The following is a 288358-nucleotide window of genomic DNA, read 5'->3' as shown; positions in this document are numbered from 1 at the left end:
GCTATTTTCAGCCTTGTTAGTGGTATTAACAAGCGATTTTTATTTGTCATTACACTATGCCCAATATAGCGTTATACTAGCTTTATAGGCTAAACTGTTTTTAGAGATAAAACTATTTACATTCGATAATCATGAAAACAAATCTCAGATAACGGTTGACTAGGTAACAATGTGTAATTAGACCAAAGGTTCATTTTGCGCCGGAGTTCTCCTTTAATGCTCATTGGTTTAAACAACCGTGATGTATTGTTCTCTTTTAAAATGTTTGATTTTAAAACTCTGATATCATGTTTTATGTGTATAGATTATGTGTGGATATCCCCAAACTCTCTGACAGTGCGATGTGATGTAATTTTTTTAAAAAGAAATTAAAAATAAAAACACATATCTGTAAAGAAAAAAAATGATTCATAAACATATAGGCCTATTTAAAATGGAATTAAATAAGTACTTTGGGTGTCTTGTTCATTATATTTATTTTCATATTCAAGCAACAAAACTTAAAATACATCCAGTTTATTAGCAACACCGTGCACGAGTGTGAATCCCGCGATATCCGCCTTTGATCTCACAGGTGTCTGATCCACTGCGAGAAGAGCGATCTGTCCGGCTTGCCTGCGCTTTTTTCACTCCTCCTCTCACTGCAGCCGCAACTGAAACTTGTTCAAATACATTGTTCATGACACAAAAATATACATTACATCAGTTTTGAAAAGATTTAAAAAAACATTTATTTGTTTATTTGTCAATGACCTCTATATATATATAGGTCATTGACAAATAAACAAATAAATGTTTTTTTTTTAAATCTTTTCAAAACTGATGTAATGTATATTTTTGTGTCATGAACAATGTATTTGAACAAGTTTCAGTTGTGAACATTTCTAAATGTTTAAATTTCACCTGAAAGTGTACCAACCTACCCATAACTTTAAAGCAATTACCAGTATTTGATAGAGATCTACAAGGATCATTATGGCTCCTCTGGACAATGCATTATCATGCACACTGCAATTACCATAATAAGAGAGCCATGTTTGCAGTTGTGCCCCCCTGACATACAAATTGTTAGACAAAAGGTTTTCAATTATCAGCTATAAATCTACTGAAATGTATAAAATTTGTTTATATGAAAGGTTAAAATGATGCCATAGAATTTCATTTTTATTTTTTTATGATTAAAACACCATTTAAATTAGTATTTTAGTCTGTTCATTTGTGCGGACAGTTACACAACCTGACATTTTGGGGTGTTTAAGATAACAAAACATAAAATATGTATTATCTAAATGTACTAAAAATGAATTTAAACTAAATAGGTTTTATAGATTAAAGTGATGTATGTCATGAATTTATCAAATTATGTTAAGGAAATAATGTACTTGGACACTTAGAAAATAATGTATGTGTGTGTGTATAATCATGTTTTGTTTTAAAATGAAATATATTATGTATTCATTTATATAGTAATAAGTGCATAAGCATTGTAAACATTATGATGAATGCAATTTTACATTTTACTTGTTTGCAATGGCTTTTTAAGACAATCACCTGTGTCCTGCAAGTCTCCTGTCCTTGTGAAACCATAGTGAACATTAAATAAATTAAATAACATACAAGTTTAAGAACACAAAAATACTTCAAAACAACTGCAAAACGGTCTTTAACCAAGGTAAAGTTAGCCAGAAAATATGTTAACAAAGGCAGGCAACACTGGTTGACCACAATAAACATTAAATATCAGCAGATTTTTATCTTTTAAAAACATTATTGCTGTAACTACATACACATACTACATCCAAATGTCAATGTATTATATACATATTGTAAATCAACGCATTTATTGACTACAAACTACCAAAAATCACAGTTCAGCTCTCTACCTCCATCGATTTGAATTGGCGCCGAAGCACTTCCTGGAACTATCTGAGGTCTCCGCGAATCACGTGACAACCAAGCATTTAGAACTTCCGTTGTCGCAACTCTCTCTCTATATGGCTCTGGTAGCAGCTAATGATACAAGCTCCGAAGCAGCAAGGACAGTTCGAGTTTGAAGCAAGCTTCGGAGCGTCGGTGTCAGACGTAACATCACTAACTAACACGCACCTTTGGCGTGACAGTGTAAACAAAACTATGTTACAGGAAAAGTGGTGAAATGAAGCTTCTCTATAGTTTGCTACTATTGCTCTGGTGTTTATCCGAACATGGTAAGATATTTAGGCTTATTATCTAGAGCTCTTCCGGCCAACGATGAAACCGAAAGTTGTTCTGTTTTGTGTAAACTCGTATTGCGTTATATTCGACAGGCTTTCATCGTAGGAATTTCGCGTTCAGTGTTTTTGCTCAACCATGCATGACGAGGCTGACTCCAGTTCCTTTTTCGCCAGCTCCTTATTCGTCGAACTATAGACCAATTTCCAGTCGACGTCACAGTTACGTCACGGCGCTAGCTGGTGGCAGAACAAAGGGAAAACTGGATGCGGCAAATACAAACCAGCACAGATTCTGCTACAAAATAAGGATCTTAAATTCTTCTTCTTATTATTAAATGTCATCTTGTTGTGTTGTTGGGTGCAAGAATCAATGAAAAATTAATATGCTTTATCTGGAATTTTTTATTTCTAGAAAATATTTACCTCATTAAAATTGCACCGTAATGTCACTCTTTACTTGCCGTCTTCATGGCGCTGGCTAGGCAGAACTGCGGATCGTACCACACAACTTGTACTACAAGTTGTACATGACCATTCAGCACATAGTTATAGGCATCTAAAGATTTAAATGCCCTCCGTTTCTCTATCAGGTAGGTGTAGAAGTCAGGACACTCAACCGGAGGTAGCGTTAACGTTAATCCTGTCAGATCGTCCAGCGTGCAGTATGGGTCGGCCAATCTGGTTCTGTCCGTTAAAATTAACTTTTGCAAATAACAATCGCGGTCCTGGACAGTGAGTGGCCTTGCACATTAAGATAAAATCGGATTTTCTCCAGTCATTGTTAAAAACAAGCTAACAAAACTTGCAGACTTTACGTTAGTGAAGCGGCCAGAGGGATCGTTCTGCCACCACCTAAGCTCCGCCCACATAAAAACGTCACAATGTTTACCAACTGAAAATTGGTCTATTCGTTACACCTTAAAAATGTTGGATCGTTGTTAACCCCTCCCCCTCGGTGCTTTTGGCCGTATTTCTTAAAGGAACAGTTGTACGGGAATTATGAGCCTGTGGATCGGGCAGCATTTTTAATTTAACAGTAAAAATATATACTCCTGTCAAAATGATCTTGTCTGCTTCTATAAATGGTATAAGCTACTTGAAAAAATTCAACCAGAGTAGCCTACTTATTTTGTATTTAATTTCCATTCTTACTAAATGTCTTTTTAAAAGTATGGAGAAAAGTGACATTATGTTTGCAACTGAGATTTAATGTTATGTAATTTCTGTTATTTATTAGAAGTTATCCATTACTCCAGTCTAACACACACACACGTATTTATTTAGGTTATGTTAGACTGGAGTAATGGATAACTTCTAATAAAGAACAGAAATTACATAACATTAAATCTCAGTTACAAACATAATTAAAAAAAACGGGAATGTACAGGTATAGATTCATTCTTAAACGAAATATTGCATTACAACATTTTCTGATGTGTTATTGTTGAAATATGGTACCCAGAACATGCCCCACCATTGCAACTTTATGTGCCGACAAAGCATACTGGAGGCGTCTTTACTTTATTATTTCACAAGTTCTCAAAAAAACAACAACAAAAAAAACGGGAACGTAGAGGTATAGATAACTTCATTCTTAAACAAATTCTTAAACGAGTTTTACAATAAAGTTGCATGGCAGGGCATCTTCTGGGTACCATATTTCAACAATAACACATCAAAAAACTTTGTAATGCAGGATTTTGTTTAAAAATTAATTTATCTATACCTCTACGTTCCCGTTTTTTGGAGTACTTGTGAAATACTAAAGTAATGACACCTCCAGTATGCTTTGTCTCGGCACATAAAGTTGCAATGGTGGGGCATGTTCTGGGTACCATATTTCAACAATAACACATCAGAAAATGTTGTAATGCAATATTTCGTTTAAGAATGAATTTATCTATACCTGTACATTCCCGTTTTTTTAAATTATGTTTGTAACTGAGATTTAATGTTATGTAATTTCTGTTCTTTATTATAAGTTATCCATTACTCCAGTCTAACATAAATAAATACATACACTCACCGGCCACTTTATTAGGTACCCCATGCTAGTAACGGGTTGGACCCCCTTTTGCCTTCAGAACTGCCTCAATTCTTCGTGGCATAGATTCAACAAGGTGCTGGAAGCATTCCTCAGGGAGTTTGGTCCATATTGACATGATGGCATCACACAGTTGCCGCAGATTTGTCGGCTGCACATCCATGATGCGAATCTCCCGTTCCACCACATCCCAAAGATGCTCTATTGGGTTGAGATCTGGTGACTGTGGAGGCCATTTTAGTACAGTGAACTCATTGTCATGTTCAAGAAACCAATTTGAAATGATTAGAGCTTTGTGACATGGTGGAAGTAGCCATCAGAGGATGGGTACATGGTGGCCATAAAGGGATGGACATGGTCAGAAACAATGCTCAGGTAGGCCGTGGCATTTAAACGATGCCCAATTGGCACTAAGGGGCCTAAAGTGTGCCAGGAAAACATCCCCCACACCATTACACCACCACCACCAGCCTGCACAGTGGTAACAAGGCATGATGGTTCCATGTTCTCATTCTGTTTACGCCAAATTCTGACTCTAACATCTGAATGTCTCAACAGAAATCGAGACTCATCAGACCAGGCAACATTTTTCCAGTCTTCAACTGTTCAATTTTGGTGAGCTCTTGCAAATTGTAGCCTCTTTTTCCTATTTGTAGTGGAGATGAGTGGTACCCGGTGGAGTCTTCTGCTGTTGTAGCCCATCCGCCTCAAGGTTGTGCGTGTTGTGGCTTCACAAATGCTTTGCTGCATACCTCGGTTGTAACGAGTGGTTATTTCAGTCACTGTTGCCCTTCTATCAGCTCGAACCAGTCTGGCCATTCTCCTCTGACCTCTGGCATCAACAAGGCATTTCTGCCCACAGAACTGCCGCTCACTGGATGTTTTTTCTTTTTCGGACCATTCTCTGTAAACCCTAGAGATGGTTGTGCGTGAAAATCCCAGTAGATTAGCAGTTTCTGAAATACTCAGACCAGCCCTTCTGGCACCAACAATCATGCCACGTTCAAAGTCACTCAAATCAACTTTCTTCCCCATACTGATGCTTGGTTTGAACTGCAGGAGATTGTCTTGACCATGTCTACATGCCTAAATGCACTGAGTTGCCGCCATGTGATTGGCTGCTTAGAAATTAAGTGTTAACGAGCAGTTGGACAGGTGTACCTAATAAAGTGGCCGGTGAGTGTATATGTGTGTGCGTGTGTGTGTTAGACTGGAGTAATGGATAACTTCTAATAAAGAACAGAAATTACATAACATTAAATCTAAGTTGCAAACATAATGTCACTTTTCTCCATACTTTTAAAAAGACATTTAGTAAGAAATGGAACTTAAATACAATATAAGTACTCTGGTTGAATTTTCCTAGTAGCTACACCATTTCTAGAAGCAGACAAGATAATTTTGACAGAAGTATATATTTTCACTGTTAAATGAAAAATGCTGCCCTGTCCACAGGCTCATAATTCCCGTACAACTGTTCCTTTAAGAAATACGGCCAAAAGCACCGAGGGGGAGGGGTTAACAACCATCCAACATTTTTAAGGTGGAACGAATAGTTAGACGAATAAGGAGCTGGCGAAAAAGGAGCTGGAGTCAGGCTCGTAAAGGACGAATCAACGTTGAATTATGTTTCGATTTTGTAAAACATTATGCACTCAACTTTTTTTCGATTTTGTTGATATCGTGACGTTTCACCGTCTCTTCTTTCAATATGGGTGATTACAATTGCACATTCAATTTCAACCTAGTTTGCAGTTGGAACATGAGTCATTGTCATTGATCATGTTCCAACTGCAAACTAGGTTGAAATTGAATGTACAATTGTATTGACTGTATGCTGTCTGAATTTGTGATTAATTGCCTCAACTCATTCAAGTTTTGACTAATCACTAATCACTTAACAGACGCCTTTATCCAAAGCGAGAACAATAGAAACAGTTAGACCAAACAAAAGAGCAACAGAAAGTGCTGTGCCAAGTCCCTATTAGTCGATTATGCTTTTGTTTTTTTTGTACTGAATATGCTTTTGTGTATTTTATACACACAAACCTGTTTAAGCATATGCACAAAATGATAGAAATGGCTGCAGATAAACCAGGATTGGTTGCTTTAACATCAGTTATTCACCATCGTTTTAGGGATAAGTTATGTGTAGGTTTACGTTTAGGGGTAGGGATAGGATAGGTTTTGGACAACATTTTCAGACAGGAATGTTGTTCCAGGATCAACAAAATTTGATGCCTTTCTTGGAAACATCACAGTGACCTTTTCTTAACCCTCATGTGGTCTTCGGGTCATTTTGACCCGGAGAAGATTTTCTTTTTCCCAAAAATACTAGCTAATGTTATCGCATTGGACTGAAACTTAGTGACTTTGTTCCCAAAGAGTATAACTACTTCTCAAATGTTTTTTGAAAAATTTCGTACTTTTTTTAGGGGGGGTTTGTTACCTTGTTACACTTGTGGTCTTCCCGGGTCAAAATGACCGGCCTATAAAAAATAGCTTATAAATCACTCATTATACCATATTTTCACCAAATCTTGGATTCAATCTTTTTGTCAACTTGTTCTCATTCAATTAGGACTGCTTTTGTATTTTCATTTGCATCTGATTAATCGTGGGCCTCATTTATCTAAGAGTAGGCATCTCATTTTTTGAGTAAAAAAATGGACTTCCGGGTCAAAACAATGCTTTTTTCACTCAAAAACTAAGGTGCATAAGCTCGGATAAATGACTCCTCAATAAAATCATTTGAAAATTAAATACAAAACCAGTCCTAATTGAAGAGAACAAGTTGACAAAAAGATTGAATCCAAGATTGGGTGAAAATATCGTATAAGTGATTTATAAGCTATTTTTTAGGCCGGTTATTTTGACACCACATGAGGGTTAATGGGTCAAGTGTTGACGAAAAAGATGCATCTTGGGCCCTTTCTTGAAAATGGCTCATACTCACCTGCTCTGGTTCAGTTATGACTATTTCATATTCATAATGGGTAACATTCATAATGAAATAAGTTAGGCCTATATGAATATGAACATTCTTAGTTGCGTGAAATCCCCCGATAGGGAAAGGGTGGTGGCAAACTGTCAATACATAAGCTCACCCTTTGCAGAATATGCAAGATTGTGGACTTTATGAAAATGTTTTTGTTTTGTGTATAATGAACTGTTCATTTCTTTTTCAGGTTTTTCCTGCCTTGTTTCAGATGAAGTGTCAGTGTCAGTGACGGAGGGAGATTCAGTCACTTTAAACACTGATTTTGAATTAAAACAAGAAGAAGATATAAAATGGTATTTTAATGACATTTGCATTGCTCAAAACAGCGGAGATCAGAGGAAGATCTGTACAGATGTTCAGTGTGAAGATGCTAATGAGAGATTCAGAGACAGACTGGATCTGAACTGTTGGACTGGATCTCTGACCATCACAAAAACCAAAAACACAGACTCTGGAGTTTATCAACAAGAGATCATCAGTAGCATCATCCGGGAAAAGACCTTCATTGTTTCTGTTCATGGTGAGTCATTATGTTTAAAAGCAAGTCTTGTACATTTAAAGGTATTGTAGGTAGTATTTTTATAAAAAAAACTTTTTTCAAAATTTGTTTAAACTTTCTGTATATATCAATGCATAATTAAAATGTAAGTACTCCGAAAAAGAAAGTATAAAAATCGAGTGTCTGTAGACCTCTCACGACTGTTTTAAAGACAGCTCATTATTTCCATTCACTCCACCCCCTCCCTTCTGGGCTCCTTCCAAAAGCCACGCCCCCAAAACACATGAACGCGCGACTCCGACCGCTGAGCTGAAGACGCATTATTTACCTGAGACGAGCGGAGAGGAAGGAGCGCAGTGCATGTAGTGACATCATGTCAGAATCACATGTAATAAAAAAATCTAACTTTATCATTATGAAGATAAACAAATAAGATGTATTTGAGTACTCACTATCAAGCTAGCATATTGATATTGGTAAAGTTTAAAATATATATTTATTGATTCGCTAACGAGCTAGTTATCTATAAGGCAACGCTAAAAACAGGTTGCATGATACACGTTTTTCCATTGCCATCATTTACTCTGTGATGAAGATGAATTTCGTGTAAGATTCATAACATATATGGTGTTCTGCATGTAAGAGTTTCCATGATGAAAGCATTGTTGACTCTGATGAGGACTCCAGAAACAAGTAGCGCATCGTCAGCTCGAGGACAGATCCGGGGTCGAGTAACGTTGTAATAGTAACGTTACTGTCTTCCTTTTTTTGCTATTCCTAGGTTCCGTGCCTCTTGAATTCCTCAAATCAAACGGATACGCGCAAGTGGGCAGGTCCTGTGTGGCAAAAGGGTGGTTGCCATGGTTGCGAGAGAGTGACAGTCGCCTAAGCCAATCCTTTGTTTCGTCCCGAATGGAAATAATGAGCTGTGTTTAGTGCAGATTAAACGGTCTAGAGTCACTCGATTTTTATACTCTTTTTATCAGAGTACTTACATTTTAATTATGCATTGATATATATAGAAAGTTTAAACAAATTTGGAAAAAAGTTTATTATAAAAATCTTACCTTCAATACCTTTAAAGGTAGGGTAGGCATTTTTTTTCAACACTTTTTGTTAGAATGGTTGAAACTCTTCACATTCTGATAGCAATCAATAATAGAAGTGGTCTTAATATTAAAACGCATACATATCTTCTGTGGAAGTACAAAAAATGTTTGTTCAATCATTGCATTCGGCCAGACCTGCCTTTCAACATATGTATTTCCATATCTCCATGTACATGTCCACAGACATCACACGTCATCAGCTCGTTCTGTAAAACTATGCAGAGTTGTAGACAGTCAGTTACGAGAGCCACAAACAAACAGCAGCCGCATTATACAGTTCCTCCTGAACCAAAACAACCAGCTTATGCTGCGTTCACACCATGTTGTAGCTGTAATTACGAGATGGCAACCCGTGACGTTCTACAGCTGTTCACGTCCTCAGACTCGGATTTATGTGTTTCTATGTCAACACTATAAACGCCAAAATGAATCTGCAGCAGTCTGTGTCTGTTATTGGCCACTGTGTTGATGCGCTCAACAAATGCATCTCTGATTGGCCACTGTATTGATTGGCTCAACCATATACCTCTCTGATTGGCCACTGTGTTGACGCGCTCACTATATATGTCTGTGATTGGCCATTGTTTATGCCCTCAACATATATGTCTGTGATTGGCCATTGTGTTGACACGCTCAACATGTCTGTGGTTGGCCATTGTTTATGCCCTCAAGATATATGTCTGTGATTGGCCATTGTGTTGACACGCTCAACATGTCTGTGGTTGGCCATTGTTTATGCCCTCAAGATATATGTCTGTGATTGGCCATTGTGTTGACACGCTCAACATGTCTGTGGTTGGCCATTGTTTATGCCCTCAAGATATATGTCTGTGATTGGCCATTGTGTTGACACGCTCAACATGTCTGTGGTTGGCCATTGTTTATGACCTCAAGATATATGTCTGTGATTGGCCATTGTGTTGACACGCTCAACATATACGTCTCTGATTGGCCACTGTGTTGATGTGCTCAACATATATGTCTGTGATTGGCCATTGTTTTGACACGCTCAACATATACGTCTCTGATTGGCCACTGTGTTGATGTGCTCAACATATATGTCTGTGATTGGCCATTGTTTATGCCCTCAAGATACATGTCTGTGATTGGCCATTGTGTTGACGCGCTCAACATGTCTGTGGTTGGCCATTGTTTATGCCCTCAAGATACATGCCTGTGATTGGCCATTGTGTTGACGCGCTCAACATACAAGTTTGTGATACGTATGTTTGTGTGTCAGAGACGTATATGTTGAGCGCATCAACACAATAGCCAATCAGAGGTTGACAACTCTACTTCATTAAAATGTTGTCATTCTCCAACGCAATAATATACAAAGTGAAAACATTGTATGGATAATTAAACTAAATTAAATTTATTAAATATTCATAACGGGTAATATTTCTTATGAATGTCAGTATGAAAATACTGGTTGTGTGAATCCTCAGATAGCAAAATATGAATCAGGATGTTGTTTGAATGATGTTAATCGGGTTGTATAAGATCGCCCAAGAGGCTCATGTATGTTTGTCTGATGAGTGGGTGTATAAATCAGTGATGTTCTTCTGCTGTTTCATGTTACATTATGAATCAAGACATAATTATCTACTCACAAACTGTTAAAAAAAAATAAAAAAAATGTTTGGCTCATAATTAACTGTTGATTTCTTCTACAGGTGTGTCTGGTGCTGATACAGACACAGTGCCAGTGATGGAGGGAGATTCAGTCACTCTAAACACTGGTGTTCAAACAAACAAACAAACAAGACAGAATTAGATGGTATTATAATAACATTCGCATCGCTCAAATCAATAGAGATCAGAGTAAGATCTGTACAGATGTTCAGTGTAATGAAGGCACTGAGAGATTCAGAGACAGACTGAAGCTGGATCATAAGACTGGATCTCTGACCATCATGAACATCACAAACACAGACTCTGGAGTTTATCAACTACAGATCAGCAGTGGCAGCAGCGACAGTGAAAAGACCTTCAGTCTTGCTCTATATGGTGAGTCATTATGTTTTAAAGCAAATCGTGTACATTTTAAATCACATCCCAATTTTGTTTAGTGATATTTTTGCTGACATTCAGAGGTGCTTTTCTCTTTACCTGTTGTAAGGGAAAAAGGTCGATTTAGCTCAAATGGAATTAATTAATTTATAGGGAATTTTGAAATAATCACTTATTTACTGCTGAGCAAATGACTCGTCCAGCGTTCACTTGAACTATTTAACTATCAGCTCTACAGCGGATATAAATATATTTAAATATAAATATCAAAACTATAGTGAAAAACACTATTTATTAGCACGGTAACATAGATCAGCAGTACAAGACATTACATTTGTAATATTGTAACACAAGAACACTTCTCTTTAAAATACAAACGAGACTGATTATTCTAACAGAAAAAACTAATATCTCTCACACACACACATGTGAGTTGCAGAAAGAAAGTGAGGAAAGAATGAGTTTTAAGAGTGAGATGATGAAATCGCAAGTTTCTAGCAATATTTGCACTCATAAGACATGACCTGAACGAACCATCGATCATTACTGTCTTTAACCCTTCTATCGTTTCTTAGGCGGGGTTATTCAATTTATATCAAAATACCAGTTCAGCTAAGAGTCTGGAGGCTACTAGCGTTTGTCTTTGCGTTCCTTGGGGATTTGTCGGTGTCCTTTAAAAGGGGGTTTTCCCGGGTTCGTTGATTGGCTGGAGGTCTCCTTGTGTCTGGATTGATGTCTTGGGCGGCCAATCATGTAGTGTGTTGGCGGATGGATGGAAAGTCTTTGAAGTGGGAAGCAGGCTTTGCTGTAGAATCGTTGACCGAAACTTTACAGCAAAACTTAAAGGAGAACTCCGGTCAATTTTAACATTGAGCTCTTTTTTTTTTGTACATTTGGAGTGCTGTCAGCACAGACAAAAACGCCAAAAATCGGTGTTGCCTACACCGTGTTATCCTCTTTTTAAAATTCGCACCCTGTTGACTTCAATGGGGCAAGTTCTAAACCCGCTTTTAGCCTCGTAACATCCTTGATTTGTCATTACAAGTGCACAGCCATGTGAGTGGTATTATTAAGAGTGACCACGGTCAATCTGACTGCAGTAGATGTGAAAGATATTAATAAAAATGATGTTAATTCAGCCAGCTCACATACCTGTATTTACTTCCTGTTTTCGTTCGAAGTCCACAGTAGTTGATTGTCGAGTGCGCGCGCGCGATCATTGGTAACTAAGCAACAGAAAACCACGAACATCAAACTCAAAAACCTCCTCCGTGTGTTCAACATCTGATTCGGATGAACTATCCATTTGAGCTGATATTCTCAGAACACTACACAGCACCGTCATCGGCTGACAGCTGACAGTCTGAAGCCCAATTTATACTTCTGCGTCGACCTTACGCCGTAGCTACGCCGTAGGCTGTGCGTGTGCGTCTGCATGTGTAATTGCGCGTAAACGCGGACAACGACGCAGAAGTATAAATGAAAACCAACGCGTAGTCTATAGCGTAGAGGCAACGGCGTAGGTCCGACACAGAAGTATAAATCAGCCTTGAGTCTCCACTGTTGCTTAGTTACCAATGATCGCGCGTGCGCACTCGACAATCAACTACTGTGGACTTCGAACGAAAACAGGAAGTAAATACAGGTATGTGAGCTGGCTGAATTAACATCATTTTTATTAATATCTTTCACATCTACTGCAGTCAGATTGACCGTGGTCACTCTTGATAACACCACTCACATGGCTGTGCACTTGTAATGACAAATCAAGGATGTTACGAGGCTAAAAGCAGGTTTAGAACTTGCCCCATTGAAGTCAACAGGGTGCGAATTTTAAAAAGAGGATAACACGGTGTAGGCAACACCGATTTTTGTCGTTTTTGTCTGTACTGACAGCACTCCAAATGTACATAAAAATGAGCTCAATGTTAAAATTGACCGGAGTTCTCCTTTAACTTAGTTTATTTTATTTTCCGTTAGTGTTTCGGAGAAAGAAAAGTAAGACGAGGGTAGATAGATTAACCCATCGTCTTCTGATCTTGATTTGCAGTCTTTTGCCTGCTCGCCTACATGTCTGGTCTGAATCATCGTCTGTATGTCTACTCCAAATCTGTTTCTAAATCGACTCTAATGCTTTGTTCGTCTCCTAAGATTTTAAACTCAAATGTTTGTCCAGCCTCCTGGATGAGTTCTGACCATTTAGACACTGTCTTTAGTTCAGAGGTGGCTGTTTCTTCCCCTCTCGTAGTAAATCATGCGTTATGTCTCTAGCAGAGAGTACAGGGAGTAAAGTTTAGTCATGATTTCTTATAATGATACAATATATTTTACATTGATTTCAATCAAGCCATCATCTGAATTATGAGCATACGATCATACTGATAGGAAACAAGAAACATTTTCAGTCAACCATCTAATAGTTATAACAACTGCACGACTTATGTGATCTAAGCATAAAAGTCACATAAATGGGTTGTAGACATGATATATAATTATATAGTTGAACGATGTCCGTCAAGCATTGTTTTGGGATGATTTTATGTATTTTGATATTGTATGATATCAGTCTCTGTGGTTTTAAGAGATTTCACCCTGGGGTCGTTTAGAGGTCTTTTAAAAGAAGGTCTGCTTTGTATATATGTCTGGGGATCAAACAACCTCTGCTGTTATCTTGGTGGGGCTCGAGCTGTGCCATCTCCAAACCAATCCGTCTTTTACAAACTACTAGGGCTGGAACGATATGCGATATGAAACCGAAATCGTGACACTCAGATCCATGAACCTGTGTCGCGATGTGAGAAAGCAGAATTTCGACACACCCCTTCCAACCCCCAGAGTTATCCTTTCCGTCCAGATCCAATGCTACCACATCTTTAAATTACTATTACTATTAGTATTATTTGAACTTAAAGCAACACTATGGAAATTTTTTTACCTTAAAATAATGTTTCCAAAATCTTATCAGTGGTTCATCAAGTCGTAACAGGGTGAAAGGCACGTCTGCCATAGCCTGACGGGGTCTGTGTCGCTTTTACTGGCACTATGGAACTTCGGGGTTCGGGTAGTAACCCGAGCACAAAAAGAACTACAAAATTTGACTGCTTTACGTCAAGCGTTACAATTGTCATTATTTAGTTGTTCTTCGTTTCTGATGTCACAATACATCATCCTTTCATGAAATCATGTAACATACTCTACCTTGTCTGTGGACATCGTTCATTCTAAAGCCGGTGCTGGATAAACAGCGAGCGTGCGTGCGACGGTAGGCTAAATTATTTACGACAGTGGTAATGGACAATTTCGCAGTAGGGCAACCGAAGAGGAAAAGTTACATGGTGTTACTTTAACATTATAAAATACGTAGACCTACACCACAAAACTAGTTGAGGATAAATTCTTTAATTTTACCTCTAATGGCCGTTTCACACCGCAAGTGTCAGCGGCGCGTAATCTGCGCGTATGTTTTTCGGTGTGCATGTTAATCAATGAGTGCATTCACACCGGGAGCAGGAGTGTCGCGTGAGCAGCAGTGAAGCGGGGTTTCGGCGCAGTCTATTTTTCTGCGCTGCTCACGCTCAATTAAAGTGAAAGCACGCTTTTGATGGACGAAATAAATATGATTTCTCACAAAAAGTGCCCAAAATGCACCGAATAAACACATCTAATGAGTTTTAACAAGAACTGAAGTAGGCAAACAAAAGAAAATTAAGAAAATGATGACTCGCAAATATTTATAGAAGATTTACCTGTAGGTTTTTCAAATTTAATTTAATAAAAATGTATTTATTTCCCTCAATCTATCTCTTTTTTTTTTTTAAATCGAGGTTTGTATCGAATAATGGGTCAAAAATTGTGATACGAACCGAAACGTGGGTTTGGTGTATTGTTACAGCCCTACAAATCTTCCTTTAGCTAGGATAATCTTTTACAAGCTTACATGGCCATAAGTTCTTAGTTTCTTAGCTGGGGCGTTTCTCTAGTTAGTTCAGACTGGCTGGAGCCCGCTTCATTTATGGCCCTAGATTGTTGATTTGGGGTCCTGCATGTTGATCTGGAGTATCTTATTAAATTCTGCGTCCTGATTAGTTTGAAAGATTCATTTTGGTCTGGTTCATTCTCATATACACTGTATATGAATTCATATAGAGTATATAGATTTCTTCAAAAACACATTTACTGTTTAAGTGGAATTTTAAATAAATTACTATTTTATTGCTTTCAAATCCATATTTCTCATGTGTGTCTTCCCTCAAAACAATATCCTCCAATCAGCTGTTGGTTTGTGTTTCAGCTGTTTCTGCTGCTGAACGAGATAAAATGAAGAGAAAGTCAGTGAAGGAGGGAGAATCTGTTATTTTATATACTGGTGTAATAAGAAAACTGAATGATTCAATAACATGGTATTTTAATGACACTCTCATCGCTGAAATGACTGGAGATCAGAGTAAGATCTGTACAGATGTTCAGTGTAAAGAGAGATTCAGAGACAGACTGAAGCTGGATTATCAGACTGGATCTCTGATCATCACAAACACCAGAAACACAGACGCTGGAGAATATACACTACTGATCAACAACAGCAGATTCAGCATCACTAAGATCTTCAGTGTTTCTGTCACTGGTGAGTATCATTTAATCATTCAGTGCATTTTCACTTGAGCAGTTTTAAAATACAGTTTACTATATTAAAATCGAAACAGTAAATAATTTCATTGTGGCCTGTTTAACCCTTTACCTGTCACCCCCCCTTTTGATAATTTACATTAAAATGCACTATACAAACTTAAATGGTTGTAATTCAAGAATGCCTTGGAATATAGACCTAAGTTTGGTCTTGTTTTAAAGAAAACAATCAGCAGATTATTACTAAAGTGAAAGCACTTCAAAAAATTAAAGTATGAAAAAGTTATGGAAGTTATAATTTACAGTAAATCAAATATAGTTTATTAATATATATTTTTTAATATAAAATAAATATTTTACAAAATATTTTTTACTATAAAATTACTATAAAATGAAAGCTATATATCTAACCAAGTTGTGTTCCAAATTTAAAGTTGATATCACAAAAATTGAAGTTCCCATGAGATTTTGTTTAGGCGTAGTGCCAAAAATAGCCAACGGGTGCCATTGAATTCCATTGAATTTAATTGTATGCATTCTGCCATAACAAATTAATAAATTTATATCCAAATATCACTTCTGTCACTTAATATGGAACCTTGAGACTCAGACCTTTCTGACAATATGTGTTTTGTCAAGATTAGAAAAGGTTTTGATAATAAATTATGAAAGATGATGCCCAAAAGGGGAGGGGCCTAATAAAAAAATACCGTTTATATGGTAACGCAACGTCCAATTTCAAAACGGTTTTCACAGGATGAATTCTGAGTTCGTAAGCTTTCAAATGATACCTAATTTATGATAACTACTAAAATATGTGATATAATAATAATAAAAAATTATATATATATATATATATATATATATATATATATATATATATAATATATATTATACTTTTTAGAGGACTTCTTACTTTACTTTTTAAAATATAATTTTATCTTTTTTTATTGACAAATACTAGATTATGTTTTATTATGAACTTTTAGCACTAAAAACCAAAGTTTCAATTATTAAAAGTGTGTACGTCGACTTTTTGTGACAAAGGTCAGAAACTCCTGTAATGACGTCGATTTTTTGAGGCGCACTCTTGTCATAAATTCATATATTACTGTTCATTCATAATTTGTAAGAAAAAAACAGCGCTAAAATATCTATTTAGGAGTCTTAGACCTTTCCAACGATATATAGTTTGTCATGACTAGATTAGGATTTAATAGTAATATAGTGAAGTAAATTTAGTTTGCCCGTATACGGGCAGGTGACAGTTAAGGGGTTAAAAAAAGTGAGCTTTGAATATATATTAAAACATAATTGAGATAATTTAATTTTGTGTTATGAATTTTACATTTCTCAAGTCTATTAAATAGGAATAAGAAAAATGCAAATCATCAGTAAGTTTTCCTGCAAACTTTGTTTCCTGTAGAGCTCACAGTGCTGTGATGCTGTTATAACTAGATTTTTCAAATAAACCAACTATTTATCAAAGGCAAAGCAATATCACTACTGAAAGCATAAAGTTGTAAATGTCAGTCAAAAGTATTGGTAGAGTTGATTATCAGTTGATCTCCAGTGATACTCTGTTTCTGTCTTTAGTTGCTCCAGATTCAGGTTTATCTTCAGCTGTTAGAGCAGGAATAAGTGTTGGAGTTGTTATTCTGCTCGTGGCTGCAGTCACTGCTGTGATTTACTATCGCCACAGATCAAAACAAACAGGCAAGTATTACATATAGCTGATTGTTAAAAATATAAATAAGAGATTTATTGAACAAAAATAATCTTTAAAAGTATGTATTTTTATTCTAATTGACCAAAGTAAGAGTTTGTTGTTGTTCAAACAGGAAACGGGACACCGCGCCATGATCAGGTGAGATACTGTGAGCTCTGAATCTCAGTCTGCAAAACACTGAATTTACTACAGATTCAGATCTGTGAGAACTGTTAAGCACCTAATGACATGATTTCTAACAAAATCAGGCCAAAACGAAGTTCGCTTCATTGCTTCAAAGCAGCTTGTCAAAGTAAACTTTTGCCTTCTCTGTGTCGATTATGTTATATGTAGGTGTGGCTCCGCCGCCTTTAAAGTGGAAATGTCCTTTTTATTTCTTCTGTTCAGTCCGTCATGATAAATACAACATGAACACACTGGAGACCGGCTTTAAAATTTAATTATAATCGAAAGAGATACTGACATGTTTAAAACTGTAAAGTTCCCGTATATGGGACGCCTAACTTTACTTCGCTATATTACTATTAAATCCTAATCTAATTTTGACAAACTATATATCGTTGGAAAGGTCCAAGACTTCTAAATGGATATTTGACTGCTGTGTTTTGCTACAAATTATGTAGGAAGAGTAACCGATGAATTTTTGACAAGTGCACCTAAAAAAAATCTGCATCATAACAGGAGTTCTGACCTTTGTCACAAAAAGTTGACACACACCTTTAATAATTGAAACTTTGGTTTTCATGCTAAAAGTTCCTAATAAAACATATAATCTAGTATTTTTCAATAAAAAATTAAAATATAATATTATCCTCTAAAAAGTATAATGTATATATATTATCCTCTAAAATGTAATATTATCTTTTTTTATCACCTTTTTTTATTACATCACATATTTTAGTAGTTATCATACATTACGTATCATGTGAAAGCTTACAAACTCCGAATTCATCCTGTGAAAACCGTTTTGAAATTGAACGTTGCGTTACCATAGGAACTGTACTCTAAATGATTTTATCAGGCTCCTCCCCTTTTGGGCATCATTATTTCATATTGTATGATCAAAACCTTTTCTAATATTGACAAAACACATATTGTCAGAAAGGTCTAAGTCTCAAGGTTCCAAATTTTGTGACAGAATTGATATTGGGACAGAAAATTATTAATTTAAGGCAGAATGTATACAACTAAATTCAATGGAATGTATGTCACCCGGTGGCTATTTTTGGTACTACGCCTAAACAAAATCTCATGGGAACTTCAATTTTTGTGATTTCAACTTCAAATTTGGAACACAACTTGGTTAGATATATGGCTTTGATTTTATAGTAATTTTATAGTAAAAAATATTTTGTAAAATATACATTTTATATAAAAGAAAAAATATAGTACAGTTTATTTGATTTACTGTAAATTTAAACTTCCATAACTTTTTCATACTTTTATTTTTTAAAGTGTTATGTGTCAATAATCTGCTGAGTGTTTCCTTTAAAACAAGACCAAACTTAGGTCTATATTCCAAAGCATTCTTGAATTACAACCATTTAAGTTTGAATAGTGCATTTTAACCCCCATTCTCAAAAAGGAGGGTGACAGCGAAGGGGTTAAAGTAGGGCTGCACGATTTGGGGAAAATGTCATATTGCGATTATTGAGGTCAATATTGCGATATGCGATTGCGATATAACAAACAAATGGTTTCATGAGTCAATTTGCTTGGTTCTAAAGCAAAAGGCACACCCAGATTAGTGATAATTCTGAAATGTGTATTTCTCAACTCAAACTAGCAACAACTAGCCTAAATGATTGATAACACCTATAACCCCCCCCCCCCCCCCCAATTATTTTTTAAACTTTAATAAAAAATTAACTTTACTGACAGAAAGCTTTGGCTGCTGGCCCTTTAAGAGAAGCCGTTGATGGCGCCTCATTCTCACAACTCTTTATGTCCATCATAAGACTGCTCTTATGTTATGAAGATACTCGACAAACGACATTTTTGCATAATTGTGTGTGTTATTGTTCGTTCAAGCGCGAAAGAGAACTGTATTCTGGCGCGCGCTGTGTGCATGCTGGCGCGCGTCTTTCAGTCAGGACATTCATCAATCAGGCAGCGCGCTCTCTTTTGACTTGTCTCGCATCATGAATGGTTAAAGCATTCACACGAATAAGAACGGGATCATGTAAGACTAGCCAAAGGATGACAAAAAATAACAGATGCTGCGTTAATTGCGTTAACAGCTCTAATTTGTTTATTCCATATAAAATCGCAACATTTTGCGTCATATAATCGCATAGGCTTGACATCGCGATTACGATTGCGATATGATTAATCGTGCAGCACTAGGTTAAAGCAATACATTTGTATAAAGTGCGATATAATAAACATGACGTGAGTGTACTGGAGTTCAGGGCTGGTGCAAACACATCCACATCGTTATGATCAGATCTTTCTTAACTGCTGGTTTCACACCGCTGTCGACAGGAACATCAAGTGTAACTGTTGTCATTTGTGTTGTATTTATTTTGATATCGAGATGAAAGTGCACAGCACGTATTTACACATTCATCTGAACGTCATTTTCAGCAGTGTGAGATGTTCACTAACAGTATATCACTGGTCATGTATTTCAAGTGAAGGACAGGAAAGGAAAATAACGTGTGTGTGGTTTTATACAGAATTTATCACATAGAAACACCATTAATAACAGACTTATTTAAGAGAGCGCTGCTCTTGTGGTGTTATACTTCAGAATGAAGAACAGGAGTCTTTACATTCAGCAAACATCAGAGAGAAAACCATTTCTGTGTTTGTATGACTGAATCATCAATCATGAACATTTGTTTTACCTTCTGTGAATCTGTTTCTGTCTTTCAGGAGGATGATGTTCCAGAAGCAGTGCCCCTTAATCAGAGGACTGAGACTGCACTGATGGATGATGATAATGATTGAGACTACTGACCGGGAACATGAAGAGGAAGTGGAAAAAGATCAGGGATAAAAAAAAAGGAGGTGGTAGAAGATCAGCTGAAATTATCATTGCTCATAGTGTCAGGATACTAAAATATCAGTAGTCTGTACCAATAGCGGTGACTTGAAGTTTCTAGTCGAAACAAAGCAACCCACCACCAGCAGAGTGCTTGAGGATTTCCAGTGTGTAATAGTGGAGGAATTCTTACAGCTGCTAAAGGATCCAGACAGGAACAGTGCAGGATATCTCTGTTGATTATCCTCTTGGCAGTATTGTTGTTTGTTTAATCATTAGCAGCAGCATTTACACTGCAAGACGCACTGATCTGTTTTGCTCAGATTCATAGTAATCTCGTACTGCAAGATGCAAGTGCTCTTAACAGACCATGTGCACAAATGAGGATTAGCCACTTGGTAACCTTTAAACTGGTGTTTTCGAAACGGCATTGAGTTTTGGTTTGGTTTGCGGTATTGTATCTTTCTGGTTTAAAACATTTTTTAAGGTTCAAATCCAGCAAGAGTTGATCCATGCAATGTCACCATTTTGTTCTTGATCAAACTCTGAATCTCAGGAACTTGCTTAATCCTTTTCATCCTCAATAGAACATAAGGCCACTATCATCTACCTACACCTATCTCTATCCATGGCCACATGTTGTGCCTCGCCAAAAGGTGAGGTGCTTTTCTGCCAGCTCTGATGTCAATGTCAGGTGGTCTTTGGTCTTCTCTTACGAGGTGGTGTCCATTTTTCGGGATGCCGTGTTGGTACACTACTACTCGGACTGTACCTTGTTGTTGGTGTAGTAGCTTGCGTGCCTCTGCGACACCAAAGGCTGTATCGGTGGGAGCAATCGCTTCCAGCAGGTTCAACCATACCGGGAAGGCTTTGTGGTGAGAGGCCTGACTAAACCAGTCCACATGCCCTCCACCTGGGGCTAACAACCCCAACCCCGTAAGAACGAAATCTTTTGGAAATGAATTAGACGCCAAGAATCTCAGGAACTGAACCTGTAAAAACTGCACTGAATTACTCTGTGGATTGAAGCAACTACAAAATGACAAATATGTGATTTTGTTAATATATTGTTATATTTCATAACTGTTACTGGCTGCTGCGCAAGCCTTTGAGTGGAATTAACCATCTGAGTTGTGTTTTAAGCTATTTTCACAAATGCATATTTGCTGTTAAAACAATTATATCAATTTTTTTTAATTATAGATTTCAGATTTTTGCTACTTGTAGGCTACTGATTTCTTTGTTGAAATGTGTAAAATTTAATATTTTTCTTTGTACTTTGTAACATTTTATTTTTATGTAACAACAATCTCCCTTTTATGAAGCATGTGACATTTACATTTAGTCATTTAGCAGACGCTTTTATCCAAAGCGACTTACAACTGAGGACTAAAGCAAGCGAGTCATCGTGAAGAGGCAAAAACAACACAAGAAGTGCTCAAAATACAAAGTTCAGGCATTGCTCAGAGTAGCAAAATCAGACAAGGGAGGATTAAAGGAGAAGGAAAAGTTTATATGTTAAGTACTCACGAGAGAGGTGAGTTTTCAGTTGTCTTGAATGCTGTCAGGGATTCTGCATTCCGGATGAGGGTGGGGAGTAGAGTCCTGCGCGGGACTGTTTTCTTCATCCCGCTCCCGCCCGCGCCCGCGGAATTTCTGACCATTACCGCCCGCTCCCGCAACGTATGTGTTACACTCCCGCCCGCTCCCGCAATATGTATGTCCACTCCCGCCCGCACCCGCAAAACTTGGAGAATTTATTCCCGCACAATAATAGAGATGCATTGACTTTGTGTCTTCTCCCGTCCCGCAGGAAAAAAAAGCGCGTATTTGTATTGCTATTATTAAAGAGATTCATGGGGTTGTTGGTTTCGTTTTCCTGGCCTGCATGTATTCTGACGCACTGATCAGGAAGATGAATAGTAAATGTCAGACTTGCCTTGCTCAGGTTTTGCGCTGTAAATACCTCGTTTAAGGTTCTTTTCCACATCATTGACATCTCCATCATGTCGTTAGGCTACCTCCCGATCCCGCAGGGTTTTTTTTTGTCCGCCCATTCCCGCCCGCAGCAAAGTTCAAACCGCCCGCTCCCGCGAGATTTGCGTTGGGTCCCGCGGGACCCGGCGGGACTCAATCCCAATGCAGCCCTCTAGTGGGGAGATCATTCCACCAGCATGGAACCGTGAATGAGAATGTTCTGGAGAGCGATTTTGTGCCTCGTTGTGATGGTACCACGAGCCACCGCTCATTGGCCGATCGTAAGCGTCAAAGCCTTGAACTTGAGGCGTGCAGCGAGTCAGCCAGTGCAGTGAGATGAACAGAGGAGTGAGATGAACAGAGGAGTGAGATGAACAGAGGAGTGAGATGAACAGAGGAGTGAGATGAACAGAGGAGTGAGATGAACAGAGGAGTGAGATGAACAGAGGAGTGAGATGAACAGAGGAGTGACGTGGGCCCTTTTGGGCTCGTTGAAGACCAGACGAGCTGCAGCATTCTGGATCATTTGTAGAGGTTTAGTTGCACATGATGGAAGTCCAGCCAGAAGAGCATTGCAGTAATCAAGCCTAGAGATAACCAGGGCCTGGACGCGAAGTTGTGTTGCATGCTCAGTTAGGAAAGGCCTGATCTTCCTGATGTTGTGCAGTGCAAACCTGCATGATCGAGCTGTCTTAGTCAGTGTTACCCCTTTTCCACCAACAAGTACCGGGTGCTGGTTCAGAGCCAGAGCCAGAGCTGGTTCGAAGTTGGTTCGACTGACGAGCTTACTAAGAACCGGTTTGCCTTTCCACCGGCTAGGGAGGCACAAGAGAGCCAGATCTTACGTCACTGTATACGTCTCATGTTGCCCAGCAACGCTAGTGCGGTAGCGCCAAACACAAACACGCCAGGCTTGTTCGAGATGCATCGGCTTCTCGCAGATCGATCGCCGCATGACATCAAAGCACTGCGAAAGCGATCCAAAAGCACACGGAGTCGTATGATCTCCAAACACTCCCGCAGCTCCGATCGGTCCGCGCCGCTCCGATGCATCTCGAACAAGCCATCAACAATAACGGACGTTGCGTTACTATGGATGCTCATGGGTTTGCAAAAATACATCGGAATCCAACGCGTTCGTGCAGCTCGCCGTAACTTACATAGACGGATATTATAATCAAGCTGCTATTAGCTCGACTAGCTGCTATTTAAAAATGGCGGTCAAAAGTTTCTATTCGTCTTGTTGGTCACGGTAACCCCAGCCCCTGACGCAAGCGGTTCTTACTTGGCTCTGTTCTAGACCAGCAATGATTTGGTGCTACTTAAGAACCACTTTTCCTGGTTCGGAGCTGGTGCTTTGCGTGTGGAAAAACAAAGAACCGAATTGAAACTAGGCTCTGGCTCCGAACCAGCACCAGCTCTACCTTGGTGGAAAAGGGGTATGTGAGATGTTGGTTAGGTTCTTTAAAGTTAAGTTCTTGCATTTCATGTGAGGATTCAAGGTGAATGTTCTCTTCTTCACATTATCTGTCTCTTACAGATGTTTCCTACATGTCTGTCTTTCAGTTATATTCATGAAGCATGTTTGTTCAAAGTGCTTGTTATTCCGTAATTATTGTGTATAGAGGTAGGCCGATAGTGGATTGTAACAATAATAGGTAACATGAGTACTGAGTGAAAAGTAACATAGAATAGTGCTAAACTTTAATACAACATTTTTTTTTTTTATCAATGTATGAATTAAACATTGGTCCAGAGATGTTCACAAGTCTTTCATCTTAAGTCTGAGTCAACTCTTGAGTCTTTTTTTCCATCTGAGAAACATTGCACGTATTAGACCATTTCTCATCTCTAGGCCTGATGCAGAGAGGCTTGTCCATGCCTTCATCACATCAAGGCTTGATTATTTGAACTCTCTTTTTGCGAGTTTACCAGCAAATTCTATTAGGAGGTTGCAATATATACAGAACTCTGCCGCACGTGTTTTGACTCGTACTTCCTCACGCCATCACATTACACCCGTGCTCCAGCAACTGCATTGGCTTCCATTTCAGCCACGTATTGATTTTAAAACTCAGATTTTAACCTATAAAGCAGTACATGGGTTGGCCCCAGATTACATCAGTGATTTGGTTACTCCATCCATTCCCGCTCTCTCTCTCTCTCTCTCTCTCTCTCTCTCTCTCTCTCTCTCTCTCTCTCTCTCTCTCTCTCTCTCTCTCTCTCTCTCTCTCTCTCTCTCTCTCTCTCTCTCTCTCTCTCTCTCTCTCTCTCTCTCTCTGCCTCGTTGTAAATTGAAAACCATGGGGGGAAGGGCCTTTTCCTAAAACTCACCTAAGTTATGGAACACACTACCCGCATCTATTAGGGATGCTGCTTCTGTGGATTGTTTTAAGAAACTTCTTAAGACACATCTTTTTAGTCAAGCTTTCAATTTTTGATACTTCTATATTTTTTATTTTATTCTCATGTTTGATTATTTTGTTCTGTACATGCTGTAGCGCTTTGAGTTTGAGAAAGGCGCATTACAAATAAAATGTATTATTATTATTATTATTATTATTTTGTCACGATTCTGTAGCGATAGTACGCACGTATAAATATAATTAATTATTATTCATAACAGATTATGATCAATAATTAATAATTGAATTATCTTCAGAATTTACTGTAGCAAAATCAATAATATGATCAGTTTATCAGTTCATCCAATGAACGGAAAGCATAAACAATTATTAATTCTAGGAAATATAATATCTTCTTGGCCAAGAAAGACTAATCCAGCTAACAGCTAAATTAAGAAATAAATCAAGGGTCAAAGCATAGGTAACTTAGATCGAAGTTCAAGACAATAAATCGGTAAGCACATATCACAAGTAATGCTTCTCTTTTCAAATACAAACAATACTTTATTGATTATAAGCCTATGACTAACACACAAAACAAATATCTAACACAAACACACGCACACGCATTCATACAAGTTGAAGAAAGACAGAGAGTGAGGAAGAATGAGTTTTAGGAGTTAGATGGTGAGATCCCAAGTTTCTATATGCACTTAAAAGACATGACCTGAACGAACCATCAATAATTAATTTCACCCTTTTATAGTTTCTTAGGCGGGTAATTCAATTTGATATTAAAATGCACCTGCAAGTTGAGCTAAAAGTCTGGAGGTACTTGCTTGTCCTTGCTTTGCTTTTGAGGATTCCCTTTTGTCGGTGTGAAGGCGTTCCCCGGTCCGTTGCTTGGCTGATCTTCTCATGTGCCTGGATAGACTTTGGACAGTCACGTGGTGTGTTGGCGCGGATGAATGAAAGTCTTTGAAGTTGAAAGCTGGTTTTGCAGTTGAAACGTTAAAACGAAACTTTGCCGCAACACTTAACTTAGAACCGAGACTTTTAACGGAAAAGAAACAAACTAAGAAAAGAAAGGAAAGTGTGACGAGATGGCTTCAATTAAATCTGTTTTAACCCATATCTTGATTTGGGTCATTTGTCTCTGCGTCTACATGGTTTCTATAACCATCGTCGGCTCCACCCGGCGTCGGGCATCACAAGAGAGAGGATCACAAGCGCGTTCAGAGAGAATGGATCACAAGAGAGAGTTTCTGTGTTCGGGTCTAAGGTTTTAAAGTCCAATGTTTTGTCCCGCCTCCTGGAGGAATTTGGAATTCGGACAATAAGATACTATATGGTTATTTGAGAGGGGGTCTTTTCTATCCCCCCCCTTCTCTCATCGCGAATCATGTGTCCTCTGTGGTCTCATTGTTCTGCAGGCCTTAGCAGAGAGAACAAGAGGCGGCAGTTTAGACATTATTACAATTATAAGAACATAAACATTTTTACACAGATTTCAATCAAGCCATCTTTTGAATTAAAAACATACGAGCATAATGATAGGAAACACGCACAATTTCACTCACACACCTAATATGTATAACAATTATGAATTGTATGGCATTTAAGCATATGAGAGACACACACATATATTGTAGAAACAACATATAATCAAAGTCCATCGAGAATTGTCCTGGGATGAGTTTTATTGGTATTGGAGAATTGGAGGAAAGTCCTTATGTGTGTGTGTGTATCCTTATGGTCCGCATCTGTCACATCCGTGGTGTGTACCACGTGAGAGTTTAGTTCGCATAATTGTCTTCAAGACAAAGGGTATTTTGTATGCAAGTCCACTTTTTCAGCCTTAAGGAGTTATAATAATTGATGAGGGGAAAACTAGCTCGGGATCCTGAATGGTTCAGTCTGTTTAGTCGCAGGGGTCAGGTGACTCCTTGTTAGGGCCTCTTGCTTCCATTTCTGAACAGATCTATTCTTGCCAAATTATAAAACATTGACAATGTCCTTCCTTTAGTTAAGCAACAAAAGGTCTTCTTGGCTCATAGCCTCAGGGATAATTTGGAATATGCAGCCCCTTGTGTTTGGTACATTCTCAATGTTGCTACAATTCCAAGTCATTTAACTACTACTTACAAAAAAAAAAAAATTTCTCATACTCAAATCCTATTTTTATCCTAGTTGTATTATAGACAAAAATGATCTTTATATGGTCTCTATTATCTGTTTTGTTTGTAATAAAGGTCCTAAGATGTAAGGGATAATGTGCATCCAGCCTGTTACTTATGTTATAATTCATTATACAAAACAATCGTCCTGGCAACAAGATGAGTAGTCATTTTTACCTCACGCGCTATTTGGCGCCAGTAACCTTTCAAACAACATTTTGTTATATAGTGTTGTTATAACGACAGTAGTTACTAGTTATCAGAAAATTGTATCCATGATGACTGCATTACGTTAACATGCGCTTTAAATAATATATTAACATCTCTATCTCTCTCATGGACACACATTAAGAGAGAGAAAAGCTTCTTTTTTTCCATGTGATTAATGCTTTTAAAACGTTTTTGTTTGTCATGATATGATTTTCGAGTTGATCAGAAGTAACTAAGCTAACATTAAATAATTTGTAGATGGATCATTGTGAAATGTGGTTTTTACTCAAGGACTAAACATTCACCTTTAAAATTTTAGGTTTTTAACCTAACCAGCTGTTCAACTCAGTCCTTGGCAATATGAACACAGGAGTCTAATCAACTTTATTTTGTGTACACGTATCAGATGTTGCAGGCTGTTACAGGAATGGACACTAGATGGCGCTCTTGTAAAGTATACCGTATACTCTGAAGAAGATTACATGTAAACTCTCATTAGGGTATTACTGTTATGGTTAGTAGAATAAGTTGATGTACTACTTGCAAAGTTACTTAAAGTCATATATATATATATATATCACTGTAAAAAAAAAAAACGTAAAAAAAACGGCAATTGTCTGGCAGCATGCAGGGGCGCCAGAAAATGTCTGTTAAAAAACTGAAAAATACTGTCAGGAAAAACCCCCAGTAAAAAAAAAACAGTAAAAAAATGGTAATTTATTATCCTATAATTATGGTTTACTGTTATTCTACACAAAAATATCTTTCATTATCTGATATAATGTTAATGTACTGACCTATTGAAGTATTAATATCTGTTTTGTACCATAGTAATACACTGACTGACAACCAACAATCACAGCAGTGCTGAAAGTCAGATGATGAATCAAAGCTCATCACAAGCAGCTCTTCCACAAGAGAGTTGATACTAATATATAGAAACTGCACATTCGCACTGTCATTCGCACAAACATTAAACACCAACATGGTAACACATGAAATTTTAAAAATGCAATACACATTAGTTTAACAACATTAAATGTAACATAAAACCCTAATATACATAACTGATTCGAAAAAAAAACTAAGAAAACTATGAAGAAACAGTTATTTCAACAAAAACACATCAAATGTGAAGTGTCACGCAGGGAATTGTGGGAATGTCAATTTACAGTTTTTCACTGTAAATTATACAATGACTTGTTCTTTTTCACTTTCAAAAACTGTAAATTTAATGGTATTTTACAGTAAAATGACATTAAATGTATTAGATCTATCACAGTTATTTACCGTATATAGTACGGAAACTTTCTGTTAACCAATTAACAGTTTTTCACTAGCATTTTTACAGTCTTTTACCGTTAAAATCACGATAATTTTTTACAGTATATATATATATATATACACTCACCGGCCACTTTATTAGGTACACCTGTCCAACTGCTCGTTAACACTTAATTTCTAAGCAGCCAATCACATGGCGGCAACTCAGTGCATTTAGGCATGTAGACATGGTCAAGACAATCTCCTGCAGTTCAAACCGAGCATCAGTATGGGGAAGAAAGGTGATTTGAGTGACTTTGAACGTGGCATGATTGTTGGTGCCAGAAGGGCTGGTCTGAGTATTTCAGAAACTGCTAATCTACTGGGATTTTCACGCACAACCATCTCTAGGGTTTACAGAGAATGGTCCGAAAAAGAAAAAACATCCAGTGAGCAGCAGTTCTGTGGGCGGAAATGCCTTGTTGATGCCAGAGGTCAGAAGAGAATGGCCAGACTGGTTCGAGCTGATAGAAGGGCAACAGTGACTCAAATAACCACCCGTTACAACCAAGGTGGGCAGAAGAGCATCTCTGAACGCACAGTACGTCGAACTTTGAGGCAGATGGGCTACAACAGCAGAAGACCCCACCGGGTACCACTCATCTCCACTACAAATAGGAAAAAGAGGCTACAATTTGCAAGAGCTCACCAAAATTGGACAGTTGAAGACTGGAAAAATGTTGCCTGGTCTGATGAGTCTCGATTTCTGTTGAGACATTCAGATGGTAGAGTCAGAATTTGGCGTAAACAGAATGAGAACATGGATCCATCATGCCTTGTTACCACTGAGCAGGCTGGTGGTGGTGGTGTAATGGTGTGGGGGATGTTTTCTTGGCACACTTAGTGCCAATTGGGCATCGTTTAAATGCCACGGCCTACCTGAGCATTGTTTCTGACCATGTCCATCCTCTGATGGCTACTTCCAGCAGGATAATGCACCATGGCACAAAGCTCGAATCATTTCAAATTGGTTTTCTTGAACATGACAATGAGTTCACTGTACTAAAATGGCCTCCACAGTCACCAGATCTCAATCCAATAGAGCATCTTTGGGATGTGGTGGGACGGGAGATTCGCATCATGGATGTGCAGCCGACAAATCTGCGGCAACTGTGTGATGCCATCATGTCAATATGGACCAAACTCCCTGAGGAATGCTTCCAGCACCTTGTTGAATCTATGCCACGAAGAATTGAGGCAGTTCTGAAGGCAAAAGGGGGTCCAACCCGTTACTAGCATGGGGTACCTAATAAAGTGGCCGGTGAGTGTATATATATATGAAGAGTTTGTTTCCAAAACGCAATAAATCCATTTAGATTAATTTGAGTAAAAATGTGTTTTCTTTACCAAGAAAGTGGAAAGATGAAAATCACTATTTTCTGTTTCAAACGTTCACATAGCATTTGTAGGTCATAATAACAAAAAAAAATTAAAATCCAGGTTTTGATTTTCAAAGATTTATTATAAAAACGGATTATTTTTTCCCCAAAATGCAATAAATCCATTAAAAAAAATAATCAAAATGCAATTAATCCATTGAATCAATATAAAAGTTGTTTTTTTTTTTCATATTGAAACTGTTGAAAATACACAACAACGTAAGTTTATTAGTATAATATTTTTATTAAGAACTGTAAAGAAGATTGAAAACATGTTTCCTCCTCCCGAGTGCCTCATCTTCTTAATCTCCTCACGTAAATGATTCGATTTCGATGCCTTGCGTTTCTCACCCACCGCAGAAACAACCACAGGTTCATCAATGCCTCAAAATTATTCATTTTTTTGTTTGTTTGTTGATCGAAAAGTACAAAATCGATAAGAAAACTAGGAAGCCGGGTGTATTTAAGGCGCTGCCGTTACTGTTTACATTGCGTGGAATGGTGCGTTGTGATTGGTTGAGAGCGGATATATCGCATTCTGGAGAGAAGGGAGACTGGCGTTTGTCGCGGTTTGGAAAGAAAGGGAGAAAACATGACAGAATAGGGATGTTCGCCGGCGTCAAATGTGACGTCACGATATGGGCGTGGCCGCGAACTGGTTGGCAGAAAGAACCATATCCCATGTTAACAGATGGCACATAATCAGGGGATAGCCTACTGATCATTGCTTTTCACAACAATGTTTTTTAATACCTTAACTTGTTTAAAAACAACAACAGCACTGTCAACAACATGCTCACACCATGGAAGTATAATCAATGTTATTCCATTGCTGTCACAAACATGCACACAAAAAGTAGTGTAAACAAAGACTTTGACACATCTTCCGAGGTATTTTGTACAGTTATTCATTCATAAATGATATAGAACCTACTAGTAACATTTATTTACTAAATTAGTTTTAATTTTTAACGCAAAATGTAGGTAGCAGACGCGATCGTTTTCCGCTGGGTTCTAGACGCCTAAATTGCAGAAATCCACAGCTTTCTTCTTGATTCAGGCTGTTTAGGTACGCGGTAGAAGCTCTTGGGGTTACTCTTATCGAACCTGTTAACACAGCCGATCACACACACAGCACGATACAACCATTTTTTTTCTGTGTTTGCGCTGCGCAGCAAGCGGCCATTGCCTTTCTTCTGCCAACCAGAGCGCATGTAACCGCGTCGTGACGTCACGGCGAAGAGCCCTATAACCCGGCGGATATCGCATTTTACTTAAAATTAAACATTGACTTTTCAATACCAACCAGATACAATACTGATTTTTGCAGTAACTAATTTTTTTTCAAAATGGCGTTTATCGCGTTTTGGAACCAAACTCTTCATATATATTATATAGCTCCCATAAAATCTGCCAGCTTCCATAAAATCTGTTAAATGCTCAAATTCTAAGAAATGCTCCTTAATCAACACACTACTTTCCAGTGCTGTCACAAAGCGCACAATTATTGTCTGTACCGTTCTACTCATGTTACTTGACTTCTTGATTGTGTTCAGTAGCCTATGCTGGAGAGATTGTTCCAGTCTTTAGCTACAGCAGACTTTCTTTTGCTTTCACTAAAATCTTTACAGCAAAAGCAAACTGTAATGTCCTTGCTAATTGAATAAACAAGCCATGGTCTGTCCAGTTTGTCCCAGTTAGCTAAGGCGACTTTAATGAGCCTCTGAAAATCTCCTGTTCCCACTGTGTTTTGGAAAAATTATGCCTTGGTTTGATCTGGCCCTCAAGTGTCTTTACAGTAAGTCCAGGTTTTATTACCAGCTGATCATTTACCGGAATCATGATATATTTCCTCACCTGTAAAATGACTCCCTGTTGTTCCTGTCCCTAATCAGATAGTTACAGCTAAGCTGTCTGCCTCCTGTACTTGACTAGCACCGTTCATACTTTCACTGTCATTAGAATGATCGCTAATGCTAATGCCTACACTGTCATTTTGACTTCTGGGATGAAGAATAAATTAAAAAAAGAACCTCTTTGTTTCTGCAGTTCTTGTTCTCTTAAAAGTCGTCATCTTTTGCAATCATGTTTGTTAAGTTTTATTCGCTATGATGACATTTTTGTATGTCTATTTTTGAGTTTTTCACACTAATTGTCACTATAAAAGTGGGGGCAGGACTGGCACTAGTAGGTAGAATGAATGAAAATAAATTCAGATTTAGGTACTTTCACACTAGCAGAGTTCAGGATGATGTGAACAGTGTTTTCCAAACTGTACCTGAATCCGTATTTAAAAAAAGATACAGTTCATGTGAACTGCTGATATGAACGCATTCTTACTAAATCGTGGAATTGAATTATGATTCAATAAAAATCGATGTTTGTGTGTTCTCTCTCACTTGTATGACAGATACACTGCAGGCAGAGAGAATGTGCCTCATTTCTGCTCGGCTTCAGCGGAAATTGACTCCCACGATCTTTAGGACATTAGATAGATAGATCAGATAGACGCAAGTGCCTTATCGACTGTGTGAATTCTCATAATCATAAGTTGGCAACCCTGGTTTTTATCATAACATTATTTGAAATAACTGCTGCAACCAGTGGAGCAAAACAAATCAATTTGCTAATGCTAACTAACTTCTTCACTCGCTACACAGCATATTAGTTACTAACCTAAACCAACGTCCCCTTCAAGGAAAGTCTGTCCACTCGGTGGCCATTTGCAACGCCTAAGGGCGGCTATAGAGTGGTGCAGGGATTACACATTTTTCTAGGCCAAAACCCAGATGTGAGTTAACATTTTAGCACTTCCGGTTAATCGTCCCCAAGTCAAGTGGTTTTTGGTTAAATAGCTGTCCGCAATAAAAGCAGGTCGAGAGACGTGGATGCTGCTCTGCAGAGCGCTGTGGTGTGTGTGTGTGATAAAGTAGGTCGGAGAGGGGTCTTGGGGTCTATATGTGCATGTGTCTGCTGCCTGATGTGTGTTATCTGTCTGCACGTCGTCAGTTTCTTCTCTGCTCCGAGAGCTTTTTTTCAATGTGTGAGAAAATGGACTTGTGGCGTGAGAAGCCTCAATTGCATGAGTCTCATGCTGAATGCATAAGTGTTGTGGGCTCTGGTGGTGTGAGTGACTGTGCAAATATGAAAAACAAGTAATCAGAGCGCCAAAAGCTACAGAAAATATAAGCAAAATATAGATGCAATTCACAGAAATAACTGGAACACATGCCTAAAATCGCCTTGCTAAAATGGCCTAAACTTTTTCTTATTGGTTTGGTTGATGATAATAATTACTAACTCCTTATATTTATGCTTTGGAAGCGATTTTCATGGTCATTAAAAAAAAATTTGCTAACAATAATACCAACTTCATCATCAGTGCAAGATTACATTTTATTTGATTCTTGGCCATACCTAATTTCTATTAAAATACACTTGTTTTGTTTTTATTAGAATTTTATAAATCTAACACAGAAGTGAGTTAAAACAGAAAATATTCTATTTTTTTCTTTTTTTTTAGCAGTTAACAGACATTATCAATCAAATCAGTACCAAAATGGGATTTCCTAATTCAACTAAACACAAATTCACATACTAATAATCATGAACACAGTGATAAGTGTAAGTGTACTGTAACCTTCCTCACTATACAGCGGCTGCGTCCGAAAGCTTAAAAATGTGCCTTCAAAAGATTCATTCTAAGGTCGGAAGGCATCAAGGCACATCCGAAACCAATGTTAGCTTCAACTTCATGTCTAATGACTGAGATACCTTCATCTGATTTTTTTTTTTTGAAGGCAGCATAGATGTATCATTCACTGCCTTTGATATCCCACAATCCATGCTAAAAAATAAAGATGGCGCCTCAAAGTTGCGGTTGGTGGTCAGTTTGTGTGTAAATGTACGTTTTTGACCAACGTTTTCCACTTATGATGTCATTGCGGAAAATTACTAGTATTAATTAAATATTCGGTTAGTTCTCACCAAAGCTCTATATTTTACTGTCGATCATGAAACCGTTACGCTGCCTTAGAAGTCTGTCCAAAATCAGTTTTGTAAGGTGCCTTTGTAACGCTGTCTGCAAAGTCTTTGCCTGATAAGGCTGCGAGGCAACAAGTCACTGCCTAAGCTTTCAGACGCAGCCAATGATTTATCAGGAAAAAATTGGGGCTTACCGTTACTGTTTGTTAATGAAATTTTTTTACATCAGCACTTCAAACTTTAGCTACTGCTATTGTCAACTCAAGCTGCTGCTAAATATCGTCACCTTCCTAAAATAATTGACTACAGTGGTGTGAAAAAGTGTTTGCCCCCTTTGTAAATATGATCAGAGATGGCTGTAAAAAATAAATCTGCATTGTTAATCCTTTTGATATTTTTATTTAAAAAAATTGAAAAAATCTAACCTTTCATTGAAGTAAAAGAATTGAAAGTTGGGGGAAAATCACATTATGAAATAAATGTTTTTCTCCAAAACACGTTGGGAACAATTATTTGCCCCCTTTTATTAAATACTTTTTGCAACCTCCTTTTTCCAAGATACCAGCTCTGAGTCTTCTCCTATAATGCCTGATGAGTTTAGAGAACACCTGACAAGAGATCAGAGACCATTCCTCCAATCTCTCCAGATCCTTCAGATTCCCAGATCCATGTTGATGCTTCTTCTCTTCAGTTCAGCCCACTCATTTTCTATGGGTTCAGGTCAGGGACTGGGATGGCCATTGCAGATGCTTGGTTTTGTGCTCAGTGACACATTTTTGTTTTGATTTTGATGCTTGTTTTTGGATCACTGTCCTGTTGGAAGATCCAACCACAGCCAATGTTGTGGGCCTAATTTTCTGCCAGAAGTCCTGGACATCTTGTTCAGATATATGGCATCATGGATTCGTTCAAATACCAATAGATAAAAAATCTAAACCTGACAGCCTCTGCTAGAAATCTTATAATGGGCTGTGGTTGGATCTTCCAACAGGACAGTGATCCAAAAACAAGCATCAAAATCAAAACAAAAATGTGTCACTGAGCACAAAACCAAGCATCTGCTATGGCCATCCCAGTCCCTGACCTGAACCTATAGAAAATGAGTGGGCTGAACTGAAGAGAAGAAGCATCAACATGGATCTGGGAATCTGAAGGATCTGGAGAGATTCTGTATGCAGGAATGGTCTCTGATCTCTTGTCAGGTGTTCTCCAAACTCATCAGGCATTATAGGAGAAGACTCAGAGCTGGTATCTTGGAAAAAGAAGGTTGCAAAAAGTATTTAATAAAAGGGGGCAAATAATTGTTCCCAACGTGTTTTGGAGAAAAACATTTATTTCATAATGTGATTTTCCCCCAACTTTCAATTCTTTTACTTCAATGAAAGGTTAGATCTTTTCAAATTTTTTAAATAAAATATCAAAAGGATTAACAATGCAGATTTATTTTTTACAGCCATCTCTGATCATATTTACAAAGGGGGCAAACACTTTTTCACACCACTGTAAGTCATTTTTTGACAAAGATTTTTTTGCATAAATCATCTTCTCCTGATGCTGGCCACCTCTGGTAAAATTGCCCACATCCTAAGTTGAACCAATCATGCAATTCTACCCCTGTAGTATAATGGCCTATGTCAAAAGTGTGACTTAGGCCGTTTTATTTTGCCTAAGTCAAAAGACAATGAGACTTAGGCAATTTTACAAGCTTTTCGAGATGGCAGTTGCATCAAGAAGAACGGAAATCTACTCGGCCTCTGAAGTTAGGTTCAGTTTGTTGTGTTTTCTGAGAAACCTGAAAAAATTACTTGGGCAATTATTTTAGGAAGGTGACGATATGCACTTCCAAGAAACAAACATATAAATGTTATATGTGCAGAAAATAAATATTAATTATTTTTGGTACCAAATCAGGTGCTGTGGCCACTGGTCTCAAATGTTATTCTGGAGCCCTGTTTATATTTATATATATTTACATAAAAAAAAAAAATTTAAAAGGTGTGTGAGATCAAGGATAGATCTTCTTATAAAAAAAAACGTCCTCAGCTAGAAATAAGTACGGACGCTACTAGCAGAGCTTATCTGCAGGATCACAGCATGAGTGGATGAGGTCATGGAGATACACACCCTGACCTCTATTATCAATCTTAAACTTTCACATATATATATAAGATCACACAGTAATATCACTGTTTGATTTGAGTGAATCTTTTATCTGTCAGATTCAGATTTTGTTGAAACTTCTTTAGTCTATAGCAGATGTCAAATGGTTTCATGTGAGCAGCAATGGAAAAATTCAACCGCATTGTGTTCACTCAGACACGCTATATTCACACCTCAGAGACACACACAGACATCAAACACAAGCGTCCGGCTGTAGATACGTGCTCATGCACAAGCTCTTCGGCTACACAACCACATTTCTGAACCTATAACGGAAAGCTTCAATCCTTTCACAACTTTTGCATAATTATGTGCGTCTACATTTGGCCTCTTAAGCATTTAAGAGTTAAACATGAAATCGCTTCAATGGTCCATACGATTTAGATAATTTATATTACAGGGCATATTCATTAGGAGAGCATTTAATTGATCAATCTTTAGTCTTTACGTATCACACTTCAAACCCTTCAGGATGATCCTGCTGCATGTCCGCTTTGATTTCCTGATGAAACATGTGATGATTCTCACAAACTCAACCATTGACTCAGAGTCTGAGGTTGCAGGATGTTCACAGTGAAAGCGATGACACGGCAGCTGATCTGATTGATGATTGATGATTGATGATCATACGGCAATAGCTGAATACTCCACATGATCCTCTTCAACATACTGTAAAAAAAAACACACACACACACACACACACACAAGAGATGATAATAATGAAAAACAAAGAAGTGTGTCCCTCTTAGAAAGACCTCAGTCAGACAGATTCCTTGTTGTGAACATGTGATTTTCTGACTTCATATGAATATACAATGTTTTGAAGTAATTTCAAATTGGACACTAAAACATGATTTTGCTGTTACAAGATTTAATCCTGTCTGCAATAAAAAGAAAAGATGCTGCCGTTGTGTTATAAAGCGGATTTGACAATCATCATATGATGTAAAAAGCGCATTTTCTTGTTGACTGTTGTGCAATCCATCAAAAAAGAGGCATTCTTATGACTTTCATTTCCTGAATGCTTCAGTTTCCTGTCAGACGGTTTAACATTGAGAGTTTTGGTAAAACAAACCAAAAAACACTGTTCACTGCTCAATTCAAAGACAATGTTCAATCCAGACACATGAACAAGACCCCTAGTGCCATTTTTGCAAGATTAAATTTTTTATTTAATTGCATTTAAGTTCTAATTCTGCGTGACCGCACAAGTATTTTCTGCAATGAGGAGGCAAAGTCCTCTCAGTCTCCTTAAATTTGTAAAATAGAACTTAATTGTGTGGTATTGGGACTAAATGAACCATTTTTTTTTTTAAATAACTAAATGGACAGTAGATCCCCTGCATGTTTTTCATAGCACTTCATTATGAGAGTAAATGTTGAAATTAATTGTATTTAAATGTGTCATTTAGTGTTTAGTGTGTTGCTTTGCTCAGTGAGAATTAACTGTGCTAATTCCAATAATATATTATAAATGACAGATTTATATATATATTCAATTAAATGAATGTATTTTAGTTTGATCTTTTTTTTTTTTTTTAGTTTTAACATTTTTAAGATACTAAATTATATTCATGGAATAATTATGATAATTTATTACCTGTTAATCACTTTTTGAGGAAACCAGAAAATGAAATTTCCAACTTAAAATGTTGTAAATCTTGAATGCTTTAGAGCACAGACTTAAGTTTTGTCACTTGGCAGAATATTGCTGAAGTGGAACTAGTTAAAAAAAGTTAAACAAAAAAAAGTTATAGAAGTTTAAAATTTTTGTTAAAAAAAAACAACGTTTTTTTACATTTTATATGAAATATATTTTTTCCAAAACATGTTTCACTGTAAAATCGTGAGAAAATCAAAGCCATACATCTAAACAAGTTGTGTTCCAAATTTGCAGTTGATATCTCAAAAACGAGCTTCAGTAATATTTGGGCGCAGTACAAAACATTTTCCACTTCCCATTCGTTTCCAATGAGCTCATTTTTGACACAGGAACAGTGCAAGTGTGACAATTTTTTTCAGGACCATTTAACACTTTCAAATCATGTCCATTATTTTTATTTTTATTTTTTCACATATCAAATGCCAAAATCTCTTTTCGTACCATTCTGATGAAGTAAAAAATTCTATAAAAAAATTAATAAACGTAAACCTTTTAGTAAAAAATGACCAAACAGCACTAACAGAGGGTTAGATTCATTAAACTTGGTATTTTTTAAATGTATATCATATTCACTGACTGAAAGTTGAAGTATAGAGTTGATATTAAGGTTTAGAGGTCCAGATCTCTTTCAGTCTTTCTCATTTGCTTCAAAAATAAATTACTTTGGCTTTTTTTTTGGAACTACGTTCTTGGGCAGAGCAGATATTTTGTGCATTTCTGGTACTGAATAATTATATGTTATTCATGCATTTCTGATATAGTTCTGCTGTGTGCACTGTAAAAAATAAAACCGTAATTTTTACGGTTAAAAAACTCCAGCTGTGGTTGCCAGAACTTTACCATCAAAAATACGGTATAGCAACGTTATTGGTTTAACAGACTAAACTTAAAATGTACAGTAATAAACCGCATTTCATTATCTGACAAGCAGCTCTTACACAACAAAGTTTATAATAAAATATAGAAGCTGCACAGTGTCATTCACACAAACATTAATCACCATCATGGTAACACACATGAATTTTTAAAAATGCAATAAACATTAATTTAACAACATTAAATGTAACATAGAACTCTAATGTACATAACTGATCAGAAAGAAAACTAAGGATTTCAACAAAAATACATCAAATGTGAAGTGTCACGCAGGGAATTGTGGGAATGTCAATTTACGTTTTTTCACTGTAAATTATACAATGAGTTGTTCTTTCACTTTCAAAAACTGTAAATTTAACGATATTTTACAGTAAAATGTACCATTACATCTATCACAGTTATTTACCGTATATAGTACGGAAACTTTCTATTAACCAATTAACAGTTTTTCACTGTAGCGTCTTTTACCGTTAAAATTAAGATTATGTTATACAGTGTGAGTGATAGATCAGAAATGATACAGATTCTTAAATGATACAGAGACTCATGACATAAATTAAGCACATAATCTTACCAATTTATTTCTTTTGTGGAATGTCGGATGAGCGTAAGTGATCTTTCTGTTAAGAGTCTGAACTGTTTCTACAACAACAATAAAAGATGCATTAAAAACACAAAACACAGACTTAGCTATATCTGATTCTTTGAAACATTATCAGAGCTGTTAGCTAAAGTACTTCCAGGCAGGATTTGACTGCATTAGTTCCATATCACTTGATCACCAAATATTATTTTAAATTATTAAATTAAATAATATTATTATTTATAGGTCCTAACAGCCTACAACATCAAAAGAACCAAAACCCACCAATGCACTGACCAAGTCAATACATATAATAAACAACAGGATAAAAAAATGTTAAACTATTTCCATGTTTTCCCCACTAAATGACCTTTTATGGAAATCTCTCTGACACATACTGTACTGAAACATTCACACGCACACACACTTTCCACCGTTGCCCCGCAATTTACTTTTCGATAATATATTTTTCAACTGAAAACACTGCATGTCATTTCTCACTAGTAGTAAGTAACACTTGCCTTGTTGATCGGTTTTCCTACATTTCTTGCAGATGCAGAAGATCACGACGACTGCAGCAACACTCATCAGAGATCCAGCAGAGATCAGGACGATGTAAAATAAGGGGAGGCCTTGATCTGCAATGGACAAAATGGACGTGAATGTGTCTGATCGATAACAAAATCAGAGATCAGGTCAGTAAACACACACACATATCATCAGTGCTGCTGTACCTGCACATGTGTGGCAGAGTGTGTTGATGTCCAGATATTTGGTCTGGTTGCTGATGGGATTGTTCAGCACACAGCTGTAGGTGTTTTTATCCTGATATTCCACCTCCAGAGGTAGAGAGAGACTGATGCTGAGATCACACACACTGATGCTGGACAATACACTCATTCCTGCGTACCAGGAGAGAGTCGCATCACACACATTCAACACTGATAAACACACCAATGAACAGTTTGATGATGATGATGATGATGATGAAGAACACTGTGAGGAGTTACTGATGATGACAGGAACAGGCAGACGAGCTGGAAAACATGAGAGAACAAAGAGAGATATGGGTGACCACTGTAAATAATCAACAATATTATTTTCAGTTCAGTGTTAAATGGGTATTTATATGGTCCGTTTTTTTAACTATAAAATGATCCAATTCAATATTCAATTCAATGTAAAAATAAACAAATATTTGAAAAACAGGACAAATTATCTCTACTCACCATAGACAGAAACACTGAATGTTTTTGATGTTATTTTCGCTCCCTTTATCTCTAGTTGATAAACTCCAGTATGTTCAGTTGTGGTGTTCATGATGGTCAGAGATCCAGTTTGATCGTCCAGCTTCAGTCTGTCTCTGAATCTCCCATCAAGAACATCATCATTATGTGGAGGAGATTTGTCTCACAATGCTGATTTTAGCTATCAGAGAGTTTTCAGCTCCATATTTCCACATTACATCTTCATCTTCATGTATTTCAGTAACATCAGTGTTTAGAGTAACAGAATCTCCCATCACTGACACTGAATCACCAAACACACCTGGAGAACACACAGATTTACAGATTAATGCTTCTGTTGGTTTCCTGAATCCTGAAATCACCTGCAGTTTTTTATCATTTACATGTGAACGGAAGAATATTCACAACAGCAGCAGAAACACAAAATGAAAGGTGAGATATGTGTGAACCGTTGATCTAAAATTAGTATGTAAAGTCACATGTCCATTATTTTCCAAGACCATTTCAGACCTGGAAATGTCAGTGCAAAATCCTGAACAGAGACCTGAATTCAAAGTAAGTAGATCTCACAATATTCAAGATGCGTTTAATACATCAAAGATGAAAATAGTCTAATAAGCAGCAGCTTTATTACTCCAGAAACAAATTAAACCATACAAATGTGTTTATAACTTACCAGTCAGACTCCACCAGCTCAAACAGAACAAAACAAACATGTGGAACATTTTCTCCAGTAGTTCAGTGTGTGATGAAACTATCCGCTGGAAACACTCAGTCTATATGTGTGAATCCTCCCACGACACAGTTTGACCCTCAGTTTCACTCGCTGCATTTGTATATGATATGTTATAGTTTACCTGGCCCTTATTCAGACTTTAACTGTTCTTAATGGGTGAACATACTATTTATTTGTATCGATTAACATACTTTTTGTAAGATTGTTGCCTGACTTTGTTAAATGGCAAAATAGAAGAATGTTGTGTGAATTGTGTATAAACTGCATGTCATGGTAGAATAGTGTATCTCTAGTGATTTTAAAATGGTTGATGGTTGTGTATGTATTCAGTTCTCAATTTTAGTGAATGGAAAACCCAAAGTAAAAAGTTAAACCTTGTATGGTCTGGCATTACTAGTTTTACTGACGTTGATCTTCTGAGTGAAAGTGAAACTGCTGCGGCCGGTGTTCTTCAGAGACGTGGTTTGATCTGGTGGGTCTACAAACATCTTGTGTGTGGGCATTCAGTGCAAGTGTGTTTAGTGTGTCAGGGTCCTTCCTTCCTTCTATGAACAGCTTTTGAAAGACCCCATGTGGTGAACATCAAGTTTTTTATATTGTTTCTTATCCATGTGGTGTTTGTCACCATGTCCACATTCAACAGTCAACACCATTGATGAGTATTTTCTCCTTAAAACTGCAGTGAACAAAAGACAGTCATATAATACTGCCAGTTAAACCGTCACAAACATGTAACCAATCCTGTCAACATGTGGACGGGGCTTTTCCACGGTGATCACAAGATAGCCTTTAAGAACCCTAGTGAAAAAAGTATGTATTGTATGTGAAATTCCCTTTTTCAATAGTACATTGCAAATATACTTAACAAAAATGTTACTATCTTTAAATAAATATTTTAAAAGTATATTAGCATTATGCTTTTTAACTATTTTCACAATACAACTTATAACACTAACACACTTTAAAATAATTGTACTTTAGTATATTTTCTAAAAATATATTTTAGAAAATTATACTTAAAGTGAAACTTCAGTTTATTTTTTTAACCCTCTGATGGTCTTCAAAAAAAAGTCACATTCGTGGTCTTCGGGGTCTATTGGACCCCAGACAACAACATTTAATTTTGTAACCTAACAATATTTTTTTTTAACAAATATAATTTTACTCTGTTTATTAATGTTTTTACTCCACATTTGTGCAGTTTTTGGAATATTTATGATTTTTTTTAAATTTATATAAATAAATAAATCTCTCTCTGTCCTAGCGTGTATCCCATATTTATATAGGGTCCGCTTGCTTGCATGCTTTTCGCCACTTGGCTCGATCCAGGGCATCTTCAGTGGTGATATTTACTGCGCGCATATCCTCCGCCAGACGATCGAGCCACCGCTTTTTCGGCCGGCCACGCGGTCGTCGTCCGGGTGGTGATAGATTATAGGCCGTTTTCACCGTTGTCTCAAGACAACGGAAAGGCAAAGGCGACGTCAGCGAATGTAACACCTATCGTCCGATTCGCCTGCTCTGCCATGCCATGAAGATATTTGAGCGCGTAATCGACACCCGCCTCCGGAAGATCGTTTCCATCAGTCCAAATCAGTGCGGATTTGTTAGAGGAAGCGGCACTACTGATGCGATCCACAGCGTCAGGCTGCTGCTAGAGAGGCATCGGGAGAAGAACCAGCAAGTACACATGGCCTTTCTCGATCTCGAGAAGGCATTTGACCGTGTGCCCCGAGATCTTATCTGGCATTCCCTCCGCTCTCACGGTGCCCCTGAAGAGTACGTACGATGGATCCAGCTTCTCTATACCAACACCACCAGCGTCGTCCGATGCCCTGCAGGTCTGTCCGAAACATTTCCGACTACCGTGGGTGTGCATCAGGGATCCGCCCTCTCCCCGCTTCTTTTTATCCTTTGCATGGATACTGCCACGGGGGATATCCAGGTGCCTCAGCCCTGGTCACTTCTATTCGCCGACGACATCTTCCAAGCTGACAAAACCCGTTGGGGGCTTGAACGTCAAGTGCAAGACTGGAATGAGCGGTTAGACGCGCACGGACTGCGCCTTAACATCAAAAAGACCGAGTATATGGAGTGCGGACCCCAAACCGACGGGACAATCAGAGTTGGAGGGCAGCCATTAAACAAAGTCACCGAATTTAAATATCTTGGTTCTCTTATAAATAAATAAATATTTATTTAAATAGTATTTTTACAAAAAAAACAGCATTTTATGTTAAATAAACTTTATAAAAGACCCAGATTTCTAACTTTCATTCCTGGGGATACCATGGATAATTTTACAAGGTTTAATGTAAGATTTTTGGAACTAACCACTAGCATGATATAAAAAGTAATGTTTATTTTCAGCAGGTTTCCATTTTCTAGTTTTAGCAAAATACTCATCTATACGACTCTTTTTTGACTTCTGCACAAAAAAGTGGTTCGATCAGCTGGGTGGAGACAGGTTCTGCATGAAAACATGATTTTATTGTAAGTGTGTGTTTAAAGGAGTCAATTTTGTTTATCAATTTATGATCCTGCAAATAATACTACAAATGAATGGTGTCAATGTTTTGCCTATACTGTACATGATGTAACAGCAAGAGCTAAGCTTAAATGTCAAGTTAACCAGAAAAAAAAACCTGTTCATTCATATGCATGAAATGGAAAAGCTCTTACAGTTGATAGACATTGTGATCAGTGTGCTTGCTCACATACCGTATAGGCATGATGATAGAAATATTTAGCCTACATAATATTTTACAAACAGAGCTAAAATTCTTTTTTTGTTGTTGTTGTTGTCTACAATCATCCCACAGACCCAGATTTGAATCAGAATCTGCATTCAGTTGTCTGAGGGAAAAAATGGTGAAAATGAAGCTTATTTTTAATTTTCTCAGGGTGGTCTTCTTAATACACATCCACGGTAAGACATTTGTTTCTCTCTCTCGATCAACGATACAAAAATAAATAAATAAAAATCAACGAACGCTTAATTCTGTTTTAATAACTTCATATTCGACAGAAATTAATTTTATTATTGGTGATAAATGGAAGTAAAATGTGTTTGTAATAAAAACGATGTGGACATAGGCTATATTGTTATGTTTTTAGTTTTAGACACGTTTGTGGGATCAATCGAGGGGAGATGCTTTTCCCCAATAAACCCTTAACGCATCAGAGGTTAAAAGCAGATCACGAAACGGCATTACGTCATCGCGCCACAGAGCTCTTCCCAAAATAATAGGTGTGTTCGACATCGGCTGCGGCTGGATGTAAGCGATCAGCGAGAGTAGCCGCGTGCAGGCGGGGAGGAGCTGCAAACGGAGACGTGAAGTCGGAAGGCTTGTTCGACTTCATGCAGCTCTGCGCAGACCGATCGGCGGCTGACTTGAAGCAGTGCATGCCGGTTAGACATTTTGTCCGACTTGATACAGCGCCGACGCCACGTGACTGTGACGTGTGCCATCAAAGTACCGCGAGAGTGATTCGAGAGTAGCCGGAGAACGTAAGTTATGAATATAACTATGGATCTGTGAGACCGAAGGATGACCGTCACTACGGTCTAATAGGATGATAACCTTCGTTCTGCCTTCTCTCGAGACCTTATGTAAACAAAGTCATGCCCATGACCCCGGAAGCGGAACGTCACGCACTATAAAAGGCGAGTTAACTTCCGGCTCGTTCTCTTACCTTGAACGCCCTAGTGTTCCGAGCGACAAGGATAGTGACGGTCATCCTTCGGTCTCACAGATCCATAGTTATATTAATAACTTACGATCTGTTTCGACCTCACTCTGACCGTCACTACGGTCTAATAGGATGACTCATGTCAACAGGGTCGCGAGGAACTACAGACTCTGAACTATTCAAACCTCGCTGGGCTACAGACATCAAAACTGCAGTGCTGACAGGCGTTGTGCTAGTTACGTCAACTCTGTAAAATTTTGCAAATGTACATGGTGTAGACCATGATGCTGCAGCACAAATCTCCCCCACTGAAACCCCTTTTAGTGCAGCCCAAGAAGTAGCTACACTTCTGGTTGAGTGGGCCCGTACAAATTCTGCTGATCTGCCTGTGAAGGGGGTTGAAATTGAACTACCTCCAGAACTTGATTTCTGAACTGAGAATTAAGTACTTTTGGTAAGAAGGCAGGGTTGGGCCAGAGCGTCACCCCTGTGCCATCCGGCCTCCAACGTAAACAATCCTCACTAACAGATAGCGCACATAATTCTCCTACCCTTTTAGCAGAGCATATAGCCAAGAGAAAAGCTGTCTTGAGAGACAAAGATTTAAAATCTGCATCTGCCATAGGCTCATATGGATGCTTAGTGAGAGAGTCTAGTACAAAAGGCAAATCCCAATTGGGTACCCGCAAAGTGCGATTTGGACACAAGCGACCAGCTCCCTTCAGGAACTGACCTACCAAGGGATGTCGGCCTAATGGCTGGCCATCCACTCCCCGATGAGATGCTGAAATAGATGAAGCATAAACCCTGATTGTACTGGCTGCTTTGCCCTGATCCAGTTGAGCCTGCAGGAATCTAAGGACAAGTGGCACAGAGCAGGTTATTGGATCAACATTCAAGCCTAAACACCACTCTGAAAAAATTCTCCACTTTATGGAGTAATTAGCCCGAGTAGATGGAGCTCTGGCGTTATTCAGTGTCTCGCGTACCGTTTCATCTAGCTGTTGAGGGACGGACTCTGCAGAGGCCATACCCACAATCGTAGTGCCATCGGGTTTGGATGCCAAATCTGCCCGTCTATTTGGGATAGGAGATCTGCCCGTGATGGAAGTTGCCACGGAGGACCCTGAACCAGCTGAACTAGGTCCGGGAACCATGGTCTTCCCGGCCAGCGTGGAGCAACTAGCAGAACTGTGCAATGACCCTCCCTGATCCTCTGGAGGACCTGGGAAATCAGAGGAAAGGGGGGAAAAGCATATAATAAGCCTCTCGGCCACTCTTGTGACAGAGCATCCAGGCCTAAACTGCCCTCTTGTACCGTGAGGGAGTACCATCCCAGGCAATGGGTCGTCTCCCTGGAAGCAAAGAGATCGACACGAGCTGTCCCGTATCGGGTCCAAATTTGGGCTATTACCTCGGTGTGCAACCGCCATTCCCCTGGGAGAGGCCCTGTTCTGGACAAAATGTCGGCTGCTCTGTTTGTCACACCCGGGATGTGGATTGCTCTCAGTGAGGACAGCCGAGGCCATGTCCACGTCAGCAGGTTCGTTGCCACCTGGAGACAGCGTGGTGATTTCGTCCCTCCTTGGTGATTTATGTGGTAAACTGCTGAGGTATTGTCCGTTCTCACTAGCACATGCTTGTGGCGAAAAAATGGTAACAGACCCTTGAGAGCGAGATTAACAGCCCTCAGTTCGAGCACATTTATGTGTTCTGATGACCAAGGGGGATCCCATTTGCCCCTTACTGATCTGCCTTCCCAAACGGCTCCCCAGCCTGTCAGTGATGCGTCTGTTGTTATCACTGATCTTCTGTGAGGAAGATTGCCCAGTGGGGTTCCCCTGCGGAGAAAGTCCTTGTCCCTCCAATGGAGTAAGGCCCGCATGCAGGCCTTTGTCACCAACAGCCTCGTTCTTCTGTCCTTTTTTGGATGAAGACGAAAAGAATTGAACCATCTCTGTATCGGCCGTGTCCTCAGTAGGCCTAAGGGAATCACCATTGATGCTGCCGCCATCAGTCCTACCAGCTTCTGAACCCTGTGGGCTGTCACAAGCTTCCCCTTCTGGAAGTGACTCAACGCCTTCTCCAGGCTGTCTATTCTCTGGGGAGTGAGACATGCTTCCATTGTTATGGAGTTGAAATACAACCCCAGGAATTGTACCTGCTGTTGAGGCTGGAGACTGCTCTTCTTCCAGTTCACCGTGAACTCCAGGGACTGAATGTGAGCTAGTACCTCCTCTGTGTTCTTGATCACCTGCTCTTGAGAGGGAGCACAAATTAACCAATCGTCCAGATATGGCAGGATTTTGATACCACACAGCTGAAGGGGAGCTAGGGCGGCTGAGACCACCCGAGTAAAAACTCTCGGTGCCAAAGACAGGCCGAACGGTAGAACCTGGAACTGAAAGGCCTGGCCTTGAAAAGCAAAGCGGAGAAAAGGCCTGTGCTCTGGACAAATTGGAACATGGAAATATGCGTCCTTTAAATCCAGGGACGTGAACCATTCCCCTGCACGTATGGATTGCATTACCATCTTTGTATGGATCATTTTGAATGGAAGAATTTTTAAGTACTGGTTGAGGTGCCTGAGATCTAGAATGGGACGATGACCACCATCTTTTTTTGGAATTATGAAATAGGTTGAATAAAACCCAGTTTGCTGTGCGTTGAAGGGCACCTTTGTGATTGCTCCTTTTTGTAAAAGAGCTTGCACCTCTTCCCTCAATAGGGGGGGGGGGGGGGGGGGGGGGCGTCGAAACTGTAGCCGATACCCGTGAGTTATTGTGGATAAAACCCACTGGTCTGAGATCACTCTCTCCCAACTGGCCCGTGAGAGTTGAGAGGAACAGTCGACGGTCAGCCCCTGACCCCTATGCAGGTCCGCCATCACGTCTTGCACCCTTACGTGAACCTCTCTGTTGGGCTCCCCCACGGGACTGAAATCTCCTCTGGGGATAAGTGGCAGGATTTTGTCTTTGGGCACGAAAGCTCTGCCCTTGAACACTAACAAGATTGCCACTCGTGTGCCTAGACCAGGCAGGTTGCTGCGGCCTTTGTGTTTCTCGAGCCCTTGGTCGGAAGACTGGAGCTGATTTATGACAAGCCCGCTGGACAGCTTCTCTCGTTGCAATGGAGCGCTCCGCCTTATCCAGCACCTCCTGAGAATTTGAATTAAAAATGTGACCGGGAATTACCGGCAAATTCATTAATTCGCTTCGTATGGTCTCTGGCAAAGAGGTTTGTGCCAGCCATATCTGTCTACGACATAAAACAGCCGAAGACATAGCGTCTCCCACATCACGGGTCAATTGTGAGTGGACTGCCAGAGCAGAATCAACAAGGTTCCTAGAATCCTGGTCATCCGCACTTACTGTTTTCCGTAAGGCCGCTAAGAGGATAGCCAAAGCATTGCCTGTACGAGCTGCACGTGCAGTGGCATTAAAGGATCTTGAGATCAGACGGTCAGTCTTCGCACACTCCTTCTTGGGACAGCGAGGGTTAGCAGATGCATAAGCTGGTCCCAGAGTTGTCCATGATGCTATTTCTTGCTCTACTGGTGGCATGTCCCCCAGTCCAGTTTATTTTGGGTAACGGGCATTGGCCAACCGTCTGCAGCCTGCATTGAATTGAGGCTTCTGCGATGGTTTCTTCCATGTTGTCCTCAACATTGAGGTATAATCATCTGCCACTGGAATGCAAGATGGAGAATAAGTCTGAGGTATGCCTTCCCAGACACCCCCGACAGGAGCTGGGTCAGGCACAGAAGGCTGCAAACAAAGTATTTTTGCTGCAGTAAATACTCTAGCAACCAGAGTATTTGCTGGAAAATCATCCCTTCCTGTTGATTTGCCATCCACTTCGGCAGAATCTGAATGGGGTCCCTCTCCTTGGCTCTCTCCTTCTGCCTACTGCGCATTATCAACTAGCGAGTGGGGAGCACGAAGAGACAATACATCTGCATCTTCTGTGTCAGTGTCAGGATTACCCTGCTGTGCAGGTGGAGGAACGCCTTCCTGACCAGGAGGTAGTGATGGTGAAAATGAGTGACGGGCTTCAACTCTGTCCATCCTCTTTGCTAAACTTTGAATAGCAGCCAGGATCTGTAGTTGAGTGTCTGTGTTGCCACCCTCCGCTGGTGGAGCAGGAGTTGGGGTTTTAGCCACTTCCACCACCTTCTCATGGCTTGATCTGTGTGGTTCATGGCCATCGTGTGAGTGCTTGCGAGAACGCTTATGACTATGCCTGTCCGATGAGCGTTACCTCTCCCTACCGCGCTTAGGTACAGAACTGCGTACTCTATTAGCGCGGTGAAGTCGTTCCCCTCGTTCCCCTCTGAGCCATCCCCAGGCATGAAGGGCATTCCCTATGCCCATCTCGAGGGTCCATTGGTGACTGGCAATATCGGCAGCAATGAGAGGCCATGCCACACACAATCCCACTGACTGCGCACAGTAGTAAAGGATATATCAAGCCCACTCAAAGCAAAAAAGGCCTGCAGTAGTACGCGAACGTATTTAGCAGGCCTATATCAAACCCCAACAGCTGCGAACAGTGATATAGGGCTCCAAGGCAACAATACTCACCAAAATTTTGTAATGAAGTATATTCACTAGGTTATTGATGGATACTCTGAAAAAAAAACAGAAATAACCCATAATATTGAATGGTATGTTTAGAAACTAGCCTCAGGATATCTGAATAGTACAATAAATAATTCTCAATTCATAAGCACAAGGCTATAGCATGAATTGAGTGTTTGCATTGAAACACTGAATGGCTAGTATGTATAAACTAGCCTCAAATATCAATAATAAACTAATCACAATTCAAGCACAAACAGCAAGAAATAAGTGATTGCACAGATAATACAAAAATTAAAACACCACAATTCACAGGGGCACAAGGCACCTGCACCACTTGGGTGATGAATTGAATGGTGAATAAAAATATTTATTCGGTTTCCTACCTGTACCGGGTCTCTATAGGTGAGAAAGGTAAAGAGAACGAGCCGGAAGTTAACTCGCCTTTTATAGTGCGTGACATTCCGCTTCCGGGGTCATGGGCATGACTTTGTTTACATAAGGTCTCGAGAGAAGGCGGAACGAAGGTTATCATCCTATTAGACCGTAGTGACAGTCAGAGTGAGGTCGAAACAGATCTCAGCCAGCGCAGCTTCTGAAGAGCGGCTGCACGAGCTCTGATGACGACACAGCTGTTCCACGATTCGCCGTCTTCACCGCATGACAACGATCATGTGTGTTTCGTGTTAATTCGAACACCTTTAGTTCCTTTTAAAACCTATGTTTAAAACTCACAAATCAGTTTTTTACAACAGTAACACTCTTTTCATCTAGTTGCAATGTTATATTGTGTCATGTTTATCTGATAAAACTGTTAACTTTAATCAGTTAAAACTGATTAAAAAACGTAGACTTGATCTTTATTATCTCTTATAACCGTAATTAAACTAAATTATACCTGTTCCAACTCCATACATCATATATTCTCTGACTCTGTAGGCATCATTGTCTGAGTAGAAATGAACACCGTTACTGTGAGTTTCTGTTTTGATATTATAATTATCTTTCCGTGAGTTGAGATTGTTCACTCAGCACGAGCTGGTTAGGCTCCGCCCCCTGTGCTGTGAACCAGCAGCTCATTAGCATTTAAAGGAGACACACTAAAACGGTGCGTTTTTCTCAGACCCAAAAAGTGACGATTTAAACATGCTGTAAAAAATGATCTGTGGGGTATTTTGAGCTAAAACTTCACATACACACTCTGGGGACATCAGAGACTTATTTTACATCTTGTGAAAAGGGGCATAATAGGTCTCCTTTAAAATCCTTTTTTTTATTGATTTCATGTAATATTCTAATTTTCTGAGATTTTGAATTTGGGGGTTTCATAAGCTGTAAGCCATAGTGGTTAGTAACTTTTTGACTCCGACTTCCTCCACTCCGTGTGTTTCTCTGCACAGGACCCGAGCACACAGGACGCGATCATCCCTGGCTTCATTCACTCCGGCACCGACACAACACCATGGACCCTGGATGAAGACACGAGCCAGGACCAGAGCAAGAACCCCTCCGCCCGTCTCGGTCTTCGAGATCTCCACCCGGAACCGCTTCTCCCCTCTTCGCGAGTCGGAACGCGACGACACCGTGATTATTGGCAGTTCGATCGTCCGTCATGTCCGCGCTACCTCAGGTAAAGGTAAGGTGCGCACTCACTGCTTTCCTGGTGCTCGTGTTCTTGATGTCGCTGCACAGGTTCCCAAAATCCTGAACGGTGACGAGCGTGTCGGAGCTGTGGTGCTGCACGCTGGAACGAACGACATCAGGCTGCGGCAGACGGAGGTTCTGAAGAAGGACTACAGGAGCCTGATCGAGACGGTTCGCAGCACATCGCCTGAAGCAACAATCATCGTGTCTGGACCGCTTTCCACGTACCGACAAGGACAGGAAAGGTTCAGTAGATTATTTGCACTAAATGAATGGTTAATGTCATGGTGTAATGAACAGAAACTGCTCTTTGTAAATAATTGGAATCTGTTCTGGGAGCGACCTAGGCTCTACCGTGCTGATGGCCGGCACCCCAGCAGAGCCGGAGCGGCTGTTCTGTCGGACAACATCTCCAAGACGTTACACACCATCTGACTAGTAAGTCAAAGTCCAAATCACAGTCTTTGCTGTCCCAACTTAATTGATATCATAAGTAGTGTAGAACATTATATAGAAACTGTGTCTATTCCTCGTTTAGTGAGGCCAAACAATAAATCTACTGTAGGATCTAGGAAAAATCTAATTGTAATTAAACCAGAAAATCTCAATATCAGTGAACAAAAACAAAAACAATTTCTGAAGCTAGGTCTTCTAAACATTAGATCGCTCACACCTAAGGCGGTTATTGTAAATGAAATCATCACAGATAATAGTTTCGATGTACTTTGCCTTACTGAAACCTGGATTAAACCAAATGATTATTTCGGTCTAAATGAGTCTACTCCACCAGGATACTGTTATAAGCATGAGCCCCGTCTGATTGTTCGTGGCGGCAGTGTTGCAACAATCTATAGAGATATTCTTAATGTTACTCAGAAAACAGATCACAGGTTTAATTCGTTTGAAGTACTTGTGCTAAATGTTACGCTCTTAGATATTAGAAAGAAATCCCTATTATCTCTAGCCTTGGCTACCGTATATAGACCGCCAGGGCCTTACGCTGATTTCCTAAAAGAGTTTGCAGACTTTCTCTCAGATCTATTGGTCAATGTTGATAAAGCAATAATTGTTGGAGATTTTAACATAAACGTAGATAACACAAATGATGCGCTAGGGGCTGCGTTTACAGATTTATTAAACTCCTTTGGGCTCAAGCAAAACGTCAGTGGTCCCACTCATCGTCTAAATCATACACTAGATTTAATTATATCATATGGAACCAATCCAACCGATATAAATATTATACCGCAAAGTGATGGTGTCACTGATCATTACATGGTGACCTGCATACTACGTACTGCTGAAATTTGTCATGTTGCACCACGTTATCGACCAGGCAGAACAATCCTTCCAAACACTATAGATAGATTCTCAAATAGCTTACCTGATCTATCTCAGCTGCTCAGTGAACCCAAACAAACAGATGAACTAGAGGAAATGACCAGCAGTTTGAGCACCATTTTCTCTAGTACATTAGATATTGTTGCACCAATTAGATTAAAAAAGGTTAGAGAGAGAACTAAAGCACCATGGTACAACAGTACTACGCATGTTATCAAGAGAGAAACTCGTAACTTAGAGCGTAAATGGAAACAAACTAATTTAGAGGTCTTTAGAATCGTGTGGAAAGACAGTATGTCACGTTATAAAAAGGCTCTAAAAGCAGCCAGGGCTGAGCACCTCCGCAAACTAATAGAAAATAACCAAAATAATCCAAGATTTTATTTAACACCGTGGCTAGACTAACAAATAAACAGACATCACCAGAGCAAAATATTCCGTTACAGTGTAGTAGTAATGATTTTATGAATTTCTTCACTGAGAAAATAGAAAGCATCAGAAACACAATTGTAAATGTACAACCTTTTATAGTGTCGTATGATTCAGCCTCAATTATTATCACCCCGCAAGAACAACTACACCGCTTTACAACTATAGGACAGGAAGAGCTAAATAAACTTATCACTGCATCTAAACCAACAACATGTTTATTAGATCCAATACCCACTAAAATACTGAAAGAAGTGTTACCGGTAGTGGAAGAGCCTCTTCTCAATATTATTAACTCATCCTTAATTTTAGGTCATGTTCCAAGAACGTTCAAGCTGGCAGTTATAAAACCACTCATTAAGAAAACACAATTAGATCCAAATAACCTAGCAAATTACAGACCCATTTCAAATCTTCCATTTATGTCTAAAATTCTAGAAAAAGTTGTGTCCGCTCAATTGTGCTCTTTCTTGCAAGAAAATGATATCTATGAAAAATTTCAGTCTGGATTCAGGCAGCATCATAGCACAGAAACTGCACTCGTTAAAATTACAAATGATTTACTTTTAGCTTCTGACCAAGGCTGTATCTCAGTACTAGTTCTACTCGATCTTAGCGCTGCGTTCGACACTATAGATCATAAAATACTCTTGGATCGACTACAAAACTACACTGGTGTTCGGGGACAGGCATTAAGCTGGTTTAGATCGTACTTATCAGACCGTTACCATTTTGTCTGTTTAAATGGGGAGAAATCGAAGATAACGTCAGTAGACTATGGAGTGCCGTAAGGATCGGTGTTAGGCCCTCTGCTATTCTCTATATGCTGCCACTTGGTAATATTATAAGAAAACATGGAATTAATTTCCACTGTTATGCTGATGACACTCAGATTAGGGTTGCCGCGGTGAGGAAAATTTCCCACTGGTTAATCGACGTGTCACAACACCGGTAATCCCGGTGTCACCGTGGGGGGCGGGGCGGGGGGGTTAAATAGCTTTTAAATGCGTGCGCGTTATACTTTCACTTTCGAAATAAGCGTCAATTGGCAATTCAGCGTCAATTGCTTGAATGGACAAAAAAACAACAACTCGGCTCGCTGATAATAAAACGGGGTTAAATAGCTTTTAAATGCGTGCGCGTTATACTTTCACTTTCAAAATAAAAAGCGTCAATTGGCAATTCAGCGTCAATTGCTTGAATGGACAAAAAAACAACAACTCGGCTCGCTGATAATAAAACTTTTATTTATAGACAGAACTTTTATTAGCATAACGAACGAATAAAAATAACCCCATGCATAGGCTGAAAATCGTCAAACTGTGGGCCCAAACAAATAAGATCCATAAAACGTTTATTAACGAATAAGAAAATAAAACAGGCCTAAATAAATTACACATTCCGCCATTATCTTGCTTTTCTTTAATTTGACTTGTTCTCATCTCCACACGTGCTAAATGGAATCCTGATGCTTGCTGATCTGTGACGTGACTGGCTCTTGGCACGCACTGCGCAGTTCAGTTTTTAATTATAATGTATGCTCTCTTCTGAACTAAATAATTGATAATTATTATTTTTAATTAATTCAAATAAATATTTTAGCAAAAACGAATACTTTAAAAAAGTCAAGACATCGCGGTGTCACGGTGGGAAAGTGATGTCACCGGTGATGGGGCTTAAAACCGGTAACACCGTCAACACCGTCTATCGCGGCAAGCCTAACTCAGATTATATATTTCATCACGACCAGATGAAAACACTAACTCATCTAAATTGACAGAGTGTCTTAAAGATATAAAATGCTGGATGACGTGTAATTTCCTGCTATTAAATTCAGATAAAACGGAGGTATTACTTATTGGTCCAAAAAACTACCCATAAAACCCCTTACAATACAACTTAAATTTAGAAGGATGTCCTGTTACCTTATCCACTACAGTAAAAGACCTGGGTGTTATACTAGACCGCAACTTGTCTTTCAAAAATCATATTTCATATGTTACAAGAACAGCCTTTTTCCACCTTAGAAACATTGCTAAGCTACGTAATATGCTATCTGTTTCTGATGCAGAAAAGTTAGTTCATGCATTCATGACCTCGAGACTAGATTACTGTAATGCTCTATTAGCTGGTTGTCCTGCATCCTCAATAAACAAGCTACAGTTAGTCCAAAATGCAGCCGCTAGAGTTCTTACTAGATCAATAAAATATGATCATATAACACCAATTTTATCATCTCTACATTGGTTACCTATTAAGTTCCGTATCAATTACAAAGTATTACTGTTGACCTATAAAGCCCTAAATGGTTTAGCTCCTGTGTATTTAACAGACCTTCTATCGCCCTACAATCCATTGCGCTCTTTAAGATCACTAAATTCGAGGCTTCTGGTCATTCCTAGGATATCTAAGTCCACTAAAGGAGGGAGAGCGTTCTCACATTTAGCTCCTAAACTCTGGAATAGCCTTCCTAATATCATTCGTTGCTCAGACTCGCTCGCCCAGTTTAAAACTAGATTAAAGACGCATCTCTTTAGCCAAGCATTCACATAATGCTTACCTTTTATACCACTGTTGAATCAGATCGAATGCATTAATATTATGAACAGCAGCTATGCTAATTATTTCCCATCTGCTTTTCTGCTGTTATCTCGGGACGCTAGTCCCGAGGTAAATAGCGTTTGTCAGCTCCAGATTGTATCCAGCCTCTCACGGAGACTTCAGATGCTCCAACACCTGCGATGAGACGACTAAACGCCTGTGTAGAGACGACTCGACGCCTGTGAAGAGACGACTCAACGCCGGCGATATGTTATGCCCTGAATTAATACATGATTAACTAACTGTATTTTTCTATGTACATTTCTGAAATGCACTGTCTGTAAAGCTGCTTTGAAACAATATGTATTGTGAAAAGCGCTATACAAATACATTTGAATTGAATTGAATAATCATCAAAATTATAACTTTTGCACGATATTCTAATTTCTCGAGTTTCACCTGTAAATGTATCCTTTCAGATCGAAAGTCAAGAAAGGTCATTTTTTCACAGTTCTCTTATGTTGTGTAGTTTATGTTTGTTTTCAGCAAATAGATCCTCCAGCATCTGTTGGTTTGTGTTTCAAGTGTTTCTGCTTCTGAACAAGATGAAGTGCAGACAAAGACAGTGAAGGAGGGAGAATCTGTCACATTAGATTCTGGTGTAATACAAAAAACAAATGATTTATTGACTTGGTATTTTAATGACACTCTCATCGCTGAAATCACTGGAGATCAGAGTAAGATCTGTACAGATTTTGATCTGAAGATCTGTAGAGATTCAGAGACAGACTGAAGCTGGATCATCAGACTGGATCTCTGACCATCACCAACACCACAAACACAGACTCTGGAGAATATACACTGAAGATCATCATCAACAACAACAGCTTCAGCATCACTAGAGTGAAGAGATTCAGTGTTTCTGTTATTGGTGAGTGTATAATTCAGTTATGCAAACTCCTTTGAGGAACGTAAAGAACAGTTCAATATTTTAAATCAACCCAATAAGTGTTGGCTTTGACTCAATGGCCCTTTAACTAATGTTATTAACATTCAAAATGCAGTTTTCCTGCGAACTGTTGATCTTTTCCTGTTGATCTCTCAACATTCAAAATCCCACAGTTAAACAGAGCTGTATTAATAATTTATTGAAACTAACTAGTTCTTTTTGAGCTGGATGATTTCCCAAAGTCCAAGATGCTCGACAGGCTGAAATATTTTCACACTTGGTGAATGCTTCACATTGAGGTCCACAGTCTTCTGCATGTTCAAAAAGTAGTATTAGCAAAAAGGCTAAAATCATTGAAAGTCAAAAGGAGAAAAAAAAATTCCCTCACTAATGTCCAGGTTTATGTGATGTGGATGTTGCCTGACGGTTTCTCTTTCACTGGCTCGTGGGGCTAAGAAAAGCAGGGTAAAACAAGGTTACTATTGTAAAGTCATGGTTTATAAAAGAAAGCAATGCAGCATAACTATTGGCTACTGACCTAGAATAGCTTGTCCCACGTCAGACAGGATATCATCTTCAATTCCATGAGTTCTGTGACCACGTTGCAGCTGTACTTCCAGAAGCTTCTGGTTTGTGGATGTGTTCTTATGATGAATGATGTTGCGCATCATAAAGATATGTGCTGATGGTGCCATGTTGTTCATGTAGCCGTTGTTAGTAATTGCCGTTGGTATAATGACGGGGCGGGTCTATTTCGCATGATTTAGTTGGACTATAAAGCAGCGCGGCAGCGTCTTTGGGATGTGCGTCCCATCGTCACGTTATCCCTTAAGGGGGTAATCCATCCGCCGGAAATTGAAGCTTCCTCTGGGGGCCGCCAGGCTATCACCCCCTGTTAGCATCCCATTGACTCCCATTCATTTTGGCGTCACTTTCACAGCGAATAACTTTACATCTGAGGCGTCCAAAGACTCCATTTGTCCATTATTTATTTCTTAAGAAACGGGACAATGGATAAAAGGCTCCATTACTTTGTATCTTACGTTATGGCCCCGTAGAAGCCGTTTCTGTAAAAATAGGCTAAAGATTGCGTCATAACCACGGGACTATCTGTCGCTCAGTAGAGAAATTACCGTATAGACAGAAGGAGAAGCTCGTAGGCAATCTTTTACTGTCTATGAGGCAATCGGGTGGACATAGAGGTATAAAGTCAAGGGAGAAGCCCATAGATAGAGAGTTCATAAAAGCAACGGGACAAAATATTTCAACAACAGATTTGTTTCAGATTTCAATTCAGATTTGTCTTGGCACAGCTACTAGAAGGTCAGAACGGTTGCTCACGTGACTGTCACGGATCCCATCAGCAACGACACACCCCAACCAAACTCAACTCAGCGCACCTGGTCTCGCTCATCATCTCCGGAGTTCTGATCAGTTCCACCTGCATATCATCATCATCATCACTCACCTCTGTAGCTTGCTGCTTATAAGGCCCTGTCACTTTCACTCAGCGTCCGGTCACGTCTATACGTTACCCAGGACTCTCTGGTTCCAAACCCTGGTTCTAGAATACTCCTTTTGCAAAGTATTGTCAGTCTCATGCTAACAACCTATCTGTGTCTCCTAAAGCAGCTTCAACGTGGAGATCGCCCTTGAATCATTCAGCTCCATTCACCTGTGCTTCCTTTGATCTGGAAACTTCACAAATCATCTGGTGATCGATCTGTTACCAAGGACTGTTCCAGGAAAAGTATATCCAGTGTGCTGAGTATATCTGATTGTATCTTGTGTCTTCTGTTGTCTTGGAGCTTGCATTACGGGTCAAATAAACAGTGTATATTCTACTTCCGTATTCTCGTCCTTCAGTAAACTGTGACAGTGCAGACTGATCTCATGAAATGGCGTATGTATGACACGCCAATTCGTATTTCCATTTTTGGCGTGCTATCAACACGCATAATCGCTTTTCAGCGTGTTTATCAACGCCTTTGACTTAACGTTATATTAATGTATTATGTATATATAAATATATGACCTACCCCAACACCGTCCCTAAACCTACCCGTCACTGGGGTTAATTCCATTTATGAGTCTTCCCCTACCATCCTAGGAAAAGAAATATCGCTCCACAGATGTAGGTATAGATTTTGCTTCGTTTCGCTCGGACATTTAACGGCGTACACATACACGCGGAATCACTCGGACATTTAATGGCGTAGACATACACGCAAAAGATTTCGGCGTGGACATACACGCGGATACCTCAAAATGCGTATAGATAACACGCCACTTGAATTGAAAGTGGCGTGTATGTTTACGCAAAGTCATGATGTCATGTTGGACAGTGACATCTACGTCGTCAAGCTCAGTTTGAGCCTGCGCAGTACGCTTGGCTATCAGGAAGTGAGTGCTTCAATGGGCTTCAACTTTCTCCGTTTAAATCTATGGGGTCGCTTTGTCCATTTCTTTTACTGTCTATGGCATAAGGTCTATAGGGACGTCCCGCGTGACGTCACGCCATTTGGAGCAGCCATTTTGACGGAATAGAAAATGATAGACCGCCGGTGATAATACAGCTCGTCGCGAAATATTCCTATCATGCCCGAGCAATGCTGTGCAGTTGGATGCGATCAGATACGTGGTCATACAAAAGGAATACCTTTATACCGTATCCCAAAAGAAACAAAACGGAGAAACAAGTGGTTGGAGGCAATAAACAGGCAAAACGCATACATGCATTCCTAGATCAGTTAATTCATTAGGCGTATAATTATCACATTTAATTCTTTCGTTTTCAAATACCAAAAGCTGATCTTGTATTTTATTTGACACTTCTTATAAATCGTTAGAAACACAGGTTGAGACAACAGTCTCAATGACAGTTTATCATACTACAGTGACAGTCAGTGTTTGGTAGCCTATAAAAAAGTGTATAAGCTATTATTTCGTTTTTCTTGGATCAAACTAGATTAAACAAATTCATTTAAGATACACTTAATCTTGTTGGGGATTTTGTTTTGTGTTTTCCCCTGTAAACAAATTTATTACAGGTACTATAATTTGGTGATAAAAATACACTGACCAACCTTTGCGGTGATGATTGAAAAATCCTTTTCTTTTAATGAAGAGATTTTAATGAAGCTCCGGTGTAGCGTGATGGGACATGAATAAGGTAGCTGTGTAATGCCACAGAACTCAATGTCAGGAAGTTTTTCTACACATTTAATGCCTGTAAAAAGAACTTGTGGTGCTTCATATGGATATATGATTCCTAATTCCTTTATCTTCCTCTTGTACCGTATTTTCCGCACTATACGGCGCACCGGATTATAAGGCGCACCTTCAATGAATGACCTATTTTAGAACATTTTTCATATATAGGGCGCACCGGATTATAAGGCGCATAAGATACTGCAGTCAAACGTTTGACTGGGTTTGCGTTATGCATCCACTAGATGTCAACAAATCTCAACAAAACAGTCAGATAAAGTCAAACTTTATTAAGCGTTCTGACAACTCCGTTCACTCCCATGGTAACGTTGTTCAAACGTTAAAGGAAAACTCCGGTCAATTTTAACATTGAGCTCATTTTTTGTAAATTTGGAGTGCTGTCAGTACAGATAACAACGACAAAAGCCGGTGTTGCCTACACCGTGTTATCCTCTTTTTAAAATTTGCACCCTGTTGACTTAAATGGGAAAAGTTTTAAACCTGCTTTTAGCCTCTTAACAACCTTAATGTGTCATTACAAGTGCACAGCCATGTGAGTGAACACAGTGAATCTGACCCCAGTAAATGTGAAAGATATGAATAAAAATGATGTTTATTCAGCCAGCTCACATACCCGTATTTTCTTCCTGTTTTCGGTCGAAGTCCACAGTAGGCGATTGTCGAGCGCGCGCGCGCGATCATTGGTAACTAAGCAACAGTGGAGACTCAGACTGTCAGCCGATGACGGTGCTGTGTGGTGTTCTCTATGTGAGAATATCAGCTAAAATGGATAGTTCGGATTCGGAGATGTTGAACACGTGGAGGAGGTTTGATCGCGCGCGGGCGAACTCGACAATCAACTACTGTGGACTTCGGCCGAAAACAGGAAGTAAATACGGGTGTGTGAGCTGGCTGAATAAAGAGATTATTCCTGCCTGCAGCCTTCGTGAAAGCTCGGATCACAGGAGACTGATATATCAGCCCAGGCATCCACGATCCATTGCCAGATAGTGTCGATAGAAGTCGGCCGGCGCTGTCTCCGCGTCTTGGTGAACGTGTGTTCACCATCCATATATAAGCCGCTCCGCATTATAAGGCGCACTGACGTTTTTTGAGAAAATTAAAGGCTTTTAAGTGCGCCTTATAGTGCGGAAAATACGGTATATATTTTTGTGATGCTATAATAAGTGCGATGACGTGGTGGGGGGAAAATCGATTCTGTTCAGTATCGAGATATTTTGCACCATGATTTTGCGCATGCAATTATATCAATACTGTACCGCAAAGTATTGCAATATTTAGGCTAATTATACTAATAATTATATTATTAGTATAATAATATACCAATAATTATATTATTAGTATAATATACTAATAATATATTTTACCCACCACAGCATTGCCCCTGAGTAGCTGACGGATGTATTCCGTCAAAATGGCTGAAACGCGGCTAGGGGTCACGTGACTGGGAGATCCCTATAGTGTGGACTGAGGACTCCGGTGACACATTATAGCGACGTGCATTGCAATAGGATGTTTTAGTGCCGCAAGTTCAACCGGTAGGTTGTTTTTATTATTACTCGTGTTATTATGGGGTGGGTTAATTAATCTTTTCCTTATCTTTCCGTGATATGACAGAGTGCGGGACGTTGCAGTGAGCTTTCTGGTTGCTGCTCTCTTTCGCTAGTGCTGCTTTCTTTGTTGCTGTTCTGATTGTTGAGATTTGGGCGGATGAATCCTCGCATGACGCAGGGTGCTGCCTGCAATACAGACCGTCAGATCGACTGCGCCTTGTCTGTGATCAGTGCTCGCGTGCTGTTGTGTGGCGTTTGCCGATATTACGTGCGAGTTCCGAAGCTGGACACTTTAAACGTCTGCTGGAGTGGCCGCCTGGTGTGTCGCAGATTCGGCAACGTAACTCGCTCTCTCTTCCTCCACAAATCCACGAAACGGTTTGACCATTCACTAGCCATTGTCAAGATAGAAAGTTATTTTGTGTTTTAATGTTTTAACCCTCTGGGGTCTGAGGTGTTTTTGGTGTCCTTGAGATGTTTTGATATGCCCTGACATTTGTGCTTTTTTCAGTTGCTTATAAACATATTAATGGCACAGGTGAAATTACACTATTTAGCACAAACAGGACTACAATAATATGTTAGCAACATGTATGTACATCTTTGTATTTTTGAGAGAATATTGTTTATGCGTGGTTATTGAAAAAGCTAAAAAATAAAGTTTCAGATATAAGAACACAAAATACATACTAAATATCTGTCCACAAGACTTTTGACTAATGGATGTAGTCGCCTAGAGTTTTTGCTTCAAAATGATCTGAAAATCATCCTGCCTAATTATTCACATAAAACAATACATTACTTTACATTTTTTGACACACTTTTTGTTTGGAAAGCCAATATGCGCAGGGGCGTGACTTGCTGTGAGAAAGGCGTGATTCCCACCTGAGAAGACAATGGCCCCGCATAATGAGGCTGCATACTAATGAGCCTTTCATTCAGGTGTGTCACTGAGCCACAAGAATGCAAGGACAATATATATAAATAAATATACATACATACATACACATACACACACACACACACACACACACATATATATATATATATATACAATCAAAATATAAATGAAAGTCAAAAGCACATTTATCATGGTCAAATAGGCTATATGGGCCATTCTACAGAATTGGTTCAAAACATCTTGAAAAGAAAATGGTCTTCTTCCATAAATGTCTTATAAAGTATTATTTTTTAAAGTAGGCCAATGCATTTTATCACGTATTTCAAAGTTAAGGATTCATTATTTTGATATAGCTTGCATTGGAACAAACACTATAACAGTTGATTAGTTTATTTGTGACAAAACATACTATATATTTAGGCGTATATCACGATTAGAAGAAATCTCAGTAGGCTATAGCAATATAGTTTGGATGTGTTCATGTAAAAATAACGTTTATAGACTAGGAGCGAGAGTGAATGAACGGCACAGATGATGGACAGCTGTAGTAACATCGCGCGCGCGTCTGTGCCATTCATTCATTCATTCACACACAGACACGCAATTCATATATAAACAGTCTTTGTGCAGTTTGCATACACTATTCAATAACACGATTAGAACAAAGCACTTAAGAATAAATAACTTACTTCATCAGCTGAATCCGCGGTGCTTCTTCTGACCACTTCTAAGGTAACTTTTCCAGAATAATTAAGATAACAGCGCGCAGCAAGACGAGGTAAGTAGCCTACAAGTTTCTTATTAACCCTTGTGTGGTGTTCATATTTTTGTTATTCAGCCAGTGTTTGTGGGTCTGGTGGACCCGCTGCATTTTTGGGTTTTTAATTCAACATAATCAAACAATTTATGTTAAAATACTCAACAGATGTTTACTTCATCCCAATTACAAGCAATATAAACAGCATATATGGTTAATATTTTCCCTTTACCTTTGTTAGATCACATTTAAGAATTGCAACCTTGTGCGGGAACGGCAGGGGTAGAAACAACTCACTTTTGCACTCACACTCTCTCACACTTACACACAATCTCTCTCTCTCTCTCTCTCTCACATGCATGCACACACACACACACACACACACACACACACACACACACACACACACACACACACACACACACACACACACACACACACACACACACAAACACACTCACTTGGATATGTGGTTTATGGGGACTCTCCATAGGTGTAATGGTTTTACAAATGTACAAACTGTATCATCTACCCCCCTACACTAACCCTACCCCTAAACCTACCAATCACAGAAAACTTTTGGCCTTTTTGGAATTTCAAAAAACACCATTTAGTATGTTTTTTTTAAGCTGTTTGGTTTATGAGGACACAGATGTCCTCATAAACCATGTTTTTTGTCTAACCCATGTCATTATACACATTTGTGTCCTCATAAACCATACAAGAACACACACACACTAACAGCAAGCCCTGACAGGAGGAGGACAGAGTAAAGGTACACAGGACCTAAAATTTCCACACTTTTATTAGCCCCGGGTCCAGTGGACCCGAACATCCTGTGTGTAATATAAATGTGTAGGGGGGGTGTACAGTGTGTGGTCATTGAAAATGTGTTCGGATATATGTTCTTCACAGAAAATGAGCCAAGGCCAATGAGTCTGAGGTTGAAAAAATTATTAATTGTATAATTTTTCTTTAGATAAAAAATGAAAACGGGTCCTACAGACCCGAACACCATACAAGGGTTAAACTGGATGTTTTATCCAGCTGATGTGGGGGCGTTAACAGCTTGCCTCAGATCATTTGCGTTTGAATAGCGCGCGTTCTCCGTGGGCGTGTCAGATTAAGCGTAATGAGGTGTAATGAGCTGGGGAAAAAAATACTGACAGCACTCTCTTTTCATACAGATTACATAAACTGAGAATATTTGTTTTTTATATAAATTACTTCATTTAAAAGAAGAGAATTCAAGACGTAGAATTGACGCGTTGTTACATTTTTGGAGAGGTGCACGTGAGGGTGCGTATCCACTTGTCCGCGCGACACTTCTATCGTGCCGCGCTTCGCTTTATTCCTATGGGTGACGTCACGCGACTTTGACGCGCACGCAAAGCATTCCGGGAAGGCGGCGCTTCATTTAGAAAAACGTTGCGCGTCAAAAAGCTGGCCGAAGCCCATCTTTATGCAAATTAATTCCGTTGAACGCGACGCGACTATCCAATAGAAGTAGAGCATATGGAGACGGGGGGAAGTCTCTCACAGGTCCTCTGTTCTAGACTGGCCGCTGGCTCAAAACAACGCCCATAGCGGTAAACTTGAGGAACGCCCATCAATGTACAAATGTGGGGAGGCGTCGCGACGCAAAAGTGGATCTCTACCATCAGGGTAGGGTACGACGTAGGGTACGCGCGCTACGCACAGCCTACGGCGTAGCTACGACGTAAGGTCGACGCAGAAGTATAAATTGGGCTTAAAGTGTGTATGTCAGGTTAAATTTTTTTTTTTTATATATTAAATAAGGTTTAGATGTCTGAGTGAAAATGTAATTATCATTAAAATTATTACTGTAATTGCCCTACAGTAAGCTTTATAGCCATTTCTGTCAAGATCATATTTTTAAAACGCAGCTAAGCTGTGACGTCAGAAGAGGGAGACGTGCCAAAAAGTTCTATTCAAGTATGGAGCGTTTTGAGTTTGAGGAGATCCAAAATCCCCCTCAAACCTACGATGGCCACAGCCATGCAATTTTGAGACTCCCAGGCGTGAGACAGATGAGGAGCCAAACAGAAATTTAAATAATTCCTATCGAAGAAACATAAATATCTGGTGTGAATAGAACCAGTGGAGAGTTGGTCAGGTGTCTTGGCATAACTTAGATGGGTAGTTTGAACCGAAACGGCACGGGCGTGACGGTTCGGTGCATGAATATACACGGAGAATACCATAGACAGTATAGGAGAATACGGTATAAAAATAAATAAAACTCGCGTGCAAATTAATTAATGCGTAACTACTGTTAGATACGCGGGTTATTTAAGGACACCTAATCCGCCTCAGCTCTGAAGCTCCGTCGCTATAATGAACAGGCTGCGATGTCAAGATTGCAATGCTGGAATATGTTGGTTGGTGTGTGTGTCTGTGTGTGTGTGAGAGAGAGAGATAGAGAGAGAGGCACGGGCGCGATCGAACAGTGGAAACATAGACACATGAATCAAAACGATAAGGTATGTTTTTATGTGGGCATTGCTGAAGCAAATACAGCAGTCAACAATACATCCTTGAACACAAACGGACTAATGCTATTTTACTGCATTTTTAAAACAGAAAGAGAATAATGCGAAACTCTAAAATTACAACATAATGACAGGTTGTTGACTATGATCACAACGCAAAACGTTAGCTAGGTAACGTTAATTGCTAGAATTATGAGTAAGGCCATACGTATTTTTGGCATCAAATCGTGTTTTCACATAAACCACGCAATTATCTTTTAACGTTACACTTAAAGTGTGTATGTCAGGTTAAATTTTTTTTTTAGATATATTAAATAAGGTTTAGATGTCTGAGTGAAAATGTAATTATCATTAAAATTATTACTGTAATTGCCCTACAGTAAGCTTTATAGCCATTTCTGTCAAGATCATATTTTTAAAACGCAGCTAAGCTGTGACGTCAGCTGTGACGTCAGAAGAGGGAGACGTGCCAAAAAGTTCTATTCAAGTATGGAGCGTTTTGAGTTTGAGGAGATCCAAAATCCCCCTCAAACCTACGATGGCCACAGCCATGCAATTTTGAGACTCCCAGGCGTGAGACAGATGAGGAGCCAAACAGAAATTTAAATAATTCCTATCGAAGAAACATAAATATCTGGTGTGAAGAGAACCAGTGGAGAGTAACGGTCAGGTGTCTTGGCATAACTTAGGTGGGTAGTTTGAACCGAAACGGCACGGGCGTCACGGTTCGGTGCATGAATATACACGGAGAATACCATAGACAGTGTGGGAGAATACGGTATAAAAATAAATAAAACTCGCGTGCAAATTAATTAATGCGTAACTACTGTTAGATACGCGGGTTATTTAAGGACACCTAATCCGCCTCAGCTCTGAAGCTCCGTCGCTATAATGAACAGGCTGCGATGTCAAGATTGCAATGCTGGAATATGTTGGTTGTGTGTGTGTGTGTGTGTGTGTGTGTGTGTGTGTGTGTGTGTGTGTGTGTGTGTGTGTGTGTGTGTGTGTGTGTGTGTGTGTGTGAGATAGAGAGAGAGACACGGGCGCGATCGAACAGTGGAAACATAGACACATGAATCAAAACGATAAGGTATGTTTTTATGTGGGCATTGCTGAAGCAAATACAGCAGTCAACAATACATCCTTGAAAACAAACGGACTAATGCTATTTTACTGCATTTTTAAAACAGAAAGAGAATAATGCGAAACTCTAAAATTACAACATAATGACAGGTTGTTGACTATGATCACAACGCAAAACGTTAGCTAGGTAACGTTAATTGCTAGAATTATGAGTAAGGCCATACGTATTTTTGGTATCAAATCGTGTTTTCACATAAACCACGCAATTATCTTTTAACGTTACACTTAACGGTTTTGCACCCAGCACAAACGCAGTAATTCACCATCGTGAAAATACGCCTGCGTATACATAACTACCTAACTTAAATAAATAAATGTCCTAATTCTCTCGCTCTATCACTCGTACAATTATTAATATCAACACAGCTCCCATTTAAATGTTTAAATCCCATTTTATAACTCATGAGACACAGCTCACAAACTCACTTTCTCAGCGACCTGGGGAGACGTCTCCCTCTTATGACGTCACGCGATTCGTTTGGGGGGAGGAGCAGTTTTAAGTGAGTACTGAAAATAACGAACTTTTTCATCTTATATTCTGCCTTTAGGTATCGAAAAACATACAAAAAAATACATCACCTTGTCAAACGTGTATTTCTCCTAACTATTTTGTGTTAATCCTAATTACAAATTTAACCTGACATATACACTTTAAGACCTAGCTTTACTGCTCCACTACCAAAATTCTTTCGTGGCTATTGTTCTCTTACGAGAGGTTCTCTCGTATTGCGTAAGCTAGCTTACGCTGCTGCGGGAAAGATTCATCTTTGCTGAGATATTGAAGCCAAAAAATTATTTCATAATTTTGTATCCATACACAACGCAGTTCCTCTGCGGCAGACCTAGAGCGGGCTAGCTAGCAGCTCATTGGTTCGCTCAGAGAGAACTGCTTAAGCCTATGGGAGAGCGGGGCTGAACCCGCTTCCAATGAGAGGCGCCCGCGCGCTCATTGCGTCATGACCCGCCAGAATGGGCGTGGCCATGGTGTATATAAGGAGCTCTCCCAGGCTTATATGTTGATTCATTTCATCTTCAGCAAGCTGCACGCTTCTGCTGTTCCTGAGAAAAGCCATCGCCGTCGAAGAAGGCATCCTCTAGCGAGCTCAAGGACCCTGAAGAAGCCGGCGGTCTTCGCCACCTTCAGCCGCCCTGCAAGCTAGGCCATCCGACGATTTGTATCCTTTTCTCTATATCTAAAAGAGCCGAGCGTCTTTTTAAAGATGTCTCGTTTTTCCTGCGGCTCTTGCCGCGCTCGTCTCGAGGACGGAGACCGCCATGTCATCTGCGCTCTCTGCTTGGGACTCGAGCATGCAGAACTCGCCCTCGCTGATGGAGGATGCGACTTCTGTGAAAGCCTGCCGTTATCGTCCCTGCGGGCACGACTTCTGGCAGTGAAAACCGCTCCCGCGCCGCCTATTCTCTCGCCGCGTAAAAAGAAACGCCGCTCTCAAAGGCCGCCGGAGCCCCCAGCGGAAACATGTGGGCCGCCGCCGCCGCCTCCCGCTTCCCGCTCTCCCTCCCCGCCCCTGCCGGACATTCAGTTGCCGCCGAGTGGCCGCTCTGTTGTTTCCGATGACGCCGCGGAGGAGAAGGACTCCTGTTCACTGCTCGCTTCTGACAGTGAAGACTGGTCATCTCTCGGATCCGCGAGAGAGTCGACGGGGACCCGCGCCGGGATAGAAGAGGAGCTGATGCGCCTCCTCTCACAGGCCGTCGAACGCCTCGGTCTCGAGTGGTCTCCTCCACCCGAGCAGGCCCCGAACCGAATGGACGGTAGCTTTTTTCATCGGCGCTCGACCCCCGCGTGCACCCGGGCCGCTCCATTCCTGCCTGAACTTCACGCAGAGCTGACAAAATCCTGGAATGCACCGCTCTCGGCTAGAAATCGCTCCGATATATCCGCCTCGCTGCGCTCGGTGGACGGAGCCGCCAAGAAAGGCTATGCAGCCATGCCGCCCGTCGAGGACTTGGTCGCCACGCACCTCTGCCCGCCCTCCGCTAGATGGCGTTCTTCACCCACGCTTCCGTCGAAAGCTTGCAGAGCGACCTCGAGCTTTCATGCTCGCGCTTACGCCGCCGCCGGTCAGGCCGCCGCTGCGCTTCACTCTATGTCTGTCCTCCAAGTGTTACAGAGCGATATTCTCCGTGAATGGGCCGAAGGCGGTAGAAAACCCCCCCCCGCCGTCACGGATTTGAGAAGTGCTACGGATCTCGCCCTTCGCGCCACTAAAGCCGCCGCACAAGCTCTGGGGAAATGCATGGCCAGCCTTTGTGTTGCTGAGAGACACTTATGGCTCACGCTCGCCGACATGGGAGATTCTGAGCGCGCCGCGTTTCTCAACGCGCCCCTCTCCCCGACGGGCCTGTTTGGATCTGCCGTCACGGGAATCGTCGATCGCTTTTCTGAAGTACAGAAAGCTACTCAGGCGATGAACTTGTTTCTACCCCGCCGCGCTAGCTCTTCAGCGGGCCGCTCTCACGAGCCCTCCGCCAGAGCCCCATCACAGCGCCCCCCTCCGCAGACTCAAACAGCTCAGCGCAGTCAGAGCGGCCGCCCTCGCCCTCGCTCTCGCTCTGACAGCCGCCGCAGACCGCCGCCCCCCCGTGGCCCGCGACCTAAGATCACGCTGAAGCCTGATCATCAGAAGTCTGCCTAACAATGTCAAGAAAACGACGGTGCTCTCCCGCTGCGGCCGGACCGCCGTCAAAGCTTCGCCCTCTGCCAGTCCCCGTTATTTCGCCGACTGCTGTAGTGTTGACCGCCACAAACAAGCCGGTGTCCCAGCCCGCTTGCGAGCGACAAAAAGCCGTTTTTACGGCTACCCAGAGAAATCTCAAAAAGAGAAATTTTGCCAGTTGTGTAGAAAATGTGCCCACAATCATGTGTTCACCCATACACACAAGCATAACATATCCCGTGTCTCTATCAGAGCCCCATCACATGAAACGGGCACAGCCCGCTCTAATATCAGAGAACATAAACACGCCCACGAGCTCGTGCACGTGTCCCCTCTCTGCTCGCTCTGTGTCACGGCCCATAGACTCCTCTCTGAGTGCAAATCCCGTTGCCACACACATTCAAAGCGCGCCCACACACTGTGTCCAGCCCGCTATGTGCAGCAATCAGGGCAATACAGCCATTCGGCCACTAGCCGCATGCTCCAAAGCGTGGGAAGCCATTCCAGGCATTTCCCCGTGGGGGTTAAGCATTATAAAGAACGGCTACCTGCTACAGTTTCGCCGCCGCCCACCTCGTGCGCGCGCGCAGCTCGAATCTTCTGTCAGCCCGCTGGCCGCCGGCACGCTCCGCTCAGAAATTGCGACGCTGTTGCAAAAGGGCGCGATAGAGAGAGTCCCGCCATCTATGACCGAGTCGGGGTTTTACGGCCGTTATTTTCTGGTTCCCAAGAAAGACGGCGGCCTCAGACCGATCTTAGATCTCAGGTCTTTGAACAAAGCGCTCATGAAGAGACCGTTCAAGATGCTCACTACCAGGAAACTCCTCGCGCAGGTGCGCCAGGGGGACTGGTTCATATCTCTAGACCTGAAAGACGCCTATTTTCAGATCCAGATAAATCCCCGTCACAGGCCATTCTTACGTTTCGCCTTCGAGGGTCTTGTTTATCAATACGCCGTTCTCCCGTTCGGCTTATCTCTGGCGCCCCGTACATTCACGAAGTGCATGGATACGGCGCTCGCCCCCCTGCGAAGCCAGGGGCTGCGCATTCTGAATTATCTGGACGACTGGCTGATTTTGGCCCAATCACAGACGGAGCTTCTGTCGCACCGCGCAGTTCTCCTCGACCATTTGGAAACGCTGGGCCTCTCTGTCAACTGGACAAAGAGCTCCCTTCATCCCAGTCAATCGATTTCCTTCCTAGGAATAGATTTGGACTCGGTCACGATGACGGCTCGCCTGTCTACACAGCGCGCGCGCAGTGTTCAGCGTCTAGCCGCCTCGTTCCAGATGGGCACCCGCAGGCCTCTGAAAACTTTTCAGAGGATGCTGGGTTACATGGCCTCAGCCTCCGCTGTACTTCAGCTGGGCCTTCTGCACATGCGCCCGCTTCAGTTCTGGTTGAACAGCCGTGTACCCCACCGCGCGTGGAACACGGGCCGCCAGCTGATCAGGGTTACGCAAACGTGTCTCACGGCGCTGCAGCCATGGACAGTAGCAGAATGGTTTCGTCTAGGCGTCACGATGGGGACCTTTTCCTGCCGAAAAGTCATCTCGACAGATGCATCCAACACGGGTTGGGGTGCAGTCTGCGAGGGCTCACCGGCCTTCGGCCACTGGTCGATTCAGGAAAGCCCATTACACATAAACTGTCTGGAAATGCTGGCGGTCGAGAACGCGCTCTCGCACTTTCTCCCGCGCATCCAGGGACACCACGTCCTGATCCGTTCGGACAATATGGCCGTGGTCTCCTATCTCAACCGTCAGGGCGGTGTCAGATCCAGAAATCTCTGTCTACTGACGCACCGCATTCTAGTTTGGTCTCAGAGCCGCCTGCTCTCGCTCAGAGCGACGCACGTGCCGGGCCATCTGAACGACGGTCCAGACATACTGTCCAGGAACCTCATCTCCACAGGAGAATGGTCCCTGAACTCACAGACGGTCCAGTTACTGTGGCGACTATTCGGCAGAGCAGAAGTAGACCTCTTCGCGTCAGAAGAGAACGCTCACTGCCCAATATATTTCTCGAAGAGCGAGGACGCGCTAGCCCAGGAATGGCCTCGCCGCCCGCTCTATGCATTCCCTCCGATCGCTCTGTTACCACAGGTAATTCAGAGGATCAGGGACACACGCCACTCGGTGCTCCTCATAGCCCCGCGTTGGGAGAGTCAGAATTGGGTTCCGGAGCTCACGCAGCTGTCACAGACAGCCCCGTGGCCCATCCCAGTCAGAGCAGATCTCCTCTCTCAAGCTCGCGGCACGATCTGGCACCCCCATCCACAGCGCTGGGCGCTACATGCATGGGTGATCAACGACTATTCGTTGATTTGCCAGAGGGAGTAAGAAACACTATCATACAGGCTAGAGCACCTTCCACGAGAAGGCTCTATGCGTCTAAATGGTCTGTGTTCTCAAAATGGTGCACCGACAAACAGCTGGACCCACGGTCGTGCGAGGTGCCGTCTTTGCTTGTTTTCCTTCAAGAGATGCTGGACAAGGGCAGGTCCCCCTCCACTCTCAAGGTTTATGTGGCAGCCGTCGCGGCGTTCGCGGAACCCCGACGCGCTCAGTCATTGGGCAAAGACGAGTTAGTCATCCGCTTCCTCAGGGGAGCTAAGAGGATGAACCCTCCGCGGCCCCCGTCGGTTCCGGTTTGGGATCTTTCTATAGTCCTTGAAGCTATGAAAGCACCCCCGTTCGAACCGCTCGAGTCTGTGGATCTGAAATACCTCTCGCTCAAAACCGTTTTCCTGACGGCTCTGTCCTCAGTTAAACGCGTTGGGGATCTTCACGCGCTCTCATCCAGCGCCGCGTGTCTTGAGTTTGGACCGAATGATTCGATTGTCATTCTCAAACCTAGGCATGGCTATGTCCCGAAGGCGATTGGTACCCCGTTCAGGGCTCAGATTATCTCCCTATCGGCTCTGCCTTCATCCGATAGTGAGCGCGATGCCAATCTCCTTTGTCCGGTGCGGGCTCTGAGATTGTACACTACGCGCGCTGCCGCGTTCAGACGCGCTGAGCACCTTTTCGTGTCGTTTGGGGGGCGCACCAAGGGTCTGGCCGCCTCAAAACAGACACTGTCTAGATGGATAGTGGACGCTATCGCCTCTGCTTACGCATCTAAATGCCTGCCCTGCCCTCTGGGCATCAGGGCGCACTCCACTAGAGGCATGGCCTCATCGTGGGCATGGTCCTGTGGAATTTCCGTTCATGACATTTGTGTGGCCGCGGGATGGGCCTCCCCGTCCACTTTTGTCAGGTTTTATAACTTGGAAGTTCCCGCCTTGCAGGCAAAATTACTAGCTGTCTGACGAACAGCTCTCTAAGAAGCTGCATTTCTGGAGGTCCCTCACAACCGGTTCGCCCCTTGTGCTCTCCTGTAATGCTTATACACTTCATGTGCCCGCTCTGCTGGCCCCATACATGCTTATGTGTACACTTCATGAGCCCGCTCTGCGGCCTCTTTGTACATTCACTCCACGTTAAAAAATTCCCCCGGTATATCCCTGGGTTTTTCATGAGTGGATTCGTAGCGCGCACGGCGTTGGCCAGGTGTTCCCGCAGCGTAAGCTAGCTTACGCAATACGAGAGAACCTCTCGTAAGAGAACGAATCGGTTACCTAACGTAACCTCGGTTCTCTCTAGAAGAGGGAACGAGTATTGCGTTCCCGGCCGTGCTTGCGCTACTAGCGTTTCGCTTCACGCTGAAATAAATCAACATATAAGCCTGGGAGAGCTCCTTATATACACCATGGCCACGCCCATTCTGGCGGGTCATGACGCAATGAGCGCGCGGGCGCCTCTCATTGGAAGCGGGTTCAGCCCCGCTCTCCCATAGGCTTAAGCAGTTCTCTCTGAGCGAACCAATGAGCTGCTAGCTAGCCCGCTCTAGGTCTGCCGCAGAGGAACTGCGTTGTGTATGGATACAAAATTATGAAATAATTTTTTGGCTTCAATATCTCAGCAAAGATGAATCTTTCCCGCAGCAGCGTAAGCTAGCTTACGCAATACTCGTTCCCTCTTCTAGAGAGAACCGAGGTTACGTTAGGTAACCGATTCGTTCTCATCAACGACACCGCTTGCAGTCTTAAATACAACTTATATGAAAAGCATTAAGATATAGGGGTGTATAATCATTGTAAAACAAATAGTACCTTGACGTTGTCTTGCCGAGACACCGGTCTCTCCAGGTTGGGTTGTGATTTGTGACTGGAGTTGGCTTCAGACTGACGCGAGTCACGCGACGCCGATTCAACGAATAACGTGATTGGCCAAATCAATTCAACAAGGTAACAACACAAGCGTTGATTGGATCTCACTCCGGCCAACGTTTGCGAAATTAAATCTATTTTTTATACTTTAATGTGCAACAATTGGCGTTGGAAACAATCAGTAATCTTTTTGTGAATTATTCATACAGACAAATAAAAAAATGAGCCACACACAGCTGCTGGGTAACTATCAAATCAAAAACTAAACGAGATAGACGGACTTGGCCCACTGCCTACTTAGGGAAATTCGCACGTGCGTGACGAGGCTGACTCCAGCTCCTTTTTCGCCAGCTCCTTATTCGTCATACTATTCGTTCCACCTTAAAAATGTTGGATGGTTGTTAACCCCTCCCCCTCGGTGCTTTTGGCCGTATTTCTTAAAGGAACAGTTGTATTATGAGCCTGTTGATCGGGCAGTATTTTGAAAATATGTACTCCTGTAAAAATTATCTTGTCTGCCTCTGTAAATGGTGTAGGCTACACTACCTGGTAAATTTAACAAGACTGCTTATTCTGTATTTAAAGGGATAGTTCACCCAAAAATGAAAATTCTGTCAGTAATCAAAGTTTCTATTTTAATCTATTTTAATCTATTTTAATCTATTTTAACGATTAAAGAAATCGTTAAAATAGTCCAAGTGACTACAGTGGCGAGATCTTAAGTTTATCGAGCTACGAGAATACTTTTTGAGCGCAAAAAAAACAAACTAAAATAGCGACTTTATTCAAGTATTCTCTTTGGGCCTGGATATTTCACCTATGTTATTGCGCAACGCTTCAGGTTGAACGTCACACGCATCACACACATGACCAGCGTCGGCCAATTGAGAATGAGAAGGTGACGTCACGCGTATCACTCCGTGTTGCATTGTGGGAAGGATTCGCCATCTTGGAAGGATACGCTATCCGTTGTCATGGTTACTTCGACCGTGAGACCGAGATAAATAGCGACAGAGAGAGAGAGCAGCTTGATATTTGTTTGCATTTTTGCGATAAGGCACAGTTTCTTGGGAATAAATGAAGAAGGGGGAAGCAAAAGGAAAGGGGCTCTATCGGGAGAGACTAAATAACAACACAAAGCAGCGTTATTTAGAGAAACTACTTGACATCAACATGGACCCGTACGACCTGCTACAGAATGGACGAAAGACCAAAGCACTACCACCTTTTACATACGCTGACAAAGTTAATTACCTGGTTTATTTATGGTATCAGTGACTAACGTTACTGCCTACACAATGCAAGAGGATTAGAAGCTGAACAAGTCTGTTGCGGCTGCGGGTGCAAGACTTAGAAACCCCCAAACCTGTAACGTTAAACTGCGAGAGTTCAGTCATACTTGATGTTTCATTCAGGCCTCATTCATATGTGGAAATAAATCTGATATGAATCAGATACGTGCATTTGCACCTGCCGTGCAACGTTAAGCGAACAGTTCGGACATTCCCCTGTCAATGCGAATCGTACGTCATTAAAAAAAGTGTATTTTTAAAACATTTCGCGGTACAGATATATCTATAACAAATGAAACAACTCTAGTTGAATAACAGAGTATTAATTTCGTTCGTTTGGGTTAAATAAAAGGTGAACTGTGCTGAAATGTGTTGCTTTTGAAAGCAGGCTTTGCTCGCTGTTGCTGTCAGTTTATTGACAAGCAGTTTCTCTAAGCTGGCTAGCATTGTTATTTACTCTCTCCCGATAGAACCCCTTTCATTTCTCTTCCTTCTCCATATCTTCCAAAAAAAACTGCGGCGTATCGGTAAAATGTAAAATGTAAACAAAAACTAAGCTGTGCTGTCTCTCTTTCGCTATTTCTGGATGAATGTTTAGTCGCGCCTCAGTGAAGTTCTGAAGGCGTTGCCCCTGGCAACCGATAGCGTCTCCTACCATCATGGCCGACCGGCTCAGACCCCGCCCAAATCGGCACGTGACTCCTCACTGAGCCTACGTGTGACGTATAACACAGAAGCGCTGCGCTGTTACACTACGTCAACAGCTTGAATAAAGTCGTTATTTTAGATTCTCGTCGCTTGATAAACTTAAGATTGAGCCACTGTAGCCATTTGGACTATTTTAACGATGTCTTTAATGACTTTTCGGGGCTGTCAGGTTTCAATCCCTTAGAAGCCTATGGAGGAGTGATCCAGCTCTCAGATTTAATAAAAAATATCTTAATTTGTGTTCCGAAGATGAACGAAAGTCTTACGGGGTTGGAAAAACATGAGGGTGAGTAATTACTGACAGAATTTTAATTTTTGGGTGAACTATCCCTTTAAGTTCCATTTCTTACTAAATGTCTTTTAAAAGTATGGAGAAAAGTGACAACTTCTATAATGGATAACTTCTAATAAAGAACAGAAATGACATAACATTAATTCTCAGTTGCAAACATAATGAAAGAAACAGGAATGTACAGGTATAAATAAATTCATTATTAAACGAAATCCTGCATTACAACATTTTCTGATGTGTTATTGTTGAAATATGGTACCCAGAACATGCCCCACCATTGCAACTTTACGTGCCGACAAAGCATACTGGAGGTGTCATAACTTTAGTATTTCACAAGTTCTCAAAAAAACAAGAAAGTAGAGGTATAGATAAATCCATTATTAAACGAAATCCTGCATTAGCTACAACATTTTCTGATGTGTTATTGTTGAAATATGGTACCCAGAACATGCCCCACCATTGCAACTTTATATGCCGACAAAGCATACTGGAGGTGTCATAACTTTATTTTTTCAAAATTTTTCATATTTTTTTGAGAACTTTTGAAAAAATAAAGAAATTACACCTCCAGTATGCTTTGTCGGCACATACAGTTGCAATGGTGGGGCATGTTCTGGAAAAGCGGGCTGAAAATAAGGAGCTGGCGAAAAAGGAGCTGTCTAGGCTTTGAGTGTCTAAAAGTGGACTGGAACGTAGCCAATTAAGCTCTGACACCTCGGTTCACTAGTTCACATCATTAGTTGCCCATATTCCTCTGGTGTTTACTCGATCATGGTAAGACTTTTAGTCTCTCTTATTGCCGACGTTGTTTTGTGAACTCTAATCGCTATAAAGGCAGTTTGACAGAAATGCTTTCACGTTTGTATTTTGCAGTGTGTTTTTATTTGACCATTGTTAGACAGGCTTGTAGGTTACATCTCTCCTTCAGCCGACGATAAAGGCGAAAGTATTGGCTTGTTTTTTAGTTATTCGACAGAAATGTACAGTCTAGGTTCTTGACGCCCAGCCGACGCTGAAACCGAAAGTACATGTTTTGTATCTGATTGCTTTATTTTGACAGGAATTACTTTTTAAAAATGTTTTATTTGTGTTTAGCTTTTTATATTTTGTATTAGCTCTAATCTTATATTCGAAAGAAATGCATTTATCAGTTGTAAAGTCATAGCACCATATGTCTCGTTATATAAGGTCGTATGATGATCTGGTATAAAACGTAATCTTAAAATATAATTTAGCGTCATAATGTATATGCATGCATGTATTTTACATAGATGCAAGTGCATACATTTATCAAATACTTGAACACAATGTTAGTTTGCCTCCAATTGTAATGCTTACAATGTAAATGAAAACTGTTATTTATGTGGGAGATTCAAACAGCAAGACTAAAATGTCAATAAATGGTAAAACACATTGTATCTCAATGTGGTGGAAAGTAGCACAATTCTAATAAAATACTAAATCAAAATATTTTATTGGAAATGTTTCAATATTCATAATAGGAAATATTCATAATGAAGTTGAATATGAGAGAGGCTTAATTGCATAACCTCTGCAGATTTTGCAAGATGTTTAATGACAAAATAAATGGGATCATGTTGAGTCTTCTGTTGAGAACCATTTTTTTCACACTGGTGGGATTTGAGGGATGCAAACTATTATAAAACCTGAAAACATTCACTGATGCTCAAGAAGGAAACTGTACATCTGGTACTGGGGGTGTTTAGAGCATCTCCAACACAAAGTTTGTTTGTAGAAGCAAATGTTATCTCTCTAGAAAACAGACGCCTATCCCTCTCCCACACACACACACACACAAACACACACAGAGAGAGTGCATGCATACTCTACGTGATGTAGTCTTGTAGATTAGACTAGTGCGGGTGCGCATTTAGAGTGCACACTTTCACTGCGTAATAAAAATCACAACAGTGCAGTTTTCTCTAAATATCAGCATGATAAATGTGATATTGATTTTATACAAGTTTAATAAACAAGAAGTTAATGTTAAGTGACTTACATTTTAGACACCATATTGCCTGTTTTTGCTCTATTTCCGCCAACGAAAATAATTCAAAACAAAGCCACACACGGCGGTGCTTCCTTACTGAGCGAATCAGCTTTTTGAACGAATCAGTTGACTAGGATATATTAAAGTCCCTGTAAAGTCAAAATTAAGTGTGTGTTCTGAGTTTGTCACACCACAGAAACATGTGTTATTAGCCACCCAGCCAAATTTGAATGAAAAAAAAGTCGGCAAGTACATAAATAAGCTTTCAAAATCTTGAAAAAATGAGCAGTAGGCCTAGTCTCTGCTCTCAATCGCTGGGGGCGTGTCCACTGGCTGAGCTGAAACCACGCCCACTCGCACTCACCAGTTCTTCTTCTTCTTTCGGAGTTTTTTGGCGGTTGGCAAACCAGCTAAATGGTGCATTTACCGCCACCAACTGGACAGGAGTGTGAAGCGTTAATCGAGTAATAAAAAAATATATATATATTCTGTTAACCAATCCTGTTTCCCACCTCATTAAAGCACTATATACCCTTTTCTCTTTCTGTGCGTTTTGAAATATGCTTTTTACTGACAATGTATTAATACCTATGTAACTTAATGATTCTGTAAAATGTATTCTTTCTCTGTTGTATTCTGTGCAATGAATCAACACGTGTTCAACTGTTTCTGACAAAACACATTTATCACAATTCATAGATTCTCTTTTCCCTAATATAAACAGTGAATGATATTCGAAGCCTAGATATTATGGAGTCTTCCATTCTGCTTCCGTATTTATTTCTCTCAACCCCAACTTTATTTAGAATTTTATACAAATGTCTACCTTTTGTCTCCTTGTCCCATTTATGTTGCCACATCTTGTTTAGAGCATATTTTATTATTGCTTTAACTTCAGTTTTACTCAGTGATACATTAATGTCTATTACATTGCGTTTTAAAGATCTCTTTGCCAACTGATCAACCTCCTCATTACCCTCTACCCCCACATGTGCTGGAACCCATACAAATGAAATGTTTACTCCTATTCTGTATATTCTGTACAGATTTGGTAGCACTTCATACAAGATATCCTGCCTGGACGCTGACTTTCCACTATTTATACTCATTAAAGCTGAATAGGAGTCTGAGCAAATCACTACATCCATAGGATGAACGTCTTCCACCCATTGAAGTGCCATTAAAATTCCAATCATTTCTGTGGTATATACTGAAACATGATCTGTAATTCTCTTTTCAATGCTATATTTAAAATGGGGAATATAAACTGCTGCTGCTGTATGTCCAGTGTCTGGATTTTTAGATCCATCCATAAATATTTGAATACTATTGTAATATTCTTGACTTAGGTGCTGCTTCACAACTATATCCTTTGTTAAAATTATTTCCTTTGTTTGCATCTTGTCTTGCAATGTTAGATCTACATCGGGTTTAGGGAAAAGCCATGGAGGTATTGATGGTATTACCACTGTGGGACTAACATTTATATTATTTATTTCTATGTTCTGGGCTTCTTTTTCTACATTCCATCCTGTTACGATTTGCGTGGAAGCAAAGGCTGAAGTCGGATCTAAACGCAGCAGTAGACTTTAATACAGATTCAGAACAGACACTCGTGGTACGCACATTCAAACATACATTCAATCACTGACCATGAACAAAAGAGAAGACAGGATATAAATACACAGAGGGGATCAGGGAACAAGACACAGCTGGGGCAAATCAGAACAACGAGCGGGACCATACAACCTAACAAGACAACACACCTGAAACAAGGGACCTAATAATGACATGACTAGGATAACAGACTACAATTAACAAGGCACAAACTGAATAAAAGACCAAAGACAGAGAAACCACAAACCAGAAACATGACAAAATGAATAACACCGTAACACATCCAAAACTATTTATTTCTCCTTTTCCATACTCCCAGCACTTTTCTAGAATCTTTTTCACTGGGTGATTCTCATCGTGTCCCTTTAGTGTACTCCAATATGACATTTTTAACTGTAACCTCCTAACATCCAGAGGCATTTCTGCCATTTCTACCTGCATTGCTGGAATAGGGGATGTTCTGAATGCCCCACAACTTATTCGTAATGCTTTCGACAGAATAACATTTATTTTATTTAACTTGGATGCTGATGCTGAGCTATATACTATGCATCCGTAATCTATTACTGGTCTAATCATTGCACAATATATTATTTTTAATGATTGCTGACTTGCACCCCAATCTACCCCTGCGAGACATCTTAAAACGTTTATTCCTTTTTTAAATGTATCTATTATTTTCTTTATATGACTGTCAAATTTAAGTTTTGAATCCAACAATAACCCCAAATATCGAATTTCCGATACTTGTCCTAAGATTTGTTCATATAGTTTTAATTTTATTTGTGGACTACTCTTCTTTTTTGAGAAACAAATAACTTGCGTTTTTTCTGACAATTTGAAACCCCAGTTGTTTACCCATTTTTCCACCTCCTCTACTGCTCTCTGCATGCTTTTTTCAATAAATTTAATATTCCGTCCTCTTTTCCACATGGCTCCATCATCTGCATATAGGGATTTTCCTATTCCTTGTCCTACTTGAGAAAATATGTCATTAATCATTAAACAAAATTGGGCTACAAACACTACCTTGAGGAGTACCGTTATCTATTGTGTATATTTTTGAATAACTTGAACCGATCTTGACCTGTATTGTACGCTTGAAAAGGAAATCCATTATCCAATTAATACCTATTTTATCCAACTTAATTAATAATCCCTCCTTCCACAACATATATGCTTTTTCCACGTCAAAAAACACTCCAACTAATACTTCTTTATTTATAAATGCTTTTCTGATTTCTGACTCTAGACATATGATAGAATCCATTGTATTGCGACCCTTTCTAAATCCACTTTGATATGGGCATAAAAGATTTTTATTCTCTATTGTGTAATTTAGTCTAGCTATTACCATTCTTTCCATTACTTTACATAAGTTCGATGTTAGTGCGATTGGTCTATAGTTAACTGCTCTGGAATGATCTTTCCCAGGTTTAGCTATTGGAACAACTACTCCATGTTTCCAGGAAGAAGGAAGTTTTCCTTCCTCCCATACTTTATTGAACAGATGTAATATGATATTCAACGATATATCTGATAAGTTCTTTATCATCTCATTACATATGTCATCCTTTCCTGGAGATGTATTTCTTAAACCTACCAATACCTGTTTGAGTTCATACAAAGTAAAATCTTCATCCAAAGTGCTTTCAGAGGGCCTTCTTTGGACCATGATATTAGGATTATCTCTTATTGCTTGCTCTCTTTGCCTTCTCATATCCTCTGATATGTTACAATTACTATGAATCTTTACAAATGCTTTTGCTAATACCTCTGCTTTTTCGCTTTCAACTATTATACATTTTTCCTAATCTATTATTACAGGTATACACTCACCGGCCACTTTATTAGGTACACCTGTCCAACTGCTCGTTAACACTTAATTTCTAAGCAGCCTATCACATGGCGGCAACTCAGTGCATTTAGGCATGTAGACATGGTCAAGACAATCTCCTGCAGTTCAAACCGAGCATCAGTATGGGGAAGAAAGTTGATTTGAGTGACTTTGAACGTGGCATGATTGTTGGTGCCAGAAGGGCTGGTCTGAGTATTTCAGAAACTGCTAATCTACTGGGATTTTCACGCACAACCATCTCTAGGGTTTACAGAGAATGGTCCGAAAAAGAAAAAACATCCAGTGAGCGGCAGTTCTGTGGGCGGAAATGCCTTGTTGATGCCAGAGGTCAGAGGAGAATGGCCAGACTGGTTCGAGCTGATAGAAGGGCAACAGTGACTGAAATAACCACTCGTTACAACCGAGGTATGCAGCAAAGCATTTGTGAAGCCACAACACGCACAACCTTGAGGCGGATGGGCTACAACAGCAGAAGACTCCACCGGGTACCACTCATCTCCACTACAAATAGGAAAAAGAGGCTACAATTTGCAAGAGCTCACCAAAATTGAAAAGTTGAAGACTGGAAAAATGTTGCCTGGTCTGATGAGTCTCGATTTCTGTTGAGACATTCAGATGTTAGAGTCAGAATTTGGCGTAAACAGAATGAGAACATGGAACCATCATGCCTTGTTACCACTGTGCAGGCTGGTGGTGGTGGTGTAATGGTGTGGGGGGTGTTTTCCTGGCACACTTTAGGCCCCTTAGTGCCAATTGGGCATCGTTTAAATGCCACGGCCTACCTGAGCATTGTTTCTGACCATGTCCATCCCTTTATGGCCACCATGTACCCATCCTCTGATGGCTACTTCCACCATGTCACAAAGCTCTAATCATTTCAAATTGGTTTCTTGAACATGACAATGAGTTCACTGTACTAAAATGGCCTCCACAGTCACCAGATCTCAACCCAATAGAGCATCTTTGGGATGTGGTGGAACGGGAGATTCGCATCATGGATGTGCAGCCGACAAATCTGCGGCAACTGTGTGATGCCATCATGTCAATATGGACCAAACTCCCTGAGGAATGCTTCCAGCACCTTGTTGAATCTATGCCACGAAGAATTGAGGCAGTTCTGAAGGCAAAAGGGGGTCCAACCCGTTACTAGCATGGGGTACCTAATAAAGTGGCCGGTGAGTGTAGTTCTATAACATTTATTCCCTCCCATTTTCCTAATCATGCCCCATAATTCACTTATATCAACTCTCTCACCAATTTCATCGCAGAATTGTCTCCAGTAGTTTCTTTTAGCAGATCTAATTACTTTTCTAACCACTGCCTGATATCTTTTGTATACTATTACATCCTGAAATGAATAAGTTTTCTTTACCTTTTTAAACGCTTTATTTCTAACTGAGATTACCTCACTGCATTTCTCTGTCCACCATGGTACACTTTTCCCTTTTATTTCTCCTGAACTTTTCCCAATTACCTCCTCAGCGCTACTACAAATGATCTCATTAATTGTATTATTTAATTCCTCAGGTTCCTGTTTATCAATTATTACTCCTAACAATTTAGCCTCACTAACTTCCTTAAACTTTTTCCAGTCTGCCGTTTTAAAATTTCCACCTGGGAATTTTCTGTTTTATATTTTCTTCCACTTCTATACCTGATGGGATAATGATCACTACCTATTGTATTTTGATCAAGCACTTCCCACTTGCATTGTCTTGCCAGGCTTTGAGACACTATAGTTAAGTCTATTGCTGACTGATGACCTCTTGCAACATCTATCCTTGTTGCTCTTCCATCATTTAAACACACTAGATCATTATCATCTAATATACTTTCCACAATATTTCCATTATGATCATTAACTTGACTACCCCACATCGTACTATGTGCGTTGAAGTCCCCACACCACACTAATTTAAAACTTCCCTCACCACCAACTTTTTGTCTTAAATCTTCTTTAAGCCTATCACAAGGATTATAATAGTTAATTATTCTTATTTTCTGATTTCTTGTACACACCTCCACCACTATCGATTCAACTTCCCCATTCACATCTATCTCCCGAAATTCTATTCCTTTTTTAATTAAAGTTACTACACCACCACCATTTTTTTTCCTATCATTACGTAATATTGCATATTGAGGAACAACAAAGTTTCAATGAGGTTTTAGCCAAGATTCTTGTATGCAAATAATATGAGGTTTTTCTTCATATTCATCAATATATTTTTTTAATTCTTGCCCATTTGCAATTAGGCTTCTTGCATGCACTGCAATATTATCAGTACCATTACAAACCTCCACATGAAGCCTGCGAGTTTGTTATTTGCATCTTTAATTTCTCGTTTACCTGTTCAACTGTTAATCCGTCTGCCTGCAAGTACTTTTCTGCTGCTCTAATTATTATTCTTATTCTTTCTGTTCGGCTTTTTGTTTGTGCTGAGCAATTTATTACTTCCGCCATAAAGGTGGTAAACGCCAGTTTGTCTACATTGATGGTGGTGTTTGTACTTATTTTCTCTCGGGTCTGCCTCTGCATTCTTTGTTCATCTTCACTCTCTTGTGCATTTCTCTGTTCTTCTGTTCCTTTCACTCTTTTTATGGCCTCAGCATAACTTATGGCATTTTATCCTCGTCAAAATTCAGCATCACCGATAAGCTGTCCATTCTCTCCTTATTATTGGTGTACTTTAATCGTTTAGCTTCAATCACTGAGGCGCCTGATATGCTTTTCTTGATTACCTCTTCGGACACATTAGTGGGGATTCCTGTGATCACTCCTCTCACCCATTTTCTCTCTCCCACTACGGAGCAATTTACTTTTTGTCCCATCAAAGATTTTAGCCCAAGAGCTTTCTTTTGTTGATTGCTATCCTTACAGAACAGCAACAGTTTACTTTCCTGTAACATCCTAGCATTTTATATGTCTCCAATCGTTTCTTTTATCGCTTTTGACAGTTTTAAAGGATTCAAAGAACTCATAACTTCTGTCATGAATTTTATTATTACCTTATACTCCTCTTTCCTCCTTCTAGTCTGATGGTTTTCTCTCTCGCTATCCTTTCCCGATACTTGGCTAACACTCTTTTTCCTTTTCCGATTTTCTACCAAGTTCCATTTATTTTGATTACAACCTTCAATCCCACCGCCTGGATCTTCTTCCATTTCCGGATCACTTCCAGAACTTCCTTCCATCAACGCTCCAGTCACTGCCCAGTGTTGCCAACCGCCTCGTTCCGTGTCCCCGTTCACAAACCACTTCACTCCTAACCGCAGACATCAGTCACGCTACCACCAGTTTCGCACTCACCAGTTGTCTGCGCGAGGGGAGGATAAAGGCCGAGGCGGGAGATAGTCGGTTCGGGCCCATTCACTAGTAACAGCGGATTATCAGTGAATCCCAGTTGTCTCCGACGAAAGTTTATAAAACTATCCCGTATAAAATTATCACTACAGAGGTGTTGGCGGTGATCCTCAGCTCTCTATCAAGGTGTCTCTTCACAATTAATCCACCTCTTCTTGATATGATCTTTTTTCAGAAATGTAAATAAGGACACCGATCTGTTTTGTATGTGACCGCATCCAGGTACTACGCATTCCGTGACGAAGGCATAGCTAGCTAGCAAACTGTAGGCTGTAGTTACTAATAATACTGACTCGCGATTGAGTGGCAAACTGATGTTAACTCTATTTATATTGTTAGGGGAGGGGCCAGCCTGGCTCCAACGCGTCATCAAGTAGGGGCGTGTCCAGGAGCTCAAGGGCATCAGTGCGTCATCAAGACCCGTTAGCCCCACCCAAAAAATCCGGAACACAGCAATTATGAAAAACTGTTAAACGGTCTAACTCCACAATTCAGTAGGCTATTTGTAATACGTTTTAGCAATACATTTCTAACCTTTATTATGTGTTTAGAATGTAGAATTGCGTTTACCGGGATTTTAAGATAGTCAAATTATTATTTCCTTGAATGAATCAGCCGTTTGAATGAATCATTTGAATATCAATGATTCGCTCATTAAAAGTGACTTGCTGCCCCTTACTGGCGGTTTCAGTTTCACATTTAAAGTATCTTTTCTTGTTTTAAATCATTTTAAAGATCAATATTGCAAAGATTTATTTTGTTGATACTGATTTCATTTGATTGGTAACAGCCCTATCTTATTTTTATAATTTAATTTGATTAAATTTGTCAAATTGACAGTTGAATTAGGTTCAAAAATGGCTTTTAGAGGTAAAAATGCCTTTTATTGGGTAAGAATCAATTGAAACATATTGGAAAATATAATTTCTGTCACTGCTGTGAACTGACCACAACTCATAGTATGAAGAATATCAACATCTTTAGGAGTCTCTGTCCACGGCAGTCCTAAACCTGCCAAAGTACCAACACAAAAAACACACGCAGCAAAATATCGCCTATAATCGTTAGAGAAAATCCCAGAAAATATCGAGATATAATTTTGTCAATATCGCACACCCCATGTTCACACAAAGAACGATAATAAAGATCACTATATTAGCATCCACCCCCAATAGAATCTGTCTGCAGCCTGCAAGACTTCAGGTTACGCCCACTTCAAGTTTATCACTGTTTTCTTCTTTTTTCTTAAAGCAGCTGCACAGACCGGTCAATGTATGATATCAAAGTACCGCGAGAACGATTAGAGATCAGACTGTTCTGTATGCTTTTGAATCGCTCTCGCACGAGTTTAACATAAACTGAACATTGATTAAACTGACTATTAGCTGTTCAAAAACTGAAATGCTTGTTTTGGTATACAGTAAAGCAGCTGCAATCTGCATTGGTGCCAGGGTAGCCTACTGATAATTTATTGCAAGAAACCATATTGCAATGTATTGTTTTATGAATTATTCGTCCCACCTCAACTAAAGTGTGGAGCAATCACTAATATATCCTTTTGGAATTGGGCTGTATTTATTTTTTTATAAATAATTTTAAACATCTTTTGATGTCTTATTGTATGCCTGATTTGCTGTTGATTAAAATGAGCTAATTTTGACTGATATCAACAGCACTGCTGAACAAATCTTTTGATACTTTTGAGGAAAATGAACAAGCACACCCATAACAAAATCTTTTAATTGAAAGCAAAAACAATGAGGGTTAAAGGACAGTTGAGGAATCGTCACTTAAAGCAACACAGCTGCACGAAAAATAATGAGGAAAAAACAGTCATAAACTGGTATAGAAAACAATAAATTAGGCAACATGTTTACTACAAGACAAATTAAGATGATTTACCCTGATCATCCAATTAAAAAAGGCTTGTAATGCATCACACTTCTCTCTTGAGCATCCACATGTTTTCACCTTTTTAAATATTTGTATGATTTTAAGATTCATCTTTTCTATGAAGGTAATATGAAGGATTCATAGTCAGTCACTGCTGAAATGCATGGGTTAAAATATGTAATGTTATGTGAAATAGCTTATGCAGGACCAAATAAAAAATATGACCTTTTTATGATTCCTTCTTGTTAAAATGAACACTGCACGTGTTATGCAACCTAATGAGCAGAATTATGAATCAGGATGTTGTTTGTATGATGGTTATTAAGTTGCATAAGATCCTTCATGAGACTCATGTATGATTGTCTGGCGAGTGAACATGTGAATCAGTGATGTTCTTCTGCTTTTTGTTTACATGTTACATTATGAATCAAGACAGATTTCTCGATTCACAATCTTTATGAACACTGTCACAGCACTTTCCTGATGTATAACGTTGTTCAGCTCATAATGAACTGTTCATTTCTTCTTCAGGCTACTTCAGGTGTTGATTCAGAAGAAGAGTCTGTGTCAGTGAAGAAGGGAGATCCAGTCACTCTAAACACTGGTGTTCAAACAAACAAACAAAAACTAATTACATGGTTATATAAAGGCATTTGCATCGCTCAAATCACTGGAGATCAGAGTAAGATCTGTACAGATGTTCAGTGTAAAGGTGGTGCGAGATTCAGAGACAGACTGAAGCTGGATCATCAGACTGGATCTCTGACCATCATGAACATCAGAAACAAACACTCTGGAGAATATACACTGGAGATCATCAGCAACAGAGGCAGAGTCAGTGAAAAGATTTTCAGTGTTTCTGTCACTGGTGAGTCATTATGTTTAAAAGCAAGTCTTGTTCATTTAAATCACATCATTAATGTTGTGGGAGCCATTAGCTATTGTTGATGTAGTGGTGGTGGTCAACACTAGAGGGCAGTGTGCTTGTGCTATAGTAGCGAAGGTCATGGTGGCACAGCGCACAGGCGCGCCAGCTGATTTAATGCACAGGTGTTGCGAGGGAAAGGATGCTAGGGTGGCGGGGAGATCACACGGTTTTTACCGCTGGCACGCCACAGCTAGATTAGTCCTCACGTTTGCATATACTCTGAACTCTGAACCCAAAGACGCTAAACGTTGTGGACTTCAAATTCATCCGAAGTGGACAAACAGCGCGTCAAAAACAGGATCTAGCCCTCACCCTGCCGAGTGTCTGATTTGTGTTAAGACAGTCACTACAAATGTGTTCAGTGAACTATTTTGCTTTGACATTCAGAGGTGTTTTTTTTTTCTCTTTACCTTTAAAATCTCGTTATTGTTCATATAAGTTACACTGTTGCAAAACCTGTTTTAGTTTCGTGTTCAACATTTTCATAAAGAGATATGAATTGAGCATTTTAGTCCAAATTTTCTGAAGATAGTAAATCACTTTATATGATGGTCAAATTTAACTTTAACTTTTATTCGTATATATTAGGGATGGGCATTTTCAAAAATATTGCATTAGAATATTTGGGCTCATAAAGAAGGAATATCCTAATATTTGTTTATTTAAATGAAGTTTAACAAGAAAGGCATTACTTTTTAGTTTTTTTAAATAGTTTTTATCACAAGTTATTAACAAGCTTACAAAATATACACAACATCCTTACATTATTTCTTCAGATTTTCTTTTAGTTGAAAACATAAAAAAATGTGTGTAAACAATAGAATAAAAGCATCAAGCCTAACTATCTTTGCAACTTTTCACAGTGATAATTCGGTAACGCTTCCTTTTACAGTACTTACGTGTATTTACAGTGTTTACCTAGAATGTACTGGCTAATATAAGGTAAGGTGAGTTACCTTAAGGTGAGTTAGGGGAGGGTTCAGGGTTAGTAACTAGTTATTACCCAGTAATTGTCATTACTATAATAAGTACATAGTATGTACATGGGTAACTGGACTGTAAAAGGAAACGTTACCGATAATTCTTTACTTTATACCTCTCTTACATTTCTCTTACATGTTATAACTGTCATTTATAACATCTGACCTGCATTGCTTCAAAAAGCATTCAAATACATCAAAAAAGAGGAACATCCATCCGTAAACACTCAATTTTTAAAGTAGAATCATAAGTTTTATAATTCTGCCATTTGATTACATAAAGACTATGCAACAGAGAATTGTTCTTATAATTACAGATTCGAAGTCATGTCTCCAAGCAATGCCATCCCTTTATTTCTTTATAAACTGCTTGAACTAGAGCCTCATCAATTTAATATCTGGTTTTGTTTCCTGGACACTGAAATCAGAGGAAATGAGGAAATAGACTCTGCCGTAAGAGTCATTATCAGCAGATGTCAGAATTCACACAACACCTCTATGGATAAACCAATAATTCATTTCTATATTAATAACAAATGGAATACGGAATGGGATTAATATGCTATGAACAAACTTCCTTAAATCAGCACCAATGTTGGAAGAATGATTGCAATCAAATCTCAAACCGATGGGATCAGATTGTTTAAACCCGTTGCAGAATAGGCCATGCAGGATGACACACACGTTTGTAATACTAGGAGAAGATCCAACAACATGTTATTTCTGTCAAAACTCTCTATCACTGAATTATTAGATTAAAAAAATAATGAAATAAATAATAATAATATATATAATTAATAATAGTAGCTCGAGAAACAGTATTATAGTTGCACATGTGCAACTGTAATAGATTGATTTTAACCCTGTGAGAAACTTTTTTTTTATTCAGTTTACATATTGAATATTTAAAAAAAAGTTCCACCAAACGAAGTTTTGTTGATACAGTGTCAGTGTCAGTGATGGAGGGAGATTCAGTCACTCTAAACACTGGATTTAAAGGCGAACAAGAACGAATTAAGTGGTATTTTCAGGACAGACGCATCGCTGAAATCACTGGAGATCAGAGTAAGATCTGTACAGATGTTCAGTGTAAAGAGAGATTCAGAGACAGACTGAAGCTGGATCATCAGACTGGATCTCTGAACATCACACACACCAGAAACACACACTCTGGAGAATATAAACTACAGATCAGCAGCAGCAGATTCAGCATCACTAAGATCTTCAGTGTTTCTGTCACTTGAGAGTTTCATTTCATCATTCAGTGCATTTTCACTTGATTATTTTTATAAAACAGCCTGCAATAGTGCAACTTAAATCCTCCCAGTAAATGTTTTAATTGTGGATAATCTCCATGACCATATGCACATCAAAGACTGACAATTATCACATTGAGTTTTGTCACATTATGAATTTTACAATTTTGAATTCTTTCGTTAATAATAAAGAAAAATGCACAATATTAGTCAGTTTTCATGTGAATCTGCTGATTTCGCTGCTGTTGCTCAAAAACACACCATTTATCAAATGAATCAACATCATACAACTTTATACTGAAAGGATAAAGGTGTAAATATCATTCAACAATATTGATTAAATAGAGTTGATTATCAGTCGATCTCTAGCAATAATCTGTATGTGTCTTCATCTGTTCCAGATTCAGATGATATAGAAGAAATATGTGCTGCTGCTGCTGGTGTTCTTGTGGCTGGAGCTGCTGCTGCTGCTGGATTTGCGGTTACAAAATATTTAAATCTGCCCTAGAATGTGAAATTGAATTTATTTTGACATATTTAAATAACAAGAGTTCAGTACATGGACATGACATACAGTGAGGCTCAAACACCATTGTTTTCTCCTTCTTACTTAAATCTCGTTTTTGAAAAACACCCCTGAAAAATAGGCGAATCTCCACATAACACCGACTGTGACGCAACAGTCGGGATCATTAATTTGTATGCCTCCAAATATTTGCATATGCCAGCCCAATGTTCAATGACAGGCGGAACTGCACAGCCGAAGCATGGCAGTTGTTCAGTGTTTGGATGTACAAATGAACACAAAAGTATTTAGTTCCTTCATCCGAGCCTCTGAAGAAACAATGGGTTAATTTTATTTTCTCTGGAAATTTCCAAACATTTCACTGACGAGACTGTTTCCTCAACTTGGGCCAATACAGAGCTGGCCTCGATCGATCGAGCTATCAAGCAACACTTTCTGTAATTGTTCAAGTTCAGACAGGTAATCTTTCTCTGAAAATCGTTCAATTCTGTATTTACATCATCGTGTTTGCATTGGTGAAAGCATTAGAGAGAGTGCAGAAACTGCGTTGCAAATGATAAGATCTTCATTCTTGTGATCAACACACTGTCATCTGCTCAATGCTCATCAGGGCAACATTTTATGTGATGGGAATTGATCTAAATACTTTAAAAACATCTCACGATTCGTTAATCTCGATAGCAGTAATAGTAAAAACGTATAATAGCTGTAGTAAAAGTATTCGAGAGAGTTTCACATGTAATACGTAGATATTTCATATGCAAGCATGTCAGCCAATCACAGCAGAGGCCGGTTACACACAGCAGACACGCCCCTTCAAACAGAGCGTTTGGGCTCAGGGCTGAAATCAGGCTAGGAAAAATGCCTTTTATTTCTAAATTATGACTATTTTTGATCTAAAAAACATACTAACATTATAAGAGCAACCCAGTAAACATTATACAATAAAAATAATTAGGGCACCTTTAAACAAACAAGCTATTACATACAGCTGATAGTAGAAAATATAAATAAGATATTTAATGTGCAAAATAATCTTTAAAAACATTTAAAACCAAAAGTATTTGTATTCTAATTGACCAAAGAGTTTGTTGTTGTTGTTCAAACAGGATGATGATGATCATGATCAGGTGAGATACTGTGAGCTCTGAATATCTGTCTGCGAAACACTGACTTTACTACAGATTGGCATTTGTTAATAGTGTGTATCAGGGCTGGTTGCATGAAAACTCTTTATTGACTGTATCCCTAAGGGGAAAATTTCCCTGTGGAAAGTAATTTCTTTACGTAAGTGTTTATAATAAGCATTTCACGATAGTTTCTGGCTAAACACAGCAATAGGGAATCAGTTGCGATAGTTTTGACATCTCCCATAAACAGAACAACCGACCGCTTACTTTTAAACATGTTTAACTCACACCTGTATGATTTAAAGGCACACATTTTCATCAGGCAAAACTGCTTCTCTTTTGAACTTCACTACAAAAATCTGTGTGCCACTCAAACCAGACTTCACTCTAGGCTGCAGGATACATTCCTCTTTCATCCTCATCATTTTTACCAAAAACATGTTTTAGGTGGACAGATACAGTACAAAGAACATCAAAATAATTCAGGATGTTGAAAAATAACAAAGTATTTTCTGCTATCTAAATGCTTTTTAATCTTCGCTTTTGCTTCAATGAAAATGAACAAGTGCGTCGTGACGTGGATGTTCAAGTAAGCCAGATATGCACAGATTCTGCGCAATACAATGTATTTAATATATCATGATGAATCACGAGTATTTGCTCTAAATCTGTGCATATTTGTCTCACACACACTCCCCCAGTAAAGTGAGGAAACAATAACACACTAAACTGGCGAGTGATTTGACAGCGTTATCCGCCACAGTTGATTTTTAATCGCATTTGTTCATTTCAACCCCTGGTTGCAACACATAACAGAACTAAAGGAAAGACTTAAACAATTACAGGATAATACTTAAAGATGAGCTTAAGGTTTTTTTCTTGCAACCCATGTTTCACTAAGGGCTCCATTTAAACTTCGTCTCAGGGGAAAATGAGAGAGTGTTGCACGACCATTCAATAGTATGACTGGATTTCTAACAATGGAAATCTTAATGCAAATGGGTGGAGTGTCCCTTTAAGGACTTTGTTGAAACCAGACCGTTTTAGTTTTCTCTGCGTGTTTCATTTATAAATCATCACATAGAATCACTAATAATAACAGGCTTATTTAAGAGAGTGCTTCTCTTGTGTTGTTTTACTTCAGAATAAAGAATAGGCGTCTTTACATTCACAAACATCAGAGAGAAAACACATATCTGTGTGTAACTGAATCATCAATCCTGAACATTTGTTTTTCCTTCTGTGAATCTGCTTCTTCATTTCAGGAGAATGATGTCATAGAAGCAGTGGCCCTTAATAAGAGGACTGAGACTCCACAGATGGATGATGATAATATATTTGCTAGACATTTATTAGATATAATGTAATATATTTGCTAAATATTTATTAGATAAAATTGAATGTTTATCTTCACATAACTAAGAAAAAAAAAAGTTTGTTAGTTTCTTTCTTTGAAAAAAAAAGTTAAGACATTTGAAAAATTGGACATTTTTAACGTTCAGAAATAACATTTAGATAACAATGAGAAAGTTAAGAAAACGTTCTCAGAACATTGTTGTCAGTGGTGAAAGAGAGGAACATTCATGTTGAGTTTTGGATGTCGGTGTTTTACACCTCTATTAACCCTTGGATTCTGTTTGGGGTCATTTTGACCCCACTGGACTTTTCCTTGATTTTTTAAAAATGTTCCCTTCATCTCAGGGCCATGAAACTCTGTGACTTTTCCTACATAATCTATCTTAATATGCACAAAAAAAAACTGGGTTCGATTCGGTTGTTCTAAAGGTGTGTAAAAAATGTTTTACCATTTAAGGGGTTTGGGGTCAAAATGACCCCAATTGAAAATGAATGGGAAAATGAAAAAAATGACTTTTTTTATTTTGTTTGTAAAAAAAATAAAAGTAAATCCATTATAAATCTGAAATGTTCTACATATAAACCAAGGTCTGGTCCTAGAGCATAAATAGAAAGTAGAACAAACTTTCCATCCCATACACACACACAGACACACACACACAAACACACACATGTCATGACTGCAACAGAGAGCATTTTTACAGAAATTGGCAAATAAAATAAACAAAACTGGCATAAATCTAAAAAAAAATACATTTAAATCAAGGTCTGGTCCTAGAGCATAAACACAAAGTGGAACGAGCTTTCTATCTCACACACAGACACAGCCACACACACACAAACACACACATGTATGCATATGTATGCATCCTGTTCATTACAGTTTATTGGTGCTGTTGTTTTGTATTATATTGGTTTATTTACTTGGTTTATTTAATTTATTTTGTTCTAAAATCTCTTGTTCTAAAAAAATAAATAATTGTTGATAAATAATTTTCTGAAATTACATGTTTTTTTTCATAATGCTGACTTGTAATGTTTATGCAAATATATGTATAATAATTTGCAAAAACAAATAATTCAAAATATATCAGACAACAACAACAAACTCTAACTTTGACATATATATTTTGTGAATTGCATAAACTATTTTTATCAAATATATCAAGTTGTGAGGAGAATTTGAAGCGTTTAGACACATGAGTGAAAATGAATGAGTCTCTATGGACCTCTTTTGGACAGATGTGGTCATTGCACTTTAATTTCTTAACTATAAGAAAAACTGTTTTTCGACTAACCACCAGATGGTAGTAAAACTATTTAGATTTAATTATCATCATCTTTAAAGTGATTTTTTCTGTAAAAAATCATTTTTCATGTGCCAATTTATGGCCTAGTTATGTAATTGTGCAGTAAATATGTAAAAAACCTAAACATTTCCAAAAAAACACAGCATTATTGTATAGTTGAGGAGTGAATAAAAAAAATGATATATAGTTTTCCATATAAAAAAATTATATTTCCTTATGCAATCACTCTTTAAAAGTTTGGGGTCAATATGACCTCAAACCACTTAAGCGTTGTCCTTTTTAAACAGTGATTAAGGGTTAACCAGTTAACCTCTCGATCAACCATCTGTGTTAACTCTAAACTGACAGTGTTACCCAGAGATACACCAATACACTCTACACTAGTGCTTGGTTGACAACATTTGTGGTTAAAGATCCAAGATTCATATAACAATTTAGTTACATAAACATATTTGGCATTTTGTAGCAATCAAATATGTTTATGTAACTAAATTGTTATATATTTCATAACTGTTACTGGCTACTGTGCAAGCCTTTTAATGGTGGGAATGGTTCCTGCTTTCATACAATAATAGGATTTATAAATGTTATCATGGCGCCTATTTTTAAAATTTGAATTGATAATAATTTCCATACTGTAACACGACCTCAGTAAGAGAGATATTGTGTGCCTTGGGCTCTGAGCCAATGATCTTTAGATTGTTTCTTTAATTTAGCATTACCAAAGGAAAACGTTTATCGTATATGCATGGTTTTCATACAATGGAAAATAACTTGAAATATCTGTATATTTATATTCAAGATGCCATTAAAACAGATCTGATTCACTTATAACAGAATCTGTGAATTTGTCATGATTGTAGAGTTTTTTCTCCGAATTAACTGAGCTAAGCTAAAGCTGAATCATTTAAAAGCCCTTCAAACGCATGCAGACACACACACTACTGACACACACACTGAAAACAACCACACACTTCCAGTGATACCTTGTTCTTGCAGAACCTATTTGTCCATAAACAGATCAAACCAAATGAGACGTAGACGAGTGTTTTGCACTGGAGATGTACACACACACACACACTGTCTCAAGTAGTTTGAGACTTTAGCAGTCAAACATGAAAATGCTAAATTGGGCCATAAAATAGATAATTGATAAAAGTCCTTGTATTACAAATCAACTTGTGAAGATTTGAAGGGACCGTTTCATCAGTCATATTTAAATCACACAGAATCCCTTGCATTAATTATATTATTTGAGTTATATAAACTGAATTTCTCTGGTAAAGTGAATCTAATTAAAGTAAATCAGAGGGTCTTCTTGTCAAGGAAGTTGTTTTTGTTACTTTATTTTTTTTTGTCTGTCAATGTGTTTTGTAAAAGGCTTAGATCAGTTTAGTTGAAAGTCCAGCTTGGTTTGGACAAATAACACCTAAAATAATTGTAATTGTTATTGGTGTGTGCACACTCACAGACATAAATTTTGTTAGGCAGAAAAAATGGCTTCTTTCAGGGCTTTTATCAAATTACCCCTAGTGTTCTCCCAACATTTATTCAGCAACTGTGAACCCCTTAATAAACCATATTTGGCAATTGTTATACCATCTCCCTCTTGATGCACGACACAACTCGAGCATCAATTTAACATAACATTTAACATAGTGTTTTTTATAAAGTTTGCCATCAACACTAACCCAAACGTTGTCCTTCAGACAAATTTCTCTGCCTCTGAAACAAAAATATTACATTCTTCACTTAAAGCCACAATCTCATCTTCTTCTCGAAGTATTTGAAAGGCAACGGCCCTCAGTCTCACAGCGTATTCTGCTTTTCAGGCCTGTTGTTTGGTCTCTCAAGTCAGTCATCTACAAACATTTCCAAAGTCATCAATTTTCCCTATCAGGTCAGGTCGTGCTGTGCAGACTTGGTCAATGTCAGTCAATCATTTCTCCCCCTTTGTTCACAATAATCATAAATGTGAGAGGCTCTCTTGATAATTTCATGTTGACTTAGCCAATATGTCACTTTGTTGTTTCCCTCAAATCTGCAACATTTTCATTTATCTCAGCCCATGCCAGATGGTGATCTACAACTACACAATTCCAATTTACTTAAACTGATCTTCAAATCTACATTATGTATGACAAAAGTATTACTACCAGACAGAGCTTGATGGCCAATCAACTTAAAGCTTGTCCCATGTTCTGTATTGTCTTTTCATCAAAATTATCAGCTTCTTTAAAATTTGTAATTTGCCTTAACCCATCTGTAATGATAAACTCATTCCAGGGGTTAATGACGCAATATACACACCATTCAGGCGGAATATTAGTGCCACAAACTAATACATACAAGACATAAAGTGCTGTCACCATCACACACACTCGTACTAGACACACATAACTGCTCATTCTCAATGTTCACTTTTCTTTATATTATTGCTAAAAGATTTAAATTTTAAATAAGATTTTAACCTTTCCATTTTTCCTGTAGCTTCTACCTAATTTTACATGGTATCTTAACCACTTTCAAAGCACGTCTTGTTCATTATTCATTTGATTTTTAGAAAAGTCAGCTGGGTTGTTTTGTTTCATTATCATTATTTTACTTCAGCTTGCTCTAGCAGGCCGATAACAGAAAGACAGACACAGTTACCATCCCTTCCTCCAACTCAGGCAGTCTCTCTCACTATAAACAAATAATTTTTCCACCAGCCTCCTAAGGCTGTAACTTAGACAAAATTTGTATTCATTACAATAACCTTTGACCATTCACCTTTGTTATCCAGGCTTTTCTTAAATCAAAAGCTGTCTTCATCTTTAGCCACCACCATGTCTAACGACCTTCAAGAGTTAAAACTATGTCATAGACCTATTAGTTCAAAATCAACACTATGATTTTCCTTGCCCATAAGGCAACCAGTACATAAAAAGTTTTGCTACTGTCTCCACAACAACTAATGGGAATCACTTCATGGCCTCAGCTGGCTCTTGAAAGCCCACTCCTGTTAGCCTGATTATTTATCTATAATCTCCATCAGGGTTTTTTGCCCCTGGCATATTTGCAGACGCTTGTCACAATAAAAAAACAAGCCATACAACTAATGCGGTTTCTTGTGATTGGTATAGAGGAACACTCACGTTTCTGGGTCAGACTGCCTGTAACTCCTCACAGCTCATCCGCCCTAACGATAAAGGATGCTGCTGGCCTCACGGTCATCCGCTCCACTCTCATACCTTTCTCACATAAACACCTCCATCTTGAGATGCCCAATGACTTTACGTGTTCCACTCTGGCTTGGGTTGCCCCCTGTCTGGCCAAAGAAGGTCTTACCCGTCATCGAGATGGTCACTCATGCCCACTGGTAACCGCTCTTTCCAATCACACAATCAGTTCACTTCAACAGAACTCAGCTGTTTTCTGGAGCTTAGGAAAGGCACGTTCAAGAGTCACCAGAGCCATTCCGATTGCCTAATAGTGTTCACACAGGGAGACAGGTCAATAACAACAGTATTTAATCACTTAAATCCATTATCTATCTTAAAAGCAGCAACCTAGCTGCTTAGATTATACTCAGTGAATTTAGATCACAACCGTACATTCAGTGTACTTCATCTGTAGCCGGAGCCATCGGTCCTGAATGGTGGAGACTAAATGAGACAAAGAAGTTACTGGTCCTAAAATAAGCTAATCAAAATGTCATCTCTATCTGTATTATTATTTTAAAGACTTCTTTTAAGGTCCCGTATTATGCCCCTTTTCACAAGATGTAAAATAAGTCTCTGATGTCCCCAGAATGTGTATGTGAAGTTTCAGCTCAAAATACCCTACAGATCATTTTTTACAGCATGTTTAAATTGTCATTTTTTGGGGCTCAGAAAAACGCGCTGTTTTAGTGTGTGCCCTTTAAATGCAAATAAGCTGCTGCTGCCGGCACAGGGGGCGGAGCTTCATGAGCTCGCGCTCAGTCTCTCAGGACAATTTCATCTCACGGAATGATGATAATATCAGAAACTCACAGTAACGGTGTTCATTTCGAGTCGGACAATAATGCCTACAGAGTCAAAGTGCTGCATAGAGATGGAACAGGTATAGTTTAGTAGTTTAATTACGGTTATTATAACGTATTTGTCATCTGCTTGTATGTATCCATTATTTAATAATAGCCTACAAGTCTGCTGTTTCGGACCAGGTCCGAATGATGATCAAACATATACTGATGAGTTTAATAAAGTTTATTGTACATAACACAAAAGATGAAGCGTCAGTTTTACTTCAGAAAATCACCGTAAGAGCTGAGTAAACACAGTAAGTTATAAGAAGTGCGCAAGTTGAGGGAGTTGAGGGAGCATTCGTGTGGGCGGACGTTAGTCAAAAACCTGTTCTACTGACGTCATTAAAGAAGGAAGTAGAGGGATGTAGTCCAAACGGGCCGTTCGATGTAGGCGACTTCTGTTAAATAAAATATCTCGCTTGGCATTGAACTTTGAGCTTTATAATTTTACAGATATTATTTATACTCTAACAACAACATTACACACTAACTAAAGTGTGAAACATGGGATCACGAAGAACGGGACCTTTAAAGTCATTCAGTTTTACTTTTAAAACAAATTGCTCTCTAAATGGTTTCTTTTAACATATGTGTGTCTATGATTCTTCAACTGAAACACTGTGCTTTACTTATCACAGATAACAGCTTTTAGCTGACTCATTGAATGAGAGAGACTCTGAGACTCTATTGGATGGTACACTGCTCTCTCATATACTTCTAACATCAAACTTTTATCTATCATCTTTTAACTCTATCCCAGCTTAAGGCATCTTTGCCAGAAATTACATACGGTTTCAAATAAACATATTATTTATATTTGTCTTTTGCCCACCTCAGGGAATTTAGACATTACAAATTTCCACTCAGATTGAGTCTCTGTTGCACTGGCAGTTTCAGGGACAGCACACATCAGATTTTAGGGTAACACTTTATTTTAAGGTGCTTGTAATAAGCAGTAATTAACAGTTAATAAGACACTTATAAGACCTTATAAGATGCATATAAGATGCATATAAGCATTAACTACTTCATATAAGGGTTAATTAAAGGTCCAGGCCCTGAAGAGATCAGGGAAACTACTCCCTCTTGGGAAGGTCAATTTTTAAGGGACTGGGAGTTTGTGTTACCATTATGTTTGTCCGGCTGTTCTAAAAGTGCAATGTATTGATACTTGAGAAATGTATTATTTAATTTTATTTATTTATTATCATTAGTTAATGCTTATATGCATCTTATATGCATCTTATAAGGTCTTATAAGTGTCTTATTAACTGTTAATTACTGCTTATTACAAGCACCTTAAAATAAAGTGTTACCGATTTTGGATAAGCGAACTGTTTCATTACAGCCAATAACAAACTTATCTTTTGAAAGCAAAACATCAGCTTCTAGTTCTTTCATGGTCAACTTTTCAAGCTGTTTGTTTAATCAGATGCCTTTCAACACATTTTACATTTAGCAACTATTAATTCAGTAGCCTACTGCTTCTGCTTATTTGTTCTTACATAATGCTAATTATTCTAGTTCTCAATAACGTTTCACATTTCTCAATCTCAATTTTAATTGTCAAGTTCTCAATTACCATAACTTAATATCTGACTTCAAAAGTTTTTTTCTCTTCTAGGAGTTTATCAGTCTCCAATCAGGATTCACACTAACTTTGACAAGGCTACTCTGCATCTTTTGCAGTTATTATAAATCATCTTTGAGATCTGTCTCTCTATATTACCTTTACATATTTTGCAACTCACATTTGTTGGAGTCACAAAAGGATTCACTTTAAGACTTCAATCTTTTGACCTTGTTTTTATCTCTTATTTCTCAGACCAAAAATTGTCACTGTCGTTATTTAAACACTGATCTATTTTCAACCCTACATCATTATCAGAAATGTGTCACGTGTTAAATGGTCCTACTGACCACAGTCAAGACAATCTCTGTCATCTGGTTGGTTCGTGTGTCAGCCTCAACTACAGCATCAGACACCTTGCAGTTTGATCACTGTGAGCTTCCAAAGGGCTTCAACTTAACTGCACACCCTTGAAGCAGTGTGTGTCCCATTCAGGAATGTAAACAGACCCACTGATAAGCAGTTCTCTGTATTCCTTTGACCATCCACCAATGGCGGATTCAATCACAATAGCCAAATCATACTCTTCATCATTATTATTGGCAGAACATAATTTCATGAGCAGCACAGAAAAGGCTCAAAATATTCTAATTTATTTTCTGTCTTTACCTTACTAATTTGGTATTATCATCAACAACACTAATTACAAGTACATGTCTAACATCCGGAAACCGGGCGAATAAGCAAGCACTGTTGCTGTTATCCCAGCTTATCTTTTACAAAACATCATCTGCAAATCTCTTCAAAGTGAGATCTTCAGAGCAGAGCTGTTTACAGCATTTGCTCTCTTCTGTCTCACTATTTATTTACTTATTTATTTTCCCGGACTGTTCCGTTACTCTTCATAAAGTGTAACAATTTGTACATCATTATTTTCATTTCCACTGGTTTGAAGCCTTTTTTCCTTCCATCACATTATTGTCTCAGTCTTATCTCTACTGTTTCTCCAAAACAGATTATATTACTCAGTCCGTAAATTACACAGACAACCATTATAGCTACTTGCTTCAATACCCTTATTTTCTTAACATTAATAAAATAAGGCAGATATATCATCATTTCAATCATTATTTTATCAAAATCTAGAATTGTTCCCCATTCTGCTTAAAACATTCTTCATATCATGTTAATCCCTGTCAATCATACAATGCCTTATTTTATTCTAAAACTTTTCATATCATTTAAACATTTTACATTTGACTTCCATAAATTCTATCAGACCATGTCTATGTTCATCACATATAGTTTTCTACTATATTTATCCTTTCTTTTCCCTATATGCCAGTTCCTTCATTATCCTCTCCTTTCTTTTCTCAAACATGCCAGTTCCTTCATTATCTAACCAGTACATGATTGTTTGCACAATCCCCACACACACGTATCTCACACACCAACCTTTTTGTTTTTTCACTTCCCTCTTCCACCAAGTCTCACTTACAGTTCCCTCTATTTCACACAGACAGCCTTATTGCTTCTTGCTACTTCAATCCTTGTCATATAAATTTAAGTTCTATAGACATCTAATGTCATGCATCCATTTACAATCCATTATCTGTTCACATTTTTTACACACATGTTGAACGCAGCCACAACAACCTTTTGTCCCGCTGCCCTGTTCCACTGATTCTCGCACACTCTTAGTCTATTTGTGCTCAGTGTTCCCTCCCTGGGGAAATCATGGTATTTTCTCAGTTTTTTCAATATCTAAAACATACATTTCCCCCCATACTTTCCTAGTTCTACAGAAAACCGGTGTATCAAATTTGGCATGCTTACTCTGAGATTTTCCCATACTGGCTGTTTTCTGTTCCCTGTGGATTTCTCTTCAACGCGCGTTTTCTTTAATCTGTTAGGCGTCCCTAACAAATCCGACTCTTTTCTTTTAACCCAAATCGGTCGGGTTGCACTATTAGTGCCCTCCTAATTATGGTTTACCAAAAAATTCTGGTTCCCCCTAATTAGCCTCAGTACCTAAAAACAATTTGCTCCGTCGTGGAACAACTAATTTTCAGGGTACCTATCTGTTTGAAATCTCTTGATCTGTTACAGTTCTCACTTAATCCCAGATTATTTATCTGCTTGAAATTTCTTGTTCTGTTACAGACCTCAATTAATCTCAGATCATTTTCCCTCGTATCTGTTTGAAATTTCTTGATCTATATAGATCTCAATTAATCTCAGATTACGTACCACAGAAACAGCCTTCAGCCAATATGGTTCAATTTCACTCTTCTCCCCAATTAAACTGAATTTAATTAACTTACCCAAAAGAAAATAAATTGAACTGTCTCTTACCAGAGATGCTTCTGTTGCCACCGGGTTCTTTAGATTCCAGTGGTCGATTCTCCCGGCCCTGATATCGGTCGGCCCCTCTCTCTCAAGTTTACGAGCTAGAGCTGGAACTTACTTAGTCCAGGTGGCCAAACACCGTCCGATCTCAGGTCCAGGAGGCACGTCCAAGGAATATCACTTCTGACACCAAAACTGTTGTGGCAAAAATTCATCTCAAACAACATCACTGCGTAAGAGACACTCAGAGTCAAATTATATAAAATAGAAGTATTTATTCTTGCAAGAATAGGAGCAGTCTAATACACAGTTGTTACCCTGTGCAGAAGAGTGACACACCCCCAGACAGACTGAACTAGCTTTTATCTTAGTTTCAAGGCCTTCTTCCCCCCAGAGCCTTCCTCCCAGTAGTTTTCCATAGACGTCACTAGTTGGCCCACTAAGCTCCCCTGCACCAAATGGCCTTCTGACATCTAGGTCAGAGGTCCTTGTTCGTCTGTTCTCTGGAGTGTCTCCCTCTTCTGCCTCCCCAGGTACATAAACAGAATCTTCTCTCACTACAAGTGAGAGACACACATGTGACATTCTTTGAATCATCTATATTTTACTAAAGATCAATGAATATCATTAAAATTGCCACTACATAATGAATGAACCCCTAAACGGTTCCATATAGAACCTTTTTCATGGTTTTTGTGTAAATATGTTTATCACATGTTATTTGCATGTTTTGTAATCGGGTAAAACATTTTTATCTGACTCAATTGTGCATGTGCATTAGTAGAATTTAACTCATCTTGGTGTTTACATCAAACAACAGTTTTTTTTTTTTTTATGTGTTCTACCTGCCATGCAGTATACCCTATTTCAAGTCTGACTATGCCAGCCCCTGATGATGGGCAGAAGGAACCACAAATCTTCCCGTGAATGTAGTGTGGCTAATAATATGTGTATCCACGCAAAAAAGAAGTGAACAGACATGTCAGGCAGATATGTAAATGTCTTCCAAATTTATTATATATTTTAATGCAAAAAGACGTAGAAAAGTTATTACAACGGATCTTAAAAATACTGGGATAAAGGACTGGTGGATTTTCCTCAATCTAGGAAGGTTGGATCAGCCAATGCAAAACCCCTGCTCAGGAGGCCCCTGGGGAGACAGAAACAGGAGACAGCAACCCAGCACCAGTCGAAGCATGCAACACAGCAAGCTCTACACACTTAAGATCTTTAGATACCACTACAAAATATCACACCGTGTTGTAGTTATAACTTATAAGTACACACCAATACAGTGTCTCTACCAGTGTGGTCCCCTGAAGAGAAGGGGCAAAAAGCATCAGTATGGATCCGGCCTTGTACAAGGATAACCTACACAGAAGACATAGTTAGGGAAGAGAACCACCAGCATAAATGGCAACACTCAGAGTCAAGAAAAATTATTTTAAAAATGCTACTATTAATGTGGCACATGAGTGGCAAAATTACAGATAACCAAACAACAACAGGAAGCAATAAAGAAACGCTTATTAATCACATGAAAACAGTGGCTGGCCTGGTCCTTTTCAGTATGCTCAACTGTCCTACAGCACATTAACACATGCAGAGAAAAGGTGAACGTTCCGTTGCAGTGCAGCCCAGCAGCTCGATTCACAATGGGGGTGATCGCATAAATGTTAAACCTCCATACAGAAGCATGTGTCCTCCTTGAAGAGTATAGACACGCGCTTCTAGAATTACCCTGCATGAAAAGGGAGCCCAACTCACACAACAGTGTCTCACATCAACACAAAAAAGTCTGCCTTGCAGCCAGCAAACATTTATCACTTCCTGATTAGTCATGTGACCTTACAACAGATCATATGATCCCGGGTGTTGAGTGAATGTGCTGCATCTGTGGCTGCGTTCCAGTCCACTTTTAGACACGCACTCGCGAACTTCCCTAAGCACTTCCCCTCGGGGGAATCCCTGCCGCCATTTTGAAGTGCGTTCCACTTCGTGAAGTGAACAAGGGAAGTTTATATGGACAGACACTTGTTCCCTCGATTTAGACGGAGGGAGCGAGTCTACTTCATATGTACACTTCAGGCACCTTTATGGCCCACAATGCAGTACGATTGTGACGTAACCACAGATCGTCAAATCACAACCACAATAAACCACTCTATGATATATTCATTATTTTTGTATTTATTTACTTAAAACAACCCAACCACCTATATGCATATGGATGCTGCATTAAACAAATGTTTAAAGGGAAAAAAAGCAAATAATAAATAAACTCCACAGCTGATTCCAAGTGATCAAGGGCTTAGGACGTTCCAATTCAGCTTATTGCGGTTTCCTCCAGTAGTGGGCACTCGTGCAACGTAAGCAATGACGTACATCCGAGTGAACGAGGCGGAGGGAAGTTAGCGAGTGAAGGGCATGTCAATTTTGGACTGGAACGCAGCCTGTGTTGTACGCCTGCCTGAGTAGATCCCCACATATGAGATATTCCAAAAACCACATAAAATTGGTATGTGTAAACAGCTATATTGTTCTTATACAACTATGCAAAGCTGTTACAGTACTGAATAAAGACTGCTTCACCTTTCCTTGTCCCCGACATACCAGCAAGGTATTAGCAGCAAGGGTGTGAAGGATAAGACAATGATTTATCAGGACATTTTTTTAATGGGGTTTACAGTTTAATACAATACACATTACAAAAAAAATACATCTGCATTTTAAGCTCATGCAAGCTTCTGCTAAAAGTAGCTTCATCTGTAAAAGTCGCTGGCACTCTAAAATATTAAAGTCTGGGGCCCTGTTTAAAAAAGGGGTATAAGATCAAGAATAGTTCCTTGAATATCAATCCCGATTTCAAAGACACATAGTTAGATCTCACAGTAATATCACTGGTTTATTTTAGTAAACCTTTCATCTGTCTTTCTGTGATTCAGTATTTTGTACTAAAGCAGTTTTGTCTAAGCAGAAGTCAAATGGTTTCATATGAACACGAATGGAAAACAAAACACCCTTCACACTCTTCTCACCTCAGACACATCCCAGACGTAGTGTTGGCCCAGATCCGGCCCACATCTGGTATGTGTGGAGTCCATGTGATCTGGGCCAACACTATGTTGCTCTCTGGGATTCACAAACTGGCATCAAACACAAACGTCCAGCAGTAGATGCTCATGCACAAGGTGTTCACCCAACAGATCAAATCACATTTCTGTAAAGATGTAAATAAAAGAATAAATTAAACAAAAATCAGGTTTAAATTATGAGGAGTGTTTTGCATTTAGCTATTTTTTGCATGAGATTTGTTTGCACACGTGGCCAGATTTACTAACAGCTTGCTCCAGCATTAAACAATTACTGTCAGGATTTACTAAAGAGACTGCTCTTTTACTAAAGTGTAAAGAAATAGTGCTGAAAAGGTGTGGACAGGGTTATTTGCACATGTATTTGTAGGAGTTTTCTTTTCAAACACAACAGTTATGGATGAGTATTTAAATGTATCATGCAAGGTGATTTACTAAGGTTTGCACTAGTCAATTTGCTGGTATTTGCTGCATTATTTACCGCCCCAAAAAGCATTCTTTAACCAGACGGCTCTTGGTAGAGGTTTAGTAAATCTGGCCCATGTTCTCTTTAAGGAGTCAAACATGAAATTGCTCCAATAGACCATACAATTTAGATGATTTGTATTACAAGGTAAATTATTTTTAGGGGATAATTTCTTTCATCAATCTTTATGTATCACATGTGGTGATTCTCACAATCCCTAAACTCAACCAAAGACAAACTGAGAGCGACAGCACAGATAAGTAGAAAACACTGAAGATTGATCATCTTCTCATGGCAAGAGGTGCATACTCCACATGATCCTTCTCTTTAATATCCTGTAAACACACACACACACACACACACACACACACACACACACACACACACACACACACACACACACACACACACACACACACACACACACACACACACACACACACACACACACACACACAAAACAAGTGATGATAGGCTACTAAAAAGAAAATTTGACTATATTGGCAGTATAGTGAAGTAATGTCAGGTTGGACATTAACTATCTGATCTGATATGTGATTTTGATGTCAGATGGTTTAACAAAGTGAGATTCTGCAAAAATAAACAAATGTTAATTTGTAAAATAGAACTTAATCATTTTGTGAAAACAAACCATTTATGATGAAATAACTAAGTGCATCGTGGATCTACTTCCCAGCATGCTTTTAGCACTGTATTAGGAGAGTAAATGTTGAAATGAAGGAAATATTGCTTCAAATATATGTAGAAAAATGAATTACTTTATCTTGTCTGGAACTATAGAGCAACTTAAATAAGGAATCTTACCAATTTCTGTGTTTCTCTTTTGTGGAAAGTCGGATCAGCATACGTGATCTCTGTAACAGGAGTCTGAACTGTTTCTACAACAACAATAATAGATGGATTAACAACAAAACACAATCTTAACTAGATCTGTTTATTTTGCAACATGTTATTATTAGGGCCGTCAGAATTAAAGTATTAATATATGCAATTAAATATTTAAAACAAACGAGATAATCAGTGACCAAGAAAACCAAAACTGAACGGAGCAGATTAGTATCGAGCGAACGCCTACTTCATTTGCTTGCTTTGTTCAAGAGTGTCTCATCATAATGTAAATCCCTCCCCCTAAATGTATATAAATTGCAATGTAAAGTTCCCTTAGTTCAGACTAGATTTGGATGACTACAGCGACGCTCAGCGAGTTCTCAATAAAGAATCCTGCTTGAAAGATATCCCAACGTCTCCTTGTCTTCGCTTCTGAGTTTCCTACACTTTAGAAGAAAAAGTTCACAACAATACCTCTAACATTAGAGTTCCATAGCCTACAATATCAAATGAACTAGTGCCCACAAAGATACTGACCAAGTCCATAAATAAAACTAACAACAGGATACAAATGTGAAATTGTTTCCCCACTAACACACACCGGATAGAATACATATTTTTGATAAAATATTTTGCAACTGAAAAGCTACATCATTTAGGTTACACTTACCTTCTTGATCAGTTTTTCCGTGTTTCCTGCAGATCCAGAAGATCCCAAATCCAGCAACAATCATCAGAGATCCAGAAGCAGAGATCCACATTATCACAGACACTGGAGAGAGTGAAGAAGGCTGTTCATCCAGCTCTGTAATAGAAAAAAGTGAACGTATCAGTGTGATCTACAACAGAAGACAGAGATCAGGTCAGTAAACACACATATATCATCAGTGCTGCTGTACCTGCACATGTGTGACAGAGTGTGTTGATGTCCAGATGTGTGGTCTGGTTGCTGATGGGATTGTTCAGCACACAGCTGTAGGTGTTTTTATCCTGATATTCCACCTCCAGAGGTAGAGAGAGACTGATGCTGAGATCACACACACTGATGCTGGACAATACACTCATTTCTGCGTACCAGGAGAGAGTCGCATCACTCACATTCAACACTGATGAACACACCAGTGAACATGATGATGATGATGATGAAGAACAGTGTGAAGAGTTTCTGATGATGACAGGAACAGGCAGACGAGCTGAGAAACATGGGAAAATAAACCGATGTATTGATAAATCTACGCAACAGTTTTCAGTTCAGAGAGTTGAATGAGTGTTTGTACGGTCTGTCACCTCAAACTATAAAATTATTCATCAATTCAATATGTTCACATAAAACAAGCAAATGGAAAGGACAGGACAAATGATCTCTACTCACCATAGACAGAAACATTGAATGTTTTTGATGTCGATTTCGCTCCCCTTATCTCTAGTTTATAAACTCCAGTATGTTCAGTTGTGGTGTGTGTGATGGTCAGAGATCCAGTTTGATTGTCCAGCTTCAGTCTGTCTCTGAATCTCCCATCAGGAACATCATCATATGTGGAGAAGACTCGGCTCACGTTGCTGATTTTAGCTATCGAAGAGTTTTCAGCTCCAAATTTCCACAGTATATCATCATCTTCATGTATTTTAGTAACATTAGTATTTAAAGTGACAGAATCTCCCTCCATCACTGACACTGAATCACCAAACACACCTGGAGAACATGATTTCAATGGTTTATACATCCTGAAATCACTAAGACGAGTATAAAATAAACTCACTGTTTTATCACTGTCTCTCATGCTCTCGGGGTTCCTGCTTGTTTTGACTAATGAGTTTTGTAGCTGTATATTATAAACTTTATTTTTAAAAGGATAAAAATCGCCTTATTTGACTTATTTACCACTCCATTGAAAGGTTGGGCTTTCCAAGCCTCCATGCAGATCATAAACTGATATATTAACATTCACTAGAGATGTCCATTACTTTCCATGACTTTTAACATTTTATTTGGATGACATTTCTAGAGCTGGAAATTTCATTGTCTTCACAGAGACCTGAATTCAAAGAAAGATCTCACAATATTCATGATTTGTACATGTATAGCCATCAAAAATAGCAGCTTTTTCACCAAATTAAACCATAAAATATAACTTACCAATCAGATGGCACAAGCACAAACAGAACAAAGCAAACACGTGAAACATTTTCTTCCGTTGTTCAGTGTCTGATGACACTATCTGCTAAAACCTCAATCTGGTGTGAATCCTCCCACGACAGTTTGACCCTCCCAGTTTCACACACATCTGCACATGATATATTGTTATAGATCATCTGGCTGTTATTAAGATTTTAATGCTTCTTAATGGATTATTTATTTTTGTCATTTAACATACTCTTTGTAACTGTCTGACTGTTAAATGGCTAAAAGTAGATGAATATTGTGTGAATTGTGTATAAATTACATTTCATGTTAAAATAGAGCGTAACTCAAGTTCACTCAATTCATTTTTAAATTGTTGTGTTTATTTGCATATTTATTCAATTCTCAGAGAACGGAAAATGAAAGTAAATAGTTAAACCCGTCTGCCATCTCAAAGTTTTACTGAAGTTCGTCGTCAGAGTCAAACTGAAACCTGCTGCGGTCTGATTCCTGTTAGCAGACACTCTTCTGTTCAACATGATCTGCTTCACTGGTGAATTATTAACTGTTTATTCCAGAATAATACAACACATGAATTTACAGTTGTTTTTAAAAAAAAATATATATATATACATAAAAGTGTGTAAGGGAACACAGAACGATACATTCTTATTTTGGAAATACAAAAGAAAATGCATAACCTCAGCAGCAAAAAAAAAGAAAGAAAAAGAATCAGCATCTTTATAAAAATGCTTCACAAAAGGCACTGTCTTGCAGGTTACAACACATTTGTTACAAGTAAATACAAAGAAAACCATTCACTTTTGCACAAGTCAACAATAAGGACATTGAGTAGACTAAAGGGCCAGCCCAGACTCTGTTAGAGCCCTAAGCGAGATTTTAGATAAATAAATAAATATGTATATTTCATATGAACTGCAATTTACTATTGTGACGATCGGCAGCTGTAGTGCCCTCGAGAGCCACTGGAGGGCACTCTCTCATTGTGTTTTCCCCATGGACTCATTATGTGTTATTATGTTCAGCTGTGTTGCATTATTGGTTATTGAGTTCCTGATTTAAACCTGTGTTTCTCCTTTATCCTTTGCGAAGTCTTGTTTCACTGTTGTGTACATCTCCGAGCGTTTCCTAGTTTTCCAAGTCTGTTTAGTCTCTTGAGTCATTACTAGTTAGTTACCATGATTCTTACTTGAAAAGCCAATCCTAAAGTGTAGAATCTTCTAATCCTTCACAAGATATTTGCACACACGTATATGAGCTAGGAGACAAATAAAAACATATATTTTTTTATATAATAAAATCACTGTATATGGTATTTGGATGGCTGATAACTCAATATGTTCCAGCCGTCACCGTGACTCTGGCCAATTTTCTGGCATTCCTCTGGACTGGCATTGAATCACTACAGGACAAGTAAGGTCCCGACAACTGCATTTAAAAAGCCATTTCTTTAAAATGATTCAGTTGATAAATGGTTATCTTGGAGAGAGCATAGGCTAATTATTTCCCAAATCATAAGTCTGCTATTCTATTACATATTGATAAACCTTGTGTATTTGTTTACAGTAGCAGTTATTAATGTTAATGTAGTGCTAGTCATTTGTCCTGCATTAGTTATTGATTAGTTTTGCATGAATTATTGATCTTTTTCAGTAGTTCTCTGGGAACCATTAAAAAAATAGTAGTTATCAATTAGTTAATAGTGAACTACCACTTTCATCTGTGCGCTGTTACTTACTAATTCGTTAATCAGAATTTCTTGTTAGTTAATAGTAGTTACTAGATTGTTAATATTGTATTACTCATTTGTTCCTGTGTAGTTATTCATTAACGAAGGAACCGTATTCTAAAGTGTTACCCAAAAATCTGTTAGTGAACTTTAAAATGTGCAAAGTGATACAGGGATTGTTACAATTTATTTAGCCTATAGCTGACCATGTCAAATGTAATACATCATGATTAATCTCACTTTACTCATTTTAAAATAGCAGTGCAGAATAAGTAATGAATAAATTATTTAAAAAACTTGCTTCTGTGGGAGCCATTAATTTTACATTCATTCTGGCACACCCTGCATTCATATTTCACATGATATCTCAGGTACGATATGATTCATATAGTGCAATGATGTTGTTTATCTGGATCGAATTCACAGCAATTATATAATCACAGAAACTTTATTTTGACAAAAAAAGGAAGCTGTTTCTTCTGAACCTGAACTGAACCTGCAGGATGACTTTTCCCTTACACTCAGACAGTGAGGCTTCTGGCTTTTCCTCATAGATCTGAAGCACTCAGACCTAACCGTGACCTCTCCTGACTCCTTGTTTGAAACTGTGATTAACATAGAGGTTAGGGAATTGCATTTCAGAAACACAAAATATTCATGACGTTAACCGATCATTTTGCTAACATTATTAACTTTCATTCCTTACTGTGCCAACTTTGGCTAGTAAAGAGCCAATGAGCTAGCATGTATCGTTTTTTGGTAAACTCAAAACAGAGGCTTGTTAACTTACCTTCATAGTTGTTTATGTAATGGACACATATCATTTAAAACCTTTGTCCTTTTTTGATGTTGGTATCTTCGATGTGGCCTGGATGATCCGATGTACATCGTTTGCCGTTATACTCGGCAGGTCCTGCAGCGATCGTGTAAAAGACAACATAGCTACCACGTACGTTAACGTGAACCGGAAGTACTGAAGCTGGCTGATGATTCCGGAAGCATCAGAACGGAAGTGCGTGGCATTTAGCCTATTATAATTGCTGATCTTGTGTTTTACTTCAGATGGAAGAACAGGGGTCTTACTGTTCACATTTACAAACATCAGATGGTAAAACACATTTCTGTAACTGAATCATCAATTCTGAACATTTGTCCTACTTTCTGTTAATTAATTTTCTTCATTTCAGATGATTTGTGTCCCAGAACAAAATGTCCCTGGTTAAAAATTCAATGAAGTATGTCACTGAGACCGACGTCGCTTCATCAACCTGAGAATCCACAGATAGATGCTGCAAAAAGGACGTCCCTTAATCAAACTACGACTACTCAGACGGGTGTCCCTGACAAGGCGTCCAGTAATTGGACCGAGCCTCTGCTGATGGGACGTCCCTTATTCAGACTGAGACACTACATGACATTAGCAGCAGAAAAAACAAAAGTGCTTGAGGATTTCCAGTATGTAATGGTGGAAGGATTATTACATCTGCTAAAGGATCCAGACAGGAACAGTGCAGGATTATTTTTTCTCCCAGTATTGGGAAAACCACTCAGGGGTGTAAGTTAGTCAGAATCTGCTTAAACGCAAAAGAGTTTTTTGTTCAGTGCCGAGTTCTTTATAGTTCACAGCATGTTATGTTGGAATTAGGGCCGGGACTCGATTAAAAAAATTAATCTAATTAATTAGAGGCTTTGTAATTAATTAATCGAAATTAATCGCATTTTAATTGCATAAATATTTGACCTGAGAACAGTGAGAAGTAATTTTTTTCACATGGATTTTCAGTATACTATTGAATAATGACTGAATACATAAGCTTAATCAACAACATAGTTTATTTTTGTTCAACCAAGTCCAGCAGACCAGTGCAATTTTTGCCATTAAGTGTAGTAGCATATTGCTACACTACACTAATAGCAATAGCGAATTCCTTGTTGCATAGCTTGCACACAACCATGCTCTTATCGACGCTTCCATCCATTCGCTTTTTATAACAAAAATTCCCATCCACCGGCCAACCAAAGCGATCTAGGCGATCTATGAAGCAAGCGATCTCTCGTCAGCTTCTTCATCATGAACGCTAGTTGGTGCGCCAGTATAATCGGTCCGCCGAAACTCATCCAGTGAGAAACGTTCCGCGGTGCAAAACTAAGTGTGATTAAAATAATTTGTGTAATTAATTAACGCGTTAAAGTCTGTAATTAATTAATCTTAATTAACGCGTTAAAGTCCCTGCCCTAGTTGGAATAATTTAAACACTGCATGCAACATCACCAGCCCAGTCTCATCCAAAGACGTCATATGTCTGACGCTTTTGACCATACGTCAACATCCGACGTTTTAGGGTACCCTTTAACGTCAGTATATGATGCTATCTAATCCTAACCCTACCCCAGACCTAAACCTACCGGCGTCATCTCACTGACGCTAAAGGTAAAGCGTCAGACATATGACGCCCTAGGATCATCATCTAACTGACGTTAAAGGGTACCCGTCGGATGTTGACGTATGGTCAAAAGCGTCAGTCATATGACACTTGAACTATCCTTAAGAAAAAGGTGAAATCACAAGTTACGACTCCTCATGGCAGATGTTTGTGTGCTATTCTGAAATAGCTGTATTAAAAACCTTTTTACTGGCGATGCTAACACTTTGGGCCATTCTGCTTTTTAAATTGCAAGTTAATCGCAGTGCATTTTCTTTCAAATAACTTTAGATATGTTTTTTTTTTTTTTACTTGACCAAAAAACTCCTAAGTGTCTTCTTTTATAAGAAACCATGACTAGGACAGTCATGAATTGCAGTCATTTAAGTTTACTTATCCCAATTACATTTTCCAGTGTATGCTCAAGAAAGCGGCTAGTTTATTACACTTTTATGTTGATTTGTTGTTTACATTTTGTGATTCTTTTTTACAGATTTGTAAGATTTCCATTTACTTCAAATTTATGCTAACTTTTATTAATAGTCACAACATAGTTGTAATGAACAACCAGACAAGGTTAGATCCAAACGCAGCGTGAGTTTATTCACAGGGTAGTCAGACAGGCAAGGGTCACAGACAGCAAACACAGCATAGGAGACAAAGGCAATACTCAGAGTCCGATAACCAGGCGAGATGACAGAGGCAGGCGGCAGATGAGACGGAATCCGGGAGACAGGCAATGGGTCAAAAACACAGACAGGCATAGTTCTAAAGGAATTACTAATTATTTGGATCCGTATTCTAAAGTGAAGATCATGGTGACTTTTGCGCACTGAAAGATTCTTAAAAGCCTATATTTTTATTTATATATCCTGCACAATACATTTAAAATAAGTATAGTTTAATTGTATATTATTTATGTGTAGTGTAGGCTATATAAATATATGCACTTCTGAATTCTTGACATATATAAATATAAAATTGTGAAATGTATGATTGCATGATTGAATTTTATAAGAGTACTAATAGTAATTTTTTTTTATTAACATTAGTTTTTTATAAAATTACTGTGCAGATTTTTTCAAGAATTACTTTTTGCTGCTGATTTATACACTCATTAAGTTTAATAAAAATACATAATACATTTATGTAATATTTAAAGGTGTTAACTGTAATCTTACACTGCAAAATTATAACTTACAAAGGATTAAATTCATCACAATTATGGATATTTGCCGTGGGGCGAGGGCTTCGATAAACTCTCTCTTTTTTGACCATACATGTGTTTGCATCCCTGAGAATGGGAAAGAAAGGTGATTTAAGCAATTTTGAGCGTGGCATGGTTGTTGGTGCCAGACGGGCCGGTCTGAGTATTTCACAATCTGCTCAGTTACTGGGATTTTCACGCACAACCATTTCTAGGGTTTACAAAGAATGGTGTGAAAAGGGAAAAACATCCAGTATGCGGCAGTCCTGTGGGCGAAAATGCCTTGTTGATGCTAGAGGTCAGAGGAGAATGGGCCGACTGATTCAAGCTGATAGAAGAGCAACTTTGACTGAAATAACCACTCGTTACAACCGAGGTATGCAGCAAAGCATTTGTGAAGCCACAACACACACAACCTTGAGGCGGATGGGCTACAACAGCAGAAGACTCCACCGGGTACCACTCATCTCCACTTCAAATAGGAAAAAGAGGCTACAATTTGCAAGAGCTCACCAAAATTGGACAGTTGAAGACTGTGGCTGGTGGTGGTGTAATGGTGTGGGGGATGTTTTCTTAGCACACTTTAGGCCCCTTAGTGCCAATTGGGCATCGTTTAAATGCCACGGCCTACCTGATTATTGTTTCTGACCATGTCCATCCCTTTATGGCCACCATACCCATCCTCTGATGGCTACTTCCAGCAGGATAATGCACCATGTCACAAAGCTCAAATCATTTCAAATTGGTTTCTTGAACATGACAATGAGTTCACTGTACTAACACAGTCACCAGGGGCCTCATTTATGACCGTTGCGTACGCACAAAACAGGCCCTGAAAGAGGCATACGCCACTTCCGACGCATAAGTTGTGATTTATAAAAACAAACTTGACGGAAAAATGTGCGCACCTGCACGCAAACTCTGACCCATGCGTACGAATGTTTTGGAGACGGAGCAGTTTGGCGACACCGATGGTGGGTCACTTTTAGACAGAAAATCTAAAGAAAATTATACATAGGCTATATACAGAATAGAAAGATAATACAAATATAATTTCACTCACCAAGCATATCACTTGAGGCAAATATTCATCCCTTCTTAAATGTCCGCGCCAGCGAGCGCGTTGGGCCGTTTAGTGAAACTAACGCCTATCTAACGACAGAGTCCTAATCATAAAAACAGTGCATGTTCACAATAACAGTTTAAATTAATAAAAGAATGATTTAAACTGTTTTACTTCTGATATAAACATTTAGATTAAATATGCCATTGTCATTGATGGAGTTAAACACTTAAACATGAAACCATTACTGAGAAGTAACAACATTTTTTATATTTAATAAATATAAATATTTGTTGTGGATGCAATGCTTTTGAACACTTTTCCTCTGGCATGCTGTGTTTTAATGTTTTAACTAAAGAGATAATTGCTTATAGCAGATTGTCTGAGAAAATAGTTTTGTGCAAATAATGCACAACAGTCTATCTGTTTCCATTAAAAATATAAATCAATAAAAAATACTATTTAGTCAGTGGAAAAGATTGTGAAAACTTTCTCTGAAATGTATTTTACACTATTTGATTTATTTATTCAAAAACAAGGCAAGGATAGGCTACTAAATTATTTTTATTAATGTAATGTGACGGCACATCCGTATTAGGCTATTTCATATTTTCCTAATGTCTTGTACCGTTAAACATGTTATCACGTGGATGAATGCAAATGATATGCAGATGAGGATATGCATAGTAAAACTAGGCGTTGTAAGCTCCATATGTTGTACATTTATCGTCTTATAGACTAGGAATGACGATAAGAGACGCTGCTTCGTTTAGACGTTTAATGAAATGAAACAAAGATAAATACAGCGTGCTTGTTCAGCAAATCGTTCACAAAAAATGGCCGTTGCCAAAATCACCAAACATAAACAAACTTCACGTGAATCACGTGCCTTTCACCATTGCTCAATGCATCTTGGGAAATGAAGTCAATTCACAAATAATAATTACACATGAATGTTTTTGACCACATATGTATCTGAAACATGAACTGTTAATCTTAGTGTTGTGTATTAAATGTTAACTTATTAATTTTAACTTGGTAATCTTAACTTTCGTAACTATTCTTTTAAATAGTCTTCTAACAAATAAATTCTCAACATCCTCCCCCCCATAAACTACAGTTTATATAATTTCCAAAGGATACAAAAGCTGGATGGGTCTTCGCAGAACAGTCCCTGAACTCGTGCGAACTGCACATGACCTCACAAGTCCATCACGACCTGGAAACAATTCCTCAATTCTTCCTAGCTTCCAGCTTTGTCTTGGGGTGTTATCTTCTCCGATGAGTGCAACATCTCCGACCTTCAGCAGAGAAGACCGTGGGGTGTCGCAGCGATGAGCCGACTTCAAATCCAGCAAATATTCTCTCCGCCATCGGTTCCAGATGTTGGTCATAAGTCTTTGTCGGTAGCGCCACCTCCTGTTCATCTCCTCCTTGTTCGCTGTTGGATGGTTAGTCTCAGCTGGACATGGCTTAGAAGGCAAGCAGCTCAGTCTCTGGCCCACCAAGAAATGAGCAGGTGTTAGTGGCTCTGGCTCGTCCACATCATTGTGAACATAAGTGAGCGGCCTCGAGTTTATTATGGCTTCAGCTTCAGTCAGAATGGTGCACATTTCTTCAAAGTTGAGTTTAGCTCTGCCTAGCACTTTTCTGAGAATAATTTTGACTGACCTTACCAGCCGCTCCCAGAATCCGCCCCACCAGGCTGCTCTTTCAGCGATGAACCGCCAGGTGATGCCCTTCTCAGAGAAGAACTCCCGTAGCTGTGGATCTTTTATGCCTTTCCAGAGCTCCTTCAAATCTTGATCCGCTCTCTTGAACGTCTTGGCGTTATCTGAATAAATCACCTTACATAATCCTCTTCTCGAGATGAATCTTTTCAACGCTAGCAAGAAGTTCTCTGTAGACATATCCGAGACCAGCTCTAAGTGCACCGCTCTGGTTACAGCGCAAGTGAACAGTGCTATATACGCTTTTGTCATGACGTTCTGTGTCTTCACATAGAGTGGCCCTGCGAAGTCCACACCAGTGATCTCAAATGGCGGTGACTCTGTTATTCTGTCTCTTGGCAGTGGCGCGGTAGTCTGCTGCCCAGCCTTTGCCTTGAATTTCTTGCAGAGTACACATCTGGACACAACCTTCTTCACTACCTGTCGTGCCCTCAAAACCCAATATTTCTCTCTTATCTGCACTAAAGTGTCTCGTACACCCGCATGCATTATCTTTTCATGTTCATACTGCACCAACATTTCTGTGTATCGGTGGTTGTTGGGCAAAATCCATGGGTGCTTTTCTCTGTAAGAGAGATCAGAATGCTGGAGCCTTCCTCCCACACTGAGCAGCTCCTCTTCATCCAGAAATGGTTTTAGCTCTCGGATTCTGGAGTCAGTGTGGGGACATTTCCCTGCTTTCAGCAAATCAATTTCAGAGCTGAAACTCTGGTTCTGAATCACCTTTATCCAGTTTTTTCCTGCTTCATTCAGCTCTTCTGCCGTCAGTTCACCACTGATTTTTGTGCTTGAGCGGGTGTTGTAGATAAACCTCTTTATCCAGGCTGTCACCCGGAGCACTGTTTTTAGTTTGCTGTACCTCTCCAGACATAAAACAGGGCTTAAGAAGTCTTGGTCTTGCTTAACAAACTGTACAGCAATCTGGTATTTGGATCTGAGTTCAGACCTTACCTCATCTTCCTGAACATCTTCCTGAGTGCTCTCTAACTGATCAGGTGACATCAGAACACAAGGACCATTCCACCACAATGTGCTCTGCTTCAGGTCCTGCACAGTTAGGCCTCTGGTGGGGAGGTCAGCTGGATTCATTTTCCCTTTGCAGTGAGACCATGACTGTGGGTCAGTCAGAGACTGGATTTCTGTGACTCTATTTGCTACAAACTGCTTCCACTTATGAGCAGAACCACAAATCCAACGCAGCACTACCATTGAGTCTGTCCATAGTCTGAGTTGTGTCTTGTCTAGCTGCAGTGCTTTCATGAGGGTGTTCCCCAGCCTGGCTGCTATTACAGCACCCATTAGCTCCAGGCGTGGCAGTGTCATCCTTTTGAGTGGAGCCACTCTGGACTTGGATGCAACCAGGCTTATAGTCACTTCTCCCTCCTTTGTTTCTCCTTGAAGATAAGCAACTGCACTATACGCCCTTTCACTCGAGTCACAGAACACATGTAGCTTTAACTCTTGACCGTCCTGCTGTGGTATGTGTGTTTGATACCATCGTGGAATTGAGACCTGATGCAGTTGAGGGAGCTCTGAGCACCACTGTTGCCATTTCTTTGTCAGATCAGGTGGCAGTTCCTCGTCCCACTTGAGCCCTCTCTCCCACATCTCTTGGAACAAACACTTAATCCTGATAGTGTAAGGGGTCAGGAATCCTAGAGGGTCAAAAATGCGAGCAGAAGACTGCAGAACACTTCGTTTTGTGTTTTCTCTTTCTTTCAGAATATCAAGCAGCCCCCTGAGGTCGAACACAAAATCATCAGTGGCCGGTCTCCACACCATACCCAGCACCTTCAGCGCAGACCCGTGTGATTCTGGTTGCACAGCACAATCCATCAAGCTTTTCTGCCATTTTTCTTTGAGCTCAGGAGAGTTTGTCATCCATTTACATAGCTCCATGCCTGCAGCAGACATAATGTTCCTGGCTGTCGTTGTCACTGTATGTGCCTTGGTCACCTCACTTGCACTTGAAATAAAATCATCGACGTAGAGTGAGGAGCTAAGGACTTCTACCACATGTGGGTGTTCTAGCTCATACTGTCTTAAATGCTTCCTAATGGTGGCTGCGAGTAAGAATGGGCTTGATGAAGCTCCGAACACCACTCTTGTCATTCTGAGCATGCGCAGCGTCAGATCCTTCTCCTCTGTTGGCGGTCCCATGAACCACAGAAATCTTACAGCGTCCCGATCTCTTTCTGAGAGTGAAATCTGCAGAAATGCTTTTTTGATATCTGCCATATATGCGATTTCATGCAGTCTAAATTTGATCAAAATACTCATCAGATCTGGATTCAGATTGGGACCTGTTAAGAGACAGTCATTTAGTGAGGGACTTTTATTTTCGTGGGAGGACGCATCAAACACAACCCGCAGTTTTGTTGTCGCCTTATCCTCTCTCAATACCGCGTGATGAGGTAAGTAATATGTCTGACTGCCTTGGGACGATGCATGCTCCCTTGGCACGTCCTCTGCCATTCCTTGTTTTAAGTAGTCCTCCACAACTTCATTGTATCTGCTGTAGAGTGTGACATCCTTGCTTAGTTTCCTTTTCAAACTCTCAAGTCTCTTTTTTGCGATGCGGTAATTGTCTTGAAGTGGAGGATGATGTTGTCGCCATGGCAACTCCACTTGGTAACGCCCATCCTTGAAGATGGAGGTTTCCTCGAACCGCCGCAACGCTTCTACATCCTCTGGGCTCTCAGACTTCTCACTTGTGATGCCCAGGGACTCAAGCTCCCAGAATGCATGCAGCTGTTTATCAATCTGTGCATCCTCGCTGAGCTGAATATGCATGCAGGTCGTCTCTGTCATGCTGGACACTGCTACTGGGCCTTGCACTGCCCATCCGAAAGTGCTCTCCAGTGCCACTAGGCTCTTTGTCAGTCTCTCTACTCTGCCTGATACTATCTGCCAGTAATAATCAGAGCCAATTAGCACAGAAAGTTCAGGTTTATCATCTCCAGCACAGTCTGCTAGTTGAAGACCTCTGCTTTTCATTTCTCTTTGTATGTGTTCACCAGGCACTTTCATCAGCGCTGTGCACACTTTGGGGGTGACAGCTGCCTCGATTTCGATTCCCTGCTGATTATCCCATACATTCTCCAAGCTGAGCTTCACTATATTGCGACTCACCGTTGTTGGAGCAGAGGAGCCAAATGTGTGAAGCGTGAGTGTCCCTTTCCTCGTAACAGGTAGCTGCAGCGCCTTCACCACATTCTCATGCACAAAACTCCCCTGACTACCTCCATCTAGCAAGCAGCGGACCATCTTCCTGCTTGTGGGTCCTACAACCCATGCCTTGGCAGTTTGTAGCAGCACAGTGTTCTCAATGTCAGGTTTGTCTTTCTCCGCTTGGGGAATTACTGAGGAAATAACCATGTTGTCAATGTTGGCAACCGCAGCAGGTGGAGATGTCTCATTTTTCTCACAAATGGCTGCATGATGCCTGCCTCCACATGTGGCACATGACATGCCCTTTGACCTGCAAAACCTGGCTATGTGTTTGGTCCCCAGACACACAAAGCACCTGCCAAGCTTCTTCAGTTTTTCCTTGCGTGCTGACACCGTGTGGTCTGGACATTTTTCAGATTTGTGTTCAGTGCTATCACAGAACAGGCAGTTTCGCATTTTCTGGTCAGCAATGTGTAGTGCAGCTGCAGATGTCATGCTTGGTTTCTTTAATTTCACATCACTGGATGAATATGATTTGCCGCATGTTTTGTTAGGAGACTGGGTTTCTCTCTGGTTGTATGATTTCATCATTTGTAAAGTTCTCTCTCGGCTCTGAACCTCTTTCTGCAGGAACTTCAACACATTAGGCACATTCCACTCATCGTCATCTCCTCTGTGACGGCTGTATTCAAGAGCCATGTCGTCTGGCATCATCTGGAGTAATATTGGGCACAACATACCGCCATAGGTGTCTGATACCACTCCCAATGACTCTAGGCTTCTGATTTGAATTTCACAGTCATCATATAACTGCCTTAATGCACTGACATCGGATGATTTCTTTACAGGAGTGAGATTCAGAAGCTTTGACATGTGAGCATTTACAATGAGATCTTTCCTTCCAAATCTGCTTTGGAGAATATCAATTGCAGCATCATAGTTACTGTCTGTCAGTGTAAGCCCTGCTACTGCCTTTGCAGCCGTTCCAGAAAGATAAGTTTTCAGGTAGGTAAACTTTTCTTTTTTGCAAAGTGCATTGTTGCTATGAATAGCAGTCTCATACTGGCTCCAAAATTCCTGCCATACACTAACATCTCCGCTAAACTTAACAATTTGTAGCTTAGGCAGTCTCACTGTTGGTTTGTTTGCACTACCATCGCTTGACTGAGCAGGCCGTGGGTTACTCACAGTCTCATGTTCTCGGATCACTCGGTGAGCTCGCGCTTTCATCTCGATGACGCGGTCTCTGTATTCTTCTGCCAGTTCATTCTCCGTATCCAAGTCCTCCAGCGAAGTGTGTTCCTCCACTATGCTGTCCAGCTCGCGCAAACTGTCCTCCTTTGCTGACAACACGGCTAACATGTCCCGCACACGGTCGATATCCTTGTCTCCCTTTAATAATTCGACGTCGATCTGGTTTAGCAGTCTCGTTGTAGAACTCCGTATCGTCCGACGCTTTCTTTTGGACCTTTCAAGTTGTTCCATACCGACCGGTCGCTCTCCGTGGTCTTCGTCACTCATAATCTTCTGTTTCCCGGGTTTCCGGCACCAAAAATGTTGTACATTTATCGTCTTATAGACTAGGAATGACGATGAGAGACGCTGCTTCGTTTAGACGTTTAATGAAAAAGAAACAAAGATAAATACAGCGTGCTTGTTCAGCAAATCGTTCACAAAAAATGGCCGTTGCCAAAATCACCAAACATAAACAAACTTCACGTGAATCACGTGCCTTTCACCATTGCTCAATGCATCTTGGGAAATGAAGTCAATTCACAAATAATAATTACACATGAATGTTTTTGACCACATATGTATCTGAAACATGAACTGTTAATCTTAGTGTTGTGTATTAAATGTTAACTTATTAATTTTAACTTGGTAATCTTAACTTTCGTAACTATTCTTTTAAATAGTCTTCTAACAAATAAATTCTCAACACCATATATGGTTATTTCGGGGAGGAGACGCGTGTGCGCACAATCTTCCGCTGACTGAGATTTATCGGGATTTATAAAGTGAATTCTGCGCAGGTTCTGGCGTACGCACGGTTTTATAAATCTGAATATTTTTTTGCTTACGCCATTTTTGGCTTTCGGGCGCACGTACACTTTTAGTAAGGATCCTACGCACAGTTTTATAAATGAGGCCCCTGGGGCCTCATTTATAAACGTTGCGTACGCACAAAAGAAGGCGTACGCCGCTCTCTACGCAATCATTAGTATTTATCAAAAGCAAACTTGACGGGGAAGTGTGCGGTCCTTCACGCAAGCTCTGACCCAGGCGTATACACACAAACGGGTGAAATGAGAAATGACACCGTCGGCAGATGGAAGAAACACCTGAAAGTGTGTGACCGTTGTGTAAAATAAATGGCAATAGCCTACTGCCTCTCATAATATAACATGAAGACTTCACAAAGTAAGTCTTACAATTTACAGCACGAACACGTTTGATCGATCTGCAGTGTAAAACAAACAAAATCAAATGAAGATTACAACAGAAATGCTAATTAACACATATTTGCAAAAAGAAAAGTGAAATATGTTCTGCAATAATATTGGCATGTTATGCAATTCATCCTCATAACACATCTGCAAAAGACACACTCTGGCGATGGAGCGCTTGACGCTTTTTTGCATCGACTTTGATGTCCGACCATTTCTTTTTTATTTCGGCCACGGTCCGAGGTTGTGAGGCTGCAACATTAACGGGGTCTGCAACCTTTTGCCTCTCAAGTGCCTTTTTGGCATTAGTAATGCCCACACTGTGCCCTCCAAACAACATTTTAGGCTACTCCTCTTTTCCACCTCGCCAACGATAATTTCTACTTCACATTGAGTGAAGTTACGTTTCTTGGTAGGTTGTTTGATACAAATTGATCTGTAGCCTGATGTAGCCTAGTATTTTTTTTTTTTTGTGCAGGAAAATGTTGATTCCAAAAGTACGATGTGCTTCCTTATACAACTTTTTATTTTACTAGGAAAATATCACATTCATGTGAAAAAATGGACTAAAGCTAAGCCAGGCTTTGAACACTTTATAAAAGAAATTAAACAGTATGGTAATACATTAGATACAATTAAGAACAAAAGAGCAAGAAAGACCTATGAAGCTTTTTGTTACTTTAAATTATTGTAATTTTACCCCTGGCATAACCTTTTTTTTTTTTTACATATTCTTGTGTATGTTAATTTCTACTGGTTGTGAAGTGTATATTCATGTACAAATCTTTGTATATTTTTTGTTGCAATAAAAAAAGTTTCTTGGTTTTCCTCTCTGTGTTTGCCATGATTTCGCAATCTATGAATATTAATTTGTGGGCGTTTCACGGACTATTTATGGGCAACTGTGGGCGTGACATGAAGCCGCAAAAGCTGCGCTACGTTTAGAACTGATTGTGATTTATTAAGGGAAAACTGCGTAGGATGTGCGTGCGTGCGCACGGTTTTATAAATCCGAATATTTCTGTGCGTACGCACGTCCTATATGTTTCATCCGTACGGCACTTCTGACGCAAATCCTACGCAAAGTTTTATAAATGAGGCCCCAGGGGCCTCATTTATAAAACTGTGCGTAGGATCCTTACTAAAAGTGTATGTGCGCCTGAAAGCCAAAAATGGCGTACGCAAAAAAATATTCAGATTTATAAAACCGTGCGTACGCCAGAACCTGCGCAGAATTCACTTTATAAATCCCGATAAATCTCAGTCAGCGGAAGATTGTGCGCACACGCGTCTCCTCTCCGAAATAACCATATATGAAGCTTACAACGCCTAGTTTTACTATGCATATCCTCATTGCATATCATATGATTATTCATCCACGTGATAACATGTTTAACGGTATAGACATTAGGAAAATATGAAATAGCCTAATACGGATGTGCCGTCACATTAGCCTACATTAATAAAAATAATTTAGTAGCCTATCCTTGCCTTGATTTTGAATAAATAAATTAAATAGTGTAAAATACATTTCAGAGAAAGTTTTCACAATCTTTTCCACTGACTAAATAGTATTTTTTATTGATTTATATTTTTAATAGAAACAGATAGACTGTTGTGCATAATTTGCACAAAACTATTTTCTCAGACAATCTGCTATTATCATGATAAGCAATTATCTCTTTAGTTAAAACATTAAAACACAGCATGCCAGAGGAAAAGTGTTCAAAAGCATTGCATCCACAACAAATATTTATATTTATTGAATATAAAAAATGTTGTAACTTCTCAGTAATGATTTCATGTTTAAGTGTTTAACTCCATGACAATGGTATATTTAATCTAAATGTTTATATCAGAAGTAAAACAGTTTAAATTATTCTTTTATTTATTTAAACTGTTATTGTGAACATGCACTGTTTTTATGATTAGGACTCTGTCGTTAGATAGGCGTTAGTTTCACTAAACGGCACAACGCGCTCGCTGGCGCGGACATTTAAGAAGGGATGAATATTTGCCTCAAGTGATATGCTTGGTGAGTGAAATCATATTTGTATTATCTTTCTGTAGCCTATGTATACTTTTCTTTAGATTTTCTGACTAAAAGTGACCAAAAAGACATTTAACTCCAGCTCACCATCGGTGTCGCCAAACTTCTCCGTCTCCAAAACATTCGTACGCATGGGTCAGAGTTTGCGTGCAGGTGCGCACATTTTTCCGTCAAGTTTGTTTTTATAAATCACAACTTATGCGTCGGAAGTGGCGTACGCCTCTTTCAAGGCCTGTTTTGTGCGTACGCAACGGTTATAAATGAGGCCCCAGGTGTCCTAACTATTATTAGATATGTGATTTTCTGCTTTGGATACTAGAAAGCAATGAAGTACTTGTGCAACAACATTTGTAAAAATATTTAGAATATACTGTCTGTGATATTGTAAAAAAAAAGAAAAAAAAAGTAATGATTTGCAAAACAAACGTCTTAATGTATTAATGTTTTAATAATGAAAGTAAGGTATATTTCCATATGGTAAGATACAAACAACATTTTCTGGATGCTATTACAGCACCACTATATTAAATTAATAATGAGCAACAACATTTTAAACAACACAATAACAAGTGTATTTGATCATCGTTTTTTGGGAATATTTTCATACACAGCATCAGTCTTTGATTTCTGCAAGGAAAAATATAGTCAATCAGGAACATTGCTGATACAATAGAAAATTAAGAAAATACCAACTGGGGTTTCACTGCAAAGCTTAACAGTTTTGTTTTGAAAAACTACAGAAGAGACGCTAAAATGGAGCAGCAAGAGGAAAGGACATCAATCATGAGTTTTCAAACTGTTAAATCATCAAACAGATTAAGTTCTGCAGGATTGTCATGACAGCCTGTGCTGAGAATAACTTTCTTTCACACAACAGCAAATACACTTGTTGCAGAGTCTACAAAGAAACCAATGTCTGCTAAAGTTAATGATGAACTGCAGAGACGCTGCAGCTCGAGGACAGTTAATAACTCTGTCCTATTCTGTCCAAAGACAATCTAACGGCATAAAAGCTAAATGGGTTATGCTATTTAAAAATTGCAAACCACATTACATATGATTTGAACACTGTGAAGAGTTACTGATGATGACAGGAACAGGCAGACGAGCTGAGAAAACATGAGAGAATAAAGATAAATGTGGGTAAATATAAACAATCTTATGGTGTCAGTCTTTTTGTGACTCGTTGTGACTAAAAACATTTCAGTTCGTACATATTTTAAAAAATATCCAGAGTTCACTACAAGTTAAGTTCAATCCAATGTATTTTTGGCATAATATTGATTGCCCCAAAAATTATTTACATTTGTCCACCAGAAAAGCAAAAATCTGTTACAGTGAGGCGCTGAGTGGGGCCGATCTGTAAACGTTAAATACTCAGTGATCTCTACTCACCATAGACAGAAACACTGAATGATGTTGATGATCGTTTCGCTCCATATAGTTTATATTCTCCAGTATGTTCAGTTGTGGTGTTTGTGATGGTCAGAGATCCAGTTTGATCGTCCAGCTTCAGTCTGTCTCTAAATCTCCCATCAGGAACATCATCTAATACAGTCATGCTGTCATCCATTACATTGATTTCAGCTATTAAAGTGTTTTCATCTCCAAACCTCCACAGAATCAGATCATCATCCATCATTTCAGTGAGATCAGAGTTTAGAGAGACAGAATCTCCCTCCATCACTGACACTGACTTTATGTCATTTGTTTCAGCAGAAAACACACCTGGAGAACATAAACAGGATCAGATTAAGGCTTTTTCTGATGGTTTACAAACCAGAGGTCGGTTGCACCAGCTGGACATAGACTGAGTTGTAAGACTAGACTGGACGTAAAATACACCTAAAGTCCTGCGCAGGATTAATACCTATTGCACCATATGAGTATCACACATCTGAGACTAAATCTGGAGTATTGCACATCTGAGACTAAATCTTACAGTCAACGGTATGTGTAAAGTTAAAACTTGTTCGGACCAGATTACTTTCATGTCTGTAATGTTTATGGTAAATGTGTGCAGTATAAGTGAGATGTGTGTGCCGACTGCACACTGCCGACAGATTTACGCAACGTAACAAAATTTCTGTATGTAATAATTTAGGAATATTAAATATGATTTTATCTGGGATTATTAGCAGAAACTATATCATGCATGATCTTGCTCAGAGGGATAGTATGATATGATTGGAAATGTCTTACTTTATGTCCATTCACAGCAAGCGATATTTAGCCTGTGAAAGATTTAAATTAACTGTAAAAAAAAAAAGCAATATTATCTGACACATTATATATTATAATATTATCTGCATAATTACATAACCCTTAGGCTACAAGGTGAATTAAGCGCATAACTTTCGGAAAGAGCACTTTGATATTTGCGGCTTATGCTCAATTAATTTTAATAAGCTAGAATAATTATTTTAATATGCTAGAAGAATGAACATTTCAGTTCTTTATTAATAGCAAAGTTTTGTGAATTATCTACGCTGGATGTAGTTGCACATGGTCGTAGTTTTAGTTAGTGCAACAGGAGTAAATATTTATTAAAAGGCTGTGGAAGCTGAGCCAGCATGGTGCAACGGCTCCTGATGTTTGAAATGATTAATTTATTTGCTTTTTTGCCAATAATATATTTTACTTCTGTTGTTGTTAATTATTACTACTAGAATATTTTTAATATTTTTTAGAGATAGCTATTTGTATTTTATATGTTCAGTAACAATCCTTGAAATTAATACATTTAACCCAGAAAAGGTTTTTAAAAAGTGCTTTCTGAGCCCCACTGAGTTTATTCAGTATAGTAATTCCCATTATTTTTCCCTGACTTTTAACAGTTTAATACATTTTCAAGGCCTGCCATTTTAAAATTAAGCAAACAGAGACAACAGAGAATGTACGGTAGGTGTACGCTGTTCTAAAAATATTAAGTCATAAAAATGCTTTTATAACTTACCAGTCAGACGGCACCAGCACAAACAGAACACACCAAACATGTGAAACACACCAAACATTTTGTTCACCCGTTCAGTGTCTGTGAAAAAAAACAACAACAAAAAACAGTTATAACCTTGTGACCATCTCTCATTGCCAGTCTCATTGAGGTCTGACTCTTGCAGCTCATCTATTGAGTCAAACTGAAACTGCTGCGGTCGGTTTTCTTCAGAAACATGGTTTGATCTGTTGGATGGACACAAGTCTTTTGCACGACAGAGGCCATTTGTTTCATCTGTGTTCAGTTTGTAAGAGCTTCTTCCTGTCCTGCTGAACCTCACAGTCTGACTTCCTCTAGATAAACCTGCTCAACACAGTGATAAAGTACTGAATCAATCCATCAAAACTAAAAGCAGTGAAAGAAGAGAAACAGTTCGGCATTCTTCATCTGGCCAATCGGAATTCTTACCCATCATGCATTTATAAACTAAAGAATAACAGCTAAATAATACACAGAAAATAAGGTTCCCTTTCGTAGTCACTCCGAGTTACGTCGGATGACGGAGAATGGGGGTTTCGCCAGAAAGCCTTATCCTCTTCGAGTATTAAAAAACGAGCCTATGGCAATGAAATGCCATGGGTCTGCGGAATTTGCATAATGTATCTCCGCCCCACCGCGTGGGTATTTAAGGAGAGACACCTGCAACAGCAGATCATGTTTTCGCTTCGGAGCCAAGAGAACCTCTTCACTCCACAGCCACAAGACCTGAGTTTACAAGTGACTCACCTCTTCGAGACGAGCGAACTCTCCAGTGTTGGTGTGACGGCGGTACCCAGCGAGTCTGCACATTGCCTGCGATCTGTGCAGTGGTCTGCCTGACTTTGTGTTTTCTCCCTGGTCGCCTCAGCATTGCAGAGTTTTTCCTCTCCTAAAAGAGCTGCACGTGGCACGTCTTTTTAAAGATGTCTCGCCCGTGTTCTTCTGGTTGCGGTCGATTTCTGTCATCTTCTGATGGGCACGAGCGCTGCTTTGTGTGTCTGGGCTTTGAACACGCTAAAGCAGCGCTCGTGGATGACTCATGTTCCTTCTGTGGGAACATGGCCATCGCAACACTTAGATTAAGACTCAATGATCTTTCAGTGAGAGTCCCCGCGTCCACCACCCGTTCTGCTTCCTCCACGAGAGGTGGTAGTTCGGCTGGGGGACAGGGTGATCTGAGGGTGACGGTGTGGAGCAATCCGACGATGCGTCCTCGGACCACGCCCCCCTCCGCTGTGTTGCAACCCGCGAGTGCCGCGGTGATTCAGGCGGGTCCTTCTTCGGAAGCCCCGCGTGTTTCATTCGGCGCTCCAGAGGATGACACGATGTCGATCGCGGCATCACAAGGTGGGCTCGATTCTTCGGGAAGTGAGGATGCGGCTGCGTTGCCTCCTTCGGGAGTCCCAGCGTTGCCCGTGTCGGATCCCGAGATGACAGCCATGCTGTCCCGGGCAGCCGTGAGCATCGGGCTAGAGTGGAACCCTCCGCCCTGCCCCGAGCGCTCGCGGCTGGACGATTGTTTTTTGGGTGCGGCTGCCGCCTCACGGCCTCAGCCAACCCCAATTCCTTTCTTCCCGGAGCTGCATGAGGAGCTGTCGAGATCATGGAAGGCTCCTTTGACCTCCCGTGAACGCTCGTCAGCTTTCTCCGCCTTTCCTCCCCTCGATGGCGCAGCTGTCCATGGGTACACTGGGATTCCCACGGTGGAGCGCTCTGTTGCGATGCAACTGTGTCCTCAGAGCGCATCCTCTCGTGGTAATCCTAAGCACCCGTCCAAGGCCTGTAGATTCTCGTCATCTATGGTGGCGAGGTCTCACAGAGCTGCAGGACAGGCGGCTGCTGCTTTGCATGCTATGAGCACCTTACAGGTCTACCAGGCCCAGCTGCTCAGAGACATGCACGAGGGCAGGACTGACCCAGGGACGCTCGACGAACTGCGTGCCGCCACTGACATCGCTCTCCGGGCGACGAAAGTGGCCGCACGCTCCCTGGGTCAGGTGATGGCCACTAATGTGGTCCAGGAGCGTCACCTTTGGCTGAACCTGGCCGATATGCGGGACGTTGAGCGGACTCGTCTGCTCGACGCCCCCATATCCCAGGCCGGCCTCTTCGGCGGAGCGGTTGAAGACTTCGCCCAGCAGTTTTCAACCGCACAGAAACAGTCTGAGGCGATCAAACATATTCTGCCCCGACGGCCAGCTGCTGCCTCCACCCAGCCGTCGGCACAGACGCCTCAGCCTGCTCGCCGCCGAGGGCGCCCTCCTGCGGCTCCCGCCCCTCCCGCACGGCCCCAGCAGCAGCCTTCACCCGGGCCGCGTCGAGGAGGAAGCCGCAGGAAGGCGCCCCAGCCCCCTCAGGCCCCGCGCCCCGCTAAACGCCAGGCCAAGCGGCGTTCCTGAGACGGGCTGCTCAGTGATGGTGTCGGTTTTTTCCCAGGAGGCGGTTGCAGGCCCCCTCCTTCCCCCGGTGGAGGGCCGGGGGAGAATCTTTTGTTCTACACTCCCCGCTGCTCACCCACAGGTGGGCAGCACCCTAATGTGGTTAAAGAAAGAACCGAAATGTCCATCACTGAGCATACAGAGCCGGATGACAGTGCGCGACGCCCCCGTGCCTCGTCACTCTCGTCCTCCTCTGTCTCTGAGGGCGAGGATGACAGTGCGTGCCGTCCCCGGACCACACCACTCTCATCCCCCTCTATCGCCAGACCCCTGGCAGAGCAGACCCCCGTGGAACGCTGGTCCTTCCCTGGTCTCCTCTGTCAGGGCGCGGAGCTTGGCTGTGCACACCCTCAGGGCCGCTATGCCACCCTTGCCTGCGCCGGTCACTCCGCTTCGCTGCCCCTCCGGGGGGACGTCTGTGGTTCGGATGATTCCGCTGGATCAGTTTTTGGGGGCTTGGTTAGAGCTCCCCAATCTGTCCCGTTGGGTCGCCCGAACTATCAGGCTCGGCTATGCGATTCAGTTCGCACGGTCTCTTCCCCGCTTCAGGAGAGTCCGCTTTACTATGGTCGGTGGCAATGCCCCGGTCATGAGAGCGGAGGTTGCTACCCTGCTGGCGAAGGGTGCAATCGAGGCTGTCCCTCCAGCCGAGATGAGGTCAGGGTTCTACAGCCCCTACTTCATTGTCCCCAAGAAAACCGGTGGGTTACGGCCAATCCTGGACTTGCGCGTCTTGAACCGCTCCCTTCACAGGCTGCCGTTCAAGATGCTCACGGCCAAACGCATTTTCGAATGCGTGCGGCCACAGGATTGGTTTGCAGCGATAGACCTGAAGGACCCCTACTTTCATGTCTCCATTTTACCTCGACACAGACCGTTTCTTCGGTTTGCTTTCGAGGGGCAGGCATACCAGTACACGGTTCTCCCATTCGGGTTGGCTCTGTCTCCTCGCGTCTTTACGAAGGTCGTCGAGGCAGCCCTTGTTCCCCTACGCGAACACGGGGTTCGCATCCTGAATTATCTCGACGACTGGCTAATATTAGCTCACTCTCGAGATCAGGTTTGCGAATACAGAGAACTTATGCTCCGGCACCTAGCCCGTCTGGGCCTTCGGGTCAACTGGGAGAAGAGCAAACTTTGCCCCGTGCAGAGGATCTCTTTTCTCGGTATGGAGATAGACTCGGTCGCCATGTCCGCGCAGCTTACGAGCGAGCGCGCACACTCACTGCTGACTTGTCTTCGACAGTTCGAGGGCAAGAGTGCGGTCCCACTGAAACTTTTTCAGAGGCTCCTGGGGCATATGGCATCCGCAGCCGCGGTAACGCCACTCGGATTGCTTCATATGAGACCGCTTCAGCTGTGGCTTCGCGATCGGGTCCCGAGGTGGGCATGGCATCGCGGTACGCTCAGAGTTCCAATAACTCCGACCTGCCGTCAGACCTTCACCCCGTGGCGGAACCTCAGCTTTCTACGGGCCGGAGTTCCCCTAGAACGAGTTTCCAGGCATGTTGTCGTCTCCACAGATGCCTCTGCCACGGGCTGGGGCGCCATGTGCAATGGATATGCAGCCGCGGGCTCCTGGACAGGACCCCAGCGCCTCATGCATGTCAATTGCCTCGAGTTGCTGGCAGTACGCCTTGCCCCGCACCGCTTCCACGCGTTGCTCCTGGGTCAACACGTACTTGTCCGCTTGGACAATACAGTGACTGTAGCGTACATCAACCGTCAGGGTGGTCTACGCTCTCGCCGTATGTCGCAACTCGCACGCCACCTCCTCTTATGGAGTCAGAAGCACCTGAGGTCCCTTCTTGCTATTTACATTCCAGGAGTGCGGAACCTTGCAGCCGACGAGCTGTCACGGCTCCGGCCAACCTCTGGCGAATGGCGACTCCATCCCCAGTCGGTCCAGCTGATATGGGACCAGTTCGGGGACGCACAGATAGATCTGTTTGCCTCCCACGACTCATCCCATTGCGCCCTGTATTACTCCCTGACCGAGGGCACGCTCGGCACGGATGCACTGGCGCACAGCTGGCCGCAGGGCCTACGCAAGTATGCGTTTCCCCCAGTGAGCCTTCTCGCACGTACTCTGTGCAAGATCAAGGAGGACGAGGAGCAGGTCATTTTGGTCGCCCCATACTGGCCCACCAAGACCTGGTTCTCCGAACTGATACTCCTCGCGACAGCACCTCCTTGGCCAATTCCTCTGAGGAAGGACCTCCTTTCTCAGAGACGGGGCACCCTATGGCACCTTCGTCCCGATCTTTGGAGACTCCACGTGTGGCTCCTGGACGGGACGAGGCAGGTTTGAGTACCCTGCCACCAGCGGTGGCGGCTACCATCACTTCCGCTAGAGCATCGTCCACGAGACATGTCTATGCGTTGAAGTGGAACCTCTTCATTAACTGGTGCTCTTCTCGCCGAGAAGACCCCAGGAGATGCTCGATCAGTGTTGTGCTTTTCTTCCTGCAAGATGGGTTGGAGCGAAGGCTGTCTCCCTCCACCCTGAAGGTGTATGTGGCCGCTATCGCCGCATATCACGAAGCAGTTGAAGGTAAGTCTCTTGGAAAACACGACCTGATCATCAGGTTCCTGAGAGGAGCGAGGAGACTGAATCCTCCTCGCCCTCCTCTCGTTCCCTCTTGGGACCTCTCAGTGGTCTTAAATGCCCTGCAGAGGGCTCCCTTTGAGCCTCTGCAATCAGCTGAGCTTAAGATCCTGTCAATGAAGACAGCGCTCCTGGTTGCGTTGGCCTCCATCAAGAGGGTAGGGGACCTGCACGCATTCTCCGTTGACGAAGCGTGCCTGGAGTTCGGGCCCGGTCACTCTCACGTGATCCTGAGACCCCGGCCTGGATATGTGCCCAAGGTTCCCACCACTCCCTTCCGGGACCAGGTGGTGAACCTGCAAGCGCTGCCCCGGGAGGAGGCAGACCCAGCCTTGGCACTGCTCTGTCCAGTACGCGCACTCCGTGCTTACGTAGACAGGACGCAGTGTTTCAGGACCTCAGACCAGCTCTTTGTCTGTTATGGTGGGAAGCTGAAGGGAAAGGCTCTCTCCAAACAAAGGTTGTCTCACTGGATAGTGGACGCCATTGCTTTGGCATACCAGGAGCAAGGTCGACCATGCCCCCTTGGTGTAACCGCCCACTCCACCCGGAGTGTGACGTCCTCTTGGGCTTTAGCGCGTGGCGCCTCGCTGACAGACATCTGCAGAGCTGCAGGCTGGGCGACACCTAACACATTCGCCAGATTTTACAATCTCCGAGTGGAGCCAGTCTCCTCCCATGTACTGTCTTTTTCAAGCTAACACGGGAACCGTTAGGTGTCTTCGCTTGCTCGCCACTCCACTCCACGGACTGGATACGTGCGATATTTCCTCAGGTAGCCTTCCTCTCTGAAGCCCTGAGTTCCTCCAGCACTGTTGACGCTGGCGCCAGTGTCTATTGCCTGTGCGTCGGCTAGGTGCCTCCGTGTGCATGGTTCCTCCTCCGAGCAACCCCCACATGTGTATTTCCACTGTAAGCCTCTTTGAGCATGTGTCTTTCCCTCGGCAAGCCACCTGCCACTCCTGGAGTTGGAAGTGGATGCCACCCTACGGGCTGGTCACTCCAGTGTTCCTCCATATGTAGCCCCCTCGGGCCATATGTGTATTCTTAAGTCCTCCCTACGGGTAGGCATGCTGCGGCATATCTCCCCTGAGATATGTTTCCCAGTGTACCTTGGTATTCCTGTGTTAAGTAGGGGTGTCCCCGACTAAGGATTTTCATAGTCGAATCAGATTCGTGAAGTCCTGCCTATAGTCGACTAATAGTCTAATCATGTGTGTGGTGTTGGGGAGGGGGCGGGGCTTTAACATTTTAAAGCCGCGATGTACAGAACATCACACAAAGATATAGAAGAAAATGTATAAAAACATTTTGGATCAATAAAACTAAGAAATAACATAAATAACTGCAGAAAGGCCACACTGCAGATAGGATTTGCATTTCACATGCAAATTAAATTAAATCGGCTGAATTGCCTGTACGAGCATGCTCTAAGTAGGCCTACAGCGCAACATCGATGCACTGAAAAATAATCAGAAATTAAGAACACAATATACAATTATAATAAATAAAAATACAAAACGAAATAAGTCAGAATCAAGTCACAAGAAGCAGAACAAATGTGTGCAAAATGCCTAAAGTGCAGGGGAACAATATTCAAAACACAAGTCACAAATAGTTAAATTAGATCACCCTGAGTGATCAATTAATACAATAAAAATAAAGAAATTATTAAAATAACGAAAGTATGGCCAGGATTGTCAACTTTGTCTTTTTAACTGCAGAAAAACAATAAACGCTAAACTGGAGCGGCAGTCTTTTTAGCTAAACGTGTTCACAGTATCCAAAAATCAAATTAGAAGTAGAACCGGCTGAAATGTTTTGAAATCACTTGTACCCATACCTGATCGAAAAAACAAAATCCAGTCTTTCACTCGGCCTGTGTCCGTTTGAGTCTTTTCAAATTGTGTGCGCGGATAAAATACATTGTAAACCGCTTAACGTGAAAAACGCTTAACGGCTTTGTCCTAAAACTGTTATATTAAAAGATCAATTTCTGTACACACCTTATTAATAAAGCATACTATATAGCCTACAGAAAAGCAGATGAGCCCAGAATATGAACGCAGCGCGTTTTATTATAGGCTACGTTAAGCATTGTCCTCCCATAGAAAACCGTTAAAGATAAAGCTGTGACTTTCTAAAGGAGAAACGCGTTGCGTTCATATTCTGGGTTCATCTGCTTATCTGCACATAGAATGGTTTCTTAAGGTGTGTAGCCTACTGTGTTCATAAGCACGTAAAAGTGTCATTTAAGCGTTTTAAAAGCTTTTTTCACGTTAAGCGTTTTAGAATGTCCCGAGGAAAACCAACCTGTTAACGTTGGCCGGCAGAAGTGCGATCATGGTTTTCCTGATGCTACATCCAGCCTTGGAGATTATCCTTTCTGATGGTGTGCATCTTTAGATTTTCTTATCCCAGACATTTTTAAAGATTTAAATCCCTGCCGACAAGACGCTCCTCTGTCGGTCACGGATCGAAAGTGAAACTTAAATCTGTCACGGGGGGTTTGGATTTATTCACGCTGCACGCACGTTAAAAAATATTTATTAAAAGCTTCTTTCTTTGCACATTTTTATTGACAGCATTATCATAATAGGCTGTATTAACGTATTGACAGAAAACCAGTAGTTCTATGTGAAATCAGACATTAAGCACACTCATATAGCCAAAATGACATAATCCTCATTTAATAACACATCTGCGAAGATTCGACCGTGAGATTGGTAGTCGAATCAGGCTCCTCCTATCGAAGCATCGAATCTTCGACTATTCGGGGTCACCCCTAGTGTTAAGTAGGACTCCTTCGTCCGTGCCTATATCACGACAGGGAGGTCAGACTTCGCAGGGCACTGGAAGACAGCTGTGAAGGTGGCGTGATTACACGGGGCCCCCATTCTCCGTCATCCGATGTAACTCGGAGTGACTACGAAAGGGAACGTCTCGGTTACGGATGTAACCCTCGTTCCCTGAGTAGGGAAAGGAGACGTTACGTCTCCCTGCCACTTCCGCTGTACCGCTGGGTCGACGCCTGAGTTCAGTCTCGGCTCCTCAGCGAAGACATGATCTGCTGTTGCAGGTGTCTCTCCTTAACCCTCTGGGGTCGACAATCACGCCGGCGTGATCTGCTCGCTTTTTTTCTTATCAGTGCAAAAGAGACTCAAAATACTCGGTTGATTTTGATCTTACATTTAAGTGTTATACATCATTAGATCCTGTTAAGTTTCTATTTTTTTGTGGATACTCACAATAAAAACAAAGTGTTGTGCTTTTCACCAAATAAAGAAAAACAAACATGATGCGAGTTCTGCGTTCTCTCTGTCAGTGAAGTCCATTCTGAAACGCGTCCTAAGATTAACTGTAACTCCGCGATTACTTGTCACACAGGCACGAGAGATTTTTCTTTATGAAGCTTGAATTCTCTTCTTTTAAATGAAGTGATTTATATAAAAAACAAATATTCTCAGTTTATGCAATCTGTATGAAAAGAGAGTGCTGTCAGTATTTTTTTTCGCAGCTCATTACACTTCATTACGCGTTAATCTGACACGCCCACGGAGGACGCGCGCTATTCAAACGCAAATGTGAGGCAAGCCATGACAATGCCCACATCAGCCGTTCCACCGCGGCGGTAAAATGTGTGGTGTATTTGCTGCCTTTTACCGCTAAGAGGCGCTACAATCATAGACTCTGAAAAGTGTTCGTTTATTCCGGTTTATTCTCTCTAATGCGTAATCTCCTTCCGCAGATATGCTGGCTGATTCAGAGCGATTGAAAGCTGGTAGCAGATGAATTCAACAAGTGAAATGTAGTTAAAATAATTCATAATCACAATACTGAAATTAGGCTACTGAAATGTAATTGAATAAATAATGAAAACATTTCAACATAAAACATTCCAATAAAAACATTTAGGCTACATCAAAGAGGCTTTACGACTTTAACAGCGTACAGAAGACAGCTCAGTGATCAACGCAGCAACACGAGCTTCGAGGAGCTTCAATCGACCCGAGAACGAATCTCATTGTAGCATAGGCCTACATGTTGCTAACCGATGTTGTCCTACAGCGTCTATATTTTACCACCTTCATGCTTAAATAGGTAACTGTTTATAACTGTTTACTTATTTAAAGTCAAGAGTTTTGTTTGATTATCATTACAACATAAATTTGCTACATTCCTGTAGAACCGCAGCCGCTGCACAAACGACAAAAACTGATGAAGGAAGATTGTCAGCCGATTGCATCAGAAAATGAAAATGAAGAAGCTCGTCTTTAGTCTGCTAAATTATTGTGTAATGTAAAAGAACACTAAAATTACTTAAGTTTGAAACCAATTTCGGATATTTCAAGGTTTAAATAAAGTGTCGGGACAGTTTTTTTAAATTTAAAACATGGGTTGCATCGGGTTTAGAGTTTATTTCTTTTGCGATGCAAAATAAGAAACACTAGGCTAATCTTATTCTTGCGACATTTTAAATTTGTATTGCCAAAGAAATTACAGCTAAATTAAACAATTAAAACCGTACAAAACGAAAATTGTCCAAAGAAACATAATTAAATTAAAAACATGCGTTTCTCTTTGCCTCTCTCGCGCTGGATCTCTTTTTAACAAGTTTATTTAGTCTCCCTCGCTGCGCGCGCCGCGTCTCTCTCGAAATTAATCATTTCAGGGTAAAAACACATCATACAGCTGATAATACTGTATATGTCGCTGCGTGTCAGCCATACAAATCACGATAAAATTATTTAGCCTTTAATTGTTGCTTCAAAGACACAGCATGCCTTGTTGAATTCACCTTACAATAACTTCAATTGAAATTTTGTGTGAAAAAAAAACTTAAAATAGGCTACAATAAATAAACTACAATATTTATAATTTAATAAGATATGGGGCCTACATTTGGACACAGATTTATCCTTACAATAATTTTGCCTGCTCATCAGGCTGGCTATCCGACACTCTCCATATGAAAGAGGAACATTAACCCCTTACTAGTCGGCCCCAATTTTGGCAAGTGAAGCATTCATGACATACCCAAAATAAAAAGGTTGCTGCTCTTAAGTCATTCTGAATAGACACATAACCAACAAAGATTTAGAAAGCCAACCCTTGAGAGTTTACATTTCAAGACTCAAAATTAATCAGACTGTTATTAATATTGAGATATATAAGCTCAAACATAAAAACAAAAACAACAAATATTAAGAACATATTTATTAAATGTATACAAATATTATGGGAATTTAGGATAGCAACTTGAAACCACAACTAAAGTGTAGCCACAATTGTGGTCATGCTTCATTTAAAATCTGAGGATGATATTTCTAAAATTATGCATTTTATTAAGCCTATTGTGAAACCATGTCAGGAGAGAGTTTAGAGAAGTTTTATAGGATGCTAATATAAGATTCTCATCAAATATTTTATTGCCCTGTAAACACCCATTTACAGTCTCTGACTAATGTCTGGCGAGGAGAACTGGCCCATTCATGTTCTTTTCATTTAATCGACCAACCTTTCACACCTATGCCGGTATGAGACTTAATCTTCATTATTCTTTTATCCTTATTCTTTTGTTTGAATTCAGCCATTATAGCCTGTATTGGCCATCTAAACCTCTCTGATCCCACCCTACATGATCAATCCATCTATTATATTAAGTCTTGTTAGAAAACAAACAATTCTTGGAACTTTAAATGCGAATTTTTTTTTTTTTTTAAATGAGTGTATGAAATGGAATAGCTTCTGCAAGCAGGTGCATTAGCACAAGTAGCCTCGAGCTACATGACACAATTTAATGTATTAATATTACACTTTTATTCAAAGTTCACTTTAAAACAACATCGAGTATTTGTATCATATGCCGGTCGCGGATTAAAATGGTTTCAAGTCATGAAAAGATGTTGAAATATGTTATATTTAGCATTTCAGATGAAGCTATAGGCTAGCCTTTCCTAGCATATGCATTCTGTAAACATTCTGTATTGATATGAAAACCCCAAATCGCACGAAAATCAAACACAAAACACATAATATTTCAATCGTGCATTTATTAGTTCCTTGTTTCGGGTGAAGAGATGTCAGTTTCGCTTTGTTATCACGGGTGTCCAGTATGAGGAAGTGTACACATGACGCGTCATGCAGCAGAGGTCACGCTGGACCACGTGAGATGATTGACAGCTGTACAGCGAATGATATAGCTTTGAGGTCAAATGTGACGCGATTCAGGAAGAGACACACATCTCGCTCCGTTCGCTGTCTGAGCTCTTTAGATCGCACATTTCAGTGGTAAATGAATAGAAATGTTATTCTTTATGAAGAAATATTTTACTAGCATGTGATAATTATTAATCATTTCTCCAAATATGCGCACCATTGGACTAATAGCCCTGGCGGATGCTGTATATTGTATGTATTTGAACACAAATAAACCGGAGAACACGAGAATTAATGTTTTATGAGTGATGATTTCTATTCAAAATAACGAACATTACAGATTAATTATTTTGCACTCCTGGCATAAATTAAGAAATTAATATCACTGCAAACCAGTTAAATCATAAACAGTGGTCAAACATCGAAGCTGTAGACTTCCACCTTTCTTATGATGCTGAGTTTGTCCAGATCAAGTAAGAGTGTGATGTTTTGACAAGTAATGAATTTTGAACAACACTAATCCGGGATCACCAGTGATCCCTGCCTATCAAGGGGTAGGCCATGGTGCAGGTTTTTTTTTTTTTTTTTTTTTTTAGTTTTCTAGTTGGTAATAAACATTTAAACAGTTATCCATTGTATTTGATGTTGTAGGGGATTACAAAAAAGAAATATAATACGGAAAAGTAGGTGATATGTTAGCATTTACCAATAGATAGGTTTCCGATGACGTCACATTTCTCCCGCAAGTCCTTTCGGAGCCATCTTGTGTGTCAAGTGGGTCAAGCATTTGTGTTACGGAGAATGATAATATCCTGAAGAAATGGGTCATTACAGACTTTAACCTTAATTGTACATGCACATTGATAATAATATTAATACCGTATCTTTATATTTTCTAGTCTAGTATATGTAGCCTGCCTACCATCCATTATCAGCAGTTTTAAAGGGATGGAAATAATAATAAATAAATAAAAACTGTGTAAACTTTCTATTTTTATTTTGATGCCTACATTGAACAGTAAAAATTTAAAGCACTGACTGGGAGCCTGATTTTATCATCAATTTATCATCAGTTTAGTTTGATTTGTTTTTGCCAAAAGGACGTTGTCCCAGTACACTTTATATTATTGTCCTGGTTGCTCTCATGGAACTTTTTAAAAGCTTGTGTATCGTCAATTAAACTGGGCATTATTCTCCGTTTGGCTGGAGTTAATGTTCAGTGCTGCTCTTGTGAACATTTAGAGGTTTAGTGCTCTGGAGATATGACACTTTATCTAATCATTTCCAAGATGGGCTAGCTAAATGCGCTAGCTCTCATCGGCTGTCAAATCACTGTAACGTTACCCAGGCGGCTACTGTCGACATAGACCTTGAGAGGTGTTGGCTCGGCAGAAGTACACTCTGACGATTGTCCACCTTCATCACTTGCTCTGTGGCCACATCAGCTGGACGAGGCAGAGGCTAACTTACACCTGAAGCACATCGCTCCGTGCCTCTGCTATCCATCTCTCTCCTTCACTGAATTAGTTCGGAGCGTCGTGTTTTTTTTTTTTACCCAGATATATAAGGGCTGTGCAGATATCAGCCGCCTGGCTACAGCATGTGAACCGTCAATGCAGGGCTCCAGACTAACTTTTCCACGAGGGACTGAGAGCAAGACATCGCTTAGTTTGGAGACGGTGAAGTCTTGTTTACACTTTTCAGACAAACTGACTTTTGTCTGGCTCCGAGAGAGGGAGTGCGCGCGCGCAACCGGCACTCTGTTTCTGCTCGTAACTCGTTCTTTCAAACTGTCACAAGCGCAGCAGTTCATCTACATTACTCACCAATCAAATAAGACTTTGGCGGGACAAAAATGTGATTGAACGAATAACACACGGATTTAAAACGCATACAATTTTCCCCCTTTTTGACCATAGACAGTATACGTTTTTGACAGCTTTTGACACACAACATGGCGGCGCGCCGCAGAGGATAATGGGTAATTTGAGAAATGGAAACCCATCCCCTAGCGAGGATTCTAATTTCTCCCACAATGCATTGCATGACGTCACATGAGGTACTCGCTGACTGTTGGACAACACAACAGACGAAAGCCCGCGATTAGCCAAGTACAGCTCGCTGCATCCTGCGGTGGATATCCAACCCGGTGTGGTGAATAATCCGGTTACTCGGTGTGAATAGTCCGGGCGTAGGACCCCATCAGTATGCCAGTAGTATGCCTGATCTGAATCTGTTCTCGCGATAACTTGTAGCTAACGTGAGCTGTTTTAGTGTTATTATGTGGTAGCTTTATGTAGAATGCTAACTCCCGTTGCTACATGCAAGGTAAGATTAAATTAAATTGCATATTGTATGTGTAAATTGTGTATATTCTATATCTAATATTTAAAATCTCAAGTTGCGTCAATAGCAGAGGAGAAAGACCGCGAAATTTAAAAATACTACTGTTATTGTGTATGAAATGTAGTTTTAAGAGTTTTTCAGTCGACAATGTAGTTGTTTCAATCTCAAATATGTTGTTTGTTTATACAGATAGCGCCTATTTAAAATTATGATCTGACGTTTTCGGAGATGTGAGATCCAAGGGATCACCGGACGCTCAGCGCTCAAGTACCCCGCCTGGACCAGCCCACCTCGGCTAGTCCAACCATTCCTTCTTTCCTAGGAGACTCTTGTAGATAAAAACATATTGCAGCATCAAGCAATATCTAATGAATGCTAAATTTTCAGTTAAATTTTCCAAGTTTTGATTTTAGAATTGGGAGAAAAATCTGATTAATCATCTGTCCACTGTAGTGGACCTCATGCATCAATGGCTATATTTCAGCTACAGTTCATACTTATACTGTGAATATTGTTTTTGAAAATACTTAATCTGCAGTGACATTTATGTAAATAAATGTATTTGTATTATTAGAATGTAACGTGGGAACAGAGAACATTACTCACTGCTCCTAACTAAAGAACTTTTGTAGCTGTAAAAAGGATTCATTTATATTTAATTTATACATTATGCAGTGCAGACAGAGTGTTGTACGCTTTATTCAATTTCTTTTTATTTCCCATATTTATCAAGACATAAGTAGCCTTATTAGTATCAGTGATACTGGCCTTCATGTATATTAAAAAAATATGTCATTAAACAAGTAGTTAAAATATAATTTCTCTATTTAGTTATTTTATGTTTTTCTACATTAATCTGGAGATTAAATGTGAAGTGATTAAATGATAAAATATAGTAAAAATGTATAGAGACTTGGGTAACACTTAATAATAATGTTCAGTTGTAGGCCATAATAAGTGGTTAGTTAATGATGAACTAATCATTTACAAAACATGCATAAATGATTAACAAGTGATATACTAACATTTTATGTATGTTTTTTGTAATTTCCATTACACGTGATTAATAATTGATTACCTAATTATTTATGAAACATGACTATGCGTTCATAAATGATTAATAAGTGATATACTAAAATTGTATGTATGTTTTGTACATTTCGTTACAAGTCATTTATAATTGATTAGTTAATGATTAACTAATAATTTACAAAATATGACTATGCGTCTCATAAATGTTCATTATGTTAAATTTTTGGTATGTTTTGCTCACATTAGGTGCACAGTGGTTAAAGATTCTTGTGTTTCAGAGAAGACAGCTGTCTATACCCTCACCAGTCAGCACTTACATTGCAGTGCACACTACACACGACACTACACACTACAGTGTTCAACACCTGTTATAGATGTGTAAACGCATGAATAAATATTTTACAACACTTTTTGCATCCCCCAATCTAAAGTGTAAACTATTAATTACTTGTTAATGTGTTACATTTACCTTTTACAAATGATACTTACCTGTTAAAAATTATCTGTATGTGCATTCAAGGCATTTACAACACTTTCTGCACCCTCTAATTGCTACATACATACACATTTTTATTTTATTTATTAACCCCGTATGAAACGCATATTCATGTTTTATAAAAGATTAGTTCCTAATTGGTAACACTTTACTTGAAAGGGTGTGCATAAGACTAACATGACACCGTCATAATCTTGACATGACACATGTCATGAATATGCAGGAGTTTTATGCATGTTTATGACAACTGTCATTAAGTGTCATTCGCTCAATTATGACATTTTTAATGCAAATATGACATTGTGTGAGATGTCTTTGTTCAAACAAAAAGCTGCAAAAGGGCAAAATTTCATCCCAAAATTTCACTGTATGCGAGTCTCTATTTGCCCCAATGGAATAAATGCTTTGTGGGATCTCCATATCTCAGCTCTGGAAGGCTCTAGAGCCTCCAATCATGCATTCATGTGTATGTCTCGGCACCTTCTAACAGAATACAAGATTTCGAGAATATCCAAGAAACTTTTTTTTTAGACCCAAAATATCTATAAGGGGTATGTACACCTTATAGTTTTTTTGGGTCGAAAAAGAAAGTTTCTTGGATGTTCTTGAAACCGTGGATTCTGTTAGAGGGTGCTGAGACATAGACATGAATGCATAATTGGAGAAATTTTAGGACTCAGGCGAGCCCTCCATATCCGTCCAATGGCAGCTTATTTGTATGGTCGTTTGTACACGAACCTTTTATATGTACTTCTTATATTATTCAACAAAATTTTTATTGATATCTACTATTTCTTTTAGATTCTTGACACAAGGATTGCACAGCTCTATAAAGCACATGGTGGAACTGCTTTACAGGTGCACACGTTCGTTCTCTGGTGGCGATCCTTCACTATCAAGAAACATGTGGATGACAGTCACATTTCTTGTCTGAAGGTAAATGAAAATCTATCAAATACATTTCAGGGGCAGGGGACACATTTACTTACTTATTTACTTTAAAATATTTTAAAGGACCTTGGTGAGATTGACACAGTCCTTATTCCAAGAATTGTTGGTGGACAGAGCCCCGAAAAGGGAAACCACTTCATTTTGTGGGTATGTGTGGATACATTTTTTTTTACATTTTTGCTCAACAGTTGTTACTCTGGTTACAGCGGTTTCTGTTTATGTTGTAAAGGTCTTGGATGGTTTGCTGAATCGTATTCGCGTTTACGACCCCACTGGCAACTACAAGTCAATTTCTGCGATGGACCTGGCTATACTATGTTTTTTTTTGTGTGTGTGTTTTTTTAGAGAAACAGGGACAGCGTACAATAAACATTAACCTCAAGGGGGAAGATGCATTGTACCGGGTTTTAGCTCAAGAGCTAATTTTCACCCGTAGTCCCTGGGCAGGCTGATGTTAAGCTAAGATACATAAAAAACATACATGAATAATACGATTTACAATGACAAAATAAAAATGTACAAAAGGAAATGTTCACACCTTTCATATACAGACCTTAGAGCACACACTTATATACACACATACATACATCTGGTCACATATGGGAACAAAATTGATTTAATAAAAGCCATTTCTTTGCCTGGCATGTGAACGTGTAAGAACTTGTGCTTTTAAACAACTCTGTAGGTAACATATTCCACTGACGAGCGGCCACACCAGAAAAAGCAGAGTTTCCAAATGCTGTCCTGCGTTTAGGGATCCTGCATTCCCCTCGCACTGTAGATCTAGTGGCTCGAGTTGTTGTTTCAGAGCCCAAAGAGATAAATTATTTTAGAGGAGGAGCAGCGTTGTCATAAAGGATCTTATACATCAAACACAGATTGGTATGAATATCAAATTTTCAAAGCTGAGAAATTGGTATTTAACAAGAATATGACAGTGATGAAATCGTCTGCTTTTCTGATCGTGAATCTTTAGAGAGGTTTTATATAATGACTCAAGTGGCTTGAGGGCAGTTTTAGTAGCCTGTGACCAACTTGTCATACAATATCGAAAATGAGGAACTATCATTGCATTCAGATAGACTCCTGAGGATTGTAAGGGAATTTCGAGACGAATGGAAGGTTTCAGTCAATTTTGGGCTGAGATATCTTATCTTGTGGAGTGTGTCATTAAAATGGCCTTGTAATGTCACAACATCCTAACAGTGAGTGATGTTACACAGCACAACAGACTTTGCGTGTACAAATGCACGTGTTACAGGATGTTTGTGTGTTTTTGCAGAGTTCCCTCAAGCCAGTCCACCCATGACACCCAGGTTCAACGAGCCAACTACGTTCTGCTGCGTTGCACCTTTGGGCTTGCATATCCAAGTAAAAAAAGTGAGTGATGTTCCATAGCACTAAAGACTGTGCAAATGTATAGTTGCACATGACGTGTTGCAGCATTTTTTGTGTTTTTTTTGCAGAGTTCCCTCAAGCCAGTCCATCCATGACACCCCAGGTTCAACGAGCCAACTACGTTCTGCTGCGTTGCACCTTTGGGCTTGCAGATCCAAGTAAAAACATTGACACCAGTTTTTAACGTGGTTTTTTGCAGAGTTCCCTCAAGCCAGTCCATGACACCTCCTCGCCTACCAGGTCATGACCCCACCATCTAAAGGGGAAATTGACTGACTGCATCATCTAGGCCTTAGGATGGTTCCACAAAGTGAATTTACTTCAAACTAAAGATTTGACTTTTCATACAGCAAAAGACACTGCATCTATTTGTGTCTCATTAGTTCTCAAACTTTAACCTTACAGTTCATTAAATATTTAAACACAGCTAACTCGACATTAATTGTTTTTAAATCTTCACAATGTATAGCCAGAGAACTATCACAAAAGTATTTAGGAAAGTAAAGGCATACAAAAGTATTTCTGTTTAAAGCTGCTTTGTATCGTTGTGTATTTTTAAAAGCTCTATAAATGTCCTAAAACAATGTGCTTTTTGCTTGTAGTTTTGTGTTAATAAAAATGTAATATATTACATCTCATAATTCAGTTGAATTCATTATGTATTGTGAAATGTAATTAAAATTGTATACAAGTTTTGGTTCACTAATTTTATTACATTAAATGTTATTGTGTTGTATGATGTTCTGTATTAAGATAAAATTATGCCATAAATCATAATGCATTAGTACACAAATGACATGCTTGTAATAAAAAAAGCATATTATGCCCTATTGCTTAAAAACAAATAATTTTGTCACAAAACACACTTAAAAATGATATTTCTTTAAAATAAAAGATTATTATATGAATTAAGGGGTTTGATTACATTAAGATTTGTGATTCCATAATGTTATTATACTGTTCTTTAGTCAAGGCTTGACAACCAATTAAATATTTATACCCACAAAACATAGCTAGCATTCTGTAATTTATTTACATGTCTAAACTGTTAATCAGAAAATAGTAATATACACAAATAAACATTATGTTATGGCTCTTTTAATAAATAAAAGTGTACCTGTAACATATTGTGCCGATTATTGCGATAAAAAATAATGACATAATTATAATTGCACTACTAACTGCTGTGAATACGGTAAGGCAGTATCAGTGCAGTATAAGCTCCGGTAAAGCTCATAGCACGATCATCGGATAACGTTAGCTGTATGCTATGCGACTATTCTAAGCTAACTAAACAACACACTAACAACGAAAAATGTTTAATTTCACAATCTATAGCTTCGGTTAAATACTAGTATATGAAACGTATAATTTAAAATACATTAAATACATTAATGACTCGTTATACCGTAGTACAAACGTCTTCTATAATAAGGTGATTTTGAATGATTTGTTACCAGGCACCAAAGCGATTACCTATAAAACGTGCTTTGAACCAATCGGATTGCTTGGGTCCTACGCCCGGACTATTCACACCGAGTGACCGGATTTCACCACACCGGCCCACATCCATGTGTGACGTCAGAAGCCACGCCCATCCAAGTGTGACGTCGGAAGCCTCGCCCATGTCCAAATACGGCACGTGACTCGATTTGTTGTACGCATGCGCAAATGCCTCTGCTTCCTGTCGGAAAGGTCGGAAATATGTTTACGGCTGTTATCATAAGGCTTGTTCGACTTCATGCAGCTCTGCGCAGACCGATCGGCGGCTGACTTGAAGCAGTGCATGCCGGTTAGAAATGTTGTCCGACTTGATACAGCGCCGACGCCACGTGACTGTGACGTATGCCATCAAAATACCGCGAGAGCGATTCGAGAGCAGCCGGAGAACTCAGCCAGCGCAGCTTCTGAAGAGCGGCTGCTCGGGGCTGCACGAGCTCTGATGACGACACAGTTGTTCCACGATTGGCCGGATTCACCGCATGACAACGATCACGTGCGTTTCGTGTTTATTCTCACACCTTTAGTTCCACTAAAGCTCACAAATCAGTTTTTTATAACAGTAAACACTCTTTTCATGTAGTCGTGATGTTAGGTTATATTGTGTTATGTTTATCAAAATAAAAGTGATTAAAAAACGTCGACTGCACTTCATTGATAGTGGCTATTTTGAACTTTATTCTTGTTCAAACAGATGCAGTATGAAGCAGTACATAAAGTATTGAATGAAAATGTGTCTGAAACATCTGTGCATTTGGCAAATATTGAATTTATTTCACTTCAGCTGTGGTAAAGTATACAAACACCACGTGAGCGGTCACTACGGGAACCAGAAAGTGTCCGACTTCACGTCTCCGTTTGCAGCTCCTCCCCGCCTGCACGCGGCTACTCTCGCCGATCGCTTACATCCAGCCGCAGCCGATGTCGAACACAGGGGCGTAGCCAGTATTGGGCCAGGGCGGCACTGGCCCGCCCACATTACTCACTGGCCCGCCCAGGCAAGTTTGATAAAAATACATTTTTAGTTTATTTTTATTCAAATGTATTTAAGAAAATATATTAATATATACCTGATTTATTGTTGACTGCTGTGTGTGTTTAATTCGTTTTCCGAATAAAATGAAACTGTCGAAGCAAGTTGTAGAAAGCCTCTCTCCGGAACGTTATTGGTTGCTATGGTTGCTGGGGGTTCCGACAGGAAAACTCACAAGCGTCGTCGGCGCCACAATAATGGCTAAACAACTTTCTTGAATGTGCTATTTGAAAAAAGCAAGAGTTGAGGAAGAAGACACGCCACTGCCTTCATCTACCGAGTCCACACAGCCCAGTTCTTCAAACTCATTAACCCAGAAGGCTAGTCAGGTGCTGGTGGCGGCTGCTTTTTGCTCCCTCTCTCCGTCAGCCTGACGCGGGTTTAGCCGCCGATCTAACTGCGATATTATTATTTTAGCTTACTTTATTTTCGGGTAAACTGTCTTTGGACTGCTGACTAGCCTGAATAAAATAGACAGGTTATTGTCTACACTGGTTTGTCCAGCCTTTATTAAGCTCTGTTGGTTGAACATGATGATTTGCCGAATATAAAGGTGTAACTGTTTTTGCAGTTTGTCTATTAATTTTTCTACTCTCTAAGGTTAATTATTACTGAAGTCATTTTTTTTCTATGAAAAACTATAGGCCCACTCACATTTTCACTGGCCCACCCAAAATACAATTTCTGCCTACGCCACTGGTCGAACACACCTATAGTTATTGGTTTATAATAAAGATGAGGTTATTTGTATAGAGGTGTGACGCTACAGATTATTGGTGCAGTTAAATTGTGACGCTTTGGCAGGCTTGGAATGGTCTAAATCACAATCACTCCCTAACAGTGAGCATTGCTCACTGGTTTTGTAAGTTAATGACATGGTAGTACAAGTAAACAATGTACCTTAAAACGATATTTTTGTATTTCTCTTGTATTTCTGTTACACAAATGGTAATCAATAATCATGGTTTTGCTATTATAAACGTATAAGGGAGCATCTATACTTAAACTAAAACGAGTTTTTGTCACTTTCTTAATTATATGGGATCCAAACTGCACTTATAGTTAAATAAAAATAAATAAATGTAAACTTTTTTTTACATTTCTTTCTATGTGGTTAAAGAAATATTGCATTTTTTACAACCAAATTAAGAATTCACTTATTAGTTAATGCCTGTTATAGCAAATGACTTTGAAATCAAATAATAAAACAGCAGAATGGAATTTATGTAAACCTTAAAGAACCAATATGGTGAAACTCGAAAAATTTGAATATCGTGCAAAGGTTCATTTATTTCAGTAATTCAACTAAAAGCTGATACTAATATATAATATAGACTCATTACATGCAAAGTGAGATATTTCAAGCCTTTATGTGTTATAAATTTGATGATTATGGTTTACAGCTATGTTGAATTACTGAAATAAATGAACTTTTGGACAATATTCTAGTACATAAAAAACAGTTAATCTCTCGCTTCACCTTCTGTACAGGTTTTATGAGTTAACATATCAAAATATCATCATAGTTTAAAATATCTTGGTCACAAATTAAATTTTTATTTAATATTTTGTGTTAATACATCAAGTTTACACACATGGGTCTAAAATGACCCATCTATGCAAGTGTGATAACTTTTTGTTAAAATAACCAATGTCACAGTTGTTCAGAGCAACACATTCACTATACTACTTAAAATCAATAGTATATTCCTGCACAATCGAAAGGCTGCAGCTTTAGGACCCCGGGTACAGGACCCTAGTTTTTTAGTTTGTACATACATAGTTCGAAAGACATTTAATCTCAGGAGTATTTTTATAAAATGTGTTTTTTTATTCAAAATGTATCAGAGGCATTTTGAAAATTTTAAATTTACACAAAACAAATTAAAAATGTATATCAACACAACTGAAAAAGTGGAGTGAGTCTTAGTTTCTTGAATTATACTGTATATTGATTAACCTCCTTAAGTTTAACTAATTTGCTCATTATCAGGTAAAATAACGATGGAATCAGCATATGCAGTCACTAAATGATATGGCCAGATATCAGAAGGCAAAACTCGAGAATGATTCAAGCATGAATTTATTTATATATACACATGTATTTATTTATATTATATGAAAGAACAAAATTATTTGTGCTAGAACAAAAGCACCAAAAAGATCCCCTTTTCCACCAGTTGCTGCAAGAATGGCTTCAACTCTGAGAGAGAGAGAGAGAGAGAGAGAGAGAGAGAGAGAGAGAGAAAGAGAGAGAGAGAGAGAGAGAGAGAGAGAGAGAGAGAGAGAGAGAGAGAGAGAGAGAGAGAGAAATATATATTTCAGTTGAACATGTTAAACAAATGTCTATTTCTGAATTAACACTTAACACTTATGAAATGTTGGAGTTGTAGAGAGAGAAAGTCAAATAGAATATTCATGTTACTGACGTCTAATTCCAAACTCCAAATGTGTCAATGTAAGAGCAACACCCATCAATTGAATGGTCTCCCTTCTTTCCTCAATTGTTTGTCAATTTGTCGGTTAAAATCTTCCACTTCACTGAAATAGTTTTCAGAGAACAGTCACTGTTGTGTTAACAGAAATATCAGTAACAAAAGGGTGCACTGGGCATTGTGCAAAAATAATTAATAATCTACTCTGAGCTGCAATGGATGAATAGAAAATGAGAATTTCTCTTTAGTCATAAAACTGCAGCAGGGACATTCGAACCACCCATCCAGGCAGAATTGATCTGCATCAGGCTTGAACTGAAAATGTGTAGGATGCTGTAAAACATGACAATGACAATAATTATGTGATCTTTCCATTAATCTAGAATAGATAGAAGGATACATAGAGAATTTGCCACATACACAGAGTTATCAAGTAAGATGTAGTGAAATGATTCGGTTGCTCAACCAAGTTACTTTGCAAGGGTTGTAAGTGATAAGTGATCAGACCAAAACGTTTTAACCTAGCTATCGTTAAGTTGTTAATTCCAATTCAGACAAACCTTTGGCCTGACAGTTAACAGTACGCTAACTTGATTAGGATTCAAACCAAAGTTTATTTTTACTTACCGACATGGCAAACAATCACTTGCTTTCAAAATTGTAGTACCGTACTCCTGAAAAGAAGTATAATATAGTTAGGAAAGTCTGCTGATGTGATGGCTGGCTTGCCGTCACTGTATTTACTATGAATCAATAATAACACATATTCATATTACAACAGTTTATCATCACATTACATTATCTAAACATGTATAACTTCTTTGCATAGCAATGACTGAACAACTTCAAACTTTTTCAATATGGAGTATTTACAACGGACAGTGTGACAATCAAATCTCATATTCTTTACAAGCAGAATAAGATTTACAGGATGTAACGTCACACATAAGCACTGAAATAATATATTTTTTCCTATTTACCCTTAATCCAAATAACAACATGAAATTGGTGATATAATAATGCAGTTAGTATAGTATAATAGTAATAGTATACAAAACAAAATTCTCAGTTGAGAATCTAACGTAGTTACTGATACGAAATTCACTCAGCCAAATGTAACACACAACTCAGTTGAGACATTACAGGGGAGTTAAATGACCAAATATGTAAGTTGAAGATAATTCATAGCTCTAAAACAACATCATCAAACCTTATTGATTCGAATTACATCGATATTTTGACAATGCTAGTCAAGTGATCAGCCGCACCGCACTGACCTCATTACAAACTATTATTAAAGTGATAAGAGCTGCTTTCAACAGGTAACACCTCATTCTCATACAACTCATTCGTATTATGTTGAACAGTGTTTATACTAAAACCGCAAGTGTGTTTTGTGCATTTTGTTTCGCAGTTACCTTCGTCTTCTAGTCTTCTCTTCTCGATGCTTCTTCCTGTTTTTAAATGTTAATGAGAATGTGTCCAATTTGGGCATGGGCGTGGTGGCTTCTGACGTCACACTTGGATGTGGCTGGGTTGGATGTCCACCGCAGGATGCAGCGAGAGGCTACTCCGATTAGCAGCTAACGGTAGCTAGTGAAAGAGTGACAGTGTCAGATATATAAGTAAATATATCGAGATAGATAGATAGATATCATAAGCATAACATAGATAGATAGTGAGAGATAGCATAGCATAACAGCTTAGAGATAGAGAAGAGTAAGTTAGATAATACGTAGACAAATGGTTTATTACTGTGTTTGTGGCGGGTGCCATAGGGTCCATTGTTTCCCCAAGGACAAAGGGATCTTCCGAAGCTGGGTGCAATTTGTCAAGATTAGGCGAGCAGATTTTTCAGCTAAGTTAGCTCTGTCGCCGCCTACTCGAGAATATGCAGCGCGCATTTCAAAGAGGAGGATTACCTCTCAGGGATGCCAAGATGGTTTCACTTAGTTTAAAGAGTGAGAGGATGGCTAAGTTACTTCCTACCGCCGTGCCGTCTGTGAATGCAAACCTCTCTGCCTGCCCTGTCCCGAGGTCGAGAGACACCGTCTGCCGCAAGCGAGATATTGCCACGGTAAGTTCATGCTAACGTTAATGTTTACAAGCTGCGTGTTAGCTAGCTCTGTGTGTATTTTGTATAGCTACCGTGTTCCCTTTGACACAGCCTCCACTACAAGCACGATCCCTCTGACATTAGAAGACCATTTTTCGTGATTCACGAATTTGAGCCTAAACAAAATTGCCCTGAAGTAAATGTCCATATCGTCATGAAAGCTTCATGGCTAGTGTTTGGATCAGTGGTGATGATCATCAAGCGGCTTTCGCAATCGTGTGTTTGCTTTTTGTGTTAGACTGCTACGGTTCTCTTTCACATTTGACTGTGACCGTGTCGCCAGGGCTGTAGTGGAGGCTAAACGCAGTTTACCCACCGCTGAAATTATGTCAGAAACAGTTTATCTACTTCTCAATTCAGAGTTTAGCTACCTCTCAGTAAATTCACTACCTCATAGAGTTTATGTAACTTTACCACATGTATTACCACTAGTATTGGTGTAAACATTTAATAGTAACATTCAAATCATCAAATATGTTCTGAATTTCTTTTATGTATTTTTTAAAACATTTAGTAGCGCATATCAGGGTCCACTGTACTGTAATCTCCCTGGCAATCTCGTAACATTCTGTTAACTGTTTACTGTTTATGTTTGCTATAATTCATATGCAGGACAATTTCATGTGTTTCCATTAGTGGCAATGATCTTTATACAGTATTATTATTATGTCTGCAGGTTATGCAACATCATTAATGAAGGCCCTTCGGGAAAGCTACACCAATTCACCTGCAGCTCTTCCAGAGGTTATCGCCAGTTTGTCCTGATGCACCCGCCCCCATCGCCACATCCTTCAAACTGGTTCCTGAGGAGGCCGTCAGCCTCTACCTAGCCCGGCAGTCACGCTACAAGAGAACCTAAATTCACATTATTTTCCAATAAGTCCAATGATTTAGTTGTAAGTAATTATTTATTTTAGTTGTAAGTTATCTTCTTTCCTTCTGTCCCTGTCATCTCATTTAGTGGTGGTTTCCTGGATTCTGCATGTTTTGTTTTTTTTCTTTGTGTGCAGTTGCTTTGGTTTTACTTTGCACAAAATCATTACTTTTTTTCTTAGGCTATTGATTCCCGTGATCTTGCTTATAAATTCCGATTCAGCCATTAGCCTACCTTCGGGATCACGCAAAGAGGTCTGGAGAGGCGGTCCGTTCAGAATTACTACCAACATAAAATATAAGTGTGCATGCATGTACAAATGTGCAGTAATGTTCGGTAAATATAAACTATATATATATATATATATATATATATATATATATATATACACACACACACACACACACACACACACACAATTCATTTATTTAAATGGGTTAGGGGTATGTGTGTATATATGCATAGGCGTACATACATGCATATGCAAATATATTATAAATAATATAATATATACTTCAGGTTACCATAAGTTAGCTAACTTTAATGAAGAGTTGGTCATGTAAGCTATAGCTAGCTGCAATTAACCCATTATCTTCCAATAAGCATTAACTAAAACTGGCTACATAAAATATACTGACTAGATTCACGAGAGGTCGGCTAATGTGAGTAAAATAAAAAAAATACAGTAATTTCATTAATTTACCAGCGAGCGTACTTCGGAAGCACTGAAAATGAATAGGGTTCAAAACTATCAGTGTTTGGAACTATTGGCTGCTCCACGACACGCATTACTTCCGCATTTTTAAGTTCCTATGGCGGTCTATGGGAGTGTCGCAACTCTCTCTATGACTCTGGACCACACTATTGCAGGCAAAAGAAACAATGTGCAAACATTTCAGGTCTAGCCCTTCATCAGTGGGCTTTTTTTTATATAGATTTGTTTACTTGCAACCTGTGTCTTTGTTCAGTAATCTTTGTCCTTGTTCAGTAAATGTTTAGTAACCATTACAAGCAATGCCAATAAACTGTTTTTTTTTCTTATAGAAATTATGGTGTTCTGTGTACTTTATAACATTTTGAGGGCAAATTGGGCGATCACAACAGAATAAGCAATTATTATTTTTATATTTATTTTCATCCAAACGAGGCGATTGAAAGCCCTGATAGGTCTGGTCACGACTTTGGAATTGTTGTCTGATGGTTGAAACCACACGAGAGGCTTCTTATACTCCTGCCTAATCCATAAGCCCAGCGTATAGCCTGCTTGTACGCAGTGTACCGGTATTGCCTAGGGATAAGTAGGAAAGATTCTTAAGTTTTAAACTCAAAGTAGGTTGGAAACGTCTCTGATGCATGTTTATTGTGTATGCAACACATCTCCTGTCACCTATAGCTGTTGTTCAAAGGACTCAGTGTAAAAAATAAAAAGGTAAAGTAAACATAAACCATGAACATACTCGTGCGTGCTGGCTTGAAGGGGACCATTATCCTGCATGAAGTGTGAGTATGCTATGCCAGCGACCAAAACGCGCTCACCTCCCTACAACACAAGCTCTCCACCACAGTTTCCATGGGACGACACCGCCCACACAGACACCTGTCAAACACAGCGACACAGATGCTTACTACTTACTCCCTCTCCCGGTAAGCCTGACGGTGTCAATGACAGTCACGAGGAAAACTAGTCTATCAACAATAATCACACTGAAGACATGACCAGCCTATACTCGTCGTCAGCTACGTTTGCAAACAACATTTTCACCGGAGATAGAGGTAAAAGAAGGACACTCGGCCCGGCAAACAGATACTCAAATTATACTTGAAATTTACTCAATGATGCCTTATTAATTTCAGTATATTTAAAGTAGCCTATGCCTCCTCTGTATGGATAGAAAATGGTTATATAACAAGACACAAATTCAGATAGGCTTCTCAGAGCCTGTTTAATTACAGGTTTGAATGAATGAAATGTGTCTTCTGTATTAGAAAAATAAATATATAATTATTACAGGTTTGAATGAATGAAATAATGTCTCTTCTGTATTAGAAAAATAAATATATAAATAAGAAATAACTAAAAGAAATACCACCAAATTTAACAAAAATAGCTCTCACAAACTTACAAAAACAAACTAACAAAATGTATCTTTAGTCTTCCTCTTTATCCTGTTTTTCTTCCTCGTCCTCCTTGTTTGCCCATCTATGTTTTGCTTTAGAGCTGATCTTTCCCAGAAGTTTTGAAAACCAGGACATTTTCATAAAAAAAAAAAAAAACCCAGCCAGGACAGGACGTGAAAACAGGACTGTTGGTCACCCTAACCTAGTCTAAAGTCTGGGTCGTTGCGCGTACATTCAGAAGCTATTTTAAGCGCGCATGCTTGGCCATAATATGACAATAGGAAAAATAGGCATAAAGCGTACACATTTACCCAAATTATTATGTGCATGTTTAACCGAAGCTAATTTGGGTGGGTTTGTTTGTCCCATCCCCAATGTCACTTCTCTTTATTTTACGGCCCTGACGAGAACATCGATCTCCTCGGCTGTGAACCATCAGAACTGTAACTAAACCAAGCGCGCCGCTGCCTGCGTCTACCTCATGTGACGTCATCGCCGAGTCGCGTAAAAAAATAACCGTTACTAACCAAAAACTTAAAAAACTGGACTTTAACACCATTTTGGAGACATTTCTAACTTTATATACATATCCTAACTGCTTTATGTACCCATTAATCGACAGTGGTGTTTAACCTGCCTTTAACACCTTTGTCCAGCAAATGTCCCTCCAACCGCCCACAGGCTATCGGAGTCTGGGGCTGACTTAACACAAAGAGAAGTCGCAATTCACACTTAAATCGCTATTCTAGACAGTGTTGATAATGAAGGAATTAAACGATTTAAGTTACATGTAGCCTAGTGATATTTCTGTCATAAAAGTTTTTACTAAATATTTCATTATTTCAATAATTGATGAAATAAAACTGGTTTGGGGCAGCTTTTTCCAAGCAAAACTAAATATAATCTGAAAAAACGCTTGTTAATTTGTTGTCATGAACAAAATGTTCAACTTAATATTAAAGTCTACAGGGATCTTTGGATCCTTACAACCAGGCATGCAATTTGTGAATTAAGTTTTTATTTTATTTTGTATTATTCAAATAAATATCGAAACGGTGCTTCGTGGTAATGCTGCTAAATTAAATAACATTTATAGAATAATTATGAACTTAAATGAAACAATATCGCAACATTTCGACAAATACATTATTATGTTTTTACATTTTAATTCAGGGCGATTTAGCCTACATTTAATTAGAGCGAGATTTTCACCCATGTCTTGTCATTTTCTCATTGGGAAGCGCATGTTTGAGTAGATCCTCTGTACCTCTCGTTTTCATATGGATTAGCCTACATAATCAGATAACATTTATTAGCCTAAATATTTAGACATTTAAATTCTTTAGACATAGCCGATTTCTTATCGTGACTGAGCTGAAGTGGCTTTCGGTTCATTTTTGTGACGCGCAGTTCCCGGAGACAGAGAGGACAGATATACTGTTTTTGTCGTTAGCCTAATATGAATACAAGTTTACAGTTTTGAACGATGTAAGCTACTCTACTCTTATCTGTATGACCAAAAAATTACGGAGTCGCCTATTAAGTTATTTTAGCTGTAATAATGAGATAAATAAATTAATCTAAATGAACGCGCCGCCGCGTTTGTCGAACACTAACTCACCATGCCAGAATAAAACCCGACTTTAGAAAAATGCATAGGGCCACTCGGCGTGGTGTGCCAAAACACTTAATTATAAACTTCCATATTTCATTCAAAATAATCTCAACACGCTTTGTGAAATTTTGAAAAGCCGTGCATGCATTCAGGCCACTGGAACTAATGAACAACTGAAACGCTGGTTTTGATTTTTATTGTTTGTCGTTTAAACGTGCCTGTTGCATATCTCTATTTTATATATTTGATATTGGTGAAGTAGCCTATAGCATTGATTAGCTGTGGAGCAGTGGCGTAACGAGCCAACACCGGGCCCTTATGCAGGATTATCAAGGCGGGCCCCCTACTACAACACGTGATGACGCAATGTCCACGAGTAGGCTTTTGCATGCAATACGCAAGGAACTGTTTACACCTGGCCACTTCATGCTTTTTCTGTGATCGTATAGCTATCCAATCATGAAAAGACCAGGTGTAAATTCCCTTCGAAACGCATTCGAGACGGATTTGAATCCGGTCGCTCAAACCACTTCAGGAGGAGGTCTGGGCCGCATTCCAGACGACACTGGACAAGTGTAAATACATCTGGTTGTTGAAACCACATATGTCAATTTTACTCCTCTAAAAATGCTAAAAAAAAAATAAACGTGTGAGAGCGTGTTATAGGCTATATGTCATAGTCAGATATGACGACGCTTGCAACAACACGCATCACCGCAGATGAGCATCTATTCATCAAGCCAACGCACAAACTATCGCAAATCAAAGTGAAAGTAAGTCGCAGACGCTCGCTTAACACACAATCATCTTCATTAAAAGTAAAGAAACGAAATGATCTTACCAGTACTGTTGCCGCTCTCTCTAATTGCGGTCTTCGATTTAGAAATTTTAGCTGATGATCAATAAAATGCAGCTTATCTGTTGCTTTCGGTGACGTGAACTCTATTAAATCTGCATATAGCGCGGAAATTGAAGATCGGATTTATATCTGTTTTGCAAAAACACATTTATGTGACCAGCTGTAAATGGAATCGTTTTGATAAATCAGTAGCTATCCGATCTGAGAAAACGCATGAAGTGGCGCGCGCGTGTAACGTTAAACAGCCGACCCGGGGATTCCCCAGTCCCAGCTCAAAACAAATTACACCAAAATCCATGATTGTTCGTTTCACACATGTATTTAATGATCTGTAAAATATGTTTTTGTCATTATTTATTTAAAACAAAATCGTGATAAAGTAAAATGCGATCAAACTAAAAGTAGTAATATGCGATAGGGGGCCCCGGCTGTCAATCAATATCTTCCAGTCAAGCGGGCCCCTGATTGCAACGTGAAGCAACCGCGTACCCTGCTTACCGATAGTTACGCCACTGCTGTGGAGGGAGGGGTGTGGGGATTAAAATAATTCAGCAGAAGTAGGGATGTTTAGACCAGAAGGAAATCCCAGTCCCCCTGGCAAATCAGAGAGCCTGGAATAAATAAATAAAAAATATATATAGCCTATATAAAACAAAACTGTATGGTGTAACAGAGTTTTAGAGCTAGACAAATCTCTCTGCAATAATAAATATAAAATTACAGCAGACCATGTTTGAGCGGGATTTGAACCCGTGTCATCTTGATGATGAACCGTAAGTTCTACCGCTCGGCTATGAATTTTGTCACTGAGAAATATCCAAACGTTTGATTCTCACATGAGCGAGAAAACGTTTTGTCTTTAGCCTGTGAGTGTAGGCCTACTTTAGCCTTTTACAGTTTTAAAAGATTATATCTTATCTGTATGACCAACAATTTGTTGTAGGCTTATTTGGAAATTACCATAACTTGTAGTATTTCATCCTTAGGCTACTGTTACTAGACATTAGCCCCACTTACGTTTTGCTAAATGTCCCTTTGCGGTCATTTCGCGTACGACTTTGAAATGCGACTGGTTTATTTTTACCGCGGTGGATGGCTAAAAATGGTATGTGGATGGGTAAAAGGTGTGACTAAAAATGTGCTTTTGGCTTTCATTTATATTTTGATTGTTTGTATATATATATATATATATATATATATATATATATGTGTGTATATATATACTAATGAGCCTTTCATTCAGGGGTGTCACACAAGAAAGAATGCAAGAATGCAATATATATAAATAAATATTTATATACACATATATATATATATATATATATATATATATATATATATATATGTGTGTATGTGTGTGTGTATAAATATTTATTTATTTATATATATATTGTCCTTGCATTCTTTCTTGTGTGACACCCCTGAATGAAAGGCTCATTAGTATGCAGTCTGCTCAGGTGAGAACTGCCTAATTATTCATGAGGGGGTTGGGCCGATCCGCCCATCCGCATATTGCCTTTGCAAACAAAAAAATGTTTTTCACAATTTAAAACAATCTATTGTTTTATGTGAATGATTAGGCAGAATGATTTTCAGATCAATTTGAAGCAAATACTCTAGGCGACAACATCCACTAGTCAAAAGTCTTGTGGACAGATATTTAGTATGTTATTTGTGGCCTTATATTAGAAACTTTATTTTTTAGTTTTTTCAATAACCACGCATAAACAATATTCTCTCAAAAATACAAACATGTACATACATGTTGCTCACATATTATGGTAGCCCTGCATGTGTGTGCTATATAGAGTGTAATTTCACCTGTGCCATTAATATGTTTATAAGCAACTGAAAAAAGCACAAATGTCAGAGCATGCCAAAACATCTCAAGGACCCCGAAAACACCTCAGACCCCAGAGGGTTAAATACCCACGCGGTGGGGCGGAGATACATTATGCAAATTCCGCAGACCCATGGCATTTCATTGCCATAGGCTCGTTTTTTAATACTCGAAGAGGATTGGCTTTCTGGCGAAACCCCCATTCTCCGTCTCCGTTCCCTACTCAGGGAACGAGGGTTACATCCGTAACCGAGACGATTTTTACAGTCTATGGTCTGTATACCCCCTTCTGTTTTATTTATTTTCTTCTCACTGTTAATGTCTGTAACCTTTCATTTGCAATAATAAAAAGATTTTATTTTATTATAATAATAATAATAAAATAAAATATGTGTTTTTCTCTGTCTGAATTTACTAGTGCAGAGACAACTGTCACACACACAGTTGATTAATTATTCATAAATTGTTTGGATAGTGACAGTATGAACAAAAAAAAATGACTCAGAGTTGAGTGCAGTGCTGATGGAGGGAGTGTAATAAAGTAAACTGCAACAGAATAGTCTGGGGTGGGAAAAGTAAAGAATTGTCTCTGGGTTTTTTGTTTTGTTTTTGCAGTGAACTGTTGCTAGGTTTAGTACAGTGTTGTGCTTATGGGACTGGGGATATAGAGGAGCAAACTGCAACACTGCAGTTTAGGGTGCGTGAAGGAAGGATTACGATAGATTTTTATTGAGAAACAGATTTTTTTTTTCAAGTGTGTTGGGGTTTAGACGATTCCTCTTTTTGGACAGAACCTCTCCAGCCTTGGAAAAGATCCTTGGGAACAGAGGATGCAGGGGAACATAAACATGCCAGTGCCAGCGGGTATAAATGAGGATACGGATGCTTCTGTTGAGCCCAGACAGGGGAGGATCTCTTCTTTGCTGGCTCCATTACCATGAAAAAGGAAGAGTCACAAAAAGCAAACAAATCCAAAAGGGCAATCCAAAACAAACAGCAGTCCAGTCCAGATCCAAATCAATCCAAATAATATTATCTAATTAATAAAAAAGACTATAATATATCTACTATAATAATATCAATATAACTAGTCTAAACTGATACAATATAGCCTACTACAGCCCTAACACATATGACTCAATAAACGACTATGACAATGAGAGTTCTCTACTCTGACACACACTAGCCTTCTACACCTGCTTCTACTACTCCTGCAACACCCACAAGGTGGCGCGATTTTCGAACCCCCTTTATCCAGAAGCGACACCGAACCGATGACGTTTCCACACAAACCGAGGACGTTAGTCACGTGATTTTCACGTTAACAACACAAGCCTCGAATCGCGGCTTCATCTCCTATGCTTCATCTGGCACGGCCATTTTTTCTCGACACAATAGCTCCGACGCCTCGGTTCAAATCTTTTTACAGTCTATGGTTCAAATGTCACATCACTACCTGTTGCCCTGATCGGTTAGGAAGAAGATTAGTACCGCGACGATTAAACTGCCCATTACTTTGTTTTGTTTTAGGAAACATGGTGAAGATGAAGCTTTTCCTTATATGGCTCTTATTGCTCTGGTGTTTACTCGACCATGGTAAGCCTATCTCTTCCGGCCAACGATGAAACCGAAAGTGACCTTTATATGAACTATAATCGCACAGAAAAGCCTTCATTGTTTGTTTTTAGCTGTCCCATCTTTTTGCTCGACCATGACAAGACATTAATTTGTTAAAATCTCACTTGGCCTACTGTCAGCGATAAAAAACGTAAAAAGTACGTGACGTTTGCTGCTTGAAACAAAGGCCCCGGCCATCAGGGTTCCAGACTGCGACCAAATTGGTCGGATATGCGACTATTTTTTGAGAATGTGCGAGTTAAAATGTTATGTGGTCGCATTTGTGCGAGTGGACGCTTGAGCAACAGAACGCCGTTGTATCAGCTGCTGCAGTCCGTAACTTATGTTCAAAATAAACGAGTAGGCTACATCATGAATCCATTTTCCAAACCGTGTTTTTGACTTAATCTGAATCACTACGTTACGCCTATAATAAGTGTTTATATTCGGACTATTTTATCCCGGGGTCGTCTCGCCTGCGGAGTAGCCCAGTGCCTGCGTGTCTCGCCATAGACATTAACGGAGAGAAGTTCCGTCTACAATGTTCTTCCGCAAGACACGTGCAGTTTATTTATTGACGAACGTAGACGTCACGCGCATTGCACACTGATGGTGAAACGCGCCAATTACGAATTCACGAATTAAGGCATATAAAAATGGTCTCACGAAACACAGAGCCCCTTCCTATACGTCTTTTCAGCGGTTATATTTTCCTCTGTCGAGCGATTACTCTCATGATCGCTCGACAGAGGAAAAGGAAATTATTATAAAATGCAGAAGGTAAGTGTGAGATTTCTGCTTTTAGTTACAACAATAAACTTTGATAACGAAAAACCTGTATCAGTTCATTATAATACTCTAATCTTTTAAAATGTAATGCATACATTTGAATGTTTAATGATTTTTAAAAGATAGAAAGATGATAATAGATAGATAGATAGATAGATAGATAGATAGATAGATAGATAGATAGATAGATAGATAGATAGATAGATAGAATATGATTCAAATGTAAATAGATAGATTGTATATAATTCAAATGTAAAATGCTTAAAATTACAGATTAAAATTACTGTCCAAAATCCATGAAAATCCTGAAATTTGGCAATGATAATTAATATATTACAGGTATTTCTGCTGCAACCCAGAAAGCCTTTGCTAGCCTTGGTCCATTAAAACCACTATTCATCAGCATGCATTGATTATTCCCATGGCATGTAGCAAAAAAAAAAAAAAAAAAAGTGCGACCAAATCATATGCTGGTGCGACCAACTGAGAAAGTTGGTAGCACCAGTGCAACCAGTGGAAAAGTTAGTCTGGAGCCCTGCCCATATAGTTTGGTGAAGCGTGTCTGAACAAAAGGCAAAAGAAAGAAAGAAAAAGTTGTGTCGAAAAATATTAAAGTCTGTGTAAATGTTCAAGACATGTTATTTGGTATAGCTAAAAGTAACCCATATAAACATCTTAACGAGTAAATGTGCCATATGTATAGCGCGAGTCGCTTTTAGATGAAAGCTGCAAATGCATAACAAAATGTAAAGGAGAAAAATAAAACACTTGTATTGTCATATCTTAATGTGGTGACAAGTAGCACAATTTTTGTTAAGTTCAAAGAAGAAATATTTAATTGCTTATTGTTCATTTATATTTTTAATTAATTTGTCATTAATCATCCAGGTAACGACACGTCTGGGGTATTTAAACATTTGAACTGGTTCTGTTATTTAAGTTGGGCTATTTCTACTTGTGGACTATATGGAAATGTTTTTGTTTGGTGTATAATAAACTTTTCATTTCTTTTTCAGATTTTATCTGTGTTGTTTCAAATGGAGTCTCTGTGTCAGTGATGGAGGGAGATTCAATCACTCTAAACACTGGGGTTGAAATAAAACAAGAAGATATAAAATGGTATTTTAATGATATTTGCATTGCTCAGAACAGCGGAGATCAGAGTACGAGTAAAATCTGTAGATATGATCAGAATGAAGATGCTGATGGGAGATTCAGAGACAGACTGAAGCTGGATCATCAGACTGGATCTCTGACCATCACAAACACCACAAACACAGACTCTGGAGTTTATCAACAAGAGATCATCAGCAGTAGCAGCAGCATTAAAAAGACCTTCATTGTTACCGTTCATGGTGAGTCGTTATGTTTAAAAGCAAGTTTTGTACATTTAAAAATAGGGTATGCAATTTTTTTACATCAATATTTTTAGTTTTTCTGGTTGAAACTCTCTTCACATCCTGATAGCAATCAATAGAACTGTAGAACTTCTCATTTCAATATATTCATATTTATATATTTATTTAATTTAGCACATTTCAGTTCAGCACTGTTTTACTTGGAGTGTTATGTTTGTTTGTAATACCAGTATCCATTAAAAAAAAATATCGGTTGAATAATCGGTTTACGGCATGTAGCCTACGGTCAAACGTAAATATCGATATAGGTAAAATCCACTAGTTTGTTCACATGTTACATTATGAATCAAGACATACAGGGCGTTCGGAAAATATTCACAGCTCTTCACTTTTTCCACACTCTCAAGCTCCATCGGGTTGGATGGGGAGCGTCGGTGCACAGCCATTTTCAGATCTCTCCGGAGATGCGCAATCAGGATCGTTGTCCTGTTGGAAAAACCTTCGCCCCATTCTGAGGTCCAGAGCGCCCTGTAGCAGGTTTTCATCAAGGATGTGTCTGCGCATTGCTGCATTCATCTTTCCCTTGATCCTGACTAGTCTCCCAGTTCCTGCCGCTGAAAAACATCCCCACAGCATGATGCTGCCACCACCACCATGCTTCACTGTAGGGATAGTATTGGCCAGGTGGTGAGCGGTGCCTGGTTTCCTCCAGACATGACGCTTGCCATTCAGGCCAAAGAGTTCAATCTTTGTTTCATCAGACCAGATCATTTTGTTTCTCATGGTCTGAGAGTCCTTCAGGTGCCTTTTGGCAAACTCCAGGTGGGCTGTCGTGTGCCTTTCACTAAGAAGTGGCCGTCCACCATCTCTCTACCATACAGGCCTGATTGGTGGAGCGCTGCAGAGATGGTTGTTCTTCAGGAAGGTTCTCCTCTCTCCACAGAGAAACGCTGGAGCTCTGTCAAAGTGACCATCAGGTTCTTGGACACCTCCCTGACTAAGGCCCTTCTCCCCCGATCGCTCCGTTTGGCCAGCGGCCAGCTCTAGGAAGAGTCCTGGTAGTTCCAAACTTCTTCCATTTACGGTTGATGGAGGCCACTGTAGTGATGTTACATTTGGCACTGAAGCTTCAAAGCGAACATCGAGTTCGCAGCCAAATTTCTCATGAAGCTCTGTGTCGGAGGGCGTATTGTTTTCAGAGAAACACGTGATTTTATAAATAAGCCTATATCCTATGTTACATGATCATAATTCTGTCAAATTATAAACAGCATAGAAACCATAAAATAATTAGACCACCATTTACTTGCATCAAGCAATAATTAGTATTTTTTTTATAATTAGTATTAATATAATTTTTACATTTTAATTTATTGCCACACTTTAATATGTGCATTATATTATCAGAAAACTGAACATTTAGCATTGTCAGGCTTTATTTGTGCTTAAAAGATAAAACAACGGCGCTGCACACGGCTACTATAAATTTGACCTGCCACAAGATGACGCTGTTTTTGACACTCTTGATGCTTCGAATCTTTTCCTGGAACAATCAGAGGAAAGCCTCAGTGCTTCATTTGCCCATCCCTAGGCCACTGTGCTCATTGGGACCTTCAATGCTGCAGACATTTTTCTTCCCCAGATCTGTGCTGTACAGTCCTGTCTTGGAGGTCTAAGTACAATTCCTTGGACTTCATGGCTTGTGGTTTGTGATCTGACATGCACTGCTAATTGTGGGGCCTTATATAGACAGGTGTGTGCCTTTCCAAATCATGTCCAATCAACTGAACTTACCACAGGTGGACTCCAATCAAGTTGTAGAAACATCTCAAGGATGATCAGTGGAAACAGGATCCACCTGAGCTCAATTTTGAGTGTTATGGCGAAGGCTGTGAATACTATGTACATGTGATTTCTTTTGTTTTTTATTTTTAATACATCTGCAAAGATTTCAAACAAACTTCTTTCATGTTGTCATTATGGGGTATTGTTTGTATAATTTTGAGGAAAATAATGAATTTAATCCATTTTGGAATAAGGCTGTAACATAACAAAATGTGGAAGAAGTGAAGCGCTGTGTACTTCCCAGATGCACTGTATTTCTATACCCACAAACATTAAAAAAAGCACTTTCCTGTTGTATTATTTTGTTTGGCTTATAATGAAGTATTGTTAATTTCTTCTTCAGGTTCATCAGGTGTTGATCCAGACGGTGTGTCAGTGATGGAGGGAGATTCAGTCACTCTAAACACTGGTGTTCAAACAAACCAACAAGACAGAATTAGATGGTATTATAATGACATTCGCATCGCTCAAATCAATAGAGATCAGAGTAAGATCTGTACAGATGTTCAGTGTAATGACGGTAATAAGAGATTCAGAGACAGACTGAAGCTGGATCATCAGACTGGATCTCTGACCATCATGAACATCACTAACACAGATGCTGGAGTTTATCAACTACAGATCAGCAGCGGCAGCAGCGACAGTGAAAAAACCTTCAATGTTATTTTATATGGTGAGTCTTTGTTTAAAAGCAAATCATATACATTTAAATTACATCATCATTGTGTTTAGGGATATTTTTGCTGACATTCAGAGGTGTTGTCCTCTTTACATTTATATTAATTCATATGCAGTTCAGATAATATAGGTTTCTTCAAAAACACATTTATGTTAAAGTGGAGTTTTTAGATTTAAATATAAATTACTATACAGGTTGCAAAGATATCCCATGTAGTATAATAATTTAATTAAAATAGTACTACGTCAGTATTATATAGTTTTATTATTTCTATCTAAATAATAATGTCATCATGATGGCATTTTAATTTGTTATAAAAAGGTACTGCAAGATGAGACACCATCTGTCATGTGTGGACATAATCAGAAGAAATCCCTATTGTAATACAAGCTTCACTGACTTAATCATCATCATCATCATCTTGCTTGTTCGGAATTAGATCTGAAGTAATTAGTACTTGTAGTTTTTTTCATTGCATACTTTTTTAGTCTTAATCTAGTAATTAATTGTAAAGTAATAGTAATTGTACTTTTACTTGAGTTTTTGGTTACCATACCCATCTCTTATGTTTATTAGCACCAAATGTGTATAAATGTTGCTTTTCAGATTGAAAATGTATTATCGCTTTGATATCCACAGTTCTCTCATTTTGTGTCTTTTCCCCCCAAAAAGATCCCCCACTCATCTGTTGGTTTGTGTTTCAGGTGTTTCTGCTGCTGAACGAGATAAAATAAAGAGAAAGTCAGTGAATGAAGGAGAACCTGTTACTTTATACACTGGTGTAATAATAAATCTGAATGATTCAATAGCGTGGTATATTAATGAGATTCTCATCGCTGAAATCTGTGATGAACCCAGAAAAACCTGTACAGATGTTCAGTGTGAAGAGAGATTCAGAGACAGACTGAAGCTGGATCATCAGACTGGATCTCTGACCATCACACACACCAGAAACACACACTCTGGAGAATATAAACTGCAGATCAACAACAGCAGATTCAGCATAATTAGGAGCTTCAGTGTTTCTGTCACTGGTGAGTATCAGTTATCTCTATTAAGGCAGCATCTAGTCAACATATTAATTACTTTATAATTAATGAAAACATGCACTGTAGTGTACTATTTACAAACCGTTTGGTTGTCTATGTTTTAAATCCGAGCAGCTCTCAGCCTCACGTGTCAAAACAAACACTACAAGGCCTCTAGAGGCCGCTCTCGTTCTGTATAATGACAGCGGGTCCTTTTCAGCCGCTCCAGCAATGCTGCCCTACAAAGGCAAAAGACCTTAACTCACCAGAGTGTGAAACTGAGAAAAATGACTTTAAAGTTTTTTTGTTGTCCAGCCAATTGTATGATAGGTAGGACAATGAAAATTTGCCAAGTAGTTGTCATAATGAATATATTTATCTACATTAAAAAATATTTAGCTCAAACTTGACCTTTGACCCCTATTCGGAAGTTACTGTATTCTGCCTTTGCATTATCTGTAAAACAATAATGGGTCATACAAAGGCAAAATACCTTAACTTCTAATTTATTGACCATTTTGCCTTTTATCACTCTATACAAACATTTCTATGATAACAACGATAGCCTTAAAATAACATTTAGTAAGTTCTGTCTAGTAAGGGTTAATATTACATCAATAGTTACAAAATATTACAAAATAAAAAAATTATGAGAAAGACCTTAACTCGCTAGAGTTTGGAACTGAGAAAAATGACTTTAAAGATTTTCAGTTGTCCCTCCAAATTAATTATAGGCAGGACACTGTAAATCTGGCAATTAGATGTTTTAGTAATACAAATTATCTACATAAAAAATCTTGAGCTCAAACTTGACTTTTGACCACTATTTTAAAGTTACTGTACACTCTGCCTTTGCATTGTCAGCGAAAAGTGAGAAGTTATGCCAAGGCAAAAGGCAGTAACTTCCACATTATCAATATTTGGTTGATGATCACCATTAACAAAATCATTATAGTAACACCTGTATAAAATCTAGTGATCATGGCATTTATTTTGTATGATTTACACTTATAGACATCTACTTATTACTACCCTGTGCTTTGGTTGCATTCTGGTGGCATTATTAATACATGAGACATGGCAAAATACCTCCATAGCGGTAAGATCTTCAATTGGTACCGAGTGGCATAAGACTTGATAAACGCGCGTTCAAAATGATCACGATAAAACAGGTCCTCGCGCACATTCGACCTGGGGACTCGCTTATAGTATATTCGTGTTCGAAGGTGTCATGCTCCTCGTACGTTCACGAAAAGTACGAAGTACGAACGCAGTGCTTTCCATCTTGAGACTCGGTGGGGAGCGCGCTCTGGACTACCTAGACGACTAATGCATTTATAGCACAACCTTCTGTGTTCTGCGTCTTTTCAGTAGCGGTGGTTTCAGCTGTCTGCCCTATTATTGTGCAGTGCACTTCGCTCGTCCCGCGGATTTATTCCGGACAGTGTGATTGTAGGTACAACCCGCTTGTAACAGCTTGTCTGATGTTGTATGCACCAACAATTCTTGCTGCATTATGTTGTATGCACCAATATACCGTTGTTGCTTCATTATTATCACTCTGTGATATATTAGTCGCGCGTCGGCTCGACCGTGTTCAGGGCGGAGCTGAAGGCGCCGGCGAAGTTTTGGCACTCTGCCAGCTAGATGCATGATTGTTTCAACCCGATCTGGGTGAGGCGGGGATTTAGTTCTTTGTTGTATTCACCTGCTATGGCGTGTGTAACATTTTTTTCTGTCAACTCTGCATATATCATTCGCGATGGATAGCCTATCGCACGTTTTTCATATGGAGCGGGTTCAGACCATACTAAATGTTCTGACCGCATTTGTGCTGGACAAAGCTCTGAGGACATCAGAAGTTACAGGGACTGATGGCAGCTGTACAAAGTACACAGGCTACATCGTAATTTCAATTTTAATGGAGAGCAAAACAAAGGCAGAACACCGTACAATCTGAAAGGTAGCATATTTGATAGAACGCCAGCACCGTAACTTCATATTGACGCGCGGCTAAACAAAGGCAGAGTGCCGTAACTCAAAATGAGCGTTCCAAAACAAAGCCAAAGAGCGGTAACTGGTGTTACGGTGTTCTGCCTTGGTTTCTCACGGGCTTTTGGAAGTTACTGTTAAGACAACCCATTATTTTCTCGAAAAAACGACGGAATTGACTCAAGATACTTATCCACATGATAAAGGGGGTCTTGAATGTGCCAAAAATATAAAAAACTAATTTTCGACCAAACACGAAGTTACGGTCTTTTGCCTTTGCACGGCAGAATGGATGCAGCCCGGAAAAACTATTGGTATGGAGTGCAGTGGTGGACGAAGTACACATACCATGTACTTGAGTAAAAGTAAAGATACTCAAGGTAAAATATTACTCAAGTAAAAGTAAAAGTGCTGCCTTTAAACATTCACTTGAGTAAAAGTACAAAAGTATTTGCCTTCAAATGTACTTAAGTATCCAAGTACTTTTATTTTTTATGGCTATAATGTCCTATTATAATTTGTCACAAGACTCTTAACTCAGTCTAAGTGAAGACTAATGTCACTCTTGGCACACCAATCAATTAATGAAATGACATTAATTAGTCTGATATATATATATATTTAAATTGAATTAATTTTGTGTGTGTTTAATTTTGGAGGGAAGGGGACTGTTCCCATAAGGTATAAAATATTTACAGTATTTACTGTATATATTTTTCTCCAGCGCCTAAGATCACAATTATTAACATCTTAATGTTATGATACATTCACATAAACCTGCACAACCCCATTAAATATATACACATATACATACACACACACACACACACGCGCGCACACACGCACACGCACACACACACGCACACACACACGCACACACACACACACACACACACACACATTATATATATATTCTATATTCTATGTTATGGGAGCAGCCAATTTCCCTCCAAAATTAAACACAAAAACGTATTAATGCAGTGTTTCTGCTAGGCTACTCCCCAGAGAAAAAAGCTATTATATGCAATTCATTTTAGTGGCAACGTAAGCAATGTACATTTATGCGTTAATACTTACCGATAATTGCTGCAATAATAGCTGCTGCTCTCTGTCCCGCTTAAAATCATTGTCAACGCGATTTGTTTGGAACTATTGAGAGCTACACGAATAACGACCGCGCGGCGGCGAGATCACTGTCACAACCATCTATGTTCGCAACTCTCATATTTAACGGCTCTGGTTCGTGCTTAGTAGATATTGCCAAGGCAAGTTCAAAACAAAGCGCGCGCGCTGTACTGTGATTGGTGGCTCGTTTGGCCAGTTACGTTTTTATCCACTCATAAATAAAAAGGAACGACTGATTTTGAAAATGTAGTAGAGTAAAAAGTAAGATATTTGACTTTGAAATGTAGTGGAGTTAAAGTAAAAGTCTCCCAAAATTTAAATACTTGAGTAAAGTACAGATACGCAAAAAAGCTACTTAAGTACAGTAACGAATTACATTTACTTCGTTACTGTCCACCACTGATTGTCGATAACAAAGTTTTTCACCGATCGGTTATCAGTGCCGATTATTCGGCAAAACGTATCAATCCTTAGACCTCTAAAAGAGACTGTCAATTGCCAAATGCATTATGCATTTTGGATTTTACATTTCTTAAGTCTATTATATAAGAATAAGAACAATGCATAATATCAGTCAGTTTTCCTGTGAACATTGTTTTCTGTTGAGCTCACAGAGCTGATGCTGTTTTAGCTGATGTTGTTATAAAACACCTATTTATCCAATCAACCAGCTATTTATCAAATAAATCAATATCATACTGTGATATAATAATATCTTATCATTATAATAATATCTTATCATTATAATATCTTATCATAATAATAATAATAATAATAATAATAATAATAATAATAATATATATATAATAATACATTATTATATAGATATAATAATACATTATCATACTGTGAAAATGTAATATCGTCTGTGTCTTCAGCTGTTCCAGATGCAGGTTTATCTTCAGCTGCTGTAGGAGGAATATGTGCTGCTGTTATTCTGCTTGTGGCTGCTGCTGCTGCTGTGATTTACTGTCTCCACTGGAAATCTAGGAAAAGGAAAGCAAGGCAAAAAGGCAAGTATTACATACAGCCAGGGCTTGACATGAACTTTTTTGCTCACCAGCCACTGTGGCTAGTGGTTTTCCAAAGTTACTAGCCACTCAGCATTTTCACTGGCCACAATTTGGACACCGATACCATAGGGTAATAACTACCATATAGATATTTTTAATAGCATCTCATAATTTGGCAGCCGGTATATTAGGCTACTGTCACTTTAAGACCTGACGCACGGACCCATTATACTGTTTTATATAGCCAATATACTTTATGTGCACGCACTTTGGGTGTGAGCACAAAATCTGTGGGAATGAGTAAAATTGCTCGTCAGAATTCAAGCCCTGTACCACCAACAATATTCATCCGGAGCAAATTAAACGAGTGAGTAAAGGGTTGGTGTGTCAACTTCACTGTCGGAGAGATTAGAGAGCGAGAACACGCAGCTGGTATCTTTTATATCGAGTTTTAGATATTTCAGTATCAATATGTATCGAAAAATCAATATTACTGCCAACACTAGATTGCACTTAGTTTATTATTATTTCAGATGCCTTTTTAAAAGACTACAATTGAAACATGTATATTATATAAAATTAAACCCGCCAAACTGGCTAGTAGGAGTGACTGTGTTACACGCCAACGCTGAAATCCACCCGCATTTGGCGGGTGTTAATGTCAAGCCCTGCATACAGCTGATTGTACAAAATCATTTTTAAGTAAAGGTTTACATACAGCTGATTGTACAAAAAAATTGAAAGTTGTATTGTAAAGAAGGAATCTTTAAAAAATATGTAAAAGTATGTATTTTTATTCTAATTGACCAACATAAGAGTTTGTTGTTGTTCAAACAGGAAACAGGACACCGCGAGATGATCATGATCAGGTGAGATACTGTCGCCAAAAAACTGAATTTACTACAGATTCAGATCTGGGAGAACTGTTAAGGCCCTAATGACATGATTTTGAAGAAAAGCAGGCCAAAACAAAGTTCATTTTGGGGGTTCAAAGCAGCTCGTCAAAGTAAACTTTCCAGCTTCTCCGTGGCGATTACTTTATATGTACGTAAGTATGGCTCAGCCTTCTTTAAATTGGAAATCTCCTCTTTTATTTCTTCTGTTCGGTCCGTCAAGCTCAGACGTCTGCAAGATACAACATGAACAGAGCTTTAAAATATAATTCTAATCGGAAAAGACACTGATACTGTTTTTCATGTTTCATACTGTAAAGTGTATTGTGGTGTATTGAGGTGTATTGATTTAAAGCAATACATTTGTATAAAGTTCTATATATTGATTTAAAGCAATACATTTGTATAAAGTTCTATATAAACGTGACGTGAGTTTACTGGAGTGCAGATCTGGTGCACACATATCCACATCACTTCTTTCAGATCTTTCTTAACTGCTGTTTTCTCACCGCTGTCGACAGGAACATATTCAAGTGTAACTGTTGTCATTTTTGAGAGGAAACCGTGCAACACATATTTACTTGTGCATCTGAACGTCACTCTCAGCAGTGTGAAAGGCTTTGGGATGTACACTAACAGTATATTGCTAACTCTTAATAACTTTAACTTTTTGCCCCTTAGTGAAGAACGGAAAAGAACCTCTCTGTTTGTCAGGACCTTATGTGGTTTATGTCTGTGTGTGGTTTTTTTTTTTCAGAATTTATCACATAGAAACACCAATAATAACTGACTTGTTTAAGAGAGCACTGATCTTGAGCTGTTTTACTTCAGAATGAAGAACAGGGTCTTTACATTCACAAACATCAAAGAGAAAAATGTGTATGTGAAAAAAAAAACATTTTTGTGTAACTGAATTATCAGTTTTGATAATTTGTTTGAACTTCTGTGAATCTACTTCTTTCTTTCAGGACAATGATGTCAAAGAAGCAGTGCCCCTTAATCAGAGGACTGAGACTCCACAGATGGATGATGATAATGGGACGTCCCATAATGAGACTGAGACTGCACTGATGGATGATGATAATGAGACTGAGATTCCACAGATGAGTTGATAATGAGTTGTCTTCTAGTGAGACTAGTGGGATTTCACAGTAACATTATTTATAATTTTACGCTCATGGAGAAAGTCGTGATACTAAAATATCAGTAGTCGGTACCAATAATGGTGACTTGAAGTTTCAAAGCAAAGTAGTCAAAGCAAAGCAACCCATCACCAACAGAGTGCTTGAGGATTTCCAGTGTGTGACTGGAGGGGTTATTAGAGGCTGCTAAAGGATCCAGACAGAAACAGTGCATGATTATCTCTCTTTCTTGACAGTATTGCTGTTTCTTCAACCATTAGCAGCAGCATTTACACTGTAAGGTCCAATAACACACTGATCTGTTTTGATCAGATTCATAATAATGTCATATTTAGTGTGCTCTTCACCTCACCGATCATATGCAGAAATGAGAATATGTTGGCAACTGTCAGTCAGAAAAAATCAGTTACTCACTTCAATCTGTACTACTGTAGAATGACTGTTAATGTTATATCTTTACAATTGTAGCATTTACATCTTGTCAACACAGAGGAACATACATGATGAAAACACCAGTATGTTGACTTTTGGATGCTGGAGTCTTTACACCGTGACCTTAAGCTGCTTGGTAACCTCTAAACTAGTGTTTTAAAAACATTCACTGTCAAAACTAATGCTACTGTATCAGTTTTGGTTTATTTGTTTGTTGTGTTGTATGTTTGTGGTTTAAAGAAAGGTTAAAGGTTCAAATCCTGCAAGGGTTGATCCATGGAATATAAGCATTGTGTCCTTGATCAAACTCTGAATCTCAGGAACTGATACTGTTAAATCTGCACTGAAAGACACTGGATTGAGGCTGCTACAAAAGAACAAATATGTTTATGAAACTAAATTGGTATACATTTCATAACGGTTACTGGCTGCTATGCAGCATTTTAATGGAATTAACCATCTGAATGGTGTTTTAAGCTCATTTCATAAATGTGTTTTTACTGATAAAATGATATTCATTTTTATAGATTTCTTTTTTTTTTCAAAGAGCTCATTGTAAGTTTGTTTTTAAATTGACCCTAACAGAGACACTGACCCTATTTAAATTATTTATTAGAATGTAAATACACGCATGCTATTTTTCATGTGATGAATGCTATTAAAACGTGTTTGTGAAGTTGATCAGAAGTAACTAAGCTAACAAGGAATCATTTGTAGATCCTGAATTGTGGAAATTTTAGACTTTAGGATTACACTTTCACCTTTAACATTTTAGGTTTTTAACCCAACTAGCTGTTTAACTCAGTCCTTAGCAATAAGAACACACTAATCAACCAATTGTTGATTTTTTTCTTCTAATCAAGCTTTTTATTTTTTGTACTCATATTAGATGGTAAAGGCTGTTACAGAAATGGACACTAGATGGCGCCCTTGTAAAGTATACAGTCTACTCTGAAGAAGATCCAGATGTCAACTCTCATAATGGGTATAGAATAAGTTGACATACTTGCAAAGTTACTTATAGTCATATGCAGTGTTACAGATATTAGAAAGTCAACCTACTCTACGAGAGTTAGTTGGCATGTTGCAAAGTAACAGTAAAATGTCTAAAGTCAACCACTGACATGGTGTAACCAAAAATAAAGTAGACTCAAAATACAAAAGGCTTTAAAAAAGAATGTCAATCATTACTAATTGTTCAGTAGATATGTGTATCGATAGAAGGGTGTCAAACATCTTCTAAATGTTGTCAGATGGGTTTGAGTGCATAAATCCTGCTTTCACATCTATTAAGAGGGTTTAACAGTAAATCCAATCTGTATATGCCTTTTCTACACCTGTCAGCGAGGAGTGGAGGCAGAGGAAAAGTTGTAGACCTCTTGAATTACTGTAAAGAATTATGCACGACGCCACATCATTCACTACTAAGTTCCGTTCTGCTCATATTACTTGACTTCTTGAATGAGTTCAGTTTGCTGAAGAGATTTTTCCAGTCTTTAGCTAGAGGAGACCCGCGTTCACTAACAAGTTTACAACAAAAGCAAAACGTTCTTGCTAATTAAATAAACAAGCCATGGTCTGTCCAGTTTGTCCCACTTAGATAATGCGACTTTAATGAGCCTCTGAAAATATCCTGTGCGTGGTTTGGAAAAATGATGCCTTTGGTTTGATCTGTCCCTCTCTGTACCAAAGTGTCTTTAAGTCCAGGTTTAATTACAGCTGGCCATTTGCTGGAATCATGATATATTCCTTCACCTACTAGTAAAATTACTCCCATACTGTTCCATCTGTCCCACATCAGATAGTTACGGCTAAGCTGTCATTAGCATGGCCGCTAATGCTAATGCCTACACTCTCATCTTGACTTCTGGGATGTAGAATTTTAAAAAGAGCCTCTTTGTTTCTTCTTCTTCTTCTTCTTCTTCTGGGGTTTTATGGCGGTTGGCATCCAAAGTGTTGCATTACCGCCACCTACTGAATTAAATAGTTTTCCCAGTGCAGAATATTTACAGTGACCAGCCTAAAGTTCACTGCCCGTTCTACACTCACCGGCCACTTTATTAGGTACCCCATGCAAGTAACGGGTTGGACCCCCTTTTGCCTTCAGAACTGCCTCAATTCTTCGTGGCATAGATTCAACAAGGTGCTGGAAGCATTCCTCAGGGACTTTGGTCCATATTGACATGATGGCATCACACAGTTGCCGCAGATTTGTCGGCTGCACATCCATGATGCGAATCTCCCGTTCCACCACATCCCAAAGATGCTCTATTGGGTTGAGATCTGGTGACTGTGGAGGCCATTTTAGTACAGTGAACTCATTGTCATGTTCAAGAAACCAATTTGAAATGATTAGAGCTTTGTGACGTGGTGGAAGTAGCCATCAGAGGATGGGTACATGGTGGCCATAAAGGGATGGACATGGTCAGAAACAATGCTCAGGTAGGCCGTGGCATTTAAACGATGCCCAATTGGCACTAAGGGGCCTAAAGTGTGTCAGGAAAACGTCCCCCACACCATTACACCACCACCACCAGCCTGCACAGTGGTAACAAGGCATGATGGTTCCATGTTCTCATTCTGTTTACGCCAAATTCTGACTCTAACATCTGAATGTCTCAACAGAAATCGAGACTCATCAGACCAGGCAACATTTTTCCAGTCTTCAACTGTTCAATTTTGGTGAGCTCTTGCAAATTGTAGCCTCTTTTTCCTATTTGTAGTGGAGATGAGTGGTACCCGGTGGAGTCTTCTGCTGTTGTAGCCCATCCGCCTCAAGGTTGTGCGTGTTGTGGCTTCACAAATGCTTTGCTGCATACCTCGGTTGTAACGAGTGGTTATTTCAGTCACTGTTGCCCTTCTATCAGCTCGAACCAGTCTGGCCATTCTCCTCTGACCTCTGGCATCAACAAGGCATTTCCGCCCACAGAACTGCCGCTCACTGGATGTTTTTTCTTTTTCGGACCATTCTCTGTAAACCCTAGAGATGGTTGTGCGTGAAAATCCCAGTAGATTAGCAGTTTCGGAAATACTCAGACCAGCCCTTCTGGCACCAACAATCATGCCACGTTCAAAGTCACTCAAATCAACTTTCTTCCCCATACTGATGCTCGGTTTGAACTGCAGGAGATTGTCTTGACCATGTCTACATGCCTAAATGCACTGAGTTGCCGCCATGTGATTGGCTGCTTAGAAATTAAGTGTTAACGAGCAGTTGGACAGGTGTACCTAATAAAGTGCCCGGTGAGTGTATATGTCATTCTCAATGGTCTGAGATGGTATAAATTCTTTCCTCAGCGTATTATCTAGTTCTTCTCCTGATATGTCCCCAATGTCCAAGAATCTTCTCGCCGCATCCAACACCATCTTGATCCTCTCTGATTTCCCTTTAATTTCCACAGCACAATTGACCACCATAGCAATAAATCCCAGAAATCGCTTCTTGTCCATTCCAATAACGTTATTCTGATCATCTCCCTTCTTTCCCGGCTCCTGTTCTGTTTGCACTACTACTCGTTCCATTCTCTTAGTAGCGTCTGCATATGTTAGCCCTTCTTCTGCTCTGATTTTACTCACTTTTACCTGTTTGATTTTTTCAGGACATTGCGTTGACCCCGCAGGATGATTTCCCGAACAATGAATGCATTTTACCTGTTCCTCTTCACACTCCCCTCTTTCACAAGTATTTTTCCCACATCTCCCACATCTCCTGACTCCTCTACACACTGCAGCCACATGTCCATACTCCTGACAGCAAAAGCACCTTAACGGAGCTCTTTCATAAGACCTCACCTTGTAGCATATATAGTCTACATATATCCTCTCTGGCAAATCTCCCACAAACGTCAGACAAACAGAAGTACTTTCTTCCCTTTCTCCTTGACGGAATCGTGTCAATCTTCTGGCCTCACAAACTCCTTCAACGGCCCGAAACTCCTCGTCTTCCACTGACAGCGGTACGCCACTTACTACTCCTTTCTTTTTGTATTCTGTCCCGAGTGGGAAACATTTCACAACTCTGTAATCTGTATACTCCTTAATCTTTAGAGCTTGTTCTCTCTGATGCCTTGACACGCAGTCAATAATAACCATCCCACTCCTTGTTATTTTAATGGACCGAACATCTCCGAGTTTCTTTCCAACGAATCTTCCAACCTCGTGCGAATCCTTGAAGATCCCGTCACTTTTTGTTACTGCTATCATTCCTACTTGATATCTCTCAACAGTTCTTCTTGTCTGGCTTTCATCACTTGAAACACTGTTCTTTTTCCTTTTCCTGTTCTCAACTCCTCTTGTATCTTCTTCATTTCCCTCGTTCTCGTCTGACTCCATTTCCAGATCAGCCCTCTATCACAGCACAGGACTCCAAAGTGACCGACGGCGACCGCCGCCATCTTCCTCTTTGTTTCTGCAGTTCTTGGTCTCTTAAAAGTCGTCATCTTTTGCAATCATGTCCGTTAAGTTTTATTCGTTTTGATGACCATTCGTTTCGTAGACTAATTGAAGTTGCTCTAAGCGTATGTTAACACGACAAGGATAACAATATGATTAAAAAGGAGATGTTTTTGAGTTTTGAGTCCTTGTGTTTTCTTCGTACAGACAAAATGATCCCATTCACACAGATCCATGAAAACGGCCTAAAACTCTGTATTCTGCTGTCAGGCCATTAGATGGTGATGAAACACTATAGACTGAACACGTAATATGCATCATGACGTCATTGTCTTCAGAGATTCGCGTTTTTGTTGTTTACACGGAGACCGCTTTCAAAAACGTGCACTTTTTCAAAAAGTTTATTTTTCAGACACCCAAAAACATGTTGTCGTGACTCGTGTAAAAGAACGGCCAAAACGCATAAAACGTTTTTTTTTTGTTAAAAACAGTGTTGTGTAAACAGCCACGAAAACTGAGATGGGGCAGGAGTGGCCCTACTGGGTAGAATGAATGAAAGTAAATTTAGGTACTTTCACACTAGCAGAGTTGACGTCAAGTTTGGTTCATTTAGATGAGATGAACACTGTTTTTCCGAACTTGGCTGCGCACCCGCAAACCGTACCCAAATCAGCATGAGAAAAAGATACAGTTCATGTGAACTCCAGCACTGATATGGACGTGATCTTTCTAAATCGACAGGCAGAGAGAATGCGTCTCATTTCTGCTTGGCTTCAGCGGAAATTAACTCCCACAATCTTTAGACATTTGCAGTACATTCGCGGCAGATAGACGCAATAAGTGCCATATCGACAGTGTGAATTCTCACTCTGAGCTGAACTCATAAGTTGGCAGCCCTGGTATTTATTATAAAATTATGTAAAATGACTGCTAAAATCAATCAGCATTTTACAGTTACTAACCTAAACCATCGTCCCTTTCAATGAAAGGCGGCCATACTTGCAGTGCGGCTAGAGTGGTGGAATGACACATTTTTGTAGGCCAAAATCCAGAAGCGATTTAGCACTTCCGGTTCCATCGTCCAGAAGTTAAGTGTTTTTTGTTTAAATGGCTGTCCGCAATGAAGGCAGGCCGAGAGACGTGGATGCTGCTCTGCAGAGCGCTGTGGTGTGTGTGATAAAGTAGGTCGGAGAGGGGTCTTGGGGTCTATATGTGCATGTGTCTGCTGCCTGGTGTGTGTTATCTGACTGCACGTCGTCAGTTTCCTCTCTGCTCCGAGAGGTTTTTTTCAATGTGTGAGAAAATGGACTTGTGGCGTGAGAAGTCTCAATTGCATGAGTCTCACGCTGACTGCATAAGTGTTGGGGGCTCTGGTGGTGTGAGTGACTGTGCAAATATGAAAAACAAGTAATCAGAGCTATCTTTTTACAGAGAGCCAAAAGCTACAGAAAATATAAGCAAAATGGATAACTGCAATTCACAGAAATAACACATGCCTGAAATCGCCTTGCTAAAATGGCCTAAACTTTTTATTATTGGTTTGGTTGAGGATAATAATTACTAACTCCTTATATTTATGCTTTGGAAGTCTGATTTATCATGGTCATTTAAAAAAAGTGCTAACAATAATATTCTTGGCCATACCTAATTTCTATTAAAAAGCACTTGTTTTGTTTTTATTTTATAAATCTGACACATGAAAAATAACACAGAGGTGACTTAAAACAGCAAATATTATTATTTTAGCAGTTAACAGACATTATCGATCAAATCAGTACCAAAATGGGATGTCCTCATTTAACTAAACACAAATTCACATAATCATGAACACAGTGATACGTTTAAGTGTACTGTAACCTTCCTCACTATAAAGTGGCTGTGTCCGAAAGCTTAAAAATGCTGCCTTTGAAGGATTCATTCCAAGGTCGGAAGGCATCAAGGCACATCCTTCGTTGCCTTTGACGTCCCACAATCCTGTGCTTTCCATTGAGCTAAAAAATAAAGATGGCCCCTCAAAGTTACAGTTGGTGGTCAGTTTGTGTGTAAATGTACACTGTAAAACCCAACAAGTTAAGCTAACTCATTTCATTTGAGGAAACCGATTGCCTCAATTCATTTAAGTTTATAAAAAAAACAATAGTTATGAGTACACTGAACTTATTTTAATCGAGTTCACTAAAACAATAATATTTCTTAAAACACAATTAAACTTTACACTGCAAAATACTGTATATAGCTGAAACTTCACTTTGAGTAAAAACAGTGTATGGTTTTGACCAAACCCTTTCAACTTATGTCATTTCTTGCAAAAAAAAAAAAAGAAAAAAAAGACTATAGTATTAATTAAATATTCGCTTAATTCTCACCAAAGCTCTCTATATTTTGAACCGTTACGTTTTGTTCTCAGAACTCAGTTTTGTTAGGTGCCTTTTTTACACAAACTCTGCCTGCAAAGTCACTGCCTAAGTTTTCAGACGCAGCCAATGATTTATCAGGAAAAAAAATGGGGCTTACCGTTAAAGTTTTTGTTAATGAAAATAAATTTGCATCTGCATTTCAAGCTCATACTGCTTCGTCAACTCAAGCTGCTGCTAAATGTGCATTTCCAAAAAACAAACATATACATGTTAAATGTGCATTTCCAAGAAACATAATTATTATTTTAGGTGCCAAATCAGGTGCTGGTGTCACTGGTCCCAAATATAATTCTGGATTCCTGTTTATATTAACCCTCTGATGGTCTTCAAAAAAAAGTCACACTCGTGGTCTTCGGGGTCTATTGGACCCCAGACAACAACATTTAATTTTGTAACCGAACAATATATATTTTTTTAACAAATATAATTTTACTCTGTTTATTAATGTTTTTACTCAACATTTGTGCAGTTTTTGGAGAATTTGTGATTTTTTTTAAATTTCTATAAATAAATAAATAAATAAATATTTAATTAAATAGGATTTTTACAAAAAAAAACAGCATTCTATGTTAAATAAACTTTACAAAAGACCCAGATTTCTAACTTTCATTCCTGGGGATACCATGTATAATTTTACAAGGTTTAATGTAAGATTTTTGCCCATTTTTTGGAAAATACAGGTTAAAATTTGTAATAAATCACTTTAACCACTAGATGGCTATAGAGCTCCATTATATGCCATTTGCTATTTGAATTACTGAAAGATATAGTTTCTAAAGTTGGATTCAGTTGGATTCATATCTAAATATTATAAAATCACAATTATAACAAAAATAATATAATTTTTGTCAAAATTTAGCATTTTTTGTTCTGAAAAAACACTATGCATGGTAAACCGCATGACTTCTGCAGACAGGGTTGGAGCAGGTTTGGCACTTCACTGTTGTTGTTGTTGTTGTGTGTGTGTGTGTACATTTTATTTTTATTTTTATGTGTACAGTGTCACCAATTTATTTTTGTGGTGGTTCTTCATTTTGTATGATTTTATTTGACAAATTATAAGACTTTTTATAGCCTTACAAATGTATTCCTGTGTGTGTGTGTGTGTGTGTGTTTGTGTGTCTGTGTGCGTGTGTGTGTGTGTGTGTATGTGTGTGTGCGCACATTTTCAATGCGTCTAAGTGTTACCAATTTATTTTTCTGGTGGTTCTGCATTTTAGATTATTTTATTTTACAAATGATAAGAGAACAGTTTTTATAGTCTGTATGTATTCCTGTATAAATGTATTCCTCTTTATGTGTGTGTTTGTGTGTGTGTGTGCGCCTGTGGTGAGCATGATCATTTTGGATTGTGGATGTTTTTTGCATTGTTGGAAGTGTGCCACTTTATTTCTGTCATTTCTGTCTATGTGTTCTACGTTGTTTCTGATTTTGATGATGTTATTTTGTCTATTTTGATTGCGGGGTCCAATAGACCCCGAAGACCACGAGTGTGACTATTTTTGTCACGCCAACATAAAAACAGATATCATTAAAAAAAATTTTTTTTTTGTAGATCTAGAAAGTGTTGAGAGCCGTAGAAAGTTTCAAACCATTTGGACAAAGAGAACATTTTTTTTAATTTGAGCAAAAGTCATTTGGGGTCCAATAGACCCCGAAGACCATCAGAGGGTTAATATAAAAAAAAGCATTTGAGAGATCAAGGATAGTTCTTCTTCTTAAAAAAAAACGTCCTCTTGAGCTAGAAATAAGTACGGAAACTAGCAGAGCTTTTCTGCAGGGTCACAACATGAGTGTATGAGGTCATGAAGATATACACCCTGACCTTTATTATCAATCTTAGAGTTTCACAGATACAGTTTGATTTGAGTGAATCTTTTATCTGTCAGATTCTATATTAAGTACCTTTGTCTAAGCAAACGCCAAATGTTTTCATGTGAGCAGCAATGGAACAATTCAACCGCATTGTGTTCACTCAGACACGCTATTCACACCTCAGAGACACTCATCAAACACAAGCGTCCGGCAGTAGATACGTGCTCATGCACAAGCTCTTCGGCTACACAACCACATTTCTGAACCTATAACGGCAAGATTCACTCCTTTTACAACATTTGCATATGTGCATCTACAAATTGCACATAATAAGATCTACACACTTGGTAAATTTAACATTTAAGAGTTAAACATGAAAATGCTCCAATGCTCCATATGATTTAGATAATTTGTACTACAAGATAAATTCTTCTAGGAGAGTGCATGTCCTACTGCATGTCCGGTTGGATTTTCTGATGAAACATGATGATTCTCACATTCCCAAACTCAACCATCGTCTCAGAGTCTGAGGATGTTGCAGGAGATTCACAGTGAAAGCGATGACACAGCAACTGAAAGATTGATGATCATACGGCAACAGCTCTATACTCCACATGACTCTCCTCTTCAACATTCTGTTAAAAACACACACAAGAGATGATAATAATGAGAAACAAAGAAGTGTGACCCTCTTAGAAAGACCTATCAGACAGATTCCTTGTTGTGAGAATGCATTTTTCTGACTTCATATGAATATACAATGTTTTGAAGTAATGCCAAATTGGACACTAAAACCTGATTTTGCTGTTATCAAGATTTAATCCAGATGTCTGCAAAAAAAAGCTGCAGCCGTTGTGTTATAAAGCAGATTTGACAATCGTCGTATGATGTTAAAAGCACATTTTCTTGTTGACTGTTGTGCCAATCATCAAAAAAAAAAAAAAATGCATTTCCTGAATGCTTCAGTTTCCTGTCAGACAGTTTAACATTGTGAGTTTCTGCTAAAACAAACAAACAAACAAACAAACACTGTTCTCTGCTCAAATCAAAGACAATGTTCAATCCAGGCACACACACAGACCCCTAGTGCCATGTTGGCTTCTGACTAAACAAGTGTCCTTTTTGCACAATTAAAATTGTTATTTAATTGCATTTAAGTTCTAATTCTGCGTGAGCGCACAAGTCTTTTCTGCAATTAGGAAGTCCCACAGTCCTCACAGTCCGCTTAAATTAGTCAAATAGAACTTAATTGTTTAGTGTGGGTGGTGATGGCGCAGTGGATAAGACACATGCCTTTGGTGTGAGAGACCCGGGTTCGAATCCACTGTGAGACACCAATGTGTCCCTGAGCAAGACACTTAACCCCTAGTTGCTCCAGAGGTGTGCGACCTCTGACATATATAGCAATTGTAAGTCGCTTTGGATAAAAGCGTCAGCTAAATGAATAAAATGAATAAAAAAATAAAAAAATGAATAGTATTGGGACGAAATGAACCATTTTTGTTGAAATAACTAACTGGACAGTGGATTTTTTCATAGCACTTCATTATGAGTGTAAATGTTGAAATTAACTGTAATTAAATGTGTCTTATAAAAGTGTCTTTTAGGAAATCAGTTCATTAGTTCATTAGTTTTTAGTGTTTAGTGTGTTACTTTGCTCAGTGAGAATTAACTGGGTTCATTAAAATAATATATTAAATTTATTATAAAAACTGTTAATGTGTTCTCCTGGTGCTGTTGACCTGGCGTTAAAAAATGAATTTATATATATATATATATATATATATATATATATATATATATATATATATATATATAATTTAAATGAAATAAATGTTTTTTAGTTTGATAATTTTTTATGTAATATTTTGTTTTGTTTTTTAGGGGAATTTTAAGGTACTACATTATATTTATGGAATAGTTATGATTATTACATGTTGCACTTTTTTGAGCATACCTGAAAATGAACTTAAACTGTTGTAAATCTTGAATGCTTTAGAGCAGAAACTTGAGTTTGACAGACAATTGCAAAAGTGAAATAAGTAAAAAAAGTGAAAATAAAAAAAAGTTTTAGAAGTTTAAGTTTATTGTTATGAAAAAATAAAGATTTTTTAATTTAATATGAAATATATATATTTTCCAAAACATGTTTTACTGTAAAATTGTGAGAAAATCAATGCCATAAATCTAATCAAGTCGTGTTCCAAATTTGCAGTTGATATCTCAAAAAGAGCTTTCAGTAATAAAATAGTTATTAGAATAGTTAATATAGAAGTTCCCACTTTCCATTTATTTCCAATGCGCTATTTTAGACACAGGAATAGTACAAGTGTGACTATTTTTTTAAGGACCATTTAACATTTTCAAATCATGTCCATTATTTTGTGTGTGTGTGTGTGTGTGTGTGTGTGTGTGTGTGTGTGTGTGTGTGTGTTCACATAGCAAGTGCTAAAATCTTTACCAAGTTTTGTACAATTCTGATGAATAAAAAAAAAAACAAATACATTTTTTTTTTCAGTCAAAAGTGACCAGACAGCACCAGATGATTATGTTCATTGAACAACGTATTTTTTAAATGTATATCATATTCACTGACTGAAAGTAGAAGTCTATAGTGTTTATATTAAGGTTCAGAGGTCCAGAACTCTTTCAGTCTTTCTCATTTGCTTCAAAAAAATAAATTACTTTGGCTTTTTTTTTTTTTTTTTACTACGTTCTTGGGCAAAGCAGATATTTTGTGCATTTCTGGTAGATCAGAAATACAGATAATTAAATGATACAGAGACTCATGACATAATTAAACACACTTACCAATTTTTGTGCGTTTCTTGTGTGGAATGTCGGATGAGCGTAAGTGATCTTTCTGTTAAGAATCTGAACTGTTTCTACAACAACAATAATAGATGCATTAAAACCACAAAACACACTCTTAGCTATATCTGATTCTTTGAAACATTATTAGAGCTGTCAGCTAAAGTAGTTCCAGGCAGGTTTTGACTGCATTACAGTTCCATATCACTTGATCACCAAATATTATTTGTAAAGGTCCTACAAATAATCCTACACACACCACAGCGCTCTGCAGAGCAGCATCCCCGTCTCTCGGCCTGCCTTCATTGCGGACAGCTGTTTACTTTAACAGCCTAACAGCAAAAGAACCAAAACACACCAACACACTGACCAAGCCAATACATATAATAAACAACAGGATAAAAATGTAGAAAATGTGTTTTCCCCCACTAAGTGACCTTTTATGGAAATCTCTCTCTGAAACATACACGCACACAAACTTTCCATGGTTGCCCTGCAATTTACTTTTCGATAATATACTTTTCAACTGAAAACCCTGCATGTCATTTCTCACTAGTAGTAAGTAACACTTGCCTTCTTGATCAGTTGATCTACATTTCTTGCAGATGCAGAAGATCCCAACGACTGCAGCAACAATCATCAGAGATCCAGCAGAGATCAGGACGGGGTAAAATAACGGGAGGCCTTGATCTGTAATGGACAAAATGGAAGTGAATGTGTCTGATCTACAACAGAAGACAGAGATCAGGTCAGTAAACACACACATATATCATCAGTGCTGCTGTACCTGCACATGTGTGGCAGAGTGTGTTGATGTCCAGATGTGTGGTCTGGTTGCTGATGGGATTGTTCAGCACACAGCTGTAGGTGTTTTTATCCTGATATTCCACCTCCAGAGGTAGAGAGAGACTGATGCTGAGATCACACACACTGATGCTGGACAATACACTCATTCCTGCGTACCAGGAGAGAGTCGCATCACACACATTTACCACTGATGAACACACCAATGAACAGTTTGATGATGATGATGATGATGATGATGATGATGAACAGTGTGAAGAGTTACTGATGATGACAGGAACAGGCAGACGAGCTGGAAAACATGACAGAATAAACATAAATAGGGAAAAATCTATGCAACAATCAGTGTGTTGAATGGGTGTTTATATGGTCTGTCATTTCAAACTATAAAATGATCCAGATCAATAAAAATAAACAAATATTTGAAGGACAGGACAAATAATCTCTACTCACCATAGACAGAAACACTGAATGTTTTTGATGATCGTTTCGCTCCAGTTATCTGTAGTTGATAATCTCCAGCATGTTCAGTTGTGGTGTGTGTGATGGTCAGAGATCCAGTTTGATCGTCCAGCTTCAGTCTGTCTCTGAATCTCCCATCAGGACCATCATCATATGTGGAGAAGACTCCAGTCTCTCTGCTGATTTTAGCTATCAGAGACTTTTCAGCTCCATATTTCCACAGTATGTCGTCGTCTTCATGTATTTCAGTAACATAAGTGTTTAGAGTAACAGAATCTCCCTCCATCACTGACACTGAATCACCAAACACACCTGGAGAACATACAGATTTACAGAGATTAATGTTTCTGATGGTTTCTTGAATCCTGAAATCAGCTGTAGTTCTGTAATGTAAATGTGAAAGAACATTCACAACAGCAGCAGAAACACAAAATGAAAGGTGAGATATGTGAACCGTTGATCTAAAATCAGTGTGTAAAGTCACATGTCCATTATTTTTCAAGACCATTTCAGACCTGGAAATTTCAGTGCAAAATCCTGAACAGAGACCTGAATTCAAAGTAAGTATATCTTACAATATTTATACAACAAATTCTGAAAATAGTCTAATAAGCAGCAGATTTATTACTCCAGAAAGAAATTAAACCATGAAAATGTGTTTATAACTTACCAGTCAGACTCCACCAGCTCAAACAGAATAAAACAAACATGTGAAACATTTTCTCCAGTAGTTCAGTGTGTGATGAAACATTCAGTCTATATGTGTGAATCCTCCCACAACACGGTTTGACCCTCCTAGTTTCACAAGTCGTATTTGCACATATGTTATAGTTTACCTGCCCTTATTAAGACTTAACTGTTCTTAATGGGTGAAAATATTCTTTATTTTTATTTTTATTGATTAACATACTTTTTGTAAGATTGTTGCCTGACTTTGTGTATAAACTGCATGTCATGTTAGTGTATTTCTAGTGATTTTAAAATGGTTGATGGTTGTGTGTATTTATTGAGTTCTCAATTTTAGTGAATGGAAAACCCAAAGTAAAAAGTTAAAACCATGTATGGTCTCACATTACTAGTTTTACTGACGTTGATCTTCTGAGTGAAAGTGAAACTGCTGCGGCCGTGTTCTTCAGAGACGTGGTTTGATCTGGTGGGTCTACAAACATCTGTGTGTGGGCATTCAGTGCATGTGTGTATAGTTTGTAGGGCAGGGTCCTTCCTTCCTTGGACCCCCTGTGGTGAATATCAAGTTTTTTTATGTTGTTTCATATATGTCCATGTGGTGTTGGTCATATGCTTTAAGACAAACTATGACCGCATTCATCAGTCAACACCATGCATTGAGGAGTATTTTCTCCTTAAAACTCGTATAATACTGCCAGTTAAACCGTCACAAACATGTAACCGATCCTGTCAAAATGTGGACAGGGCTTTTCCACGGTGATAACAAGATAGCCTTTAAGAACCCTAGTGAAATTTTTTTTTTTATTGTATTTTAAAATATATTCCCTTTTTCAATAGTACATTGCAAATATAACAAAAAAAATTATTATCTTTAAATAAATTAAAAGTATATTAGCATCATGCTTTTGACTATTTTCACAATACAACTTTTAACACACTTAATTAAATAATTGTACTTTAGTATATTTTCTAAACATATATTTTAGAAAAATATACTTAAAGTGAAACTTAACAAAAGCCTAACAACCTCATAAGAGACAATAATCATGTGCCTTGCAGTCTTGAGATGAATATCTTAAGACCTTTTTGGGTTTTTTTTTTTTTTGGTTTGTTTTCTTTAACTTTGCATCAGCCAAGGACAAAGTTGAGCATATATACACCCTTAAAAAAAGACCTTGAAAGATGTCATACAGTATGTTGATGTAAAAGCCATTAAAACGGATCTGGTTAACCCATACCTGTTACTGTCACGGAACACACACAGGAGGCTGAAAATCCAAGTGCAGTAATTTTAATTTAAAGGGCAATCCAAACTCATAGTCATCCAGGCAGGGGTCAGTAATCCAAACAATCCAAACACAAGCACCAAACCAGCAACACGAAAGCAGACCAGGAAGTGGTGTGACATTATACAACGAATCCGTACACATACAAACACAGACAGGGCATATATACACAGATCTAACAAGACTAACAATGAACAGCTGGGAACAATGATGACGGGGAACAGCTGAGTGCAATGAACTGATGAGTGACAGTGACAGACAGAATGCTGGGAAATGAAGTCAATAGTGAAGGACACCGTGATAACGAGGACCTCTAGTGACAAACAAGGGAACACAACCAGACACTGTGACATAACCCCCCCTCTACGGAGCGGCTACCAGACGCTCCAAGACATAGTACAAGATAACACAAAACTTCAGGAGGGAGGTGGAACGGTGGAGGATCAGGGGGAGGGATGGTGGGCCAGGTCCATGAAGGGAAACAGGAACAGGGGGTGAGGGTTTAACCGGGGACCAGGGCGAAACAGAGTCCATCGGGCGACCAGGGCGAAGCAAACAGTCCACCAGATGGCCAGGGCGGTGAAGACCCTTCGGGCGGCCAGGGCGGTGAAGACCCTTCGGGCGGCCAGGGCGGTGAAGACCCTTCGGGCGGCCAGGGCGGTGAAGACCCTTCGGGCGGCCAGGGCGGTGAAGACCCTTCGGGCGGCCAGGGCGGTGAAGACCCTTCGGGCGGCCAGGGCGGTGAAGACCCCTTGGGCGGCGAAGACCCCTCGAGCGGCCAGGGCGGTGAAGACCCCTCGGGCGGCCAGGGCGGTGAAGACCCCTCGGGCGGCCAGGGCGGTGAGGACCCCTCGGGCGGCCAGGGCGGAGACGGCCCATCGGGCGGCCAGGGCGGTGAAGACCCCTCGAGCGGCCAGGGCGGTGGAACAGGAGCAACCACCGGCTCGGGAACTGCAGCAGGCACCGGCTCGGGAACTGCAGCAGGCACCGGCTCGGGAACTGCAGCAGGCACCGGCTCGGGAGCAGCAGCAGGCACCGGCTCGGGAGCAGCAGCAGGCACCGGCTCGGGAGCAGCAGCAGGCACCGGCTCGGGAGCAGCAGCAGGCACCGGCTCGGGAACAGACACTAGAACAAAAACAGTCACAAAGACAGACACAAACACAGACACAAAAACTGGGTCAGGCTCAGGAATAGGCACTGGCTCTGCCTCCGGCTCTGGAACGAGCACCGGCTCCGCCTCCGGCTCCGCCTCCGGCTCAGGAACGGGCACCGGCTCAGGAACGGGCACCGGCTCAGGAACGGGCACCGGCTCAGGAACGGGCACCGGCTCCGTCTCAGGAACGGGCACTGACTGTTCCACTGGCTCAGCCTCCGGCTCGGAAACGGGCACTGGCTCTGCCTCCGGGTCAGAACCCGCAGACACTGGCTCTGCCTCCGGCTCAGGAACAGCAGAGACTGGCATATCCAATATCCGAGCCAGACGCTCCAGGTAGTCCCAGTTCAGGAAGGCAGAGGAAACAGGGACAGTCTCTCGCTGGGCAGACGGGACGGGGACAGTCTCTCGCTGGGCAGACGGGACGTGAACAGTCTCTCGCTGGGCAGACGGGACGGGAACAGTCACTCGCTGGGCAGACGGGACGTGAACAGTCTCTCGCTGGGCAGACGGAACGTGAACAGTCTCTCGCTGGGCAGACGGAACGTGAACAGTCTCTCGCTGGGCAGACGGGACGGGAACAGTCACTCGCTGGGCAGACGGGACGTGAGCAGTCTCTTGCTGGGCAGACGAGATGTGAACAACCTCTGACTGGGCAGACGTGACGTGAACAATTTCTGACTGGGCAGACGGAATGTGAACAGTCTCTGGCTGGGCAGCCGGAAGTCTCCTCCTCCTCCGTCCTTTCTGACGGATGTGTGCCGACTCTGCACTGGACGAAACCATCGACGAAGTCCCAGCGCTCGATGAGACCCGTGGTGAGGCTTCAGCTGTCCTGATCTCCTCGTGCCTTTGTGCACATCTAGAAAAGTATTCTAGTAAAGAGATTCCATTCTCTCTCTCTGCAGGAGAAAGTTCGCTACGTGGAATCCACATAGTGACTGGGGACGAGATCTTACAAAAAATAATAAAAAAATGAAAATTACCGCTGGATTTAAGGGATGACGGATTCGTTCTGTCACGGAACACACACAGGAGGCTAAAAATCCAAGTGCAGTAATTTTAATTTAAAGGGCAATCCAAACTCACAGTCATCCAGGCAGGGGTCAGTAATCCAAACAATCCAAGCACAAGCACCAAACCAGCAACACGAAAGCAGACCAGGAAGTGGTGTGACATTATACAACGAATCCATACACATACAAACACAGACAGGGCATATATACACAGATCTAACAAGACTAACAATGAACAGCTGGGAACAATGATGACGGGGAACAGCTGAGTGCAATGAACTGATGAGTGACAGTGACAGACAGAATGCTGGGAAATGAAGTCAATAGTGAAGGACACCGTGATAACGAGGACCTCTAGTGACAAACAAGGGAACACAACCAGACACTGTGACAGTTACAAATCTGTGAATTTGTCATGATTTTAGAGTTTGTTATCAGAAATAACTGAAGTATCACTAAATTATTTCAGGGTGATATTTCTGTAAATGCAATGCTCTCAATCTTTGACCTTTACTCAACCAATCCTTACTGATATGATCACAATGTCTATCAACAGTAAGAGCTTTTCTATTTCATGTATGAATCAACAGTTTTTTGGCTAACTTGATATTTAGGCCTAGCTCTTGCTGTTACATCATGTAGGCAAAACATTGACACCATTCATTTATAGTATTATTTGTAGGATCATAAATTGATAAACAAAACTGACTCCTTTAAACACACACTTACAATAATATCATGTTTTCATGCAGAACCTGCCTCCACAGCAGATCGAACCATTTTTTTTGTGCAGAAGTCAAAAAAGAGTCATATAGAGTATTTTGCTAAAACTAGAACATTGAAACCTGCTGAAAACAAACATTACATTTTATATCATGCTTGGTTAGTTCCATAGGCAGTCCTAGTATGCTTGCTCACATACTGTATTTGATGTAGGCATGATGATAGAAATATTTAGCCTACATAATATTTTACAAACAGAGCTAAAATACTTTTTTGGTGTTTTTTTGTCGTTGTCTACATTCACCCCACAGACCCAGATTTGAATCAGAATCTGCATTCATTTGTCTGATGGAAAAAAGTGGAGAAAAGCTTATCTTTAATTTTCTCACGGTGGTCTTCTCTCTCTCGTTCAACGATAAAAAACTAATCACTTCATATTCGACAGAAATCCATTTTGTATTGCTGAAAAATGGAAGTAAAATGTGTTTGTGATAAAAACGATGTGGACATAGGCTATATTGTTATGGTTTTAGTTTTAGACTTAGGGGGGGGGGGGGGGGGGTATACAACAATAGCTTATACAACTATGCAAAGCTGTTACAGTAGGCCTACTAAATAAAGACTGCTTGCTAAGATCTTCACCTTTTCTTGTCCCTGATATTACAGTACTGAATAAAGACTGCTTCACCTTTCCTTGTCCCTGATATACAAGAAAACGAATCGGTTACCTAACGTAACCTCGGTTCTCTCTAGAAGAGGGAACGAGTATTGCGTAAGCTAGCTTACGCTGCGGGAAAGATTCATCTTTGCTGAGATATTGAAGCCAAAAAATTATTTCATAATTTTGTATCCATACACAACGCAGTTCCTCTGCGGCAGACCTAGAGCGGGCTAGCTAGCAGCTCATTGGTTCGCTCAGAGAGAACTGCTTAAGCCTATGGGAGAGCGGGGCTGAACCCGCTTCCAATGAGAGGCGCCCGCGCGCTCATTGCGTCATGACCCGCCAGAATGGGCGTGGCCATGGTGTATATAAGGAGCTCTCCCAGGCTTATATGTTGATTTATTTCAGCGTGAAGCGAAACGCTAGTAGCGCAAGCACGGCCGGGAACGCAATACTCGTTCCCTCTTCTAGAGAGAACCGAGGTTACGTTAGGTAACCGATTCGTTCTCTTACGAGAGGTTCTCTCGTATTGCGTAAGCTAGCTTACGCTGCGGGAACACCTGGCCAACGCCGTGCGCGCTACGAATCCACTCATGAAAAACCCAGGGATATACCGGGGGAATTTTTTAACGTGGAGTGAATGTACAAAGAGGCCGCAGAGCGGGCTCATGAAGTGTACACATAAGCATGTATGGGGCCAGCAGAGCGGGCACATGAAGTGTATAAGCATTACAGGAGAGCACAAGGGGCGAACCGGTTGTGAGGGACCTCCAGAAATGCAGCTTCTTAGAGAGCTGTTCGTCAGACAGCTAGTAATTTTGCCTGCAAGGCGGGAACTTCCAAGTTATAAAACCTGACAAAAGTGGACGGGGAGGCCCATCCCGCGGCCACACAAATGTCATGAACGGAAATTCCACAGGACCATGCCCACGATGAGGCCATGCCTCTAGTGGAGTGCGCCCTGATGCCCAGAGGGCAGGGCAGGCATTTAGATGCGTAAGCAGAGGCGATAGCGTCCACTATCCATCTAGACAGTGTCTGTTTTGAGGCGGCCAGACCCTTGGTGCGCCCCCCAAACGACACGAAAAGCTGCTCAGCGCGTCTGAACGCGGCAGCGCGCGTAGTGTACAATCTCAGAGCCCGCACCGGACAAAGGAGATTGGCATCGCGCTCACTATCGGATGAAGGCAGAGCCGATAGGGAGATAATCTGAGCCCTGAACGGGGTACCAATCGCCTTCGGGACATAGCCATGCCTAGGTTTGAGAATGACAATCGAATCATTCGGTCCAAACTCAAGACACGCGGCGCTGGATGAGAGCGCGTGAAGATCCCCAACGCGTTTAACTGAGGACAGAGCCGTCAGGAAAACGGTTTTGAGCGAGAGGTATTTCAGATCCACAGACTCGAGCGGTTCGAACGGGGGTGCTTTCATAGCTTCAAGGACTATAGAAAGATCCCAAACCGGAACCGACGGGGGCCGCGGAGGGTTCATCCTCTTAGCTCCCCTGAGGAAGCGGATGACTAACTCGTCTTTGCCCAATGACTGAGCGCGTCGGGGTTCCGCGAACGCCGCGACGGCTGCCACATAAACCTTGAGAGTGGAGGGGGACCTGCCCTTGTCCAGCATCTCTTGAAGGAAAACAAGCAAAGACGGCACCTCGCACGACCGTGGGTCCAGCTGTTTGTCGGTGCACCATTTTGAGAACACAGACCATTTAGACGCATAGAGCCTTCTCGTGGAAGGTGCTCTAGCCTGTATGATAGTGTTTCTTACTCCCTCTGGCAAATCAACGAATAGTCGTTGATCACCCATGCATGTAGCGCCCAGCGCTGTGGATGGGGGTGCCAGATCGTGCCGCGAGCTTGAGAGAGGAGATCTGCTCTGACTGGGATGGGCCACGGGGCTGTCTGTGACAGCTGCGTGAGCTCCGGAACCCAATTCTGACTCTCCCAACGCGGGGCTATGAGGAGCACCGAGTGGCGTGTGTCCCTGATCCTCTGAATTACCTGTGGTAACAGAGCGATCGGAGGGAATGCATAGAGCGGGCGGCGAGGCCATTCCTGGGCTAGCGCGTCCTCGCTCTTCGAGAAATATATTGGGCAGTGAGCGTTCTCTTCTGACGCGAAGAGGTCTACTTCTGCTCTGCCGAATAGTCGCCACAGTAACTGGACCGTCTGTGAGTTCAGGGACCATTCTCCTGTGGAGATGAGGTTCCTGGACAGTATGTCTGGACCGTCGTTCAGATGGCCCGGCACGTGCGTCGCTCTGAGCGAGAGCAGGCGGCTCTGAGACCAAACTAGAATGCGGTGCGTCAGTAGACAGAGATTTCTGGATCTGACACCGCCCTGACGGTTGAGATAGGAGACCACGGCCATATTGTCCGAACGGATCAGGACGTGGTGTCCCTGGATGCGCGGGAGAAAGTGCGAGAGCGCGTTCTCGACCGCCAGCATTTCCAGACAGTTTATGTGTAATGGGCTTTCCTGAATCGACCAGTGGCCGAAGGCCGGTGAGCCCTCGCAGACTGCACCCCAACCCGTGTTGGATGCATCTGTCGAGATGACTTTTCGGCAGGAAAAGGTCCCCATCGTGACGCCTAGACGAAACCATTCTGCTACTGTCCATGGCTGCAGCGCCGTGAGACACGTTTGCGTAACCCTGATCAGCTGGCGGCCCGTGTTCCACGCGCGGTGGGGTACACGGCTGTTCAACCAGAACTGAAGCGGGCGCATGTGCAGAAGGCCCAGCTGAAGTACAGCGGAGGCTGAGGCCATGTAACCCAGCATCCTCTGAAAAGTTTTCAGAGGCCTGCGGGTGCCCATCTGGAACGAGGCGGCTAGACGCTGAACACTGCGCGCGCGCTGTGTAGACAGGCGAGCCGTCATCGTGACCGAGTCCAAATCTATTCCTAGGAAGGAAATCGATTGACTGGGATGAAGGGAGCTCTTTGTCCAGTTGACAGAGAGGCCCAGCGTTTCCAAATGGTCGAGGAGAACTGCGCGGTGCGACAGAAGCTCCGTCTGTGATTGGGCCAAAATCAGCCAGTCGTCCAGATAATTCAGAATGCGCAGCCCCTGGCTTCGCAGGGGGGCGAGCGCCGTATCCATGCACATCGTGAATGTACGGGGCGCCAGAGATAAGCCGAACGGGAGAACGGCGTATTGATAAACAAGACCCTCGAAGGCGAAACGTAAGAATGGCCTGTGACGGGGATTTATCTGGATCTGAAAATAGGCGTCTTTCAGGTCTGGAGATATGAACCAGTCCCCCTGGCGCACCTGCGCGAGGAGTTTCCTGGTAGTGAGCATCTTGAACGGTCTCTTCATGAGCGCTTTGTTCAAAGACCTGAGATCTAAGATCGGTCTGAGGCCGCCGTCTTTCTTGGGAACCAGAAAATAACGGCCGTAAAACCCCGACTCGGTCATAGATGGCGGGACTCTCTCTATCGCGCCCTTTTGCAACAGCGTCGCAATTTCTGAGCGGAGCGTGCCGGCGGCCAGCGGGCTGACAGAAGATTCGAGCTGCGCGCGCGCACGAGGCGGGCGGCGGCGAAACTGTAGCAGGTAGCCGTTCTTTATAATGCTTAACACCCACGGGGAAATGCCTGGAATGGCTTCCCACGCTTTGGAGCATGCGGCTAGTGGCCGAATGGCTGTATTGCCCTGATTGCTGCACATAGCGGGCTGGACACAGTGTGTGGGCGCGCTTTGAATGTGTGTGGCAACGGGATTTGCACTCAGAGAGGAGTCTATGGGCCGTGACACAGAGCGAGCAGAGAGGGGACACGTGCACGAGCTCGTGGGCGTGTTTATGTTCTCTGATATTAGAGCGGGCTGTGCCCGTTTCATGTGATGGGGCTCTGATAGAGACACGGGATATGTTATGCTTGTGTGTATGGGTGAACACATGATTGTGGGCACATTTTCTACACAACTGGCAAAATTTCTCTTTTTGAGATTTCTCTGGGTAGCCGTAAAAACGGCTTTTTGTCGCTCGCAAGCGGGCTGGGACACCGGCTTGTTTGTGGCGGTCAACACTACAGCAGTCGGCGAAATAACGGGGACTGGCAGAGGGCGAAGCTTTGACGGCGGTCCGGCCGCAGCGGGAGCGCACCGTCGTTTTCTTGACATTGTTAGGCAGACTTCTGATGATCAGGCTTCAGCGTGATCTTAGGTCGCGGGCCACGGGGGGGCGGCGGTCTGCGGCGGCTGTCAGAGCGAGAGCGAGGGCGAGGGCGGCCGCTCTGACTGCGCTGAGCTGTTTGAGTCTGCGGAGGGGGGCGCTGTGATGGGGCTCTGGCGGAGGGCTCGTGAGAGCGGCCCGCTGAAGAGCTAGCGCGGCGGGGTAGAAACAAGTTCATCGCCTGAGTAGCTTTCTGTACTTCAGAAAAGCGATCGACGATTCCCGTGACGGCAGATCCAAACAGGCCCGTCGGGGAGAGGGGCGCGTTGAGAAACGCGGCGCGCTCAGAATCTCCCATGTCGGCGAGCGTGAGCCATAAGTGTCTCTCAGCAACACAAAGGCTGGCCATGCATTTCCCCAGAGCTTGTGCGGCGGCTTTAGTGGCGCGAAGGGCGAGATCCGTAGCACTTCTCAAATCCGTGACGGCGGGGGGGGTTTTTCTACCGCCTTCGGCCCATTCACGGAGAATATCGCTCTGTAACACTTGGAGGACAGACATAGAGTGAAGCGCAGCGGCGGCCTGACCGGCGGCGGCGTAAGCGCGAGCATGAAAGCTCGAGGTCGCTCTGCAAGCTTTCGAAGGAAGCGTGGGTGAAGAACGCCATCTAGCGGAGGGCGGGCAGAGGTGCGTGGCGACCAAGTCCTCGACGGGCGGCATGGCTGCATAGCCTTTCTCGGCGGCTCCGTCCACCGAGCGCAGCGAGGCGGATATATCGGAGCGATTTCTAGCCGAGAGCGGTGCATTCCAGGATTTTGTCAGCTCTGCGTGAAGTTCAGGCAGGAATGGAGCGGCCCGGGTGCACGCGGGGGTCGAGCGCCGATGAAAAAAGCTACCGTCCATTCGGTTCGGGCCTGCTCGGGTGGAGGAGACCACTCGAGACCGAGGCGTTCGACGGCCTGTGAGAGGAGGCGCATCAGCTCCTCTTCTATCCCGGCGCGGGTCCCCGTCGACTCTCTCGCGGATCCGAGAGATGACCAGTCTTCACTGTCAGAAGCGAGCAGTGAACAGGAGTCCTTCTCCTCCGCGGCGTCATCGGAAACAACAGAGCGGCCACTCGGCGGCAACTGAATGTCCGGCAGGGGCGGGGAGGGAGAGCGGGAAGCGGGAGGCGGCGGCGGCGGCCCGCATGTTTCCGCTGGGGGCTCCGGCGGCCTTTGAGAGCGGCGTTTCTTTTTACGCGGCGAGAGAATAGGCGGCGCGGGAGCGGTTTTCACTGCCAGAAGTCGTGCCCGCAGGGACGATAACGGCAGGCTTTCACAGAAGTCGCATCCTCCATCAGCGAGGGCGAGTTCTGCATGCTCGAGTCCCAAGCAGAGAGCGCAGATGACATGGCGGTCTCCGTCCTCGAGACGAGCGCGGCAAGAGCCGCAGGAAAAACGAGACATCTTTAAAAAGACGCTCGGCTCTTTTAGATATAGAGAAAAGGATACAAATCGTCGGATGGCCTAGCTTGCAGGGCGGCTGAAGGTGGCGAAGACGGCCGGCTTCTTCAGGGTCCTTGAGCTCGCTAGAGGATGCCTTCTTCGACGGCGATGGCTTTTCTCAGGAACAGCAGAAGCGTGCAGCTTGCTGAAGATGAAATGAATCAACATATAAGCCTGGGAGAGCTCCTTATATACACCATGGCCACGCCCATTCTGGCGGGTCATGACGCAATGAGCGCGCGGGCGCCTCTCATTGGAAGCGGGTTCAGCCCCGCTCTCCCATAGGCTTAAGCAGTTCTCTCTGAGCGAACCAATGAGCTGCTAGCTAGCCCGCTCTAGGTCTGCCGCAGAGGAACTGCGTTGTGTATGGATACAAAATTATGAAATAATTTTTTGGCTTCAATATCTCAGCAAAGATGAATCTTTCCCGCAGCGTAAGCTAGCTTACGCAATACGAGAGAACCTCTCGTAAGAGAACAGGAAGTTTGACAAATGTTCAAATGGGAGAAACAACGAGAACAAATGACAGGAGGAGGAGCAGCAAGGGGGCGAAGGCCTATATCATTGATGTGAATGTTTAGCCTTTATGTTTTAAGTAATTCAAATTATGTTAGATCTACTGTTATCTAACCCCCTAAGACAATTATTTATCAGGCCAATTTTTACTGGGGTTTACAGCTACTGTTTTTGTTAATAAAATAAAATTTACATCCCATTTAAGTTCAAGCTTCTGCTAAAAGTTGCTTCATCTGTAAAAGTTGCTGGCGCTGGTGCCACTACTTTCAAATATTATAGTCTGTCGTGATTGTCATTCGGGTGAATGATCACTGATTTGGATTAATGGATTATTTTGAAAAGGTAATACAGTTTTAATGTTAAGCATGAACTGTTCACATTTTCAAAACAATGCACAGTTTGTGTATAAATCGTCTGAGCTGTTTAGCATGATTGATTACAGAAATGCCAGTTTGCAGTATTAATCTGCATAACAGCTGTTTTGTAGTGCGCCATCTAGAGTCAGAATTCACCATTCCAAAAAAAGTGAAAGTTTAGTGCAGCGGTGTTTAGATTTAAACAATATAATCACTCAAATCATGACTTAATCATAGCTTAGTTCAGTTATATTACAAACTAACATATCATTTAGTGGCAAGAAAATTTGTATTTGATCTGTAATGAGAAAATCTGATCTTTTAACCCTCTCAAGGCAGGCGTTGCTAATTTGCAACAGTTAAAAATTAACGACCTTATTACTCCAGATACATATTTTATGAGTTTTTTTTACTCAGAAGTACCACTGCTGGACTTGGTTGTCCATTAGCAACAAACAGTTTCCCACTTGCTCACCAGGTGGCAGTGTAGTCTCACTTCCAACATGTCTATTTCCATGGGTTCCCTGAAACTGATTTTCTTGGAATCAATTTCGTGTAAGTATCACTATCAACCTCCATTAATTTGAAACTAAAACTGCATAAGAAGAATCATAAGTGTATATAGACACAGTAAATGCCAATTAGTAGATTTTATCTCTTCTGGATTTTTCCCCTGGTGCAGCTCTATTTCAACGTAGCAGATTTGCAACGTTTGGCCAGATAGGTACCACTGGATACCACATGCTTTATCTACTAGTTTGCCTATATTTTGAGCAACAGTTTATACTAGGGTTATGTTCCTATCACCAGTGTTTACGTATTACTTTAAAGTGTCACTGAGGGTATATCATATGGAAAATTTAATAATTTGGAGTGAATTTACACACAATCAGAGGCAGATTTGATCAAAAGCAATGGCACAATACCATGTTCATTTGACTGTGCAGTGAGGAAAACTGATGTAGCCTAAATTCCATGGCACTTTTATTAGTACAGATCATTGTGTCAAAGCATTTTTTGGCAAACTACCTTACAGAATACTTTCTATGCAGGATTTGCAGGTTGTTATGGCAGGCAGACGAAAGATTTATTCAGCCAGGGAAGTCATCGAGTACATTTGCCTTCCTGATGGTACTTTATCTGACACAGAATCCATTCCAGACGATGAAATTGCTGATCCAGATTTTGAGGAATCTCCTGAAGCATACGAGTCTGACTCCAGCTTTGATGATGATATATCAGCTAATCTCAACCACCTTGATGTTGAAATTCATAACATACATGCAGACAGTGACACTGAGGTCCCAGATGACAATGAACCTCAGCCAGGCCCAGCTCCAGTCAACAAAGAGTTTTCTTGGAGGCAGAGGAAACCCCCAGCAGCTGACATAGACTCTTCATTCCGAGGACCTGCATTCTCACCTCCCCCAGACGAAATACCAAGTCCAAAGTGGTATTTTGATCAGTTCATGGACAAATCTGTGTTTGAACATATTTCTCACCAATCTAACTTGTATGCAGTTATGAAGAATGGCTCAGAACTGAAAACAACCCCTTCTGAAATAGAGCAATTCATTGGTTTACACATCTTGATGACCGTAGTACGTATGCCATCGTACCGCATGTACTGGCAGACGGCAACCCGCTACGACCCAATTGCGACAGTCATGGGACGTAAGCGATTTGATAATCTGCGTACATACATCCACATGAACGACAATACCAATGTGAAGCAAAAGGATGAGCCTGGATACGATCCATTATTCAAGGTGCGTCCAGTTCTTGAGAAAGTCCGTGCCAACTGTTTGAAGGTTGAACCAGAAGAAAACCACTCCATTGATGAGCAGATGATCCCCTTCAAAGGAAAGCTTGGAATGAAACAATATATCAAGAACAAGCCGCATAAATGGGGAATCAAGGTCTTTACTCGTGCAGGTGTCACTGGACTAGTCTATGACTTTGAAGTATACACTGGAAAAGGGACCGTGACCAATGAGCGTGGACTTGGTGTTGCCGGTGAAGTTGTGCTTCGTCTCGTATCAGAAGTTCCAAAAGGACTAAACTACAAGTGCTTCTTCGACAACTGGTTCACTTCCCCTGAACTCATTGTGGAACTGAAGAAAATGGGAATTCTAACAGTTGCTACCATCAATCGTAACCGTCTCCGTGGATGTACCCTCAAGAGTGACAAGGAACTCTCAAAGGCCGGGCGTGGTGCGTATGACGTGAAATACGAAAAGACAAGCGGGATGTCCATCGTGAAGTGGTATGATAACAAGGCAGTGTTGCTGGCATCATCCTTCATTGGCCCTGAACCTGTTGAGAGATGCAGAAGGTGGTCGAAAGAGAAGAAGGAATATGTGGAAGTGGACAGACCCCACATTGTCAAGGTGTACAACCACAACATGGGAGGAGTAGACTTAGCAGACATGTTTGCAGCTCTCTATCGCATTGACATCCGCCCACGTCGTTGGTATCTGCGCATCTTGTACTACTTGATTGACCTATCACTGGTCAATGGTTGGCTCCTCTATCGCCGTCATCTCACCCAGAACCAGGAGAAGAAGTATATGCCACTTCTTGACTTCCGTGTTCAAGTTGCAGATGCCCTCATCAAGGTTGGCAAACAGGCTGACTTGAACAGTAGGAAAAGAGGACGACCGTCATTGGAAGATGATCCAACGTCCCATCAAGCTGCCCCACCTCCACCTCCACTTCAGAGGATCTCTGCACCATCGGTTGATGTCAGATTAGACCGGTGCGATCATTTCCCCATCCATGCTGAGAAACGTGGACGATGCAGACTGTGCAAGAATGGCTACACGCAAACGGCCTGCCTGAAGTGCAAAGTACTTCTGTGCTTTACAAAAGACAAAAACTGTTTCTTGGAGTACCACATGACAAAGTGACTTGGAAACATGCCCTACTCAATGAGGATTTGAGATATTGGATTTTTGGATCCCCATATGTTTTTTGTTGTTGTTCTGCCACTGAAAAGCACTTTGTTACATTGTTTGAAAAGTTGTATATAAAAAGTTATTGTTCATATCATATTCAGTCGTCAGTGTCTAATAACCACACTGGGCCAATGTTGCAAATCTGCAACATCCTAGAATCACACACTGGGCCAATGTTGCAAATCTGCAACATCCCAGAATCACACACTGGGCCAATGTTGCAAATCTGCAACATCCCAGAATCACACACTGGGCCAATGTTGCAAATCTGCAACATCATATCATATTCAGTCGTCAGTTTCTAATTACCACACTGGGCCAATGTTGCAAATCTGCAACATCCCAGAACGCCTTGCATGTGAAGGTCTCTCTAAAAAAAAAGTCAGGATTCTATTGTACTACCCCATATGATAATTTTCCCCAAATATCAGATTTTTCCTGTTACTAAAACTTAATTTGATCCTGAGAGGGTTAATAGCATTTGTCCGATGAACATACAAAGTTCACGTCCTTTTCAAGAAAATAGTGTTTTGTGTGAGTTCAACTTTAAGGCACTTTAGCGATAAAAATAAATTGTCTAAAAAATATTGCAATCCCAGTGCAAGGGGAATTTTTTATATATAGGCCTATACTGTATAGAATGATAATTTACAATATTTCAACAGTTTTCATATTTAATATTTCCACAGCTTTTGTTTCATATCTGCACATCAAATAAATAATCAAAATATGAAATAATGTTAGTGTACTTATGTAATGTAAGACATGCAGCACCTTTTTTCTAAAAGTGAAGCGATCAAACCACATTCGTGTACAGAAATAAAAAAGAGCATAGATGAGTAATTTGCAGCTATGGTTTGCACTATATAGATAGCTGTTAAAACTAATATAAAGCAAATTCTTTTTCATATTTTCAGGGACAATTCCATCAGCCCATCTCTGAATATTACAATTAAGCATAATGACCCTACTGTTCGCTCTGGGATTTTTTTATCCTGCTGAAAATGAACAGATTAAGTTTTATATCATGCTTATGTCAGACTGTGAGGTTCTTGCAGTAGTTAGTTAGTGGAAGCAACAACACATTATCTTCCTCTAACTTTCTGTAAAAAAAAAAAAAAAAAAAAACCTTCATATGAGATATAATAAACAGAACAAAACAAACTTGAAACAATTTCCACAGTATTTCAGGGGAAAAAATGATGTTGTAACTATCAATATCGCTGAAACCAGTGAGAAATGGGATTTAAATAAACACAACTGTAATACCACCAGTGCACGCATTTTAAACGTATAGCCTATTAACAATAAGCATTTCAGTTGCAACAAGAAGTCAGTACAGTCATTAAACCCATTCTTTTATAAACTATAAGCAACCTGGTTTGGATTTAATGTTGACATAATTAGCCTACTACCTATTAAAATAAATAGGCTATAGGCTAATAGTCACATTAATGCTCTCACATAAGCTGTATTTTGTGATATTAGCTGCGCTTATTTCCGTCATTGGTAAAAGAAGCGGGGCGTGGTCATATAAATTGGCCTATTTAGCCTACAAAATAGGCTATATTTTACAAACAGATCACGTTTGTTGTGTATTTCACGCTAGAACTCTTATAGGAAGGTTCCAGGCTACTTACTTTCAAGAACTGCTTTCCTATTTGTCTGAGGGAAAAAAAGTGGTGAAAATGGTTCTCTTTAATCTACTCGGACAGACAATTGTTTATCTCTCTTTCGATCAACTTAATTTATAATTCCTTATTATTGCTGAAAATGGAAGTGAAATGTGATTGTGATAAAACAATGTGGACATATTGTTATGGTTTTAGACACGTTTGAGGGCGCGGGGACACAATCTAGGGCTGCGTTTCACAAATAAAATAAAACACCGTAAACAATACAAAATCATATTATATTTGCAACAATTATGTGATGTACGCGTCAGAGGGTGAACGTGACGAATCGCCATTACGTCATCGCGCTACCGTGGACTAGTAAGCATCCCAAAATATTACTTTCTCTTTGGCGTCGACGTGATGCAGAGGAGGAGCACAGCGCTGTTGTGTATCAAAAGATGCAGTCATATTTTAAAGGAAAAGTGGGCGAAATGAAGCTTCTTTTTATATTGCCTTTATTGCTCTTGTGTTTAATCAATCATGGTAAGACATTAAGCGTATGTTATTGTTTCTCTTATGTAATTGAGTTATAGGCTATTCGACAGAAATGCATTTATCATCTGTATTTTGCAGTGTGTGTTTTTACTTGACCATTGTAAGACATTTAGGCTTGTGGAAATCCCACCCTGTAAAAGCTTATTTCAGGGAGTGGCATTCAGACACACAGATCAAATATCAGCGTATGAATCTCAGCAATGATGACATGAAATGAAAAGCTTCATAATGCAGTGTATGCTGGGTACCAGCACAGTAAAGAACTCATAGTGCTTCATATTTCTTATTTGTGTGTCCTCGCTTCCTTTCCTCGTGTCTCAGCTCCTCCTGTTTAAGGATGTGAGGGAAGAAAATGAAGACAGAGGAACATTTTATATGGAATATTATTGATCACTCAAGCTTCACATCATCAGCTGCTCTCAGAGGATCTGTCCTTTCGTTGCTGAATTTCGGTTATTTAAGAAATTAATAATAATTAATAATAAAGCAAGATGCCCTGTTGAAATATGTGAGATGTGTGGTTTATTAAAACTGCAAAGGTAAAGCATAAATTAAAATTATTGTGACAGTTGTTGTGAAGGGGGAGGAGAATTTACACGTGCGTCAGGTTTCTGGACAATAAAGACTTTAGGAAACACCACAGGTGTGTGAAGCAGAAAATTAAAGGTGCTGTCTGTAAGAATGACAGGATCTGCCCCCTCCTCCTCAGACTCGGGACACGCAACAGGAACGAGCGCAATTTGTTGCCGAGGATTCTTACACACTGTAAGTTAATGAGTTGATCTATCCGCGTTTAAATATACTCTCATTCATAAATGATACCGAGGCGTTTTAGGTTGTGTGGAATTTGCAATCTCTGACCCAGTTTGTTTGCTGGCTGCAATACGCTGTGTTTCCTGCTAACTGGCATCCCGGGGTGTCAAAGTCTATTGGGTGAACTGGCAGTGGGCGAGATCACACAGACCAAAGCAAAAACCGACTGATAATAAGTAAAATAACTGGCTGTAGAAGTGTTTTTCGAGCCCGTTCTCATCCCAAAGCGTAATATATTGACTCTTTTGCCAAAGCGTATATCCAACGCATATGGCACCCTTTAGCGTCATATGAGACGCAGATATATGGCGCCTCCTAGTGGTCTAACCCTAACACTACCCCAGACCTAAACCTACCCAAAACCGAAGCGTGTTATATTGACGCTAAAGGGTGCCATATGCGCTGGATATAGACGCTTTGGCAAAAGAGTCAAAATATTACGCTTTGGGATGAGAATGCGTTGGTTTTTCAGAGAAACAAGTATGTGAACAGAGTGTTTCCTAATATCTGCAAACATATTATGGTATTTGTATGCTTTAGTAGAGTGAAAAAGTGATATACACCTTTAAGATCTTCAGGAGCTCTTGATAATTACAGACAGGAGTTTTTGACCAGGATTGGATCTGAACTCTGCATGAAGGTTGATCTCCAAGAACAGGGACTGTAAATCAATGATGTTCTTCTGCTGTTTGTTTGCATGTTAGATTATGTATCCAGATATAATCATTTATTTTACAGTACTTTCATTTTGTATAATGTTGTTTTGCTCATAATGAACTGTTGATTTCTTCTCCAGGAGCTTCTGGTGTTGATACAGTCAGAGTGTCAGTGATGGAGGGAGATTCAGTCACTCTAAACACTGGTGTTCAAACAAACCAACAAGACAGAATTAGATGGTATTATAATGACATTTGCATCGCTCAGATCAATAGAGATCAGAGTAAGAGAGAGTCAGTGAAGGAGGGAGAATCTGTTACTTTTGATGCTGGTGTAATGAAAAAAAAACAAATAATATATTGACTTGGTATTTTAATGACACTCTCATCGCTGAAATCACTGGAGATCAGAGTAAGATCTGTACAGATGTTCAGTGTAAATAGAGATTCAGAGACAGACTGAAGCTGGATCATCAGACTGGATCTCTGACCATCACACACACCAGAAACACACACTCTGGAGAATATACACTACTGATCAACATCATCAACAGCAGCTTCAGCATCACTAGAGTGAAGAGATTCAATCTTACTGTCATTGGTGAGTGTATAATTTAATCAGTCAATGCATTTCCCTTTGAGGAATTTAGAGAATTTTTTTTTAAATCAACCCAATAACTGTTGGGTAATGGACTGTTTAAAAATAGGGAGTTTTGACTCAATGACACTTTAACTAATGTTATTAACATGAAGAATGCAGTTTTCCTGTGAACAGTGTTTCCTGTTGATCTCTCAGTGCTGATGCTGTTTTAACTGCTGTTGATAAAGACAGATGGTGCCATTTATCAGTTAAATTTCTGATGACCAAAGATATTGGTAAATACTGGATGGATAATCAGTCACTCTCTAATAATGTCTGTTTCTCTGTAGATGTTCCAGATTCAGGTCTGTCTCACTCTTCAGGAATAGCAGGAATAGTTGTTGCTGTTGTTCTGCTGGTTTCTGCAGCTGTGACTGCTGGTGTGTTTTACTATCGGCATCACAGGACCTATACAGCAGCCTCACAGAATGTAAGTATTCCAGATCAACTAATTTAGATATGTGAGATTTAATTAGTAATTATTCTTTATTTTTAACACTACAGAAGCAGATATTCACTGGTGAGGCAGTCAAAACAATCAAAAACACTAATAACTCAGAGGTAACATAAAGTGTAATTGAAGGGTTGGTCAAAATCCCTTGCCTCTTCAAATACATCTATAATCATATATCCTTTTGAATGGATATATACTTCCTTTATAAAAATCAATAATCAAATATATTCATTATCACATAATAATTTTTATATTCTTTGTGCTTGTGAAATTATATTTTCTTAAATGCATGTGATGTAAATAACCAGTTTCTTTTAGATGCATTCCAATCTTACTTTGAGATTGCACGCAGGACACGAAGGCCACGTAACCCACAAGGCCGTTTGTCTCTTTCTCTGGGATCAGTAGAAAGGTTAGAGGGTCCTAAAGGCAGCGTGGGCACATATGATTCTTCGCTGGACATATGGTCAAGCTATATTGAGCGTTACTATCAAACTTTAATTTTTGTATTAAAATGTATTCTTTCCAGTATATTTCCTTCCTTCGGAGTAAATGCCAGTTATCTGTTTTTCTCCCAAATGAGTGAATGTTTTAGCATTATGTTTTGGTATCCTTAACTGATAATAAGGAGCTCAGACTCTCTTCAGCCTTGATGGGAGCTGTTATTTGCTAGTGTCTGTTATTTGTGTGTGTGTGCGTATGACATTCTATGTAGGTTCTGGACGTTCGGACCAGACAACCCGGCGCCCTTCTCTAACCTGCGAGGCCACCACAGACCTAAATCCAATGAGTGGACGACAACTATCTTTACTAATGGCGATAGGCACCCCTATCTCCTCACATGTGTTAAATTGTTTAGGCTCTCATGTTTCTTAGCCAATGAGAATCATTCAACCTGTAAGCAATGACGTAGCTTAGACCTTGGAAATGGTATAACTGCTGTGATCTTTGTAACTGTAAGCGGGGCGGCCTACGAACTCCTGTGTGAGTCTTGAAGCTGACTTCTGCTGATGAAAATGCAAACTATCTTCAGTAAAACTTTTCTTTATTTTTTATAATTCTGACTCCGGGTCTTCATTCTTCATATCTGGTTCTGGGTCTTTGACTGTATACCCCTTACATAATTTTTTTAGAATAAATATAATAAAGTGTCTTATTAAAAAAACACCAATATAACAGTTTAAGCAATGTAGATGTGATATTGAAATCACTATACTTCAGGTTTATATTACTGTGGTACAACAGATGTGATGCTGTTTAAGACAGTGTTTTATATTTAGGAACTGAAAACCTCTGTATGAACAACAGAAGAAAAACACAATTCCGAGTCTGTGGTATTTTTGTGTTTGTGTCACTGAAACATCAATCCTCCTCATTACTTTAACCTTCTGTGAATCTGTGTTTCTTACAGGAGGATTATGACATGTGATAACTCACCATGTGATCTGCATGGCATTCCTTTGAGGAGGACGAGTCCAGAGAAAGTCTAATATGGGGAGAACTCCCACTCACATTAAACTTCCGGGTTCTGAACTGTTGCAGTTCCACTCTGGGTCCATATGAGGGCGCTCACAGGCGGAGTGCAGAATGAATGGAGGTCTATGGAGCAATACCCCTAAAAATCCACTTTTCTCAGGATATAATTTTTTGTCTAGTAATTCGAATGTTGTATTCGAAAGAAGATGCAAGGAAATTACACATTGATGGGTGTTAGATTTTTTAGAGTCACTTATTTGCTTTAAAAAGTATTTTAAAATGTCAATGACGTCATACACATCGTACGACCAGAGACCTGCTTTACGGCAATCCTTCAGTCACTTTGGTGCTTACGCGCATAGACAGACGAGAGAAGCCGCAAAATTTAAAAATACTACTGTTATTGTGTCACGAAATGTAGTTTTAATAGTTTTTCAGTCGACAATGTAGTTGTTGAAAGCTCAAATCTGTGGTTTATTTATAAAGATAGCGCTTATTTAAAAATTTGATCTGACGTTTTCGGAGTTGTGATCCAAGCCTTTACCGGGGTCTCAGCGCTCTGCAGTGTTGCCAACTTAGCGCCTTTGTCGCTATTTTTAGCGACTTTTCAGACCCCCTTAGCGACATTTTTTCAAAAAAGCGACTAGCGACAATTTTAGCGACTTTTTGGACAAACCTCAGTAACCTCCAAATGTTGCCACAGTACTGTCCTGCGAGCGCGAGGTCTTGCTTTCTAAACCCTGTCGTCACTCTCTCTCGCTGCGTCTCCCCTGTTCAGTGAATGGCTGAGAGGAGCGCACGGCCGCTGACAGACGCGAATGAGCAGTGTTTTTCCACGGACTTATCACTTATCTGCTTTTGTTTTATATTTAAAGAATTTAGTTTGACCATTTTCATTTTATTTCTTTTCTTGTGCTTATTACTTGTAACACTATCACAGAGCTAGTTCATCCGGTTCCCATTCAGATAATGTTCCACATAGGCCTATAAAAAATGTAATCATTCACTATATTATAGCTACTCGTTCAATTGTCTGACAACAAATAATAGGAAACGAGAACAGCTTTATTTGACATTCGGCTTTATTATATTAAATAGAACATTATTTTAGAGAGAAAACGCACTAGGCTGACAGAACGCAAGTACGACGCGATGACGTCATTAATATGCTAATTGACGTATGACGTCATCTAGCGACATTTAGCGACTTTTAGGGAAGGCCTTAGCTACTTTCCTTTGAAAATAGTTGGCAACACTGGCGCTCTGCACCCCGCCTGGAACAGCCTTTACTCGGTGCTTCTGACGTTTGTGGTCAAACATGACATATAATTTGTCTCGTGTATATCTAACGGGCGATCTTTGGTCTCATTAATCTTGTTCCCTGGCAAATCGTTTTGGCTGACGGCAAAGTGAAGTTTCATAACTTTATATTGTGGCTATTTTAACGTTGTATCCTGCTGTGTCTGAATCGTTTACTTTATTTATTGTCTTGTATAACTCTTCTTATACCTTTTAGGCTACTTATACTGTTATAATGTCTCTTACTGATCAATAAAACTGAAAAATAGACAGGGTTGTGTCATTTTATTTTATATAGCCTATATTTTATATAGCCTTTTCATTACTATTTTATTTGCTGTACTGTTTGTTTGTTTATTTTATTGACTAAACTATTTACTATTACTTCTCACTTTATCTTATATTTACTATTTGCACTGCACTGTAGTTGTACCATATCGTATTAGCCTACCATAGATAAAGGATCCATCAGTTATCTTTGTTATTGCTAAAATCGGGTCAATCACAGAAAATGCTTTTTCCACAATAAGAAAACTATCGCAGCAACGCTCCAAAGCGGCCAATAGGGCGTCTATGTATTTATTATGTCTATGCTTTTGCGTTCTGCACTTTCTTTTCTCTCGAGGCATCTACTACACAACTGACACAGGTAAATACATGTGTGGTCCCATAGACATCATATAGATAGACGCCCTATTGGCCGCTGGTCGCAAGAAATGCGGCCGCCATCTTAAACCGGTCATACTCCTATTTGCGTTGCATAGCAGGAGTAGATGCCAGAGCACTGTGCAGCATATTCCTGCTCAAATCGGTGGACCATCACTCGGAGATTACTTTTCACATGTAATATTTAAGATTTAACACTACCGTACTATTAATTGTATTTTGTGAATAAAATATTCAATGTGTCCTGTATCATAGCTACATGTATGACCTTTGCAGCAAAACAAACCGTGTGAAAATCAGTTCGGTATTCAGTGAGATATGATTAATTAAATGCGCTGACAGCTCATTGCAACTGCCAAACAGATTACACTGAGCGGAGCGGGCGACCGGTCTAAGATGGCGGCCCCACGGCTCGTCCACGCCAATAGGCAGTAGCGGTCGATAGGGCGTCTATCTATATGATGTCTATGTGTGGTCCCGCTTCGGATGCCACGATGCCATCAAGCGGTATCTCTGGTCGTAATCAGTCCTTCACTGACCAATCAGCGTCCATTAGCAGAATGCTAGCGTGTTATGGGCAACAACAACTCAACCTGTAAGAAATCGAAAGGACATAAGTACTCGTTCATTCAACTTTCGACCTATAACCCATGTTGGACTTGCAAAACCTACATTCAAATCTAAAATTTCTCAATGACAATCGGGTGAAAAAGACCAATTTAGCCGTTTAGCCCCATAGACTCCCATTCATTCTGCACTCGGACTATTGCCCCCAGTGGAACTCTGGTGGAACTACAACCAAAAAGTCGGTACAATAGGACTTAATAGGGAGTGGCCAGGCTTTCCGTAGACGGGCTTTGACGAGTCCTTAAAATCAGACTCAATTTGATTCTTACATCAAAAGGCACACTCAAGAGAATTAGGAAATGATGTAGAGACGAGGATCAGCTGAAACTCTCATCGCTCATAGAGTAATTGTGTCATTATTTCACTAGTCGGTAGTCCAGTAGTCCAGTTTCACCTGAGCCCCTTTCACACAGAGATTCCGGAAATTTTCCGGAATCCGAGAGTGCTTTCACACACAACCCGTAAAAATCCCGTAAAGACACGTGACATCGATGTGACATAATATCTCAGCAGTGTCTTAAGTTTGCTTATGAGCTGAGATTTCTCTCGAGAAACCACGCTTGTGCTTTTTTTCTCTGATTCGATCATAAACTAGCGCATTTCGTACTGTTTCACTAGCTGGCGAACGATCCCGGCTTCAGCGTCATCATTACGACACGCCATTGATTAAGGCTTTTGTTCACACAGCGCGTGTTCTGGGACTGATACCGGCAATGTTACTAGGTCCCCAACCCTGGATCGATCCCGCGGCATCAATCCCGGGTCGTGTTTGCGTTCACACAGAAGGTGTTCTGGAAATTTCCCGGGATCAATGCGTTATGTGAAAGGGGCTCAGTAGTCTTATAGGGGACATACTGTCACTTTTGATAATCACTTTGATGATTTATTTATGACCTTTAATGACCATTTATGGCGGGTGAAATGGCAAAATTTTAATTGATCATTAAATATGGGAACATATGTTTGTGAACAGGATGTATGCATGTTTGGGTATCTGGGGAGGTGGCTGGGTGTGACACTTTAGTAACATATGGGACAGGACCTTTGACCCTAGTACTGACTTTTGGTGGTGGTCTTAAGGGATAACTAAGTGATAAACAGAAACTTACGTAAGCATGGGTCTCTTGTGGAAGGCAGGCAAAAGCTGCCTGCTGAAGACCTTGAAAATGGTATAAACTAAAGGCTGCCCATTGCTTCCTGTCAGTGTCTCACTCACTCCACAGGGTAACTGCTGTGTTGGCGACTGGGCCTATTCTTGCAAGAATAAATAATTCTCTTTTATAAATTTGATTCCGAGTTGTCTCTAATGCAGTGATGATGTTAACAGAATTTTAGTCACAACAGGGGTTTTACGACCAACAGGTGTTCTTTTGTGACCTTTTGGGGTCCATTTCCGGAGTGAGTGTATGTGTGTTTAAGAGACCCAATCTGCTTGTGTGATCAGGAAGCAAATATTTCTGCTGAAAATAATACAGGTGAAACTCGAAAAATTAGAATATCGTGCAAAAGTTCATTTATTTCAGTAATTCAACTTAAAAGGTGAAACTTATTACAGAAATAGACTTATTATATGCAAAGTGAGATATTTCAAGCCTTTGTTTTTCTGTTCAGTTCGGTCTCTCCTACCACGTCCCTGAAGAGCTGCAGAAAGTTTACTAGAACAGGTAAAGTATGTTTGACCCCAGTTTAAATGTCTTCTGAACAATGAAAAAGACTTCTAATTGTGTAAATCTCTCTTTCTCATGTTTATCAGAGCTGTTTCTGAGTCACTGTTCAAAGAGCTCATTGTTAGTTTTTCCTCATCGTTTAAAGCTGACCCTAAATAAACACTACTTTCTTACCATGTAAATAAACTTAAGTTATTTTAATTTTTTCAGGTGATGAGTGCTATTAAAACGTGTTTGCTCGACGAGAAATGATTTGAGTTTATCAGAAGTTACTATTGAATCATTTGTAGATGGACCATTGTGAAATGTGGATTTTACTCAAGGACTAAACTTTCACCTTTAACATTTTAAGATTTAACCTAAACGGCTGTTTGGCAATATGAACACATGAGTCTTATCATCTAATTGTAAACACTTATTTTTTGTTCTCCTATTAGGCGAAGTCTGTTACTGGAATGGACACTAGATGGCACCCTTTAATACTGCCTACTCTGAAGAAGATCCCACATAAACTAACTCTCATTAGGGTATTAGGAGATTTATAGTTAGTAGAATAATTTGACGTACTTGCAAAGTTATTTATAGTCATATATATACGTATATATATATATATATATATAAAGTAACAGTAAAATGTCTAAAGTGGACAACTAAGAGCATCATAAAAAATTTGGTAAAGGAGACATGTGGTTGTTTTTCTTGAGAGGCCATTGTGTTTGAATGATTTTTGCATGCTTGAATGTATGTAGCATTTTTTACTATGTTGTGTTTATGTATGGCTGCTACCTTGGCCAGGTCTCTCTTGTAAAATAGATTTTTGATCTCAATGAGAATTCCTGGTAAAATAAAGGTAAAAAAAAAAAACTTAAGTAAGTGTAACCAAAAATAAAGTAGACTCAACATACAAAAGACTATACAAAAAGAATGCCTCTCAATCATTACTAATTGTCCACTAGAAGTGTGTGGTGGTGTTTCATGGCCTTTTCATAAGAACTCACGAAGAACTATTATATTTTCCTTTTCTTTGAAAGATGTGATAAAAATACAAAAAAGTACATGAACTCAAAGCAGAGTAAAGCCCTCTTCCACTGGACGAATGGCACAGTCGAGCACCTGGTTAAAGAAGCCCACCCTGTAGTTCTGTTTTGTGTGGAGAAAAAGTTGTCAACTCCTTCATACGAAAAGGTTTTCTTTCTTTTTCGTTGACAAATTTTAGAGGGAAGACATCCTCTGTTTCCATCTAATCGGCTAGCTTGCACTGGACAGTCAAAATAACTATCTAAAACTACATATTGAACCCGTTGTCCATGACCCCTCAAACATCATCTTAATCCCTATCTCACCCAGTTTCATGCCAGCACTCATAAAATCTGTTAAATGCTCAAATTCTAAGAAATGCTCCTTAATCATCAACACTCCAGTGCTGTCAAAAACACACAATTATTGTCTGTTCCGTTCTACTCATGTTACTTGACTTCTTGATTGTGTTCAGTTTGTTGGAGAGATTTCTCCAGTCTTTAGCTACCGCAAACTTTCTTTTACTTTCACTAAAATGTTTACAGCAAAAGCAAACTGTAACGTCCTTGCTAATTGAATAATGGTCTGTACAGTTTGTCCCGACTTTAATGAGCCTCTGAAAATCTCCTGTTCCATTTCAAAAGCTATAATCGATGCTGCGCTGCTTAGCGCATTGGGAACGTCTTTAATCGTGACCTGCTGTGAATATAGTGTGTAAACACGTCGATGGAATCGACCCGGAGGCAATATAGCCTCGGTCGGTGACGTCATCGGCGCGCACCCGCGACACGAGGCTATAATTAGATGAGCCACAGGTGCATCATCAGGTCTTTTGTCTTCAGAAACCTCTCTGTGTTTGGCGTGCAAGCATCTATCTCTCTCTATATCTACTACAGATCTTTGTTAGGAGTTATTTAGATTCTCAGCTGGCAGTGTGCAGAATTTTTCTCTTTCTCATCTTTGAACGATCTCAAAAGAGTTTAAAAGTCAAAAAGAGAAATGAGTCCGCAACAAAGTAAGCGCTGTGTCCCTCCATGTTCTCGTCCTATCTATGTTAGAACTGGATACACACGCTTACTGGTGGTTTGTTTGTTTGGGGAAAGATGTTGCCCTTGTTTGAGCTGGTGATCGCGAGCACAGTGGAATGTTCACAGTTAAAGTGCTTCGCGTTCGCTTTGCTTAATTCAAAGGGGTAGCACCCGCATTGCGATTGTGGGGCTCGCCTGTCGATCTGGCTGAGGAGCGACGGGTGCGTCTCTCTCTCTCTCTCTCTCTCTCTGGATCGCGATGTCCTTTTTGCCTGACTACCGAAGCGTGTCTCTGCGCTTCTTCGGCTCGGGCGGAGGACACAGAATCTCGTGAGTTCGCCGCCTCCGAGCGTTCCTCCCGTGATGATAAAAGGAGAACTGCTCGGGGCAATCGTTCGTGCAGTGGCCAGACTACAGTGACCACAGCAAAAAAGAGTCCCATAAAACACTCAAAACTTCTAAATAAAAATTATAAATATATCATGTAGGCTATAGGCTATATGACGTGTCTTTGTGCCCTCGACGTCGACCAATTCGACTATCGCGGGCGCGAAGGCACGCGATTATATGATGCTGCTTCAGATTGGAGAGACGCTCGCGGGCTTTCGCATTATCACATGCAGGTCAGGCTGGTACTGCTACACCATGGCTGTGTTACAGGCATACCAGGCTGATCTTATGAAACATTTAGACACAGCCTGTCATCCAGACCGTGTTTTATTGTCTATTTGGCATTATTGCTGATTAATTAAATGATAGGCCTATATGAGAAATCAGATATTCGATAGCCTATATCAAATGCTTATAAATATATTGTCTGGCTGTTCTTTGTCCACATTTAATTCTGGGGAATTAAATATTGAGATGCTGCCTCCCGAGTACTTCTCTCGTTATGATAAAGTGTGTGAGAGGTTACTCGAGGTGGTGACTCGTGCTGTGGCCAGATTACAGCTAAACTGCCCTCCTTGAGAATCTCCATGACGTTAACTTGTGCATGGGGAAAACCTTATTCTTCGTGCATCTCTGTGCCCTCAACATCAATCTATTAGACTATTGTGGGTGCAGGGGCATGTGGTTCACAATGATGCGCCAGTCCGAAGAGGCGCTCGCTGGCTCTCTTCTCTGGGGCATCATCAACATGCTCCTCATTTAAGGAGTCAGCACTCCCCACCAAGTCGTGTATAATAACATCCACGCTGGTGGGGGTCAGACTGGTGCTACTATGGTAGGGTTGCAGGCATATCAGGCTGATCTGAGTTTAAAAAAAGGGTGGCAAATTGCGTTCACGCTCAGCAGTCCTTTCAAATCACTGTAACATCCTTACTACCTCTGGTTCCAGCGAAATGTTGAATTAAGATTAAAATATACTTTTTTGTCCCCTAAAGAGAAAATTGTCATTGGCAGTTGAAAAAAACAACCGTTATTAATTACAGCTCCCATATTGCAAGTCCTTAATAGTATACATATTGCACAAATTAGATAATGCACACCCCCCCTACTCTAAAAAATGCACAACATAATATCCATAATGCACAAATGACAATGCACAGCCCCCCATTTGGCCTACAAATTGTACAACTGACATATTGCACACCCCAATAGTCTACAAATAGCACAGATTACCCATATACATATTGCACAGATGACATAATGCACGGCCCACATATTGCACAACTGACATATTGCACACCCGACATATTGCACACCCCAATAGCCTACAAATTGCACAGATGACCCATTCCACATAAGCAGTACATGATAACATGAACAATCCAACAACCATACATTTCACCCCTAACATATTATATTACCCCAAATAACCTACTTATTATATGATTACATGTGCACAACCCAGCCAGTCTACATGTTAGTGTTGATAAGCTTAATGGACATAGGCAAAAATTAGTATTTATATTGGTTTAGCCTGCATTTAGGAACTCTGAATCTTCTCCCAGAGGGTAAAAGCTGGAATTCTGGGTGAAGTATGTGGGTTGGATTGGATTTTTTTTTTTTTTTTTTTTGTGCCTGTCTGATAACTGACTGCTCTTAAATTTTCATAAATTTTCTGGTGTCACGGGTGCACTCTGATGACATCACCGACCGAGGTTATATTGCCTCCGGGTCGATTCCATCGAAGTGTTTACACACTATTCACAGCAGGTCACGATTGTATCACAGCAGCATCGATTGTAGTTTTTTTTAAAAGGGAACAGGGTTACAGTCAAGTAACCCAGAACGTTCACACTGTGTTTTGAAAAAAATGATGCCTTGGTTTCATCTGGCCTCATGTGTCTTTAAGTACAGGTTTTATTACTTCTGGCCATTTACTGGAATCATATTTCCTCACCTGTAAAATGACTCCGTTGTTCCTGTCCCTCATCAGATAGTTACGGCTCAGCTGTCAGCCTCAGTACTTTACTAGCAATGTCCATATACTGTCACTGGCATTAGTCACTGTCATCTTGACTTCCAGAGGTGAATAATTTTATAAAAATAGCCTCTTTGTTCCTGCAGTTCTTGTTCTCTTAAAATGTGCATCTTTTGCAATCATGTTTTAAGTTTTATTCATTTTGATGACATTTTTGTATGTATTTTTGAATGTTTCAAATGAAGACTATAGTTCAAGTCGCTCTGAAAGTCTTCACTACTACTGGCACTACTAAATCTTTGTGTTTTCTCTTTCACTTGTGTGACTGAGGCACTGCAGGCAGAGAGAATGTGTCTCATTTCTGCTCGGCTTCAGCAGAAATTGGCTCCCACGATCTTTGGGACATTTGATAGATAGATCAGATAGATGCAAGTGCCATATCGACTGTGTGAATTCTCACTCCGAGCTGAACTCATAAGTTGGAAACCCTAGTTTTTATATTAATATTATTTGAAATAACTGCTGCAACCAATGGAGCAAAATAAATAAATTTGCTAACTTCGCAGGCTACACAGCATATTAGTTACAAACCTAAACCAATGTCCCCTTCAAGGAAAGTCTGTCCACTCGGCGGCCATTTGCAACGCCTCAGGGCGGCTATAGAGTGGTGCAGGGATTACACATTTTTCTAGGCCAAAACCCAGAAGCGAGTTAGCATTTTAGCACTTCCGGTTCCATCATCCCCAAGTCAAGTGGTTTTTGTTTAAATGGCTGTCCGCAATGAAGGCAGGTCGAGAGACGTGGATGCTGCTCTGCAGAGCGCTGTGGTGTGTGTGATAAAGTAGGTCGGAGAGGGGTCTTGGGGTCTATATGTGCATGTGTCTGCTGCCTGATGTGTGTTGTGTCTGCACGTCGTCAGTTTCCTCTCTGCTCCGAGAGGTTTTTTTCAGTGTGTGAGAAAATGGACTTGTGGCGTGAGAAGCCTCAATTGCATGAGTCTCATGCTGAATGCATAAGTGTTGGGGGCTCTGGTGGTGTGAGTGACTGTGCAAATATGAAAAACAAGTAATCAGAGCTATCTTTTTACAGAGAGCCAAAAGCTACAGAAAATATAAGCAAAAATGGATAACTGCAATTAACAGAAATAACTGGAACACATGCCTGAAATCGCCTTGCTAAAATGGCCTAAACTTTTTAGTATTGGTTTGGTTGATAATAATTACTAACTCCTTATTTATGCTTTGGAAGTCCGATTTATCATGATCATTTAAAAAAAATTGCTAACAATAATACCAACTTCATCATGAATGCAAGATTACATTTTATTTGATTCTTGGCCATACCTAATTTCTATTAAAATACACTTGTTTTGTTTTTATAAGAATTTTATAAATATGACACATGAAAAATAACACAGAGGTGACTTAAAACAGCAAATATTCTTTTATTTTTATTTTTTTTAGCAGTTAACAGACATTATCGATCAAATCAGTACCGATTTCCTCATTCAACTAAACACAAAATCACATACTAATCATTAACACAGTGATAAGTGTATGTTTGGTAGTTAATATTGTTTTATGAATTATCTTATGGATGTGCAGGATATGTTCACGTCACTTGGCTTTACAGCCTGCATGTTTTAAGTAATATAAATTATGTAAACCCAGCTGGCATTCGACTGACATTAAACGTTTAAATGTGGTTGAAATAATGTCAGTTTATGAAAAAAACATTAATTCAACGTTAAAACAACGTTGAACACCAAATAGTTGAAGTTGTGTTGTTGACTCACTACGGATTCAACATAGAAATATCCCAAAAATTTGAGTTGTATGTCAAATCAACATTATTATTACAGCCATGACTTCTAAACATTTTGTTGAAATATATCAGTAGAAAAATAACGTTGTTTCAACATCCAATTTGCAATCTGATTTGCAAAATCTAAACAAAATTCAACGGTTATCCAACACTGGCACCTGACGTTGATTCAACAGCTCGACGTTAAAATGCCAGCTGGGAATGATAACTTTCAGTGAATATGGAAAGCCTATGTTCTGCCTTATCTACTGTAATCTCATACAGCGGCTGCGTCCGAAAGCTTAAAAATGCTGCCTTCGAAGGATTCATTCCAAGGTCGGAAGGCATAAAGGCACATCCGAAGCAATGTTAGCTTCAACTTCATGTCTAATGACTGAGATTCCATCATCTGATTGATTTTTGAGGTCAGCTTAGATGTATCCTCCACTGCCTTTGATATCCCATAATCCTGTGCTTTCCATTGAGCTAAAAAATAAAGATGGCATCTCAAAGTTGTGGTTGGAGGTCAGATTGTGTGTAAATGAATGGTTTTGATCAACCCTTTTCAACTTATGATGTAATTTCTTGCAAAAAAATAAATGACTACAGTATTAATTAAATATTCGTTTAGTTCTCACCAAAGCTCTCTATATTTTGCTGTCGATCATGAAACTGTTACGCTGCCTCAGAAGTCTGTCCGAACTCAGTTTTGTTAGGTGCCTTTGTACACAAACGCTGCCTGTAAAGTCGTTGCCTGATTAGGCAGTGAGGCAACAAGTCCCTGCCTAAGTTTTCAGACGCAGCCAATGATTTATCAGGAAAAAATTGGGGCTAACCGTTATTGTTTTTGTTAATGAAAATAAATTTGCTTCTGCATTTCAAGTGCAAGCTACTGCTATTGTCAACTCAAGCTACTGCCAAATGTGCATTTCCAACAAAAAAAAAACATATGTTAAATGCATTTCCAAGAAACATAATTATTAATAGTTTTTGGTGCCAAATCAGGTGCTGGTGTCACTGGTCTCAAATGTTATTCTGGATTCCTCTTTTTATTTATATAAAAAAAGGGTGTGAGAGATCTAGGATAGTTCTTCTTAAAGAAAACGTCCTCTTACTACAGCTAGAAATAAGTACGGAAACTAGTAGAGCTTATCTGCAGGATCACAGCATGAGTGTAAGAGGTCATGAAGATACACCCTGACCTTTATTATCAGTCTTAGAATCTCACAGATACATACTAAGATCACACAGTAATATCACTGTTTGATTTGAGTGAATCTTTTATCTGTCAGATTCAGTTTTCAGTACTTTTGTCTAAGCAAACGCCAAATGTTTTCATGTGAGCGGCAATGGAAAAAAGTCCTTCAACCGCATAGTGTTCACTCAGACACGCTATTCACACCTCAGAGACACTCATCAAACACAAGCGTCCGGCTGTAGATACCTGCTCATGCACAAGCTCTTCGGCTACACAACCACATTTCTGAACCTATAACGGCAAGATTCACTCCTGTCACAACTTCTGCATACGTGCAGCTACATTTGCACATACACACATGGTCTCTTAAGCATAAGAGTTAAACATGAAAACGCTTCAATGGTCCGTATGATGTAGATCATTTGTAGGCTATTACAAGGCGTATTCTTTTATAAGACAGCATTTAATTGATCAATATTTAGTTTTAACGTATCGCACTTCAAACCCTCAGGATGATCCTGCATGTCCGCTTGGATTTCCTGATGAAACGTGATGATTCTCACAAACCCAAACTCAACCATCGACTCAGAGTCTGAGGATGTTGCAGGAGATTCATAGCCTGGCTCCGCCCTCCTACGCACTTCCGCTCAATTTTATTTTCCTTCAGTACTACGTCTGGGATTGTGCTGTAGACTTTGGTTTCCAGAAATAATTTTTTTACCGGTCCAATCAGCGAACAGAGGGAGTGGCTGAGAACGATGACGTTGATGTAGCGCGTCAGTTTGAGTTGGAGTTCAGTAATGGCAGCGGAGAAAGACGTGAGAAAATCTATTCGGTCCGTTGTTGCAAAACTGCCGAATATCCAGAAGTTAAAGCCGGAGCAAGATCAATGTTTGCTAAGTGTTGTTGGTGGCCATGATGTTGTGGCCCTCCTCCCCACGGGGTTCGGGAAAAGTTTAATTTTCCAGCTCACTCCGCTAGTGGTGAATGAGTTAGCTAAGGCGAACGATAGGATGCAAAGCCGATAGTTGTTGTCGTCTCCTCTTGTTGCACTAATGGAGGACCAAGTGAGGGAGGCAGAAAGGTTAGGAGTTGGTGCTGGGCAGCTCGGCGTGCACGATGATCACTGTACAGCATTTGCGGCAGATCCGAAACGACCGCAGCGGCGTATTGTTAATGATTACACCCAGCTTCGACAGTTGACTGAATACATCACTGTCCTTAGTGTCAAATATACATTTAGAATTTAGAATTGTTCCTTGAACTCTTAAATTCGATGAACAAAACATGCAGCTCTCGTTGACAGACATCTTATTCTAAACATAATCCTCTGATCATTCGGACTTGTTTTTTTTTTTATTGCTTAAAACAATACACAAGTAATAACAGAAAACATAATACAAAAACAAACAAAAAATAATAATAAAAACAAAACAAAAATAAAACAGCAGGGGGATAATATAAAATAAACATGAACAAGTTAAGAGAATTACATGACACTGAAAAAAGGAAAATAATTACAAACAGATAAAGTTTTTAAGGCTTTTTTTGTTCTCAGACAACTTACTTGAAAAGAGGTATTTTTAACATTCTTTCACAAATATAAGAAAGAGAGGTTTAGCATTTAGATATTTAGATTTATGAATATGGAATTCGGACTTGTTGTTTCCAGCCGGTTTCGGCGCATGACATACGTCACGACCACACGTTAGCGATTGGCTATGGCAGATCCTGAGTGACGCTGGGCAGATCCAATAGTTTTGAACTTTAACAGAGAACCCGCCTACAAGGAAGTAAACGTTTCTCAATGGAGCGAGGCCAGACTCTCTGTACAAATGAAATGTACGAGAGTCTGGTAGAACCAGGAGATTCACAGTGAAAGCGATGACACAGCAACTGATCTGATAGAAACAGATTGATGATCATACGGCAACCGCTGCATACTCCACATGATCCTCCTCTTCAACATTCTGTAAAAAACAAAACAAAAAAAAAAACACAAGAGATGATAATAATGAAAAACAAAGAAGTGTGTCCTTCTTAGAAAGACTAGTCAGACAGATCCCTCGTTGTGAACATGTGATTTTTGGACTTCATATGAATATACAATGTTTTGAAGTAATGCCAAATTGGACAATAAAACCTGATTTTGCTGTTACAAGATAAAAAAAAAAAGCTGCAGCCTTTGTGTTATGAAGCGGATTTGACAATCTTCATATGATGTAAAAAGCGGATTTTCTTGTTGACTGTTGTGCAATCCATCAAAAAAAAATGCATTCTTATGACTTTCATTTCCTGAATGCTTCAGTTTCCTGTCAGACGGTTTAACATTGAGAGTTTTGGTAAAACAAACAAACAAACAAACACTGTTCTCTGCTCAAATCAAAGACAATGTTCAATCCAGGCATGTGCACAAGACCCCTAGTGCCATTTAGCTTTTGACTAAACAAGTGTCCTTTTTACAAGATTACATTTTTTATTTAATTGCATTTGAGTTCTAATTCTGCGTGACCGCACAAGTTTTTTCTGCAATGAGGAGGCAAAGTCCTCACAGTCCCCTTACATTTGTTAAATAGAACTTAATTGTTTAGTATTGGGACTAAATGAACCATTTTTGTTGAAATAACTAACTGGACAGTGGATTTCCAGCATGTTTTTCATAGCACTTCATTATGAGAGTAAATGTTGAAATTAACTGTAATTAAATGTGTCTTTTAGGAAATCAGTTCATTAGTTTTAGTGTTTAGTGTATTGCTTTGCTCAGTGAGAATTAACTGCTCATTCAAATAATATATTATATTTATTAGAAAAACTCTGTGAATGTGTTCTCCTGGTGCTGCTGACATGGCGTTCAAAAATTACAGATTTCTTTATATATTTATATTACTTTAATGAAATTAATGTATATTTAGTTTGATAATTTTTTTGTTATATATATTTTTTTTGGGGGGGGGGGGGGGGGGGGGGTGTTAAGATACTAAATTCTATTTATTACCTGTTAATCACTTTTTAAGCATATACCTGAAAATTTAATTTCCAACTTAAACTGTTGTAAATCTTAACTGCTTAGAGCACAGACTTAAGTTTGATCACTTGGCAGAATATTGCTAAAGTGAAACAAGTAAAAAAAAAAGTGAAACTAAAAAAAGTTTAAAAAAAAAATAAAGATTTTTTAAAAATGTTGTATTAAATATATATTTTCCAAAACATGTACTGTAAAATTGTGAGAAAATCAAAGCCATAAATCTAAACAAGTTGTGTTACAAATTTGTAGCTGATATCTCAAAAACGACCTTTCAGTAATAATTTTTAAAAACAGTAAAAAAAAAAACAGTAAATAAACTTCCCACTTCCCATTAGTTTTCACTGCGCAAATTTTGACACAGGAGCAGTGAGTGTGACTATTTTTTTCAGGACCATTTAACATTTTAAAATCATGTACATTATTGTGTGTGTGTTCACGTAGCAAGTGCCAAAAGTCTTTACCAAGTTTCATACCATTCTGATGAAGTAAAAAATTCTAAAACAAAAAATAAAAAACGTAACATTTTTCAGTCAAAAATGACCAGACAGCACCAGATGATTATGTTCATTGAACAAAGTATTTTTTAAATGTATATTATATTCACTGACTGAAATTTGAAGTCTATAGTGTTGATATTAAGGTTCAGAGGTCCAGAACTCTTTCAGTCTTTCTCATTTGCTTCAAAAATAAATTACTTTGGCTTTTTTTTTGGAACTACGTTCTTGGGCAGAGCAGATATTTTGTGCATTTCTGTTACTGAATAATCATACGTTATTCATAAATATCTGATATAGTTCTGCTGTGTGAGTGATATATCAGAAATACAGATACTTAAATGATACAGAGTGACATATGACTCATGACATAAATTAAACACATAATCTTACCAATTTATGTGCGTTTCTTTTGTGGAATGTCGGATGAGCGTAAGTGATCTTTCTGTTAAGAGTCTGAACTGTTTCTACAACAACAATAATAGATGCATTAAAACCACAAAACACACGCTTAGCTATATCTGATTCTTTGAAACATTATTAGAGCTGTCAGCTAAAGTACTTCCAGGTTTTGACTGCATTACATTTCCATATCACTAAATATTATTTGTAAAGTTCCTAACAGCCTAGAACAGCAAACGAACCAAAACCCACTGACCAAGCCAAATAATAAATAGCAGGATCAAAAATGCCAAACTATTTCCATGTTTTCCCCCACTAAGTGACCTTTTATGGAAATCCCTCTCTGACACATACTGTACTGAAACGTTCACACGCACACAAACTTTCAACCGTTGCCCCGCAATTTACTTTTCAATAATATATTTTTCAACTGAAAACCCTGCATGTTATTTCTCATTAGTAGTAGGGCACTTGCCTTCTTGATCAGTTTTCCTACATTTCTTGCAGATGCAGAAGATCCCAACGACTGCAGCAACAATCATCAGAGATCCAGCAGAGATCAGGACGAGGTAAAATAAGGGAAGACCTTGATCTGTAATGGACAAAATGGAAGTGAATATGTCTGATCGATAACAAAATCAGAGATCAGGTCAGTAAACACACACACATATCATCAGTGCTGCTGTACCTGCACATGTGTGGCAGAGTGTGTTGATGTCCAGATGTGTGGTCTGGTTGCTGATGGGATTGTTCAGCACACAGCTGTAGGTGTTTTTATCCTGATATTCCACCTCCAGAGGTAGAGAGAGACTGATGCTGAGATCACACACACTGATGCTGGACAATACACTCATTCCTGCGTACCAGGAGAGAGTCGCATCACACACATTCAACACTGATGAACACACCAATGAACAATTTGAAGAACATTGTGAAGAGTTACTGATGATGACAGGAACAGGCAGACGAGCTGGAAAACATGAGAGAATAAAGAGTGATATGGGTAAATCTACTCAACAATACTATTTTCAGTTCAGTGTGTTAAATGATTATTTATATGGTCCGTTATTTTAAGCTATAAAATGATCCAATTCAATATGTAAAAATAAACAAATATTTGAAGGACAGGACAAAGGATCTCTACTCACCATAGACAGAAACACTGAATGTTTTTGATGATCGTTTCGCTCCAGTTATCAGTAGTTGATAATCTCCAGCATGTTCAGTTGTGGTGTTCATGATGGTCAGAGATCCAGTTTGATCGTCCAGCTTCAGTCTGTCTCTGAATCTCCCATCAGGAACATCATCATATGTGGAGAAGACTCGTGTCTCAATGCTGATTTTAGCTATCAGAGAGTTTTCAGCTCCATATTTCCACAGTATATCGTCGTCTTCATGTATTTCAGTAACATTAGTGTTTAGAGTGACAGATTCTCCCTCCATCACTGACACTGAATCACCAAACACACCTGATGAACAAACAGATTTACACATATTAATGTTTCTGATGTTTTCCTGAATCCTGAAATCAGCTGCAATTTTTCATTTACATGTGAACTGAAGAACATTCACAACAGCAGCAGAGACACAAAATAAAAGGTGAGATATAAGTGAACATTTGATCTAAAATCAGTGTGTAAAGTCACATGTCCATTATTTTTCAAAACCATTTCAGACCTGGAAATTTCAGTGCAAAATCCTGAACAGAGACCTGACCTCAAAAATAGTAGATCTCACAATATTCAAGATATTCTTTGATACAACAAATATGAAAATAGTCTAATAAGCAGCAGCTTTATTACTCAAGAAAGAAATTAAACCATAAAAACGTGTTTATAACTCACCAGTCAGACTCCACCAGCACAAACAGAATAAAACAAACATGTGAAACATTTTCTCCAGTAGTTCAGTGTGTGATGAAACTATCCACTGACAACACTCAGTCTATATGTGTGAATCCTCCCACGACACAGTTTGACCCTCCTAGTTTCACAAGTCATATTTATAGTTAACCTGCCCTTATTAAGACTTTAACTGTTCTTAATGGGTGAAAATATTATTTATTTTTATCGATTGACAGACTTTTTGTAAGATTGTTGCCTGACTTTGTTAAATGGCTAAATCGAAGAATGTTGTTTGAATTGTGTATAAACTGCATGTCATGGTAAAATAGTGTATCTCTGGTGATTTTAAAATGGTTGATGGTTGTGTATATTTATTCAGCTCTCAATTTTAGTGAATGGAAAAACTGAATTAAAAAGTTAAAACCATGTATGGTCTGGCATTACTAGTTTTACTGACGTTGATCTTCTGAGTGAAAGTGAAACTGCTGCGGCCGGTGTTCTTCAGAGACGTGGTTTGATCTGGTGGGTCTACAAACATCTGTGTGTGGGCATTCAGTGCAAGTGTGTTTAGTTTGTAGGGCCGGGTCCTTCCTTCCTTCTACTATGAACAGCTTTTGAAAGACCCTCTGTGGTGAATATCAAGTTTATAATGTTGTTTCTTTCTATGTGGTGTTTTTAATGTTTAAAGACAAACCATGTGCAAATTCATAGGTCAGCACCATTGCTGAGTATTTTCTTTTTCTTCTACGTCACAGACATGTGACCAGTTCTGTCAACGTGGGTGTCCAGGGATTTTCCTGTCACACTGAGCACAAATATACCTTTAAGAAGGGAACGGAAAAATATAGTGGGTGAAATATATCATATGTTATGATGAACTATATGCTGGTGAGGGATAAAGGGATACAATTATTGAGTGCAGGGGAACTTTAAGTCTTTTTAATCTATGTAAAAAAATATTAGAAACTGTGGCTGTGTCCAAAATACATTCCCTTATATAGGGCACTATTTGAGGGGACAGCCCTTTGTGTCCATAATCATAGTGGATGTTATCGAGTGCAATCCCACGATGCACTGCAATGTACAACTGATCCTTGATGCGCCTAAATCAGCTCCCTATAGTTCAGTAGTCACTGGTCAGGGATTTGGCCATTTTAAGGGGTGTCTGAACTGCAAAATCCTTCCAGTGCACTGAAACATTCGCTCCCTTAAAAGTCCCACAATGCACCGTTAAAACCAGGAAGCATCGATGCTCACTATGTTCACTTAACGGAAGTTCAGAAGCGCGAAACATGAATCACGTGAGCCAACTCACTATTATAACCACACCCGATAGATATTTAAAAAAAATTCTAACTATTATTTAATTATATTTCAGCATAATCATACATCGCTGGACAGGTAATGAACATAATATATTGTCTGAGTACATATGAATTTGAATTTACAGCCGAGCCCACACTGCGCGATTTTATCTCCGATTTTTACTCGCCGGAGGAAAATCAATGCTCATTCAGCCGAGTGACAATCAAGCAGTGTGAATTATCAAAGACGCGATCTGACATAATCGTAGATGAGTATTATATGAGCACAATATTCTATTGTGTTTGTTAAGAGTTTACCTGCAGCGCAGTGTGCGCACGTTTTATGTTAATTTTGATAAGAGAGAAATAACAAAAGAGCACGATCCTCAGTACGCCGACCCTGTCTTCTTCCTTCCATCCCACGGACATTGCTACTCACAAACTACAATTCCTGTTCATTCCTGTTCCTGTTTGTATGATGGTCATTAACTTGTATAAGGTCATTAATGAGACTCATGTTTTTCTGAGTAAACATAAATCAATGATTTTCTGCTGTATTACATTATTAATCCAGACATATTTATCTGTTATCTTTATGTAAAGAAGAAAATAGTATGTTCACAGTACTTCCCTACATGTTGTGTATAGCCTATATTTGTTCCAATATTCAAAAAGTGGTTTATAATTAAATGTTAATTTCTTTTTTTAGGGTTTTTCATTATTCGAACAGACGTGTAATCATAAATAAAACAAAGACTTATAACGTCTAAAGATCCTCACCATCAGCAGCTATTAGACTATATTAAACTCCAATAACATGACAAGCCAGTTGCAAGTTCATCTACAGTAGATACTTTAGACTGAGGAATCCCCAGCATGAATCCCCTTGTTTCAGTGTTTCGTCTGAGAACAATGATTCTGAGATTGCTAAAGATTCAACTAAAGAACTCTGTGAATCAATTGTGGCAAAATTACAAGGAAGTGGGATTTCAAACAGTTTAGTAGACTTGATTTTAATCTCATTCATGTTTTGAGCAACCAACAACACATTATCAAAATGCCACTAATGAAAGATTACAAGTCTATCAACAGCATCACTTGGACTTATTTTGGAGACTTTAGTCCTCCTTGTGGTGGTGAAAGATGTATCAGTAACAAAGGGGTCCTGGTCGTAGACCGAAGACAAAGATTCAAATGAATTAATTAACTGAAAACTTCAAATGAACTTCAACATTCATGTTCATGTTTACCCCAAAATGTGTCTTCCAGATTTAACTAACAGATTAAGCAAATTAATCCGGAAAACACCCATTTTATAGGTTGTGATGTTGCTCAGTTTAATATTTTTCTCATCAAAACAACACAAGTAACTATAACTGCAAAACAATTAAATCAAACACAACTTACTTCTTGCCTCGTCAAGATCACCTTCTGCTGACAGCAATAACTGACTTAACTCTTCTTCTATTGTTCTTCTTTTATGACATTTGGCCCGAAGAACGTGTCCCACTTTTAAAGCAGCGTGGAGGATTTCTCGGCATCAAATAAAAGAGTGAAGTCTTGATCCACCTTTAAGAAAGAAGATATTAAACTATAAACAATTCTCTCAAATTGCATGCCATTAAAACAACATTTTATTCCAAACTTACCAGCCCTTTTGTGTCCGGGAATCATGGGAAGGTGGAGAGGATATCAACACTAGAGCCTGGATTTTTAACAAGCTTCTGGCGATGCTGAAAGGTCTGTCTCATCTTCTGGAAAATTAGTGACTTGTCTGTGTTATGGTTGAGCAAAGACATGGCCTCTTTGCAAGCATCCCCATCAAGTGGATCTTCAAAATTAGTGGCCCTTTAGCATTTAGGGCCTTATCTTCCCGAATCTTCCTGTGGACTGTTTTCATACGCCATGCGATGTATCCTGTGTTGCTTGCAGCATCATAGAAGTGTTCCTGAAATAGATTTTTTTTTTAATCCTTTGTCACGTTCGTGCAAAAATGTCAATCAATCAAATTTCAATGTCATAAAAAAAACAGTATGTTAATCATGTGTCTTCTTGTGGCATCTGCAAGAGTTTCTGTTTCTTGATACTCCTATAGTACTAGCGCAATCGGCCTTCGAAGGACGCAGCCTCTGAATTGGGACGCAGCAACTAGTGCACGCGTCTCAAATCACGGCTTAATGGATTATTTCGAAAAGGTATTAAAGTTTTAATGTTAAGCATCAACTGTATAAATCGTCTGAGCTGTTTACATGACTGATTACAGAAATGGCAGTATTAATCTGCATAACGAGCTGTTTTGTAGTGCGCCATCTAGAGTCAGAATTCACCGTTCCAAAAAAAGTGCAAGTTTAGTGCAGCGGTGTTTAGATGTAAACAATAACAATCACTCGAATCATAACTTAATCATAGCTTAGTTCAGTTATATTACAAACTAACAAATCATTTAGTGGCAAGCTAATTTGTATTTGATCTGTAATGAGAAAATCTGATCTTTTAATAGCATTTGTCTGATGAACATACAAAGTTCACGTCCTTTTTCAAGAAAATAGTATATCGACTGATAATTGATGTATAGACTGATAATTTACAATATTTCAACAGTTTTCATATTTAAAATTTACACAGCTTTTGTTTAATATCTGCACATTAATTAAAGAATCAAAATATTAAATAATTTTAGTGTAGGCCTACTAATATGTACACTTTTTGTACCAATAGCTACCTTTGAGGTACTAATCGGCCCTCTTTAGGTACAAATATGTACCTTTTGAAAGGGTACCGCCCCAAAGACAGCTTTTATACCTTTTTTCTAAAAGTTAACCGATCAAACCACATTCGTGTACAGAAATAAAAAAAAAAGGCATACGAGTAATTTGCGGCTGTGGTTTGCACTAGATAGCTATTAAAACTAATATAAAGCTAATTATTTTTCATATTTTCAGGGACAATTCCATCAGCCCATCTCTGAATATCACAATTGAACATCGCCATAATGACCCTACTGTATGTTCGCTCTGGGATTTTTTTATCCTGCTGAAAATGAACAGATTAAGTGTTATATCATGCTTGTGTCAGACTGTGAGGTTATTGAGGTTAGTGGAAGCAACAGCAAGCTCTGGTTACAGTCCACATTATCTTCCTCTAACTTTCTGTAAAAAAACAAAAAAAAAACAAAAAAAAAACCTTCATAGAGATACAATAAACAGAACAAAACAAAAATTAACACAATTTCCATAGCCTATTTCAGGGAAAAGACTGATGTATCAATATCGGATGAAAACAGTGGGAAATGGGATTTAAATAAACACAACTGTAATATGACCACCAGTGCACACGCATTTTAAACAGCCTATTAATAATAATAACCATTTCAGTTGCAACGAAATCAGGCCTACAGTCATTAAACCCATTCTTTTATAAGCAACCTGGTTTTGATCTAATGTTGACATAATTAACTACCTATATTAAAAGAAATAAGCTAAAGTAGGCTAATAGTCACAATGCTCTCACATAAGCTGTATTTTGCGATCTTAGCTGCGCTCATTTCCGTCATTGGTAAAAGCGGGGGATGGTCATAGAAATTGGCCTATTTATAGCCTACAAAAAATATTGTACAAACAGATCACGTTTGTTGTGTAGGCTATATCACGCAACAACTCTTATAGGAAGGTTCCCGGTTTATAGGGTTTTTTCAAGAACTGCGTCTCCTGTGAAGGGCGAAGAACGACCCTTATCTATTTGTCTGAGGAAAAAAGAGTTGTGAAAATAAAGGTTCTTTTAATCTACTCGCAGGGATTATTACACGACCTCAGACAGACAATTGCTTATCTCTCTTTCGATCAACTTTATAATTCCTTAATATTGCTGATAGTGAAATGTGATTGTGATAAAACAATGTGGACATATTGTTATGGGTTTAGACACGTTTGAGGGCGCGCAGTCGAGGGCTGCGTTTCACAAATAAAATAAAACACCGTAAACCCTACAAAATCATATTATATTTGCAACAATCATGTGAACGTACGCGAGGGTGAACGTGACGAATCGTCACTACGTCGTCGCGCTACAGTGGACTAGTGAGCATCTCAAAATATGACTTTCTCTTTGGCGTCGACGTGATGCAGAGGAGGAGCACAGCGCTGTTGTGTATCAAAAGATGCAGTAATATTTTAAAGGAAAAGTGGGGGAAATGAAGCTTCTTTTTATATTGCCTTTATTTCTCTTGTGTTTAATCATCAATCATGGTAAGATTAAGCTTATGTTATTGTCTCTCTTGTCTAATTGAATTATAGGCTATTCGACAGAAATGCATTTATCATCTGTATTTTGAAGTGTGTGTGTTTTACTTGACCATTGTAAGACATTTAGGCTTGTAGAAATCCCACCCTGTAAAAGCTCATTTCAGGGAGTGGCATTCAGACACACAGATCAAATATCAGCGTATGGATCTCAGCAATGATGACATGAAATGAAAAGCTTCATACTGCAGTGCATGCTGGGTACCAGCACAGTAAAGAACTCATAGTGCTTCATATTTCTTATTTGTGTGTCCTCGCTTCCTTTCCTCGTGTCTCAGCTCCTCCTGTTTTGGGATGTGAGGGAAGAAAATGAAGACAGAGGAACATCTTATATGGAATATTATTGATCACTCGAGCTTCACAGCGTCATCAGCTGCGCTCAGAGGATCTGTCCTTTCGTTGCTGAATTTCGGTTATTTAAGAAATTAATAATAATTAATAATAAAGCAAGATGCCCAAGATGTGTGGTTTATTAAAACTGCAAAGGTAAAGCATCAATTTAAATTATTGTGACAGTTGTGAAGGGGGAGGAGAATTTACACGTGCATCAGGTTTCTGGACAATAAAGACATCTGCATGGGAAACGCCACAGGTGTGTGAAGCAGAAAATTAAAGGTGCTGTCTGTAAGAATGACAGTTAGTGGTCGAAATAGGCACTGCAGTCCAAATTCAAAATATTGGAGAGAGTTGTTTCCCCCGCCTTCTCCTCCTCAGACTCAACGGTCACTTCAGGACACGCAACAGGAACGAGCGCAATTTGTTGCTGACTCATGCCGAGGATTTTAGCTATGTTTCCATCCACACGTTTTTATCCGAATTAAGTGATATCGAATGAAAAATGCCTTATGGAAACAGTAAAAGTCAGTTGAATTTCATGAATATCGACTCAAATGAAATACGTTTGGTCTCATCGGATTTTATCTTGATCGATATACGGCTTATGCGATAAACGCTGATGGAAACGTTATTTGCAGAATAAATAATGAATTGCGATTAAGTTTTAGGTCCTTTTATGGTTGCAACACGCCACAAAACATAGAAGAAGAAGTTTTAGTTCATTTCCGCCCAGTATTTCCGCTCTGTTTGCGCACACGTGGCGGGTGTCAACAAAGACAGATGTAAGTGGACAAAGCAAAAAAAATGCTTCAACCAAAGGGTTTCCGTGAGGTTTCTCTGAACCAGGATCTCCCAGAACTGTTTGGAGCAACACATTCTCATCCCAAGGCGTCATCTAACTGACACTTTTGACCATGCGTCAACATGCCGACGCACATGGTACCCCTTAAGCGTCAATATGAGACGCTCATCCTCGGGCGTCATCTAACTGACGCTTTTGACCATGCGTCTAAATCCGACGCACATGGCACCCTTTAGCGTCAGTTAGATGACGCTTTCGTTATGGGTAGGTTTAGGTCTGGGGTAGGGTTAGGGTTAGACCACTAGGAGGCGCGTCTCATATTGACGCTTAAAGGGTGCCATGTGCGTCGGCATGTTGACGCATGGTCAAACATGGTCAAAAGCGTCAGTTAGATGACGCCTTGGGATGAGAATGGGTTGTTTGGAGCGTTGTCGTTCCCACACAACACAGGCCGCCTCCGTTGTCGTCGGGTATTTACGTGCATCTGCATCATCATAGCAATGTGTTGATAGTGTCGTTGTTTTCTTATTATAACTTGTTATTACATGGCTTGGTTGAATTCTAATGTAGAATGCGGTCTGTTATTTCTTGATATTTCTTGATATTTCTTGACCGCTGCTAAGTATAACACACCGTTGCCATGAAAAACAGAGCATTGCCATGGACGTAGTTCAGAGACGGAACGGACTATTTTCTTTAGCGGAAGCAAAACAATAGTTTTTTTTAAATCAATAACCTCCTTTTTAAATCAATATTTTGTGTCAAATTATTGGTTTATTTGGTAGGTAGCCATGTAATAAGCGGGATAATGTATAGCGAGGTGGTTGTTATAGTGAATACAACCCCTTCAGGCTAACCGCCTTGCATATACATTATCAACAACTTGTGCAATATTGATCATTTGTTGGTAGATGGCGCAATCCATTTTGTCTAGCAAAACCTTGATGCACAAATGTTTGCTTGAATGTTGTGCGATTCAGTGCGAAAATGAATGGAAACACCTTAAAATGTCTCAAATCAATTCGATCTACCAATTTGAACGCAAAACAGCATGTGACGTCATTACGTACAGGTTTTTATTCGCTTTAAAGCCGCTGGATGGAAACACACTTTCACCAGCTTTATTCGCATGAGTTTTTTTACCGAACTTCAGATAATTCGACAAGTGGATGGAAACTTGGCTACTGTAAGTTAATGAGTTGATCTATCCGCGTTTAAATATACACTCGTTCATAAATGATACCGAGGCTTTTTAGGTTGTGTGGAATTTGCAATCTCTGACCCAGTTTGTTTGCTGGCTGCAAATACGCTGTGTTTCCTGCAAACTGGCATCCCGGGGTGTCAAAGTACTATTGGGTGAACTGGCGAGACCAAAACAACAACCGACTGACAACACGGAACGTGTAAAATAATAAGTAAAATTACTGGCTGTAGAAGTGTTTTTAGGAGAAACAAGTATGTGAATGCTACAGGTACCGGCTGGTATCATGTAAACGGCTTATATGCTCTCGCTCTGAAACAGGAGAAATAAATGAGACAGGGCAAAGTCTGCCTCCGTCTTTCATCTCGCTCAGCAGAAAGAGAAAGATCGCAAAGCGGGACAAACCGACGTAACGCGCCGGAAACACAATAAGCGCTACACTGCCCTCTGCTGACGAACTCCAAAATTACTCCTGCCCTCTATATAGAATATATTAGTGCAAATTAATAGTAGAAACAGGTTAATTACCCCTGCACAAAATTCAAAAACATTTCTTTATAAAATTACAACCAAAAAAAACTACCACAAATGTGATAACGATTTACTGGGCATCACATGAACTTAGTGTTTCCTAAATATCTGCAAACATATGGTATTTGTATGCTTTAGTAGAGCGGAGAAGTGACATACACCTTTACGATCTTCAGGAGATCTTGATAATTACAGACAGGAGTTTTTGACCAGGATTGGATCTAAACTCTGCAGGAAGGTTGATCTCCAAGAACAGGGACTGTAAATCAATGAGGGTCTTCTGCTGTTTGTTTGCATGTTAGATTATGTATCCATATAGAAAAACATTTTCACAGTACTTTCATGTTGTATCATGTTGTTTTGCTCATAATGAACTGTTGATTTCTTCTTCAGGAGCTTCTGGTGCTGATACATTAAGAATGTCAGTGATGGAGGGAGATTCAGTCACTCTAAACACTGGTGTTCAAACAAACCAACAAGACAGAATTAGATGGTATTATAATGACATTCGCATCGCTCAAATCAATAGAGATCAGAGTAAGATCTGTACAGATGTTCAGTGTAATGAAGGCACTGAGAGATTCAGAGACAGACTGAAGCTGGATCATCAGACTGGATCTCTGACCATCAGGAACACCAGAAACACACACTCTGGAGTTTATAAATTATGGATCACCAGCAGTGGCAGCGACAGTGAAAAGATCTTCAGTGTTTCTGTCACTGGTAAGTGTTTAAAAGCAAGTCTTGTACATTTAAATCACATCATTAACGTGTTTAGTGATACTTTTGCTGTGGCATTCAGAAGCATTTTTTTTCTCTTTACCTGTATATTAATTCACATGCAGTTTAAAAAAGATTTCTTCAAAACACATTTACTGAAAGTAAATTTTAATCATAATGATTTAAATTGGTTCGTTTTTCCATTGGTTGTTAGTTTTGACAGTTGGTTTTGTACACGTGATTGACAGTTCTCTTACGAGAGTATCTCTCGTACTGCGTAATAGCTTACGCTATGGGGAAAACCTCTTTTCCACGAGATATTGAAGCCAAAAATTATCCTTAATTTTTTATTAATGTAAAACGCTTTGCAGCAGCAAGCAGACACAGGCGAGACAGCTCACGTGCCTATTGGCTGCTCTTGCGGCAAATGCAGCAGCCTATCGAGAGAGACTCTGCGTGACGTAATGACCAATGGGGGCAATTCGCGCCCATATCGCCACGTCCCGCCAGAAAGGGCGTGGTCTCGCTCTATAAATATGCTCGTTAGGCTGGTACAAGCTGATTTTCATCTCTTCAGCGAAGCTCACGCATCGCTGGATCCGGAGTGAGAAGCCGCGCCGTCGAAGCAAGCTTTTCAGCGGGACGAGCTTCTGGAGTCGCTGGCATCGCCGCCTTCAACTGGCGTACCTGCTGCGCTTTCCGGCGTTCTATAACCTTTTATATACTATTGTATCTTACTCTGCTGAGAGTGTTAGCTCGCTTACGTGACGCGACTTACACATCTCATCACAAAAGAGCTGCGTCTTTTTAACCCTTTACCTGTCACCCCCCCCCCCCTTTTGATAATTTACATTAAAATGCACTATACAAACTTAAATGGTTGTAATTCAAGAATGCTTTGGAATATAGACCTAAGTTTAGTCTTGTTTTAAAGAAAACAATCAGCAGATTATTACTAAAGTGAAAGCACTTCAAAAAATTCAAGTATGAACAAGTTATGGAAGTTATAATTTACAGTAAATCAAATATACTTTATTAATATATTTTTTTTAATATACAATAAATATTTTACAAAATATTTTTTACTATAAAATTACTATAAAATGAAAGCTATGTATCTAACCAAGTTGTGTTCCAAATTTAAAGTTGATATCACAAAAATTGAAGTTCCCATGAGATTTTGTTTAGGCCTTATACCAAAAATAGCCACCGGGTGCCATTGAATTCCATTGAATTTAATTGTATGCATTCTGCCATAACAAATTAATACATTTCTATCCAAATATCACTTCTGTCACTAAATATGGAACCTTGAGACTCAGACCTTTCTGACAATATGTGTTTTGTCAAGATTAGAAAAGGTTTTGATAATAAATTATGAAAGATGATGCCCAAAAGGGGAGGGGCCTAATAAAAAATACAGTTTCTATGGTAACGCAACGTCCAATTTCAAAACGGTTTTCACAGGATGAATTCTGAGTTCGTAAGCTTTCAAATGATACCTAATTTATGATAACTACTAAAATATGTGATATAATAATAAAAATAAAATAAAAATATATATATAATAGTATACTTTTTAGAGGACTTCTTACTTTACTTTTTAAAATATAATTTTATCTTTTTTTATTGACAAATACTAGATTATGTTTTATTATGAACTTTTAGCACTAAAAACCAAAGTTTCAATTATTAAAAGTGTGTGCGTCGACTTTTTGTGACAAAGGTCAGAAACTCCTGTAATGACGTCGATTTTTCGAGGCGCACTCTTGTCATAAATTCATATATTACTGTTCATTCATAATTTGTAAGAAAAAAACAGCGCTAAAATATCTATTTAGGAGTCTTAGACCTTTCCAACGATATATAGTTTGTCATGACTAGATTAGGATTTAATAGTAATATAGTGAAGTAAATTTAGGTTGCCCGTATACGGGCAGGTGACAGTTAAGATACCATCCTGTGGCTCGTGCTGCGCCCCACTCAGCGACGGGGACCGTCATGTCATCTGCGTGTCCTGCCTGGGTGAGGATCACGCGGCTATCGTGCTCGCTGACGGCGGATGCCCTCATTGCGAGCTTTTGCCTATGGTGACTCTGAGGACTCGCCTGGCATCATTCTCCGAGCCGTCGCCACAGCCCGCCGTGGTGCCGCGCCGCAAGAAGCGCAGCGCCCAGCGCGCTCCCGAGCTCTCTCCAGCCCGCCAAAGTTCGCCGGTTCGCCCGCCAGCTTCGCCGGCTTTGCTCGAGTCGCTCACTGACGGACAACGGCCGCCGCCTGCCGCCAACGGCCGCCGCCTCGTCCGTCCACGAGTTCGACGAATCCACCGAGGCGTGTTCTCTTCTGGCATCTGATAGCGAGGATTGGGCGAGCTCCGTGGACCTCCCCTCCGCTAGCGTTTCCCGCCAAACCACTGGTAAGAGAACCGGCATTGAGACTGAGCTGATGCGTCTGCTCTCTCAGGCCGTGGAAAGCATCGGCCTCGACTGGGAGGCGCCCGCGCAACTGCCGCGCAACAGGCTGGACGGATCCTTTCTCGGAAAAGACGAGGCTCCGTCAAAGTCAAGGCCCGCGCCCTTCCTCCCTGAACTACACGAGGAAGTGACTAAGTCGTGGAACGCCCCTTCTCCGCCAGGCTGCGTACTTCTGCCTCTGCTGCATTCTCCTCGGTGGATGATGCGAAGGACAGAGGGTACCTCTCCGTTCCCCCTGTGGAACCAGCTGTAGCGTCTCATCTCTGCCCGCCCTCCGCTGGACGGCGCGCTCACACGACGCTCCCATCTAAAGCCTGCCGAGTGACATCAGCCATGCACGGGCGCGCTCACACCGCCGCCGGGCAAGCAGTTTCAGCGCTGCACACTATGGCTATCCTGCAGATCTTCCAGGCCAACCTTCTCCTTAAACTGGACGAGGAAGGACCCGAAGCGATCTGCGTGGCGGACCTGAGAAGCGCTACAGACCTCGCTCTTCGCGCTGCTAAAGCCGCCGCACAGGCCATAAGACGGAATATGGCCTCTCTCACCGTGGCTGAGAGACACTTATGGCTGACGCTGTCCGAGATGACGGAAGCCGAGCGCTCTGTGTTCCTCGACGCGCCCATTTCACCAGCGGGCCTCTTCGGATCTGCTGTCAAAGATTTCGCGGACAGATTCATGGAGGTGCAGAAGACTTCGCAGGCTATGAAGCACTTCCTTCCGAAGCGCTCGAGCTCCGCTGCAGGCCGCTCAAAACAGCCGTCTGCTCGCAGCTCTCAGCCGCAACCTGCACCGCCCGCCGCCACCGCTTCACAGCGCCGCCACGCCCGAGACCAAAGACCGCGCTCTCGCTCTGCTGGACGCTGCCCCCCTCAGCGCGGGCCCCGGCCGAGGATTGAGATCAAGCCCGAGGCCTCAAAGCCTTCCTAGTCATTCCAGGAAAGCAACGGTGTTCAGATCCCGCTGCGGCCGGATTTCCACCAAAACTTCTCGCTCGGTCAGTTCCAAGCATCGCGACTGTCACAGTGTATTTCGCAGTGAGCCAGCCGGTGTCTCAGCCCGTTTGCCTGTGCACAAAAGCCGTTTTTACGGCTACCCAGATAAATCCAATAAAGAGTGCATTTTCTGGTGTTCCGGCCACGGCCGATGGTGTTATGATGGTGGAAGAATGCCCACGCCCCAGTGCCCATTCCCACACCCAGACACGGCCCGCCACGGTGCAGGGCTAGCACAAATAAAATCGACTCGGGTCGATTGTGCAAACAATGTAGTGAACGCGCCCATGTCACAATGCCCGCTTACACTGCACGCTGCGTGTCTCTTGGTTTCTGTAAAAACGAAACCAACACACATTCAGTCGGGTCTAACCGACAGTGTTTTCAGTGTAGTAAATGTGCCCGCAGTCCCGCGCCCACATTTTCTCTCAGACACGCCGGATCCTACGGGATCTGCCCCGCTCACTTTTTCTGCACAATCTGCCATAGAAAAGCTGAGCGCGGCCAGGCTGCCCGCTGTGATCAGCGCGCCCCCCCGCCTTTAACGCTGTAAACACGGTGTTGTGTTCCCAGTATACCAGGGCTCTCGAGCTACCGTTTTGCCGCGGCCAGAGCCCGGATTTCATTCTGCCTCTAGCTATTCACGCAGATGCGTGGTCAAAGCTTCCCGGGGTATCAGAATGGGTGCTGAACACTATAAAGAGAGGCTATTCGCTACAATTCGTATCGACGCCCTCGCCGTTATACGGCGCGTGTCGAAACTACGGTGAAAAACGAAGTGTCTCATCTACTTAGTGCCGAGATAGCGAAACTACTGAGCAAAAGGGCTATAGAACCTTTATCTCAGGCTCAGAGCGAAGGGGGCCTATACAGCAGATATTTTCTGGTACCGAAAAAGGATGGGGGTCTCAGACCCATTTTAGATCTGCGACAGCTGAACAGAGCGCTTGTGAAACGCCAGTTCAGAATGCTTACGACCAGGAAAATCCTCGTGCAAGTGCGCCATGGGGACTGGTTTATGTCAATAGATCTGAAAGACGCCTATTTCCAAATACAAATAGCGTCCCATCACAGGCGATTCTTAAGATTCGCTTTCGAGGGCCAGGCATATCAATACACAGTCCTGCCGTTCGGCCTGTCTATAGCACCTCGTACATTCACGAAGTGCATGGACGCGGCGCTCGCACCCCTGAGACTTCAGGGCATGCGAGTCCTGAACTACTTGGACGATTGGCTGATTCTAGCTCGATCACGATCGGAGCTCATAGAACACAGGTCCGCATTACTCGAGCACCTCGAGGAGCTGGGCCTCACAGTCAATTGGGCGAAAAGCTCACTGTCTCCCAGTCAGAAAATTTCCTTTCTGGGAACAGTGTTAGACTCGCTATCCATGACGGCACGCCTGTCACCGGAGCGCGGACTAAATATTCAGCGCGTCGCGAAATCCTTCCGCCACGGCTCGATAGTTCCGCTCAAAAGGTTTCAGAAAATGCTGGGGCTGATGGCCTCAGCAGCCTCTGTACTCCAGTTGGGCTTGCTTCGCATGCGCCCACTGCAGATGTGGCTGAAAGCGCGGGTTCCACCCAGGGCATGGACAGCGGGTCTGTTTCGCCTCAGGGTCGACCTACAGTGCGTTTCAGCTCTGGAACCTTGGAAAATAACCGACTGGTATCAGTCAGGTGTGAGTCTGGGGAGCGCTTCGAGTGTGAAGGTGGTGTCTACGGACGCCTCCACTTTGGGGTGGGGAGCGCTGCTCGAGGGCAGACCGCTAGCTGGCCTGTGGTTAGAACGGGAAAAGCTCCTTCACATAAACTGCTTGGAGATGATAGCAGTCGACAAAGCGCTACGGCGCTTTTGTCCCCAGGTAACAGGCCACCACGTCTTGGTCCGGTCGGACAACATGTCAGTGGTGGCATACATAAATCGCCAGGGCGGCGTCAGGTCACGAAACCTTCACAGGCTGACGGAACGCCTCCTGGTCTGGGCTCAGCACAACCTGCTCTCACTGAGAGCAGCGCACGTGCCTGGTCACCTGAATGTGGGACCAGACAGACTGTCCAGGAACAATGTTCCAGCAGGGGAGTGGTCGCTGCACCCGCAGACGGTCCAGCTGCTGTGGAAAACGTTCGGCAGAGCACAGGTGGACCTATTCGCGTCCCACGAAAATGCTCATTGCCTGAAGTTTTTCTCGAAAAGCAAGGACGCGCTGGCTCATGTTTGGCCCCGCTGCCCCCTATATGCTTTTCCTCCTGTCTCGCTCCTGCCTCAAGTGTTGGAACGAATCAGGGAAAATGGATGCCCAGTGCTGCTCGTAGCTCCGCTCTGGACAAACCAGACGTGGTTCCCTGCCCTGATGCAGCTGACCAGCACTGCCCCATGGCCTGTACCATTTAGGAGAGACCTCCTCTCTCAGGCGGAGGGCTCGATTTGGCATCCTCGCCCGGAGCTGTGGTCCCTGCACGCATGGGCCATCAACGGGTACCCGCTAGCCTCCCAGAAGGAGTGTTAAACACGATTGCGCAGGCTAGAGCTCCGTCTACCAGGCGGCTCTACTCCTCGAAATGGTCTGTTTTCTCTGCGTGGTGTCAAGCCCAGAGCTTTTCACCTGTGGACTGCGGGGTTTCGGAAGTGCTTTCCTTCCTTCAAGAGCTACTGGATTTGGGCAGGACCCCATCCACGCTCAAAGTATATGTGGCGGCCATAGCAACGTTTGCAAAACCGGTGTCTGGCCAGTCGCTGGGGAAGAACGACTTAGTCGTGCGTTTCCTTAGGGGAGCTCCGAGGCTAAACCCTCCCAGGCCCCCTTCAGTCCCAACGTGGGACCTTTCCACGGTCCTGGAGGCCATGAAAGGCGCCCCGTTCGAGCCAATCCAGCTGTGGTGGACATGAAACACCTGTCGTTCAAAACAGTGTTTCTCATGGCTCTCGCTTCAGTGAAGCGCATAGGGGACTTGCAGGCGCTTTCAGTAAGCGCGTCATGTATGGAGTTTGGGCCTAATGACTCGAAGGTCATTCTCAAACCTAAGCACGGGTATGTGCCGAAATCCCTCAATACACCGTTTAGGGCCCAGGTAATTTCCCTGTCCGCCCTTCCGGTTCTCAATGAGGAGGAGGACGCGAGTCTCCTTTGCCCCGTCAGGGCATTAAGAGCTTATGTTTTCAGACAGACTGAGCAGCTTTTCGTTTTGTTTGGCGGGCGCTCCAAGGGACTTGCCGCCTCAAAACAGAGCCTATCCAGATGGATAGTGGATGCCATTGCGCTCGCCTGCAGTGCCCCTTGGGTGTCAGAGCGCACTCCACGAGAGGCGTGGCCTCTTCGTGGGCATGGTCTAGCTGGGTTACCCTGCAAGATATCTGTACGGCCGCGGGCTGGGCCTCGCCTTCTACATTTATAAAATACTATAACCTGGAGGTACCCGCCTTACAAGCTACGCTTTTGGCGGTCTAGAATTCAGTGCTATCTGCCCCGCTCTGCGGCCCAGATGCTGAGTTTACTGCAGCCCCATGAGTGTTGACACACGTATGGCCACCCAGATCAGGCTGAAAGCTTTCACCCTGGCTGCGCGTTTAATTCTCATATGATAGCCCCGCTGGGTGCTATTTTATAAGGAATGACGCTTCCAGCCTCTCTTCCTCCACTCTATGTGAGTTTATGGTGATTATGCACTATATGAGCCCTGGGCTTCGGCCCCTGGGACTTTGGTGTTGGATCCCTGTACGCACGGCGTGTTGCATTGTGTTCCCCATAGCGTAAGCTATTACGCAGTACGAGAGATACTCTCTTAAGAGAACGTACTCTGTTACTAACGTAACCTCGGTTCTCTCTAGAGAGGGAACGAGTACTGCGTATCTTGCCGTGCTTGGAATACGCTCTGGTTCGCTTCGGCGATGAAAACCAGCTTGTACCAGCCTAACGAGCATATTTATAGAGCGAGACCACGCCCTTTCTGGCGGGACGTGACGATATGGGCGCAAATTGCCCCCGTTGGTCATTACATCACGCAGAGTCTCTCTCGATAGGCTGCTGCATTTGCCGCAAGAGCAGCCAATAGGCGCGCGAGCTGTCTCACCTGTGTCTGCTTGCTGCTGCAAAGCGTTTTACATTAATAAAAAATTAAGGATAATTTTTGGCTTCAATATCTCGTGGAAAAGAGTTTTTCCCCATAGCGTAAGCTATTACGCAGTACTCGTTCCCTCTCTAGAGAGAACCGAGGTTACGTTAGTAACCGAGTACGTTTCTCATCATATCATCTCTGATTTTATTATTTCATACTCAAGAGTTTTTTTGTTGTTGTTGTTGTTCACCAGGAATAGAGGATTAGATGTAAAATATGTTAGACAAAGGAAGGACAAAATGTGAATAAATGTTGCTTTTCACACTGAAAGTCAAGAGAGAGTTTTATCTCTTTCATATAATCCGTTCTTGTGTCTGTCCCTCAAAACAAGATCTTTTCAGCAGCTGTTAGTTTGTGTTTCAGGTGTTTCTGCTGCTGAACGAGATGAAATGAAGAAAAAGGAGGGAGAACCTGTCACTTTATATACTGGTGTAATAAAAAAAACAAATGATGTGATTTTGTGGTATTTTAACGACACTCTCATCGCTGAAATCACTGGAGATCAGAGTAAGATCTGTACAGATGTTCAGTGTGAAGAGAGATTCAGAGACAGACTGAAGCTGGATCATCAGACTGGATCTCTGAACATCACAAACACCAGAAACACAGACTCTGGAGAATATAAACTACTGATCAGGAGTGGCAGCAGCGACATCATAAAGATCTTCAGTGTTTCTGTCACGGGTGAGTCTCATTAAGTCATTAAGTACATTTTCCATTGAGCATTTTTATAAACCCAGTACTTGTTTTCATTGTGGCCTGTTTGAAAAAGTGAACTTTCTGACTCAATATTAAAATATAATTTAGATCCTCTCTATCATCTTCAAAGCAGACTCATAATTTTGAAGTCTGTTGTTAATAACAAAAGTGCATAATATCAGTTAGTATTCCTGTGAACATTGTTTTCTGTTGATCTCATAGAGCTGATGCTGTTTTAGCTGATGTTCCTCAAAAACAGATGGCGCAGTTTACAAGTTAAAGGGGTGGTTGATTATGATTTCACTTTATTGACATGATTGACACTAACTTTAGTCAGTGTGTTATGTTGCTGTTTGAGCATAAACAACAACTGCAAAGTTATGATGCTCGAAGTTCAAAGCAAAGGGAGATATTTTCTTTTAAAGAAATTGCTTTTAAAAGATTACAACAAACGGCTGGTAGGGACTACGACATTCCTCCTGGGTTAGTGACATCACCAACCGTAAAATTAACATAAACCCCGCCCCCGGAACACGATTTATAGATTATCATGACAGAATATGCCTATCAATGACTAGAAGATAACTTCTAAATTAATCAACTAACCATTCAGAAATGTTGTCACTTCTTCTGAGTCTCTCCATCTTTCTGACTCCGGTTTGAACATAAAAGGCTAAAAGTTTTTGAAAATTTCAGTGCATGTCCGTGTGAGGTAATCGAAGCTGCCAACACACTCAAGCTCTTGAAGCTCCGCCCTCTGTGTTGGGATCAGCAGTTCGTTTACATTTAAAGGGACTGACACAAAAACGTTCTGTTTTAAATAGACAACTTTAATATGTTATATAAAAATATCTGTGGGGTATTTTGAGCTAAAACTTCACAATCACACTCTGGGGACATCAGAGATTTATTTTACTTATTGTGAAAAGGGCATTATACCACCCCTTTAAATCAATATCATGCAACTTTCATACTGTAAATAAATGTAATTATCGGTCAACAGTATTGGTAAAACCAATTACCTGTTGATCTCTATTATTAATGACTGTTTTTCTTCATCTGTTCCAGATTCAGGTTCATCTTCAGCTGTTATAGGAGGAATAAGTGCTGTTGTTGTTCTGCTGTGTGTGACTGTAGCAGTCGCTGCTGTGATTTACTATCGCTACTGGAGAAATACACGAAAAAGAAGAAATGGCAAGTATAACATACAGCTGATTATACAACATGTGAATATGAGATTTATTGTGCAAAAATAATCTAGAAATTATGTTAATGTATGTTGTTGTTTTCTAATTCAGGAGATGGTGGTTTTCAAACAGGAGACGAGAGACGGTCCAGTGATGATCAGGTGAGATACTGTGAGCACTGAATCTGTCTGCAAAACACTCAATTTACAGGAGACTGACAACTGTGAGAACTGTTAAAGTGAATTAGCGACATCATTTAAAAAGAAATCAGGCCAAAACAAAGTTTGTTTGGAGTTTGTTTCGGGAGTTTTTTCTCACCCCTGTAATTGTTGTTGAGTGTTTCTTTTTTATTATTGAGAGGAAAGTGTGCAGCACATTTAGTCATATTCATCTAAACTCGCTCTCAGCAGTGCATGCAGCGTTTTTGCATACAGTATATCACTGGTCACGTATTTCAAACGTCTTTTTACCCCTGACATAAATTAGGAAAAATAATTTCACCATGAGCATATTGGAGACGTAGGTGGTGTGTATCTGTTTGTGTTTTCTGTGTGAATGTTTTGTGGTTTCATTCAGAAATCATCACACAAATACACCAATTATTATATTTGATCTATTTAAGAGAGCGCTGATCTTGAGCTGTTTCACTTCAGAATGAAGAACAGGGTCTTTACTTTAATGAAACATCACAGGGAAAAACTAATTTTTGAGTTTGTGTAACTAAATCATTGAACATCATGAAAATTTGTTTTAACTGTGACTTTGTTTTCTTTCTTTTAGGAGTCCCTTATTGACAAATCAATAAAGATGGTCACTAATGAGACCTCCCTTCATAAGCCTGAGAATCCACAGATGGAGGATGCTAAATGGATGTCTGACGAGACTTCCTGGGATCAGAAGAAGCCTCTGTTGCAGGCTGTCAATGAAGAAGGGAAAATTGATCGGAAAGATTCTCTGTCGTCGGCTGACAATAAAAAAGAGAAAATTGATCAGAACGATTCTCTGTCGCCGCCTGACAATGAAAAAGAGAAAATTGATCGGATCGATTCTCTGTCGTCGGCTGACAATAAAAAAGGGAAAATTGATCAGAACGATTCTCTGTCGTCAGCTGACAATGAAAAAGAGAAAAGTGATCAGAAGGATTCTCTGTCGTCGGCTGACAATGAAAAAGAGAAAATTGATCGGATCGATTCTCTGTCGTCGGCTGACAATAAAAAAGGGAAAATTGATCAGAACGATTCTCTGTCGTCGGCTGACAATGAAAAAGGGAAAATTGATCGGAACGAATCTCTGTCGCTGCCTGACAATGAAAAAGGGAAAATTGATCAGAACGATTCTCTGTCGCTGCCTGACAATGAAAAAGGGAAAATTGATCAGAACGATTCTCTGTCGCTGCCTGACAATGAAAAAGGGAAAAGTGATCAGAACGATTCTCTGTCGTCGGCTGACAATGAAAAAGAGAAAAGTGATCAGAACGATTCTCTGTCGCTGCCTGACAATGAAAAAGGGAAAATTGATCAGAACGATTCTCTGTCGCTGCCTGACAATGAAAAAGGGAAAATTGATCAGAACGATTCTCTGTCGCTGCCTGACAATGAAAAAGAGAAAAGTGATCAGAACGATTCTCTGTCGTCGGCTGACAATAAAAAAGGGAAAATTGATCAGAACGATTCTCTGTCGCTGCCTGACAATGAAAAAGGGAAAATTGATCGGAACGATTCTCTGTCATCGGCTGACAATAAAAAAGGGAAAATTGATCAGATCGATTCTCTGTCGTCGGCTGACAATAAAAAAGAGAAAATTGATCAGAACGATTCTCTGTCGTCGGCTGACAATAAAAAAGAGAAAATTGATCAGAACGATTCTCTGTCGTCGGCTGACAATGAAAAAGGGAAAATTGATTGGAACGATTCTCTGTCGCTGCCTGACAATGAAAAAGGGAAAATTGATCAGAACGATTCTCTGTCGTCGGCTGACAATAAAAAAGGGAAAATTGATCAGAACGATTCTCTGTCGTCGGCTGACAATAAAAAAGAGAAAATTGATCAGAACGATTCTCTGTCGCCTGACAATAAAAAAGGGAAAAGTGATCAGAACGATTCTCTGTCGTCGGCTGACAATAAAAAAGAGAAAATTGATCAGAACGATTCTCTGTCGCCTGACAATGAAAAAGAGAAAATTGATCAGAACGATTCTCTGTCGCTGCCTGACAATGAAAAAGAGAAAAGTGATCAGAACGATTCTCTGTCGTCGCCTGACAATAAAAAAGAGAAAATTGATCAGAACGATTCTCTGTCGCTGCCTGACAATGAAAAAGAGAAAAGTGATCAGAACGATTCTCTGTCGCCTGACAATAAAAAAGGGAAAAGTGATCAGAACGATTCTCTGTCGTCGGCTGACAATAAAAAAGAGAAAATTGATCAGAACGATTCTCTGTCGCTGCCTGACAATGAAAAAGAGAAAATTGATCAGAACGATTCTCTGTCGTCGGCTGACAATAAAAAAGGGAAAATTGATCAGAACGATTCTCTGTCGTCGGCTGACAATAAAAAAGAGAAAATTGATCAGAACGATTCTCTGTCGCTGCCTGACAATGAAAAAGAGAAAATTGATCAGAACGATTCTCTGTCGTCGCCTGACAATGAAAAAGGGAAAATTGATCAGAACTATTCTGTCGTCGGCTGACAATGAAAAAGGGAAAATTGATCAGAACTATTCTGTCGTCGGCTGACAATGAAAAAGGGAAAATTGATCAGAACGATTCTCTGTCGTCGGCTGACAATGAAAAAGGGAAAATTGATCAGATCGATTCTCTGTCGTCGGCTGACAATGAAAAAGGGAAAATTGATCAGAACGATTCTCTGTCGTCGGCTGACAATAAAAAAGGGAAAATTGATCGGAACGATTCTCTGTCGCTGCCTGACAATGAAAAAGGGAAAATTGATCAGAAGGATTCTCTGTCGTCGGCTGACAATAAAAAAGGGAAAATTGATCGGAACAATTCTCTGTCGTCGACTGACAATGAAAAAGGGAAAATTGATCAGAAGGATTCTCTGTCGTCGGCTGACAATGAAAAAGGGAAAATTGATCAGAACGATTCTCTTTCGTCGGCTGACAATGAAAAAGGGAAAATTGATCGGAACGATTCTCTTTCGTCGGCTGACAATGAAAAAGGGAAAATTGATCGGAACGATTCTCTGTCGTCGGCTGAAAATAAAAAAGGGAAAATTGATCGGAACGATTCTCTGTCGTCGGCTGACAATAAAAAAGGGAAAATTGATCGGATCGATTCTCTGTCGTCGGCTGACAATGAAAAAGGGAAAATTGATCAGAACGATTCTCTGTCGTCGGCTGACAATGAAAAAGGGAAAATTGATCAGAACGATTCTCTGTCGCTGCCTGACAATGAAAAAGGGAAAATTGATCAGAACGATTCTCTGTCGCTGCCTGACAATGAAAAAGGGAAAATTGATCAGAACGATTCTCTGTCGCTGCCTGACAATGAAAAAGAGAAAAGTGATCAGAACGATTCTCTGTCGTCGGCTGACAATAAAAAAGGGAAAATTGATCAGAACGATTCTCTGTCGCTGCCTGACAATGAAAAAGGGAAAATTGATCGGAACGATTCTCTGTCGTCGGCTGAAAATAAAAAAGGGAAAATTGATCGGAACGATTCTCTGTCGTCGGCTGACAATAAAAAAGGGAAAATTGATCGGATCGATTCTCTGTCGTCGGCTGACAATGAAAAAGGGAAAATTGATCAGAACGATTCTCTGTCGTCGGCTGACAATGAAAAAGGGAAAATTGATCAGAACGATTCTCTGTCGCTGCCTGACAATGAAAAAGGGAAAATTGATCAGAACGATTCTCTGTCGCTGCCTGACAATGAAAAAGGGAAAATTGATCAGAACGATTCTCTGTCGCTGCCTGACAATGAAAAAGAGAAAAGTGATCAGAACGATTCTCTGTCGTCGGCTGACAATAAAAAAGGGAAAATTGATCAGAACGATTCTCTGTCGCTGCCTGACAATGAAAAAGGGAAAATTGATCGGAACGATTCTCTGTCATCGGCTGACAATAAAAAAGGGAAAATTGATCAGATCGATTCTGTCGTCGGCTGACAATGAAAAAGGGAAAATTGATCAGAACGATTCTCTGTCGTCGGCTGACAATAAAAAAGGGAAAATTGATCAGAACGATTCTCTGTCGCTGCCTGACAATGAAAAAGGGAAAATTGATCAGAACTATTCTGTCGTCGGCTGACAATGAAAAAGGGAAAATTGATCAGAACTATTCTGTCGTCGGCTGACAATGAAAAAGGGAAAATTGATCAGAACGATTCTCTGTCGTCGGCTGACAATGAAAAAGGGAAAATTGATCAGATCGATTCTCTGTCGTCGGCTGACAATGAAAAAGGGAAAATTGATCAGAACGATTCTCTGTCGTCGGCTGACAATAAAAAAGGGAAAATTGATCGGAACGATTCTCTGTCGCTGCCTGACAATGAAAAAGGGAAAATTGATCAGAAGGATTCTCTGTCGTCGGCTGACAATAAAAAAGGGAAAATTGATCGGAACAATTCTCTGTCGTCGACTGACAATGAAAAAGGGAAAATTGATCAGAACGATTCTCTGTCGTCGGCTGACAATAAAAAAGGGAAAATTGATCAGAACGATTCTCTGTCGCTGCCTGACAATGAAAAAGGGAAAATTGATCGGAACGATTCTCTGTCATCGGCTGACAATAAAAAAGGGAAAATTGATCAGATCGATTCTCTGTCGTCGGCTGACAATAAAAAAGAGAAAATTGATCAGAACGATTCTCTGTCGTCGGCTGACAATAAAAAAGAGAAAATTGATCAGAACGATTCTCTGTCGTCGGCTGACAATGAAAAAGGGAAAATTGATCAGAACGATTCTCTGTCGTCGGCTGACAATAAAAAAGGGAAAATTGATCAGAACGATTCTCTGTCGTCGGCTGACAATAAAAAAGAGAAAATTGATCAGAACGATTCTCTGTCGCCTGACAATAAAAAAGGGAAAAGTGATCAGAACGATTCTCTGTCGTCGGCTGACAATAAAAAAGAGAAAATTGATCAGAACGATTCTCTGTCGCCTGACAATGAAAAAGAGAAAATTGATCAGAACGATTCTCTGTCGCTGCCTGACAATGAAAAAGAGAAAAGTGATCAGAACGATTCTCTGTCGTCGCCTGACAATAAAAAAGAGAAAATTGATCAGAACGATTCTCTGTCGCTGCCTGACAATGAAAAAGAGAAAAGTGATCAGAACGATTCTCTGTCGCCTGACAATAAAAAAGGGAAAAGTGATCAGAACGATTCTCTGTCGTCGGCTGACAATAAAAAAGAGAAAATTGATCAGAACGATTCTCTGTCGCTGCCTGACAATGAAAAAGAGAAAATTGATCAGAACGATTCTCTGTCGTCGGCTGACAATAAAAAAGGGAAAATTGATCAGAACGATTCTCTGTCGTCGGCTGACAATAAAAAAGAGAAAATTGATCAGAACGATTCTCTGTCGCTGCCTGACAATGAAAAAGAGAAAATTGATCAGAACGATTCTCTGTCGTCGGCTGACAATGAAAAAGGGAAAATTGATCAGAACTATTCTGTCGTCGGCTGACAATGAAAAAGGGAAAATTGATCAGATCGATTCTCTGTCGTCGGCTGACAATGAAAAAGGGAAAATTGATCAGAACGATTCTCTGTCGCTGCCTGACAATGAAAAAGGGAAAATTGATCAGAAGGATTCTCTGTCGTCGGCTGACAATGAAAAAGGGAAAATTGATCAGAACGATTCTCTTTCGTCGGCTGACAATGAAAAAGGGAAAATTGATCGGAACGATTCTCTTTCGTCGGCTGACAATGAAAAAGGGAAAATTGATCGGAACGATTCTCTGTCGTCGGCTGAAAATAAAAAAGGGAAAATTGATCGGAACGATTCTCTGTCGTCGGCTGACAATAAAAAAGGGAAAATTGATCGGATCGATTCTCTGTCGTCGGCTGACAATGAAAAAGGGAAAATTGATCAGAACGATTCTCTGTCGTCGGCTGACAATAAAAAAGGGAAAATTGATCGGATCGATTCTCTGTCGTCGGCTGACAATGAAAAAGGGAAAATTGATCGGAACGATTCTCTGTCGCTGCCTGACAATGAAAAAGGGAAAATTCACAGAAACTGAATGCGTGCACTGAAACAGGTTCTTGCTAAAATTGCCTATGTAAACAGTTGTTTGTTTGTTTGTTTGCTTTGGTTTATTTTTAATCATTGTGGTTTGGTTGATGACTATAACGAACTTCATATACCATGGTTTATTTTTAAGTAGAATCCCTCATTAAGCCTCTTGTTACACAGTGTATTTTAACCCTTGTGTTTCAGTCAGTGGTTGTTGGTCATTAGCTATCAGTGTTGCCAATTTATTGGTTTTGTCACTATATTTAATGACATCCCCTTTTGAGACAAATCTAGCAACTTCTTAGACAAACCTTATCTAGACTCCGAGACTCATTTATATAGATCAGTGAACTCGCCATTATGACGTCATTTAGCGATCAGTTTTAGCTACTTTCCATTGAAATCAGTTGCAAACACTGCTAGCTATGTTTCCGTACAAAGTTGCGAATTTTACTCATATGTTAAATTGGCATATCACACAATAGATTAGCAAATAAAGGACCGTTTCCATCCAGTAAGTCGAAGATAACTAAATTGTCGCTTCCTGATAAACTGCTGGCGCTAAATATCACTAAGAAAATTAAGTACGAGAAGCCACTGTATAATGTAATTTTCAAATGTAATTTCTTGCACAAAAAATAAAAAAATAAAAAATATCAGACTGCGCAGAAGAAACACAACAAACGTGGTAAAACATGTTTTAACTCTTGATGCCTGCTCTTTGGGAACACAGTAAAAAAAAAAAAAAACACTTTGACAGCTGGCTTTCCTCAGGCGTTTCAAAATGACCATAACAACATTTCAGATGCTGTGCAACTAGATCCGTCCACTGCATGGTTAGTCCAGTTATGTCGTCCCATCGTGCATCTCACTTTTTTCTTTCCATCACATTTTATGAGCATGTTTTGTAATCGGATAAAAAATATATCTGACTTAATTGCACATTTGTAGAATTTATACCCATCTTGGTGTTTACATTAAACAATATTTGATATGTATGTGATTCCAAAAAGCACATAAAATAGGTGGGTGGAAACAGCTATGCTCATACAACTATGCAAAGCTGTTACAGTAGGCCTACTAAATAAAGACTGCTTGCTAAGATCTTCACCTTTTCTTGTCCCTGATATACCACAGCTCGCAGGATATCAGCACCCCTGTCATTGACAAAAGGAGGGCTTGCACAGTTAGTGATTGTAAGGATTCAGGGCGGATCTAATCCGTGGGGAATTTGCATAAATTAATTAATAATTGGTAATTAATAATTATTCATACATGTTTGGATTAGATCAGTCTTACATTGAATTTACTCTCCCTCTAAGGGAGGATCTATCATTTTACCTGCATGCATACGTGTATCCTTGCATTTTAACTACAAGTTGATTGCATAGATCACGTTTTACAGACAGGTAAAATTTAATTAGCTCAATTGTCAGGATAATATTTGTGGGATCCACAATATCATCTTACTTTATAGGATTTTAGGAAACGCAATTCTCTGGCCAGAAGAATTGGGTTTCCCGCCCTATCAACACATAACGTTAACGTTACTCTTTAAAGTATCTTTAATTCGTAAAGCTTGTAGCATTTAGACCTTTGGCACTTAAGTGACTTGAAATTGAGCAAAGAGACAGCACATCAATCTAATGAATATATAATTAATTTAATAGAGGCATGACTACTTATGTATTTACTACGGTTACATGGGATATATGTAATTACAAACACATAGACAACAATGAACAATACAATAAGACATCAATGAACGAGAAATGCATAAAGTTTGGACAATGGATAACGTACACGCGTGAGCGAGTAAGAGAGAGAGAAAAGGGGATGGGGAGAGAGAGAACAGAGAAATTGGGAGAATTTCATTGGCAGGAAGACATTCACCTCTCCGATTACAACACGAAACATCATCTTAAAACTTCTTAGAAGCTCTATAAAGAGATCATACTTGCAATCAACTTATGGTTAATGGTCTCTCTCTGTGTCGAAACATTCCTGTACGGCCCTGTCTGGCCGCGTGAGCTGAGTCCTTTGGGTGTGAGGAAGCGTCACGTGGGCTGCTTGGCGCGCGTGTTGAACGGAGGTTTACAGTCTTTGTTGTAACATTTCCAAAGGGAAATAGTTCGGCTAAGTTCGTTTCACTTCGTGGAAGTGAACTGAGTCGGCTACGGAAAACAAAACTTTGACTAACAAAAAGGGAATAAAGATCTCTACGGGGAAATCACGCGGAGTTAACGTTGCATCTTTCCATGGCTTGTGAAGAAGCGTGTGTGTCTCTCGGTCCGGCGCGTCACGTGGTCACGTGCGCGTGTTTCTCCTTCAAAGAGAGCGCGCGCTCGTTTAAAGGTCCCTTGTAGATGGATTTTGCTGAAGAGATATGTTACGGGGTTTTCTTTTCAATCGTCGAGTGGAATTAAACACAGAGACTTATCTACAACTGAAAAACACAAACTAAACTAGAAACAAATAAAAGAAAGGCGAAGAGCTCGCCCGGAGGCGAGACGTTACATCATGACACGAGGACACGGGAGGAAGAGAGCGAGCGAAGGGGAGAAGCGTCATTTATCACTTTCGGAGAAATCCAGCCTCTTCCTGTTGGCTTGGCCAATTAGAGGGTTGGAAGTTTACAGGCGGGACTTTGGGTTTATGGCCCTTTGTCTCCAGAGAGAGACATCTGAAACCCTAATTTCGTCGGTTGTTTAAGAGAAGAATCTTCACAATTCTTATAATACTAATGTGTCACAAAGTTTAGCAAAATGTAATGTCAATTAACAAATGGGGAACGAAGATTGGAGTTTATCGAGACCAAACTTGCCACAAATGGATTTGGTTAAACATTAGTTGGCAAAGTTTGAAACATTATCCAATTAAGAGTTGTCTAGAAACATAGACCAAACCACAGAAAGGCAACTCATGAAATAGGGAACTTAGATACATCGTTCATACAATTCTCAAGTGGATATATAATAGCATATATATATGAATACAGGATTCATTTCTCCTCCTTGGTTAGAATTCAGAGAGAGAGAGAGAGAGACATACTTCTCTGACATTCCTGGTGCGGTCGTAAATGCTGTTATCCAAGACCCCAGGCTCTGACAGCATGTTAAGTTTTGGTTCTTACTGTCCCCAAAAGCTGGTGCACATAGAATCATAACTTTTACTGTAATTTCTTGTATCTGATTAATTCCGCTGGATCATGAGAATTAAAACAAGACCAAGAACGACGTATAACAATACTGGGAATAGACAGTTAAATGTAAAAATGCATAATGATAAAGTCACAGTTATTCCAATGTGACATGGGCAAATGGACACACATAAAAACACATTCCAAAAATGTCATAAAATGTCTTAATGTCTTGTAAGCGGACACCACGCTCTGTCCTGAGTGTGGGTGTCAGCTGTGGGGGAGGTGTGTGTGTGTGTGTGTGTGTGTGTGTGTGTTTGTGTGTGTTTTTTCAAGTTCCAGGCCTTTTGGGGCTAAAGGCTTTGGGATTTTAGCATGAAGGTATTTAGTTATTCAGATTCACCCTGGCCCAGTCCTTACATGATGAACATATTCATACTTGTGAACCCGGTCAGGCTAACCAGCATAAGAGAGAAAAGAACCTCAACGGGCATAGGCCTGGAGTTAGATGGCCAAGAGCTTGTGAGAAAACTGCATGGGACACGGTAAACACAGATCTATGCTTTGCATTGGAAAGATTAACTGGTACAGTTGAAAAGAAGCTGGATAAGTTTGGGGACATCATTTACGCATAAGGAAGTGAGAGGTTTGGTGTGGAAAAAAGGAAGGCAAAAGTACAAACTACTCCTGGAATGTCTAGACGGCAGCAGAAAATTTAAGGGTTAGTTAGAGAAAGGAGACAGCTGAGGAAGCAATGGAAAAGAGCAGAACAAAGTCAGAAGGAGGGACTCAATCTCTTACAAAGGGCCATAAAAGATAAGCTGGCAAAATTACGCAGAGCTGAGCGCCTACGGAAACGCTACAAAAAGAAGGAACGTGCGAGGGCTAATTTCTATAAAGACCCATTCAAATTCGTAAAGAAGTTATTCACCAGTGAGAAGAATGGCACTTTAAAAACATCTAGGATTGAGCTAGAGAGATATTTGGAGGACACGCATTCAGATGCAAAAAGGCATGAGCCTATGTCAATTCCATCAGACATACCACCTATCAACCCACCAGAATACCAAATGGAGGTCTGTGCACCTAAGTGGAAAGAGGTAGAGCAGGCTGTGAGAAAGGCAAGGGCTTCATCATCTCCAGGGCCTAATGGAGTTCCGTACAGTGTACAAGAGTGCTTCAGGAGTTCTACGAATTCTGTGGAAATTGATAAAAGTGGCATGGGAAAAACAGGTTGTACCTAGAGCATGGCGCAGAGCAGGTGGAGTCTTTATACCTAAAGAAAAAGATGCTACAAGCATCAGTCAGTTTCGTCCTATTTCACTATTAAACGTTGAGGGTAAGATTTTCTTCAGCATTATTGCCCAGAGATTGTCCACCTACCTGTTAAAGAATGCTTCATTGACACCTCAGTTCAAAAAGCGGGCATTCCAGGGTTCTCAGGATGCTTAGAACACATCAATGTTATCTGGCAACGAATTCAGTCAGCTGAAAAAGGAGAGGAAGGAGCTCCATGTGACATTCCTGGATTTGGCTAATGCATATTGTAGCAACAATGACTCTGTTTGGGGAAATTATTTAACTCAAATGGGGAAGATTATTCATTAGATAATGAATATGTAATCACATACATAAATTAAATTATCCCAAATAGGGAATGGACTAAACATTACCATATAGGAATAATTAACACGATTGATCGTAGTAATTATTGATATAGAGGTCAGTTAAGTCAGATTAATTATCAGGGTCAATTTACATGTGATTCCAAATTAGTTTGTCATGCATCCTGGTTCGTCCTGCGAACCGGAGATGAAAACTTCCTTATATCACAAGATTACCTGCCTGTATACCGAGTGAATATTTTCCGCTGGCCACACGGAAGTATCTGCTCGTATACGGCACTTTCAGATGTTTAAAATAGTTAACCGAGGTAGAGCTTTGGTAACTTTACAGACCTTTGACATATTACAGAGACTTCAATCATGGGACAATGAGACAGATTCGATTCAAAGGATTATGGAATTTAATAACACAATACTAAGGGTTATATAGACTACTAAAAATCACGCAGGAGTAAATAATATGCATATCAAAACAAACAATTAATACAGGATTGCAATATGACGTATTTAAAAAGACACAGTTAGAGTGAGAGAGAGTGAGAGAGAGAGAGAGAGAGAGAGTGGGTGTGAGAGAGAGAGAGAGAGAGTGGGTGTGTGAGAGAGAGAGAGAGAGAGAGAATGACAGGACAGTTCAAAACAGTTCAACAGAGACCCAACGGATTCCAATATTAATCTAGACAACTTTAAGCAGCACTTAATTGAGATTTGTACGTTACTTGATTTAAACACGGTCCCTTTGTGTTGAGTTGTGTTACAAAGGCAGCGTGGTTGGAGTTGTCTGGCACGTCTTCCGGTAGGAGGCAGATGTTTGCGATTGCTTCAGCTGCGGCCCGTACGAGAGGCGATTAATCTTAAACTTGTTTCGTTCGTGAATGAAACCGAACTATCAACTGAGGTAGATCGAAAGAAAGCAACTTAGATTTAAAACAAAGTAGAAAAACGACGAAGAAGGAAAAACTCCGGCTGGAGTTTTAGCAGGAAAGTTTTAGGAATCTCTCTCTGGCGTAGGAAACTGCCTAGAGGATAAGGTGGCGGTCTATTTTAAAGGGGCGAGGGACACGCCTTTCTCACGTGTCTGATCCAATCGTTTGCAGGAAGGCGGGTCGGCAGACCTTGTGATTCACGCCCTCCGGATCATGTGCATAGGGGATAAAACTTGTTCGAAATACACTTATAAACTAGTATTAATAAAAGCATGCATCATATTACATTTTGGGTTGATGATTCAATCTTCTTTGATTATTCTGATTACAACCATACCAAATTCGGCATTCCTAGGGCTTAGTGAAATGCAGATACACGATTTTCGTGATTAAACGGATGTTAAATTGATCACATATCATAAAAGCTTACAGTTATACCAGTTTTGTCACCAGGGAATCATGACAACACAACCACAAAACATTATACATTTACAAAAGGGGATTTTTGATCCCATGTGTTCAGAGTGTTCCGTGTGTGTAAATGGGTGTTCAGAAGTTCAACCAGCGTTGGTCACGCGGTGAATTTGTGATCGAGTCCAGTATGTATGTGTGTGTGTTCATGCGTATGTATGTATGTTCAGAGTTCATTGACCGATGGTGACGGGGGTGAACTCGCGACCAGTCCCGTGTGAGCGTGTGTGCTTCGAATTTGATGAGTTTAAACAACTGCTACAATGGCCAGTTGTCTAATCTTACAATTCTCTTCTGTGTGTGTAAGCGAAAAAACCCCAGGGGGATTCCACGTGTGTGCGCTTATCTGAATGGACAATGTTCGTCTTGTCACCTTCGGAGGGGTTCTTCCACGTGATTCTGATTCCAAGATGGGCCCTTTGGTCACATGTCTGTGTCATATGTGATAAGCAATGCATTTCTTTGTTTTACCATTCGTGGCAAACGCCAGTGTGTGAATCAGAGTCAGTAATTCAATCAAGTCCAAGCCCCATTTGCTTTGTGTGGCAAATTACAACAGAGAGACTTTGTGATTGACTCGGTAACCTAATCAACAGTCCCATGACCCTTACTTTTGTCATAGTCTCTGAATTAAAAGAATGCAAAACCAGCAGTTTAAGAAAAATGGCAGATCTGACCATGGCTACAATATGGTTCAGTGCCACATGAGCTTTTTTGGGCAGCATTTGATTTTTTCAGAGTACCAATGTCAATAACAAATTTACTGAAAGCCTATTTTGGAGATTTCGCAATTCAGTTTCTCAACTCCAAAATTCAGCACTGCATGGCAATGCCTAGAGGTTGGAATAATGGCAGGATGCACCATTTCTCCACTGGCTTTTACCATGGCGATGGAAGTAATCATGAGGGCATCAAGATGGGTAGTAGGAGGAGAGCGCTTGGCTTCTGGGATGCGACTACCACCAATCAGAGCATACATGGATGACATGACAACCATGACTACAACAGTAGCCTGCACTAATCGGTTATTGGGGAAGTTAGCAGATAATATTGAATGGGCACGAATGAAATTTAAGCCCTCTAAATCAAGGAGCATCTCGATAGTTAAAGGAAAGGTAGTAGATAAAACATTCTTCATTAATGGTGAGGCAATACCAACAGTTTCTGAGAAGCCAGTGAAGAGTCTTGGGAGATGGTACGATGGGGATCTAAAGGACACAGTTCGGGTGGGAGAAGTTAGACGACAAGCAGTGGAAGGGTTGAAGAGCATAAACAGCTGTGCTCTACCAGGCAAACTAAAACTCTGGTGCTTTCAGTTTGGTCTACTGCCGAGGTTGCTGTGGCCACTGACCGTGTACGACGTTTCTTTGACAACAGTGGATAAGCTGGAAGCGTTGATAAGTTCATACATCAGGAAATGGTTGGGAGTTCCACGCTGCCTCAGCAGAGTAGGACTTTATAGTAAAGGAATATTGCAGCTGCCAGTCTCTGCTTTAACCGAGGAGTTCAAGTGTGCCAAGGTCAGACTGGAAATGACCTTAGTAGAGTCACGCGACAAATGTGTAAGGGAGGCAGCCCCTGTGTTAAAAACTGGTAGAAAGTGGTCAGCAAAGAAATCTGTAGTAGAGGCAAAGGCTGCCCTTCAAATTAGGGATATCGTGGGACAGGTACAGCATGGAAGAGGGGGTTTTGGGCTCACTTTAGCTCCTCCTAAATGGCACAAGGCAGGCCCAGCTCAAAGGAGGAAGCTGGTAGTCAACGAGGTGCGACAGCAGGAGGAGAGGATGAGGTGTATAAAGGCCATTTCCCAGGCCAAGCAGGGAGAGTGGATGAGATGGGAGAGTGTGGAACAACGTAAGATGGGCTGGCAAGACCTCTGGTCAATGGAAGAGAGTAGGATCAGTTTCCTTATTAGGTCAACATATGATGTTCTCCCATCACCGCAGAACCTAAACCTCTGGGTAGGAGAGGATCCCTCTTGTCCTTTGTGTTCATCACATGCCACATTAAGGCACATTTTGACAGGATGTAAGGTGGCTCTTAGCCAGGGTCAGTTTACTTGGCGCCATGACCAAGTACTGCGATATTTGGCTTTAGCATTAGAAGGCAAGCGTAACATGACCAATAAGTTGCCACCTGTTCTAGCAAAACATTACACGCAGAAGACAATATTCCTCCGCCCAGGCCAGCAACCACCAAGAAAAGGTGTTAACACCAATTATCGCCCAGGACAACTGGAAGCTGCTAAGGACTGGAAGATGATGGCTGATCTTGACCAACGGCTTATTTTTCCACCTGAGATTGCCACCACTAACCTACGACCAGATATTGTTTTGTGGTCTGGATCAGCACGCATTGTTCAACTGATAGAGTTAACAGTGCCATGGGAGGATGCGGTAGATGAGGCATATGAGAGGAAGAAACTGCGGTATGCTCATCTGGCCACTGAAGCAGAACAGCGAGGATGGAGAGTCCAGGTTTATCCAGTGGAAGTGGGTTGTCGAGGTTTTGTGGCACACTCTACAACCCGGTTCCTCAGAGACATCGGATTCAGTGGCCAAGAGTTGCGTCGCACAGTAAAGAACTTATCTGAAGCAGCAGAAAGGAGCAGCAACTGGCTGTGGTTGAGACGGAAAGATTGTAGCCGGCTGTGTAAAGGCCGCCACGCTACGGTTTCGTAGAATTCTTGAAAACTTGAAGAGTCTGTTGGTTTGTTTGTATACGTTCCTGTGGATATTGCGTGAATGACAGGTGGTTGGGCAGATATTGTGTTTTACGGTAGGTGGTATGCCATACGGAACCGTTGTCCACTGAAACTGCATATTAACGCACCAGTGGGGCTCGACAGCCTTAGTCAAACGGGTTGGCGCGTATGGTCGGGTTGTGGAGAGATTGTGGTTAGGTCTCAGCAGTAGGAGGGATGTAGAGGTCAGTAAGCTGGGCTGAGTTGAGTGGGGGACGGAGGGGGGTGACTCTGGGACGCCAGAGTCACTGTCGAGCCCTCTTGAGGTGTCGTGGGCTAGTCGACGAAACACTGAGGACGGAAGGTGCCCACTTGAAGAACCTAGAGATGTCCCCTACTCGGTTCAATCCAGACGGTTGTCGTGTTGGTCCTGTAGTTGCAGCCGACACGTGCGCTGACGCGCCAAGTACACTGCTGCCGTTAACGCCGGACAGAAGGGGAGTCACACCACCTTATGGAAAGAAGCGTAAATGGATGGAGAAGCATAGTTTACTGTAAAGCTATGTCTTAGTTTTGCTTATCTTGGTGAAAGCCGAGTACAAATCAGCATGAAGTTTTAACATCTACTCTCGTGTAATGGAAATCCATTTTGCATGAAGGTTCGTCCTGACAGTGAGTCACTGTATTTGTTATCATGGCATTTTTGTGACAACCTTGGGCAGTGTGTGGAATAATACATTTTAAAATAAAATCCAGAGAGTAAAGCTTGGCATTTTTACCCGTTCAGTCTAAGAAATAATCAAATGGTTATCAAAAAAAAAAAAAAAAAAAAAAAATCAGTTTTAAAATAATTGTAAGTTGGAGCTCTAGTTATAACCAAAAAAAAAGTGTTTTCATTATTGCTGTCTATTTTTTTAATTAAAATCATGAAAGAACATGGGTTTTCAAATTCGGGTTAGGGTTAGGCCGATATAATTTTAGAAAGCCCATGATGTCTTTATAACATCACATTTAATATGTATAAAGATGCATTAATAACTGAAAACCTCTGTATGAACAACAGAAGAAAAACACAATTCCAAGTCTGTAGTGTTTTTGTGTTTGTGTCACTGAAACATCAATCCTCCTCATCACTTTAACCTTCTGTGAATCTGTGTTTCTTACAGGAGAATGAGGACATGTGATAACTCACCATGTGTGAATGCCTTTCCTTTGAGGACGACGAGTCCTTAAATCAGACTCAATTTGATTCTTACATCGAAAGGCACACTGAAGAGAATCAGGAAATGATGTAGAGACGATGATCAGCTGAAACTCTCATCGCTCATAGAGTAATTGTGTCACGATTTCACTAGTCGGTAGTCCAGTAGTCCAGTTTCACCAGAGCCCCTTTCACAGAGATTCCGGAAAATACACGGATAAAATGACCCAGGAAGATATCTCAGCAGCGTCTTAAGTTTGCTTATGAGCTGCGATTTCTCTCGGAAGCCACGCTTGTGCTTTTTTTCTCTGATTCGATCATAAACTAGCGCATTTCGTACTGTTTCACTACCTAACTATCCCGGCTTCAGCGTCATCATTTCGACACGCCATTGATTAAGGCTTTTGTTCACACAGCGCGTGTTCTGGGACTGATACCGGCAATGTTACTAGGTACCCAACCCGGGATCGATCCCGCGGCATCAATCCCGGGTCGTGTTTGCGTTCACACAGAAGGTGTTCTGGCAATTTCCCGGGATCAACGCGTTATGTGAAAGGGGCTCAGGAGTCTTATGGGGACATACTGTCACTTTTGATAATCACTTTGATGATTTATTTATGACCTTTAATGACCATTTATGGGGGGTGTAATGGCAAAATTTTAATTGATCATTAAATATGGGAACATATATATTTGTGAACAGGATGTATGCATGTTTGGGTTTCTGGGGAGGTGGCTGCCTGGGTGTGACACTTCAGGAACAAATGGGACAGGACCTTTGACCCTAGTACTGACTTTTGGTGGTGCTCTTAAGGGATAACTAAGTGATAAACAGAAACTTACGTAAGCATGGGTCTCTTATCTGTGGAAGGCAGGCAAAAGCTGCCTGCTGAAGACCTTGAAAATGGTAAAGGCTGCCCATTTCTTCCTGTCAGTGTCTCACTCACTCCACAGGGTAACTGCTGTGTTGGCGACTGGGCCTATTCTTGCAAGAATAAATAATTCTCTTTTATAAATTTGATTCCGAGTTGTCTCTTATGCAGTGATGATGTTTACAGAATTTTAGTCACAACAGGGGTTTTACGACCAACAGGTGTTCGTTTGTGACCTTTTGGGGGTCCATTTCCGGAGTGTGTGTGTATGTGTGTTTAAGAGACCCAATCTGCTTGTGTGATCAAGCAAATATTTCTACTGAAAATAATACAGGTGAAACTCGAAAAATTAGAATATCGTGCAAAAGTTCATTTATTTCAGTAATTCAACTTAAAAGGTGAAACTTATATAGACTTATTACATGCAAAGTGAGATATTTCAAGCCTTTGTTTTTCTGTTCAGTTCGGTCTCTCCTGCCACTGTAGCGGATCAATAGACGCAACACAGGATCAGCCCCAAATAAAGAGAAACACCAGCAACGTCTTTTCGCTTTTGCGTGTTTACTGCAATCATAAAATGGGACAGTGTTACAATCAATCACCAGTTCTGGATTGACAATCTCTCTTCAGAGTGCTTCCCGCAAACTCGTATTACAAGATGTATTTTCTTCACATTATCTTAAGTGGTTCCATTTAATAAGATGCATAACACCAAAAGCATATTTTTTATGTAGAACTAATAAGATTTATGAATTCTGAAAATTAATAAAACAATAATGAAACAAAAGAATACAACTCATACCTGCAATCATAAAATGGGACAGTGTTACAATCAATCACCAGTTCTGGATTGACAATCTGCAAACACATCATTCAGTTAGTACATTGTCCCATATTTCTAATATGCAGGCAACTTACAATATCAAAGAAACCATTCATAGTTTCAGTTCCTTCTTAACACACATAACATGCTTTAAATCATGAACTACATTACCCAGAATGCACCGTTGATTACTGGCGCGCATTTCACTCGGTACAGCACAGATTAACCACTTATGTCATCAAAATGAAATTAAGTGAAACCCAGATCAACATTAACAAGTATCCTCATACCCATGAAAACCACATAGGACATTAACTGATACTTTAAGTGTTATACCATTCATAGAAATATGACACAATCGCACGTTTAAAGCAATAAAGTTTATGTACTATACTAAACATGAAGAACCATCTATTTGACAAACAACAGGGTCACCAACAGTATTACCACCATATTTCGTTCTGATTTTATAATAACTTCTGTTTAATATGCTCGAAGACCTTGTTTGAATTGTCCATTAACGGAGACAGATACCTCTCTTCAGAGTGCTTCCCGCAAACTGAAAAGTGCAACACGCGAGGAATATACCATTGATTGATAAAGGGGGGATCATACCAACTCAGTAACACTAAAGGACACAACACATCTTTCCAATCAAACTCATGCAGTACAGGGCAGTAGTGCAATTATAATGTTTGAAAACCACAAAGACTAAACGCTGGTTGCTGTATGTTAAATTAAATACTGGTGTTGATTTAATATTTCAACTTCCCCCACCTTAATGAAATGTGGATCATTCCTTGCTCAATCTCTCTCTGCATCTGATTGAAGAGCAACTAATCTATTTAACAAAGTTTGATGAATTATAAATTTTTCACACCATTACACCACGTCCCTGAAGAGCTGCAGAAAGTTTACTAGAACAGGTAAAGTATGTTTGACCCCAGTTTAAATGTCATCTGAACAATGAAAAAGACTTCTAATTGTGTAAATCTCTCTTTCTCATGTTTATCAGAGCTGTTACAGAGTCACTGTTCAAAGAGCTCATTGTTAGTTTTTCCTCATCGTTTAAAGCTGACCCTAAATAAACACTACTTTCTTACCATGTAAATAAACTTAAGTTATTTTATTTTTTTCATGTGATGAATGCTATTAAAACGTGTTTGCTCGACGAGAAATGATTTGAGTTTATCAGAAGTTACTATTGAATCATTTGTAGATGGACCATTGTGAAATGTGGATTTTACTCAAGGACTAAACTTTCACCTTTAACATTTTAAGATTTAACCTAAACGGCTGTTTGGCAATATGAACACATGAGTCTAATCATCTAATTGTAAACACTTATTTTTTGTTCTCCTATTAGGTGAAGTCTGTTACTGGAATGGACACTAGATGGCACCCTTTAATACTGCCTACTCTGAAGAAGATCCCATATAAACTAACTCTTAGGGTATTAGGAGATTTAAGGTTAGTAGAATAATTTGACGTACTTGCAAAGTTATTTATAGTCATATATATATATATATATATATATATATATATATATATATATATATATATATATATATATATATATATATATATATATATATAAAGTAACAGTAAAATATCTAAAGTGGACAACTAGAGCATCATAAAAAATGTGGTAAAGGAGACATGTGGTTGTTTTTCTTGAGAGGCCATTGTGTTTGAAGGATTTTTGCATGCTTGTATGTATGTAGCATTTTTTACTATGTTGTGTTTATGTATGGCTGCTACCTTGGCCAGGTCTCTCTTGTAAAAGAGATTTTTGATCTCAAGGAGAATTCCTGGTAAAATAAAGGTAAAAAAAAAACCTTAGGTAAGTGTAACCAAAAATAAAATAGACTCACCATACAAAAGACTAAACAAAAATAATGCCTCTCAATCATTACGAATTGTCCACTAGAAGTGTGTGGTGGTGTTTCATGGCCTTTTCATAAGAACTCCCGAAGAACTATCATATTTTCCTTTTCTTTGAAAGATGTGATACTAATACAAAAAAGTACATGAACTCAAAGCAGAGTAAAGCGCTCTTCCACTGGACGAATGGCACAGTCAAGCACCTGGTTAAAGCAGCTCACCCTGTAGTTCTGTTTCGTGTGGATACAAAGTTGTCAACTCCTTCATACGAAAATGTTTTCTTTCTTTTTCGTTGACAAATTTTAGAGGGAAGACATCCTCTGTTTCCATCTAATCGGCTAGCTTGCACTGGACAGTCAAAATAACTATCTAAAACTACATATTGAACCCGTTGTCTTATCCATGACCCCTCAAACATCATCTTAATCCCTATCTCACCCAGTTTCATGCCAGAACTCATAAAATCTGTTAAATGCTTACATTCTAAGAAATGCTCCTTAATCATCAACACTACTTTCCAGTGCTGTCAAAAACACAATTATTGTCTGTTCCGTTCTACTCATGTTACTTGACTTCTTGATTGTGTTCAGTTTGTTGGAGAGATTTTTCCAGTCTTTAGCTACCGCAAACTTTATTTTACTTTCACTAAAATGTTTACAGCAAAAGCAAACTGTACGTCCTTGCTAATTGAATAATGGCCTGTACAGTTTGTCCCGACTTTAATGAGCCTCTGAAAATCTCCTGTTCCCTTTCAAAAGCTACAATCGATACTGCGCTGCTTAGCGCATTGGGAACGTCTTTAATCGTGACCTGCTGTGAATATAGTGTGTAAACACGTCGATGGAATCGACCCGGAGGTAATATAGCCTCGGTCGGTGACGTCATCAGCGCGCACCCGCGACACGAGGCTATAATTAGATGAGCCACAGGTGCATAATCAGGTCTTTTGTCTTCAGAAACCTCTCTGTGTTTGGCGTGCAAGCATCTCTCTCTCTCTATACTACAGCTCTTTGTTAGGAGTTATTTAGATTCTCAGCTGGCAGTGTGCAGAATTTTTCTCTTTAATCATCTCTGAACGATCTCAAAACAGTTTAAAAGTCAAAAAGAGAAATGTGTAGCTGCCTGGTTCAAGAAAGATTGGACTCTTTGACTGATGATTCCCACACTTTATTCAAATGTCCGTCATCACAGATGAAGGCACCGTCGGACACCATGTTCGTTGAGAATCAACGTAAAAGCTTGTACAAAAGAAAACAAAATACCGAAAATAAATAAACATCCATCAAAACCAAATAATAAACATTATACAAAACAACCACCAATAAGTAATCATAATACAAATAATATAAATCAAAACAAGGACATAAAGATAACAGGAAGTCTATAATCATACCTTGTTCTCCATTCAAACCAGGAGCTAAATCCTTTTAAATTCCTTGCAAACCGTAAGCTTTCGATACCATAACCATGTACGTCTGCATCTCATTCATACTGAAATGTTTGGACCATATGCGCATTATATCCGCTCACGTGAATGAACTTCAAAATAAAAGACCTTCGTTACCACAACACAAATAACTCAAAATCAAAACAATTAAATACCATACAAAAATAAATCATTTAAGGACTATATTAATTTCAAAGCAAATGACAAAGTCATAAACACTCCCACCAAATTATGAGTGCAAATCTCACACCAAGTATACAAGCACTAATAATTTCTCTTTATCAAAAAAAAAAAAAATTGTTTTTTTTTTTACACCTTTTGTTTTTATCTTTTTTTTGTGTTTTTGTTTTATTTATTTATACAATTTGACTTTAACCCAACATTAAAAATTCTAAACCATAAATTTAGAAAGATTAAAAACAACACTCATCGATCTTTCAATATCTCCATGAGAAATTTTCAAATGAGAGGAAAACAACAACCTTAATATCCCTCCATTAATAAAATGAGTTTTTGCACTGGTCTTTCAATTATGGACGGTTTGTTAACACGCTTTCCCTTTGCATCAATCTTTGGGTCACCTAGAGAAATCTTGGCTCTTCTTACAAGCCCGTCATCGCTAGAAATAGTTTCCATTATTCTACCAAGCCTCCATTCGTTTCTAGGCATTTCCTCTTCTTTGACGATAACAAGATCATCAACTTTAAGATTTCTCTTAGACACATTCCACTTTTGTCGGGTAGCTATATTCGCAAGATACTCTTTGCGCCAGCGACTCCAAAATTGCTCCGCTAAATACTGCACATGTCTCCATCTTTTCCGTGCAAATACATCCTCCCTGATGAAATTTCCTGGTGGAGGTAAAGCAGTAGTCGATTTTAACGTAAGCAGATGGTTTGGAGTAATTGGTGTAAGACTTTGAGGATCAGTCAGGCAATCAACAGTAAGCGGCCTATTATTCACAATGGCCATCGCTTCACACAAAAAAGCTCGTAAAGAAGGGTCATTTAACCTTCCCGGATGAAGCGCAAGAGTAACGTTTAGCACAGATCTTACTGTTCTAATTTGACGTTCCCACAAGCCGCCAGCATGACTTGCATGCGGTGCATTCATGATGAAGTCGCACTGCTTCTCTGATAGGAAGGTTTTTACTCTTTCCACATCCATTTCTTTAAGTGCATCTCTCAATTCGTTTCTTGCTCCCACGAAGTTGCTTCCTTGATCGGACCTTATCTGTTGCACAGTGCCTCTCATGGCAATAAAACAACGCAAAGCATTGATGAAAGAATCCGCGGTCATATCAGTAAGCATCTCAATGTGTATAGCACGGGAACTGAAACAAGTAAAGAGAAGACCATATCGTTTATGAACACTTCTGCCCTGCTTGATAAGGAATGGGCCAAAGCAATCCATGCCAGTATATGTAAACGGAGGCGATGGAACTACTCTCTCTTTGGGAAGATCAGCCATTCTCTGTTCTTCAACGGGTCGCCTATGCTTTCTACAAATAATACAACTCCTAATATAGGATGTCACAATTTTGTTGATCCCTGGTATCCAAAAGCCATTAGATCTTATCTCATTCACAGTGAATCCTTTACCTTGGTGTGCAACTTTGTTGTGAAAGTGAGCAACAACCATTTTTGTGATCTGATGATTTCTTGGGATTATTATAGGATGTTTTACAGAGTCTGGAAAGGTTGAACGGCAAAGTCTACCTCCCACCCGGAGTAAACCGTCTTTATCCATGAAAGGGTCAAGAGAGTACAATGCACTGCGTGACAAAATACTTCCTCCACTCTTTATCCCTCTCAGATCATCCTTGTAGGAACTATCTTGCAGACATTTGAGTATATGAAGTTCTGCCTTTTGTCGCTCAGACACAGTACTGAGATGATTAGACTTGTCTTTGTTAGCTCTCCTTAAAAGACGAGCTACAGCTCTGATAGCTTTTGACCAAGAAGAAAACTTTGAAAGAAGATCTATCAAGCTCAGATTTTGTGTGCAATCAACATTCAAAGTACAACATGTTTTCACCTCTGGATCTCCAAGCAGAAGTTCAGGAACATGTTCTTCCGGTACAGACATTTCTTTGTCCCACAAAAACTTAGGGCCAGTGAACCAGTTTGAGGTGAATAACTCCTTTGCTGACAAACCTCTGGATGCATGATCAGCAGGGTTTTCCTCCGTTGGAACATACTTCCACTGCTGGGGAGTTGTACTGAGGTGTATTCTTTGTACTCGATTAGCGATAAAAGTATGAAATCTGCGTGCCTCATTACTTATATATCCCAATACTACTTTGGAATCTGTCCAAAACGTCTCCTTGAAAACAGCATAGTCCAGTTCTCTTTTAAGCATAGTGCTCGCTTTGACAGACACAACGGCAGCTGCTAATTCTAATCTGGGGATTGTTGTAACTTTAAGAGGTGCGACTCTTGATTTCGCCATTACCAGTGCACAGTGAATGTCTCCTTCCTCATTTTTGAGTCTCAAATATGAACATTGACCATATCCATGGACACTAGCATCAGAGAAGTGATGAAATTCAACTTGAATACCCTTTCCAAAACTAGATGGTACATATGTTCGCGGTACATCTATTTCCTGCAGATGGTTTAAATCTTGCCTCCATCGCTCCCACCTTAGATCAAGATCATTCGATAGAGGGTCATCCCATCCACTGCCACGTTTACACACATCCTGTAGTATTCCTTTTCCACTCAACAGCACCGGTGCAATAAGTCCCAGAGGATCATATACTGAAGCAACAGTAGACAAGATGCCACGTCGAGTAACAGGTTGATCTTTCAACTGGACTTTGAATTTGAAACAGTCCGATTCTCTTTCCCATTGTATGCCAAGAGTTCTTTCGAGGGGTAACTCATTGAATGAAAGATCACAACTTTTCACGTCAGAGATTTTTTCTGAAGTGGGAATGCTGTTCAGCATTATTTTACTGTTTGACACAAATTTGTGGAGCCGTAGGCCACCTATAGCACAGAGCTTGCGTGTCTCATCTGCAACTTTAATAGCTTCTTCATCATTTTCTACGCTGATCACTCCATCATCCACATAGAAATTTCTTATCACAAACTGTGAACCTAGTGGATACAACTCGCTATTTTCAGTTGCAAGATTTTTTAAGCCATAATTAGCACACCCTGATGAGGAAGTTGCACCAAAGAGATGAACTTTCATACGAAAGTCACTTGCAGGCTGGCTGACATCGCCGTCCTTCCACCATAGGAAGCGCAGAAAGTCTCTATCAGATTCGTTGACATGAAACTGATGATACATTTTCTCTACATCACACATAAATGCGATGGGGTGCTGACGAAATCGAATTAAGATACCATTTAGACTGTTAATCAAATCTGGACCTTGAAGTAAGTAATCGTTTAAGGAGTAACCTTCATATCTTGCAGAGCAATCGAAGACCACGCGCAGTTTGTCTGCCTTCTTCGGATGGACAACACCGTGGTGAGGTAAGTACCATATTTCTCCTTCATTGCCGTCGCCATGTACCTCCTCGGCATCTCCTCTCTGCAAGATCTCACTCATGAATTCATTGTAGCGTTTCTTATACAACTCATCCTTCGCCATCTTTCTTTTGAGATGGTTGAGTCGAACCATAACACATTGTTTGTTGCTTGGTAAGTTGGGCCTTACTTTAAAAGGAAGTGGCATTTGATAATGGCCATGAACATTTCTCTGTATGTCCTTCTTTAATTTCTCAAGGAAGAGGAAATCATCTTGGGAAACCTTTGTCCTCTCTTCTTCGATACCTTTAAAATCGCTCTCAAGAACACAAATGACATCACCTGGTGTGATAGAGGGAAGCTCCTTGACCGCAATGCGGTGACACAATCCACTGGCTCCAGTTAAAACAGAGTGTGGTGAAGAACAACCTACTATACTCCACCCTAAATCTGTCCGAATGGCGTGAGGTTCATCATCTCCTCCCACTATCACTTCTCTGGGAGTCATTGACCTTGAGCAATTGTAGCCTATTAAAAGAGCAACGTCACAGTCCTGCAATGGGGGTATCTTGTCCACAATGACTGTAAGATGATTCCAGTTTTTAGCGACTTCACAAGTAGGAATGTGGCTGCGATTAACTGGTATGCAGTCTTTGGTGTAGGTAGGTGGTAAATCAATATAACTGCCAGACTTGTATGCTCTCACTTGGAGTCCTGATACTCTCTCACTCTGCAGGATGGTGTCTTTTCCAAGCATGGTGGTAAGCTTCAATTTTACTGGAAATGTTGTTGCCTGTAGAGCATCACTCACTCCTTTATCAATGAACGTGGTATCACTCTGAGAATCCAGAAGTGCATACACCAGTTTCTCACAACTTGAATTTTGTTTTACAGACACCCAAACGGGTACAATCATTGAAGTATACGTATCTCGCTCTTCTCCACTTACACTCAAGGCTACTGCATCCGTTGTACCATCAGGATCACTTTGAGTCTGAACTGCAGAAGATAGAGTCTTAACCATTTTCACAAAGTTGTCGTGTAAACTAGTTGGATGCTTCCTTTTGCAGGTTTTACAAGTGCGACGACAACGACACTCCTTTGCACTGTGACCAGAGTTCAAACAACCATAGCAAAGCCTTTTCGCTTGTATAAGTTTCCGTCGCTCCTCCAATGGTTTGTTGAGAAAGCTGAAACAGTTGTCAAGTTGATGGTTATCTTTCTGGCAAAGCATACACGGAATTTTGTTCACTGGTTTGACAACCTTTCGACACTCGATGTTCGTTTGAGTGGTGAAAACTCTAACTCGGTTTCTCGTGGTCTCTTTCAGCTTTGCCTTTTCAGTAGCAGGTTCTGCAACATGAAGCGCATGAAATGAGGTAACTGGATTGCAAGCAATCTCTGCTTCAGCAGACACAAAAGCAGCAAATTCTTTAAAAGTGGGATACTCATGATCTTCGGAAAGAGATTTTGTGACTTGACGATTCCATCTGCCAATTGCCCAGTCGGGTAATTTCAGCACAAGTTTCTGATTTTCTTGGTAATCATTTAAAATTTGAAGGCCTTTGACATGTGGCATGGCCCCTTGACATGCATTTAAAAAATCTGAGAAAGTTTGAAGAACAATGGCGTCCTTTTGGTGAATTCTGGACCAGTTTGTCAGCTTTTCTCTGAACGCTTTTTGTATCACGAATGGTTGGCCATAACGATTGTTCAGTCTGGCCCATGCATCTTGATAGGCTTCGTCATCTGTTCTGAAGAAAATTCCTTCTAAAACCTTTCTAGCAGGGCCACTCACATATTTCTTGAGATAAAACATCTTATCAGCAGGAGAAATAGTTTTCTTGTCAATGAGTGCCTCAAAGGATTGCTTAAATTCAATGAAATGAATGGGGTCACCAGTGAAGACAGGAGGCTCTGGCATCGGCAACTTGCTCATAGTCAGGCCATCTTGAAATGCTTGAACAAGAAGAGGTATATCAGTCGCTGATGCTTGAACTATCTCCTTTTTGGTTTCCTGACACACCCTTTGAAACGTTTCCTGCCTTTTCACATTCGTTTGAGAGAAACTGGATCCTGATCCGTTTGCACTGCCACAATCTTTGGAAAAAACTAGTCTTTTCTTTCTCAACCTCTTGATTGTAGACTTTTTAGTTTAGCTTGAGCTGCTTTCAGATCTCTTTGCGCTTGAATTTTCTCTAATTCCTTTAACTCGACATCAAGAGCCCTTTTATGTTGTTCTTCTAGCTGCTTTATCCTTTCTTTTTGCTTTGATTCTGCTAGTAGAACATTATATGCAGCTTGCTTCGCTGCCACTTCTGCTGCAGCATCCACACGCTTGGCTTCTAAGCTTGATGCAGCAGAACGATGACTAGAGTAATTACTAGGTTTCTGACTATCTCGTGAAACAGTTGAACCGAAGATTGAATGGGCATATTGATGGTCTAACAAGGTACGAAGACGACTTCTCTCCCTTTCACCATCAAAATCTCCATCTACACCGGTTATTCTTTCATAAATGATTTTAATGATGTCAGCTGTAACTGCTTCACAAGCATCCATTTTTCTCCTCATTTCAATAGCAGGTGTTACACGCTCTCTAAAGTCATTGTAAGCACTCAAAACTTTGTTTTTAGCCGCCTCCAAAGTATCAACCAAAATAGCTAGTTGAGTTCCTAGTGCATCTGATTTAAGGTGCTCACGTGCACTACAAGCTTCTATTTTCCATTGATTATATAAAGATACAACCTTTTTTTCCTTCTTTTGTAGCTCTTCTTGCTGATATGCTAACATTTTTTCAGTAGGGACACGCGTGCGATTTAATTGGCGTGTACTCTCGCTTTGAGTTTTTGCATGATGGCTATCAGTTTGCCTATCAGCCTCATTTGCACCTGCATCTGATTTGGACATTTTCGCTTACATTTGCAGTTCACTAAATTACATATCATTCACGTTTAACATTCAAGTTAATTTTGCTCAGCAAACTCATTTTAACCACATGTGCTGAAACATCACCTTCAAATATGAAACTGTTTGATATATATATTTTAGTCCATTAATAGGCGATCTACATGCAGCAATGTCCATCAACCTTTAAATCAGACACGATCAATGAAAAGAAAGAGAGAGAGAAAAAAAAATGTCTCTTCAGAATTGATTTCGTTTCGTTGTCTTTGGTACTCACTGCGATCCACCAAACAATTTGGAACGGTTCACTTCCCTTAATCGGTTCATTAAATCGCCCCAACTGCTGCCCGTAGATTTGTAGAGCCGTCCGCTGGAACTTCATTTGAAACTTGATCCATTAAAAGAACAGTCATGCAATCCACGACGAGCGCGCCGACATTAAAGTTTCTCTAGTCCATCAACCACGGCATCCCTTGAAGCATCACAACGGATTGATGATGGCAAGCTTTTACTGTAGCTGCCTGGTTCAAGAAAGATTGGACTCTTTGACTGATGATTCCCACACTTTATTCAAATGTCCGTCATCACAGATGAAGGCACCGTCGGACACCATGTTCGTTGAGAATCAACGTAAAAGCTTGTACAAAAGAAAACAAAATACCGAAAATAAATAAACATCCATCAAAACCAAATAATAAACATTATACAAAACAACCACCAATAAGTAATCATAATACAAATAATATAAATCAAAACAAGGACATAAAGATAACAGGAAGTCTATAATCATACCTTGTTCTCCATTCAAACCAGGAGCTAAATCCTTTTAAATTCCTTGCAAACCGTAAGCTTTCGATACCATAACCATGTACGTCTGCATCTCATTCATACTGAAATGTTCTTCTTCTTCTTCTTCTTCTTCTTGTTTTTATGGCGGTTGGCAAATAACGTCTGGTTGCATTACCGCCACCTTCTGAAATGGAGTGTAGGTCTGGATAAATTATTTCCCTACACTTAAATTATCTTTATTAAACCTGTTCTTCTAAAAAAGGAAAATAAAACCCCAAAACAAAAATCTCCCGAATTCCTTAGCAAAATATCTCTTACTTTCAAAGGTATCTCTTCATCTTCTAGCTGCTGGATTAACTGTTGTCTCTCATTACTATATCTAGTACATTCTTCAATAGCATGTTCTATGGTATCCTGTGTGTTACATACACTACACCTCCCATCAGCATGTTTTTCCATTAAAAATAATGTACTGTTTAAGCCTGTATGCCCAAGTCTCATTCTTGAAATGATGTTCTCCTCCTGTGTATTTCTGCAAGTACTTCTACTCACCCCCACTCTTTTTTGGATATTATATAGTCTCCTACCAGTCTGACCATTATCCCACAACACTTGCCACTTCTCCTTTATCTTTCTTTTAATGATTGATTTCACCTCTTCTTTACTATACTTAATGCTTAAACTTATATACTCCATTTCTGTTGCCTTTTTTGCATACTTATCAGCCAACTCATTCCCTATTACTCCTTTGTGGGCAGGAACCCATACAAGTCCAACATTGACTCCAGTTTTAATTAATGTACTAGCCATTTGGACAATTTCTACAACAATGTCTTGTCTAGATTGTGAATTTATGTTCTGAATACTCATCAGAGCTGACGCTGAGTCTGAAGCAATTACTAAACTTCTTGGCCTGTTACTCACAGCCCAAGAGAGTGCCATTAAAATAGCAATTAGTTCTGCTGTATAGACTGCTAAATTATCATTAATTCTTTTTTGTGTTGCTACTTTTAATTTTGGAATAACAAAAGCCACCCCCACTCTCCCATCCCTTTTGGACCCATCTGTGTACATTATAATCCTATCCCCATATCTTTCAACTAAATACCCCTGCACCATATTACTATCTATATCCCCATTCTTAGTTTCCTCCAAAAGACTGAGATCAACTGAAAGATCTTCAAGAGTCCATAAAGGAACTCTTGAAAATACTACTGTGGGACTTATATCCAACAAGGCTATTTCCATCTCATTTATTTTCTGTCCAATAGTCCACCCAAAACTACTTTTTCTACCATTCTGTCTCTCTTGACACTCTACCAATGTAGATTGACTCAAATGGTCTTCCCTATGACCTTTAAGGTTTGCCCAAAAAACCAGGCTAAGCTGGTCTCTTCTGAGATCTAAAGGCAACTCCCCCATCTCTACTTGGATGGCTGCCACTGGAGTTGTCTTCATGGCTCCACAACATAATCTTAAACCTCGACTCTGCACTCTGTCTAGTTTATTTAAAGCTGTCTTAGCAGCAGACCCATATACAACACACCCATAATCAAAAACTGATCTAATCAGTCCAGTATATATTGTATGCATAGCACTCCTAGTTGCACCCCATTCCACCCCATGCAAACACCTCATTACATTCAATACCTTTTTACACTTTTCTACCATCTTCTGAATATGAACTGCCCATGTTAATCTTTTGTCAAACCATATACCTAGATATTTAAAGCTCTCTACTCTTTCCAATTCCTTACCTGATATTTGAATCTGAAACTCCTGACTTATTTTCTTCCTTGTGAAGAAAATGACCTTAGTTTTTTCCACAGATATCCTAAATCCCCATTCAATTGTCCATGTGTGTACTGTATCCACTGCTTGTTGTAACTTATTTACAATGTGATTGATATTTCTTCCCCTTTTCCACATTGCTCCATCATCTGCAAATAAAGCTACACCAATAGACCTTTCTACATTTATAAATATCTCATTTATCATTACTGAAAAAAATAATGGGCTAATAATACTCCCTTGAGGAGTACCATTGTCTACCTCATACACTTCACTCAAAACCCCATTTACTTTAACTCTAATTTTCCTCCCAGATAAAAAGGATTTTACCCACACTAACACTCTCCCCTTTACTCCCAACTGATATAATTTGATAAGAAGCCCCTCCTTCCACATCATGTCGTATGCTTTCTCTATATCAAAAAATAAAGCTAAAACTGTTTCTTTGTTTACCTGAGCTTTTCTGATGTCATCTTCAAGTAACACAGTTGGGTCCATAGTCCCCCTACCTTTCCTAAAACCACTCTGGTAATTCCTCAATGCATTTTTAGTTTCTAAATAGAATGCTAATCTATCATTTACCATTCGTTCCATGGTCTTACCCAACTGAGATGTCAGTGCAATAGGCCTATAACTACTAGGCAATTTAGCGTCTTTACCAGGTTTCCTAATAGGAATAATAATTGACTCCTTCCAAGTGCAAGGGATTACCCCTTCTACCCATATTTTATTAAAAAGAGCCAATATTACTTCCTTACTTTTATCAGTTAGATTTCCTATCATTGCATAGCAAACCTTGTCATTCCCTGGTGTAGATTTCCCCACCTTCTTCAAAGCACAATTCAGTTCCTTCATTGTAAATAGAACCTCCATCACACCACCTTCCTCCTTATCATTACCCAACTCAGCACTATATCTTAGTTTAGTAGCTTCTCTTCCTTCCCTTTCTATCTGATCTAAATTTGCTTCACTATGTACCTTTACTAATGTCTTTGCTATAACTTCAGCCTTGTCCCTGCTATTAGTAATAATCCTATTATCATCTAACATTATTGGATATTCATATTCTCTCCCATTACCCCTCATTTTCTTTATCATACCCCACACTTGTTGTATTGGTATACTGAAATGTTTGGACCATATGCGCATTATATCCGCTCACGTGAATGAACTTCAAAATAAAAGACCTTCGTTACCACAACACAAATAACTCAAAATCAAAACAATTAAATACCATACAAAAATAAATCATTTAAGGACTATATTAATTTCAAAGCAAATGACAAAGTCATTAACAAAATGAGTCCGCAACAAAGTAAGCGCTGTGTTCCTCCATGTTCTCGTCCTATCTATGTTAGAACTGGATACACACGCTTGTGGTTTGTTTGTTTGGGGAAAGATGCTGCCCTTGTTTGAGCTGGTGATTGCGAGCACAGTGGAATGTTCACAGTTAAAGTGCTTCGCGTTCGCTTTTTTTTTATTATTTTATAATGTTTCCTGGGTTACCCTTATAATGTTAGTATGTTTTTTAGATAAAAAATAATCATAATTTAGAAATAAATGGCATTTTTCCTAGCCTGCTTTTAGCCTCTGATTTGAACACTCTGTTTGAAGGGGCGTGTCTGCTGTGGGATTCAGTGTAACCGTGGCCACTGCTGTGATTGGCTGACATGCTTGCATATGAAATAGCTAGTACGCATTACATGTGAAACTCTCTCCCGAATACTTTTACTACTGCTATTATACGTTTTTACTATAACAGCTATCGAGATTAACGAATCGTGAGATGTTTTTAAAGTATTTAGATCTATTCCCATCACATAAAATGTTGCCGTGATGAGCATTGAGCAGATGACAGTGTGTTGATCGCGAGAATGAAGATCTTATCATTGCAAAGCAGTTTCTGCACTCTCTCTGCTTTCACCAATGCAAACACGATGATGTAAATACAGTAAGAGCTTCGTTGTGCAGTAACGTGCGTCATTGATTTCATAACGAGTTTGGCAAGTGTCCAGATAAACTCGCGCTGTGTGGAAAGATTGTTCTTTGATCGCTTTCTGTATATAATTTGTTCACAATTTAAATACGATTATTTTCATCCTACCAAAAGAAACGATGTGAAGCTGATATTTTAGTCACTGGCTTGACTTACTGATGCATAAACAGTATTGAACGATTTTGAGAGAAAGATTAACTTACCTGTCTGAACTTGAACAATTACACATCAGAAAGTGTTGCTTGGTAGCTCAATCCGAGGCCAGCTCTGTAGTGGCCCAAGTTGAGGAAACAGTCGGTGAAATGTTTGGAAATTTCCAGAGAAAATAAAATTAACCCATTGTTTCTTCAGAGGCTCAGATGAAGGAACTAAAAAATACTTTTGTGTTCATGTGTACATCCACACTGAGCAACTGCCATGCTTCGGCTGCGCAGTTCCGCCTGGCATTGAGGGCTGGCATTATGCAAATGTTTGGAGGCGTACATATTAATGATCCCGACTATTGCGTCGCAGTCGGTATTGTGTGGAGAACCGACCGTTTTTCAGGGGTGTTTTTCATAAACGTGAATTAAATGAGAATGCGAAAACAGTCCAGTTTGAGATTCACTCTATGTCATGTCCATGCACTGAACTCTTGTTAATTGACTATACCAAGGTAAATTCAATTTTGAATTATAGGTCACCTTTAATTCAAAGGGGTAGCTCCCGCATTGCGATTGTGGGGCTCGCCTGTCGGTCTGGCTGAGGAGCGAGAGACGGGTGCGTTTGCCTGACTACCGAAGCGTGTCTCGGCGCTTCTTCGGCTCGGGCGGAGGACACCGAATCTCGTGAGTTCGCCGCCTCCTAGCGTTCCTCCCGTGATGATAAAAGGAGAATTGCTCGGGGCAATCGTTCGTGCAGTGGCCAGACTACAGTGACCACAGCAAAAAAGAGTCCCATAAAACACTCAAAGCTTCTAAATAAAAATTATAAATATATCATGTAGGCTAGGCTATATGACTGTCTTTGTGCCCTCGACGTCGACCAATTCGACTATCGCGGGCGCGAAGGCACGCGATTATATGATGCTGCTTCAGATTGGAGAGACGCTCGCGGGCTTTCGGATTATCACTTGCAGGTCAGGCTGGTACTGCTACACCATGGCTGTGTTACAGGCATACCAGGCTGATGAAAGATTTAGACACAGCCTGTCATCCAGAACGTGTTTTATTGTCTATTTGGCATTATTGCTGATTAATTAAATGATATATGAGAAATCAGATATTCGATATATCAAATGCTTATAAATATATTGTCTGGCTGTTCTTTGTCCACATTTAATTCTGGGGAATTAAATATTGAGATGCTGCCTCCAAGCACTTCTTTCGTTATGATAAAGCGTGTGAGAGGTTGCTCGAGGTGGTGACTCGTGCTGTGGCCAGATTACAGCTAAACTGCCCTCCTTGAGAATCTCCATGACGTTAACTTGTGCATGGGGAAAACCTTATTCTTCGTGCATCTTTGTGCCCTCGACATCAATCTATTAGACTATTGTGGGTGCAGGGGCATGTGGTTCACTATGATGCGCCAGTCCGAAGAGGCGCTCGCTGGCTCTCTTCTCTGGGGCATCATCAACATGCTCCTCATTTAAGGAGTCAGCACTCCACACCAAGACGTGTATAATAACATCCACGCTGGTGGGGGTCAGACTGGTGCTACTATGGTAGGGTTGCAGGCATATCAGGCTGATCTGAGTAAAAAAAAAAAAAGGGTGGCAAATTGCATTCGCGCTCAGCAGCCCTTTCGAATCACTGTAACATCCTTACCACCTCTGGTTATTCAGGGGGCAGTGGTTTCCAGCGAAATGTTGAATTAAGATTAAAATATACTTTATTGTCCCCGAAAGGGAAAATTGTCATTGGCAGTTGAAAAAAATTATAACCGTTATTAATTACAGCTCCCATATTGCAAGTCCTTAATAGTATATTGCACAAATTAGATAATGCACACACCCCCTACTCTAAAAAAATGCACAACTGACATATTGCACAACCCCCGATAATATCCATAATGCACAAATGACAATGCACAGCCCCCCATATGGCCTACAAATTGCACAACTGACATATTGCACACCCCAATAGTCTACAAATAGCACAGATGACCAATATACATATTGCACAGATGACATAATGCACAGCTCCCCATATGGCCTACATATTGCACAACTGACATTTTGCACACCCCAATAGCCCACAAATTGCACAGATGACCCATTCCACATAAGCAGTACATGATAACATAATGAACAATCCAACAACCATACATTTCACCCCTAACATATTATATTACCCCAATAACCTACTTATATGATTACATGTGCACAACCCAGCCAGTCTACATGTTAGTGTTGATAAGCTTAATGGACATAGGCAAAAATGAGTGATTGATTGTTATAGCCTGCATTTAGGAACTCTGAATCTTCTCCCAGAGGGTAAAAGCTGGAATTCTGGGTGAAGTATGTGGGTTGGATTGGAATTTATTTTTATTTATTTTTCGTGCCTGTCTGATAACTGACTGCTCTTAAATTTTCATAAGTTTTCTGGTGTCACGGTGCACTCTGATGACATCACCGACCGAGGTTATATTGGCTCTGGGTCGATTCCATCGAAGTGTTTACACACTATTCACAGCAGGTCACGATTGTATCACAGCAGCATCGATTGTAGTTTTTTTAAAAAGGGAACAGGGTTACAGTCAAGTAACCCAGAACGTTCACACTGTGTTTTGAAAAAAATGATGCCTTGGTTTGATCTGTCCTCATGTGTCTTTAAGTACAGGTTTTATTACGTCTGGCCATTTACTGGAATCATATTTCCTCACCTGTAAAATGACTCCGTTGTTCCTGTCCCTCATCAGATAGTTACGGCTCAGCTGTCAGCCTCAGTACTTTACTAGCAATGTCCAAATACTGTCACTGGCATCTTGACTTCCAGAGGTGAAGAATTTTATAAAAATAGCCTCTTTGTTCCTGCAGTTCTTGTTCTCTTAAAATGCGTCATCTTTTGCAATCATGTTTTAAGTTTTATTAATTTTTGTATGTATTTTTGAATGTTTCAAATGAAGACTATAGTTCAAGTTGCTCTAAAAGTCTTCACTACTACTGGCACTACTAAATCTTTGTGTTTTCTCTTTCACTTGTGTGACTGAGGCACTGCAGGCAGAGAGAATGTGTCTCATTTCTGCTCGGCTTTAGCAGAAATTGACTCCCACGATCTTTGGGACATTTGATAGATAGATCAGATAGATGCAAGTGCCATTTCGACTGTGTGAATTCTCACTCCGAGCTGAACGCATAAGTTGGAAACCCTAGTTTTTATATTATTATTATTTGAAATAACTGCTGCAACCAATGGAGCAAAATAAATAAATTTGCTAACTTCGCTACACAGCATATTAGTTACAAACCTAAACCAATGTCCCCTTCAAGGAAAGTCTGTCCACTCGGCGGCCATTTGCAATTCCTCAGGGCGGCTATAGAGTGGTGCAGGGATTACACATTTTTGTAGGCCAAAACCCAGAAGCGAGTTAACATTTTAGCACTTCCGGTTCCATTGTCCAGAAGTCAAGTGGTTTTTGTTTAAATGGCTGTCCGCAATGAAGGCAGGCCGAGAGACGTGGATGCTGCTCTGCAGAGCGCTGTGGTGTGTGTGATAAAGTAGGTCGGAGAGGGGTCTTGGGGTCTATATGTGCATGTGTCTGCTGCCTGATGTGTGTTGTGTGTCTGCACGTCGTCAGTTTCCTCTCTCCTCCAAAGAGGGTTTTTTTCAATGTGTGAGAAAATGGACTTGTGGCGTGAGAAGCCTCAATTGCATGAGTCTCATGCTGAATGCATAAGTGTTGGGGGCTCTGGTGGTGTGAATGACTGTGCAAATATGAAAAACAAGTAATCAGAGCTATCTTTTTACAGAGAGCCAAAAGCTACAGAAAATATAAGCAAAATGGATAGCTGCAATTCACAGAAATAACTGGAACACATGCCTGAAATCACCTTGCTAAAATTGGCCTAAACCTTTTCTTATTGGTTTGTTTGATGATAATTACGAACTCCTTATAGTTATGCTTTGGAAGTCTGATTTATCATGGTCATAAAAAAAAAATGCTATTAACAATATTAAATTAATCAATGCAAGATTACATTTTATTTGATTCTTGGTCATACCTAATTTCTATTAAAATACACTTGTTTTGTTTTTATAATAATTTTTATAAATCTGACACCTGGAAAATAACACAGAAGTGACTTAAAACAGCAAATATAATTTATTTATTTTATATTTTAGCAGTTAACAGACAGTATCAATCAAATCAGTACCAAAATGGGATGTCCTCATTCAACTACACACAAAATCTCATAATCATGAACACAGTGATAAGTGTAAGTTTGGTAGTTAATGTTGTTTTATGAATGATCATCTGACTCACTGCAAGCTGAGGATTCAATGGGAGGCGAAGGTGTATATCACTGAAATCGATGTGCAGGATATTTTCACGTCACTTGGCTTTACAATCAGCCTGCATGTTTTAACTAATTTAAATTATGTAAATAACAACTTTCAGTGACTATGGAAAGCCTATGTTCAGCCTTATCTATAATCTACAATGGCTGTGTCCGAAATCTTAAAAATGTGCCTTCGAAGGATTCATTCCAAGGTCGGAAGGCATCAAGGCACATCCTAAACCAATGTTAGCTTCAACTTCATGTCTCCTGACTGAGATGACTTCATCTGATTGATTTTTGAAGTCAGCATAGATCCTTCACTGCCTTTATCCCACAATCTTGTGCTTTCCATTGAGCTAAAAAATACAGATGGCTTTACCATTAAAGTTTTTGTAAATTAAAATAAATTTGCATCTGCCTTTCAAGCTCAAGCTACTGGTAAATCTGCATTTCCAAAAACAAACATAAATGTTAAATGTGTATTTCCAAGAAACATAATTAATTATTTTAGGTGCCAAATCAGGTGCTGGTGTCACTGGTCTCAAATGTCATTCTGGATTCCTGTTTATATTTATGTAAAAATAAAGTTTATAAAGATCAAGGATAGGTCTTCTTTAAAAAAAAACCCGTCCTTATACTAGAGCTAGAAATAAGTACGGAAACTAGCAGAGATTATCTGCAGGATCACAGCATGAGTGTACGAGGTCATGAAGATATATAGCCTGACCTTTATCAATCTTAGAATTTCACAGATACATACTAAGATCGCACAGTAATATCACTGTTTGATTTGAGTGAATCTTTTATCTGTCAGATTCAGTTTTCAGTACTTTTGTCTAAGCAAACGCCAAATGGTTTCATGTGAGCAGCAATGGAACAATTCAACCGCATTGTGTTCACTCAGACACGCTATTCACACCTCAGAGACACACACAGACATCAAACACAAGCGTCCGGCAGTGTACCTGCTCATGCACAAGCTCTTCGGCCACACAACCACATTTCTGAACCTATAAGGGCAAGGTTCACTCCTTTCACAACTTTTGCACATGTGCATCTACATTTTGCACATACTCTCTTAAGCATTTAAGAGTTAAACATGAAAACGCTTCAATGGTCTGTATGATTTAGATAATTTGTATTACAAGGCATGTTCTTGAATTGATCAATCATTAGTTTTTAATGTATTGCACTTCAAACCCTTCAGGATGATCCTGCTTGCATGTCCGCTTGGATTTCCTGATGATTCTCACAAACCGAAACTCAACCATCGACTCAAAGTCTGAGGTTGTTGCAGGAGATTCACAGTGAAAGCGATGACACCGCAGCTGATCTGATACTAGAAAAAGATTGATGATTGATGATCATACGGCAACAGCTGCATACTCCACATGATCCTCCTCTTCTACATTCTGTAAAAAAAAATAAAAATACAAGAGATGATAATAATGAAAAACAAAGAAGTGTGACCCTCTTAGAAAGACCTAAAGTCAGACAGATTCCTCGTTGTGAACATGTGATTTTCTGACTGCAGTAATGCCAAATTGGACAATAAAACCTGATTTTGCTGTTACAAGATAAAAAAAAAAAGATGCAGCCGTTGTGTTATAAAGGGGATTTGACAATCTTCATATGATGTAAAAAGCGCATTTTCTTGTTGACTGTTGTGCAAACCATCAAAAAAAGATGCATTCTTATGACTTTCATTTCCTGAATGCTTCAGTTTCCTGTCAGACGGTTTAACATTGTGAGTTTCTGCTAAAACAAACAAACAAACAAACACTGTTCTCTGCTCAAATCAAAGACAATGTTCAATCCAGGCACGTGCACAAGACCCCTAGTGCCATGTTTGTTTCTGACTAAACGAGTGCCCTTTTTGCAAGATTCATTTTTTTTATTTAATTGCATTTAAGTTCTAATTCTGCGTGACCGCACAAGTCTTTTCTGCAATGAGGAGGCAAAGTCCTCAGTCCCCTTAAATTTGTTAAATAGAACTTAATTGTTTAGTATTGGGACTAAATGAACCATTTTTGATGAAATAACTAACTGGACAGTGGATTTCCAGCATGTTTTTCATAGCACTTCATTACGAGAGTAAATGTTGAAATTAAGTCTTTTAGGAAATTAGTTCATTAGTTTTTAGTGTGTTGCTTTGCTCAGTGAGAATTAACTGCTCATTCAAATAATATATTATGTTTATTATAAAAACTATGTGAATGTGTTCTCCTGGTGCTGCTGACATGGCGTTCAAAAATTACAGATTTTTAAAAATATGTAATTATTACTTTAATGAAATTAATGCATTTTAGTTTTTTATGTTATATATTATATATTTTGGGGGGAGGGGGGGGGGGGGGGGGGGGTTAAGATACTAAATTATATTTATGGAATAGTTATGATAATGTATTACCTGTTAATCACTTTTTGAGAATACCTGAAAATTAAATTTCCAACTTAAACTGTTGTAAATCTTGAATGCTTTAGAGCACAAACTTAAGTTTGGTCACTTGGCAGAATATTGCTAAAATGAAACAAGTAAAAAAACTGAAACTAAAAAAGTTTTAAGTTTATTGCTATGAAAAAATAAAGATTTTTTACATTTTATATGAAATATATATATTCCAAAACATGTTTTACTGTAAAATTGTGAGAAAATCAAAGCCATAAATCTAAACAAGTTGTGTTCCAAATTTGCAGTTGATATCTCAAAAACGAGCTTTCAGTAATAATTTTCAAAAACAGTAAAAAAAAAAAAACAGTAAAAAAAAATCCAAAAGTTCCCACTTCCCATTCGTTTCCAATGCGCTAATTTTGACACAGGAGCAAGTGTAACTATTTTTTTCAGGACGATTTAACATTTTTAAATCATGTACATTAGTGTGTGTGTGTGTGTGTGTGTGTGTGTGTGTGTTCACGTAGCAAGTGCCAAAATCTTTACCAAATTTTGTACCATTCTGATGAAGTAAAAAATTTGAGAGAAAAAAAAAACGTAAAATTTTTCTGTCAAAAATGACCAGACAGCACCAGATGATTATGTTCATTGAACAAAGTATTTTTTAAATGTATATTATATTCACTGACTGAAAGTTGAAGTCTATAGTGTTGATATTAAGGTGTTGATATATCTTTCTCATTTGCTTCAAAAATAAATTTCTTTGGCTTTTTTTTTTTTTGGAACTACGTTCTTGGGCAGAGCAGATATTTTGTGCATTTCTGGTACTGAATAATGATACGTTCTTCATAAATATCTGACATAGTTCTGCTGTGTGAGTGATATATCAGAAATACAGATACTTAAATGATACAGAGTGACATGTGACTCATGACATAAATTAAACACATAATCTTACCAATTTATGTGCGTTTCTTTTGTGGAATGTCGGATGAGCGTAAGTGATCTTTCTGTTAAGAGTCTGAACTGTTTCTACAACAACAATAATAGATGCATTAAAACCACAAAACACACTCTTAGCTATATCTGATTCTTTGAAACATTATTAGAGCTGTTAGCTAAAGTAGCTCCAGGTTTTGACTGCATTACATTTCCATATCACTAAATCTTATTTGTAAAGGTCCTAACAGCCTTGAACAGCAAACGAACCAAAACCCACTGACCAAGCTAATACAACAACAGGATCAAAAATGTCAAACTATTTCCATGTTTTCCCCCACTAAGTGACCTTTTATGGAAATGTTTCTCTGACACATTCTGTACTGAAACATTCACAAGCACACAAACTTTCAACCGTTGCCCCGCAATTTACTTTTCAATAATATATTTTTCAACTGAAAACCCTGCATGTCATTTCTCACTAGTAGTAAGTAACACTTGCCTTCTTGATCAGTTTTCCTACATTTCTTGCAGATGCAGAAGATCCCAACGACTGCAGCAACAATCATCAGAGATCCAGCAGAGATCAGGACGAGGTAAAATAAGGGTAGGACTTGATCTGTAATGGACAAAATGGAAGTGAATGCGTCTGTCTGATCGATAACAAAATCAGAGATCAGGTCAGTAAACACACACACACACACACACACACACACACACACACACACACACACACACACACACACACACACACACACACACACACACACACACACACACACACACACGTATACCATCAGTGCTGCTGTACCTGCACATGTGTGACAGAGTGTGTTGATGTCCAGATGTGTGGTCTGGTTGCTGATGGGATTGTTCAGCACACAGCTGTAGGTGTTTTTATCCTGATATTCCACCTCCAGAGGTAGAGAGAGACTGATGCTGAGATCACACACACTGATGCTGGACAATACACTCATTCCTGCGTACCAGGAGAGAGTCGCATCACTCACATTCAACACCGATGAACACACCAGTGAACAATTTGATGAACAGTGTGAAGAGTTACTGATGATGACAGGAACAGGCAGACAAGCTGGAAAACATGAGAGAATAAAGAGTGATATGGGTAATATCTACTCAACAATATTATTTTCAGTTCAGTGTGGTAAATTATTATTTATATTGTCCGTTATTTTAAGCTATAAAATGATCCAATTCAATATGTAAAAATAAACAAATATTTGAAGGGCAGGACAAATGATCTCTACTCACCATAGACAGAAACACTGAATGTTTTTGATGATCGTTTCGCTCCAGTTATCAGTAGTTGATAATCTCCAGCATGTTCAGTTGTGGTGTGTGTGATGGTCAGAGATCCAGTTTGATCATCCAGCTTCAGTCTGTCTCTGAATCTCCCATCAGGAACATCATCATATGTGGAGAAGACTCGTGTCTCAATGCTGATTTTACCTATGAGAGACTTTTCAACTCCATATTTCCACAGTATGTCATCATCTTCATGTATTTCAGTAACATTAGTGTTTAGAGTGACAGAATCTCCCTCCATCACTGACACTGAATCACCAAACACACCTGGAGAACAAACAGATTTTACACAGATTAATGTTTCTGATGTTTTCCCAAATCCTGAAATCAGCTGCAGTTTTCATCATTTACATTTACAAATTTACAATTTACAAAATTAAAGGTGTGAAATAAGTGAACCTCGATCTAAAATCAGTGTGTAAAGTCACATGTCCATTATTTTTCAAGACCATTTCAGACCTGGAAATTTCAGTGCAAAATCCTGAACAGAAACCTGAATTCAAAGTTAGTAGATCTCACAATATTCAAGATATCGTTTGATCATACAACAAATATGAAAATAGTCAAATAAGCAGAAGCTTTATAACTCCAGAAAGAAATTAAATCATACAAATGTGTTTATAACTCACCAGTCAGACTCCACCAGCACAAACAGAATAAAACAAACATGTGAAACATTTCTCCAGTAGTTCAGTGTGTGATGAAACTATCCACTGACAACACTCAGTCTATATGTGTGAATCCTCCCACGACACAGTTTGACCCTCCTAGTTTCACAAGTCATATTTATAGTTCGCCTGCCCTTATTAAGACTTTAACTGTTCTTAATGGGTGGAAATATTATTTTAATCGATTAACATACTTTTTATTAGATTGTTGCCTAACTTTGTTAAATGGCTAAATAGAAGAATGTTGTGTGAATTGTGTATAAACTGCATGTCATGGTAAAATAGTGTATCTCTGGTGATTTTAAAATGGTTGATGGTTGTGTATATTTATTCAGCTCTCAATTTTAGTGAATGGAAAACCCAAAGTAAAAAGTTAAAACCATGTATGGTCTCACATTACTAGTTTTACTGACGTTGATCTTCTGAGTGAAAGTGAAACTGCTGCGGCCGGTGTTCTTCAGAGACGTGGTTTGATCTGGTGGGTCTACAAACATCTGTGTGTGGGCATTCAGTGCATGTGTGTATAGTTTGTAGGGCCGGGTCCTTCCTTCCTTCTACTATGAACAGCTTTTGAAAGACCCCCTGTGGTGAATATCAAGTTTTTAATGTTGTGTAAGACTGGAAAACTGGTTGGAGACACTGTCTTGACCACATGGTCTATTGAAACAAAGGAACTTGCTGAAAATTAACATTTGGCTTCCCCCCTCTTCCCCAGAGACAAAAGTCTCACCTCATCTACATTTCATTCTCTCACCCAGTAACAGCAAAAACTCACATAAGAGTATATATATGGTTTAATGTGAATGATTATTGTGTTTAGTATCATTTTAAAGGTCTCAGGGTGGCTGGTACATATGTCTCATTTCCAAATAAGTCAAACAAAAGGAAATAAGGGTTTTAAGAGTTTAGGAATAACTGGCACACAAAGGAATTTGGTCTCTAGGCATGAATGCTAATTTACACTGTTCTTAGCAGATGGTAAAACTTCCTACCCCCAGTAGTGGTGGGGGAATACAGTAAATTTCCACTAAACTCTAGTTTTACATATGAAATGAGGTCTGGCTATTTAATGGAATGTAGCAAGGGATCGTGGCTTTTTCTGTATCTCAGATCAGCCCGTGAGGTTAAGCTCATGTAGCCTATTTCTTAAATGTTGGGTTTGCATCTATTTCTCTTATCAGAGCATTTGATGTTTTGTATTGATGATCTCTGAACTGATTATGAAATTGGCATAATACTTTTACCTGACATAATAAATTGTTATATTTGATTATTCTAACAGACTTTGACTTTATTTTCATTGGAGTTAAAAGGAATAGTCAAACATTAACATATATTCAATGATGCACAGATATCATTGAAAAACACTTTCATTTTATGGAGTCAGATGAAACGAGTTAATACATAAGATAATGTATTGCATTCAATTAAAAATCCCTTTGCCATTGGAAGAGACGGAACGCGCATGTGACCTTCACCGCTAATTTAAATGCCGCCATTGGATCAAATTAGACGGACTTACAGTTGTTTCTTTCTATTTGGTGTTTTTAATATGTTTAAAGACAAACCATGTGCAAATTCATAGGTCAGCACCATTGCTGAGTTTTTTTTTTTTTTTCTACGTCACACATGTGACCAGTCCTGTCAACGTGGGTGGCCAGGGATTTCCCTGTCACTCCTATCATGCTCTAGCCTCGTGAGACCATCCTGATCTCGCGAGCTTTCAAGGTCTCATTTGCAGATCAGTCTGGATACTTTCCGTTAAAGAAAATTTGGGAGCAGTTCACCAAACGAACGTCCAATCAGCGTTGGCTTTGAGGCGGGTTGAGGTGTGACGCAATGAGAAGCGCGACAGTTCAGTCTAAAGAACATGTCGGCTTCAGCGGAGGAAACTAGCAGCAGCGTGGCTATCGAGCAAGTGTTATCGGAATTACAGAGTATTTCTTCACTGAAAGAAGAGCAAAACACTGCTCTGGAGGCTTTTCTCAGAGGAAAAGATACGCTCTGTTAGTACGTCATATGCTTCGTTGATCTGATTGGTTGATTTGGCCCGTCTATCACCAACATAGGCCAATCAGCTAACCAGTATTTTCGCCCCTTACCAAAACTACTTCAACGGAAGGTTTCCAGATGGATATGCGGAGCAAATCCATTTGGCGGAGTCAGGTTAATCATGCTCTGTATGCTTTTCAACACAGTGAGCACAAATATACCTTTAAGAAGGGAACGGAAAAATATAGTGGGTGAAATATATGATATGTTATGATGATCTATATGCTGTTGAGGGATAAAGGGATATAATTATTGAGTGCAGGGGAAGTCTTTTTAACCTATGTAAAAAAAAAAAAAAAAAAACTGTGGCTGTGTCCAAAATATATTCCCTTATATAAGGCACTATTTAAGGGGACAGCCCTTTGTGTCCATTATCATAGTGGATGTTATCGAGTGCAATCCCACGATGCACTGCAATGTACAACTGATCCTTGATGCGCCTCAATCAGCTCCCTATAGTTCAGTAGTCACTGGTCAGGGATTTGGCCATTTAAAGGGCTGTCTGAACCGCAAAATCCTTCAAGTGCACTGAAACATTCGCTCCCTAAAAAGTCCCACAATGCACCGTTAAAACCAGGAAGCATCGATGCTCACTATGTTCACTTAATGGAATCACGTGAACCAACTCACTGCATATAACCACACGTGATAGATGTTTTTAAAAATTCTAACTATTATTTAAATATATTTCAGCATAATCATACATCGCTGGACAGGTAATGAACATAATCTATTGTCTGAGTACATTTTAATTTGAATTCACTTATTCCGAGTCCACACTGTTAGCTCAGATTTACACTCGCCGGAGGCAAATCGGTGCTCATTCAGCCGAGTGACAATCACGCAGTGTGAATGATCAAAGATACGATCTGACATAATCGCAGATGAGTCGCCGACGCCTGTGAGATTATTTGGCATGTTAAATACCTGGACCTATATGCGTTTCAAAAAAAAAAAAAGGTTGTAAAAAAAGTACACTATAGTATGAATATGGGTATGAATGAAATTCGGACATACTACTGTACATCTGCCATGTTGTTACTGTCACATGACCAACTAGTGTAGTCCTTGAAAGTGGCAATTAGGTTACTGTCTTAGAGTGGATCAGATTCAGAAAGCTCTCGGATTTCATCAAAAATCTCTTAATTTGTGTTCCGGAGATGAACGAAGATCTTACGGGTTTGGAACTACAGTACATGATGGTGAGTAATTAATGACAGAAATATCATTTTTGGGTGAACTAAACCTTTAAAAAACGTTTTATGTTAATTTTGATATGAGAGAAATAATAAAAGAACCCACGATCCTCAGTACGCCGACCCTGTCTTCTTCCTTCCATCCTACGGACATACACTCACAAACTACAATTCCTGTTCCTGTTTGTATGATGGTCATTAACTTGTATAAGGTCATCAATGAGTGAATATATAAATCAATGATGTTCTGCTTTATTACATTATGAATCCAGACATATTTCTCTGTTATCTTTATGTAGAAGAAGAAAAGAATATGTTCACTGTGCTTACATGTTGTGTATAGCCTATGTTTGTTCCAATATTCAAAAAGTGGTTTATAATTAAATGTTAATTTCTTTTTCAGGGTTTTTCATTGTTCGAACAGATGTGTAATCATAAATAAACCAAAGACTTATAACGTCTAAAGATCCTCACCATGAGCAGCTATTAGACT

General features: G+C 40.0%; 4 protein-coding genes and 2 long non-coding RNA genes across 6 annotated transcripts; 3 read left to right on the top strand and 3 right to left on the bottom strand.

Annotated features, from left to right (window-relative positions):
* The first annotated feature begins 60995 nt into the window (after positions 1 to 60995).
* Positions 60996 to 172147, top strand: LOC130087013 (uncharacterized). Its single transcript, XM_056253214.1, has 7 exons — positions 60996 to 61178; positions 76076 to 76109; positions 164649 to 164978; positions 165689 to 166018; positions 170008 to 170142; positions 170980 to 171011; positions 172004 to 172147. Exons 1-7 carry the CDS (start codon positions 60996 to 60998, stop codon positions 172145 to 172147), a joined length of 1188 nt encoding a protein of 395 aa, XP_056109189.1.
* LOC130086961 (uncharacterized) lies at positions 105358 to 106664 on the bottom strand. Its single transcript, XR_008807296.1, has 3 exons — positions 106612 to 106664; positions 105918 to 105991; positions 105358 to 105427 (listed from the first exon to the last, which is right to left on the bottom strand). It is a non-coding gene; the product is annotated as an uncharacterized LOC130086961 (long non-coding RNA).
* Positions 160236 to 162265, top strand: LOC130086945 (uncharacterized). The gene is made up of 2 exons (XR_008807278.1): positions 160236 to 160292; positions 162119 to 162265. It is a non-coding gene; the product is annotated as an uncharacterized LOC130086945 (long non-coding RNA).
* Positions 172148 to 181682: 9535 nt separating the features above from the next.
* On the bottom strand, positions 181683 to 185802 carry LOC130087012 (SLAM family member 5-like). Its single transcript, XM_056253213.1, has 5 exons — positions 185795 to 185802; positions 185302 to 185693; positions 184832 to 185140; positions 184618 to 184734; positions 181683 to 181759 (listed from the first exon to the last, which is right to left on the bottom strand). The coding sequence occupies exons 1-5, from the start codon at positions 185800 to 185802 to the stop codon at positions 181683 to 181685; spliced, it is 903 nt and encodes a 300-aa protein (XP_056109188.1).
* A 12583-nt stretch (positions 185803 to 198385) lies between these two features.
* On the top strand, positions 198386 to 200227 carry LOC130087010 (piggyBac transposable element-derived protein 3). The gene has a single exon (XM_056253212.1). It carries the CDS (start codon positions 198386 to 198388, stop codon positions 200225 to 200227), a length of 1842 nt encoding a protein of 613 aa, XP_056109187.1.
* A 22502-nt stretch (positions 200228 to 222729) lies between these two features.
* Positions 222730 to 223993, bottom strand: LOC130087009 (SLAM family member 5-like). Its single transcript, XM_056253211.1, has 3 exons — positions 223924 to 223993; positions 223228 to 223548; positions 222730 to 223049 (listed from the first exon to the last, which is right to left on the bottom strand). Exons 1-3 carry the CDS (start codon positions 223970 to 223972, stop codon positions 222730 to 222732), a joined length of 690 nt encoding a protein of 229 aa, XP_056109186.1. The 5' UTR covers positions 223973 to 223993.
* Positions 223994 to 288358: the final 64365 nt, after the last annotated feature.

The sequence above is a fragment of the Rhinichthys klamathensis genome, unplaced genomic scaffold, assembly GCF_029890125.1.
Source record: "Rhinichthys klamathensis goyatoka isolate OS25496 unplaced genomic scaffold, OSU_Roscu_1.1 h1tg000103l_1, whole genome shotgun sequence".
NCBI classification, from domain to species: Eukaryota; Metazoa; Chordata; class Actinopteri; order Cypriniformes; family Leuciscidae; genus Rhinichthys; species Rhinichthys klamathensis.
This window is presented reverse-complemented; position numbering and strand designations above follow the sequence as displayed.

Bases quoted from the DNA above. Each gene is read 5' to 3' on its own strand.
- LOC130087010 (XM_056253212.1), top strand. From the start codon at position 198,386: ATGGCAGGCAGACGAAAGATTTATTCAGCCAGGGAAGTCATCGAGTAC.
- LOC130087012 (XM_056253213.1), bottom strand. The intron at 185,141-185,301 runs GTGAGTAGAGAT...CATGTTTTCCAG, and splicing joins ATTCAGTGTTTCTGTCTATG to CTCGTCTGCCTGTTCCTGTC. The intron at 184,735-184,831 runs GTACAGCAGCAC...TGTCCATTACAG, and splicing joins ACTCTGCCACACATGTGCAG to ATCAAGGCCTCCCGTTATTT.
- LOC130087013 (XM_056253214.1), top strand. From the start codon at position 60,996: ATGAATCCTCGCATGACGCAGGGTGCTGCCTGCAATACAGACCGTCAG. The intron at 164,979-165,688 runs GTGAGTCTTTGT...TTTGTGTTTCAG, and splicing joins CTTCAATGTTATTTTATATG to GTGTTTCTGCTGCTGAACGA. The intron at 170,143-170,979 runs GCAAGTATTACA...TTGTTCAAACAG, and splicing joins AAGGAAAGCAAGGCAAAAAG to GAAACAGGACACCGCGAGAT.
- LOC130087009 (XM_056253211.1), bottom strand. From the start codon at position 223,972: ATGTTTCACATGTTTGTTTTATTCTGTTTGTGCTGGTGGAGTCTGACT. The intron at 223,549-223,923 runs GTGAGTTATAAA...TTTGTTCATCAG, and splicing joins GTGCTGGTGGAGTCTGACTG to GTGTGTTTGGTGATTCAGTG. The intron at 223,050-223,227 runs GTGAGTAGAGAT...CATGTTTTCCAG, and splicing joins ATTCAGTGTTTCTGTCTATG to CTCGTCTGCCTGTTCCTGTC.